Below are 256,148 nucleotides of genomic sequence, written 5' to 3'. Positions count from 1 at the left end.
ACTGGCTCCCAGCAGAACTACTTCTTTTAGATAAGGTGAAAACATGTATAAGGTGAGTAAAAACTCTGAGTTCATTATTAAGCAGTTTTCACTGGAAGGACTTCTAACTAAAGTTCCTACTAGAGAAAGAAGAACAATGATTTCCAAATGATGGCCTTCAATACCAGATGAATGGCTGATGTGACTGAAGAGCCACACTGTGTGAGGACGCACGCTGGGCCCTTCACAAGAGCACAGGGGCCAAAGGGACCCTCAGGCCCTAAAAGCCTCCTCTGTTGGGAAGAGCTGTAACACACTCCTCGAACACGACTGCAGTGACTTAGCAGCAGCAGCAGCAGAGTAGTTTAATGTAATTACTAAATATAAACAATGTATATGTTTCCAATTAAAGAAAAAATGCAACTTAAAATCAATAAAAACTTACTATATCAACTGAAAAATAGAAGAAAGATCTGAAGATAAAACTGATTGATCAGAGCAAGATGGCAGAAACCACCCAAAAAGGTTCATAATCACGGTAAACCTGACAAGACCAACGTCCAGTTGAAACAGGAAGGTTGGTGGGAGGAGCCTGTAACCCAGAACAGCAGCACCTGTGAAGACAATGTAGGCAGAGGCAGGGGTCCACCGAGGGGCCTCTGGAGGCGAGATGCCCACCCATTTGCTCTGTGAAATGCCGGAGGGGCTCTGGGGCTGGAGACAGCAGGTCTGCAGGGTTCTCACTGGAGAACAGGAACCATCTCGGACAAAAGACAAAGTCCTGCCGTCAGCACCAACCTCACGGGCAACCGCACTCAGCTGCTCCAGAGGCCGCAAGGCCCCTGTGCTCAGAACACCTGCCTCGTCTCCACGGGTGGACGACCAGCACCAGTGACCGAGGAGGTTCTCAATGTGCATACAAATTCAAAGCAAAGAGAAGGGACCTTTTGCAAACGCAAAGGAAACAGAGAGTGCAAGACGTGTAGAAAAGGTGAGCAAAGCGGGAGTCAGTACTCCTAAGGAGATAAGCAAGGAACTGTGTCCACTGAAAGAGAACAGCATGGGGCTGCCCTGGAGGTCCAGTGGTGAGGACTCCACTGCAGGGGGCACAGGTTTGATTCCTGGCCAGGGAACTAAGATCTTGCATCTCATGCAGTGCAGTCCCCACCAAAAGAGAACAGAATAGTATTTTTAAAGGAACAGTTTAAAAGAAAACAAATCTTAGAAACTACATATGGTAACCAAAATTAAAAACAAAGAAGATTGAGAGGTTGAGAGATAAAGTTGAGAAAATCTTTTTAAAGGAATAAAAAGACAAGGAGCTGGACAAGATAGAAAGATTATAACTAACAGGAGTCCTGGAGGCCGGGCTTCCCAGGTGGCCAGTGGTAAAGAATCTGCCATACGCAGAAGACGCAGGAAGATCCCATGGAGAAGGAAATGGCAGCCCATTCCAGTGTTCTTGCCTGAAAATTCCAGGGACAGAGGAGCCTGGCAAGCTACAGTCTGCCATGGGTTGCAAACGGTCAGACACGACTGAGTGACTGAGCATGCAGGAATGGGGACGGTAGGAGAAACCAAAACAGTGGGAATGAAGTTATCAGGGAAACAATCTTAACTTCTTCCTCAGAACCGAGAGACACGAAACACCAAGGCTATAGCAGCTCCCAGTGCCCGCCACAAGCAGCAAAGGGAGACACACGGAGGTTCCGCGTGGAGAGAAGACAGCATCGGTGAGCAGACTGCACGGAGCCTCTGCAGTGCCTGGAGGCCAGGGACAGCCGCGCAGCGCTCCGACAGCCGCAACCGGAGGCGCTTCCCCACCTGCAGGCTCACACACATAGTCGGGAGTCCAGGGCGCGGCCACAGTGTCTCCCAACAGGCAGACTCATGCCCTTTTTTTCACTGCTGTTGATGAAGTTATTTGCAGCAGTCTACAAAAACAAGATCCCAGACATGGGGGCGGGGAGGGGAGATGGGAAGCGGGGGGAGGAGGGGTCCGGGGTTAGGGGTCCAGGAGACGGAACTTATTAGGGCTTCCCTGAGAGCTTAGTTGGTAAAGAATCTGCCTGCAATGCAGGAGACCCCAGTTCAATTCCTGGGCCGGGAAGATCACCAGAAAAGGGATAGGCTACCCACTCCAGGATTCTTGGGCTTCCCTGGTGGCTCACCTGGTAAAGAATCCGCCTGCAAAGTGGGAGACCTGGGTTCGATCCCTAGGTTGGGAAGATCCCCTGGAGAAGGGAAAGGCTGTCCGCTCCAGTATTCTAACCTGAAGAATTCCACGGACTGTATAGTCCACAGGGTTGCAAAGTCAGACACGACAGAGCGACTTTCACTTTTCAGGAGACGGGAAGGGGGTGGGGGTAGCTCAGGAAATGGAAACCACTGCAGACAGAGACCAGGGCAGGGAAAGCACCAGGGACAAGGAGGAGCTCCAGACCTGGAACTGAGTTCTCCCTCCAGCCTGCAGCCAGGATCCCTGCTTTCCTCCCAGACAGGATGCCCCCAACAGCACCAGAAGCCCCAGCCACAGGCTCCTCTGAGCTTCAGCGGGCCTGGGTGCAGAGGAGGGGGCCTCTTGAGACAGAGACCTATGAGCTACAAAGAAAAGCACCTGCCCCACCTGGAATTGTAAGACGACCCGCCTGCAGCTCCCGGAGCCTCAGGCAGACAGCGGACCAGCCTTGGCAGGACGCCCCACAGGTCATGCACCCCTGGGCCCCACAGACCCAGATCTCCCCCAACTCTGCTGAGACCAGGCCCTGAGGGCACAGACTCCGTGCCTCCAGCTGTGGGGACCTCGGCTGCTCGCTCAGGGGCACGTGGACCCACCCACCCACCAGGAAGAGACAGGCAGGGCCGGCACTCAGCCACCCTCCCGTCCATTCAGGTGAAGAGGTGCAGGGGATGGGGGGTGTCCCTACCCGGTGCTGGGACAGAGTGTGGGAGTGAGGGGGACAGGCCACACGTGGGACAGCCAGGCCAGGGGCGCCTGCCGGGACAGGGGACGCTTCAGAGCAAAGGGCTGGGCACCTGCCACCTCCTGTGTGACGACGCAGAAAACACTTCATTGTACAAAACTCCCCAATAGGCTTTAATGGTGAAAAAAACCCACAAAGTCAGTCCCAGCGAGGCAGGGGAGGTACTCCTTTAGAACTCAAAGTCTTCACCCACCATGTCAAGTGCCCAGGTGAGCTTCTCCCTCTGGGTCTTGTAGACCTTCTCCACAGGCACCTCAGACTTCTTACGCCTGTCCAGAGGAGAGGGGGTTCTTGGGGGCTGGGTACGGAGGCCAGGGCGCCAGGCTACCTGACCTGCTTCTGGCACGGCCATCGGGGGCTGAGGGACAGGGGCCAGTGTCCCCGGGGCAGCCCAGGTGGCCTCCGAGTACGGCACCTGGGAAACGCCCATGGGGCACACGGGCGACCCCGCCACCACATCCCTGTGGGTGGGGCAGCTCAGGGTCCTTCCACAGCCCAGAGCCCTCAGGCAGACAGGACCAATGACCAGGTTTGCCATCAGACACACCAGCCAGCCAGCCAGGTCCAGTCACAGGAAAGACCTGTGCTGACCCCAGGGCCCTGGGGACTGAACTGGGGCCACTCAGGGGTCCAGTCCCTCCTCCAGGTCACGCACCAGGTGACGCCAATCCGGGGGTCTAGGCAGATGAGCTCGGAGGTGCCCAGGGCCACCTGCTTACTCCCCTCCTTGTCTGTGGCCTGCGTGCTCACTCTCAGCAGCTGCTCCTCCAGCTTCTCCAGCAGCCGCCCCCTCTTCTCCAGGGAGCTAGCAGAAGCAGGAGGGGCCGGCCCCCGCGCTGGCATCGCCCCGCTCTGCTCAGGGCCCGGCAAGCCCAGTGTTGGGGGAGGGCTCGCTGTCCCCCACGGCCCTCCACCGTCTCCAGGGTGAGCTCCACGGGACCGGGACTCAGGGACGCCCACCCTCGGGACGGAGTGGGGACCCTCCATCCAGGCCTGACAGCACAGGAAGTGAAGTACGAAGCACACGGAAAAGGGGGCAGAGGACAGGATCAAGTGTCTGTGAGGCTCAGCGCTTACTCCCAGCACCTTAGAGAAAGGCTGATGCATCGAAGCAGGATGCAGCTCTCCACCCCACAGGCCCGTCCTGAGCCGTCCATGCGGTGCCCCGCAGATGGTGCGGGGCAGACACCCAACACCCACACGCACTTCAGCCCCGGGCCTTGTCCCAGGGACTCAGGCCCAATCCACCCGGACCCGTGTGGAAGGACCGTGTGTGGGGAACACCCCCACCAAGGCCCGGGCAGCCCCATCAGATGCTGCCGTGGGAGCCAAGACGGCGCCTGTCCCAGGCTGTGGACGGGGTGGGCTGCAGGCCCAGACACGCTATGTGGCAGCTGCCAGAGGCCAAGAGGCAGCTGCTGACGCCACCGAGAGGGCTGGCAGGCGGGGGTAGGGGCGCCGGGTACACGAGTGTCATGGAAGACACGCAGTCCGCCAGCGGCTGCCCGAAGAGCCTCGCTTGCCACTGAACAGAACACCCTCGGACCCAACGGCTGGCGTTCTCACTTGCACCCTGTGACTGCAAGCGCCCGTGCGCACCTGAGGACACCTTCGTGCTATAAAGCAGCCACGGTGGCAGGGAAAAGGGGCACCACCAGAAACAGGGGCACAGACGGGAACCACGGGCGGCAGGGCCTGGCAGAGTGGGCCGGCTCTTGGGGGATACCACAAGGCTCCGACCCAACAGGGACACGGGCAAAGCCACCACCCAGTGATTTAAAACTGCCCACAAAGAACGGCCTGAGCCCAGAGGCCTTCACTGGTGAACTCTACCGAGTAGCTAAAGAAGAATTAACTCCAGCAACTCTTCACAAACGGTCACAGACGAACGGACAGCAGAGAAGGGACAACTTCCCAAGCCCCTCCAAGACTGGTGCCTCCCCAACACTGGGCCAGGGGCTGGGGGCTGTCTGAGGTGGCTGCACCTCAGAACCCTGTGAACGAGCCTCTGAAGGACAGGACCACGCAGCCTGGTGCTTCTCCCCTGCACTTCTGGGCTGCTCTACCTCTGGGTACAAGTGTAGTGTGTGCTAGATCACCAAGTATGACCGGAAAAGACAACCAGAGAACTGGGAAGGGAAGAGAAGGTTCAGCCCGACTCAGGTGGGCTGGGCCCTCCAGACACTCGCCTCTGGGACCTGCCGTCCCCTCGGGATGTGTGGTCAGCCCCCGCCTCCTGCAGCTCTGTCTTGGCCTCAGCCACCTGCTGCTCCTTCGCCTCTATACTCTTGCCCCACCTGGTCCACCCCAGAGACCAGCGTCCATAGCCTGTCGGCCCCACGCCCTGAAAGGGTGCCCATCTGCCCAGTCAGGGTGCCAGAGCACTGGCCCTGATCAATTACTCTGTGGCCAGGGGACAGGGTGAGGCCAAGGTGCCCCAGACACACAGCCTTCTCCCCCAGACCCGGCCCCTGCTCCACTGACCTCCTTCCTGGACCAGAGGCCCTTCCACACCACTAGGCCGCACAGGCAGCATCTGGCCCCCTCACCCCGAGCCAGCTCTCCCCTACTGGCAGCCCTGAGTGTCCTGAGCACCTCCGAGGGCCACACAGCCCCAGGGAAGATGGGGGAATGCACGGCCACCCTCAGAGGCCCTCCGCGGTGCCCCCCGCACACCGGGGACTGAAGCATCTGCGCTGACTTCTCAAAGGTCTTAGGCGTTGTGCACTGATGGTTGCAGAGAAAGTCAACAGCCCGGTTTGCTCAGTTGTAAGACAGAAGTTTGGCAGCTACGCTGTCTTCAGCTGGAAAACGGGGGTCAGGAAGTAGCAGCCAGGACCACCCAAGTAAGCATGTGCCCAGGAAGCCCACCCCCCGTGAGGGCCTTGCAGGTGGGACTCAGGAGAAGGACCTGGGCCCAAGGCCTCACGGCAGGGGCCTCGCCAGACCCCACCTCCACGAGAGTTGGGATGAGGGGCCCAGAGAGGCCACAGCACTTGGACGGTGGGGCAGCAGGGGCGGAGGCAGCAGGAAGAGGGTTCCCACACCCCAGGGGGCCGTGCAGAGCCGGGGGTTGCCTCAAGCCTGACTCAGCAGGGGAGCGGATGGGAGACTGGGCAGGGGCCCGTGGGGGGCTCGGTTTGGGGCCCCTGACCCATTCCCTCAGGCTAAGCGAGCTACACTCCACCCCGGTCACTGACCACATGGCTCTCCTACCAGCCCAGCAGCCAGGCACCAGCACACGAGCAGGTGCCCTCTCCCCACACAGACAGCCGCTGTCCTCGGGGCAGCGCTTGCAGCTGCCCCTGCAGCATGACGCTGGTGTTGTAGGTCCGGAACACCCTGGCCGTCAGGCCATCCGTCGGGTCCTGCAGGTGCCTATTCAGGCTGGCAGTCTGAAGGTGGCGGGGAGGGTGGGGCTCAGCACGTGGCTTCCTTGGGGACAGTCTCACAGCGCTCCTCCCAGGCCCTGCCCCCGGCTCCTGGGTGGGACAGAACCGCCAGTGAGATGGAGGGCCCTCGGCCTTTGTGTGCAAGAGAAGGTGCCAGCCAGTGCTCACGCTCGCCCCCCTTGTCAGACCAGCCATTGGGTCACCCTGTCGGCACCGCTTACGGTCAGCCTGTCAAAGAGCTAGTCCCGGGGCCTTTGTTGTCCATGAACAGCTGCAGGTTCCTGTACACTTGCAGCGAAGGAAAGACACTGTTACCGAGGTGCCCTCGTCCCCAGGCAGGAAGGAGCCTCCTGAGGATGAGCAGAGTCAAATGAGGGCCCCAGATGGACGTCTGCACGACGGGTCCCGGCTTCTCCTGGAGCAGGCAGAGCCATGTGGGGTCACATGCCGTGTGTCACGGCTGCCCTAGCCAGGCCGGCGCCACCCCCGTCCCCGCACGTCCACAGGCGGCCCCACATCCACAGTCACACTCGTCTGATGACGCAGGGCACCCAGGGACATCCACAGCCCCTTGGCCCCATCCCCTGCACCCTTGCTTCCCTCCCTGTCCTTCTGAGCGAGCGTGAACACCCTCCTCCTGTGTCTCCAGCCAGCCCCGCACTGCGTGTGTCCCACGGGGCTGGACACCCGGCAGCAAGCTCCCGAGTGACCAGGACGGCCCACGTCCCCCAACCCGGTCAGTGCCTGAGCAGAGGGCCCAGCCCTCGCCCTCTGCCCCGTGTATATGCATGAAGGCACGGCCACCGGGAAGGGCCTCACCGCTCACAGCCTGACTCCAGCCTCCAGACCCATTTACAAGGAGGTTTCACCAGAGCAGCTCCGTGGAGACACGACAGCAGCGACGGCTTCTGTCACTGAGGCCCCAGTCCCCGGACAGCACTCCCTTTCCTCCCACTGATGCACGCCCGAGCTGACTTCAGATGCCCGGCACCCACTCCTGAGGGGGCGTTCCTCTGTCGCCTCAAGAGTCTCCCCAGATTCCCTGCTCTGTGCTCAGGCAGCCCGTCTGCACGTGAGGCGCGTGCAAGGTACAAGTGAGGCACGCGTGAGGCGCGCGGTCAGTGTCAGGTCTGCTCTTGCTGAGACGTGGGCCCACCCAGACAGAGGCTGATGCCGTACGGCTTGCCACTTCAGAAGGGGTGGGAATTCTGACTTCCCTTCAGACACGTGTGTACACCAGCAACTTACCACTCCCAGCTGGACCCATCGCTCCATCAGCAGGGGCATGGCGCTGAGCTCACAGGCTCAACCCCTGAACCCTGTCATTCACAGAGGGGACCCCGGAGACACTGCCAGTGGCCACACCCAGCCACGTGCCCAACAACCACAAGACGTTTCCCAGATGTGCTGGGAAAAGTGTGTGTGCTGGACTGAGCAGTGTCCCCTCAAAATTCACGTGCTTCTCAGAACCCCAGAACGTGAGGTTTTGGGAAACAGGGTCTCTGCAGGTGCACTTAGTTAAAACAAAGTCACAGTGGGGTGGGGTGGGGTGGGCCCTAAACCCCCAGGGCCCCGTCCTCACGTAAGGAGACAGATGTGGTGATGACGGAGCAGACGCTGCAGTGACGCAGCCTTGAGTCCAGGTGGACGGGCACCTCCAGACACCAGGGGAGCCGGGAAGGACCCTGCGCAGAGCTGCAGAGGGCACATGGCCCCGCCAGCAGCCTGCTCTTGACCCGGCCTCTCACACACCGCCCTCGCCCCCAGGACAGCAGCAGTGGCGGGCCCAATCCAGGCTGCGGGCCTTCCTGTGACTCTAGAGGCTCCGCTGGCTCAGCCGGGGCTGGCCTGCAAGGCAGACCCTGCCGCCAAGCCTGACCAGCCAGGCTAGCGGCCACTGGAGGAGAGCACCCAGACGGAGCAGCGAACTCACCCCGGCACACCACCCACCGCCCTCACCAGGCACTCACCAGCTTCTCCACCAGCACTCTGTTGTAGGAGCGGATCGAATCCTTCCCCAGGAAGTCAAACTCCACAACGTCCGGGGAGCCGCTGGCCTCTGGGTACAGCTGTAAGTGCTCCACACGGAGGGAGCAGCAGCCACCAAGTCCGCCGCCCTCCTCCCCGTTCCCGGTCTGCAGCGCCAGCCGGGCGGACCCCCATCAGGGCATGGCGCATGTGCCCTTGGGGACACACGCACAGACGGGCACACGCCCGCCCCTCCCCCGGCCCAGGGCACCGGCTCAGAACACAGAAGGCCCACTGTCCACCCCCGTCCATCTAACCCAGCCTTTGCTACCAACCAGAGCACCGTAAGGAGCCCGGGGGAGGCTCAGGAACCCCCGCACCTTGTTGATGAAGTAAAGGGCCACAGCGCGCTGTCTGGTCCTCATCTCTGGAGACGTCCCGGCGGTCCGGTACTGGGAACAGATCTTGCCCACAGCGCCTTTCAAGCGCCAAGCCGCCTCGTACTTCCCCCAGTCTCTCTCCCCGCAAAAAAGGAGCAAGGAGCCCCCTTCAAACAGGGAACTGCTGACTCTCCTCCTGGGCCCCCTCTTAACCTGCTCCACTCAGGGCAGGCAAGCAGACTCCAAACTCAGTTAAAGACGGCGTAAACTTAAATTCCTTATTTTTTAAGACCAATGGCCACTGGACACACTGTGATTCCAAAACTGGCCAGTGAATGCCTACGATCTCAGGGACTCCCTGCCTAAGTGGCCGGGCTAGGCCAGGGAAAGCAAGGTCACACCCGGCGCACCTTCAGCTTGCAGCCGGGGTTCAGCGTGACGTACTTGATGAAGTTCTGCACGTTCTCCGTCCATGCTGCCAGCCACATGACTGTGCAGTCGCACCCGACCTCCTTCCACTGGGGGCCAGCTGGGGGCTCAGGTACTGTGGAGTCCCTGCAGAAGGAGAGCCACCCAAATCCAACGATCAGGACCCCGACACACCAGCCAGACGCCCTCTTCTCCAACGGCCGTGGGTACCGCCAGTGCTAAGTCCGTCTCAGAGCCATCTTGTTGCCCAAGCCGCTCCCTTGTGCCACCACCCCTGGCCCTCAGCTCCTGCCCATGACAGGCTCCTTCAGAGCTGCCCCGGGGGTGAACCCCATGTGTTGCGAGCCATGGCAGCTGCAAGGGTCACAGGTGGCCCTGCACGCCCGACAGGCCTGGGCTCCTAGGGTGCACCTGCCGGCCCAGCTCGGCTGTGACCCCTGCAGTGGAAGGACAGGAGCTCCTGCACGCCTGTCACCACTTGAACCATGGAAAACCGTTCAAAGTACATAGACGTGTGCTCCCAGTGGGGTAGAATCTCAAGCGTGGGGTAGGGTGACGAGGGCTGGTTCAGCAAACAGCACCCAGGCTGCTGTGGACACGTTCCTCTGCAGGGAAGGCGCCCTCCAGTCCACCCCACAGAGCCTGGAGTGACGGTGGGACACCCTGCGTCAGGCCCCTTCCCAGGTGAGAAAGTGAGAGTTGCTCAGTCCTGTCTGACTCTTTGTGACCCCATGGACTATTCAGTCCCTGGAATTCTCCAGACCAGAATACTGGAGTGGGTAGCCTTTCTGTTCTCCAGGGGATCTTCCCAACCCAGGGACTGAACCCAGGTCTCCTGCTTTGCAGGCGGATTCTTTACTATCTGAGCCACCAGGGAAGCCCAAGAATCCTGGAGTGGGTAGCCTATCCCTTCTCCACCAGATCTTCCCAACGCAGGAATCAAACCGGGGGCTCCTGCATTGCAGGAGGATTCTTTACCAGCTGAGCCACCAGGGAAGCCCCCTCCCAGGTGAGGGGCGGGGCCACGGGCATCTGCTGCAGTTGATGACTACGTCCTCCGGCAGGACCCTCCTCTTCAGCCTCTCCATCTTGGGGTGGTCGCCCCGGCCTCGGACTGACCAGGGGCTCTGTCTTGAAACTGCCAATCTTCTCGCGGTGCCCATCTAAAATAGAGCAGCCAAACTCTTGCTGAAGTTTTTCCTCCTCTTCTTTGAGCTTCTGCATTAATAAAACACCATGTCGGCCTTAGTGGTGAAGAGACAGGACGCTTGCCACGTGAGCAGGACTAGTCAGAGCCCCTTCACCGCTGCAGCAGCCTGCGCAGCCCAGCGAGGAAGCAGGCCCAGCACAGGGCGTGGCCGTGACGGTCCGCTGTCACCGCGAGTGGGAAGTACGGGCCCGCTGGTCCTTACGGCAGGGTCGCTGCTCCACGTGCTCCAGGTGGACACAGCACTTCTTAAATACGTCCAGGTTAGGGGCACATAACTCAAAATCAGCTGAGAATAACAGAGCGGAATCAAAGTCCCCTTCACCACTCTCTCTTGGGGCTCATCTAGAAAAATCCCTCAGGAGCGGTTTTTGTGAGAGATGGGGTCGTTTTCTGCACCACCAGCTGCCTCCCACACGAGACCCCAGAAGCCCAAGCCAGACTGAGCCCTGGGGCAGCCTGACCTGCTTCTCCTCCCTGGACAGGGCCTTCTGGGAAGCAGTCTTGTCCACAGAGTCTGTGGATCTCCGTGAAGTCACACCTGTCCAGGTGCTTGATGACCCTCCCCTCTTCTGCTGTCATTTCCTACACGAAACCATATACTCCCATCATCTAACGCAGGCAAGGGTCACACAGGCAGTGGGGACCCTCTCCCTCTGCGGCGGGGGTCCCACTCCACAGGGAATGGTGATGTCCCAGAAGCAGGAGGAACAGACACCAAGGCCACCCTGACCGGCAGCCTCTGCAACTGTCCCCCAAGAGAGCCCCTTCAGGTAGCTGCCCAGGCGTGTAGGCAGTGAGCTGAGGTGCCAGAGCTTCCTCCCAGTGGCCCTGAGTTGGGCCACGTGGCTGCATCCGAAGAACGGTCCCCACCAGCTACCGTGTGGACTGCACGGCACTAACGGGCCCTTCACTCACTGTGAGTGTAGGCGGCCTGCCACCCCACAAGTGGTGGGAACACGCACGTGCTTGGCAGCCCCTAATTCAGCCACACACACACACACACAGCCCGTGGCCCAGCCATCCCCTAGGCACCTGTGGAGAAGGGGGTGCACGGCCCCAGAGCGCCCTGTGAAGCACCCCGGTGCCCAGCAGCCAGAAAAGGCACACAAGTGGCCCCAGGGCCTGGCCTGGAGCAGCCGGACGGCCCGGGTGCAGAGTCCACAGGCAAAGCCAAGGCGGGTGCAGGTGTGCACAGACCACCCCGCACCTCGTCTTCAAAGAGCTTCCCGGCGGGCAGGAAATGCCCCTCCGGGCCCCCCACAGCCTCCCTCTCCCAAGCCTGGCTCTGCCTGCCCCTGCAGGGGCAGCAGAGAGGGGAAGGCGGGCCAGCGTCTGGTAGCCCGAGACCAGGGCCACGCAGGGCGTACCTTCCGCCAGTCACTGAAGAAGTTGTTTTGGAAGACTTCTTTTGTATACTCACGATCCAACTTTTTCCCATAAAACGTAGCAACCTCCTCTGCTGCTAAGCTCACATTAAGGGCTTCCCTGCAGACGTGGGAAGATACGCGGATGCAGGGGGCTGGCCCTCACCCTGCTGCGCACAGCGTCCTGCCCTTTAAATCACTCTTTGTTACACACATTGTGCTGTATCAGGTTATACACTCGCCAAGACCACGGAGCTCTGATTTTTTAAATTCCGAAGCACACGCTCAATTTAAGAAGACGATCACACCTGAGCATCCTGGAGCACGTGCCAGGCCCCTGCAGAAGGCAGCCACAGGTGCTACATTTGTCCTGCTTTAATGATTTACTGAGAAGCGAAAAGCAGAGGAGAAAAGGAAAGATATAAGCATCTGAATGCAGAGTTCCAAAGAATAGCAAGGAGAGAAAAGAAAGCCTTCCTCAGTGATCAATGCAAAGAAATAGAGGAAAACAACAGAATGGGAAAGACTAGAGATCTCTTCAAGAAAATTAGAGATACCAAGGGAACATTTCATGCAAAGATGGTCTCTATAAAGGACAGAAATGGTATGGACCAAACAGAAGCAGAAGATATTAAGAAGAGGTGGCAAGGATACACAGGAGAACTACAAAAAAGAGCTTCACAACCCAGATAATCACAATGGTGTGATGACTCACCTAGAACCAGACATCCTGGAATGGGAAGGCAAGTGGGCCTTAGAAAGCATCACTACGAACAAAGCTAGTGGAGGTGATGGAATTCCAGTTGAGCTATTTCAAATCCTGAAAGATGATGCTGTGAAAGTGCTGCACTCAATATGCCAGCAAATTTGGAAAACTCAGCAGTGGCCACAGGACTGGAAAAGGTCAGTTTTCATTCCAATCCCAAAGAAAGGCAATGCCAAAGAATGCTCAAACTACCGCACAATTGCACTCATCTCACATGCTAGTAAAGTAATGCTCAAAATTCTCCAAGCCAGGCTTCAGCAATACGTGAACTGTGAATTTCCAGATGTTCAAGCTGGTTTTAGAAAAGGCAGAAGAACAAGAGATCAAATTGCCAACATCTGCTGGATCCTCAAAAAAGCAAGAGAGTTCCAGAAAAATATCTATTTCTGCTTTATTGACTATGCCAAAGCCTTTGACTGTGTGGATCACAATAAACTGTGGAAAATTCTGAAAGAGATGGGAATACCAGACCACCTGACCTGCCTCTTGAGAAACCTATATACAGGTCAGGAAGCAACAGTTAGAACTGGACATGGAACAACAGACTGGTTCCAAATAGGAAAAGGAGTACATCAAGGCTGTATATTGTCACCCTGCTTATTTAATTTATATGCAGAGTACATCATGAGAAATGCTGGGCTGGAAGAAGCACAAGCTGGAATCAAGATTGCTCGGAGAAATATCAATAACCTCAGATATGCAGATGACACCACCCTTATGGCAGAAAGTGAAGAGGAACTAAAAAGCCTCTTGATGAAGGTGAAAGAGGAGAGTGAAAAAGCTGGCTTAAAGCTCAACGTTCAGAAAACGAAGATCATGGCATCCGGTGTCATCTCTTCATGGCAAATAGATGGGGAAACAATGGAAACAGTGACAGACTCTATTTTGGGGGGCTCCAAAATCACTGCAGATGGTGACTGCAGCCATGAAATTAAAAGACGCTTACTCCTTGGAAGGAAAGTTATGACCAACCTAGATAGCATATTGAAAAGCAGGGACATTACTTTGCCAACAAAGGTCCATCTAGTCAAGGCTATGGTTTTTCCAATGGTCACCTATGGACTGTGAAGAAAGCTGAGCACTGAAGACTTGATGCTTTTGAACTGTGGTGTTGGAGAAGACTCTTGAGAGTCCCTTGGACTGCAAGGAGGTCCAACCAGTCCATCCTAAAGGAGATCAGTCCTGGGTGTTCATTGGAAGGACTGATGCTAAAGCTGAAACTCCAGTACTTTGGCCACCTCATGCAAAGAATTGACTCATTGGGAAAGACCCTGATGCTGGGAGGGATGGGGGCAGGAGGAGAAGGGGACGACAGAGGATGAGATGGCTGGATGGCATCACCGACTCAATGGACGTGAGTCTGAGTGAACTCTGGCAGTTGGTGATGGACAGGGAGGCCTGGTGTGCTGTGATTCATGGGGTCACAAAGAGTCGGACACGACTGAGCGACCGAACCGAATTGAATGATTTACTTTGCTGCTACGCTCACGTCGAAGTTTCCAGATCAACAACACCTGCAGTGTGAGGATGCACATCACCACTTAACAGAAGCAAAACTAAAGGCTCCAGAGCAGACGTGTGATTAACTGTAGCAGCTGCAGCCTTTAAACACCTTCCCGTTTGCCCAGTGACTTCCAACATTTTACTCTGAGCGCCGGCACTAGGGACAGCTCAGTGGAGAAGAGGGTCCAGCTCAGGAGCATGACGGCCGGTGCGGGGAGGGCCTTCACCACGGAGTTCTCTCCGCCGTTGTGCGTTTGAGAACTTTTATCACAGAACGTTGGAAAAATAAATACAAATACACATTAGTTTGATGGTAAGAAGGAGGCAGTCATGATAAAAGAACACAGTTCTTCCCCAAACTAGCTTCTGAAGAAAAGGTGAAGACGACAGAACCAGGCCCAAGGGGCTCAGTTACTGCCCTGCTAGCATCCGCCTCCCCACAGCTGGGCCGCCCAGGTGCCCTTAAGGGGCAGAGCTGGTTCTGACAGCCATGGAACCTAGTCTAGCTCTGGAAAACAGATTCTAAACCGAAACCTACATCAACGGCTTTGCAGGGGTCAAGGAAAAGAGGTGGCTGCGTGTGTGTGCTGGCTGAGCGTCCCCCAGGGACAGGTTCCTGCAACCCAGCAGGAACCCGGGGGTCACCACGGGTCACCAGGCCCCCAAGCAGGCAAGTGATGCAAAAGCCCCAGCGAAAGAGCAGAGGGCACCAGAGGTCTCCCTGAGGCGGTGCCTTGCAGGAGCCGGGAAAGCCTGCCAGCGACCAGGTGTGAACCACAGACTTGGAAGTGACCTAGCCTGGCTCGAGGTACACGGGTCAGCCTGGCCCCAGGTGGGAGAGCCACCGACAGAGCAGGCCTAGGTGGCCAGTTACCGGATGCTGAAGGCGGCCCTACCCACGGCCACTTGAGCCGCCGGGGCGGTCCTCACCGTCGTAGAAGGAACTCCCTCAGGAAGGGGCTCTTAGGGGGCCGCGAACCACGGCCCTCTGTGCTCCAGCTGCGTCCACTTCACGCCGCCCGGGCTCTTCTCCTCTTCCCTCCTGGAGGACACGCTAGAACATTCCCACACTCACACTGCGCACAGGCCCTCCTCGCAGCCCCGTAGACCCCACCCCCGGCTGAATCAGGCGAGGGGCCAGGTCTCCCTGCTGGGGGCGGGGCGCCGGGATGGACCCTGCCCGGCCTCAGGCCACGCCCCTCTTTAAACAACCCACCGCATCTCCCAGGCCCAAAGGGAGGAGTCCCAGGGGACTCCTCCTACTTGCGCAACTACTTGTCCAACCTACTTGTCCAACCTGCTTGCGCAAAGTTGACAACCGCAACTCGAAGCTTTTTCTTGGAATGCATCTACTGAGGGTGCTCCAGCGAAAGGACCACTACAACCCTGCCAGGCTTCACACTCGGGCCTCATCCCTCTGTTCCCCGGACGCTCCCTCCCCGCCCCCAGCAGGGCCCGAGCCCCCAGAGGCAGACTCTTTACTGGCTGCGGTGGGAATGTGCTGACAGCACTTGAGTCACAGCAGGGGCCACGTGGATTACACTCAGTGAGACTACCCTGGAAGCACTAGGTTAACAGAGCTCCAATAGGAGCTCCTGAGCGCAGCGCCATGCAGGCGTGAACCCACCCTGCTCTCTGGAAAGGTGGCATTTCATGCAGAGGAGAAGCCCACCGCCCTCGCTGTACTCCACACCCCCTCACAACTCAGCCCCCGTGTGACCACAGGGCCTCTGCCCACATCCCCCAGGAAAGAACCCGGGAGCACCGCGGGCAGAAGGAAGCCTCAGCTCGGAGCACAACGGCCACTAGGGGGGACTGATCGCACGTTCTGTGCCCACGATCAGAATGAATGGACTGAAGCTCCTGGAAACCAAGAAACTGGGAGTCCAGTGCGACGAGAGGCCCGTGTCAGAGCACACCCATCAGGTTCAAAACCACACTACGGTGCTGAGGCCACGCACAGCTACATGAGCAACAGATCTTACCAAAGCTGAACGGAGGAAGAAACCGCCAAATGGGGGCCCCCCGGGGAGCAGGGGTGAGAAGGGGGGGCTGCACCCCCCAGGCACGTCCGGAAACATCACGCGCTGCACCTGAGGCCTAAGGTCACCTTCGGGGGAACCCAGGACCACGCGCGCCCTCCGCTGCGCTCCCGCCCCGCCCAGCAGCAGAGGTCAGGGGTCTGGGAGGAGCCGGGACGCGCCCTCCCTGCGCCTTCGCCCGTGGTCTTCGCTCACCTCACCGGCTCGGCGGCCGACCCTCTCTGCCAGGGCTGAAGGCCTTGGGGGACGTCGGGACGCACCCTGCTCTTCAGGGGCCGTGTGCAAAAGCCCCGGCCCGCCCCCGCGGCGGAGCCGCGCCTGCCGAGCACAGGGCAGCCTGGCCCTGGGAGGCGTTCTTCCTCCGCAGGGCGTCTTCCCGGCCCCACAGCGGGCCCAGGCAGGGAAATGCGGCCCCCACGCGGTCCCTTGTCCCCGCCTTGCTCCTCCGCCCTGAGCTCTCGGGACAGCCTCCCGACGCCGCGGACAGGCCCCGGATTCAAGTCGTCCCGCCGACCCCTCCGTCCCCAGACCGTGGCCGACAGCCGCAGGATGCACATGAGGCCCCGCGACCCGCGCGCAGTTCCTCCCCATGGTGGCCTGGGAACAGCAAGGGGCCGCACTCATTAGGGGCTGCAGGAACACCCAGGGGCAGGGCTTCAGCGCGTGCCCAGCAGCTCCCGAGGGCTCCTGGTAGGTCCTCGGTAATCACACGCTCGCCTGCACACCGGGCCAGACATGGAGGAGGGGCACCTCCATGCTGTCGGAGGGCCCTACAGGTGAGGCTGGGTCAGGGCACCGTGCAAACACCAGCGCCACCTCCCAGGCGGCCCCGCGCGGCCCCACACTGCGGACCAGCCCCTCGCTGTCACCCCGTGCTCCTGAGCCCGTCCTCTTGTGCCGCTGTCCCTGGATTTGACCCCGGCTCCCGCCCTGGGCAGGACGGTCCAGCGACAAGCCCTCTGGGGCCGCCCGGTCCGGAGAGCTGCCAGCACAGGGCAGAGGTCCACCACTTGTCAACCGCGTCAACCTCCTGCATCTGTGAGATGGGGCTTAGGGACTGCGGGAGGTGGACACGCGCAGTTGTCAGCGTGCACCCAGAACACACGCAGCAGGCCCAGGCACGCCTGCCAGTGCCCCCGCCCAAGGGGCAGCCGGGCTTCTACAGACACAGCCTACCCCCACATCCCTAGTAACCCCACCCCTGCCACCAGTCCCTCAGTCCCCACGGACATCCAGTGGCTGAAGCACTGGTGCAGAGCTGCACAGCTGCAAGGGCTGGTTCTCAGCACCCAGGCGGCCATGGTGGGGGTCACCCCAATTTTGGAATGAGCCACGCACCGCTGACTGAACACGCACTAGGACAGCAGCAGCTGGTGCTCCTTAAGGCCACCTTCTGCCAGGTGTGCTTAGAGGCCTTGCATATTTCTCTTACGATCTTTCTAAAATCAAGTACATGTTGCACCTTCAGAATCCTGAAGCCACTGTGTTTTCAAATCCAGACTGCAATTCTGTAAATGGAAATGTGGCAAGACAAGAATTGTAAGAAATCTAAAAGGAAGCAGAAAAAACACCTGACAAAAAGTCCAACACCTTTTCATGATAAAAGTAAAAAAAAAAAAATTTCAAGAAACTAGGTTGGAGGGAATCTCCACCTGAGAGCAGCCAGACACCCCACGGCTATGTGACACTCCAAGGTGCCTCGGCCCCAAGATCAGAACCAGACCTGCTATTCAACACAGTCCTGGAGGCTCTAGCCAGAGCACACACGCAGGAAAGTGACTAAAATATATCAAAGTTTGAGAGGAAGAAATAAACTGTCTTTATTTGCAAGTGGCAGGATCTTGTGTATAGAAAACCAATAAGATTCTACAAAAAAAAAAGTTATTAGAGCTAGTAAGTTAATTCAACAAAGTTATGAGGTACAAGATCAATACACGAAAATCAATTTTCTTTCTTTATACCTGTAGTGAATAACTTAAGAAGAAAAGTACAAAACAACTCTATTTACAGTAGCACAAAAAAAGGAAAATGCCCAGAAGTAAATTTAACCAAATATGTAAACGATTTGTACATTTTAAACTATAAAACATACTGAAAGAAATTAAAGAAGATGTAAGTAAACCAAAAGTCATCATATTTGTGGACCGGAAGATTTCATTTTGCTAAGATGTTAATATTCCCCAAAGTGATCCACAGATAAAACCTAATCCCCCATCAAAAGATTGGCTTCTTTGCAGAAATTGGCAACCAATCGTGCAATTCATGTAGAAATACAAGCTAACCAGAATAGCCAAAACAATCTCGAAAGAGAAGAACAAAGTTAGAGGACTTACATTCCAACTTAAAAACTTACAATAAAGCATCAGTAATTAAGGCAGCATGGTGTTGGCATAAAAATAAACATACAGATCAATGCAGTAGAACTGAGAATCAAAAATAAACCCATACACCTGTGGCCAGTTGATCTTCCACAGAGTGCCACGACTGTCCAACAGGAAAAGAAGTCTTTTCAACAAGTGCTACTGAGCATGCAAAAGACAAAGGGGGACACAATCCTTGCAAGTTAAAATGGATTAAAGACCTAGAGCTAGAACGATAAAACCCTAAGGGGGGAAAAAACAACAGGTTGTGAACCTTCATAACCCTGGATTAGTTAATGGTTTTTAAATGTATCAAAAGTACAAACAAACAGAGATAAGACAGCTAAAGTGAACTCAAAATTTAAAAACTTCTGTGCCTCAAAGGACACCATCAATAATATAAGAAGAGAATCCACAGAAAGGGAGAAAAAGTTTGCAAATCATGTCACTGATGAGTCTAGTGTTCGGAATATGTAAAAAACTCTTACATCTAAACCGGAAAAAGATAAACAGCCCAGCTAAAATCAGAGGCAGAAACAACCAGATACTTCTCCAAAGAGACACCAATGGTCAGTAAGCATGAGAGATGCTCAACATCCTTACCCAGTAGGGAAATGCAAAGCAAACACCCACCCACGTCATAAGCCTTCACTTGTCCCTTCACAGTAGCAATTCCACAAACAGTAACCCTGTTTCCAATACAAGGGAAACAAGACTCAGAGAATCTTAACTTTCCCAGAATCACTCCGTTGGATGCAGCAGATACTCACCCCAAGACCAGCAGCCCCACTTCACAAGGCATGAAACTGCCCAGCAAAAATGTGACACAAGCCACACACGGATTTTAAATCGTTTAAAACCGATTTGATTTTTTGTAATATAGTTAATTTCAACCAAAATATCTTAAATATTGTCATTATAACATATAATGACTTCCCTGGTGGCTCAGACGGTAAAACATCTGCCTACAATGCGGGAGACCTGGGTTCGATCCCTGGGTGGGGAAGATCCTCTGGAGAAGGAAATGGCAACCCACTTCAGTACTCTTGCCTGGAAAATCCCATGGACGGAGGAGCCTGGTAGCTACAGCCCATGGGGTCACAAAGAGTCGGACACGACTGAATGACTTCACACACACATAACGTATAATAAACATAAAAAAATAGTGAGTTCACATTCTTTTTCCTACTACTGAAATCACCACGTCTCCACTGGGGCCAGCTACATCCCGGATGCTCACAGCCATGTGCGGCGGGCGGCCACGGGTGGGACAGCTCAGGTAATGGCTGACAGTCCCACGTCTGCTCCTCTGCTCAGTGGCTGCGTGACCGTGAGCAAGTTACTCTACCTCTCTGTACCTTGGGGTCCTCATCTGAAAAGTGGAAATAGTACCTGCCTCATCAGGACTGGATAAAAGCAATGCAGACCCAGAACAAGCGCTTCATGGGGGCCGGTTCTCACCAGCATCACGTGAGACCTGCACATCAAAGCTCTCCGGTCCCCACTACAGCATTCTGGGGTACCCACCACAGGCGCACAGCTGGCAGAAAAGGCGAGCACTGACAGCGTGACCTCTTCCTCCGGCTCCCAAGAGCCTGAAAGAGGCCTGGAGGCGCTGGGGGAACTGGGGCTCCTGGGTCGTGACAGGTTGGGGGCGGTGACCGACGGCGGGGCGCAGCGGCGAGCGGCGGGGCGCGGGGCGGGGGTACCATCTCCACCTGCCTGCTCCTCCTGCCCCCGCCCTGCGGTGGCTTCCCCGGGCCTGTTCTTGCTGCTGCCTCCACACGTGGTCGCCCGGAACGGTTCCTCCTCGCGGCCTCTGCGCTGCTCCAGACCGCGCCAACGCTTCTGTCGCTTCTGCTGCTGCACTTCCTCCCCCGGGGGGCGGTGTCCACGCTCAGAGGCCCCCCCCAGCTCTGCACTCCCGCGTCTCCCTTCCTCTCCTTCCATGGCCCCTGCCCCACCTGTGTTCTCTTTCCTTCTTCTGTCTTTTCTGGAAACTACACTCTCTGATGCAGCCTCGCTGCCAGCACCCCATCGTTTCATCCTCTTCTTTAACCTCTTCAGCCCCCATCTTTCCCCCGCTTGATCTCACCCGGCAGCCCCTTGCTCCCCACCAACTCTACTCCACTGTCGGTATCGGCCAGTGTGCCTGCAGGGGACAGTCCTCTGGCCCCCGTCCGCGCGTCTGCCTGGCAGCACGTGGCGCCCGTGTCCCTGTCGCCCGCTGAGCCCACGCCCCACTGCTGCAGCCACCCCCACCCCCCACCCCCCCAACCCCCCGGCTCCTCGTTCCTCAAGCCCTTTCCACCTTTTCTCTTCCGATTTTCTTCCTTTATTTTCCTTCCATTTACTTTCTACCTTCGCCCCATCCTTTCCCCGCTTGTGTCCACTCGCTCCGCATCTCCCTCTTCCAGGGTGCGGGGCTGCAGGACCTTCTCATCCTGGCCGCTGGCCGTGCTCTGCAGAGCCCCGTCTTCAGAGGACACCCAGAGAGCACCAAGGGTCAACTTCCTCTCGCGCCCGGGGCTTTGTGGTCGCCTCAGAACCTTGTGCAAGAGAGAGCACACAGAGTGGGCCGCGCTGCCGGCCAGCGCCCTGCCCTTCCCCACAGGGCTGCCAGCAGAGGGCACCCCACCCAGGCCGTGTCCCCGCTGCCCTTGAAGCAAGCTCAGCAGATGGCGTGTGTCTCAGCCCTGGTGGCCCTCGTCAGGAGTGGGCCCAGGGCAGCGCACGGCCCCATCCACCAACCACGAGACCAGAGAGCACCCAGGCTCCACAGACTCATCTCATACACATTCCTATTAGCAAGGTGGACAAGTCAGACAGTGAGGTCATTCACTGTCTTCTACTTTCTGGCCACACTGCAGGAGACCACACACCACAGACGGAAGCTGTACCCCCTGAAGTGGAACCGCAGAGTCCTAACCACTGGACCTTCAGTGAAGTCCCCACTGTCTTCCTACACTTGCAAGACTGAACACCCAAGCACGATTACTTAGAAAGTTGATCATGATGTAACACCTGAAGATGTCACCTGGCCTTTTTTCCTGGACAGCTTTTCACGATATTTGTCTTCACTGGCTTGCTGATCTCTGCAGATCTAGAATACAAAACTAGACATAAATACATAGATCCGCTGCTCACTTAGAAAGCCCACCACTTTGAAAACAGTGGAAAGATTCAAAATAACAGGGAGTACAGAGTCTCCAGTCTTTTCAGTGGACTTTTCTCTGTTTTTCACAATGTGCTTGGAACTACAAGCATATTCACACCTGCAGGCGGGGGGCTGAATGAGCACGACGGCAGTCTGACACGGACAAGCCGCTGGAAGCCGTGACCACCCCTGGCACACCTCTGGCCAACAGGAGACCTGCTGGAGCTGCAGAGGGAGCAGCTGGCGGGCCGCCTTGCCCCTCACCGGGCCCACCTCTGCCCCAGTCAATACTAACTGCCAGGGAACCATCAGCTTAGAAGAGCGATCCTTCAAGAGTAACCTTTAGGCAGCACCTTCAGGAACAAAACCCAAACTAAACGGAGCGACTAGATATAATGGGCAGAGGCAGGGCGCCCCCTCGGCTGCCATGCAAACACCCCCACAGAGCATGCCCTGTGGGGAACAGGGACAAGGCTGGGAGGTACGGCCGTCCCACTACCAGCTGACTGACCACCCAACTCAGCCCACACCCACGAGGATGGCTACTCCAGGAGACGGCGAAGGACAGGGGAGCCTGGCTTGTGGCAGTCCATGGGGCTGCACAGAGTCGGACACGATTTAGTGACTGAAGAACAACAAAAAGAATGGCTACTACAAAAAAGATGGAAAATGACGATCACTGGCAGGGACGCGGAGAACTCAAGCTCCTCGTATGTTGCTGGTGGGATGTTAAACTGTGCGGTCACCTGGGAAACAGCGTGGCAGCTCCTGAGCCAGGCAAGCAACTCCCACGAGACCAGCATCTGTCCTCGAGGTGTTCAAAGCACTGCGTGTGAGGTCGCAGCAGCAGTATTCACAACAGCTCAGAGGTGGAAACAACCCGAAACACCCACCAGCAGATGACTGGATACTCAAGAGGCAGTATGTTCAAACGGAAAAATATTTTCAGCCATAAGAATGGAGTACTGATACACAGGCTACACTGTGGATGAATCTCGAAAATACATTAAATGAAAAAAGCCAGACACAAAAGGACCACTACAGTACGGCCCACTTGTACAAAATACTCGGAACAAGGAAGTCCGTAGAAACAAAGGCCGATTAGAGGTGGTCCGGGGCTGGGCGAAGAGGGCAAAGAGTGGTGTGGGGTTTCCCTTGGAAGTGATGCAGAAATTCTGGAGTTAGTGCTGATGGTTGCCCAAGACTGTGAGTGTGCCAAGTGCCGCTGGGTTGTACACTCTGAAATGGTTAAAATGAATTCTACCTTAAGAGTGTTATCACGATAAAAACAAACACAATAGGGAAGTTTCTGAAATTTTCTGACGTTTTCCAGGAGAGAAAAAGGAAAGCTGGAAGAGAACACCAGGCACGGAAGAAGCCCTGCCTCTGCCCACAGCACGGGGCTGCGCCTTTATGTCTGCCCAGACAAGCAGGTCCCTAAAACTTCAGCAGCAGGTGGCCACTGGTAATGCCATAGCGCAACGTGGACGTGCGTGGGCTGCAGAGCCTGCTCAGAGTGCGCCCAGGGCTCCCAGTGAGCCGGAGAGCCAGGGACACAGGCAGGGCAAGAGGGCAGGGGGCGCGAGGCAGCAACAGCAGCCAGAGAGGGAGCGGCCCACCCCCAGCCCAGCCCAGCACACCTGACAGGACCCAAGCCAGCTACTTCTGTACCTGGAGGCCAGGCGCTTCATTCCAAACTGGAAATACTATTAGAACAACAGAGCTCGAACTGCCTGATTTCAAAGCTTAGACTCCTTTCACCACGAACTGAAACGCAAATCCTGTCATCAGGCCACGCAGTTGTTCCCGGCACCAAAGTTTCCAAAAGCAAACCTACCCTGGTTTTTTCCATCAGGTTTTTTTTCTTGGTTTTACTGGACAAAGGGAGCTATTTACACTGCCCTCTGAGACAAGAAAGCAGCAGAAAATAGGATGTAAAGAAAGGTCAGCGACAACTGTATGCCTCATGCCTTTTAAACTGTTTTTGGTTCTATTCTTTGAAACACAATTTGGTTACATTGATTGTTAGCTTGTTTACAATTATTTCTGACGAGATTCTTTATTTAAAAGGAAAACCCTGAAAAGGAGGACCAAGGGCGACTGAGAGGGCCAGTCTTCAGGTCTGTGGCCTGACGTGTGGGCTCTCACAGAACAAGCAGGAGACTGCTTCCCTGCGGCAGCTCGTTGCCAGTCACCCTGTGGTTCTACTGCATTCTCAACTTCTGCCCACGTGAAAGCGAAGACTGGATTAAAACCAGGGAGGGCAGGTCCCAAGCCCACGGCCAAGGCCAGACTCAGGACAGAGGTGACGTCACTGCCCCTCCCACCATATGCTCACCTGCACAGAGGAAAGGGACACAGAACAAAGCTTACCCAGTATCTTTGGAAACGGAGAAGGTATTTTCTTCTTTCAGGTACTGCTGTGAGTCATAAAAGACAGAGCTTTCCTGAGAACAATTTCATGTTGCAGTAAATGGTTAGAACTGTTAAAACATAAAAGCGACCACCACCAGTGTGTCCTACAGGTGGCCCCTGGAAAGACCAGACATGATCCTCAGGAAGTGAGCAAGTCATATCCAGGCCTTTGAGACACCCCTGGCCAGCGACTTCCTCAGAACTCAGTAAGCAGGTGGCAGCCACGCCAAAGGGTTCTCAGGAGGAATAACCGACAACCCCCCACCAGGCCCGATCCCAAGGACCAGGCACAACGCAGAAGGCAGCCTTCTGAAATTAGAAATCAAGGTATTTCACAAGAACACGAAGTGCATATTTTAAAAACTATCAAGATGACATGGAAATGAAGAAAGGCTTGTGGGTTTAAAAAAAAAAAAGAATATAACTTACTGAAGACTGTAAGTTTAAAAATGGAACATTTAACAGCAAATGAACGATTCAAAACTGGTCTTTCCCACATCTCCTGATTTTTTGACTTGGCTCCTTCACTTTCTGTTTCTTTGGGTTTTCTAGGTTCATCTGGTCAGTATTCTCCCTATTCTTTTAATGAAAAAAAAAATGTAATGTGAATCCCAAGGGAGGAAATGCAAAGCCAACACTGAAATGATGACTCCGGCTGGAAGAAACACAAACTTCACAAGAGAGTGACAGGCTTGCCCTTCTGTCTTCCTCCCCAGCCCGACAGTCTCCTTGCTTGGTACCACCTGGGCCTCGTGTGTGTGCACAGGCTGCTCCCATCCTATTTTCCGTTAGTCCAGGGATCAGGTCAGTTAGACTAGGCTGTTTCAAGAGCTGAGCCAGCTCATTAACAAAAATCACAATTCACTGAGCAAAGGCCACGTCTGCCCAGAAGCATTCAGTTACCTCCTGCTGCTGCTAAGTCGCTTCAGTCGTGTCCGACTCTGTGCGACCCCGTAGATGGCAGCCCACCAGGCTCCCCCGTCCCTGGGATTCTCCAGGCAAGAACACTGGAGTGGGGTGCCATTTCCTTCTCCAGTGCATGAAAGTGAAAATTGAAAGTGAAGTCGCTCAGTCGTGTCTGACTCTTAGCGACCTCCTGAGGGCAAACTTATCCTTCACCAAGAAAGGCTTCAAACCGGATACTGGACCGTCTCCCATCATGGCTTCTTTATCTATAATTGTCTGTCTGCAACTGTAAGAAAACACAGTGGAGATGCCTCACAGAGGAGCCCAGGTGGGCAGCAGGTCAGTCGGTGAGGGGGTGAGCCTGGGCCCACGTGCAGGGGCAGCCTATTGTCCGTCATACCTGTGGCCGGTGGTCCCACTGGCCGCGTCTACCTCTAAAACACAGCAAGAGCTAAATCACGTCCACCCACAGCCAAGAGAAGAGCCAGGCACACTGCTCAGGACGCCTCTCTGAATCTCCCCCGGGACCGACAGGCACACCAGCAGGTGCTCGGTGTCCTGACGCCATTACCAGGGAAACGGTCTCTAGGCAGAGTTTCAGTTAACAAGTCCTGAGCGTTTCCCTGCGTTTTACGTGTCATTATCTTTATATTTTTAAACCTCACAATTGACCATCTTGAAGGCAAGCATAACTCCACTGGAAACAGCCCATTTGCCAATTCTGCGTGAGTACTTACGGCCTTAGAGGCACCAGCCAAAAGGAAGAGGAAAAAAATGCTGTTAACTCGGGGTGTTTGTTACAAGATGAATGCCAGTAGGCAACAAAGAGAAAGAAGGCAGCTAAGAACTCAGGAATGCGGCGGGTGGCTCCACGACCTGGACGACCCGGGGCGAAGGCGGAGACTCGGGTCCAGGGCGCCCCCCTGCCCCAGAGGATGTGCCCCGAGCAGCAGCCCGGGCCCATTTCCAGCGCGGCCGCTCAGGCTCAGGGCCCTGCAGGCTCGTGCACAGAAGGGGGACCAGAAGGAAAGTCCCCCTCCGGGCCCCACTCGCCACGCGCTCACTGTGCCAGGACAGTGGGGACAACAAGGAGGTCTTCGCCCAAGTGTGTGTGAGTGTGAACACGTGTGTGTGAACGTGCATGTGCACGTGCAGGCTGGGTTTGGGGAAGGGCTGGTGGGCGTGGATGTGATGGTGCAGACACCGGGTTGGCAAGGTGCTGTCAGGTTAGGGAAGATAACCACCCCCTCCCACTGCACTTAGAGCGTTGAATGGACCTCAGTGGGCAAGACAGCTTGTGGGGCAGGGAATCCTGCGGGCAACACTGTGCCTGGTCCCTTGGGAGACAGCGGTGAGGTCAGCCAGCTCAGGGTGATGAAGCTGGGGATGAGAGGAGTTGAGGATGGCACTCAGGGCTCCAGGTTTCATGTCTGCATGGGTGGGGTGTCCTGTGACCCTAAAACCCCATCACAGGTAAACCACCTAAAAACATACCTTAGGTGAAAACAGAGGAGGCCGTTACAAACATGCTCCTTATTTTACAATTTGGTTGTTGTTTTATAACTCCTGGTGCCTTTGTTTGACGTTATTAAAGATTCCATTCCTACTCTCTTAACAAATGGGCGTTAGGTAAATAGCTGTTTTCCTGCTTTGGTGAATAATGGCCAGACGGAAGTCTTCCGTCGTCTCTACGACCTCTCGCTGCCAGCCAAGTCTGTGCGGGGCAAGTTTTGCATAAAGATGGCATCTAATCTACAATTGCGCCTGGATTTGCTAGAGCCTCACGGAGGCTGAACTCATTTTATTCTGAACGCCACAGGAGCGATAACCAAAAAAGGATACCATGAAGGCGACATCTATCATATGCTTCTTAAAAAACCCCATTGTCAGCATCAGTGACAATGGCATTACCGCTCAGTCACTGAGATTAAAAATTAGTCATACGTGGAAAATAGAAACAGGTTTTCAGGGAGAAGGAAGCTTTGGTTCCACTGAATTATGCCCCTTTTTTGCTTGGTAAATAAATGATGCATATTTTCTGATGATATATATTTTCGAGGGAAGCTACGTCTAGGTGGTCCAGGATTTGGCATAAGAGCCTTGTTGTCAGTTGACTGAGTGGGAGGCGGCAAACACATTTCATAAATTGTATCCCAGACAGCCTGACAACAGGGTGTTCAGTTGTGACGTCAGAGTTACCTCCACCCAGAAACTGAGTCTTTCTGGATCAGGTCGCTAAGGAATGAGTCTTTGGGATGAAGGGTGTTTTCCTTCTCCTAGGTGCCACAGTCTATCAGAGGCACAGTCCATCTGCAAAGCACACTCGGCTGCCCCCTCACCCATTTAAACCCTGGCTAAACCCAGGCGTCCGGGCAGCCACACGCCAGCGGGGGCCCCCCTGCCAGGAATCCCCACTCCCTGTCCTTAGCTGTCCCCCTCCTCCCCTGCTGTGACCTCCAGCACCCCTCCCCGGCCCACTCTCAGCGAGGACCTTGCTTCCTATGTCACCAACACGCAGCAGCAGCCGGCAGGGAGCGTCTGCATCCCCCACCCACGTGCGCCCTGCCTGTGACCCGGGCTCTGCCTCCTCCTGTACCTGCGGCTGTACCTCCTGTACTTCCTCCTATGCCTGCAGCTCCCTCCGTTAAAGGCCAGCCAGCCCCTCAGCTCTCCCCGGACCCCACAGCCACGTGTCCCACCAGTTCTCTGCGCCCCCAGAGCAGAACTCGCCACATGTGCTCACTTCCTGTCCTCTGGCTCACTTTTGATTCTCTCAGAGCAGCCTTTTGCCCCCACACCCTGCTGACAGGCCCTGGCAAGGTCTCCAACGCCCTCCACCACCTTTCCTGGCCGTGTCCCGTGGGCTGTCGGTGGCGTGGGACAAGGCCACGCTCATGGGCGCTCCTTGGAGCCCGCCCCTCCCGCCCCATCCCTCTGGGTGGCTTGTGGCCCAGCCCTGCTGCCCCAGCCGCTCCTCCTCTCCCTGGCGCTGCCATGAATGGCCGTGCCACCTGTCCATAACTGTCCCAGCACAGGCGGCCCTGCCTGCAGCCTGCCCCAACCTGGCCTCCACTCCTCCAGAGCACAAGGTGGTCCTTCAGCCACAGGATCCACCAAGAGGACTGTGGGGAGGCCTCAGCGGGGAAAGACCTGCAGGCACCTCCAGCCATCTGCCCGGGATCAGACCAGTAACCGCCATGCTCTGGGAGTCCTCACCTTGCAGTGTTGTAAGGTTGAAACCAGTTCCCCAGAGGGGCCAGAAAAATGTCTGTGGAGCCAGGCCACAATTCCAGACTACAAGGACCTTCCTTAGACCTCATCCTCCTAAAGAACCATTTCCCCAGAAGCACCTTCCTTGCTCAAAGAGACCTCTCCTTCCCACCCCACATGCACCACGTGTCCTGGAGGGAGAGAGCGCAGACGTGGCCAAGGACAGTGTGCTGGGCACTCGGGGGCCCGGGCCAGGTGCCCCAAAGAAGAAGACTTTTCAGGAGCTCTCTCTGCTCCCAAGAGACTTTTATAGGTGCCCTCTGCTCACTTTCCCTCCAAAAAAATGACTCTCAATTTGCCTTCAAATAAGAATAAATACGTGTGTCTGTTCCCTGAGCCTTTGACAGCCCTGAGCTGGCCCCAGGGCTTGGGAAGGATTGATGGCCCCGCCTCACTGGGAAGCCGGGTGCATCTTTTACTAAAGGTGGTTTCCCAATGATGAATGGCTTTCTCAGGAACACAAAATTGTTGATTGTATTTACAAACAATTCCTTTTTCACATCCCGTTGATTCTTCTCCAGCGTCAGTCCCTTGGTGACGCCCTCACAGTGATGCATCGGTGGCTATTACCACCATTGATTAAGGCTTCCTGTGGTCCTGCGGTGCCTGGTATGCCATTTGTCACAGACAAGTGGCTCGCACACAGCAGTATATCATGCTCCCTTCGGGCTTTACGGTTATTTATTCTTCAATTTATGTTGCATACCCTCTAAGTAGAGGCACACACCAAAACTCCAAAATCTTAGCATGCCACAACAGTGAGCAAGTATGTGAGTAATGGAATTCTTTGCCAATCCTGGGCCTCCGGAGCCTGACTCCTCTGCCCCTCATTCTGAAAAAAATGCAAATGTAAATAAACAGTGTCAGCACCGTCCTAATTGAGACTTGGGACCAGAGAGAAAGTCAATGAAAGTGCCACAACTTTTCACCAAGTCACCTGACATTTAGCAACAAACTGAAAGCTCCCAGACCCAAATCCTGCAGTGCCTCATCAATCAAAGTAACCCGATCCAGACCAGATGGGAATTTTCTAGAATCAGCTGCTCTCTCTGGGTTTCTCTGTCCCACCTCCTCCTCCTAGTACATTTTTGGCTCCCTTGGGCATTCCCCATGGAGCAGGATGTGTGTGGAGAAGGTGCTGGATGCCGTGAGGGTCCTGGCTCCTCCAGCTGCATGGCCGCTGGGTCTTGGGCCAGCCGGTGACTCTCCAGATGGGCTCTCAGAACAGAGCCCAGCTTTCTTCCAATTCAAAGATGGTTCACATTGAAAGCCCATCTGGTTTGCATGTGCAAAGTACCGATCCGTGTAAAATTGTGAGCCAGAGCCCATCAGGACTTGTACTGCCATGGAGAAAAATTAATTTTCTCACAGTTCTGGAGGCAAAGTCCAAGATCGAGGAGCCAGCCAATTCAGCTCCTGTGAAGACTGACTCTCTTCCTGGTTTGCAGACGGCCACCTTCTCACTGTGTCCTCATGTGGCTGAGAAAGCAAACTCTGGTCTCTCTCTCTTGTTATTTTCTTTGGTCCCACCATACAGCTTGTGGAATCTTAGTTCCCCAACCAGGGACCAAACCTGGGCCCTTGGCAGTGAAAAGTGGAGAGTCCTAACTATGGGCCCGCCAGGGAACCCCCTGGTATCGCTCTTTTTATAAACACACTAATCGCATTGTGGGGTCCACACCCTCAGGTCAGTTCAGTTCAGTTGCTCAGTCACGTCTGACTCTTTGAAACACCGTAGACTGTAGCACACCAGGCTTCCCTGTCCATCACCAACTCCAGGAGCTTGCTCAAACTCATGGTCATCAAGTCAGTGATGTCATCCAAACATCTCATCCACGGTCACCCCCCTTGTCCTCCTGCCTTCAATCTTTCCCAGCATCAGGGTCTTTTCCAATGTCAGTTCATTGCATCAGGTGGCCAAAGTATTGGAGTTTCAGCTTCAACATCAGTCCTTCCAATGAACACCCAGGACTGATCTCCTTTAGGATGGACTGGTTGGACCTCCTTGCAGTCCAAGGGACTCTCAAGAGTCTTCTCCAACACCACAGTTCAAAAGCATCAATTCTTTGGCACTCAGCTTTCTTTATGGTCCAACTCTCACATCCATACATGACTCCTGGAAAAACCATAGCTTTGACTAGACGACCTTTGTTGGCAAAGTAATGTCTCTGCTTTTCAATATGCTGTCTGGGTTGGTCATAGCTTTTCTTCCAAGGACCAAATGTCTTTTAAAAATTTCATGGCTGCAGTCACCATCTGCAGTGATTTTGGAGCCCCCAAAAATAAAGTCTGACACTGTTTCCATTGTTTACCCATCTATTTGCCATGAAGTGATGGGACCAGATGCCATGACCTTAGTTTTCTGAATGTTGAGCCTCAAGCCAACTTTTTCACTCTCCTCTTTCACTTTCATCAAGAAGCTCTTTAGTTCTTCACTTTCTGCCATAAGGGTGGTGTCATCTGCATATCTGAGGTTACTGATATTTCTCCTGGCGATCTTGATTCCAGCTTGTGCTTCATCCAGCCCAGCATTTCTCATGAGGTACTCTGCATATAAGTTAAATAAGCAGGGTGACGACATATAGCTTTGATGTACATCTAACGCTAATCACTCCCACAGGCCCCACCTCCAAATCCTATCACTCTAGGATTACGGCTTCAACACAGGACTTTGGAAAGGGGGTAAAATTCAGCCCATAACATAGTTAGCTTAACATTAGCTACCTTACCAAATTATCTAATTAGTCCTAATAGAGGTTTTTTTGGTTAAATTTCTTGCACGGAGGATTCCGCCTTCTGGGGCTGACTGGCCGCCCCTCCCAGGTGGATTCTGTAACAACAGGGGCGGGGCAGGCAGACAACAGCAGGTTCTGACACTCAGCTGTGTGGGTAGAGCCCTGAAGGGCTTCCTGCCCTCTCCTCGGTAGCCGTGATCCTCTGACCTTTGTAAGCCGTTCCATGTCTCTCCGTTTTCCACAGGCCGGGATCCTCTGAGGAGCGGGAAGGGAGGGGTGGGGGGTGGGCCGGGGTTGGGGGGGGGGTGGGTCTGCTCTCAGATGGATTTGCTGCAGGACTGTTGAGTCTAATGCCCCTTCTAGCAGTTTGTTCTAGACAGAATGTGGTCCACTGGAGAAGGGAATGGCAAACCACTTCAGTATCCTTGCCTTAAGAACCCCTTGAACAGTATGAAAAGGCAAAAAGATAGGACACTGAAAGATAAACTCCCCAGGTCGGTAGGTGCCCATTATGCTACTGGAGATCAGTGGAGAAATAACTCCACAAAGAATGAAGGGATGGAGCCAAAGCAAAAACAACACCCAGTTGTGGATGGGACTGGTGATAGAAGCAAGGTCCGATGCTGTAAAGAGCAATATTACATAGGAACCTGGAATGTCAGGTCCACGAATCAAGGCAAATTGGAAGTGGTCAAACAAGAGATGGCAAGAGTGAATGTCGACATTCTAGGAATCAGCGAACTGAAATGGACTGGAATGGGTGAATTTAATTCAGATGACCATTATATCTACTACTGCGGGCAGGAATCCCTCAGAAGAAATGGAGTGGCCATCATGGTCAACAAAAGAGTCCGAAATGCAGTACTTGGATGCAATCTCAAAAATGACAGAATGATCTCTGTTCGTTTCCAAGGCAAACTATTCAATATCACAGTAATCCAAGCCTATGCCCCAACCAGTAATGCTGAAGAAGCTGAAGTTAAACAGTTCTATGAAGACCTACAAGACCTTCTAGAACTAACACCCAAAAAAGATGTCCTTTTCATTATAGGGGACTGGAATGCAAAAGTAGGAAGTCAAGAAACACCTGGAGTAACAGGCAAATTTGGCCTTGGAGTACAGAAAGAAGCAGGGCAAAGGCTAATAGAGTTTTGCCAAGAAAATGCAGTGGTCATAGCAAACACCCTCTTCCAACAACACAAGAGAAGACCCTACACATGGACATCACCAGATGGTCGACACTGAAATCAGATTGATTATATTCTTTGCAGCCAAAGAAGGAGAAGCTCTACAGAGTCAGCAAAAAGAAGACCAGGAGCTGACTATGGCTCAGATCGTGAACTCCTTATCGCCAAATTCAGACTGAAATTGAAGAAAGTGGAGAAAACCACTAGACCATTCAGGTGTGACCTAAATCAAATCCCTTATGACTATACAGTGGAAGTGAGAAATAGATTTAAGGGACTAGATCTGATATAGAGAGTGCCTGATGAACTATGGATGGAGGTTCGTGACATTGTACAGGAGACAGGGATCAAGACCATCCCCAAGAAAAAGAAAGGCAAAAAAGCAAAACGGCTGTCTGGGGAGGCCTTACAAATAGCTGTGAAAAGAAGAGAAGCAAAAAGCAAAGGAGAAAAGGAAAGATATACCCATTTGAATGCAGAGTTCCAAAGAATAGCAAGGAGAGATAAGAAAGCCTTCCTCAGTGATCAATGCAAAGACATAGAGGAAAACAACAGAATGGGAAAGACTAGAGATCTCTTCAAGAAAATTAGAGATACCAAGGAAACATTTCATGCAAAGATGGGCTCAATAAAGGACAGAAATGGTAGGGACTTAACAGAAGCATTCTGAAAGAGATGGGCATACTAGACCACCTGACCTGCCTCTTGAGAAACCTATATACAGGTCAGGAAGCAACAGTTAGAACTGGACATGGAACAACAGACTAGTTCCAAATAGGAAAAGGAGTACGTCAAGGCTGTATATTGTCACCCTGCTTATTTAACTTCTATGCAGAGTACATCATGAGAAACGCTGGGCTGGGAGAAGCACAAGCTGGAATCAAGATTGCTCGGAGAAATATCAATCACCTCAGATATGCAGATGACACCACCCTTATGGCAGAAAGTGAAAAGGAACTAAAAAGCCTCTTGATGAAAGTGAAAGTGGAGAGTGAAAAACTTCAGTTAAAGCTCAACATTCAGAAAACTAAGATTATGGCATCTGATTCCATCCCTTCATGGCAAATAGATGGGGAAACAGTGGCTGACTTTATTTTGGGGGCTCCAAAATCACTGCAGATAGTGATTGCAGCCATGAAATTAAAAGACGCTTGCTCCTTGGAAGGAAAGTTATGACCAACCTAGATAGCATATTCAAAAGCAGAGACGTTACATTGTCAACAAAGGTCCATCTAGTCAAAGCTATGGTTTTTCCAGTGGTCACGTATGGACATGAGAGTTGGACTACAAAGAAAGCTGAGCACTGAAGAATTGATGCTTTTGAACTGTGGTGTTGGAGAAGACTCTTGAGAGTCCCTTGGACTGCAAGGAGATCCAACCAGTCCATTCTAAAGGAGATCAGTCCTGGGTATTCATTGGAAGGACTGATGCTGAAGCTGAAACTCCAATACTTTGGCCACCTGACGCAAAGAGCTGACTCATTGGAAAAGACCCTGATGCTGGGAAAGATTGAGGGCAGGAGGAGAAGGGGACGACAGAGGATGAGATGGTTGGATGGCATCACCGACTCGATAGACATGGATCTGGGTGGACTCTGGGAGTTGGTGATGGACAGGGAGGCCTGGCGTGCTGCGGTTCATGGGGTCGCAAAGAGTCGGACACGACTGAGCGACTGAACTGAACACTGGTCTATCCTTGTTTTCTCCCTTTTCTGGGGTCAGCTTTGATCACATTTGGGAACAGAATCATCCATCTTCTCCAGACCAGTTTACCGTCATGATGTTTTCTCACGGTCTGTAGTATCTCCCTGTGTGTTGGTAATTGGTCTCTTTTCCTTTCTTGACGTGGTGTATTTGTGCTTTTGTGGGGATCCAAACCCATCCTTGGAGAAGGCAGTGGCACCCCACTCCAGTACTCTTGCCTGGAGAATCCCATGGACGGAGGAGCCTGGTGGGCTGCAGTCCATGGGGTCGTGAAGAGTCAGACACGACTGAACGACTTCACTTTCCCTTTTCACTTTCATGCATTGGAGAAGGAAATGGCAACCCACTCCAATGTTCTTGCCTGGAGGATCCCAGGGACGGGGGAGCCTGGTGGGCTGCCGTCTCTGGGGTCACACAGAGTCGGACACAACTGAAGCGACTTAGCAGCAGCAAACCCATCCTGGTTGTACTGACAGGCAGAACCCCAGTTATTTTGGGACAGCACACAAGGACAGTGCATCGCAGCCTCCCACAGAGACACACAAGGCCATGTGACAACGTTCTGGGGGACCTGGGGGGACATCTTGTTTTCCTCCTGATGCTTCTTCCTCCCTGGAAACCGGAAATAAGCCCAGAGGAAGTAACCTCACCTCCACTGCGAGGCTCATGGTCTGTGGTGGACACCCCTGCAGATGCACCCTCTGCCACCACCCACCTGTGAATGGTGACCTGGGGAAAAATAATAAACATCTCACTCCCCAGGGCTAAGCAATGCACCCAATCTTATGCAGTCAGAGGCAGAGCCTAGCCGATAAAAATCTACCTCCCCACCATCGGGCCCTTTGGGGATTAATCAACTTTTTTCCTTCAAACACTCAGTTTCTTTGCTATGTAACTGATGTCAGCTTTAAATGTTTTGCTATTTCCTCCTCCATTTTTTTAATTTGGTTAACTTATTTCACATATATATGATACCTATATAGTAATAAAGTCACGTAAAGTTACAGAATTTCCTTTTGTTCTATAAATTTTATATAATGTTATTTACTTTCTAGTTATTTTTTAGGTAACATGCAGTTTGTGTTCTTTCTTCTAATTCACGCCTTATTTAGAAGTATCTCTTCATTTCCAATAGTTTCCTTTTATTTTGGATGTTTTTTGTTGTCAATTACTAGACATCCATTCTTCAAAACACAACTTTTGGGGTTACTTTGTTATAGAAGGTTTGGAGTTTTACCAGCCTCAGGTCTCTAAGACCTGCTGAACCAAGAAGGAACCTCCTCCGGCGCCCCACTGCCTCCCCAGGGGTGACCGCTTGTAACTCTGAGCTGCAGATTTGGTGTTGAATCCCACAGTTCCGAAGAACATGCATCTGCAACTAGAGGTTTTTATTTCTTTATTTATCTATTTATTTATTTTTGGCTATGCTGGGTCTCCGTTGCTTTGTCCAGGCTTTCTCTAGTTGTGCTCAGTTCAGTTCAGTCGCTCAGTCGTGTCCGACTCTTTCGACCCCATGAATTGCAGCACGCCAGGCCTCCCTGTCCATCACCAACTCCCGGAGTTCACTCAGACTCACGTCCATCGAGTCAGTGATGCCATCCAGCCATCTCATCCTCTGTCGTCCCCTTCTCCTCCTGCCCCCAATCCCTCCCAGCATCAGAGCCTTTTCCAATGAGTCAACTCTTCGCATGAGGTGGCCAAAGTACTGGAGTTTCAGCTTTAGCATCATTCCTTCCAAAGAAATCCCAGGGCTGATCTCCTTCAGAATGAACTGGTTGGATCTCCTTGCAGTCCAAGGGACTCTCAAGAGTCTTCTCCAACACCACAGTTCAAAAGCATCAATTCTTCAGCGCTCAGCCTTCTTCACAGTCCAACTCTCACATCCATACATGACCACAGGAAAAACCATAGCCTTGACTAGATGGACCTTTGTTGGCAAAGTAATGTCTCTGCTTTTGAATATGCTATCTAGGTTGGTCATAACTTTCCTTCCAAGGAGTAAGCGTCTTTTAATTTCATGGCTGCAGTCACCATCTGCAGTGATTTTGGAGCCAAAAAAATTAAGTCTGACACTATTTCCACTGTTTCCCCATCTATTTCCCATGAAGTGATGGGACCAGATGCCATGATCTTTGTTTTCTGAATGTTGTGCTAGTGGGGGTTATTCTTCCTTGCCGTACACATGTTTCTCCTTGAAGTGACTCTTCTTGTAATGGAACACAGGCTCTGGATCACGTGGGCTTCAGTAGTTGTGGTGCTTAGTTGCTTCATGGTATGTGGAATCTTCCCGGAACAGGGATCAAACCTGTGTCCTCCGCATAGGCAGATGGGTTCCTATCCACTGCACCACCAGGGAAGTCCCGGACCACATGCTTCTGCATCTGGAACTCTGCTTTCTAACTGAGGCCTTATCTACTGACTTCCCCCTCAGCAGGATGAAGCTTCAGCTTCTCTCACCCACTTCTTAACCCTTCCCCTCTCCCCTCCTCCTAACAGAAACTCCTTATGGTGGTCCTATGGTCAAGCTGCCAGGACAACCTGAAATACACAGCTAAGTCAGGTCATATCCTGTGTTACATTTTATTTTCCTCAGAGTTAACAATTACCTTATTTTGTTGTTACTACTGTTTCAGATGGCCAGGGTTGGCCAAGAAGCTTAGCTTACCGGATTTAGCTCTGGGGAAAGACAGGATCTGGCCTGGCCATCTGGGGAGGGGCCCAGGGCTCTGCACCGAGGCATGGCAGGGACCGTGGGGAGATGGTTACAATGGACAAGGCTGGAACTTTATCAGAACTTGATGAAGATGTGCTATGGCTACTGCTTATGCTCTGGTGTTCCTGCCCCTGGTGTGCGGTGAGGTGAGCCCCACATGAAATCTGAGTGCGTTCCAAAGTTGCCATAACTGCTGCTGCTAAGTCGCTTCAGTCGTGTCCGACTCTGTGCAACCCCATAGACGGCAGCCCACCAGGCTCCCCCGTCTCTGGGATTCTCCAGGTAAGAACGCTGGAGTGGGTTGCCATTTCCTTCTCCAATGCATGGAAGTGAAAAGTTAAAGTGAAGTCGCTCAGTCGTGTCTGACTCTTTGCGACCCCACAGACTGCAGCCCACCAGGCTCCTCCATCCACGGGATTTTCCAGGCAAGAGTACTGGAGTAGGGTGCCATCACCTTCTCCCTGCCATAACTAGAGAAATTATGAAGGGCCTGGGGTAACCCTGCAGGGAGAGCAGGTTAGGGAGAGTTTGGTTCTGGAGGCAGGCCGGTCCCGGGAGGTAAGTCAGTTCTAGATGTAAGTGGTGCAAGTAAGATGATTCTGGAAGCAGGTTGCCAAGGGGGGTTCTGGACTGTGGGCTCCAGAGGCGGGTTCCCGAGGAAGGTTCTGGAAGCGGGTTCTGGAAGTGTGACAATGGACGGCACCGCACTGGGGCCACCAGGCCAGAGCCTGGGTCCCCGAGTGGAGACAGAAAAGCGGACCTTAAAGGCTGCACGGGCGCTCGTGCCAGGAAAACCGTTAACAAGCCATTGCGGGTGTTTTCGGATTAGCCCCGAGGGGGCCCCGCCGCCCGGCGGGTGGAATCCCGGCTGCCCCTGGGCCCTGCGCTGCGCCTTGTTTTTCCCTTTTCCGCCGGCCGGCGGTTGCCAGGGGCGACCGCATTCCCCGGGGGCTCCGCGGCCGCGAGTGGGCAGGGCCTGGCTTCGAGAACCACCTCCCTCATGCTCTGGTTGGCCAGCGCTGCTGTCCGTCGGAGTCGCCGCGGCCGCCGATTGGGCAGCAGGAAGTTTCGCACGCTCAGCGGCCTGCGCCCCGCCCCTCCTGCCGGCGGGACCGCCACCCCCAGGAGAGGGCAGTGCCGGGTCCGAGCACCCGGGGTCCCTGCGCCGGCGACGGCCTCCAGGCGGGCGCGGCCCGAGCAGCGGGCGGCGATGGTCCCCGAGGACAGATCGGACGGCCCGGGAGCCGGCGAGGAGAGCGCCCGGCTGCAAGCGGCCGGCACCGTCCGCAAGGTGGGAGTGCCCGACGGCCGGGGGGCGCCGGGAGTTGGGTTCCCAGACCCGGCCGCTCCTGTTGCCCGCTGCAGCCGGCGAGCGCTGGGCTGCGGGATCGGCGCTGGTTTCTCCCGTCCGAGCGCGCCGCTGGACTCCGGGGCGAAACGTCGCGTATCGCACGCCCCTCAGAGGCAAGGTGGGCTTAACGCTGAGGAACTGGGGACCCGTGCGGAGCCAGAGCCCGGCCTCTGGGCTCCTGTCTAGTGCGTTTGGGGGACCCCTCCTGCGTCGACCGGAACAGGTCGGAGCGCAAGTGCAGCTCGTGGTTTTCTCTAACACTCCAGGACCCCCTTCTCTGGCAGGTGCTGGGCTCTGGTCAATGACAGCCCGTGGCCTTCGTGTTTGTCCCTGGCATCCGTCATTCCTCCTGTCCTAGCTGTTCTGTCTCTCCTAGGGCTGTTCAGCTGTGCCCTGGCCACCCAGCTCTGTGTCTGATGGAACTTTTAGCAACAGGTGGCTGATGCACCCGGGTACAGGAAATGGCTGGAGGATTTCCCAGCAGGGTGGTTTGTCCCTCCTCACTTCCCCGCACCTCTGCCCCCTCCTGAAACCCCTGATCCTGCGGGGGCTGTGGACTGTGGACTATTTCCAGGAGGACTGAAAAGCTGTACAAGGGAGGAGGGTGGAGACATTTGAGTCTGTGTCTGAGGAGGAGACGTGCTCTGGCTGCCTCACCTTGCAGCCTAGGAGCCTGGTGGTTCCCTGGGAGTCACTGAAAGGCTTCCCAGTGTTTATGCCAGGACTTGGGCATCCACATACACAAGAGTTTTCAGTCCGGTACCACCAAGCATCTTCCAGTCTGTTACCAGACCTGCGCTGGCCTGGTTGCCTGCACACTTAGCCAGTTCTGGCCACTGCCCCTGCCGTTTCCTCCTGGGCTTCTGGGGGATCCATTAGACCGGTGCTGCCAGGGCTGCAGCAGGGAGGGTGTGGGAGAGGCTCGCTGCTCTTCTCCATCAGGTGGGGGTTCTTCCACACATGCGCGAGCTGGCAGACCCCTTCACCCGGTGTGGAAATGGGGGTGAGCACCACCCATCACTGCACATTGGGCCACAGTTGCGCTTCCCACCAAGTCATGCAGCCAGCCTGTGTCCTAGAGGGCGCGCTGGGGTCACAAGGCCATGAGGGGTGCTGGCTGCAGGCCTCAGAGGGGACTATGGTCTCCTGCCTTCAAGCACATCTCTCCGGGGGCACTTGACATCGGACACCCGATGAGCTGTGTTGACAGACAGTCCCGCGGGGCTGGCAGCCTCTCCCCAGTACATGGAGCGCCCCTCCCCAGGCAGACAGCCTTTCTGCTCACTCAGAACCTTAGGCTGGAGCTGTGCAGTTGGACCTTCAGAGGGAGAGGAGTAGAGCTTTAGCTGTGGCATGCCCCCTGTTCCGGATTCTCAGGTCTCCTGGAAGGGAGACTGCCCGTGTCCTCTTCTCATTCCCTTCTGCACCAAGTGGGTACGGGAGGTACCATGGGGAAGAGGTGAAGGCCAGTGGGAAGACACTCAACCAGCAGAGCGGAGAGAGGAGAGCCGTGTTTTGTCTTCTTCCTGCCTGATGCCACCTTGACACCAGCCCCCTTTCCATCTACAGACGAGGACCTGCCCAGAGTCCCCCAGCAGGCAGTTATCCAAGGTGGTTGCTCTCTCTCTCCCATTGTTTGATGGGGACAAGTTCCCTCTCCCCAGTTACCTCAGGACCACTTGGAAGTCCCAGAAGAATGCTTCCTCCTGCAGGAAGTCTTCCCTGATTGATCTCTCCTGAGAACACTGGAATGTGGAGGAAATGTTGGGCCATAATCCAAGGTGGCCATGTGCCATGAGTCTTGTTTGTGCAAGAGAGTAAGGCCTTCTTTAGGGTGCCTCCTGCATGGGGCTGGGATAAGCTATAGCCCCCAGAAGGCGGGGACTGCTCTTTCTGTGGCAGTACAGACATACTTCCTCAGATTTGTGCAAGACAGCGGCCACTGCAGAGAGGCTGCATTAGCCCTGCACGTCTGTGCCTTCAGGGTGGGGTCCTGGGAGGCACTGTGTCTTCTTCCCTGTTCTGTTCCCGGGCCAGGAGACCACTTGAGCCTGAGGACATGGTCCAGGGAAGAACATTCTGAGAAGTCCTTCCCAACTCTCAGGCTGGTGACCGACCAGGCCGGGAGGTCCCTAAATGGCCACAGGTGCACCAGTCCCACTGGGGCCCTGAAAGCCCCTCCCCTGACAGAGGAAACCTCTCACCCTCTCAACCTGCCGCAGGGGTCTCTGCCTGGGGCCCGTGTGCAGGGCAGAACCGCACTGAGACACCTCAGATGGGGTTGTCAGAAGGCCTGGCCTGCTGCCTGTGAGCGGAGTGACCCTTGGGGCCTGTGGTTTGGGCATTTGCCACAATAAGTGGCCAACTGGGATGGAGCCCGGCCACAGTGAGTATGGCCCAGAGGAGACCCAGCACCCTGCAGGCAGGCTGCTCTCCATCAGTGCCCTGGCAGGAGCTGGCTGGGCATCCCCTCCACCTAAACGTGCGCAGTCTGGCGTTTGTGTGGGCGGGATGGGTCGTGGGGGTTACAGAAGGAATTCAGAAGTGCAGGAGGATGCTGGGAGCAATTGGCCATCTCCCGGCGGGGCTCCAGCCGGGCTGCTGAGCCCCAGAGAGGCACCCTATGGGCCCAGCGTCTTCCCAGGGCAGTCCAGCCCTGTCCCCGCCCGCCATGTCCTTGCTGGCCTGGCCCCAGTGACCTGTGGCCTCTCTGCAGGGCTGTGACCTCTCGACAGATTCCCTGCATGGCCGCCTGCAGAGCCGCAGGGCCCGGATCCACCAGCAGATCGACAGGGAGCTGAGGATGCGGACAGGCGCCGAGAACCTGTACAGGTGGGCGCTGGCTGCCCAGGACACCCGCCCAGGGCTGGACCCCCAGGCAAGCAGGGCCATGTTCCCAGAGTCCCCCGTGAGGCAGGCTCACCCGGGGCAGGGCAGCGACACGGCGGGTGCCCGGTATTTTGGTCCACGTGTGAGTCCATGACCAGGCCTCCTGTTCAGGCTCCCGAGAGGCAGGGCTGGACTTCGCACCAGGGTCTGGGGTAGCCATGGTGCCCAGCTGGGACGCTCACAGGTGACTCGGGCCCCCACCTCGGTGGCCCTCACTGGCAGGGGCAGCTCAGGGCCAGCCGGATTCTGTGGTAGGCTGGAGAGGATATCCCCACCTGGATGGACATAGCAGCTGCACTTTTTAGGCTGAGCTGTGGCAAGTGACAGGTGTCCCAAGGTTGAGGACCTGAGAATGAGTCCTTGAGACAGGAATTCATCTCTACCTTGGAGCCTGTGCGCTCACACCTTCACACCCACCTGTTCTCCGGGTGCTGATCTGAGGCCCGGGGAGGGGGCCCTGCCTGCCCGAGCCACCACCAGTGAGCGCAAAGCCAGCTGCAGGCCGGGGCTCCACCAGGCCCTCCTTTACCTTAGCAGCCCTGCCTCCCTGTCCACCCCATGCCTTCCTGGGCAGCCGCCGGTCCCTCTGGCAGGCACAGAGGGAGTCCAACCCCATCTCTCCAGGGAAGTTGCCTTCCAGTCTCCAGAGGACAGGCATGAACCGTGTCCTGGGGGAGTGAGAGGTGGTGGGGGGACTCATACCCTGGAAGTTCTGGGTCCGAGCACATGTACTCGGGCCAGAGTCATGACACATGTACGGACAGGAAACCGCATGGCCCACAGGGAGCTTCAGAGAGGAGGGGGTCATCTGGTGGGCCCTGGACCCCACCACTGCCCCCCAGGGTGGCTGGGCCCCTTGGCACATCACTGTGGAATGGGCTCCAGAGCTTGGGCTGCGATGAAGGCCTGGGGCATGGGTCCCCTGGCAGCACTGGGGCTTCACCTCAGCCTCCTCCTCTAGAGCCACCAGCAACGCCCGCGTCAGGGAGACTGTGGCCCTGGAACTGAGCGACGTCAACTCCAGCCTGCAGCTGCTGAAGGAGGAGCTGGCGGGGCTCGACAGCAGCGGGGACATGGGCCAGCCTGAGAGGTGTGTGTGTGAGTGTGTGCAAGGACGTGGACTGGCCCCAGAGGCGCGTGTGCATGTGAGTACGTGTGGGGACACGGACTGGCCCCAAAGGCGTGTGTGCATGTGAGTGTGTGTGGGGACACGGACTGGCCCCAGAGGCGCGTGTATGTGTCAGCGTGAGGGAGAACACCACCAGCGCCTGTGTGTGCAGGGCCGGCATCCAGGCAGGGCCTGAGGGATGTGGCATGGCATTCCAGAATCGGGGGGAGTGCGTCCAGTGTAGCAGGCATGGTAGTGGGTGACCCCAGGGCCACCGAGGACAGCGGAGTCCAGCCCTAGGGTCTGGACTCGTTGCTTCTGGTTCTAGCGAAGGCGTCACTGCCCCCATGATTCCCCTGGGGCTGAAGGAGACCAAGCCCCTGGACTGGGCGCCCCCCCTGAAGGTAAGTGGCAGCCTGGGCTTGGCTCTCAGGGGCTTCCTGGTCAGCAGTCTCACTGAGGTGAGGACTCAGAGGGAAGAAGGGTCTGACCCGGAGCCACCTGGCCTCCACAGCCAGAGGGGATTTTGATCGGGTGGGCTTTGCAGAACGCACCCTGGGACAGATGTCGGCAGAACTGGAGGTCCCAGGACAGCTGCCGGGTCCCTGACTCCTGCTCTGAGGGTTCTGCTGGCTGGGGGCTGCCCCCTCTAGTCAGAGCCTGTGCTGAGAAAACCCTCAGGTTCTGGGGGACCTTGTGGGGGCTCCCAAGCCCCTGCAGCCAGGCCAGCGGGAAGGTGCCTCATCCTCTGCCTCAGGAGTCTGCTGGCAGGTGGCAGGTAGTACTTGGCTCATGGGAGTTAATAAGGGTAAGGGGTTCCAGTAGAGACATCCCCGAGTCCCTGGGCCCCGCATCTGTGGTGGGGGTCCCCTCACTATGGGGCTTCAGCCATGTTGGGCTGGGAGGCTCCAGGGAAGTCCCACGCCCACCCTCCCCCCCACCACCTCAGGAGCTGATCTGCAGGCACTTTGGGGAGGATGGAGCTTCCTACGAGGCTGAGATCAGGGAGCTGGAGGACCTGCGGCAGGTGGGTGTCAGCACCCCCAGCCCCCACGTGAGAATGCTGGCCTTTGGGAATGGCTGCTCTGTGCCCGTGCCCACCCCGGGGACCCTGCCCCGCCTCCCGCCCCAGCGCCCTGCAGTCCCCTGGAGTGGCACGTGTGGGCCCCAGCAACTCCCGGGAGGGCACGTGTGACTATGTTCACCCCCAGACCCTGGGGCGCCCCCTGGAGCTGTGACATCCCAGGGGCTGCCGCGTGTGCCCTGGGGCGGGCGGGGGCGGTAGGACCCAGCTGACTTCCATCTGGCAGGCCACGCGGACCCCCAGCCGGAGCAAGGCCGGCCTGGAGCTGCTCACGGCCTATTACAACCAGCTCTGCTTCCTGGAGGCACGCTTTGTCACCCCTGCCCGGAGCCTCGGGCTGCTCTTCCACTGGTAGGGGCTGGGGTGGGCAGGAGCCCCGGGGTTGTTCCTGAGACCCCCAGCTTCTTGTGGGAACTCTTCCCAGCCTGACCCAACCCTGCAGGTACGACTCACTGACAGGGCTTCCAGCCCAGCAGCGGGCCCTGGCCTTCGAGAAGGGAAGCGTGCTGTTCAACATCGGTGCCCTGCACACCCAGATCGGGGCTCGTCAGAACCGCTCTTGCCCCGAGGGCATCGGCCGTGCCGTGGAGGCTTTTCAGAGGGCTGCCGGTGAGGCTGCCAGACCTCACAGCTGTGCCTTTGCAGTCCTTACTTTCAGGCTCGAGGGCCAGAGTCGGGGTAGGGGGGACAGGCGTGGTGGCCCCCTAGCCCGAGGGGCTCGGCACACACAGGCCCTCTGTGAGGGGCTTAGGGCGAGGGCTGGGCAGCCCCCCCTGAGCCCCATCTTCCCCGCAGGGGCCTTCAGCCTCCTGAGGGAGAACTTCTCCCATGCACCCAGCCCGGACATGAGCCCCGCCTCACTCTCCATGCTGGAGCAGCTCATGCGCGCCCAGGCCCAGGAGTGTGTCTTCGAGGGCCTCTTGCTGCAGGCCCCCAGGGCCGCCCACGACTGCCTGGCCCAGCTGCGCCTCGCCCAGGAGGCGGCCCAGGTGAGGGTGGGGGGCGGCTGTCCCGGGGGACTGGCCAGGCTTCGGCTCTTCGGGTGCCCGCTGAGCTGAGGGGCGGGCCGGGGCCGGGAGGGGCGGCTGCGGGGAAGCCAGCTGTCCTCGGGGCACTGTTCAGGGTCCCGGGGCCCTGAGTCCCCACGTCTGGAGTGATGCCAATCAGGGCAGGGACTGGGGGCCCCGACCCCTGACCTCGTCTCGACGTGGGGCAGGGCCACTGGGAGTTTGGTGGAGGAGGGGCCCCAGGGTGAGCAGAGGCCGGGGCCCAGGCCACCGGGCTCGCGGCAGCCCCCTCCGTCCTCCCGTGTGCCAGCAGGTGGCGGCCGAGTACCGGCTGGTGCATCGGACCATGGCCCAGCCTCCCGTCCGGGGCTACGCGCCCTTCCCCTGGATCACCCTGGTGCACGTGAAGGCGGAGCACTTCCACGCCCTGGCCCACTACCACGCGGCCCTGGGCCTGTGTGACGGCGCCTGTGAGTGCCCTGCCCCGCGTGCCCGCGTGCCATGCTGCCAGGGGCCTGTGTGGCGGCTCACCGCCCTCTCTGACCTCCAGCGGTGGCCGAGTCGGAGCTCCCTGTCCTCGAGAAGGTGTTCCTGTCCTCGGCTGAGGCCCGGGGCCCGGCGCTGCCCCAGGAGCGCAAGGAACGCAGCAAGCTGGGTGAGGCCCTAGGCCCCTGCCGCCGTGAGCGCCCCACTCCAGCCGTCACTCCCCATGGGGCGCCAACAGTGCGGGGGGCTTCCTGGGCAGGGCAGGCACCCGTGGGAGGCAGCTCTTCCCTGGCGGACCCAGGATGAACCTGGAAGCCCTGACCCGCCCTCCTCCAGCTGCATGTGGGGTGGGGGCCTGGAGGGGCCCCAGCAGCATGAGACAGCTCGGTCCCACAGGCAAGGCCCACCTGAGGCGGGCCCTCCTGGGGCAGGAGGCGGCGCTGCAGCTGCACGCCGTGTGCCGGGCCCTGCGCCGGGAGGACCTGCTGCAGGCCGTGCTGGCCCGGGCACTGCAGCGCTCTCTGGCCAAGTACTCGGAGCTCGACCTGGAGGACGACTTCCATGAGGCCACCGAGGCCCCTGACATCCAGCGTGAGCACCGGGCCCCGGGGTGGGTGTGTCTTGGCCCCAGCGCGGGTGCCAGGCAGAGGCCCCTGCAATCAAGGTCCATGGGCCACACAGAGAGCCCTCAGAGCGAGCCACTATGACAGCTCCTCGCTGCTCCGTGCCTGCCCCGTCCCCCCAGGGACGTCAGACGCCAAAGCCACCAGGCTCCTCCTGCTGGTGGTGCCCAGAGGGGCCGGAGTGCATGGCTGCACTTCGGGCCACCACCCTGGGACCCTGAGCCTTGGACACAGCCCTGCCTCCCTTCACCTTCATCCTTTCAGCTAAGACGCAGCAGAGGCCAGAGGGCAGGACACCCAGCTTCTCCCGGGTGAAGGTAGCTGATATCTTCCACCGCCTGGTGAGCACCCTCCCAGGCCTCCGCCTCCTCAGCTCTTTCCTGGCACTCAGGCAGGTCCTCGAGGGGGGCCCCACCCTGCCCAGCCCCACTGCTGACCCACCAGTCTCTGTCACCAAATGGAGAGATGAGGGCAAGAGTGCTCCAGGCCGGGGGGCTCCTCCAAGTGCAGCAGCCCAGCCCGGCTTCTGACCTCTGACCCCTGACCCCCCCAGGGGCCCCTGTCCGTCTTCTCAGCCAAGAACCACTGGCGGCTGGTGGGGCCTGTTCACCTGTCTCGAGGAGAGGGAGGCTTCGGCTTCACGCTGCGGGGAGACTCGCCTGTTCTCATTGCTGCCGTCGTTCCGGGGGGCCGGGCTGCGGTGAGGCCCCCTCACCGGAGGGCAGGGAAGGTGGGACCACCCAGAGGTGGAGGGGTGCTGTGGGACTCCCCCCGTCTGCTGCAGGAGGCTGGCCTGAAGGAGGGTGACTACATCGTGTCGGTGAACGGGCAGCCATGCAGGTGGTGGAAGCACGCGGAGGTGGTGGCCCAGCTGAAGGGCGTGGGTGACGAGGGCGTGAGCCTGCAGGTGGTCACGCTGCTGCCTGCTGCCGAGCTGCCCGTCTCGGTGAGCCCCAGGGCCTTGGGAGGGTCTCCCTAACTCCTTGTCCTGCCCCAGCCTTGGCCTTTGGCCAGGCCCCAAACACCCACAGATGCTACGAGGGTGCTGGGACGGTCCTCCACGAGGCCCAGCCCGCCCCTCAGCTGCTCTGGGCAGAAGCTGCCTCTGGAGCGCTGCCCCCCAGCAGGGCAAACCCATGGGGGCCCTGCCCCATGGCCATCCTCACATGGACCCCCCACCCCCTGAATCCCCACCATTTCGTCCCCTGGCACTCACCAGCTGGCCACAAGCAGGCCAGGCCAGGGGAGCTGACCCACATCCATTTCCATGGTGAACACAGGGGGACCGCCGGCCAGCCCTTGGGGGGCTTCTGAGGAGCCAGAAGGAGTGTGGCCAGGAGACACCAGTGCCCTCACGAGGCAGCCCGAGGCCCAGGCCCCTCCTCGGCTGGAACCGCAAGGCCAACAGGGGCAAGACTGGAAGGAGACTGTCCCCAGCCCCACAGCCCTGAGCTGCTTGCTGCCCTTATCCTCTGGGTTGCCCAGGGTGGTGGTGAGGGGCCGGCTCCCCCCACACAAGGGCCCCAGCGCAGGCTCCAGCTGGCTGGGAGCGAGGACCCCCGTGCAGACCTTCCTGATCCAGGACCCAGGAGCTTCAGCCAGTCAGCTGCCCCACCCAGTGCCCAGAGCTGCCCATTAAAGACGATGTCTGATGAGATGTGTCTGAGCCAGTGCCGGGGGCCAGGGGCAGCACCCACACGAGATGTGTCACAGTTACTCTGAGCACTGAGTCCCACGTGCCAGGAGACTGTCTCTGAGCTGCCCTGTCCTCCTGTGTCCCGACTGCCCACTAGAGGGCAGCTGCCTGGGTGGAGGTGTCCATGGACTCCTCTCGGACGGGAAGGAGCTATCACGGGAGAAGGGGGCAGGCTAGGGGGATGTGTGGCAGCGGCCCCTGCAGCTCAGATGCCCGCTGCCCCTGTGCTGGGCTCCTGAGGCCCCTGGCTGAGCTCTCCCATCCCTTTCCTCCCAGCATGCCACCCCCTGTCCACACCCTCCCTCAGGACCACCGCCCCACCCCAGCTTCTCTTTGGCCCGCAGTGACCCCTGGTGAGCACCCCCCCACTGGTCCACCTGGTGCCCCACAGGCTGGAGAAGGACCAGCTTCCCTCCTGCCCTGCCCCTCCCTCTACAAGCAGCCCAGGTGTCCACAGCATGGCCTCTCACCCAAATGGTGTCCCAGCAGAGCCCAACTACTGCATGCCTTCTGCTGTCCCTCCGTGCAAAGAGCGGGACTCCCTCCCTGCTTCCGTACCTCCTGTCCCCTCTTCCGACCCCGTGTGCATCGAGGGCCTCTGACCCCAGCCCAGTTCCTGCAGTCCAGTCCTTTCCGGAGCTGCCTGCCTCACTGCAGGCCAGGCCCTACCCCCATGTCCCCTCCAGCCAAGCTCCGTACCCGCCCCTGCCTTGTCTCCGCCCCCACCCCATCCCTCCAGGCTCTCCTCCCCCTGCCCCCGCCCCACAGTCGAGCCTGGGCGTCCGAGGCCGCTGCTCCGGTTTGAGGTGTGTCTATGGGGCCGTCTCAGCCTCCTTGCTCCCAGGCCTAGCACAGAGGGGTACCCGCAGCCCACCCTTGCTCCCTTGTACTTCTCCCCAGCCCCTTCGGCACCAAACTGGGCTTCTTGGACCGTAACCTTCAGGGACCACCCTCCCTCCCCAGCCACGCATACTGGGAACAGACCAAGAGACCACGACGGCCACACTGCCTCAGGCCCCGCGGTGGTGTGGCTCAGGGCCTGGCCCCAAAGGAAAGGGTGGAAGGTGGGAGAGGTTGCCGTCTGCAGTTCTCGCAGGGATGGTGGGGGGGCGGGGGGGGGGGGCGGCAGTCCTGTGGCCACCAGGGGGCAGCCACAGCCCGCTCACGAGACTACAGGAGGCGGGGTCTCTGGGCCGTGCAGGGTTAGGGAAGGGCAGGCAGCAGACCCCGGAGAGAAGGAAGCTCCCCTGTTGACCAAGGTCCAGCCCCTCTCAGCACATCAGACCTGTCTCCTCCGTGGGGTCCCCAAGCAGGAGCAGCCCTTAGGGACCTGGCCCCTGCTCTCTCCCACCTTCATCAGCATAACTGGGGCTGGGGGGGAGTGGGGGCCGTTGGCGGGGGTGAGTGTGTGAGGGTGGGTGAGTGGGTGTGATGAGGGTGCACAGTGTTCGGAGTGGGAGGGCAGAGCTCCCCCCAGCTGCCCGAGCCAGCAGACAGGACATCCAGGTGCGTCCCTCCTTGACCACCTGCCCCTCCCAGGAGAATGCCCCTCTCAGCAGAACCCGCCAAGGTCACCTCAGCTCGTATTAATTTGATTAATAAAACTGTGCATCAAGGAAGCCATTACACGCTAATCAGGGCCGACAGGACTGGCAGGTCCTGTCCAGAACTCAGCAGCATCCCCGCTCCAGCAGCCGACCTGGACCCAGGAGGGGCTGGAGCCGGGAGAGAGCCGCCACCTGCTTCTCCCCCAGGCTGGTGGGGAGGGCCCGTCCCAAGGCCCACACCCTCCCAGGCTTCCCAGGCAGCCTGGCTCCGGGCCCTCGGGCAAGCCAGGGCCTTTGCTCCCCTGGGTCAGGGGTGGCTGGGCATCGACCTCTCCAGGAAGCAAGGAAGTCTCTTTCCAGACGGGAAAGTAGGCGTTGAGCGAGGGGAACAAACCAGACGATGACCCCAAGGAAGGTGGGGGCTCCGCCCGCGCCCTTCCAACATCCTGTGTCCACCCTCACCCAGCACCCCGGGGTGGCCCGGCCCATCTGGTCTCCCTGGCACCTCCCTGGTGTCCCCAGACGGCTGAACCAGCAGCTGGTGGAGTCCTGGGCTGGCTCCAGGAGGCCTCAGGGATGAGGTCATGGACAAGACTCTGGGCCTGGCAAAGCCCCCAGTAGTCAGCTGTGGGCCGACCCCCACCCAGAGGGCAATACTGCAGCCCCTTGGGGCCAGGACTCAGAACAAAAGGCTAGCCTGGCACCCAAGGGTGAGCATCACCACATGCCTGCCTCTCAGACAGCAGCCTGTGGTCATGTCAATGCATGGCCTGGCCTGGCCCAGGAGAGAAGCCCATGGCTTCTCCAAGTGTGCTGGGGGCTGTCCAGGCTATGCAGGCTGTGCCCCGAGAGCCCCCGGGTCCTCTACCCTGATGGGCTGGCTTGTGGGATCCACACACGAGTGGGTGTGTGTGTGAGGAGGCGTGTGCCTGCCTGACTGTCCACTCTGCTCTGACGTGTCCAGGGTGCGGTCTCTTCCTATCCACCTGCCCCCACCAGCCTCACTCTGCGCTTGGCCTGTTGTCTCTGCCTCCTCGATTCTGGTTTGGGATGTACTCAGCCTTCCTCAGACACGGCCATGTCTCAGGGCCCGGCGTTAGCCCCCACTCTCTGGTCCAGCCACATCACGGTTGTCGCTGTGCCCCAGAAGGGCTGTGGGCCACGGATGGGCACCACGCCCGCTCCTCCACACCAGCAGCAGCAGGACACTCCCCTGTCCCCGTGCCCAGCGCAGAGAGGGCCCATGGAGGACGTGGAGAGCAGGGGCTGGGGGAGGGGCTGGGCAGTGAGCACACGGATGTCTCCCGCGTGTGCTGTGCCCGCGACCGTGCCCCTTCCTCGGCCCGGCCCGGCAGGGACGTCTCACTTTCCAGGGCGGTCCTCCCCTGCGCGGGGAGGTCGAGGTGAGCGTGCGCTGCGATCATTTTGCTTTGCCAACAGAAAACCGCCGAGAGGGGAAAAGGCAAACTCCGTTTCGCTTGGGTCAGCAGTGAGCCATTACAGATTAATGCGCGGAGAGGCAGGCGGACGGACGGGAGCCCCAAGGCGGAGGCAGCAGCGAGGGAGGGGGAGGGTCAGGGATCAGAGGCGGGGCCAGGCGGCGGACCACAGCAGGGCCAACGGCTTGGGGCCCTTCCTGGCTTCCCTCTCCCCGCCAGGTTCACTCTCCCTGGGCTCCTGCCTCAGCTTCCACCTGCCTCTGATCCCCCTAGAGGCAGGGCTGACCCAGGAGCCTCCAAAACAGGGCCCAGATCAGTGCCACACACCAGCCAGAATCCTGCTAACCGTGGCCACCTGGGGGTTTGCGCCCTTCACCCCACTGGACACTGGCCCCTGGGCTGAGCCACAGGAGGCAGCACTCAGGGATCCAGGGCCAGTCTGAGAGGTGCTGTCACCCAAGCTCACAGTCACCGGCGGCGCGGGCAGGACGGGCCAGGGCCCCAGGGATCCGGAAGTGGGATGTGGGAGGCGCAAAGCGGGAGAAGCAGCACTTCCGCCCCTGAGCTCCTGGTGGGGCTCGGCCCCCAAGGCCCTGAGGAGGAGGCTGGGGGTTACAGGGCTGCTGGTCATGGAGGCCGGGAGGTAGTGCTGGAGCGCTGGGGCATCCCGAGCCCAGGACGCGGGGCGTACAGTGTGTTGCCAGCACCCCAAGCCGGAGCCTTTGCTGGAGAGGCTGAACTTGCTGCCTGGCTGCAGGGGACTCAGTGGTGGCCCCAGACATGCAGCCACCCAGAACTGTGACTGAGCCCCGGTTTAGGAAAAGGACCTTTGCTGGTGCGACCACTTAACGGTCTTGGGATAAGACCATCCTGACTACTGGGATGGGCCCTAAATCCACCAACGCGTTTCGCAGTAAGAGACAGAAGGGGCGAGGTCATGTGAGGACGGGCCAGTGACTGGAGTGGTGAGGCCGCTACCCAAGGACACCCGGAGACACCAGAAGGCGAAAGGGAGCACGAATGGTCCTCTCTGGCCTCCGAGCAAGCACGGCCCTGCTGCTCCACCAACCCTTCAGTCTCAGACTTTTGGCCTCCAGACCTGGGAGAGAACAAGTTTCTAGCACTTTAAGCCTCCAAGTTCATGGAAATACAATAAGCCAACCTTCCTCAAGGCCCCGAGTTTCTGGACCTCAGTTTATCCTTCCGTAGCGGACGTGACCCTACAGGGCTCAGGTGCTGGTTTAGAGTGGTGGGCTCAGCTCCGTCGTTCATGAGAAACAACCCCCCACCCTGTTTGGGAAAGCCCTCCTCAACCCCAGATTCTGAAGCGTGTGGCTGGGGCACTCAGCCACAACGGCCTGAACACGTGCATTTCCAGACTTCCAGCCAGAGACTGACCAACTCAATGAGGCAGCCACAGACACCCCCGACCCTGCCCCTCTCCCCGGGCCTCGGCGTCCTGGGGGTGCGGAGCCTTCTGTGCTGGCCCCCAGGGGCTGTGTGCCTTCGGGGTGTCTCACAATCTCTCAGATGGTCTGTGGGCTCAGCCCCAGGTGGAGGGGAGGCTGTTCTAGCTGTGGCCAGCGAGCTGAGGCCCCAGGACCATGGGGTGGCTCAGAGCCTGCGTGGAGCAGTGGCCGAGCCCCTGGCTGTGTGTGTTGGGGGGCTGAGGCCTGGGGGGTTCCCAGGCTTGGCCAGAAGCCCCACCCCACACACACACCCTGGCCAGGCAGCCTAGCAAGCTCTGCCCCGCACCAGGGTCTGTGCATTCAGGAGTCCTGTGGGCGGGTCCACCTCACCGAGCTCCTGTGGGGACGGTGCACCCAGGTGTGGTCACTGCAGGTGAACTTGGGAGTCCTCACTGGGGACGTCCGAGGAGTCGGAGTGCAGACCCGGCCCAGGGTCCGTGTGGCTCTAGCGGGGACACTCCCCCACTCACCCCCACGAACCTCCGTCTCCCAGCCCCAGGGGGTGAGAGCTTCCCCAGGCAGTGCGCCCCCACCTGCAGAGTGTTGCTGGGCCTCCTCCACTTCCCTACCTGTGAGCTCAGAGCCCTGCTGCAGGGGGCCGGGGGCCAGCCTCGGTCCTGGAGGGGACACGCCCACTGGGACCCCTCTGCTCAGGAGGTCGATTGTGTCAGCCGGGCCAGCACGTGCTCACACACACAGCCACCCCCTGCCAGGCCCTGAGGACCCCAGGCTGGGTCCAGGCCCACAGGGAGTGCAGGAAGACGCACCGGGCCTGGAGGGCGCGGTCACCCCGGAAATGCAGGAGGGCCCTCCTCACTCCAGGGACCCCCTCCAGGCTCCTGGGCTCTCACAGGCCTCTGCCACTTGCTGCCGCTCCCCTCCCCTCCTGCCAGGACCCGCCTTCACCACCGCCACCTGCCCGGCTTGCCCCGCGGCTGGGGCCAGCGCTCAGACCAGCAGCAGCTCCGCCTCTGTCTCACCAGCACCAAGGGCTCCGCTGGCCAGCGCAGCGCCGCCTCCCCACCCGTCCCCATGGCCACCAGCACCTCACCCCCACTGTCACCAGCATCCACGTCAGCACCCCCCACGTGGCCTCCGTCAGCACCCCTGACCAGCAGCACCGTCACCTCCATGGCTTCATGCCCCCACTGGGGGAGGGCACGACCTCGGGGTTGCACCCTGCTCCCAGAAGGCCCCTGGAGGCCCGGACCCTGAGGACTAGGATTCCCAATTCCGGGAGGACATCTGTTAGGCCTTTGGAGCTGGGTGTGGTGGGGTGGGACTCCAGGAGGCAAGCAGGTCAGGTAGGTCGGCTCAAGGAGACCCACTGGGCTTGGGCTGTCGGGGAATGAGGGGCGTGTCCCTGGAGGCTGGGCATGGTCTGGGGCTGGAGGGGAGGGCTGTGAGCAGGCCCGGGAGGGCTACCTGAAGCCTGGCAGAGGGTGGTTGGGCGGGAGGGGTTCGGGACAGCTTGGAGACCCCACAAGAAGATGCGAGGGGGAGAATCTCAAGGAGGAGGAGGGAGGGGAGCCCGGAGCACTGTCAGGGAGCAGAGAGAGGAGCGGCTGAGCCAGAGAAGAAGAGAGGGGTCAGCTCTTCCCCGCCCCCAGGCCAGCCCTGCTCAGACTGGGTGGCTGCATCTGCAGGCCTTGCAGACCCTGAGGTCTCTGGAGGATGGAACTGGGATGAGTCCAGGAGGGGCAGGGCACTGCTGGTCAGTGGCACAGACCAGGCTGGGGGCGGCCCTTCCCAGGCCGGGGTAGGAAGAGAATGGACAGAGGCCTGGGCAGGCCGCACCCGACATCAGCCCCTGGGGTCAGAGCTCTAGCCTTGCCTTGACCAGGAGGAAGGCCTCTGCGGGCCTCCCTTCTGGGAGCGGGCCTCCTGCCTTGCTGCCCCCTGTCTCTCACACACCGCCTCTGCTCTCTCCTCCGCAGCCTGGGGCCTGAGGGTGGGGGGGCGGTGCCTGAGGCCGATGCCCACCCAGGTAGGGGCCCCGCAGGGTGCCTCCCTGGGCCCAGGCCTAATGCAGTATTTACCGCCCCCAGGCTCCACGCTCCCCTCCCCCTCGGCCCCTGGACGGGTGAGCCAGACGTGCATTAAGACAAGAGTGACTTATCGAGCTGTCAGTGGGAGCGTTTTAAGACAGAATTATAGGGGAGAGGAAAAAGATTTTTACCAAATTAATGAAAAATCAATCTGGCCTCAAAAATCCATTAGCCTTCATAATGCGCCGGTTACAGGCGGAGCCGCACAATCCGATAGCAGCCGTTAAATACTGCAGCCCCCTCCCCCACTCATCACCCCTCGGTGCTTACTTCTGAGAATGACACCTGCTGCCCCGCCCCCCAGGCGTCCAGCCTCAGCCAGTCCAAGGCTCCCACCCAGAGCCCCTCGGAGGCCCGCACCCTGGACCACTGTTCAACTGAGCAGGCCCAAGGGTCCCCCAACAAGACCCAGGGCTCCCCGGGGACTGAGCGAGGTGGCAGTATGGTGAAGAGGGGGCAGACGGGATGGGGAGGCTGGCTGGGGGTGTGGGTGACGTCAGTGTCCACACAACTGGCCACACGGGCAGAAGGCAGGCTGTGGTGGGCCAGGGCTCAGCGCGTGTGGCCGTGAGGGTCAGTGTCACCCGCGACGCTGTTGCCGGCTGCTGAGACGGGCTGGTGCTGTGCGGGTGAGGAGGCCCCGCCAGCCCAGGCGCTGCGCTGTTGACCCCTGGGGTGGGCATGCTAGGCCCAGGAGGACAGGGTGGGCCCGCTCCTGGGAGCTGCCTCCTACGGAGGCAGGTGGCGTGCCTGGACCTCCTCTCTCAGTGGGCTCTGTCACTGCATGGAGGCCACAGGGCCCAGGGCTTGGGGGCAGCAGGAGGCTTCTGGCTGACCCCAGACCCAGGTGTGACCAAGGGGCCTCCTTCCCCAGCAAGAGAAGGTGGCCAGTGGCGGGAGGTCTGCCATGCCCACCAGGGGCCTGCACTGGGCCAGGAGGCCAGATTGATTGACTTTCCATTAAATTGGCAAATCTCTCTCGATTTCTCCCCTCTCTCCTGGAACCCTGCCTTGAAACGCCGCTGGTCTGACAGCCGCATCCGTCAGCAGCCTGGTTCCCTCTGACCCTCCCAGGAGGCTCAGTCAGCACCCTCCTTTCACCATGTCCCTGGAGGGGTACCCTCAGGCCTGACCTCAGTTGGGCAGGACCCCCGGGAAAGCCCAGGGCCCAGAGGGCAACCCCCTCCCCTGGTCCTTTTCCTCGGGGGCCCCCGCCCAGGTGCTCTAGTGACGGCCACACCCCCCTGCCCCGTGCTCCCCGTCTCTGCCCCCGCCCCACCCAGATCGTGTCTTACAGTCTTTGCTGGAGCCTCAACTCTGAGCTGTCACCCTCCTGCGTCCTCCTAGGGCTCTGCTCACCTCACTTGTTCACCATCCATTCATTTGCATGCTCTTGACCATCCTGGGAGCTCGCCCTGCCAGTCCCCGCTGCCCAGACGGGGCTCAGGCCTGGTCCCTGCCCCCGAGGCATGAGTGGGGAGGCCAGGCAGGTGAGCAGAGGGCCCATGGGGTGGGGCAGGAGGCCAAGCTGGGGGGGACAGAGGGGTCTGGCCACCAGGAGGGTTTGGGGCAGAAGTGGTGCTGGCTGGGGCCTCTCAGTGGGTATGGAGAACGGCACGTGGTCAGCTGGGCAGGAGGAGCCCAGGGTGGGGGCAGCTGGAGAAACCCCTCGGGCCCTGCACCCACCCCTTTGCCCCTGGGGCTCGCTACTGGAATGGGTCACACTCAGGGGTCCTCCCACCATGGGGAGCCCCAGCCCAGGGGGGTGACCGCCCGGGGACCTGAGCAGAGGGGCGGCGGGCAGAACCAGTCCCCCAGCCCTGCGGCGCCCCAGCCCCTCACCCACCAGCTGGAGCCAGACAGTCAGACGGGCAGTGGCGGGCTGTGGTCTCGTGGATCAAATCCCAATTCATTAGCGGTGCAGGTCCGGGCGGGAGGGCTGGTGTGGGCAGGGGGCCGAGACCACGTCTGCGGTTTTCCAGGTGGCCTGGCCGCCTGGCTCCAGAGGCTCCCAGACCCCATCAAGCGAGCCTGCTCCCAATAATCAATCGGGGGTGGCGCTTGCCAACATGAATCCCTCAGACCGCGGGAGGCCCAAGGTGACTCGAGCCTGGCCTGGCCTCTGCGGGGTGCGTGGGGCGGCGAGGGCTGGGTACTCTGTCCTGCGGTTCCCTCTCTGTCTCGGGCGCCCTGGTCGGGGGGGCTCTGCTCCCTTTTTCGCCCCCTCCCCCACCTCCGGTCCCTTGGGTGCCACCTCCTGCTCTGGTTCTTGCGATCACACCCCTCCCTCGCCAGTGGGGCACCATCAGTTCTCAGGCCTGTGCCTTCTCATACCTGAGCAGGTCTGGGGGCCCAGGACCAGCCAATGCAGGAGGGGGCCAGGCCCCCCAGGTCACAGGGCCCTGCGGAACAGGCTGGCAGTGTGCCTGCTAGGGTTCAGAAGTCACAGCCGAGTTTCCACTTGGCCCAGTATCAGGAGTGTCTGGTACCCCCACCAGGGTCAGCCCACTGGCCAGGTCTCAGCTTTGCCCATTGGTATGATGCCAAGGTAGCCTCAAGGATGCCCCAGCCTCAAGGATGCCCCGGCCTCAGGGTGGGCCCAGCAGAGCGTGGTGGGCACGAGGCAGGCGGCGAGTCTGCACCTGCATGCCCCCCATAACCCTGCACCCAGCCACACCTCCCCAGGGCCCGGCCCAGCCAGCATCCTCTGATCAATGGCCAGGCAGGACCTGACATCCCCAAGCAGGGGCTGGATCTGCTGACCCAGGCCGGCCGGCCCCATCCTGTCCAATCAGTCGATAGCGGAACATCCCGTGCTGTGCTGCTCTCAGCACCCCAGGGACCCTTGGCCCTCAGAGACCCTCAGCAGGATGCCAGCTGGGACTACAGCCACAGCGGGCAGGTCCTGGGAGTTAGGTGGTTGGGTGGGCTGTCAGCTGCAGGCTCCTGGGCCTCTCCACCCCACCCGTCTCCCTGGTGGCCTCCAGGGCCCAACAGGGTGGCCCCCTCAAGCCACCTGGGGTTCTCTGCCGGGCCTTGCCCCCAGGCCTCCTGCAGGGCTGACCTCCCACCTCTGAGGCATTGCCTTGTGGGGAGAAGAGCCTGACAAGAACTTAAACTCCCGCCAGGGCACTGGGAGGAATTCCTGGGCCAGACCACTCAGTTTAAAGAGCTTTCTTATTTTTAGCCGGACCACGTGGCATGTGGGACCCAAGATCCAACTCACGCCCCCTGCATTGGAAGAGTGGCGTCTCAACCACTGGGCCACCAGGGAAGTCCTAGAGGAGCTCCTAGGAGACACAACTGTCTCAGGGGTGGGGACCGTAGAAGGACGAGTCCCCATCACCGAGCTGCTCACGACAGGGCCAGTGAGCGGCCCCCAGCACTCAGCTGGGGCCCTGCCTGCTCAGATGGCCGCCTCCTCTGTCCTCGAGATCAGGCCTGAGCTCCCCACACGGCTCGCACACCACGTCCTGCACTTGCGTGAGCAGCTCGCCCGTCAGGCGGAGCTTCCTGCCCTTAGAACAGGGGCTCCAGGAGGAGATTAGCCAGCCTGAGGGCAAGGCTGGATCATCAAGGGGCTGCCAGCCAGTGAGGACTGGGTCACGGCTGGGGCCGTGGGGTGGTCGGTCAGAGGCTGTGTGGGGTGTGCAATCAGAGGCTGTGTGGGGTGGGCAACCTCAGACAGCAGCCCGGGGCCCCTCAACCAGCAGGACTGCCGCCTTCGGCCCTTTGATCCACAGTTCCCTGGGTGCCCTAGTGACCTTTTCACTGCAGCGCTGGCCCTCCAAGCCCTGGACCCCGACACAGGTGTTCAGGTTCGTGGGGCTGAGCCTGAGCTTCTGTTTTAGTGCCCAGAGAGGTTCCGAGACCTGTCCAGTGTCACACAGCATTTGGGCAGTCAGTGGACCTAGACACTCACCTCTGGGCCTGTTCAGGCAGCTGGTTAGGGTCTGACTGGGAGCCCCAAAGGGCAGGCCCACCTTCTGTCTGCCACCACACCCCCTGCCGTGGGCAACCCCCACTTCAGTGCAGAGTGGAGGCGGGAAGAGGCAGGGCAAGGCCCCTTTGCTCTCCGCCCTGGAGGGAGGCCACACCCAACGGCCCCCCGTGGCTGACTTGGCATGGGGACTTGGGTTTACCTGTTCTTGGAGCCGGAGTTTATGGATATTCCTGAAGCGGAAGGTCCATCAATTATCCTCGGAACATGGCCATTTCTCTACTGGGAGAACATGCAGTTTTCTACACCTCGGAAGAGACGCCGGGGTGGATTGATCGCTAAGCGAGTACCATCTAAATCCTCTTTGGGCTGGCGGCCTTGCAGGCAACTGGCCCCCTCCCCATGGGACCCCCGCACTGCCAGGTCAGCAGCCCCCGCCTCCCGCTGCTCACTCGACAGGGCAACAGCCATGACCCCTGACATGGCCAGTCTCAAGTGCCCCCTCTCCCTCAGCCTGAGGACCCCCACCTGTCCCGTGGACACAAGCCTGCGGGTGACACGGGGATCCAGTGAGGAGCACCTTGGGGGTCGGGTCTGCCCAGTCCCCGCCAGGGATCCAGGTGGTCTCATGCCTGGGGGAGCTGCCCGCCTGCCCTGCCCAGAAGAGGGTGGGTTAACTGCAGAGTTGAAAAACTCCAGTTCAGTTCAGTTGCTCAGTCGTGTCCGACTCTTTGCGACCGCATGGACTGCAGCACGCCAAGTCCATCACCAATGACCATCTAAAAGTTGGCCTTTTAGATGGCCTTTTCATCATGACTGCAGTAACCAGTGTCAACAAGAAAATGCCCGTCCCCCAGCAGACCCTCCTCTGCCCCCACCCCCAGCCCCGCTTCCTGCAGCCCCAGCATGGGTCTCAGCCTCCACCACGGGGACAGTGGGTAGTCTCCTGAGCCTGGGCCTGTCCTGGGGGAGCTGCACTCCCAGCCTGGCCTGGAACATCACCCGTCCCCCTCCTCCACCCCACTTGTATCCCCCAGGCTCCCTCGGCCACTGCCACCCCACCCAGGACATCCTCAGAGGAGGGCCTGCTGGGCCCAGGAATAGAAGGAAGAGGTGAGGCACACAGACCTCTTAGTACGGACTCCGTGGCCAGGTGCCGGGCGTGGGTGTTGAGGGCATGGGACATGGTGCACTTAGATTTTTTCAAATCACATTAAAATATATTTCACATAAATTTCTCCATCTGAGCCATTTGTACGAGCACAGTTCAGTGGCATTAAGCACATCTACCTTGTTGTACGATCTGTACAACCATCCGGCTCCAGAACTTTCTCACCTTCCCAAACCGAGACTCTCCCGGCCTAAAAGGCCACACAGGGCCAGAATGCCGCCCAGCGAGGGGCAGGCCTCACCCTGGGAGGGTGGGGAAAGCCACGGGGACCCCTTGGGTGGAGGCTTCAATGGAGGCGGCGTGGGGGAGGGGAGGCGGCAAGGTAACTACAGACCTGCAGCAAACTGGTGTCTCCAGGCGGCCGGAGGCCCAGAGGGTTTTTACCCTCCCTGAAGCCCTCCGTTGGCCGGCTGCAGCACTGAGCTCAGCATCCCCCTGTGAGGCTGGGAGGGGCCTCAGCACTCAGCTCCCACCCCCTCCTTCCCCCCAGGGCCACCGGAAGAGCTGTCAGAGACTGCGAGGCCTGTCCTGTGGGTCTTCAGACACCAGTTCCCAGCCCTGCCTGCCAGGCCGGAACTGCCCGGCCCTTGGGGGCACTGCGGGGGGCAGGGCCAGATCGGAAGCTCCCCCAGCCTCCTCGATAGTATTTGTCAAGGGGCCCATTAGCTGCTGACAGCCGCTTCCCCGGCTGCCCGTCTCAGGGCGGGGCCGCGGCCCCCAGACCCCCATCAATCACTGACCCTGGGGTCTGCAGCCCCCACTGCCTTGGCCTGGGCTGAGGGCCCTCAATAGGACTGTTCGTCCGGGAAGGACAGGGCAGCTTGTGCAGAGGCGGCAGCTCCCAAGCCTCTGCAGCATCTATGGCTGCCCCCGCCCCTCAGCCCTGTGCTGGCTGGTGGACAGAGCACATGCCCCGCCCTTGGGGAGCCAGGGTCAGGCTGGCCGCAACCCCACCCCTCATGGCCCACCCTCCACAGGGGGCCCGAGGCTGACCCTGCTGGGTCTCCAGGCCTGTTTTTGCCCATCACCCAGGCTAGAGGGTGCATGGGAGCTAGTCAGAGCCCAGGAGGGTGCAGCCACGGGTCCTGTTGGGCTGACAGGCCGGCGTGGACGCCGCGGGAGCAAAGAGCCACCGGAAACGTCTGGCCACTGGCTCCTCCTGTGGAGTCTGGGTGCGGGCCTGTGTGCAGGTGATGGCCTGGCCGGCCCAGCAGCTGCCTCCAGTTCGGGCCTGCCCAGCAGGCTGTGGTTTATTTATATGACGAGGTTTATTTATTTATAGGGCTCCCCCTGGGCGGTGCCCAGCCGTGGACTGGGAGCTCCAGGCGGCTGCAAGGCCCTGAGCCCCAAGTTCCTCAAGGCCCGGCTGCAGAGGGCCCACAGCAAAGCTGGCCGATGTCCATCCCCCACCAGGAAGCGGTCTTCGAGTGGGTGGGGAAGCAGGGGCCACAGGGTGAGGGTCACTGAGGGGTGCTGGGCCACGACAATGACAGCAGCTCTCCAGCGCCACGTTTCTGGAGCACCACGCCCTGACCACTGGCAGCTGCTGGGTGCCCTCCCGGTCATGACTGCAGGAGGCTGGTGGAGATGAGTGGGCCTGGGGGTGGGGCGGCCTGGACCCTGCCGGGCCCTGCGGTCACAAGACTTCCCTCCTGCCTGTCCAGAGGCTCCCCTTCCCTCCAGAGTCTTCAGGTAAAGCACAGGACCCCACCAGCACACACACTTTACAGAGGCTATGAATACTCTTTGGTATAAGTATTTCCCAAATCAGGAAGGGATATACTTATACTCAAATGAAGTTGTTGATCTGAAATCTGACTATGGCCAGGCCTCTTGGGATTTTATTTGCTGAATCTGGCTGCCCTCCAAACACTGGACGGCAGCTGCCCAGACACCCTGAGGGGAGAAGCAGCCCCACCCTGCAGAAGGGCCGCAGAAGGGCCCCAGGGCTGCCGGGCCAGACCTGCCCTGCCTGCCTCCTCACATTTCAGCCTCCCATCTGCCCTGTGCCCGCCCCCTGCACCGTGCCTGGATTAATTTGGGAAGGATAATGTTTATATTAACCATTCATTTATCGACGTCTGCTTGCTAGGTCAATAGCCAAATTTATTGTCTCACAAGATGGGCCTTATTGAGCCGTGTACGCCCCTCCCCCAGCCCTGGGTGGACAGACACTGTTGATATGCAGATGGCTGACCTTGGGCCTGCCCATCTCTGCTGGGGGCTTAGGGTCTCCCGGGAGAGGCTGCAGAACCAGAGGAGAGCACCCCTAGACCCCACCGTCGTTGTGGCCCGTTCAGCAGTCAAACCTTCCCTCCTGGGCGGTGGTGGAACTGCCAACAGGCCACGGCTGGGACCCAGGCGGGGGGAGGTCAGAAGCTCAAGGAGATGGGGGACAAGCCCACTGGGCACCTGCTGGGTGATGAGGAGGTGGGCAGGAGACGGCTGAAGGCCTCAGTGCACAGTCATGCGTGGCGGCTCGAGGCGGAGCCTGTGCGGTGGGGTGGGGCAGCCAGGGCAGGGAGGAAGCAGAGACGCCAGGGGTGCCTGAGAACTGGCCCCACCCTGACACCCCTGACACCCGAGTTACAGGGTCATGTAGACGGCTGGGTTGTGTAGACGACTGGTGAGGACCCCTGCATCAGCACGGAGGTCCTGTGCAGACTGGGGCGTGTGCAGGCCATGCCCACTGCTGGCTGAAGGGGAGACCAGGCCCCCAGAGGCCCTAAGCTTCCCCACATTCCAGGCTTGCCCCGGTCCCAGGGGTCAGGGTGGGCGCTTTTCCTCCTGTCTGTAGGGTCCTGTGGGCTAGACGGGAGTCTTCCAGTCGGGGAAGCTGCCAGTGCCAGGGTCCTGAGGAGGAGTGGGCAACAGGCCGGGGCCAGGGGCCAGCAGGGGAGGCTGCCCAGGTCAGGGTCAGCAGGGGTGGGGTGAGTGGCAGGCGGTTCCGGTGTCTTCTTAAGGAAGACGTGAGAGAGGAGGGGTCTGGTGGCTGGTGGGGAGCAGAATTGTTGGGGAGCTGCTTCTGCTGGAGACCCACCCCGCCCTGAGCCCCTCCCAGGTCCCCCCTCCCCCAGCCCTGCGCTGTGATACCAAGGGCTCACTTGTGGGTGGCAGGTGGTCGGTGGGTCCGGGACAGCGTGGTGCTGACCAATACGCCTCCCTGAGTTAGAGCCTCCGGGGGGACAGGGATGATCAGCTCGTCTGGGGAGCAGGGCCTAGAGGTGGGGAGAGACAGGGGCTGGGAGGATGTATGGGTCCCCTTGGGGCAGGTGGGCCCCAGCCCCTCAGAGACCCCAGCCCTCCATGCCTTCACGCCAGGCCCCACATCATTTTGCTTTCTTCTTCGATAGCTAGCTAGTTGCTACTGCTGCTGCTGCTGCTAAGTCGCATCAGTCCTGTCCGACTCTGTGCGACCCCATAGACGGCAGCCCACCAGAGTCCCCCGTCCCTGGGATTCTCCAGGCAAGAACATTGGAGTGGGTTGCCATTTCCTTCTCCAATGCATGAAAGTGAAAAGTGAAAGTGAAGTCACTCAGTCGTGTCCAACTCTTAGTGACCCCATGGACTGCAGCCTACCAGGCTCCTCCGTCCATGGGATTTTCCAGGCAAGAGTACTGGAGTGGATTGCCATTGCCTTCTCCGAGCTAGCTAGCTAGACAGGTGTAAATATAGAAATAAAATTAATACAGTTTGGAGGGAATTCAGTGGTTAGGAGTTAGGTGCTTTCCCTGCTGTGGTCTGTATTCAACCCCTGGATGGGAAACTAAGCTCTCACACACACAGAATTAATAGACCGCTTTTGAGCTTTTTTTTTTTTTTTTTTGGCTGCATCGCACAGCATGTAGGACCCTAGTTCCTCCACCACGGATCAAGCCCGTGCCCTCTGCACGCAAGGCAGATTCTTAACCACTGGACCACCAGGGAAGTCGCTTTGAGCATTTTTTTATATTTATGGAAAAATGAGCAGGAAGTAGAGTTTCCATGTACCCCCTCATCCCTCCCCACCACACCCCTGGCAAACACGGATCCTTTCACTATCTCTGTAGTTTTGCCTTTTCCAAAACAGTCCTAGAGACTGAATCACACTGTATGTAATTAGATCAGCTCTCTCGTTTAGGGACACGCGTTTAGGGTCCCTCCATGTCTTTTCGTGGCTGACAGTTCTTTTCTTTCTTTCTTCCTTTTTTGTAGCCTTGAAGAAATCTCTCTGTCTTTTTTAAATCGAAGTGTAGTTGATTTACTATAGCAGGTTAGTTTTAGGTACGTGTAAGCAAAGTGATTGTTTTATATACATACACTTTTTCAGATTCATTTCCCTTATAGGAAATGAAGTACAGAATACCGAGCACAGTTCGCTGTGCTATACAGTAGGTCCTTGCAGTGTGTGTATGTTAATCTCAACCTCCTAATTTATCCCTACTCATTTCTTTTTCCATTAATACTCCATTGCCTGAACGGACCACAGCTTCCCCACTCACCTACTAGAGGACCGCTTGATTACTTTCAAGTTTGAGCAGTTATGAAGGTGCAGGTTCTGTGCAGATGCAAGTTTCCAGCTCATTTTGGGTAAAGACCAAGCAGCAGGATGCCTGGATGCTGTGGTAAGGGTATATTAATTTTGTGAGACACCACGAAGCTGCTTCTAAAGCGGTTGCACCACTCTGCACCACCCCCAGCAATGGATGGGGGGGCGCCATTGCTCCACACGAGTACCCATGGTCGGGTTTCCTCTTTATTTCCAAACAATCCATGAACGTGGCTCTCTTGATTTTCCAGCGTTAGTCCTCCTGGACAGCCTTCCTCCTCAGAACAGGGGGGTCTGCAGGCCCTTATCCTGCTCTGCCACGTCCTCAACAGTACCAGCTGTGGTTACAGCGCTCTCTGGCAGGTCCTTACTGCGGCAGTGTAGACCTGTCCACAGGTAACACTGTGAGTCCCCCAGCTTCCTGGAGCCAGTTCCCCCAGCCAGGGCTCCGTGCCCCCGGCGACTCTCAGCAGTGTGACGCTCCCACGGCCTCCCGCAGGCCAATCCTGGACCTTCTGTCTGCAGGGCGTCCCTCGTCCCGGGATGACCCTGCTGCTCCTGTGGCTGCCCCCTGGGCCTCTCTCCTGTGCCAGATTCCCTCCTCTGGGGACCCAGTCTTCCTCCTCACTGGTTTTCTCTCACAGCTGCTGTCTGCTCACTTCCCCAGGAAGTACCCTGAAGGCAAACCTCCGGGGACTTGGCACACCTTAAATTGTCCTGATTCTACACCCCACTGGGCAGCACAGCCAGCCCACACTCTGGCTGGAAGCCAGCTCTGGGGGACGCTCTGTCTTCTGGCTCCTCCCCTTCCGATTTCCTTCGTTGCCTGTGACCTGGGCCACCCCTGCCCTGGTCTCTTCGGATGTTCTCTTTGTCCTAGGGTTGGGGAGTTTCAGACTGATGTTTGGCCTCTTTCCACCAGATGTCATGGTCCAGGAGTGAGACGTCTCATCGCCCACGAGCCCTGACGGGCAGCACGGGACCCCTGCAAGGATCCCACCTCTCAGGACAGAAGAGGGTGCCCCCTCCCCATGCAGCCGTGCCCCCCGCCTGCCCCCACCATCTCGGCCGCCCAGGCAGGGCAGGGGCTGGGAACCCAATGTCCTGCTTGGCAAGGGGGAAGCTAGGGCAGGCTGGAGGCTGAGGAGATGCCCCCACCCCCGGGCTGAGGTCACCTTCCAATCTCAGCCAGCTGCATTATTCATGTCGCAGCGGAGTGACCTGAAACCCAAGCCCACAGCTCCAGTTCCCTCTGCAGAGCCCAGGGCCTGGCAGGAGGGCCAGGAGGACTGGCCCACTGAGGGGCACCATCACTGGCCACAGCAAGGATGAGGGCAGGGGTGGCTGTGGGTACTGCCCACAAGAACGTGCCCAGGCCCTGTCCTCCCCATTTCCTGGCCTCTCTGCCCTGGCTACAGGTCACCTCCATGTCACCTCCCCAGGAAGCCCTCTCCGACACTGTCCCTCTACCGTCCACAGCCCCTGTGCTCCAGCCATGTGAACCTGGCCCCTGTGAGTTCGGCCCCAAACCCTGAAGGCAAATTCTGGGCAGGTTCTTGGCCCCTTGGGGTCCCCAAGACTCCTAGTGCTGGAGTTAAGTGGCACTGTGGCCACTTAACCACTCGGGGTCTGGGGCCCCTACAGGACCAAGCTTCTGGGGGACAGGAGCCTGTGGCCCTTCTCAGCCTTTCAGCACCTCCCTCCCACCAACACTTTGTGATAAATATTACATACTTCACTTTGGTCAAATAGATCTAATTAGGAAAACACTGAGCTGAATTTCATTGCTTTGAGAAAATAAAGCAAATGCAGGCCAGAAAGAAATTCTATTTATTTTAATAAAAATGCATCAGGCCTGGTGGTTTTTAAAAGAAGGCCACACCCTACAGCCCCTCCCAGGTCCCCACAGCAGCCATCTGCCTCTAGGGCAGGCATCCCACCCCAACCGTCACTCTCAAACCCTCCAGAACCTTCCACAGTCTGAGCCCAGGGACCTCGCCCACTGTGCACGGCAGTCTCTGGGCTGCAGCACGCCCGTGCCTGTCCTTCAGTCTCCACCCTGCCTGCCCCATTCTCCCCGAGGACCACAGCACGGTCTCCTCCAGTGCCCGGAGCACCTGGCCCTCTGTGGATCTCCTCCCACCGCCCACCCCTGGTGGTGGCCACCCCCATCCCTGAGCCTGGCCCACCACACTCAGTACTGAGCCCACCCAGGGCAGCCAGGAGGCCAGGGAGCCCCCTTCGGAGCAGGGACCCAGTCGGCTGGCCTGGGCAGCCTCTCCCAGTGGCCCCTCACACACCTCCTGCCTCCATCCCAGGGCGGCTTCAATTATCCACAAGCCAGCCAGTTCCGGGGACCGCCACCTCCTTCCAGAAAGCCTTCCCAGTCCACCGCCCACCCCTTATCCCCAGGGGAGAGGGCAGTAGGCGAGGCCGCTCAGAGCAGACCTAGGCTCCAGGACTCCAGCCCTTGCTCTGCCCTGCCTGCTGCCTGCCCCCAGGAGCCATGACCTCCTCTTTGGTCTCCAGCGCCCCCCTCCCAACCCAACTGGGAGCCTCACAGGGGCTCACAGACTACAAGTCCGTGCTCAGACTGTGCTCAAGACAAGTGCTCAGCTGGCCACAAGAGTCAGGGGACCTGCCTCCCCTGGACCCTTAGAGACAGCCCACAGGGGCAAGGCCAGTGCCCTAGGACCCCCGCCCTGTCCTGTGCTTTGAGGCTGTGTGCCCACCCCCGCCGCCCCATACCCCCCATCCGCATCTGGGGGCAGCCAGCCTGGAAGCAGCTAAGATGGCCCACCATCCATGCCCTGAGGGTGGGTGCCCTTTTAGCTGGATCCTTGGTGTAGGGGTCCCCATGGGACAGCCCCCAGGAAAACAGGGGTGTTTTTCACCTTCTGACAAGGAGACAGGGTGCTGGGGGTGACAGTTCAGCTGGGCCTCACAGAACTCTCTGTTGCTGTACCTCTTCTTCTGTCTTTAAACCTCTGTTTTCTCCCTCATCTTCGGATGTCCTGTGTGTGCGTGCTGTCTCTTCGGTCCTGTCTGACTCCTGGAGACCCCATGGACTGTGGCCCACGAGGTTCCTCTGTCCATGGGATTCTCCAGGCAAGAACACTGGAGTGGGTTGCCTTTTCCTTCTCCAGGGGGTCTTTCCGACCCACGGATCGAACCCAGGTCTCCCGCATTGCGGGCAGATTCTTTACCGTCTGAGCCACCAGGGATGTAGTGTTCATCACCTCAAATCATCATCGGGCCCCACGCCCTGCCACCCAGAGCAGGGGTGCGGAGCGAACAGCTCACCTGGGCCGCAGGGGCAGCCCGGGGCAGGTGCCATGACGCAGAGGCAGGCAGAGCCCGTGGGGGGATGCGAGGAGCAGGGAGAGCCTGCTGGAGAAGGCGAGGGACAGGGAGGGCTCGAGGGAGGGGTCCCGCGGGCTGGTCCCCGGCCGCCCTGGGAGCCCCGGCCGCGCGTGCGCACTGGCGGCCCGGCCGGGTGCTGCGCAGCTGCGACTTGACAGCTGCGCCCTCCTGCGCGTTCCCACCTCGCCGCGCCCGGGCTCGTCGGGACAGCCGCGGGCACCGGCGGTGGCAGCTCGGCGTGTCACCTCCCTTGCCACCCGCGCAGCGCAGCGGGCACGCGGGCCCTCCAGATGCGCGGGGCCCGGGGCGTCCTCGACGGAGGCGGGAGTCCGCCCGGAGCAGCGCCATCTGACGCCCCCTCCATCCATCCGCCCCACCCGGCGCGCCGCCATCTGTCTGCGGTGGAGCCGAACTAGGCCAGGGGCCAGGGCCGAGAGGGCGCCCCGGCCGCTGCCCACGGCCAGCCGTCCCCGGCCCCCCGGCTCGTCCCGGGTGACGCCCCTGAGGCTGGGGCGAAGCAGGGCAGGGAGGGTGTAGGAGCTGCGGTGCCCGAACCTCTGCGGAGCCGAAAGAGGAGGCCCTGGTACCCTCTTTCCCAGGACTCCGCTCTGGGGCCTCCTCGGGTTCAAGCACGCCTGCCTGCTGTAGTCCTCAGTGTGCCCCGGGTCCTGCAAGGCCCCCAAGCCCGCGTGCTGCCGGCTCCAGCTCTCCAAGCGCTCCCTCCAGGCTCCTCGGGTTGGACCCTGAGTGCCCTTCACCTCTAGTAAGCGACCTCCGACCTCCGCAGCCCGGGAGCCGCTAGGAGCCTGGGGGGACTTCGCCGCTGGTTCACTCTGCGTGGCCCCTACTCAGGACCGCTAGCGGGGTTCCCCTGGCCCCCGGGGCCATGCCGCCTCTCCTCGCCTTGGAAACGGGCTGAGCAGCAAAAAGCCACGAGGGGGGCCGGCCCCACTATCCCTAGAGGGAGGCTCCCCATCACCCTCCACTGTACTTACAGATGAGGCCGCAGAGGCTTCGAGGGGGTGTGGCCATCCTCTGGCCGTCCCACCCTCTGCACCTGCCCATTGGCTCCTTCAGGGAGAGGGCGGGTATGGTCCTCCTGCCTAGGGGCAGTGTGACGGGGAGCCCCCCAGGCCTGACAGTGCAGGGCAGGCACTGTGGGCTGGAGGAGGGCCGCAGGAGATCTCTCAGAGAGACCCGATCCTTGGGCTCCGCCCCCCACCTCCAGCCTTTCTTCTCCCCTCTCCCTGCCCCCTCCCCGTTTCATTTTTTTTTTCTTTTTTATCTTGTTTGGTTGTGCCAGGCCTTAGTTGCCCGCTGCAGGGTCTTTGATCGTCACCGCAGCGTGTGACCTCTTAGTTGGAGCATGTGGGCTCCAGTTCCCCAATCAGGGATCAAACTTAGGGCACCTGCATTGGGAGCTCAGAGTCTTATCACTAGACCACTGGGAAGTCCCTCTTCTGATTTCATCAATCTTCCTACTCCCCACCCCGGGTCCATTCAACCCGATGACCTTGTGGGGAAGTGGCCACTCAGAGGAGATGGGCTGCAATGGTGTGGGGGTCTAGCCAAAGTCACCTGCCTGTTAGGCCACTGGGTCCCGGTCCCTGTGGGTTTGTGGCTGCTTGGAGTGAGGGGAGAGCTGGAGGGCAGAGGAGCCCAGGGGTCACAGATGGGCCAGGACCCTAGAGAGGGCAAGGGCCTTGCCATGCGGTGTGGGCATGCTGCCCTCACGGCCAAGAGCTATGGTCAGGGCTGTGGACAGGAGCCTGAGGGCACGTGCTCCCTGGGAGAGCTGTCTCCAGAGAGAGGGACTCCCTGCCACTGGGCGAGCTCAAGTCCTTTGGGCAGGGGTGCTGAGGTGGAGAGTGGCAGGGGGGCAGATCTGTCCGTGGTGGTTGGAGAGGGACAAGAGAGGCCCAGGGCCAGGGCCAGACACAGGAGACGCAGGGAGCAGAGTGCTAAGGACAGGACCTGAAGACTAGGGCTGACCTGAGGGTGGGGCCGGCCTGGGAGAGCCAGAGAGCGGCCCAGCGGGGAAGAGCGCCCACTGCCAAGGTTGCCCTTCACCCTCCTCCAGGCTCAATCAAGCTGCTAATTAGCATCCTGACCACTCAATTAATTAGGCTGTTCGTGCTTAATTATGACAGAGTGCCCAGCGGGGGTGGGGCAGCGTTATCAGCCTGGGCCCCCCAGGAGCTGAGGTTTATTGACCAGAAAAGACATATGAGGAGACCCTGGCAGCAGGGGGTTGCCGGGTGAGTGGAGGGGTAGGGGAGGCAGGCAGGAGCCCCTCAGCCCTGTGTGTGGGGGCAGCCCCATGTCCTTAGCCCAGTTCCCACCCAGGTCCCTGGGTGACCCTTTCCACACCTCTAGTCCCTGAGTTTCTACCTGATGTCATCTCAGGCAGGGCGGATGTGTGGCCTGGAGTTCCCAGAGTGGAGGCCACACCTATGCCCAGCCCTCTTCTCTTGGGGCTTGGAGCAGGTGTGTGCCCATGCCAGCCAGGTCACCTGGCATGCTCACACCCAATCCGTCTGCCAAGCTGTTCAGTTTATGATGGACCACCAACCACAGTGGCAAGGCTCATGGCCCTCCCAGACAAGCCCAGCCTAGAGACTACTGTGCTGTGGGCAACAACCGTCAATTTGGCATTAGTTTTCTCAGAAATGACAAGAGGGTGTGTCTTATCTCCCAACTAGATGATCACGAATCTAGCAAGGTCCACAGTAGACACTGATGGTACATGATGCAGGGGTGATGGTGGTGGTGCTGCTGGTGGTGATGATGGTCATGGTCATGGTGGTGATATTGGTGATGGCGGCGATGGTGGTGATGGTCATCGTAGAGGTGATGGTGAGGTGAGGGGCCCTGCCTTGGGATGCTTCTTACAGGCTTGAGTGACACGTGTCTTGAACACAGCCTGGCAAGGCTGAAGGAAGGTGCCCTTGTCTAGGAAAAAGTGCAGGGTGTGGGCCCCAGGGACCTGGGCGGATGTTTGGTGGGCTCTGGGCTGCTTCTGGCTCCTGACCTCACTGTCTGTGTGGGGAAACCCAGAGTAGACCTCCACCTGACCTTTAACCTCTGTCCCAGACGGCCTGTCCCAGGCACACAGTAAGGCCACACTATTGAGGACCCCAGTGCCCTCTACCCAGCTGGGCCTCGGAGGTGACGGGAACCCAGAGGGACAAGCATGAAAGAAAAGAGACTGGGGCGGGGTGGGGCCCAGGGCCTCTGAAGTGGGGCCGAGGGGCTGGAGGCAGCTCCTTAATGTGGGAGGCGAGGCCTGAGTCCACAGGGGTCTTCCCAGTACCCACCGGCAGTGACTGAGACTCCCCCACTGTGTGCCTGTGCCCCCAGGCAGTCCCTGCCGGAAGTGGCGTCTCAGCAGAGACATGGCAGGAGCAAGGAGTCCAGGCCAGACCCAGAGGGAGCCTGAAGCTTCCTGGGGAGGGAGAGAGGCACGCGGCCCTGTCCTGGCTCTGGTGGGGGTGCCCTGGGCCCCTGCGCTGGCCTGGGACGGACTCCCATCAGCTCTGGGAAGCTGAGAGCCTAGCCTTCCCCAGAAGGCGAGGCCAAAGAGGACCCCTGTCCCAGGGGCCACGGACTGGAGGTCGGCCCGGGAGAGGGTGGAGCTGACCCAGCTGAGAGGGCCAAGGACTGGTACCCCCCACCCTCGTGGCCCTGGTGGGCGCTGGGAGTCAGATACAATTACTCACTCCGTGCATCATAATTACCGCAAATAGCCCATTAAAGAGAAATTACCATCAATATGATATTAGCAGACAGCGGGGAAATGAAGAAAGAAAAGTGCTTATTCTCCCATTGTCCCCTTAATGGGGACACGGGCTGGAGAGGCAGTGCCACCCGGCTCACTGACCTGGCCCCCTCCTCACCGCCTTCAGGGGAAGGGCCTGCAGGCCCAGGGGCCACGACCTGGACTGGTGCAGCCCTCCACCCTGCCCCTCGCAAACCCAGCTCCGGGGGCCCCGGCCGACTCAGGCTGGCCTCCACTGGCCACCCAGCCGTCTGGCTGGGGCCTCCCACCCCAGGCTCTTGGGAAGAGCCCGGCAATAGGAGGGTTCTGAGCTCTGCCCGTCCTGGCTCAGCGTGGGAACACCCCTCAAGTCCCGGGAGCCCAGACTTCTGTTAGACATGGCGGCGGGGGTACAGGTGTCACTTCCTGGAGTCTCCAAAATAACGGCCAGCGTGACAGAGAAGCAGAGAGATGGTCGGTGGGACCAAGAGCCGGAGAAAGGATGCCCCGCTGAGGGCGCAGGAGGACCCTGCGGGCAGGCGGAGGGTCTGCTGGCAGAGCCTGTCCCGCGGTGGAGGTCTGTCTCGGAGGAAGCTGGCCGAGCGCGGGATCAGGGAGGGGGGGGCATGTGGCGAAAGCGGCTCTCTGTCCCCAGAGCACTCGGGGACCTGTCTTGGTGACTGATGGCCAGGAGGCTACCTGTACCCAGAAGGTACTTTCAGGACAAAGGACCCCGAAGTAGGACAGAGCAGAGAGCCAGGGGGTTGCCTGACCCTGCCCTGTGCCCCCCACCCCACCTGTGTGCCAGGCCCCCATCTGGACTGTCTCTGATGGTAGCAGGTGGAGCCCAAACTTCAGCCTTGAGGAGAGGGCACCATGGGTGGGGGTCTCAGGGAGCCCTCCCTGCTCAGCTGAGGGTGCAGATGGAGACAAGGGCCTCAGTACTTCTTAAGCAACCCAGGCGAGCTGGAGTGGAGCGGGAGCCAGAGACTGGCTAGGGGGGCAACCATGCACAGGAAAGGTGGGCGCTCTAGGAAGGGGCGAGCCAGCGGAGGGGAGCCCTCACAGGGTCAGTCCATCTCTCCACCACTTTTCCTGTTTCCCCTTCCAACAACTATTTTTTAAGCGCGTAGTCTGTGCCAGGCACTGTTGTAAGCTCTAGGAGACCAGTGGTGAAGTCACGCAGAGGCTGCCCTCCTGGAGCTGACACTGTGGTGAGGGGAGACAAGTGAGTGACCAAGTAAGGTGTATTAGAAGTGATAATAGCCGAGAGAGAAGCAAGGCTGGTTGAGGAGAGGGGAGCAACGGGGGCCCCAGTGGTGACACAGGCTTCTCGAATCTGCAAGTGCAAGATTGAGGAGGTTTCTGAAAAGAGGGGAGAAGGGGATAGAGGTGAGCAGATTCTGATAGGAGAATAATAGTTTTGGAGTTGCCCCACGGCTTTTTGCAGCATCCACTTACCTGCCCACCCACCCACTTACCCCCCCACCCATCATCCACCCACCCATCCAAATACCCCCATCCATCTATCAACCATCCATCCATCCTTCTATCCAGCCACCATCCTCCTGTCTTCCCACCTGTCCTAGCCCTCTATCTTCCTAGTCATCCATCCAGTTTTCTGTCTGTCCATCCATCCATCCAGCTAGCCAGCCAGCTCATATGTATCAAGTGTCTCTTCACGCCACACGGCCAGTCCTGCCCAGGTTGCAGCTGCTACCCCATTAGTGGTCTGGACTGTGGGAGTAGGAGTCTCGGGGTCTGGATCTGGCCCCTGGATTGGGGGCCAGTTGCCTGGGGTTGTAAGTCATGCTTTCCTGGATCATAATCTCAACATGACCCTAAATGCCCTGTCCACGCCTCAGAATTTCTGAATTCAGCTTAATTCAGCTTCCCAAACTCAGTAGTATTTGCTGAGTGATGGGGACGGGACTAGCCCCCAAGAATAACCCCTGGTGCACAAGTCTGGGCAAAGGCAGTGCAGGCACAGCCCCAGACTGGAGGTGGAGGAACTCTGAGGAGTCGGGGGCTGGGCAGCTGTGTGCCCCTCCTGCACTTCTTCCTTCCCTGCCCGCCTCCCACTGGGGCCAGGAGCCTGCCATGAGGCTCCTGCAGATGGTGGCTTCCACAAATGTGGTCATAGTTTGCAACCCCTTTTGCAAACCCTGCCCCAGTGCACCTGGAGAGACATGTCCTGCTCCCCTCTGTACAGAGCCTCCTCTTCCAGGAAGCCTTCCCAGACTGACAGAGGACTTGCCTTTTCTCTTTATCCCTCAAAAGGACCCTGGTGGACACAGGTGTGGACAAGGGGAGCTCAGTGTCCTTTTCACCAACGAGGTGACTGAGCCCACAGAAGTCACTCCTCCTACTTCCAGCTGGTGAGGAGCAGACTGGGAACAGAATCAGGTCTGACGCTGGCCTTGGTGTGGGTGGGGTGGTGATTGGGTTCCGGGAGCCTGGGGAGCCAGGGGAGGTGTCTCCCCAACCAGACCGGGCCCCTAGGCTTGGCCTCTGCCCACCCAGACTCCCATGACCCAGTGCCCAGGCACGGGCAGCCCCACTCTGCTCCAGGGAAGGGGCCTTGCCAGGCTCCAGGTGGAACCCTCCACACCACCCTGTGCTTCCTGGACTCGTGAGGTGTCAGGGTGCTGGTGGTGTGTCTGCCAGCACCCACAAAGTGCCTGAGGGGCTGCCCTTCGGGGGCACCCAGGCCAGACTCCGACCCTGGCTCTCCTGGGGGGGTGGTGGGATGGAGGGACCAGCTCTGACCACTGCTGGGGTGGAGGCTCTGGGGCCAGAGTTACCCTCACTGAAGCCCCTCCTCCACTACAGCCCCATGGGGTGGGCCCCACCTCCGGCTCATGCCTGGCTGGTCACCCCTGCCCCTGGTGGCTCTTCGCCTCTCCCCTCCCAACCCCTCCCCCACCCTCCCACCCAACCCCTCCCCACCCTCCACACCCCACCCCACCCCCACACCCTCCACACCCCTCCGCACACCTTCTCCCTGCCGCTGCCCCGCCCATTTTACTGCCCGCGGTGCTCACCTCACTCTGACTTACTCTATCATTTACTTAACTTGCTGACGGGCTTCTTCCTAATCGAGCAGAGCCCGCCCCCAACCCCCAGCGCAGCCCCTCCAGCGCACCAGCGCGGCCCCCCGCCGTTCCAAGCTGCGCTCACACCCGACCGCCCCGGAGTAACAGGTCCCGGCGCGGTGCTTCCACGCGTGTCCCGCGGCGACCCAGCCAGAACGTCTCACACACTGAGACACACATCTGGAAGTGCCACCTCGACACCCTCTGCCACTCACACCCGCAGTCACGTGTCCCAGCCTGGGAAGGAACGGCGGTCCTCCTCACCTCCGCAGTCAGCGCTGGAGGAAAGCCTCCTCCGGCCCAGGGATGCGGGTCAGGGACCATCCCCCACCACCCACCAGGGCCCCTCTGGCTCCTTCCCCAGCTCCACACTCTGGGGGTGCCCTGGAATGGGGAGGGGTCAGCTGTGTTGCGGCCCCAGCCAAGGGCAGTGGAACTGGGCTGATCTGCTGGCCACATGGCGGGACCTTCACTGCTCATGGTGGGGCGAAAAGCCCTCTGTCTACCGCCTGTGTCTGGGGTGGATGAGCAGGGGACCGTAGGGTTCAGCAAAGGGGATACTAGGAAAGGGTCAGAGTCAGCTGAGGCGACAAGAAGGAAGAGCCGCCTGGGAAAGGAATCAGAGAGCCCTAAGGCCCCAGAGCTGTGGTCAGACCCTCAGGAGCTGGGGGTGAGGGCACTGGGGAGCCACAGGCAGCTCCTGCCCGGAGCTGAAGAGGAGAGACCAGAAGCAGGAGGGAGAAGCTGGGGTCAGGCTCTGGGTGGGCCCTAACCTCGGCCGGTTGTTTCAAACCCCTGCTGTCTCAGGGGAGCAGAGGGCATCCTGCTCCTGCTGTGTCCTCAGCGCTCCCTGGGGCACCTGTGCCCTGCAGAGAGGGAGCCGTGAGGAGTCCCCACTGCTCCCCCAGGTCTGTCACTGAGGAAGAAGGGGCAGCAGGACCATCCTTAGCAGAGCAACTGGGCACCTGGGCATCATCAGCTGGCCTCTGGGGCCCTGCTGAGCCTCCTCCCCCATGCCCAGCCTCCACACCCAGCCCCTCATCTGCAGAACGGGCCATTGCCACCCCAGGACCATTCCCAGGAGGCCATCAGGAGATCTGGAGTCTGGTGCATGCTGGACACTCCACGACATTCCTGGGCCCTCTCTGAGGACAGGGCGGGACAGAGGGCCATCAGAGGAGGGCTGTGGGAAAGAAGGGAGGCCGGTCCCCTGGAGGGCTGGGACCAGACTAGAGCGATGCTAGTGTCCAGGTGGAGGCCCAAGGGGCGGGGTGAGAGGAAAGGAGATGGAGTGGGATGGGATGGGGCTGAGGGCGGTGGTCTGGGAAGGCGGGGAACTTTGAGCCTGGCATGGCTGATTGCAGCTGGCCTCAGCCCCCTCCATGGGGTGTCAGCCAGCAAGGATTCCAGAGTCAGGGAGGCCAGCGTGGAGGGCGTGGTGAGGCTCACGGGAGAGCAGGGCCAAGAGAGACAGGCGGAGGGCTGCTGCCGCGGGCAGCTGGAGCACCCCTCCCCCTTGGCTCCTGCCAGCACTGGGCTGACATCCCACACCCACCGCCTGCTTCTTTCAGCACCACCCCCTGACTTTTGGGGGGTCTCCCTGCAGGCCTCTCTACCCCCCACACTTGCCTCCTCCTGCGACCAACTCGGGGCCCAAAGAAAACCTGGTCTCTGTCGCCTGCTCTGTGACTTCAGTCTGAGCGCCCTAGAAATGCAAGTCAGGCACCAGCATTTTAGCAGGGTTCTAGCCGAGTCGTGAGAATGTTCCGACCCGGTTCTCCTCCCTCGGCGAGGAAGCAGGGTCCACCTGGAAGCTTCCTTAAGGAGGGGGCCAGGGATGAAGAGGAGCCGGGGAGGCCCCGCCCCCGCCCGGTGCCCCTGGCCGGCCCCCGGCTGGCCCCGCGCCGGCGGTCGCCGCCTCATCCTGTCCCCCGCCCCCGCCCCCAGCCTCCTTTCCTGCCGGGTCGCGGGTAATCGGCTGTGACAGCTCGAGCCCTCCGCAGCTGAGCGGTGTCACTGCGCATTAGCAGGCGCTGAGCCCGCCAACCGCAAATTACTCGTCGCTGCGGCGCCGGCGGCGACAGCCTCGTGAACAGCCCGGGGCACGTGTGCCGTGGGCTCGATCCGAGTGAGGGTGTCGGGGGGCGCGCCCCGCGGCCCCCTGTTCCCGGCCGTCCCTGCAGCCCACCCCTCCCAGCACGGCAGCCCCAGCCTTTCTGCCGCCCCCAGCCTTGCCAGCGCCCACCGCAGCCTGGCCCCCACCGCCGGTCCTCGCCCATCTCCACTGATCTGCTCCTTCGGAACTTGGCCCGTAGGCATGGGAGCGCGCCTCCGCCTCCCGGGCCGGCATTCCTCCGCAGGCGACCAGGAGCCAGGGCCGGTGGCCTCCGCGCTTCTCCGCCCCGCATTTGCCCAGTTCAGGCCCTGGCTCCCCGGCCCTCCCTGGCTGGCCTCCAGCGAAGTGTCCTCTGGGCCCTCTGGGGGTGGGGGCTCCGGCTCTAAACTCTGCCCCATGGGGACGCTGCAGCCCGGGCCCGGCCCCCCACCCCCTACCCGAGGGACCATCACCCTCCACTCCCTACGCAGCGCCCCTCCCGGAGGTCCTCTCAGGCAGCCCCACCCTCAAAGAGCTCCTCTCGCCTGCACGCCTCACCCCACCCCTCCCGGCTACATTCTCCTCCCCCAGATCCCTCTGCCAGGAAAGTTCTATCCCAGGTCTTGGGGCCCCAGGTGTCAGCGGTGGGTCTCTGCTGCCTCCCCCCGCCCGGCGCCAGCCCCTACAGCTGGTCTGCACCACCGCCCCGGGCTGGAGGCGGTGGGCTCCCTGCTCCCAGGTCTGACCTCACCTCCAAGAATAGGCCTGGCAGGCAGTAGTGCCTAGTGGATAGTTCCGAGTGGATGAATGAGTCCCCTCCCCTGGAGAAAAGGAGGCCTTCTTTTCCAGGCTGGCCCTTCTCCACTGGGGCTAGTGTCCCCCGGTGGCGAGGTGGGCTGGGCTTGTATCTGGGCGGGCGGGCAGGGCCAAAGCCGAGTTCCCAGCACCCTAACAGGGCCTCCCCAGCAAGTGGGTGGGGGTGACTCTGGCCTAGGGAACTGCTGACCCAGGGAGGGCCCAGGGAGGTGAGTGGGCTGGTCCTGTGCTCAGAGCCGCTGGCAGGGTGAGGTGCTCGGCAAGGGTACAGCTTTAGACTCCCGCAGGACTGACTGGTGGCCCTTCTCTGTCCCTCAACTGTCGCCTCCAAGTGCTGGAGACGACACAGCCTGTCATCACTGTGGCCAGCTCAAACCTCCTGCTTGTCTGCTTCCTGGAGCAGCTAGAGGTGAGGAGACCCAGGCCCATGTGGCTGAATGTGCGCCCATCCTGGGGAGGGGGAGGTCAGGGAGGAGGACACCTTGGCCTTGGCTGACCCCACCCCAAGCAGCTATAAATAGGAGGCCAGGGAGGGGCCTGCAGACAGTCCCCTCCAGAGGGCAGGGCTGCTGTGGAAATGGAGAGGGGTGGGGAGGCTACAAATGGAATTGGGGTGCCCCCAGTATAGAGTCCCCTCTGGGTAGGGCCAGCAGCTGGGGAAGGGGGCCAGAGCCTCTCTCTTGGAATCCCAGCTCAGGGTTTTTGCTGGAGCCCTTAACCAGCTGCAGAGGGCGGGCAGCTGTGGCGTGCGTGAATGTGTGTTTGGGGTATAGGGACCCCTGCACCAGTGGAGGGGGAGGCCCAGCCAGGTGCTCTGCATATGGGGCGGGGCCTGAAATGCTGCCGCCCCCAGAGGCTGGGGTAGGCTGGGGTGGGGTACGGGTGACCAGTTCTCAGCTCAGGCAGCCTCCCTGGGCTGGGAGCTGGGGCTGTCAGGGCAGGTAGCCCTGGGGATCCCAGCGGGCAGGGAGGGACTCCCTGAGGTGGGGCAGCCTAGGGGAGCTGTGTGCGGGCCACAGGTGTGCAGCTGTCTACGTGTGGATCGTATGTGTCACGTGTGTAATGAGTTGACACATGTTGTGTCCAGCGTGTTTGTGTGAGTGTGCCTCCCTGTCCTCTCCAGGGTCGCACTCTTGGCCCCCAGGCCTCAGGAGGGCGACTCTGGCCCCTGGGAACACTGCCTGCATGCCGCCCTCCAGGCTGTCCCAGATCTGCTCTAACGTCCCAGGCCCCCCAGAATCGTCGCCCCTCCTTTCCTCCAGGCGCTCAGCTGTCTCTCCCCGCTCCGGGCAGGGCTGTCATCTTGGTCTGGCCTCCGGTCTCCAGTGGACAAGGCAGAGTTGGGATTCACACTGAATGAAGTCACAAAGGAGTGAAAAACGAATCCCCCCAGAGGCAGGGGCAGGGTGGGGGGTCGGGGGTGGGCCCAAGGCTTCGAGGTGCAGCTTCTGTCTGCAGGATGGTTCAGGGAGCCTCTTCCCAGAGTGTAGAGCGTGGCGGTGTGAGCTGGCATCGCTGCCCACCGGAGGCGCTGGGTTAGGCTGAGCTGGGAGGCGAGGGGCCACCACGGCCCCTGAACATCCAGTGGGCATGACAGCCCAGAGACCTGGGCGTGCAGTGCAGCCTGGACGGGCAGCGCCCTCCACCCCAGTCTGGGGCCCTCCCTGCCCCGCCAGGTCCCTCTCAGCCTGGTCCAGGTGGCTCCAGGGTCTCGGTGCAGTCACTGCCCCTCACACCTACAGGACACGAGTTGCATCACAGGCACACACGTGGGCACAGACACCCCGAGCACTGAGTGCGCCCAAGGTCCCCAGGTGTGGTGAGGCGGTGGCCCTCCACCAGGTACCTCCCTCCTGGGCCCCCACGGGCTGCAGCAATCCTTCCTGTGAGGGCAGAGTTTCAGCCCCCAGCACCTATGGGGGCGGCGCCCTGCTAGAAGGGGGCGCCCTGAGGGGGCACGTGGGGGCCTCTGGTCTACTCTCCACAGGCTGCCTGCTTTCCTGCAGGAGGTCTGCTGCTGCTAAGTTGCTTCAGTCGCGTCCAACTCTGTGTGACCCCATAGACGGCAGCCCACCAGGCTCCCCATCCCTGGGATTCTCCAGGCAAGAACACTGGAGTGGGTTGCCATTGTCTGCATCCTCTCAAAAGCTTTCGGGAAAAGATTTGTCTCTAAACTCACACATGAGTGCTCCTCCTGTCTCTCCGAATAATTTCCAGGTCTTGTAGGTTCATTTGCCTTCTCCATTTTATCTTAGAGGGATAACTGGAGGAAAGAAGGGGGTGGGGAGGAAGGAAAGGGAAGGAGGGAGAAAAAGGAAACAGAAGAGGAAAGTGAAACCAGCCCGGCTCAGCGGCCGGCAGATGAGCCCGAGCAGGAGCCCAAGCTGCGCTTTGCGGTGGGGGTCACCCCTTTCCCAGGCCTCCCCAAGCCCCCACGCTGGATCCAGGCCCGGAGAACTGGGCTCTGGGAGGCCTGGGGTGCTGGAGGGAGCCTGGCTCCCTCCCCCTAAAGAATACTGTCAGGCCCGCAGCCCTCAACCTGCTTTCTCTGCCAGGAGGACTCCCCAGTGGTTCCTTAGGTGACAGCGGTGAAAACTAAGGTGCCCTCACCCACACCAGCCAGCGGCCGGCCCTCCCAAGCACGCAGACTCTGGGCTCCTCCTTGGCCAGGCCAGCAGGAACCCTCCTGGTGCCCCCTGGCCATGCTGCAGCCTCCCCAGCTACCCTTAATTCATCCCCATCCCTGCATTTCTGCTTCTCTCTGCAGCAGCAGTTTTGCTCACCGAGAGAAGCCTGCTCCCTCCCGGGCGGTTGGGGTGCTCAACCTGTGTTTGGGGATTTTGCTCCATTCCTCCCAGAGACCCAGCCTCCTGGTTCTAAGTTTCATTCTAAAGCAAAGAGGGAGGGGGCGGCCCTCGGTTTTGCTCTGCCTCTTGGTTTGAGACTCTGAGACCAACTCAGGTGATGTCCTCTCGGGAACCGCAGCTCTCCCAGCCCAGAGGAGGAGCTGGTGCCCCCAGACAGAATAGTGGGGTGCTCTGCCGAGGCCGGCGGGCTCCAAACATGCAAACCACAGGGTTCACCAGACCCTGCCCCAATCCCAGTGTGAACCGAGGTACTGGCCAAGCATCCTGCGCTGACTCCAGCCCCCCAGGGCGAAGTTTCCAGGGTGCTGCCCTGCCTGTTGCTCCCACAGTCCAGGCCTTGGTCCTGCAGGTGGGAGACCGCAGGCTCAGAAGAGCTGAGGACAGCGCTTGCCCTGCCCAGGACACATCGTGCTACCAAGGGTGGCCTTTAGCCCGGGGTTTCGTTGGGCTGTCGTGGGGGTCGGGGCCTCACCCTGCGGCCTCCTCCCCACGGGGCAGCTCGGGGGCAGGTTCCTACCGGTCGGGCCCTGGCAGCAGCCTTTTTAAACAACTCCGGCCACTCCCCGCTTCAACAGGGGTGGGTCACCTGGAGCTAAGGCAGGGCTTAGTTTGGGAAACTCCTTTTCTTTCTATTCAGGAAGAAATATGGCAGAAACGAAAACCACAGAAAAACCAGCCAGGCTCCAATAACTTTTGGATCTAAATGAATTTATTTTGTGTGTGTGTGTTTTTCTTTCCTCAGTTTCGTAGCAAATGAAAAAAGAACCCAACGAAATCCCACAGCACAACAAAACTTGCAAGGAGTTGGTATCTCCCGGGCCCCCCACGAGCAGGCGTGGAAGGAGCCCAGGCCGGGGTGCAGGGTGCAGTCAGGGGCTGGGGGCTTAAAGGGGCCAGAACTCGGCCTTCCCTCCCTCTTCTGGCCACTCCAAAAGTGATCAGGTTGTTTAAAAAAGAATCCACAAACAAAACGAAATACATTTTAAATTAAAATAAAATTATACACTTTCTCCACCGGACTCCATGCCAGGAGATTCAGGCGAAACCTCCTCTTAAAAAAAATTTTTTTTTCTGCTAGAAATACTGTGCATTACTTTTTTTTTTTTTCACTTCTCTTGAGGGTTAAAATAAGATATACTTCCCCAGGAGCCATAAATACGATCTGGTGCATAGAGAAATAGCAGCACGGAAGTCCCGGCCAGCTCCCACCCCCCTCCCCCCACCCCGGAGTACAGTAGGGCAGCAGGACTGAACACAGCATAGATAATGCTCCTCCACGTCAATCTCTAGGGGACGCCAGTGGCAGGGTGGGGGGCAGGCGGGCAAGCGGGCAGGCAGGGGCCAGGACCCTCCGAGCGAGCGACACATGCTGGGACACACGGACATCCGAGGGCAACCCCGGCGGGAAGAAGGGAGCTTCTCCGGGGTTTCCTTTTCTGATCACCGAGCAAAATAAATATAAATACTTCGAAAATAAGTACCGCTTCGAAAAGGAGTACAAAAGGCCTGGGTAGGGAGGCCAAAAGAAAGGAGACCAAGGGTGCAGGTCGGCGCCGGCTGCCCGTGGCGGTCCGGGTGAGGTCGGGCGCACAACCGCGCTCCACGTATGTACAAGCGGACGCCAGGAAGGACTTCGACCCGGTCCAGCTTCCTGGGAGTCGCCGTGCTCCGAGCAGAGGAACTGGAACAGCGTCGGGATGGCGACCCGGGAAGGTGCGCAAGCCGGGAGAGAGGAGACCGCGCTGAGGGACGGGCCTCTGTCCGGCGCCTGCAGACAAGCCGCGCGGGGCCGGCCCGGCCGGAGGCGGTGGCACTCACGCGGGGGCCGGCGCGCTGGGGAGGCTCGGCGCGGCCGTGCGTCCTCGCCCTGAGCTGCGGAGTCCAAGTCCAGGCCCCCGGCCGCCCGCGCGAGCCTCTACTCGGCGGTGGCGCGGGCTCTGGGCCCCGCGCTCACAGGAAGAAGTCGGGCGCGCCCTTGGCCCCGCCGGGCCCGGCCTGCGGCGGCGAGGACTCCCGCGGGAAGCCGGCCCCGCCCGCGCCCCCGGGGCCGCCCCGGCCGGCCAGCTTCTCGTATTTCTCCTTGTACAGGTCCCGCTCCTTGGCCAGGCGCCCCACCTCCAGCTTCAGCTGCTCCACCTGGCTCTGGAGCTGGCACTTCTCGCTCTCCAGAATGTGCCGCTGCTGCACCCGCTTGAAGCGGCACGACTGCGCGTAGCCGCGGTTCTTAAGCGTGCGCCGCTTCTGCTTCAGCCGGATGACCTCCTCCTTGCTGAAGCCGCGGAGCTGCCTGTTCAGCTCGCGCACGGACATGGACACCAGCTGGTCGTCGGAGAAGCGCTCCTCCAAGCGCACGTGGTGGGTTGTGCCGCCGCCGCCGTGGCCCGCGCCGCCGTGGTGGTGGTGGTGATGGTGGTGGGGCGCGTGGTGGTGGTGGTGGGCGGCGTGGTGGGTGCCGTGGTGGTGGCCAGCGCCCATGTCGTCCGCGCCGCCGCCGCCCGCGAAGCCCTGGCCCCGGAAGGCCTCGTAGGCCGCAGCGGCCGCTGGGTGGTGCGCGCCGTGGTGCCCAGCGTGGTGGCCGCTTCCGATGAGCGCCTCCACCGCGTCCTCGGGCGTCAGGTTGAGGGCCTCGGGGTTAAGGTGGTGCTGATAGCCACTCATCCAGTACAGATCCTCCAGCGCCGGCTTCCCCGAGGCGCCCCCGACGGCGCCGGGGCCCCCACTCGCCTGCCCCGGGGTGGCCCCGGCCTGGGCCGCGCCGCCGCCGCCCCCCGCGCCGCCGCTGGTGCCGGGGCTGGGCGCGCAGAAGCTGGGCGAAGAGGGCACGGAGGAACACGGCGTGCTGAGCGGCGTCGAGGACAGCGAGCCGGGTGGCAGTCGGTGGCAAAAGCGCTCGGCCTCGGGCGGCTCCTTCTTCACCTCGAACTTCATCAGGTCGAAATCGTTCACGTACTCGATGGCCAGCGGGCTGCTGGGCAGCTCGGCGCCCATCGCCAGCTCCGTGGCCATCGCCTGGGGGGCCCCGCCGCCTCGCCCGGCTGAGCCCCGACGGGAGGCGGGGCCGGGGGGGGCGAGCCGCGGGCCTGTCCCCCCCCTTCGCTTCCCACGGGCGGTGGGTCCGGGCAGCGAGAGGCGCGGGCTCCGAGCCGAAGCGCGAAGGGAAAAGTTTCACTCGGCCAACTCTGGGGTGGCCAATGGGGACGCCGCCAGTAGGGCCTCTCGCGCAACCCTGGGTCGCTCCCCAGCGGATGCAGGCCGTCCGCGGTCCCCTGTACACCCCCCCCCCCCCCCACCCCGCTCCGCCAGCGGCCCCGGCGATGGCCGGGCGGGCGGCGGTGCAGCCACCGCCTCGGGCTACTCGGGTTCCCCGCGCTCCGCCCGCGAACGGCCGGCCCCGCCTCTACCGCCAAGCTCCGCGCCGCGCGCTCCCTTTTATAGGGCCGGGCGCCTGGGCCCGCCTCTCTGGGAGGAGTACGCGCCTCCGGGCCAATAAGAGCCCCAGACCCGTCGCCTAATTTGAATATCCCCATGGCAACCAGGAGCCCAGCTGTCAGTCTCCTGCAGGGAACAGCTGTGGGAAGGGGTGGTGACCCGCTGCCCGGGAGAGGAGGGGCAGGGCCCTCTGGTGGCCACCTCGGGGGGCTGCACGGGAAGGGCCTGGGGAGCTGGGGGCGCGCGGGCGGCGCGGGGCCTTGCCTGCGGCCTCCGATGCCTCGCGTCCTCCACGGAGTGGCCAGAGCTTCGGGGATCGGGGCGAGGGGTGCTCCTTGGTGACCTCGTCCCCCCGCCGCCGGCTGACCGTGACCCCGCAGCCCCTTCCCAAGATTTTTTCCGTCGGTCCATCGGGGAGCCCGCGTTCAGCCTGCTAGCGTAGTGGCGCCGGGACATTCCGGCCTCTCGACACGGGTGACGCTGCGCGGCCTGGCCGGGCGCTGCGCGGGAGCGCTGGTTATTTTTAGCTTCGCGGTTCAGGCGGGTTCAGGAATTTAGTCAACAAAGTTGTTGGCACCTCGGTGCGGCGGGATTCACCGCCGGGCGCCCGGTGCCCCCGCTATACGGTGCAGGTGCAGAGGGAGTCGCGCGCGGAGCAGCGAAGGTGGGGTCAGGGACCGGAGCGTGGGGGCCGGAGCCTGCGCGGCTGGTGGGACTTGAGGCTCAGGGGCTGGACCGACCCGGCACGGGCGGGGCGCGGGAGCTGTCCCAAGGCCGGAGGGCTGCCAGGCCTACACCACGTTAGGAATCGGCCCCCAGCTGCCCATCCGCCGAGATCTGGCCTCCTGGCGGAGAATGGGGCTCAGAGCTAGGTGCGGGCGGGGATGGGGGTCGGGCGCAGGTGGGAGGCCTCCAACGCGAGAAGCCTTAAGAGCCGGACTAGGGGACCAGAGGTGGCCGGTTACCCAGGGCTTGGTGACTGGGTAGTAATCTGTAGAGCCGCGGGTGTGCCCAGAGCAGGGGCCTTCTAGGGTCAACTGAGATGGGGCCATGACCCAGAGAGCCCTCCCCCCATTCTCTATACTATCATATGACTTCTACAGTTTAACTCATTCTTAAATGCAACCAACCATCTGTGCACAGAAGGAAAAGTCTGGAGGGACTACGGGCAGGACGTCACCAGGGGCAGCCTAGCCATGTGCTGGGGGCATTTATCTATCAGGGCTTCTACCTGGTTCCTCACAAGTGTCTAGTATTTTGTAAGAAGAAAACTGTCGCAATGGCAAGTGAAACCTCACTTTTTAATGTACATGGGGGTGACCCCGCTCCTCTCTCCTCTCCTCTCCCCTCCCACAGGGATGAACCCAGCCTGGGTGCTCAGGGACATGTGTTGCCAGGTTAGGGGGCTCCCTTTAAAGCCCTCTTGAAAGAGATGGGAATACCAGACCACCTGACCTGCCTCCAGAAAACCTGTATGCAGGTCAGGAAGCAACAGTTAGAACTGGACAGGGAACAACAGACTGGTTCCAAATAGGAAAAGGAGTACGTCAAGGCTGTATATTGTCACCCTGCTGATTTAACTTATATGCAGAGTACATCATGAGAAACGCTGGGCTGGATGAAGCACAAGCTGGAATCAAGATTGCCGGGAGAGATATCAATAACCTCAGATACGCAGATGATACCACCCTTATGGCAGAGAGTGAAGAGGAACTAAAGAGCCTCCTGATGAAAGTGAAAGTGGAGAGTGAAAAGGTTGACTTAGAGCTCAACATTCAGAAAATGAAGATCATGGCATCCAGTCCCATCACATCATGGCAAATAGATGGGGAAACATTGGAAACAGTGGCTGACTTTATTTTTCTGGGCTCCAAAATCACTGTGGATGGTGACTGCAGCCATGAAATTAAAAGACGCTTGCTCCTTGGAAGGAAAGTTACAAACAACCTAGACAGCATATTAAAAAGCAGAGACATTACTTTGTCAAAAAAGGTCCGTCTAGTCAAAGCTATGGTTTTTCCAATGTTGTGTATGGATGTGAGAGTTGGATTATAAAGAAAGCTGAGCGCCGAAGAATTCATGCTTTTGAACTGTGGTGTTGGAGAAGACTCTTGAGAGTCCCTTGGACTGCAAGGAGATCCAGTCCATCCTAAAGATCAGTCCTAGGTGTTCATTGGAAGGACTGATGTTGAAGCTGAAACTCCAATACTTTGGCCACCTGATGTGAAGAGCTGACTCATTTGAAAAGACTCAGATGCTGGGAAAGATTGAGAGTAGGAGAAGGGACGACAGAGGATGAGATGGTTGGATGGCATCACTGACTCAATGGACATGGATTTGGGTGGACTCCGGGAGTTGGTGATGGACAGGGAGGCCTGGCGTGCTGCAGTTCATGGGGTCACAGAGTCGGACATGACTGAGCAACTGAACTGAAATGAACTGAAAGCACTTGGCGTTCAGAGGGAAGCCACAGCTCAGAGGGGAGACGCTGCGTGGCAAGCTGGTGGTCCATATGCCCGTCTGAGATGGAGCGAGCCCTTGCACTGGCCACCTGGCCTCTGCTCCTCATGGCATGGCTTCAGCCAGGCCACTGGACCAGGCAAGAGTGTGGTTCCAAGCTCGGGAAGGTGCTGGGTGGAGCCAGGCTGGTGCAGGTGGGGGTCCTCCTCACAGCTCCTGGCCCCAGGCCAAGGGCCACCGACTGCAGCCATTGCCGAGCTCTGCGGCATCCCCAGTCCCACCCAGTCACCACGCCTTGTCCTGAGAGGTGCAGTAAGGCTGCTAAAGCCAGGGAGGCCTTGCAGAACAGCCCCTCCCTATCCCAAACCTCCTCGAGGCCTGCGCTCAGCCACACCAAGTCAGGGACACCTGCCCACATCTGGCCCCAAAATGTGGTGCTCAAGGGTGCTGGGCCAGAGCCAGCCAGCCCCTTGCCCAGTCACACTCACAGGCCTTTCATTGTCTGTCCCCAGGGGAGAGGGACCCAGTGCAGGGCCGGCTGCAAAGACTGCACTCAGAACTGGGAACAGACACAAGGGCCTTCGGGCAACCTGGAACCAAGCAAGGCACCCATGTCCCCAACTGCCTTGGGCCCTCGGTAAGTTCTCCAGTCCTGGGCTTGATCTCAGGTCAGACTGGCTTCCCAGAAGGTGTCTGGGCCTGCAGGCCTGGGCTAAGCTCTCGGGAGCAGGAGCCCTGGAAGGTGGAGGGGCCCTGAGTCTGCTCCCTGGCTTCTCGTGGTGGCAGCTGAGCCCTCCTCTGTCCTGAGTCACTGCCAGGGGGCTGGGAAAGGGGCTGAGCGCCCCTGTACACAGGCCCCAACCCCCCGGCGCCCCACTCTACAGGCGAGACGGGCTCTTCCCAGCCCAGGGAAAGTCTGCCCCTTCTTGACTTTGGTTGTGGGCTTCAGGCTCGCTCCTTTCTCTTCAGAAACCTCCTCTTCGCCACTTGCTGGCCTGGGACCTGGCAAGTTCAAGGAGGGGCTGTCAGCTGGGTCTCAGAGGCAGAGGCTACGAGAGCCCAGAGCTACCTCCTCTCTGCCATGAAAGGCTCGCAGGCCCCAGAGACGGCACTCAGGAGTGCTGCAGGCCCAGCCGTGGCTCCCTCGACCAGCAGTGGAGCCGGCAGAGGATGCGCCAATTCGATGTGGCCCAGAAAAGGCTCCCTTTCTTCCTCGCCCTCTGGGGACCTCCCTGCCCGCCCAGCAAACAACCAGCGCTTGGAGCCAGGGAGCCACAGGGACTGTGTGGAGGCTCCTCAGTAAATACACGCACGTGTCTTTACTGAGCAGTTCTGTGTGCCAGGCAGCCTGTCCAGGGGCAGCTTCCAGCACCTTCCGCCAGGGAGGTGGCCCAGGGGTCCCTGGTAGGAAACAGGCACTCGTGGGCTCTGCAGTGGACAGGTTGTCCTGGGTGCAGTTGGACCATGGCGGCTGGGAGGACTTGAAGGCTGAGGGACTGGTGGCCGGCAGACGATGGGGCCGTAGCCGGACCAGTATCCGCACACGGTGGCTGACTGATTGGGCTTCCTCACAGCGTGGCGGCTGGTTCTCAGCGTGAGCGTCCAAGGGAGTCAGGCAGATATGCTTGGCATTTTCGTGAGGGGTGGCAGTGCTCATATCCAAGGGGCACAGACACCATCCCCCATGGAGTATGTAGGAAAAACTACACAGTCACAGCATCTCTGGAAAATACAATCTACCCGAGAACGGGTGAGAGAGCAGAAAATAAACCATAAAATAGAAAGTGAACTACACAGCACGTCTGTGCAGGAGATCAGCATAAGTCCAGCGCCTGCAGGCAGTGTTGTCGTCCAGAGTCCTGTGGGGCTACCGTCTCAAGGTCGTGGCAAGGGCGGGTCAGGTGGGGGGCGGCACTGTTGTCTGAAGGCTTCTCTGGGGAAGATGCTCCCAAGCTCTCTCAGACTGTCGGGACCATTTCTTGGCATCTGAGGAGCCAAGACCCCAGGCTCAGGGGGTTGGAGGCCGCCCTGGCTTCCCACGCCTGATGACTGCCCTAGCGAATCCAGGCAGATGGAGGGGGCCCTACAGAACGGGAGACGGGAAAGGCCGAGGGGCCTGGCCTGATGTGGGGTGGGGATTAGAGTCTGGGGGGGCGGCCCCTCTGGGGACCCTGGAACCACCCTCGGGCAGCACAGTGCCAAGGTCCCAGCTCAGTGCCCTAGACTCTCGACAAGTCCAGCTGCAGGGTGCGCACGCCATCACAGCACTGCGCTGCAGGGTCTGCCCAGGCCCAGCGGTCACCCAGCCGCCCAGCCTCATGGGAGTCACAAGACGAGGCCACAGTAGTCCCTGTTGGGAATGGAGGCCCCGCTCTCCAGGCGGGGCTTAGAGGCGCTACACAAGCTCAGGCCCAGCTCTAGACCCGGCAGCCCCGCTGTCCCGCCAGGGGCTCCTTCCTGGGCTCAGACAGTGAGGGGTGGGTGCCTTCCCCACCCACCACGGTCAGTCAGGCTGCAGAGGAGCCGGGAGAGGCAGGCCCCTCCCTGAGACCCACACGGGGGCACTTTCGGGCCCCCACGTCAGATGCCTCCCCCGAGCCCCGCAGCCCAGATCCCGAGGCCCTGCTGGCCACACGACCTCGGGGCTCACCTGAGGGCCCACCCTGCCCACGGGAGGGGTGCTTCACGATCACGGTGCGAGCCCCGCAGCCCTCACAGGAGGCTCCCTGTCCTTGGGGCCATCACCTGAGAGGCTGCACCAGGGCGAAGGGCAGTCCACGGGGCCACAGGCCTGGGGTGGCAGCAGGTACCTGTGAAGGGGACAAAGGGGCAGGGCCTGCCTGGACTCCACGGCCCTCATGCAGTCGGGGCTGGTGGGGACGACGGGCCCTTCCTCCCGGGGGCCCAGCTGATCTGCCCTTAGCACAGGGAGCCCACAGTGACGGTGACCCCCTCCCCTGCTGGGAGCAGGGAGTCTGACCAGGCTGAGCCGGAGGCTGACCGGTCCTCAGCGGGTCACGGGGTGTGGGCCCGCAGGGCAGGGGCCCAGGAGCACAGGCAGCTGTGGGCAGGGCTACCCCCATGCTCTGGGGCGCCCAGCCCTTCCTAAGCCTTCCCTGCGGGCCCGCAGCTGTCAGGCCGGCTGCCTCAGGGTCGTGGGCTGTGCCGTGAGCAGTGGGCCCGGGTACAGGAAGTACACCTGAGGAGGTGGAGCGGCCGGGGAGGCCCTGGAGAACAGCGCTGGTCCCAGCCAGGTGCTGGGTGCCCAACAGGAGGGGCCCAGCACCCACTGGTCTGTCGGGAGCGCCTCGCGTAATGGAAACACCTGCCCACCTCCTGTCCAGCTGGTGTCTGTCTCACAGTCTGGGGTCCCCTCCTTTACTATGGAGGGAAGAGCAGGGAGGTCAATCGGATGGGAGAAACAAACACCCGAGTCTCCCTCGGTCTCCCGTCTCTCCAGGCGGGGGAGGGAGACTCGAACCTCGGTCCTCCCGTCGTCAGAGGTCCTTCTGTCCCTCTGTGGTGGAGCTGACCGTGGGCATCAAGGACAGCCTAGGCAGGAAGTGGGGGAGGCCTCGGTGGCCCCCAGGCTGCACCCCGGTGCCTGCTCCTCCTGCCAGCCTAGGCCAGGAGGAGGAGCTGGGCAAGGGGCTCAGCCCTGGCCCAGGGCACTCGGCCAGGCAGGCTGCTGCCCCTGCTCTGCAGGTTCCTCACTGTCAGCACTCAGCTCCCTGCTGGGCTGTGGGCCCGTTCTTCGCAGTCAGGTCTGAGTCCAGTGTCCAGCAGCCTGCTGAACTAGCACAGATCAGGCCCCAGAGACAGGGCTCGGGGCCCCGGGCGGAGGTGCCAGCGATCGGCACAGGACAGCGGGAACCCTGCTCTGCTGGACAGCGGGCCCCCGCACGCTGAGGCCGGGAGCCCTGCCCTGCTGGACAGCGGGTCCCTGCACGCTGAGGCCGGGACCCCTGCCCTGCTGGACAGCGGGCCCCCGCACGCTGAGGCCGGGAGCCCTGCCCTGCTGGACAGTGGGTCCCTGCACGCTGAGGCCGGGACCCCTGCCCTGCTGGACAGCGGGCCCCCGCACGCTGAGGCCGGGACCCCTGCCCTGCTGGACAGCGGGTCCCTGCACACTGAGGCCAGGCGGGCCCCTCTCCACGGCCCCGCCTGGCTCTCGTCATCTGTGGGACCTCGCCTCATCTGGAGCCAGGGAGGGCCAAGGGGCCTTCTTCGGTCAGAGGGACCCTCAAGGAGGCAGTGTGTTCAGAGGCCTGGGCTGCCCCTGTCAGCCAGAGTTGGACAGCGCTCTTCCCACTGGGGCCGGAAGAAGCAGCGGGACGACGAGCAGCCACACAGCCGACTCCCCTGTGGTCAACTGCAGGAGTCGTGTGGGGCTGTGGGCAGGGGAGCCCGAGGGCGCCCCGCCTACAGGGTGGTTTGTGGCACAGGTCCCTGCTGCAGCCGACTGACTGGCGGGGATGGAGGCAGGCGGGGGCAGGGGCACCCTAGGAGTGTGGCTGCAGGCAGGTGCTCGAAGGGAGCACACCTCACTTGCCTGGGGGTGAGGGGCAGATACCCTGAGCGGCCCGGCTCCACTCCAGGCCTTGGCAGTGGGGAGCTACCAGCCAGGGCTGCATCCTGTCAGGGCCCCGGGCTGAGGTCATCACTCTCAGCCAGCTTGCCCAGGTGCCCTGGGACTGGAGACAGCTCAGGGGGCGATGAGCTGTCCACTCTGTCCGGCAGCCCTGGCCTGTCCCTGGCCCTACTCTGGCCCAGCTGCTCTCCTGAGAGGCCCGGGGAAGGGGCTCTGGAGGAGAGATCTGCTTGGGGGAGGCCCTCTGGCCCCAGCCTGTTGCCTCCAGTCCCCAGGGCCTGCCCAGGCCTCTCCCAACCATAAAGCACACTGGCCTGGCCATGGGGGACAGGCGGCCTCAGCCCTGAGCCACCCTGGGGTGGCAGGGAAGGGGCCCACATCCCTACCCAGAGGCCGGGCCAGGTGGGCAGGTTGGGGGGGCCCTGGAGGAGGCTCTGGGGCGTACCCCTCACCTTCCCCTCAACCTCAGGCCTCCAGGTCCCCCCGGAGTCGCATCCTGGGGGAGGCTCTGGGACCCCTGGGCCCTGTGCATCCACCTGCGCTGTGCTCAGCAGGCTAGGCAGCAGCAGCAACGGTCGGGACAGCCAAGCAGACACAGGACAGAACCTTTATTGCTGAACACAAAGTACCCGCCAGGGAGGCCCGCCCGGCAGTCTCAGGAGGCCTGTGGGAGGACAGGGCAGACATCGCACGGGGGAGCCCTGCCAGGCACCTCTCAGGGCAAGGCTGAAGGCCCAGGGGTGGGGAAGTGGTGGAGCCCAGCCTGAGGGGGGCCAGGCGTGGGCACTGGTCACACAGGGCTGAAAGCCAGGCGGGCAGGGGGACAGCCCTGCCACCCCTGGGGGCGCTCCGTGGCAGGCGGCCCCTCATCCGGGGCGGTGGCGGGCGGAGCCTCCTTCCTCTTGGGATGGGGCTGAGGTAGGCGCAGGCTGGCCCCCTGGACCCTCACAGACGCGGCTTGATGTGCAGCGACTTCCCTGTTCCAAGAAGGCCAAAGGTCAGGCACAGGAGGGCTCCCTCAAGGCCTCTGGGTCAGGGGTTGCTCGAAACTGGGAGGGGCTGGGACACCACCCAGTGGCCCGGGGTCCCGCGTGGAGCAGGTCCAGGCCTGGCCCTGGGCAGTGGGCTGCCCCACAGGAGCCCCGCAGCCTGCAGCTGAGCCCTGAGCACCGGGTGCCGGTGGCTCGCACACACCGCTCAGGCTCACGCGGGGACAGGTGTCTGGCGCTGCCAGACGGCGCCTTCCACACGGAAACCCAGGGTGTGTGTGAGCAGCTGCTGGGGGCCCCGAGGCCCCAGGGACCAGCCAGGGCTGCTGGGCTGGGGTGGGAGAGGCTGCCGCCCTGGGCCCCACCCCCACTGGGCACCCCGGTGCCTCTCCTCACCAAGGACACTCCTGGTGGCCTCATAGGCCGGCAAACCAGCCCACAGGCCAGCACTGTCCACGTGCCCCCTGCAAGCTCGCAACTCCTCCTGGGATCCCACTGCAGGGCCGAGGACCCCAGTCACCTGCTCAGCCAGCCATAGCCCCGGGCCCCTCAGGCCCCCAGGAAGCCGGCAAGGCCTGAGCAGGGAAGGACGGTTGCTGGGCTCCGTCTGTGGAGGTCGACAGTCACCACTTCCCCGCCCCTGCTTCCTCTGATTCTAGGCCTGGTTGCAGGGTTTCTCATCGTAATTAAAAACAAAAATTAAAACACTGGTGGCTTGGGGCTATCTGCTCCTTCCTCCCGCCCTCAGGGTGTCCTGCCCACGGAGGGCCTGGCCGCAGCTTGGCGCCCCTGGCTCGGGGGCTGAGCAGGCAGCGTGTGAGCTCGCTCAGCAGAGCTGGGAGAAGAGGCTGCGGCAAGCATCTCCCATTAACGTTACGACCGTGAAATATGACAATAAAATGATAGCCGTATGGTCGCAAATTTGCAGCCCGCCGAGCTGCGTGGGGTTTATCGTCACTCAAACGCGCAGAGAGCTGTAAAATGTTTACAGAAAGGGTCGTTTGCAGCCATAAAATCCTCTTTTCTCTCCTAAACAAGGCTGAGTGGAGCCATTTACCAAGCCCCAAATGTTCATCGGGGGAGAGGAAACATCTGTTCTCTCCAGGAGTGTGCGGTGATCTTCCAGAACAAATTAACAGAAATGGGTGCTTTCTAATTAAATCAGCCCTCGGCTGGGCGGTCTGTGAGCGGTGCTCTGCGCCCGCACCTCGCGCCCGCCCTGTGGGCCTGCAGGCGCGCACCTGCCATGCCAGAGACCGTGCCGCCGGCTCCCTGGGACCAGCAGGCCCCCCAGGCTGACCCACAGGCCTGAGGTGCGCGCCGCCAGAGCTGGGCTGCCTACCTGAGTCCTTGGAGGAGGCGCTCCTGGGGGCCTGGGCCCTGGGCTGGCCTCCAGGGCTGGGCGAGGACTGCAGGGCGATGAAGGAGGGCAGCTTGGAGAGGCCGCCGGAGCCAGCTCCCGCTGAGGCCTCAGCCGCCTGCAGACACAGCTCCTCTGGCTCCAAGGACAGGGAGGCGGAGGGGGGGCAGGGAGAGGAGGGGGAGGGGGAAGAGGAGGAGGAGGAGGGGGAGGGGGAGGAGGGGGAGGGGGAGGCCGCAGCTAACACCCGTGGGGAGGAGGGGGGTGAGGTCGAGCCAGCAGCCATGGAGCTGGGGGGGCTGGACATCCGTCTGGCGGGGCGCAGGGCGGCCGAGGGCTTCCTGTAGGAACGGGAGGGGAGCGGGGTGTGAGGCGGGCGGCGTGGGGCAGGCGAGGTCCAGAGGGTGCTGGCCCACCATCTGTACACCATCCGTCCACCCCCCACCCATCCCTGCCCAGCAGCTATCAGGCACTGCCACGCAGGTTCAAGGCGGGCCTGTGGGCCGAGGACAGACTGGTGACACTTAAGGGCCTCCAGCAGCTGCACGCTGATGCTGTCCTCACCTCCTGGAGCCTTCCCCGTCCACACGGGTTCCCACACGCGCAGGCAGGGGAGCACACCGTGGGGCCCAGCCACGAGTGTCGCTTAGGACCTCCCCTGCCCCTGGAGATTGGGGTGGGTCAGGGATGCTCTCCGCTCGTCCAGCCTGAGGACCGGGGGTGGGGCACCTCTGGAGGTCACTTCACCAACTTTGGACAGAGGTTTTTTGGGGGGTGTGAAGCCCCCAGAGCTGGGCGGGGATGCAGGGCTCCCTCCTGCCCCCACCCCAAGCTTACACATGCCGCACCCACAGTCCCCGTCACCTGGGCCCGTGGCTGGTAGAAGCCCTGCTCCTGGGGGGCGTGTTGCCAGGCTCCGGGGCTGTGGGGGTGGCTGCTCGCCGGCCCAGGCGCTTTGGGTTGCGGTGGAGCAGCTGGCACTGGGCACCGCGGGGGCACACGCCCCGGCGGGAGAAGTCGGGGCACAGCAGCGTGTGCTTCTTCTTGCACTGCGGGAGGAGGGCACAGCTGGGTGAGCCGGTGGAGACCGCAGCACCACGCAGGGGGCCCGCCTGCTTCGCCCAGTGGGGCTCACGCGGAAGGGTTCCTGTTGGGGGTCTGAGGTCCTCAGGCCAGAGAGGCCCCAGGGCGCTCACCCCTACCCATCTCAAAGATAGGAAGGGTCAGTCTGAGGGTCAAGGGCACTTCCCTGGTTGTACCAGCACCACCCAGCCTGGCCCTGGGCCTGGACTGAGGCTGGGGTGCGGATTCCCAGGGAGCTACCTCCTCCTCCTGACTGCAGCCCACCTGTCCTGGCAGAGGACCAGGGTGGGGGGCACCCCACGGAGGGTGCACTGTCAGGCAGGCCGGGGCAACAGATGGCCTCAGCTCTGCCCACCAGGCCCACAGGGAGCACAGAGCCTGGACCCAAGGCCCGCCTCTCCATGGCCCCCCTGCCCCAAGGCAGGAACTGTAGCCCTACCGTGTGCCTGCTTCTTGCCTGGTCCTCCTAGAGGAAGGGGCCTATTCTCCCACCCCCAAGAGCTGGCTCAGTGGGCCCCACCCAGGAGGAGGAAGCCACCCTCATGCTGACCAGGTGACAGGTGACATGCTAGAAAGAGACCCAGATGGAAACCCCTGCAAGCAGAGCCCCAAAACCACCCCGTGTGCACTCAGTCAGCTCCATTGTGTCTGACTCTGTGCGAGCCCATGGACTGTAGCCCGCCAGGCTCCTCTGTCCATGGGATCTCCAGGCAAGAACACCCAGAGTCAAGTTTAAAACCAGCCCTGGTGCCTGAGCAGCTCGAGGGGGCCCCCTGGCACAGCCACTGGAAGTGTCATGGCAACAGCCTTGAGACCACTTCCTTCTGGACCCGTCACCCCCACTGGGCACGTGTCCTCAGAGCCCCAGATGTCGGCCTGGCTCCCAGCACGCGGGACAAGGCTGGCCGAGGACCCCACGGAGCCTGTGCCCATTCTGTGAGCAGGATCTGGGCACTGACCCCATTCTTGTTCCCACACCTGGCCCTCACTTGCCACCCAGGAACTAGAGGCCCTTCACACTGGTGCCCGGGGCTGGTGTGAAGACAGGCAGGTAGCACCCCTGCACCTGGACGGCTACCCCTCCCTGTGCTGGGGAGACCCAGCCCTGCTCCCCAACGCCTGCTCCCCCAGCCCCCGAGTCAAGGGCCCTCTGCCCTGAATCCCAGTGGTCCCCTCGGTGGTATATGCTGCAGCGGGCTCTCCTGGGCAGGCAGAGGGATGGGCAGGCCCTCTGTGTGGAGAGCCCACCCTGGGCTGGGTGCAGAGAGGTGGCCGGCGGGTGCTGTCTCTGTGCCGTCCCATGGTGGCCATGAGCCCCGCCGCTGCTCTGAGCCCAGGCGGCTCAACAGGAGCAACACACGGGAGGCGGGACCTGGCACAGAGGGACCCGGTAAAAGGCAGCACCTCGGTTTCCTCTGGGACTGCACGCTGACATCTGTGAGCCACTGGGTCACGTACACTCGTTCCAGCTGTTTCTGTCTCACTTTCTTACAGCGGCACTAGAAACTGTGAAATCCCACATGCAGCTCACATCCGGTTGACTGTGGGACTAGAGATGGCTGGTCTGAACTGACCGCCCTCCCAGAGCAACCCAAATCTAGGCTCAAATGTAAAGAACCTTCTGAAATCATCCAAGAACTCCTGAGCAGGTGAAATGATGGAGGAACGTCTACTGGGTGCAGGGCTGGTCTCAGACCTCAGCCCCCGCCATCCTTAGTGCAAGGCTGCCGAGGAAAAAGCAAACCCCACACCCCTGCCCCTGCCCCATGTGCCCCGCAGAGCTGGAAGTAAGGAAAATTCCTGGGATTATAGACTGCCAGGCTCCTCTGTTCATGGAATTCCCCGGCAAGAAAACTGGAGTGGATTGCCATTTCCTTCTCCAGTGTATCTTCCAGACACAAGGATCGAACCCGGGTCTCTTGCATTACAGGCAGATGCTTTACCATCTGAGCTACTAGGGAAGCCTGGAAATAAAGAAAGTTAGTGCTAAATAATGCGTCAGTCAGTCAAGAAGCAACAGAAACTAGGTGATATTTAAAACCAAATGACAACACTAAAACAACTCATCAAAGTTGATGGACTGGAACTAAAGGAGCGCTTGGAGCAAAGCCCTCAGCCTCGGAGTCTTACATTAGCAAAGACGAAACACCTCAAAGTCAGAGGAAAACAGAAAAACAAAGAAAGCAGAGAGAAGGACATAGAGAGAAAAGGAACATATAAACAATATTAGGAATGACAGAAGTGCCGTTAACTGCTGGTGCTGCAGAAGGGGACACAATGAACAAATTTTATGCCAATAAATTTGAAAACACAGACAAAATCTACAAATTCTAGAAAAACTGCCAAAATCTGACATTAAATCTGAATGAATATAGACCATAAAGGAATTTGAATCAGTAGTTAAACAAGGCAAGCGCCAGCCCAGGGTTTCACGGTGGTTCTACCAGCTATTCAAGAATGCACTACCCAACCTCCCATGAACCAGCCCACAGAAGAGGACAGCAGAGAACACTCAGCTCAGTCTACGCAGCCAGAGGGGTCTTAAACCTGGAACCTGACCGCAGCGAGATGATCAAACAACCTTTAGGCCAATTGCATGAACAATGACTCACATTCTACACAAATCATAAATAAACTGAAATGTGTAAAAAATGAGTCCTGAAATGTGTAAAAAGACCATGTTAGGACCAAGCTGAGTTTATCTCAGGAATGCAAGGTTAGTTTAACGTTAGAAAACCAGGGAATAGAAATCAGCACATTAGCAACCTAAGAGAAAGGAACCATGTGATCACCTTGAGAGGCAAGAAAGAAGAGCATCATGGAAGTCAGAATCAACAAAAGTTTAGCAGATTAGCAATAGAAGGGAGCTTCCTTAGCTTAATACAGAACCTTCACGAAACCATCATCATCATTCACCAAGGGGTGCAGCTGGAAGCCCACAGCTATGAGTTACTATCTTACTGGGCTTATAGGCAGGGCAGAAAAAGAAACTCAAAGGAAGAAAATACAGTCATTATTTGCAAAAGATATGATTGTTTATGTAGAAAAACCCAAAAGACTAAGTCCCATGGATGAATTATTACAATTACTAATATAATTTAGCAAGACTGCTGGAAACAAAATCAGTATTAAAAATCGTATGTCCGTTACCAATGAACAGTAAGAAAATAACATTTAAAAACAAGCTTTTTATAATAATAATAAATGTGAGAGAAATAAACTTAACAGAGATAAGACCAGCAAGAATTTTATCAAATGACATCAAAGGCGAGTCTGTGTCACTAGAGACAGCGCATTGATCATACATAGGAGATTCACTGTAGAGACCGGTGAGACCAGTTCTCACCAAACCTAAGGCACAGATTCAAGTCAACCCGAATCCAAATTCCAACTCTAAAAACCTTACCTGGCATTTAAAATACATTTCTGGAAGGATAAAGGGGAAAGAACAGCTAAAATAACCACAAGGAAGAAAAAAGTGAAGAAATCTGCTTCCTTGTTATGACTTATCCCAAAGCTCAAATAACCGACAAAGGTCCCTGTAGTCAAAGCTGTGGTTTTTCCAGGAGTCATGTATGGATGTGAGAGTTGGACCACGAGGCTGAGTACTGAAGAACTGATGCTTTTGAACTGTGGTGCTGGAAAAGACTCTTGAGAGTCCCTTGGGCTGCAGGGCGATCAAACCAATCAATAATAAAGAAAATCAAGCCTGAATATTCACTGGAAGGACTCATGTTGAAACTGAAGCCCCAGTACTTAGGCCACCTGATGCCAAGAGCCAACTCAATGGAAAAGGCCCTGATGCTGGGAAAGACTGAAGGCAGGAGGAGAAGGAGGTGACAGAGGATGAGTTGGCTGGATGGCATCACTGACTCAACGCACATCAGTTTGAACAAGCTCCAGGAGATAGTGATGGACAGGGAAGCCTGGCATGCTGTAGTCCATGGGGTCGCGAAGAGTCAGACACGCCTGAGCTACTGAACAACAACAACCTGGGACTGTTAAATGAGACCCGGACTAGTGTAACAGCCAGGAGCCCAGGTAAGACCCGGACGAGTGTAACAGCCAGGAGCCCAGGTAAGACCCGGACGAGTGTAACAGCCAGGAGCCCAGGTAAGACCCGGACGAGTGTAACAGCCAGGAGCCCAGGTAAGACCCGGACGAGTGTAACAGCCAAGAGCCCAGGTAAGACCCGGACGAGTGTAACAGCCAGGAGCCCAGGTAAGACCCGGACTAGTGTAACAGCCAGGAGCCCAGGTAAGACCCGGACGAGTGTAACAGCCAGGAGCCCAGGTAAGACCCGGACGAGTGTAACAGCCAGGAGCCCAGGTAAGACCCGGACGAGTGTAACAGCCAGGAGCCCAGGTAAGACCCGGACGAGTGTAACAGCCAGGAGCCCAGGTAAGACCCGGACGAGTGTAACAGCCAGGAGCCCAGGTAAGACCCGGACGAGTGTAACAGCCAGGAGCCCAGGTAAGACCCGGACTAGTGTAACAGCCAAGAGCCCAGGCTGCAGTCGGCACTGACTGCACACCAGGAGCTGCTGGCATGCGAACAGGGCATGTGGTGGGCTGACTGTAAAGTTACACGCAGATTTCTTACTGTGTTGGGGGGTTGGTATTCAAGGGTCAGCTGTATAGTACAGAGATTGAATCAGTAATCATAAAACCTCCCAATCAAGAAAAGCCCGAGACTAGATGGTTTCAACAGGTGAATCCTACTAAACATGTAAAGAATTAACACCTATTCTTTTCAAATTCCTCCAAAAACACAGAAGATGAGAGAATACTTCCTAACACACAACAGCCAAAACAATCTACCAGGCTAGCCTTACCTTGGTTCCAAAAGCATACAGAGATACTACAAGAAAAGGAAATTACAGATCAATATTATTATGGATACAGATGTCAAAATCCTCAACAAAATACTACAAAACTGGACTAGTGGCATATTAAAAAGATTATAGACTATGATCCAGTGGGATTTATTCTCAGAATGCAAAGATGGTTCAACATCCAAAAATCAATCAGTATATTTGTGATTGATCGATGTGGTCAGTATGTCTGATTGACTAGCTTAATAGAATGAAGGGGAAAAAACCCACATGATTATCTCAACTGATACAAAAAAGATTTGGGCAAATAGCTATAAGATTCCACCTATGTTAAATACCTAGAATAGGCACATTCATGGAGACAAAATGTTGATTTGTGGCTGTCAGGAGGTGGTGAGGAGGGGACAGGGAGTCATTGCCAACTGTTTAGAGATTCTGTTGGGGGATGAAAAAGTTTTGGAAACAGATAGTGGTGGTTGTATAATATTGTCAATGTAATTAATACCACTGAACTATACACTTAAAAACGGCAAATTCTGCTAAAATTAAAAATGTAATGCACCAAAACCCACAGTATTGTGCACTTAAATGGGTGATTTGTATGGGATATGAGTTCTATCTCAGTAAAGCTGTGAAGATTAGAAAAGACTCTGATGCTGGGAAAAACTAAAGGCAGGGGGAGAAGGGGATGACGACAGAGGATGAGATGGTTGGAAGGCATCACCGACTCGATGGACGTGAGTTTGAGTAAGCTCCGGGAGCTGGTGATGGACAGGGAAGCCTGGCATGCTGCATTCCACGGGGTCGCAAAAAGTCAGACACGATTCAGCGACTGAACTGAACGGATACAGAGACACTGTCTGTGACTTCCAAGAAAGACGTCCAGAGGACAAGGCGCTTCTGTGCGTCAGGAGGCGGCGGGGGTGGGCCGCTGACACGGTGGAGGACAGAGGGAGAAGGAAGTCGTGGAGAGCGGGCCAGGCACCATAAGGGCAGGGGAGTCGCTGTCGCTACAGAGGTGGCTGCAGATGATACCCACGCTCGGGTCTGCTCTGCGCCAGGAGGGGCTGGAGGCGCGGTGCTCCAGGCCCAGGCAGGGCTGGACCTCCGGCCAGAAAGCACCCTGGGGATGTGTGAGCAGCGCGAGTCTGGTGGGCGTGCCGGGCGACAGCGCCATAGACACCCGAGCAGGCTGGCCGGGGCGGAGGGCAGTGCTGGAACACCCGCCCTCGGTGTCTCCCCGACACGCGTGTGGATTCAACAGCAAGCCATCAGGGGAGCCCACCACCAGCACCAGGAGTGGCGGAGCAAGCATGAGGCGGTCGCTGTGACATCCGGCGGCTCACGGAGGCTGGCCGTGTCCCCGAGTATCCTGAGAGTCCGGAGGGACAAACTGAGGAGATGAGAGAGGCTGACCAGTGAGCCCCAGACCCAGGAGCAGCACGTGGCCCTGAAAAGGTGAAGGACACGGATCTACTCCAGCTTAAATCATTCACAAGAAAAGGGGACATGTGTCTTTAACAAGCCAGCGCTTTATGAAGCAAGGTTAACAATTCCACTTGATTCAGTGGAATATTATAAACTCTCTGGGGCCCATCTGAGGACTTCCACTTCAGGAGCAAGGTGACGACTCAGCACTTTTTATATTATTTAGAGAATAAAATTAACCCTTGCCGGCCCAGGCTGCTGCCTCCGCCCCTGCCGGATCCGGCCTGCTCAGCGCTTTTCCCATCTATAATTACAAGCCGCTATCCATCATGTGGCAGCCACGCAGCGCCCACACGCTGAAACACACGCAGTAAGCACTTCCACTAATAGAAGCAGAACTTAAATATCGCCTTGATATTTTCATTTACATTGGAATCTTTTACAATAATCACCCACAGCCTCCATGGGGGTCCTGCGCCCCCACCTCACCCCACCTGGGCTGCTCTGGAGTCACCAGCCGGGCCCCACCTCTGCAGGAGGGGCCTCCGCGGGGGGCCCCAGAGTGCTGTGCACAGGCCAGCAGGGGAGCAGCTGTGCTCCCATCGTGCTCCCCACAGGGTGAAGCCCAGCCCGGAATAGGGAGCTGGCCTGCAGAGACACGCGCTCCCCGGGCTCAGGGCCAGCCCTGCTCCCCCAGGGCAGCCCACAAGCCCTGAGGCAGGGTGGTCACTCACGAGCATCTGCGGACGAGGCAGCGGGCTTTGCTGAGGTCCCTGGGCTGGTGAGGAGGCTCCCTCTAGGGCACCAGGACCCGCTGCCCAGGGGGCCCACCCCGGCCCACAGGGGTGTCAGCTGTCAGCTGTCGATGGGCAGGTGGGGAGGACAGGCCCGCAAAGCAGGGTGGGCCTGGCCCCCGGGCCAGCTCCTCACCCCCAGTGCCCCTCCACCCCATGCCCCTTACCTTGGCACCCAGAGGGCAGTAGCCTTTCAGGAAGTCGGTGCAGACCTCCGCCTTGCGGGACACATACACATGGCTGTAGGGGCAGCTGCTGTTGCTGCAGATGCCCTTCAGGAAGTAGGAGCAGACAGGCATCTGCAGGGCGGGAGGCAGTGAGGCCCAGGGCAGCGCCCCCAGCCTCCCTCCTTGCCCCACCTCACAGGCAGGGGCACCAGGACCCGAGGGGCCCACCCAGGGCTCCATCACCAGGCGTGAGCCACAGAGAGACTGGCCCACCCCAAAGTGAGACCCCCAGCCTCCCCAGGGGCGACGCCGCTCAGGCCTGCGATCACGTGAGGACAGAGATGGGGACTCAGCCAGCAGGACAGCTCAGGCCCAGATGTGCTGTCCCCAAGTCCGCCACCTGCCCCGAGCCTGCCTGGTCTGGGCTGCGGGACTTTCGGGGCGGGGGGAGGCGGGGGGGCGCGGCCTGGAGGCGCCGGCACCTAGAAAAGCAGGGCAGGGGAGAAGGGGGGCAGCGTGCGGGTGCCCCAGCAGGGTGACGGCCTACAGGACCTGACACCCAGCAGGCTTTCCAGCTGCCCGGCACGTGGGCACCGGCAGCGTCTGTGAGCTGGAGACCTGACTCGGAGCAGCCCTTGCAGGGGCTCTGCTGGCACTGACTGTGGGTGGGCACCGTAGGGGCCTGGCAGAGGGCAGGCCGGCCCAGGGAGACCTGGTGGGGGACACAGGTGGGCAGCAGGGAAGCGAGGCCTGAGGGCCAGTGGAGGTGGAGAGGGGAGGTTGTGTCTCTTGCCCACACCAACCTCTGCACTTGGGGCCCGTGGGGTGAGCCCTGCCCCCTGCAGGCCAGCCTCCTAGGGGGGAACCCTGCCAGGAGCTCACACAGCTGTGGCCCTGCAGGTCTCACGCCGCCTGCCTATCCCAGGCTCTCCCTGCGCTGTCAGCCCTGCCTGCCCTGTCCATGTGGTGCCCACTGCACCCACCGAGCGCTCTCCTGCCTCCAGAGGACACACGGGGGGCTTCACTTTTCTGGCAGGAGGTGGGGGTGTGTGTGGGGGGGTTGGAGAGTGGGGGGTATGACTAGCCGAGGAGGGAAGGAGGGAGGAAGCAGAGAAACAAAGGGTGATTTAGCGAGGAGAGTTTATTTTTAATTGTCTTTTAACTGCAGCGCAGAGGGGAGCGGCCGGCCTGGGGCTGGTGGAGCTGCGGCTGCAGACAATTCCCTTAATGTGCGTTTTGATACAGGGCCCAAATTAGCGCTAATAAAAAGGGATAATAAAGCCAACTCTTGCACCAAACGGAACTCCTCCTAGCTGTCAGCGCCGCTATCAAGAGGAAACTGCATTCTCATTTCAATTAACCTTGTTTGCACCCACCACGTCCACACAAATAACAATAACATTAATTCAGGGCGCTGGTGCGGGGCGTCCGCCTCAGACAGCTCAGAGCCTGCGCCGGCTCCAAAGCCGGAGCTAATGAACCCGAAACTCGACGTGAATTTCCAAATTGCTCACAACAGAGTTTCGAAGCTCTATTAGGGAGAAAATGCTGATTCTTCCCAAGTTCCTCAAGGGGAAAAGCTGTAGCAGCAGCAGCGCCTCCCCGGGCCCGCAGCGACCCCCCCTTGGGGCCGGCAGGACACCCGCAGCCAGCAGGGACCCCTGACCTCAGCTGCCCAGCCACCCGCGCTGGGGGAAGCCCAGCTGTGCGCCTCCCTCTCCCACGGCCGGCCCCCCCTGGCGCACTTGGGAGGGGCGCTGGGCGTGTAGGGGATGGCAGAGGGGCCCAGGCGGGCCGAGCAGGGTGGAGGGGGGCAGCCTTGGGGCTGCTCCGGCCCGCAGGCACGGGGGAAGCTCACCTTCTCCTTGGAGACGTGGTGGGAGAAGGGGCAGGTCCCGTCCGTCTTCTTGCAGGTGCCCCGGACAAACCTGCGCACACAGGGCGGGTCTGAGGGGCGGGAGCCCAGGGCAGCCGTGGCCCCCCGCCACCCCCCGCCGCCCCGCACCCGCCTGGGGGTGGGGGACGCACCTGGTGCACACAGCCACCTTCTCGGGGTCGTGGACGTAGGGGCAGCGCTCGCCGCGGTTGCACCGGCCGAAGCGGTTGTAGTACATGCAGTACTCCTCCTTCCGCCGCCGCCGCCGCTGCCGCGCCTGCCGCACGATGGCCAGGCTGCGCTGCACGGCCCGGCTGGGGGCAGGGAGAGAGCCGTGAGCCCCTGCAGGCAGGGAGGCCGGGGAGCCCCCCAACCCCGAGGCACATACCTGGCCAGGGAGCGGCTGCAGCTGCTGGCAGGGTCCAAGCGGCCTGTGGGAGGAGGGGCTGGGTCACGCCAGGCCCACCGCCCGCCCGGAGCTCTGCCCTCCCCCTGCTCACCAGCCAGGCCACCCGGGCCAGGGCACGGTGGAAGCCAAGGGGATCCGGCAGAGGCCACCCTGGTGTCTGGCCAGTGGTCCTGCCTCAGAGCGGGTGGTCACAGGAACGGGGTGGCGGGGCCTCCCTGCTACCTCCCTCTGCTTGGAGCAGAGCCCAGGGACGTGGGACCTGAGTAGGGTCTGGGAATGCCACTCGGTTTTGCAGCAGCTAAGAACGGCTTGTTTAAAGCACTGTGAAACAGAAGCTGAGAAGTATATGGCCGCAAATGCTGAAACCCTCCACAAATGCTGAAACCCACCAGAAGATGGGTGTCCCCTGCCTGGAAACCAGACTCCCAGATGGCCTGAGGAGCAGGCTGCGGGCTGGCCTGCCTCACGCGGCTCCAAGGCCCTGGCAGGCACCCAGCTCCTAAAACTGTGTTGGTATCCTGTAAGACACTCCTCAAAACCCCAAGTGTGCAGACCAAGCAGGGCCTCTCTGAGGTCACTGACTGTGGCCCGAAGGGGAGTCTGTGGTGACAGGAAGGCAGGTGGACACATGGCCAGGCTCGCCTGCAGAGGGGGCGTCCAGCCTGACACGCAGCTCCCGCCTGCCATTTACATACCCGGGCAGTCCCCAGGACCGAGGCGGGCAGGCAGGGTGAGAGCCGCTCGGGACAGCCACAGTTCCTCAACACACACGTGACCCTCCCCAGACCAGATCCAGTTTCCCACAGGCAGCTGCTGAAATGGAGTCGCGGCAGGAGGCACAACTGACATCACTCAGAAATTCTAGGGACCTGAGGCGATGACAAAGCATTCCTGGTTTAAAAAGGGACGTCCCCAAGATGCCTGGCCTGGAGGCGGCCGTGGGGCAGGTGGCCCCCTCGCCACCTGGAGGGCCCTGCCCCTGGCTTGCTGCAGGGCGCCCAGCGCCACCCCAGGCATGTGCCGGCCTCTCCCTCTGGGCAGCGCCTGCATTGCCGCGCTGGGGCGCTCCTCCGAGCCCCAGTCTCCTCCAGGGGAACTCCTGGGAGGGAGGCTGCTCCTGCGGGGGTCCAGGCCCGGGGGACCGAGTTACAGGGTTGAATGGGGGGGGGCACGACACGGAAAGGAGAGGGGGGCCCAGAGCTGGGAGGCTGGGGGCGAGGGGTCTTGGGGCGGCTCCAGGCTGTACTGGTTTCCAGGCAGGGGACACCCATCGTCCAGTGGCAGGGGAGGTCAGTCCAGACGGCACGTGGTGGCCCCCGCCTGCTAGCCTGAGGGTGACAGTGCAATCTGATAGCGGTCAGTGAGCGCGGCTTCCCGGCCTCAGCCAGGCTGCCAGTGACCCTGGGGCAGCATCTACCCCCCAGGGATGTTGTCGTCAGTCTGCCGTCAGAACAGCCCCAGGTCTGGCCTCTGGGGGGTGCTTAGGTTTAGTTCTCTTTCCACTGTGGCTCTTAAAAAATGCCAGTGTAGGCCTTGGTAGGAATTTTTACAGGAACAGGAGGAGGCACCTTTTCAAATGCTTTGCAGTGTTAAAAAATGCACATAAAATAGCTGGCTTGAGAGGCGCTAAAAAGTTCAGCTGAAAACCCTGGCAACTTCGAAGCAGGAGGGCTGAGCCTTCTGGAGAACTTGCACTTCCTAGGGGTCTTCCCAAAATAGCGCAGCAAGGCCGCCCCACCCCCTCCCGCCCAGGCAGGGGCTCACCCCCCAGTTGAGGACCCTGGGGTCTGAGGGCACAGAGGGGCAAGCACTGCCAGCTCCCACAGCCCCCGCCTGGCCACGCTGCCCTGGAACGTGCCACCCTGGGGAAGAGGCGTCCAGGAGCGGCAGAGGCCGTGGGGCAGGGCCTTGGATGCACAAGGGTAGACTGACCACCCAGGGGGACCCTCTCTCATATGCAGCTCTGCGTGACCCTGCAGCACCCAGGGAGGAGGCGACAGGTCACAGGTTACAGGTGAGGTGCAGAGACCCCCCTGCTTGCCCAGGGCCCGCAGCGGCAGGCTGGCGGCAGAGAAACTGCTCCCCACAGCCTACGCCTGGGGCCTGGGGCTCAGAACAAGCCTGGGAGCCAGTCCTGCAGCACAGGCTGAGTAAAGGGGCTGGGGCAGGGAGACTCGGGGTCTGCTCTACTGCAGGGCATTGAAGGCACTTAGGCTGACCCATCCGGGCCGAAGCCTATAGGGAGGGGGCCCAGGGCTGGGTCCTGCAGGCAGGCAGACTGAGACCAGGAGGAAGTGCTTGGTTTCGGTCCTGGGGAAGTGAGGTGTGCCTACTAGAAGGCCCTGCCCCTGGAGCTGAGAGACGGGCAGGGCACGGCTCTTCCCCACAAAGCCTGGGATGGTGGGCACCCCGACGGGCTGAGGCTGTGCTGAGAGGCCTGCAGCCAGGAGGTAGGGTGGAGCCCCCGCGCCCCGCAAGGAGGGCTGCACTTTCTTGCTGAAGTCACAGTTCTGTTGACACCAGAGGAGAAAATTTATTTCTTTAATTATTACTCATCTAAGTGAGCTGCTAGCCTATGGGCATTCCCACAGCTGGGAGCAATCTACTCTCCTTACAGCCAGGAGCTGGCCACCGGGCGGGGGTCCAGGCGGCTGGTGCTGTCTGGCCGGCCTTGTGTCCCCGGGACAGGCTGCCCTGTGGTCTGTGCACCAAACCCCACCTCCCTGCCCCCGCGTGGAGGTGGGGGGCTGCCCCAGCCAACTGGTCAGCAGGGCATGGTCAGCGGAGGCCCGCAGGGGCAGGTGGGGAGGGAGGCGGCCTCTGTTCTCACCATAGGCCCAGTGGCTGGGGGGCCAGGGAAGAAGGGTGGGAAGGCCAGGATCCCCCCGCAGCTCTGCAGGGGAGGCAGGTTGTGCGGAGCTCAGCACTCAGCGTGGAGACCCCCAGAAAGAAGTGTGGCTACTCCTCCAGCTGCTGCCAGCCTAGGCGGAGGGGCCCCCAGGGGAGGGGGGATGTACCCCCACCCCCTGAAGGCAGGCCCCCGCCTGCCCTGACCACACCCCAAGGTAGCAGCAGCCTCAGACTCAGGCCCTGCACCCGGCGAATGGCCCTGACAGGACCGCTGGACTATGAGGGGGCAAACCCGCGTCTTCCTCTCGCCGGCGGGCGCCCTGGGGCACAGAGCAGCCCAGGTCACGGGGCCCCCACAGCCCACCAGTCCATTCAGGATCAGCCTCACGTGCAGCCTGGGATTCTGTCAAGAGTCAGGACAGCCCCCAGCGCCCAGACCGAGGGGGCAGAGAGCAAGGCCCACAGAGAGGCCTGGTCGCTCCACGGCCCTCGTGGGGTCGTGTGGAAGGGCCCCGGGCACACCGCCTGGCTGAGCCCTGTGCGGACCCCAGGTTTGGGGAGGACAGAGGGGAGCTCTGAGACATCCAGAGCTGTATGTGGGGCCCACAGATCACATGCGCCAGCAAGGGCGTCAGAGGCGGGCCTGCACCTGTGGCTCCACCGGGCAGAGGGCGGGGGCAGGGTGCGTGGGGGAGCAGAGCCCTGGGCCCCAGCCCCCTGCGCCTGTCCTGGCAGAGAGGAAGTTCTGGGGAGTCCTCCACTGTCTCTTGCGCCAGCTGGCCCTGCGCCCCACCTACTTCCTGAGCTGGGCTCTTCTCCCTTCTGCCCTTCTGGGGTGGTCAGGCTAAGGACTGGGGGTAGCTGGGCCTGTGCAATCCCCACAGCCCCTGCAAACCCCACCTTTTTTTTGACAGAAAAGGAAAGGAGTAAAATTGGACTGAAACCAAAATACTTTTCTAGTTAATTTGTACAATAAGCGAATCTGAAGCATTTCCTTCTCCGCGGCCTGTCTCCCCGGGCCGCGGGGGTGCCTGTGGGGGTGGCGGCGCCTCGGGACACAGTTGGGAGGCGTCGCCAATGCCATCAGGCACGGTGGCCCCAGGTGTTCAACTTGCTGGGTCGTGTTTACCATACCTGGCTCATCTCCTTTGTCCAGGAGCAAAATATGGAAAATCGGAGGAGGCTTAGCCAAGCGCGAGGCGGGTGCAGCCAGGGTGCCCTGGGGGCCTTCCTGCCGCTGCTGCCTTGGCGGGGGCAGTTCCAGGACGCCAGGGCGCCCTCGCAAGAGCAGGGGCAGGGGCCTCACCTGTGCGCAGCAGGGGCCTGCCGCCTCCATCCCCGCCGAGCCGGCTGCAGGTCTTGGAGAGCTTGTTGGCTGACACCTTGTAGAGGACGCCCCCGATGCAGCGGTAGCCTTTGCTCCGCCATCGAGGGGAGCCGGTCTGGGCTCTCCCACCCGTGGCCGGACGCAGGGTGTTCAGCGCCAGGGACCTGCAGAGACAGGAAGGACCGTCAGCTCAGCCCTGGGGTGGTCAGAAGATCTCTGTCCCCCACCATCCGCAGGCCCAGGAGGTGGCACCGTTAACCCCACCTCTGAGCTGGGGTGCCTTTGTTGGGGGAAAGCCCTCAGTGCCAGCACTAAGGCGGCCCTGAGGGTCACCGGTATCCGGGATGCCTCCTGGACACCACCCCTGGTGCGCCCTGGCTCTGGGACGGCCGTGCTGTGCGGTCAGCAAGGGCCTCTGCCTGCCCTCCGCTCCTCCGCATGGAGCGCCTGGCATCGCAACCAGGAAGGAACAGCCTCACGGACCCCCAACCCAGGGAAGCTATCTGGGGGCAAAACTGGAGTCCCTCAAAGTCAAGGGCTGGTAAAGGCCTGGGCTGCCTGTGGGGTCACCTGAGTGCAGGCCCAGGCCAATCCAAGGGCAGACGGGTCAGAAGTCCCCTACAGACCCCCTGGCCACAGCAGACAGGGGCCACACCCCCCAACTCAGGTCCCACAGAGGTGGGCCTGCAGCTGCCCTGGTGGCTGCTCCTTGAGCTGCCATGGGAGGGGCTCAGGACCCCAGAGCAACTTGGCCTTGACCTTCCGCGTGTCTTAGCAGACACCTACTTATGCAAATTGAGCGCAGTTCTCTCTTAGCTCAGGGCACATCTGGGCTGCTGGCAGAGCTGGGCAGGGGAGTGCCCGTCTGACAGCGTCACCTCTGCCGCAGCGGGGTGGGGTGTGAGGAGGGCAGCTGCCGGCAGGCAAGGCCACCAGCCGCAGCTCCGGGCCGTCCGGGAGTCCTGGGCTCCCCAGCACCTCCTGCTGAGGCTCCCATGCCCTGAAGCCCCTTCCCCAGGAGCCTACAAACCCCAGCTCCACTGGGGTGGCAGAACACTCTCCTTTGGCAAACCAGGGACCACACGGTGGGGAGGCCCCGACCTGGGTCTGGAGTGCAGAGCAGGCCCCACAGGTGGCCCACCACTGGCCTGGCTCCCCACCTGCGGGCTGCGGGCTGCGCTGAGCAGCCGGGCGCGCCGGGACCTGAAGCTGCAGCCTCAGGCGGGAAGTGCCGAGCAGGCCTCCCGAAAGCGCTTGACCCAGTGTCCCTTAATTAGAATTCAGGTTCACAAACACCAGTCTTGGAGGGAGTGACCCCAACAAGGGTCCTTGGCAGCCCTGCCCACCCTGGCTGTGCCAGAGGGACTCCGCTGCCCACTCCCTGGCCCAGCCGAGCGCTGGGGAGATAGCCAGACCCCAGGCCCTCCCCAGACCCCGGGACCCAGGTCTCCCACCTTGGGCTCGGGGCATCTGCATGCCCAGTGGGCGCCTGACGTGTCTCCTGGGCTCCTCCAAGGCGGGGAGGGGCTGAGGAGGGGTGGGGCTGGGGGTCCCACCCTCACTGAAGAAGCCCGTCAGCCTTGGGAGCTCTGGAGCCCCTGTAGGCATCCTGGACACTGCTCAAAGGCTCAGCCTGGCCTGAGTCCCGACCCTCACGGTGAGTGGAGCCCAGCCAGCGGTCACCACAGCCCCCAGCTCAAGGCTGAGAGGTGCCCGCAGCCCCAGCCCTGCACTGCCCGGAGCCCTCAGGGGCCTCCTGCCCACAAGGCAGCTGCCCTTCCATTAACGTGCCCTGGGCCGGGGGCAGCATGGGGGGGTCACCATCAGGGCACCACCCCCAGCGCCCCCGCAACAGGCTGTGCTCCCAGACGCCAGGACGCACTCGCCGGAACACGGCCCTCAGCCGTCCTTGCCTCGCTGGGGCACCCCTCCCCCACCTTCCCTCCGTCCACAGTGCTGGCCCCCATGAAATGAGAGACACAGGCTGCACGATGCCCCTGAGACAGTGGGGGGAGGAAGCAGAGCCACGGAGACCTGAGACCAGCCCACCAGGGGGTGAGGAAGTGCCCCCTACTTGGCCACACACTCCGGGCTAAGGCTGGACAGGATACCACCCCCAGAGGCAGCCACGCAGGCGAAGCTATGGATCCCAGCAGCACACGGCGGCCCAGCCCTGGCAGGCCCAGCGGGTGGAGGCTGGAGGGCCTGGGAATGACTATTCTTATGGATGAGCGTGACCAACCAACCTGGCCCCTTTTTCCAGAGAGAAGACCTGCTCCTGGGCTCTGCCGCGCGCCTCGGGGCAGGGCCGGGGCGCAGCAGGCTTCCTCTCCGTGTTCACAGCCCATGTGCACACCTGGGCCCGAGGACCCACGTGCCCGGGTGCAGGGCTGCGGCAGGGCTGGAGCCTGGGAGCCAGGCTGGAAGGAGCCGCGTCCCCAGATGGCACCCTGGGGCCACCGGGGGGAGGTGGGCGCCCCCAAGAACTCGGGGAGGGCCCTGCACCCATGAGCCTCGGCCCAGCTGGCAGCCGCGCGGCCCTCTCTGCCTGCCCTCACCCACTGGGCCCGCTGACTCTGGGCCTGCGGCCAGCAGACACCGGGGCAGGCGGGGGCTGGAACACTGGGCTGGGGGTGCTCACCCCAAACGCCTCGTAGCCTTTCACTGCTGTGGGTGTCACGGCACTCCAGTAAATTGTTACCCTAATGGAGAGGACAGCCTTTGGAAACGAGCTGTATTGAGAAGAGGGGATAAAATTAATGAGATAATAGCAGGGCCAAGGACCCGGGGAGCGCTCCTGCCCTCGCGGCAAGGGCCTGTAATTCCTTTTCTACAACAGGAGCCTCAGACCTAAAGCCTTCTCCCATCCGTCCGGCAGGCCCATGCCGCCAGGAAATTTCATTAACGCTGGAAAATAGGAAAGGTATTAAGCGTGGATAATGAAGGCCAGGGAGGGAACCGTGCCTTAAGATAGTCCTCTTTCTCGCCTTTGTAATGGGAGGCATGAACTTTCCCTTCAAATCCATTTCTAATCCATTTGAAATACTACAGCAAATTATCTTTCCTTCAGCCCGAAAGCGGCCAGCCAATTTACTCCGAATAGAAGTGACAATGCCCCAGGATTTATCACCATAACCTTGACTACACTGGGGTGAGGGCTGGGCTTCTCCTGGGCGCCCCCCCGGGGGGCCACAAAGGACAGGGTGGGGGGAGATAACATTTTAAATGAAGAGAGCTGGTAATGGGGAGAAAGACACACACACCACAAAAGTAGGTTTAAAAAGAAAAGCGATCCACGTGTCCACTGCCCAGGGAGCAGCTGAAATGTTCCAGGCCCGAGGCTGTCCAGGAGCTCCCAGGGGCTCTGCCCTCCAAGGCCCCCTCAGCTGCTGTGCCCAGGAAGCAAGAGGACAGTCCCAGGGAAGCAGGACCCTGAGAGCCAGGACATCAGTCTGGGCAGGACAGGAAGGCTCTCCCAAGAGCCAGGATGACTGTGGTATGTCCTCTGCTGGGTCTGCAGGCCCCCCACCAAGCAGTGCCGAGCCCACCCTGCAGGGCAACCCCCCCCCAGCAGCGCCGAGCCCACTCTGCCAGAGTCCCCCTGGGCTCCCTGCACGCTCCCTGGCCACTGCCCAGGCAGGTTGGTGCAGGCCCAGTAATGCGTGCAGGGCGCCTGTCGCAGTCTCCTTCTCGAGCTGCACGGCTGAGATGCCCACCCAGGCATCCTTGCTAGTGGCCTGGCAGCCTGGGGCACAGGTGTGCACCCAAAGAACCGCAGGCAGACGGGCTCCCAAAAACGCGTGCACACGTAGCTCGCCCGCCCACTGACAGGACCTGATGCACAGTGAGTGCACCCCAGGCCCCGGGCTGGCGACAGGCAGCCTGTGGGGCTGTGTCGCCTGAAGGCGCAGAGTGGCTCCCTCTGAGCGTGCAGGGAGGTGAGGGGCAGAAAGCCGGCCTGGCCCTGGAGACTCTGGAAGCGGCCCCAGCCTCCAGGATGCCCAGGGCAGGACAAGCTCTGTCCTGGAGCTGTGCCTACCTCCGGCCTTGACACATATACTGCCTTGGCTGCCACTGCCCGGCCAGGACCGCAGGAGCACACGGGAGCTGAAGGAGCCCGGCTCCAGCAAACCCAGTGCTGAGGATGCCATGGCCTCTCAGCACCCAGTCCTAAGGCAGCCTGGCAAGGGTGGGTCCTGTGCACCCAGAGAGGGTGGGGAGCCCCTGGGGACAGGGCCAGGGCCAGGCCAAGGGGCCCACACCTGGACAGGGAGCTGCTGGTGGAACTAAGGGCTGCTTTCGCACAGGAAGGCCTCTCAGCACAGAGGGGTCTTGCTGGCACGTTCTTCCCAGTACCCACAGTCTGCGTCCCCTGCCTCCTCCTGGAGACCCCAGTCACCGAGGACCCTGCCTCCCTGAGCCGGCCTCCTCTCTCACCCCAAAGGCAGTCTGGGGCCCTGCCTTCACTGCCGCTCCCTGGCGGGGTCCCCGCCGCACCATCCCGTCAGCTCCTCTCCCGTCACCCCGGCCCCGCTGGCAGCACTCCCTGCTCTGCTGTAGGACCCACCACTGCCCCACCACCTGCTGATCACCCCTGCGCAGGGCCTGTGCACGTGCTGGGCCTCTGCCGTCACCTGAGTCCTGCCCTGAGCCCAAGCTCGGATGTCGGGGCCTTGGGAAGCCTCCCCTGACCCTATACAGGGCCCAGTCACACCTGGGAGCAAGCACCTGGGACAGGGCTGTGCTGGCGAGTGGGGCTCCAGGGACTCGTGCAGGGTGAGCGCACACCAGGAGGGAGGCTTGGGGACCACCAGAGTCTCCCACCCTGGGGTCTGCCAGGGGGCCAGTAAGAGAAACGTGGGGCGGCCTCAGTGGGCGGGAGCTGGGACGTGTGGGCACCCACACCAGGAGAGGCCTTTGGTTCAGCGTGGCGGGCCAGGAGGTGGGCAGCCTGCAGGGAGCAGAGAAAACAAGCGGGGAAGCAGTTTTCAGGACGTGGAGCGGGTTCCACACAGCTTGAGCAAGCGAGGAGTGCGCCGTCAGCAGAAGGGCGCCGCGCGGCCGCGCAGCGAATCCCAAGTAGGTCAGGTTTGGCGCCGCCACCGTGACGGCTGCAAACTGCTTAAGCGGGCTTTCCGCGGAAACGCTGACGCCCGGCGCCCCACAGGCTGGGCCGGCCGGCACACAGGCAGCCAGTCCCACAGGTGCTGACGGAACATGCTGGGGACAAGGGCCCAGGTGGGGTGGCGGGGCAGGAGGGCCAGGAACTCAGTGGACAGACGGATGGACGGTGCGGGTCTCAGGGCGACTGGGGCCATCTGGCCTTCTAAGACCCTCCTCCCGAGTGTGCCCACCTGCCCGCCGAGCTCTGGCCACCTTGCGGCAGGGCCGAGGTGATGGCTGGGCTTCCCAGGACGCACCTGGTCACAGTGGCTGGGGGCTGCGGCCTGGGTGGGAGCTGAGGCCTGAGGACCCTGGTGGGTCACAGCAAGGACGGCCCGAGAGGGCTGGTGGGCCAGGGCGCAGACTGAGCGCTGGGGGGGGAACTGGGTGTGGGGGTGCGGGACACACCTGAGGGCCCTGCTCCCTCCCCAGGGACCGCAGCCCCGTCTCTCCCCAGCCCCGAGCAGAAGTGACTCGGGGGTGCCCTGGCCAGCGACACTGGAGGTGGGGGGCACTAACTGCCCCCAGCGTGAGCGCGGCGGCTGCCTAAGAAGCGGGGCTGTTTTATGAGCTCTCATCTATTCAATCGGTGCTGCGATCAATGGATGCATTACAAGCTTTCCCTTTAAGAGCCTAATAAACAACAAGATAGAAAGTAAAATTCTCCATAAAATGACACTTTAAAAAATCCATTTTAGCTGAAGACATTGGTGTTTTGCGTGTTAGCTACAAAAAGCAGGTATCACTGGGCCTTAGTGGCCCCCTCCGAGTGCAGAGCTCAGCGTGCTGGGCACAGGCCCGGGGTCCAGGGTCGGCCAGCTCAGCTGCCCCGATCCTTGCTCCCCAGTGTCATCCTACAGGCTGGGCTGTCGCTCAGGCCCTGGGCCTGACACTGGCGAGGGTGGGGAGGGCCTGGCCCCGCCGCAGCCGCCCCTCCACTGCCACCCCTCCACCGCCCCTCGCTCCGGGCATCCTTCTCTCTCTCTGGCCCACCAACACCCCAGCCCCAGCCCGCTGTGCATGTGAAGTCCAGTCCACCCATCCCTGTCCTCTCCCAACACGGGCAAGAGGGGAGGGAAGGAAGCTGGGGTAGCAGAACCTGCGCCCCGAGTCCTCTGGGAGGAACTCAGGAAGTCGAGGCCCCACCTGGCTCACTGGCTCCTAGAGAACACCCCGGGGGGCACCTCCTGGGGCTCCCTCCTCCACTGTGGGCCTGCCCGTCAGCCCCGCTGCCCACACAGCCCCCTCACCACAACCCCTCCTCTGTGCCCTGGTGTCTGTGGCTCAAACCCCATCACCAGGGGCGTGGGGGCCAGCCCAGAGTGCACCCCACTACCACACCCCCAAGAGCCCGGCAGCTGCCGCCAGTTGCTGTCCTCTCGGCAGGACAGGTCTCGCCGAGGCCCCGATCAAAAGCCTGGCTGCCTGGCCTCTGGCAGCAGAGGGCTGCACGCCTTCGCAAGGCCTCGCATCACATCCTGCCTGGTGATCTCGCTTGGGGTCTCTGCCCTCACCCTCCTTGGAAGCGCTGCTGGCCGGCACTCGGCTCTCCGCACACTAGAGCCGGCCCTTCCCAGGACTCCACTCATAGCCTGTCCCTCGCTGAGCCCCGCGCAGGGTGGGAGGGCACTGGCCCTGGACCCCACGCTGTCTCTCCAGCTCCCCCTGCCACCACGCAGGCCCGTCACCGGCCCTAGGACCTAGGGCCACTGTCCGCCTCGCTCGAGCCTCCCTGTCCCTGCAGCTGCAGCCCCTCTTCACCTCTGGATCTCACACCAGTTGCCCGTGCCCCTCTGGGGAGCCCTAGGACACTCAAGCTTGCATGCATGTCATGAAGGGGCCCCAGTACCTGGACATGGCCGAGCTGAGAGACACTGGAGGGCAGCCCAAGCCAGGGACACGTGACATAGTGGAAACATCACAACACCCCCAGATGCCACAAGCCCCGGCCATCAGGGACCCTCATGTCATGGCTACCTAAATATACTCGGGAAGAGGGGAGATGCGGGGGGCAGGCGACCCGCCCCATAGGCCCCAGCAGGAGGGCTCCTCTCAGAATCGTGTGAGCACAGCACAGCTCCCGGGAGAAGCCGTGGTGGGCGTGCAGACCCCAGGGACAAGCCCCTGAGCTCAGCATAAAAGCTCCTGCGGGTCAGAGGGTGAGCAGGGAGCCAACTACAAGTGAAGCACGCCCATCGAAGCCGCCAGGCCACCAGTGGGACCAGCTAGACCACCAGGAAAAGCTGAACAAGCACTGCAGGCAATGCTGTGGCAGGTGTCCACTGGGAAAGGCCAAAACTGAGCCAGTGTTCCTATGGCTGACCTGAGGAATACACAGGCCAAACAGGCAGGGGTGGTAAGGACACACAGCCCAGCAAGAGCACAGACTCTGGCTCTGCACTTCTAGGGGTGGGGTGGGGGTAGGCTCAGTAAACGTTTTGCTGTAAGGAGACCAAGGAATCTTGACCCCCCACCTCAGACCACAAGTAAAAGTTAACTTATAAGGGATCACAGACTTAATATAATATTAACACTGAAATAGCCAAGCTTCTAGAAGAAAATGTGACCTTGGCAAATATTTCTCAAACAGGACACTCATAAAAGAAGACTGATGAACCAGACAGCGCTGATGGCAAGCGCCGCACTGTGAGAAGACCGCTGACACAGGAATGTAGCCGTAATATGTAAAGAGTGCTAGCAAATCAATAAAAGACCCACTAAGACAAATGTGGGTGAAAGACTGCACAGGGCACTGCACACTGCCTCGTGTGTGCAGCCTCCTCCCCAGCTACCCGCCGCCTGGCATCTGCCTGCCCACCAAGGCTCCAGCTCCACGGTGGGGAGAGGGGGCACCCCTCGTCACTCGGCAGCATGCCCCACAGGACAGAGCAGCGGAGACAAGTAGCCCCCAGACGACCACTAAGGGCACAGCAAGAGCAGCGTGGGCACACCTGGGGAGGAGCAGGACAAGCTGGCTGAGGCTGCTGTAGATCACCCCGTCTCCCCACAGTCCTGGAGGCCGGCAGCCCGGATCAAGGTGCCTGCAGAGGAGCAGGACAAGCTGGCTCAGGCTGCTGTAGATCACCCTGTCTCCCCACAGTCCCGGAGGCCGGCAGCCCAGATCAAGGCGCCTGTAGAGGAGCAGGACACGCTGGCTCGGGCTGCTGTAGATCATCCCTTCTCCCCACAGTCCTGGAGGCCGGCAGCCCGGATCAAGGCGCCTGCAGAGGGCCTCCAGGCGCTCACAAGGCCTCTCCCCAGGGTGACTGGAGAGCAGGCCCTGTCATCTCTTCCTCCTCAAATAAAGACACCAATTCTATCAGATGAGGGCCCCACCCTAATGACCTCATTCAGCCTTAATCACCTCTCACCTCCAAAAAGCCACACTGGGATTCAGACTTCAGTCTATGAGTCTGTTTGGATAACAAATGGTAAGCAAAAGGAATTACACAAAACAGCACCTATTATACGAACCTACTTATATGAAGTTCAAGAGTTTTGAGACAGAGTTTTTCCAGACATAGGAGAGGGACCACAGGGTAGGTGGGGACGCGTGGGGGGAGCACCCTGAAGGGGGTAGGTAACGTCAGGGGGTAGGTAATGGGCACACCCTGTGGTAGGTACACAAGATAAAAATCCACAGAACTGACCACTGAAAACACAAACAAACCACACGTTTTGGCTACGGAAATTGAAGGTCTGTTCAGAAGACCAAGTTCAGGAACAAGATTTTATATAATAAAGGTGACATTTTTAAAGAATGGGAAAAAGCCTGAATGTTTAATAAATGTTCCAAAGACAACCAGATAAGCGTTAAACAAAATTAAATTTGACCTTTAATCTCACACCAAGTCTCCAAATAAATTCCAGGTAGATTACAGTTTTAACTGTAAAACTAGAAAGTGCAGCACCAGAAGAGAATAACCGAGCTCATGAATCACGGGACAAGGAGAGCGGTTCTAAGCAAATCAGTGTGTTATACCAAGTCTTAAGAGACCGACAGATCTAAGAACACAGAAAACGTAAAAGTTCCATTAAAAATCCTCACAAACAAAACAAAAGGCAAAACAGAAATTGAGGAAAAATGTGTAGTCTGCCAAAAGGGTGCCCCACCCCCAAATATTTAGATTCCTGAAAACCCATAAGAAACAGGCTAGAGGCAAATGAACAGTGCACAAAAAAAACGCTGAACTTAACAAAGAGCATGAACACAATTGACGTTAAAGGAGTTCCCTGGTGGGTCTAGCGGTCTGGCTCTTTCACCACCGTGGCGGGTGTTCCTGCTGGGGGAACTGTGATCCCATAGGCCACGTGGTGTGGCAGCAAGGAAAACCCACCAAAGTCTGAATGAACACTGGATCGCAATCTCTTCTAGAGCACAGGCAAAGTTTCTGGCAGGGGCAGCTAACACCTGGAAGGACAGAAGACGCACACCAGCGCGGCAGAAGGTGCGCCCCCGACTCTCCCTACAGCCCAGGGGCCGAGGCCCGACCTGGACGGGCCAACCTCAGCGAGGCGGACAGAAGGCCGCCGCCGAGCAGGACAGCCCTCTGCTGCGGCACAAGTGCAGACTAGGGCAGCCGTCGGGGAGACCGGCCTCGCGGCTACAGTCCAGTATCCATCACCCGAGGAGGCTGCGGTTCAGGCCGCATCCACCTCCACCGCCAGCCCCAGCCCCGGGAGGCCTCCGGAAGGCTTCCCGGGGAGGCAGAACCCTGGGCGAAGCCTTCTGCGGGAGCGGGAGGTGGCGGCAGTGCAGTCCGCGCAGGGTCTCACACGGCAGAGTCCTTGCCAGCACCTGGGGCACCTAACGGCGGATGACCGTCCAGGTGCAAAGCACTCGGCCCCCACAACCCCCACTAGGGCGAGGGGCGGGCTGTGGGGAGCCCTGGAGGGTAGGGGGCGAAGCCCACCCTTCCAGGACCCGAGCCCAGCAAGGTGGGGCGCTGCAGCCGGCAGGCCGCGCCCCAAAGCAAACCCCGCCCCAGACACGCCCACCGGGCCCCTACCAGGCAGGCGGGCGGGGCCGGGAGCAGCCACACCCCCCGCCCCGCCCCACCCCCAGAGGAGCTCTGCCGAGGGACAGAGCCCCGGCCATAATTTATGCTCCCCCGCCTATGCTTTATGGCTTTCTTAATTCGGCTCCTGCTACTATTAATGTAGTTAATGCTGAGATTATATCTATTTTCTGGCGTCAGGCGGTGATTTATTCAAGCCATTTTTCCGGTGGAGGCTCCCACGCTGTTAAATCAAGCGCCTTGCCAATTAAGTGCTGACTTGGGAAGTGGACGCAATCTTAACAGACATCTAACCGCAAATTAAACCGGGGCTCCTTACTCTGGGGAGTGGGCGGGGCAGCCACAGAAACCTTGCTGACTTCGAGGAAAGTCAGAGAAAAAGAAACCGGCTCGCTCGCCGGCTGCCCTGACTCCAGGAGGCAGGCTGCCCATCAGGCTCGCAGCAGCTGGGGTCAGGGACCCTCCTGCAGGGACCGCGGGTGGGTGGGGGAGGGCAGCAGTCGCTGGACCTGTCCCAACACACAGAGACTCTGCACCCTCAGCCCCTCCCACCTGGAGCAAGCGCTGATGGGTGTCTGGCTCAGCAGATGTGGAGCCCTAAATGGCAAGGGGTGGCTGAGGGGTTACCAAAGACCCCCCTCTGAGGACCCGCAGGGCACATGGTGGTGGGGGCGGGCAAGCACAGGAGGGGAGAGGGAGGTTAACTGGAGCTCTGGCAGGGGGAGCACGTGCGCAGCCCACCCGAGGGTGCCTGTGCCCACTGGGAGGTGCCTGCCCAGAGCGCCTGAGAGCCACACGTGGGACCTTGGGGACAGGTAGGAGCCAGGTGGCCTGAGGCCCAGCAGGGCCTTTAGGGCATGGTCCGCAGCACGGTGAGCCCCCACACCCCACAGCCAACGCAGGGAGCCCATTTTCTTGTTCAGGGGAACCCCTAGAACAGCGCCTTCCCTCACCCATCTCCAGAGGCCCTGGCCCGGCCCTGAGAGGGGAACTGTGTTTTGGGGTACGACCAAGCTGGAGGTTGATATATGCAAAGAGTTAAATGTGGTATTGATTATCTGAACACTACTTTACTACCACCTCTAAAACCAAGATAAAAGTGGTGTTTAAAACGATGTTTGATTGTGTAAGGCACCCAGGAACCGCTGGGTGACAAGGACATTTTATTTCTTGCTGTCAGGAGCAGTATTTTCAGCTTCCCTGCTCCTCATCCCCAGGGACCCCTGGGGGCACCGACACAGACACACAAGGGCCTGGTGCAAGGTGTGGCTGGGGCCTGGGCACAGCTAGGGAAGCCCCGTGGGGCTCCACGGGGAGGGTCTCGAGGGACCCTGCCAGCGTCCTGACAGTCCCGCTGCCTGCAGAGCAAAGCTTCCCTCGGGCGGACGCAGGGGCTCCCTCTAGGTTTACTCTGAAGCACTCTGGCCTGTGCACCAGTGTCTCCGTGAGGTGTGTCGCCAAGCACGTGGGGCGGCCACACAGTGGCCAGTCACACGGGGCCCTGCAGGGCTGGCCTGGGTGACGCGTCACCTGCCTGATTCTTTTCTAATGCTGGTCTGAAGGCTGCCGGGCAGGCCCTGGACGCTTGAGCCAGCTCCCGAAAAGCAGAGACACCAGCTGCACGTCCGTGATTGAGACGCAGTGCGCTGTGAATGGCCTGGGTCCACGCGGTGGGGGGTGGGTGGGCACAATCGAGACGCAGTGTGCTGTGGATGGCCTGGGTCCACGCGGTGGGGGGTGGGTGGGCACAATCGAGATGCAGTGCGCTGTGGACGGCCTGGGTCCACGCGGTGGGGGGTGGGTGGGCACAATCGAGACGCAGTGCGCTGTGGATGGCCTGGATCCACGCGGGGTGGGGGCCAGGCGGGGGGTTCGTGTGCGGCAAGAACGAGAGTGGCCTGGGGCAGCGCTGCCCCACCAGGCTGTGCAAGGGAGGCTCGAGAGTCACTGCAGAGGGGCCAGGAACGTGGGCAGCCTCCTCGCCTCCCTGCTCCGGGCACCCGCACGCAGCCAAGGTGCCAGGGGGCAGGACAGAGGGAGGGGTGCACATGACCGTGCATGGAGAAAAGGGACAGAAAGCGAGAAAGCCACCGACGTGAGGAGGCAGCGACAGAAAAGCAGGACAGAGAGACTGAAGAAAGAAGGCCAAAGACTAGAGGGCCCGTGAGTCACACACAGACGAGAGACCAGCAGGGCAGGCGGGCAACCGGGGGGCTGCAGATGGCAGAGACCGTCCCACAGGGGCCTGTGGCAGAGCCTGGGTGGGGGGCAGAACACGGGCCACCCCAGGGACTGCCATGCCCGACCAGCCCTCCACGGCAGCTCCTGCCAACTGGCATGGCCTCAGGGACACTGGCCCAGGGAGACGCCCTGGCCCACGGGCTCCTGGCCAGCTCGCGGTAGGCCTGGAGAGGGAAGGGCCCAGCGCCGTGTGCCAGCAGCTCCAGTCTGAGATGCAGAAAAGGGGAGTCCGGTGTGTGCCACTTCCCACACTGTCCACAGATGGAACCCAGGTGCCATCTGTCATGAAGTCTAGCCACAAACACTGTGGCGACAATGCCCGTGACCCGGGCCCACACCAGGAGCCCCACAGCCAAGGAGGAAGGGGGCACGGAGCTGCCTCAGGGATGACTGTCACAGCGCTGTGTGGACGCCGAGGAGGGTGGACCAGAGGCTTGGACGGAGCCCCACACAGGCGCCTGCACGCCCGTCAGTGTCTGCCCAGAGCTGGCCAAGGAGGACGGCCCAGCTTCGCCCCTGCCCAGGGGCTGCGTGGCACCGGTGGCCCCGCCGAGCACATCCTCTCCTCGGTGCTGGGCCCCGGCAGTGCTGGCCGTTGCCCCCGACCTCACACAGCCCACCCTGGAGCTGCCTATGCTGGGGAGGATGGAGACAGACCGGGCCCAGATGACCAGCTGGTCTGAAGCCAGGGCAGCCCTGGGCGGGGGCTCCACGTGCCAGCCCACCCAGGGTGGCACGCTGACAGAGCGCGGACAGAAGAGGGAAGACGGCGGCCGTCCTGGGCCCCTGAGGGTCCTGTGTCCCAGGCCTGGCCTGCCAGCCAGAGACTGGGCTCTAACAAGGCCAAGCAAGGCCCCTCTGGAGCAGGTTCTGGAGGGAGAGCGGGCACCCCAAGGTGCCCCAGCCCCGGTGCACACAGGGGCAGCTGTGGCCTGGCAAGGCTGGCCTCCCTCACCTCCCCGAAACTACCAAGGGGGCGAGGAGCCAAGGCCCCAGGCCCTCCCAAATCCGACCAAGGAGGCAGGCAGGCTTCAGGCCTCAGGGCTGCTGACAGCCGAAAGGCCTGCTAGACTCAAAGCAATGAATAAACCACCTAGGCTCGCTCTGAAGCGACTTCCAAATTAAGAGTTGCATCCTTGCTGTCAGGCCCCCGCCAGCAGTTTCCGTGGCACCTCCCGTGCAGAAACGCACCTCAGACCATCTATTAGAATGATGGAGGCAAAGGGACCCACAACTGCACTCCTTCCTTAATGAGCAGCCAAAGGGATCGGTAAGCATAATTTCAGAGGCCAGTAATATTTTATATAATCGCCAAGCGGTTTAAATTGAAAACCCCCAACTGAATCAATATTTACTGCATTGAAACGAAATGAATAGTAATAAGTCACTAAGCTCTCTGTCCTGTTTCATAAAATAAAAAATTATAAAAATGAGCACAGGCACGGGGAGGCCATCACATTAACTTTTACAGCACTCAGGGAGCCGTAACCGCCTGTTCTCATAAAATAAAATCCTAAAAAACCTGCCAGAGGAGACCTGCTTCAGCATCATGCAGGGAGGCAGGCGGGTGGGAGGCAGGAGAGGAGGGGATGGGGTCACCCCAGGGCCCGCCCTGACCCCTGCCAGTCCCACCAAGTCCCCAAGAAGGCCCAGAGAAGGCACCCCAACCCCTCCAAAGCTCAGCACCAAGAGCTCTGGTCTCGCAACCCCTCCGCGCCCCTGCCGTCACCTGCAGGCTGAACTTCCTGCTCTGATTTCTTTCCTCTCTCTTCAAATCCCACCTCGCGTGCTCTCAGCGGCTCCCGCGGGCGCAGGGGAGTCTGTTCTCAGAGCACACAGCCGTCTGTGGCGAGGGCGGAGGCCAGGCTCCAGTACAAAGGCGCTGAGAGAAGCAGGCAATGCCGCAGAGCGCCGCCAGGCCAGGCAAGAGCCCCTGGGGAGGGGTATGCGACCTCACGCTGAACGGGGGCCAAGGCTGGTGGAACAAGCCCCCAGCGGGCCGAGAGCCCTGGTGGACCCACCCCAGGCTCCAAGGTGGGAAAAGCTGGACACAGAGCCCTACACAAGTGGATGGGTCCCGTGGCTCAGGAGCAGAAGACAAACCAGCCATTAAAAACGGACACGGGCCATGAGCACGAAAGACACAGGGGACAGGAAGAGCCTCCAGCATCTGTGCCTAAGTGTCCAACGCCCCTGGTGACCAGGAGACTGCAGGTTAAAGCACCAGAGAGCCACACACGTTGAGAGCACGCCGTGATGAGAACCCAGGAAGGCCTGCGAGAAGGAAGCACACCCCTGCCCAGACCCCTCGACACGCTCCCATCACCCGTCAGCACTGTTGAGAGACCCCCCACGGCTGAGAACCGCCAGGAGCTACTGGGCTCCCAGGAGTCAGGCCTGCAGAGAGAAAGTCCCAGGTGAGCCTGGAAGCTTCTGCTGTGTGGGTGAAGTAGGCTCAGTGAGGGGCGGTGCCATGTGGAGGGAGCCGGGGCAGCCCAGAGGGGCCTCCACAGACCAGAGCGGCAGCAAATGGACGGTTAGAACGGAGCAAACGGTAACAGCTCACAGTCTGTCAAGTGAGGACCTCGAGTGCACGCGAGGAGGACATACAGGGTGGTGGGGAGGAGGGGCGGCAGCTCCCTGCAGGACCCCCGGGGCAGGAGGCCCAGCAGGGACAGGCCGCTCACACGGCCGGGCACAACCAACACCCCGAGGGACCTATAGGGCTCCTGCCGAAGGGCGAGCTGCGTCTCCTCGTGCATGGTGTTGTCTCTGGAGCCCTGGTCAAGGGCGCCCAGGCTCACGTCCCCACAGAGGAGCAGAGGGGACGGCGCAGCAGATGGAGCGGGGTGCACAGAATCGGGGTGCCCAGGCAAAGAACACACTGTGGTTCCACGCACCATTATTGCAACTCTTCTGTGCCTCTGTGTAGGTGAGAATAAAGTTATCCAAAACACCACGTGCTAGAAACCGACTAGGAAAGGGACCAAGTGAGACCAGGAGCCCACGGCAACTGCCGCCGCCCTGCCCTGCCCACTGGCCCAGCCCCTCCCTGCCTCCTGACACACCCCTCTCCCCGGCAGCCCCTGGCTCACAGCTCCCCTGGGGTGGACGGGGAGTCAGCCACAACAGGGTACTGTCCCCAACATGCTGACATAAAGCGGCCACTCAGAGCACAAGCCACAGAGCAGGGCTGCAGCCCGACAGTGAGTCTCAGAGCTGTGCCTGGCCCCCTCCACTCAGCAGAGGCAGGCCTGGCAGAGACCTCGGTGGCAGTCACGCCCGGGGGGGCCCGGGGGGGCCCAACACAGTCTGTCCGCCACTGGGCCACAGCTTCCAGACAAGCAGGGGCCTGACACAGGGCAGGCCTCCACGAGCACCTGGGGACTGAGTGGACGAGAGAAAGACACGGATTGGCTCTTCTTCCAGAGACCCAGGGGAGGCAAGGTATCACCAGAGCCACCTGCCTGGGGACTGGACCCTGTGCCTGCTCTGCTTGGCCAGGCCTGAGCTGCGGCACTGACGATCCAGGAGAGAAAACGCTCAGCCAAGGGTCACGTGCAAACACCCGCGATCTCCGGCCCAAGTGGAAGGCCTGTCTCCAGAGGGAGCAGCCTGAGGGGGCCGCGGCAGGCCCTGAAGAGTGTGGGGGCCCCTCCTGTCCCACTCAAACGCCCTGAGGAAGTGCTCTTACCTGGCGTCTCACACACCAGGTGAGGGGGCAGAGCATGCCTCTGACATGGAACCAGGACCGCCTCGACGGCCCGCTGCCCACGGAGCCAGCAGCCCCGCCCCCGCCCCATCATTCTCCTGCGTGAAACGGACATGTGCCTTTGTAGCAGGACCAGTTCACACTGCATTCCACCCCCACGGCCCCTTCAGAGCCCCTTCGGGAGCTGCCTGAGTGGCGCCCTGCCCAGGGCCCTCCTCCGCTGTCCGAAAGGCCGCTCACTGGCAGCAGGGCAGCCAGAGGCACAGCTGGGTGGAGCCAGGCTCTGCCCCAGGGCAGGCGGGCACCCCCAGGACCACAGCACAAGGCACCCCGTGTGTGACCCAGGGCTGCACACAGTAGTCTCCTGGGGAGGGGGCCACCTGGAGGAGAGCTGCAGCCCCCGCAGGTGCAGCAGCAGGCCGATCCCACCCCCAGCACCTCCCGCGGCCACTGCCCTCTGAGCAGACACCCGGGGCTACATCCCTGCCCTGGGAAGAGTCCCCGCCATGTGGCCCTCACCGACCCCACGGCCCCTGCCCAGAGAAGCCTTCTCTGGGCCCACGACCTCCGTCAGCCTGGATGAGTCTCAGTGCTTCCTGGCACTCGCCCCACGGTAGCGTCCGCTTCACTCTCTGTTGACTTCTGACCAGAGAACTTGCCCGGCACAGGACAGCTGCCTGTGGGTACCCTCGGTGGGAGGGTCCCTGCTGCCCAGCCCAGGGCACCCTGTGAACCCCACCGGGGCTGAGCTGGGAGGGCCTCTGCGCACCCCCAGGATGGCCCCCTGGAGTCGGGGTAGGGCTCGGGGCGGGGGGGGGGCACTGCTCCCCCAGGGGTGCCCCCTGACCTCCTCCAAGTGCCACATACCCTTCAGGGCAGGGTCGGGGGCTGGGGGGGCCCTAGTCTCACTGCCCTCAGAGGACACCCCTGCTCTGACTCAAGGCTGCGTCCCCCCCAAACTCCCATGTTGAAGCCCTAGCCCCAGTGTGACACTGTTTGGAGACGGGGCGTTTGGGGGGTGATGAGGGTGAGATGGGGCTTCCCTGGCGGCTCAGACAGTAAAGCCTGAAATGCGGGAGACCTGGGTCGATCCCTGGGTTGGGAAGATCCCCTGGAGGAGGGTGCAGCGACCCACTCCAGTGTTCTTGCCTGGAGCATCTCGAGGACAGAGGAGCCTGGTGGGCTACAGCCATGGGGTCGGAGTCAGCCATGACTGAGGCGACCTAGCACACACGCACGCACGAGAGTGAGGCGAGGTCATCAGGGCAGGCCCGTGACAGGATTAGTGTCCTTGTGAGGCCTGAGCTCCTGTCTCCCTCACAGGCGAGGACACAGCAGGCAGGCGGCCGTGTGCCACAGGAGGAGGGGTGGCCCTGGCCGGCTCCCTGACCTCAGACGTCCAGCTCCAGACCGAGCAGTAAACATCTGTGTGAGCCGCCCTGCATGCAGCGTTTGCTTGCAGCAGCCCGGGCCACCCAGCACCCTGGTAAAGCAGGTCGGGGGAGGCTGGGTGGGGCGAGGGGGCCACCTGAAGGGCGGGTGAGGGGACTGTGGCTCCCCATCCTCACGACGACGAGTGTCACTTTGGAGAAGCGCGTTAGAGCCTTCAAAGTCACAGCCCAAACCTCGTCAACCATCTGAGATTACTTAAGATTTACGGCACAGACACAAAAATAAAATAAAAGAGCGCAGCACGGCGGGCGGCAGGCCCGGTGACAGCACCATTTGTAGTCGGGCCAGCGCGGCCTGCAGACGCGGCTGCTTAAGCACAGCGGCTTCTGTTTATTCCGCACTTTCCCATCAGATGAATTCGGAGAGAAAACAAGTGACAGGCCGTTTGGGGACATAAGTCACACCCGAGCTTCAGTTCAGACTCATGAACTTGCTGGAAGCCAGCGAGGGCATGGCAAATCCACACATCTTAGAATACAAAAATTAAGCCCTCTCTCAGCGTGAACCTCAGCTCCAGGGCGCACTCCGTGAGCCCCTCTGGAGCGAGCACCAGCCTGGGCCCGCAGGGCCTGTCGCCATGGCCCCCACGTGGGGCGTCTGCCGGCCTAGACAGCAGCACAGAATAGCGCCGAGGGTAACTCGGGCCGGCGTTGTTCCCAGGAGGGGCAGACGCCACTGTGTCCCGCCTGCTCAGGCCTCCGCACACTCTCCTGACCAGGGCAGCCAGGGGCTTTCTATGGGATGACGGACACATGTCTACGGAGCCTGGTGGGCGGTGTCTGGGTCGGGGGAGAGTGTGTCCAGGGGCTTCCCACCTTCCATCTGCCCCAATGGGATGAGGGCTGACCGGCAGACGGACCTGATGGGCTAACGGCCCTACTTCCAGCGGACTTTCCTCTCGGGTGTTTCTGGAGTCAGAGCCTCACCACAGCAGCACCAGAACCTCCTCCACCTCCAGAGCAGACAACGGGGCTGGGCAGGGACCCCAGCCTCCTGCTGCGAATGTGGGCTACCAAGTGGGCCTCAGCCCCCAACACGTGAGGCCAAAACTGACCGGGGGCTCAGAGTAGGCAGGTTTCCATCTAAATCAGGGGGCAAAATACAAAGCCACCTCGTGAGGCAGACGTGCGCCCTGGCGCACGGGACAGCGCTAACAGTGTGGCCACGCTGGCACGTGGGTCAGGCCACAGTGAGGCTCACGGGCCTCTGGGGGGCAGAAGCCAAGGATCCTGCCATCTCTGTCACTTCCCGGACACCAGAAGCCAGGCCTGGGAACACCCATCCTGCTGGCTCCCGCAGGGCAGGGGTCGGGCAGAGGGGCTGCTGCCCCCCAAGGATGAGCGGGTGGGGTGAGAGCAGGCTGCAGCGTTTGGAGGCCATGTGCCCTCCTGAGACCTCAGGATGGCAGGGCCTGCCAGCCAGCCCACCACTGGTGTCCTCTCTCCCTGGGGCACCAATCAGGAGCCCAAGAAAAGCCCTTGGTCCCTGGGCTCAGCCTGGCACCTGGTGGACAGCCGTGCTTTGTGGTCACTCAGCAGCCAGGAGCCCATCCTGGCCTCAGCCCAGTCGCCAGCACAACTCTTCCTTCTGCCAGGGAGAGCTGGGGAAGCTGCCGCTGCAGGACAGAGGTCAGGGTCAAGGCCAGCGGGACAGAGGTCAGGGTCAAGGCCAGCGGGCCCTGGGGCCTCTACACCGCCTGCCAGCCACACAGAGGCAGCCCCAACGCTGAGGGACAGAAGGAGCAGCGTGGGCAGGCATCAAGGTAGCCGCCGGCTCCGCGGACAGGCTCATCCTGCTGCCTTGACAAGCTGAGCCGGGCGTGAGCAGCTGACGTCGGGCCGGGCAGTGGCAGGCCGCAACTCTGCCGAGGAGGAGGCCCCGCCAGGGCACAGGTGACCTTGGGCACAAGAACCCACCCACTGGCAGCCACACTTCCCGGGCCTCCCGGCCACTCAGCTCCCCCACCCCCAGACCACATTCGGGGGCCTCCCAGGCACCTGGCGAGGGTCAGACAGGCCTTCAGGGAGGCAGCCCCCGAGCAGGCTCCACACCGGCCCTCAGCTAACACGTGCCTTGGCCGCACCTCCGCACTGGGCTGCTGAGAGCTAGAGCAGCTGCAGCCACCGAGCATGGCCAGGGCTGCGGGGCTGGCAACGCAGGCACCTGGCAGGGCTCCTGGGCGGCGACCCAGCCTCCACACCAGGCCCCCAGCCTCCCCACCGGGCCTGGACCACTGTCACAGGGACACGGAGCTTGAGGCAGGCAGCGGCCGAGAGGGGCTGGCGGCCAGGCTGGGTGGGCCTGTCCCAGCAGCCTTGCTGTGCACCCAACCCAAGTGTGGACGCCACCACCTGCCCATGCAGCAGCCCCGCCGGTCCCGAGCTGAAGGGGAGGCACAGCCCAGGCCCTGCTGCTGACCGGGCCATCCTCCGCTTGAGGGGCTGGACACTTAGCTGAAACCAAGGCGGCAGCTGCCTCGGGGGCGCACCTAGCCACCTCCCCACTCAGGACCTCTGCCCCTTAAGCCTGGCGCTCATTTCTGATCAGTGACCTCATCACAGCCTGGCACACTCAGCACTCAATACTGGCCCAGCTGGATCCACACCTGGGCTCCGGTGGCCCCAGGAGCCAGGAGGAGAGGCCCGTTGGCGCCTCCTGACAAAGGTCACGCAGCCCCAGCAGAGGCGGGGCCAGGCCTGGGCTGCCGAGGCAGCCGGACGCCGACTGCAGGAGGGGGAGGCAGGAGCAGGAATCAATAAATCTGAACCTCATTCATGATGATCTGGGGCTCTTATTAAGTAAATTAATTTAAGTTAATTTAGCTCGATCATGACTCCCGATCACAGTGATTTAGTGAGGGGGAAATTGCATTAGGAAAGGCCATGCTCACCAGATAGGAGAACGGAAGAAAATTAGACCCACTTAGCACTGTGAATTAATATGGAAATAGCAGGTGTAAATTTAACCTTATCGAGAGAGTGAAAATTATCTTCATAAATTTGTAGAAATAGCCCCCAAGATGCTTATAAATCTATTTAAAACAAAAATATTACAAAAAGTGCAGTAAAATTAATTTAAAATATACTTCCAGCTATCGCCTCCAGAAAAGTCAGCAGCAGGGCCAAGTTTCGTGTGGCCTAGCGGGAGGGAGGAGGGTGGTGGGCACTGCTGACCGCCTGGGCAGGCTGACCTCCTGGCACACCTACCACGGGCCAGCAGGTCCCCAGCTCCTCTCCCACGGCCGCTCAGCTTGCACACGCCCTCAGCCAGAGGCCGCCCGGAGCCAGGCCATAGCCCTCGAGAGCAGGAGGCCCCTGGGGCTGGCAGGTGGAGCGGGCTGCAGCCTCGCCTCCCGCCCCTGACGATCGCCATAGGACAGAGAGCTGGCCCAGCCTCTCTCACTAGAAGCTTCTCCCTGAGGGACACCCAGTGTGGTGTGGCCTCAACGGTCCGGGCCGTAGCTGCTCCCAGAGCAGCTCCAGCGGCTTGCTGATAACAGGACAGGGAGCGTGAGTCTGCACAAGTGTGTGGCACACATGGGTTGGCTACATGACTTGTGCAGAAATTGCTGGGTAAAAAAATTAGCGCATTCCCCTGTCAACAACTACAGACCAAGCACTTGCGGTGGTGCGCTCGGGCCCTGAGGCCCTCCGGCCTGCCCCGCCCTCTGGAGCCCACCAGGCGCAGGCCTCTTACCTGGACAGGGAGAGCCGCCGCGCCCGCCAGGAGGGCGGGGCTGGGGGGCCGGGGGTGGTGCTAAGAGGCGAGGTCGGAGTCTTCTTGACGATGCGGTAGCGCGTCCTGATCACTTTGCTGGTGGGAGGGGGCCGCTGGCCATGCAGGCTGGAGGCTGCAGGGAGACCCAGACACAGGGGTCAGGGGAGGCGGGGGAGCTGCCCGCTGCTCCATCAGCCCTGCCCACATCCGCCCCGCTCTGGGGAGCCCAGCAGCTCCTGCAGCCAGAGCCGGCGGCAGGGCAGGCCCAACTCCCGTGGACACTGAGGAGGGGCCGCAGGTGGGCCGCGGAGGCTGGGGTACAAGGCGCTCACCTCCCTCTCTGGCCACCCTCACCCGCCCCCTGCATCCACGCAGATTTATGTCCTTAATCACTTCCGTTTCTATAACGTTTTGCAGAGTGATATACACCATAGCTTTCCTCCTTGCTGAAGGTTTCATGCAATTAACAGGGATCTGTTTTGTCCCAGTTCCCTCAACTTGATAGCCAGCAATTTCTCCATGGCTTCAAGGAACGCATCTAATTGCCCGCCTTTCGTAACGCATAGCTCTAACTGCCCAGATAATTAAAGCTAACACAGCGCTCCCACCCCTCGTGGCCCAGCTAGCACCCAGGCCCTCAGGCCAGGCTGCTCAGGCCCAGGCTCCCAAGGGCGCCTCTCCTGGGGCCCACTTCCACATGCCTGCCCGCAGCCCAGGGCTCTGCCTAGAAGGGGGCCACAACCACCACCCCTGCAGCGGGCAGCTTCTGGGCAGCACAGCCAGGGGGGATGGACACATGGGGGGTGGCCAGGAAAATGCACTGGTCTCATCACCAGAAATCCGGCACAAGGAAGGGCAAGGATCAGCTACCCCTCAGCTGAAGGCTGCCTGGGCCCGGCATGGCCCAGGAGAGGGGGCGGCCCCACAGGGCCCCACGTGCCTTGCTGCTTTACGCCAGTCCCGGCGGTGCCCAGCCACCCCACTGTCCAGCGGCACAAACCAGTGCGTCCTGACCCGAACCTGCTCCCCTGGGCCAAGGACACATCTTCCCAGCACCTGCAAACCCCACAGGAAGCAGTTACTGCTCTGAAAATGGTGACGGTAACACTACCTAAAAACCATCTCTCAGAACTGGGAACACAACAGCCCACCAAGCCACAGCCAGGCCCTCCCCTGTCAGCAATCAGCACCTCGGCCTGGACCTCCTCTCCAGGCCCACCCGGCCCGGCAGGTGGTGGGGTGAGGGCTTGCCCGGGGGCAGTCAGGACCAGCCCACCCAGCGAAGTGACCGCACCTGCATGGCCACTGGAACGGGCACTGTGCCTCCCTGTCCAGATGCTGGAAGGGCCCCGCCTTCCCACGTGAGACGGCCAGGACGCGGCTCGGACGGATTCCAGGCCCTCCTAGCAGCCTCCACAACAGAGGAAAGTGCAGGTTCCAAGCACCCAGCCGGGTCAGGTTAGGTGTGGGCCCCAAGGCCCAGGGAATACTGAGAGCGGGGGACGCCTCTGCTCCCCGGACTGATGGCAGGGACCCACAACCACTGCCCACCAAGGGGGTCCACAGAAGTCGGGGCAAGGCTGGGCCAGCACCCCACCCGACCTGTCTCCATCTGTCTGTCTCCTCGCAAGGGCGGAAGCTCAGGAGGGGTCACAAGAGAACGAGGGGAGCTCAGCAAAAGTACAGGCTCACCTGGGGGCCCGGTCCTGGAAAGTGACCGAGCGGGCGGGTCTGCAGCCTCGGGCAGCCCCACACCACACACAGCCCAGCATAACCTGGGCATCAATAAATAAATGTTTGTTGAATTGAATTTTCAAGGTCTTACAAGCAAGGAGAGACCAACGAAAATCAATAATAGCTTGTTCCAACTATGAGCTCAGGAACGTGAGAATTCCTCTAAGTTATCACCAAGCCCCACGCTGACCTCATGGCCTCCAAACCCACCCCAGCTCCCTGCTTACAGAGACTCTGCACCTGGACAGACCCCTGCCTGTCCCCTCCAGCGGGGCCGCCCACTCTCTGCCCCATTCTGACCCCTACAGCAGCCACCACCCACCAGCCGGGGCTGTGACACACACCGCAGAACCCAGGGGTGCCCTGCTCTGTGGCCCGGGGCATGGCTGTGTGGGGTGGGAAGGGGCACTGGGCAGTGAGCAGGCCCCCGCCCCAGCCTGGCTGCTTCCATCCCATGCTCCGCCCCCTCACCCAGATGCACGCCCCCTTCTCCCATCCCCTCCCTGCTCCACCAGGCGCCACCTCCTTCAGGAAGCCCCCAGTCCCCAAAGCCCAAGGGACTGGACTCCACATTCTGCAAAGTGCCTCTTGAGACACAGCCTCTGGGCCTGGCCCTAACTCCCCCCTACAAAGAGCACTGATATTCACATCTCTTCACAATGCAGCCCTACTGTGAGAGCAACTTCATCATCAATTTACTGCATTTTCCTTATTGGTGCCCCGTTACCACTTCCAAAAATACACAAACTAATAAAGTAGACCCTCCCTCTTAGACTCATTGTCACTCTCCAGACATCTTCCCTGTCACACCTCCGCCCTCCAGATCTAAGAGGCAGGGGGAGAGTGAGCACAGAGCACAGCCTGGCCCTGCAGACCCTTCCGCTCTCCCATGGGCAGCACAGGACCCCCACAGTGTGCTGCGGCCCCCTGCCTGGCCTTGAAGATCCCCCTGCTCTTCCACAGGCAGCATGCCCCGCCCCCACAGTGTGCTGTGGCCCCTGGCCTGGCCCTGCAGATCCTCCTGCTCTTCCATGGCAGCACAGGACCCCCACAGTGTGCTGCGGCCCCCTGCCTGGCCTTGAAGATCCCCCTGCTCTTCCACAGGCAGCATGCCCCGCCTCCACAGTGTGCTGCGGCCCCTGCCTGGCACTGCAGATCCTCCCGCTCTCCCATGGGCAGCATGGGACCCCCACAGTGTGCTGCGGCCCCCTGCCTGGCCTTGAAGATCCCCCTGCTCTTCCACAGGCAGCATGCCCCGCCTCCACAGTGTGCTGCGGCCCCTGCCTGGCCCTGCAGATCCTCCCACTCTCTCACGGGCAGCATGGGCCTAGGGGTGGACGCGCCCCAGAGAGGACCGTCCAGGGCGCCCCTGTCCAGGGCACGAGCTCAGCAAGGTGGACACACAGGTGGCGTGCCACCCTCGTCCTAGGGGTGGTAGGACTGGGGGCTCCTAAGACCGCACACGGCACACGGGGGCCAGAAGCTGGGGTGGGAGGCCCGGTAGCCCTGAAGCCTGTGTGCAGGCGGAGCGGCGGGTGTGGTCTCCAGGAGGCAGCACGCTCCTCACGCAGGCAGGGCCGCCTGAGCCCAGCCCAGCACAGCCCTGCCAAGCAGCAGGCTCTCCCCTTCCTCCTGGCTGGCTGAGGTCTGTGTAGATAATCATGTTATTTAGATACGATGTTGGTTTAATTCCCTTCATTACAGACTCCCAGGGCTGTAATTTTTTTCTCCGCATGATGTATTCCCCGTGGCACATTTCACTCAAATCAAACCCTTCGCGCCTTTATTGCCAACGACGCCCGGGCGCCGCGTTATCAGGCCCACACACACAGCCCTCTCCGCCCCGCTGTGCAGAGGTCACTTCTAATGACTAATCGATCTCATTAGCTTCCCTAATTAAAAACTTTACTACCGCAGTGGAAGACAAACTACAAAAAAACTGCTGGCATCATATCTGAATGGGTATGAGCCCATCCATCAGCTGGGCTCTGGCCCTGCGCGCCCAGCTCGCGGCTGGGGTGGCGGGGGATTGCTGCCAGGGAGGCCAGCCGCGGGGCCCGGCCGTCTGGGAGCGGGGGAGCACCAGCCCTCACGGTGGCCGTCCGGCAGCACCGTCTGCAGCAGCCCGGCCTCTGGCTGACCCCGGCCCCCACCCCACCTCAACGAGCACCACAGACAGCAGAGCCACTGGACGGAGGGCAGGCCCTCGCTCTGTCGCTGCGGACTAGGGTTGAGAGGGAGTTCAGGTTTTTATGGAACTTCAAAGGGCGAGAACTAGGAGGAAACGAGCTGATTTCACGACTGTTTAACGACTGAAGAGGAGCTGGAACCGGAGCTCCTCTGAGTAGAGGCTGCCTGGGGCTGCTGACGGGAGCAGGAGGCGACGGGAGGAGCCCCCGACAGCCCACTGGCCAGTCAGCTCCGGACATCCCGACGAGGCAGGGTGGGCGCCGTCAGGAAAGGCGGGGCGGGGGCGGCAAGGCTGATCTGGGACCTTGAGGAGCGTGGCCTAGAGGCCTGTCCCCAGACTCGCCCTGACTGGGCCGCGGACCCCGTGGCCCATCGTGCACAAGCTTCCAGGTCCACACGGGCACTGGGGCCTCTGGAGTGGGCAGACTGAGCAACAGGCCGAGGAGGAGACCCGAGACAGCAGACAATCACGCTGGGCTTCCCATGCGCTCCAAGGGTGCCACCCCGCCCCTGAGGCCAGCAGAGCGAGGGGACAGCTCAGCGCCACCGGGGAAGGCCGAGCCCGGGAGCACGGCTGCCTCCAGCCCTCCCGCCCGGCGGGGTGCAGAACAGGACAGCTGGGCCACAGCCACCGCCTGGCGGCCAGCCGGGGGATTCGCCAGAACCAGACGCACGAGGCGCCTGGGCAGGGCACAGCCTGAGGACCGAGAACTCCATCCGCCTGTCAGGCACCCCAGAAACCAAGCTCTGCTCCTGAAGGGGGCCCCAGGCCCCACCAGCGAACAGAGTGGGTGGGGTCAGTCGAGCGCCTGGCCTCCCAGGGTCTTGCAGCGTGGCCGCTGGGAAGCGAGCGGGCGGGCTGTGGGGTGAGCCTCCTGCCAGCCTGGGTGTCCCGTGCCAAGTCCTGTGACTCAAAGCCCCCCCGTCACCGAACCTGCTCTTCCTCAGCAGCTGCCCCGACACTTCCTCACACCCCCAACTCCGCGTTAAGACAGACGAGAGGCCACGTCACAGCTCAGGCTTTCAGGAGCCCCGGGAGCTGTCCTCCGCTACCAGTAATGTGGGTCCCACTGGCTGGTCGCCTAACCAGCAGCCTGCACTGCACCCCGCTCCCCAAGGCTGCTTAAGGCCCCCACATCGGGGGATGTCTCCACCTGACTGGGGCCGCGGGCAGCAACAGCCGAAGCAGCTTCTGAGCACCCAAACCCACTCCTCCTGGGTTCTGAGATCTGAAAGAAAGAGTTTTCAAGCCCACAGTTCCCAAGAGGGATCCCCTATGATGCCTCTTCCTAGGGTGCCCCCCAGACCACCCCCAGCCTCCACGAGAATAGGCCCCTCCAGCTAACTGCCTGCTTAGGAATCACAAGGCAGGGAGCTCAGGGAGTGCGCCCACAATGACACCGCTGGCCAGGGGGCTCTAGACAGAGGGGATGGCATGGCCATGGCCCCTGGGACAGTGGGAAGCAGGGAGGGCTGCAGGCAGGCAGAGAGTTGGGCCCGCCCTGTGCTGCCTCAAGGCTGGTGGAAGGCTCACACCTAGTCAGCAGAAAAGAGGCCGCCAGACTGCCAACGACGGGCCTGTCGTCTCTGTACACCACCTTGTCTGAACATCAGCCTGTCTGAGCTGTTCTGTTGGTGACGCCTATGGTCCTGGAGACGGTGAAACCACAACAGCATCAGGAGGACTGAGGAGGGGCGCACAGTCCCCAAGGGCCACCAGGAGAAGCTCCACCGCCTGCAGGAAGCAGGGGGACGGCTGCGTGCCCAGAAGTGCTCCCAGAGGGGTGCTCCCAGCAGATGCCAGGGGCAGGGCAGCTCCCACACTGGCCCCACGCACCCTGCGGAAGGGCTGGGACCTAAAGCAGAGCTGGCGAGATGCTGCCTGCAGAGGCGGACGGAAGCAGGCGTCATGGCAGGAGGCTGGGCCCCTCACCCCGCCCAGACAGCAGTTCTCAGGGGAAGACCCAGGGAAGGCTGGCCCTGGCCAGCTCAGGGGGTGCCTTGTCAAGAGAAGTGCGGACCCTCTTCCCTCCACCCCCTCCACAGAGGATCCACAGTGCCCACCGTGCAGCAGAGCCGCCAGGTACGTCAGCCCTAAGGACGAGGGAAGGAAAGGGAAGGAAAATGACCGGCCCATTGCCCCGCAGGAAGGGACCCAGGCTGGGCCCGTCTGGCACCAGGCCCAGGGGCCTCTGCGTAGGAGTCTCTCAGGATGGACAAAAGAGGAGCTCAACTCTCTGACATCAGCCTAGAAGACACACAGCTCCAACCCATAAAGACAGCCAGAAACACACTGCAACCTGCCCCTGCACCACACCTCCCCGGCACCCCAGATCTCCACCTCGCCCTGCAGGCTCCCTGCGCCCCCAGACCTGTGTCTCACTCCTCCCCGGGAAAGCGCTCACGTGGCGCCACCCTGGGCCCACTGCACTCAGTGCCCTGCAGGCAGCGGCCGCAGCCGGTCCCAGCCCAGAACCTGCAGGTGCAGGGTGTGTGTGGTGACCGGGCCTGGCCCTCCTGCGCCCACCACAGGACAGGCAAGGCCTCAAGACAAACCGCGACGGCGAGGGCCTTCTCCTGGAGGAGGCAGACGCCCCGCCCCCGCGCTCGCTCAGTGGGAGCTGCCAGGGACCGCAGCCCCCCGCGCTCTAACAAGCTTCAAACGAGGGATGACGGGGATCGCAAAGTATGAATTTTTATGAGTCTAATAAATCACTCCACTTTTCCTGTGCCTGATGGCTGCCGGCACTTCAAACGGACAAGCCCTGCCACAGTCAGCGGCTTGGCCGCGTCCCCACAGGCGGCCACACTGGGGCGGGGCGGGAGGTGGGGACGGGGCCGCCGAGGCCCCTCCTGGCTCCCATGGCACCCAGCTCTGCCCCCAGGGCCAGCCCTCCTGCAGGCCCCAGGAACGGCTCGGGCAGCCTGCGGAGAGGCTTTGCCAGACTCTGACATGCAGAGGACCCACCCCTGCCTTCCAGACCAGAGTCTGCACAGGGGACCCTGGGGAGAGGGGTGGATGCGTGGACACGTGGTCGCTCACACACGCGCTTGCTCACACGCAGGCACAGGGGGCCCTGGGGAGAGGGGTGGACGCGTGGACATGTGCTCGCTCACACACGTGCTCACTCACACGCAGGCCGCGGGCACACGTCAGCAAGGGGGAGGGACGCCTGCCTGTGAGAGGGGAGAGGCGGGCCTGGGTCTTGCCCTGAGAGGCTTCCTGTCTTCTGCTCCAGGGACCAGCCTTGGTGAACAACTACCATCACCAAGTCACAGCGACAGCATGACTGGGCCGCACGTCACCTGGCGGCTGTCGGCACCAGAGGAGCGTGGGCAGCGGGGAGGTGACAGACAGCCCTGTCGCCGCCCGGCCCTGCGCGCCGCCGTCTCACGTTACCTGGTGTTTAATGACGACACCGTCAGCCAGAGACGCACAGCGCCAGGACTGTCAGGGCCCTATTAGAGGGAAGATTGAGACCCTACTCTTCTCAAACTCACTCAAGCAACACAAGCCGCCAGTTCCTGTAATTATCGTGCACGAGCCATCGATCGCACGATGACACCGCCCCATCTGTGTGAAATGGGGGTAGTCTGCTCCCTGACAGTCGCTGTACATTACAGGTGGTGGGTCTCCCACCCCTTTAGGTGTCACTCTAAAGGATGGAGGAGGGGAAGGGAGCACCTCCTAGCCCCCGCCCCACCTGCAGGCCCTGGGCACAGGGGACAGGGAGCCCGAGTACATCCCAGGGAGGCGTGCCCCAGAAGGCGGAAGAGACAGCATGGCGTGTGGCTGGGGATCCGGGGCAGGGGCAAACTCAGGGAGCAGGGCCCACAGGTGCAAGAGACGGCCACACCCCAAAGCCGGGAGCCCCAAGCAAAGGCAGGGAAGGCAGGATCCAGGCCAGGCAGACAGCCCACCCTCCCTCCACTCCCCCAGAGACAGGGCCAGGCCCGAGCGGGCGGAGGGCAGGGTTCAGACATGGCTGGGCTCCCCCCAGTGGAGACCAGGCGGCCCCCGCCCGGGCTGAACCAGGCTGTGCTGGGCTGACACGCCTGCGTGCGGAGGTCCAAGGCCTGACTGCCCAGGGGACCAGGGGCTGGCCAACACCTGGCCCCACACTGGGTCTGTGAGCACATGGTCTCCATCCTCACAGGACGGTGGTCCTTTCTCACGCCTGTGTCCGTCCATTTGGGAGCTTGGCCCAGGCAAGCCAGGAGGACAGGGAGATGGCCTGGGGGGGAATCCGCCCCCTACCAGGCTGAGACCCCAGAAGGCCAGAGCCCTAGGGAGCAACAGGGGCTCCCAGGTCCACCAAAGGAGTGGAGGGGCCTTGTCCACACCCCACTGACAGCACCAGGGCCCCCAACAAGCCAGGTCAGCTGAGGGGACAAAGCCGATCCTGGGAGGTGACGGCCCACCCTACCTTGGCAGTTTCTGCTGAGGTTTCTGGTGGCAGGAAAGTGCCCACCAGTCCCAGGTGGACAGAGGCCCACATTCCAAGCATGAGCGATGGGGGAAGCAGTGCAGAACACGCCTGCCCTCCCCACGGGGCTGGCCCAGACACTAACCGCAGCGCCACGGGACAGGCGCCAATCAATGTGTCCGCCTCCACCCTCCTCACCCTCAAGACCCCATCCTCACCCACGGCGGGGGGGGGGGGGGTGCCCAGCAGACATGGGGTGTGCCCCTAGATATGTGACACACACTGGGCTTCAGTCGTCCCCAGGAACCCCAGTCCCACTACATGACCCAGAGCCGGTGGCCCGCGCAAGGACAGTGCTCCTCCTGGCCACAGCCTGGCCCCTCGGGCGCCCAGCCCAGCTTCCTCAGAGTTGGGGCCAGAGACAGACACTTCTGAGAGAGCCTGGAAATAACCTCGCTATAAAAAGCAGTGACCACGGAGAGAAAACCACATGTGCCCTCACAAGTGCCAGGCTACCCGGATTCTCCTGGCCACTCACCTGTCCTATGCGGTGGCCAGAGGGGCAGAGCTGCAGCCCAGGGGCAGCGAGCAGGCCTGAGGGCACCTGGGTGCAGAGCAGATCTGGCCTCACTCAGCCCTGGAGCCAGCCTGCCCGGCCGAGAGGCTGGAGACGGGTCGCCGTGGCGGAGGCAGGAAGGCAGCAGAGCCGCTGGGGCTCACGGGCCAGAGGAGGCCCGCCGCCATGTGCCGCCCTGCCAACCGTGGAGGCAGTGGGAGGGTAGCACAGGCTGGCCAAGAAGGGGACCAGAGGCCCCCCACCCTCAGCTCTCAGCCCTCAGGGAGGAGCCTGGGCCTGGGCCCCTGCAGGGTCCTCCGGCCCAGCAGCCCTGCTCAGGGACAGCTCCCAGGCTCCACCCGCAGAAAGCAGGCTGCTGGGGCCAGGGTAAGGCTGGGGGCGGCTGTAGCTCCACACACCTCTGAAGACAGGGCCTTGGGCCTCTGTGGCTGGCAAGGGGGGAGGAGGGGTGAGAGGGGGCCAGCCAGGCAGAGGCCTTCCAATCTCAGAGTGGTGGGCGCCCCAGGCCAGTCTGCCTGAGGCTGATGGACTCTCCAGAATAGGGCGCCACCTGACGTGAGGCTCAGCCCTGCTGTCTGGAGCCCAGAGAAACTCGGCAGATGAAGAGAGGAGGCAAAGGTGCCGGGAGGGAGGGAAGGCTGCCCCTCACTGCTGACGCCCAGGTCACAGCGCCCGCCAGCACCACACTCTGCAGGGGCACTCGGGGTGCCCGAGTTCAGGAGGGCAGGTCCTGAGGGCGAGCCTGCCCCCATTCCAACATTCCAGACTCCACACGGGTGCAGATGAGCAGAGACGGGAACACGTGGTGCTGGTGACTCGCTGCACAGCGTGGCTTCAGCAAGGCTCACCCCAGACATGCTGGGAGCCGTGGGCCCGGCCTGCTCCTCCCCACCCTCCCGCCGTCCTCCCCAGACTCCATGGCAGTGCCGGGGCCGGGAGTTTGGGTCTGCATGCAGGGCCAGGGTCTGCCTTCCGTCTCCTGCACACGGTGAGGTACGCTGTCTCTCCCTCGACACCACAGGCCCTACTGCCCACCCCACAGACCTCCGCCGCCAGCAACGATCAGGACCAGGCAGCTGAGCCGCTGCTGGTGTGCAGGGAGCAAGCGGCTCTGAAGGCACCCGCACCGCGGGATGGCCGGACAGACGGGCTCAGCCGCACCGCCCCGAGCACGCACTGCCTCACAGGACACCCCCTGCTGGGTGGCGAGGCCATTTGCTGCCAGCCACCAAGGCCTACCCTTGCCCAGCACTTGGAAAAGTGGCCACTGTCACACCCAGCGCCATGGAGAGCATGCTCCGTACAGGCCGCCGCCGATGCGCAAAGGCAGTCAGGAGGACAGCGGCCAGAGCCTGGGGGTCTGCACAGCCTGGGGCACACCGTGAGGAGAAAACAGCTCCGAACTGGCTCAGAAAGTGCCGCGCTCCGGAGGAGGACAGCAAGCAACCCGCAAGTGCGGGGGGCTGCGCCCTGCCCCAGGCCCATGGCACCCAGAGGCCCTGTCTGGACCTCCAGAGGCCCTGCTGGACGTGCGGCTCTCCAGGGAAGAGCGGTTGGGGCCAGGCTGATGGCCCAGGCCCTGGGCCCCCAGACTCTCAGACTCTCCTCAGCCAGGCGGGCAGGAGCACCAGGAGGAGCACTATGCCCCCAGGCCCCCGTCACCCAAAACCAACGCAGGGGAAGGGAGTGAGCATACCACAAACCAGAGCCGGCCCAGCCCCACCCCGTGGACGCCCAGGAGCACGCTGGCTCCCTCAGCGCACCTGGGGGGGCCCCTGTACAGCTGCAGCAGGTGAGGAGAGGCCCCCAGAGACTCTGGCCCAGAACCCCCGGGGCCTGTCCGAGCACAGTACCTGAGGGTCAGCTGCCGGGGGGGCACAGGAGGTGGGAGGACAGCGGCTCACTCCCACGCATGCAACCCCACAGGAGGGACCTGCCACCGCCCAGAGCTGGACCCTGTCCTGACACCGCCAGGACCGCCAGTGGCGGGACTGCAGACTCCTGAGGACTGCTGGGCGCGAGATGCCAGGGGCCAGGCCGGGGAGAAGACACGGAGGCAGAGCAACAAGCACCTGCGCGTCTCACGGTCAGAACTGATGGGTTTGCAGTCGTTGTGCGCAATTACAGACTTTCTTTGCAAATCCCACCAATTCTATGCGTTAGGACCAAACCTATGAACCGGAAGGATTCCCGGGAACACTGAGGGGCCCGGGCCACACAGGTGATGCTCAAGTGGCACCGGAGGGCCCCGAGGACACTGGCGCCCACCCAGGGTCACGTGGTCTGCGCAGATGCTCTGAAAGCGGAAAAGGCACAGTCCCCCTGCAGAGGAATACCGGGCCCCGCCTTCCCAGGACAGCTGAGGCCTCAGCCCGTGTCCCTCCAGCGGGAGAGTAACCTGTGGGATGCCAGAGCGTGGGAAGCAGAGGGTCTCAGCTCAGACCCAGGGGAGGCCTGCGCTTGGGGCCTGTCCTGAGCGGGCTCCATTTGTGCTGATATGGCCCCACGAGGGCACAGGGCTGGGGTGGGTAGCAGCAGCACAGTCCTGGGGGCTCCAAGCAAGCACACCAGCGCCCACCGCCCGCCAGCTCTGGGGCGGCAGTGCCTCCTGCCCAGGACCCCTTCCGCCACCCCACGGGAAGAGACAGGGCCTCGGGCACACAGAGCTGGGGTCCACGTGGCACCAGGTCCTGCTCCTCCCCACATGAGCTACAGGAGCAAGCTGCCCAGAAGCCTGAGCCCCACTGGCCCAGCCCCCAGGCCCTGTGGAGCAGAGACCCCCACCCTCCCCTGGTAAGTGCCAGCAGAGGCCTCGCCACACTTGGGCGGCCCAGAGGAGTGTGTGCTGAGGCGCTCAGCTCTCAGCCAGACCAAAACTGATGAAAACCATCAAGCGGCGATTCACCTAAGCATGATAAATAAAACGCAAGGGAAGCACACTGTCATACACCTGCTGAAAACCAGAGATGGAGAAAGCTCTGCAGCCAGAGGGCGACAGCAGACCCCGCAGGAGAGCAGGGCCAGCCGGCAACAGCCAGGTCTCCCCCTGGAGCCCCACAGGCTCCCACGCAAAATCGCTCTCCAGAGAGGAAGACTTCAGATAACCATCCACGGAGAGCAACAGCCCCCAGCACATCTGCAACATCACAGGAAATCTTAAGAGGTGTTTCTCCGCAGAAGGCAAGGAAGGAGTGAAAAGAAATGGGAGAATAAATACGTAGCTGAGTCTGGGTCAAGGATGACCATATACGACGTTTTTTACGGTCTAAAACACATGGAGAATTAAAATCACGGTAGTTCCAGCATGTCTGATGGAAGAGAAGAAAAAAGGGGGAGGGTGCTCTAAGCTTCTTATGCTGTCCAGGGAAGGGTCAGACTGCAATTTCCAAGACCTGGTAACAGACTCAAAAACGTACAATGTTACTGAAAGAAAAATAAAAGGAGATACAATAAGCTAACGGAGAAAAGAATGGAATTTAAACATACATCCAAAAGAAGAAAAAAACGAAAAGAAATACATAACAGGTACAACAAAGAAAAAGCACCTAGTAAGACTGGATTTAAACCCAAATACACCCAAACTGCGGTTTATTGTGACAGATGAAATCTTTTCTTACAAAACAATTTCAGGCTGCACTTTTTTAAAAGGAACTATTTGCTGGATACAAAAAAAAAAAAAACCTAACCATAATACAAAACAGCTTTTTTTGGATTATTTACTTATAAAAGTAAACATGTTTGCATACATCATGCACCAACATTTGCAGGGTATGTATGTGTGTGTGTTAGTTGCTTAGTCGTGTCTGACTCTGCAACCCCATAGACTGTAGCCCACCAGGCCCCTCCATCCATGGGATTCTCCAGGGAAGAACACTGGAGTGGGTTGCCATCTCCCTCTCCAAAAGGAACTATAGAAAGAAAGAAAGTGAAGTCGCTCAGTCGTGTCCAACTCTTTGAGACCCCATGGACTGTAGTCTACCACGCTCCTCCATCCATGGAGTTTTCCAGGCAAGAGTTCTGGAGTGGGGTGCCATTTCTTTCTCCATGTATGTATGTACACTAGTGTATACGTACACATTTTGCAACATTAACTAAAAGAAAACCGGCCTACATATTCCTATTTTAGAGAAAGCAGACTTTAAGGCAAAAAGCTGGAGATTAAAAAAAAAACAAACATATTTCATAACAGTAAAGATTCATTCCAGCAGGGAGATGTAACAATTCTAAGTGCTTTGCACACAGTAAAATAACCTTAAAATAAATACTAATGCAAAAGCGACAACTGGGAACACGAGCACACTCACAGGCACAGTGCAAACTCCACACTCCCTCGGACAGTGGAAAAACACAAGTCTTCCCTGCCCCTCAAAATTGGGAAGTTTACCACAGGTTTGAACAACACCATGAATACAACTCTCCTTACAGCCCCGAACTCACCAAGTGGAGTCATTCTTTCTAAGCACACACAAGAGCTTTACCAAAGTGGACCCTAAACCCTCCCAGTGAAGGTGGGGAGTGGTCATTTTACAAAGAACCTCAAAAGCCTCAGAGATTTAGAAATGAGGCAATCCCTTCTGAATAACCCTGGATCAAAGAAAAATTACAACAAAAATTAGAAAAAGTTTTAGAGGAACACAAAAATAGTTAACTTGCAGACCCTAAGGCTATGCTCAGGGGGAAGTTTATAACCTTACATCTGCATATTTCAGAAAAGAGAGGCTGAAGGCAAATGTCCAGCCATCTGACCCTGGTGTGCTGCGTCCAAGCTCAGCGCACTGGCCCGTCCGGGTAGCTCTGACAGCAGTCCCTGCCCAGGCTTCTGCCTCCACTGCTGGCACTGTCAGAGCCGGCCAGGGACACCTCCAGCCAGGCCCACCGTCAAGGCAGCAAGAGAGGCAGCGTGGCCTCGTGGCCCGGCACCTGCTCCCTGCCTTCGCAGCACAGCGTGGAGGCAGCAGCCTGGGTCAGATTCAACCAGGCCCCACCCCTCCTGGCACCCTTCCCCGTGAAAACACACGGGGTCACGAGAGTCAGGAACAGCGCTCCCCAGGTAAGGCGTCTGCCACGGTCTACCTGAGACACCATCTGGGCCCAAGCTCAGCTCCCCAGCCCACTGCCCCCAGGTCCACACTGAGAGGGGCAGGAGAGCAGCTCCAGCCCAGAGCCTGGCTCTGAGTCTCAGAGGGAGGGTCCATTGCATCACTGCCGGTGCTGCACAGGGCCCGGCCAGGGTGTGCAGGGGGGTCTGGGGGTGTTGTGTGGAGGAGTCCGGGGCAGGCTCCTGGACTGGGAGCCGTGGTGGTCTCTCCTGCTCCTCCCACTAAAGCTGGACTCAGGGCAGGACTACTCCAAGCTCAGCGACTATCCCTTTCCTGAGGCTGGCTCCACAAGGTCCACCCTGGGGACACCCCCACCACGGCCTGGGGGGGTCTCCCTCCCCCTCACGGCTGGCCCTGGCAGGAAAGAAATCTGCCCAGAGGGCTCAGACTGACGCGGCCCTACTTCCCAGGTAGCTCCCAGCACCAATCCCTGACTGGGTCCCTGAGCCACAGCCAGGTGGGGCCGCCCCAGCACACCATCCGCATTCGTCAAGACGCCTGGGGACCCTGCCCACAAGCCGCCAGGGCCGAAGCCGCAAGGGAACACCGCCCCTCCTTCCCAGGCAGGAGCGGATCCCCGGGCTTCAGCTGGAGTCATGGCTGCGCCCCGGCTCCTGGAGCTCACAGCACCCAGGGAGGCCAGCGCCTGCCGAGCAGCACACGGCACTGCGTGCACGTGCACGCGCTCCGCGCCAGCTCTGCCCAAATAATTAACTAGCGCCGCCAGGGCAGATATAAACCGGAAGCCTCCGACTCGCCTGATAGTTTACGCAAGGCTCAGGATTGCTGCGACTGCCTTCCACAGGGCCCGCTTCAGCGTTTTCCTTTTCCCTTAGGGAAGCAGAGCTCTGGATGGAACTGCTCTCGCGCCCTTTGCAGTGTCTGCGGCAGTAAAACTGACAACCCGTCTGCACCCCAGTGGGAAAGGCTGGATCGCAGATTACTCTAAGGTGGGAAAATCCAGCAGCCAGCCAGTCTAGCATCCACCAAACCTGCCCTCAGCACCTGACCGCCCCGTCCCCTCAACCGGCACAGAAATGCCCAGGATGCGGGGACAGAGCAAGGCCCGGTCAGCACCAGCCTGGAGGCTCAGGGCCGGGGCTTTCCGCGCCTCGAGGAGGCCCCAGGACCAGGGCGCAGGCCAGCACGGGGACGCCTCAGGAGGCCCTCAGGCCTGTGTGCCCTCTGTGCCACGGCAAGCCTGCCTCCTGGCCTTCCCAAAGCGCCGCCAGAGGGTACTAGTGATGAAAACGCTACTGACGAGCGTGAAGGCCCAGGGCAGGCTTCACTCTGCCCCTCTGACCACTGACCGCGGCCCGGAGGCCAGTGAGGCCAGGCACGGGGCTGTCTGGCGCCAAGCAGCGGGTTCCGGGCTGCCTCCGAGAGCCATGCTGCGGGGCCACTACCTGGCTCACTGCCTGCCCCTGCCCGCTGGGCACACCTGGTCAGAGGCAGGGGGTGGGGGTGGGGCGGGGCCCTGTCGGGAGGGGCGCGGGCCTGGTGAGACGGGAGGGGCAGGGAGGGGGCAGGGAGGGTGTGGAGAGGGGCAGCGCAGGCAGAGTGGTCAGAGCAGGGCTGCTGCACACCTAGAACTTTGGGGCCACGGAGGAGGTTAAGTGAGGATGGCTTTGAGCACACAGCGGGCGGGCGGAGGGCTCCCTGTAGGTGTCCACCCCAAGTCCCTGAGCTGGTGCTGCTCAAGGAGAGCCCTGCAGAGGGCCCTCAACAAACTGAGCCCCAAGGGCTGGTTTTGGCACCCAGGCAGCTGAGGGCCTGCTTTGACCTCCACTGGCACAGGAGGGCACCCCAGGGACCTGGGAACAGCCCCAAGGTGGGCCCTTCAAGCCCAAATGATGGAACAGCAGGGGAGGCAGCCCCAGGATGTCCCCTCAGTCTGCCCGCAGAGGGTCCATCAGGGGGCTGTGCGCCTCAGGGACCCCTGGTCCGCACAGGCCCCTGTTCTGGGCTGGGGGAGGGCAGAAACAGTCACCGGGGCCTTGGTGAGGAGCCCAGGAACGGCAGGGAAGGGCAGCCGGGGCAGGGGCCCATGGGGGGCTTACACGGGAGAGACTCCCTGACAGCTTCCTGGACAAACTCGGACACAGGGATTGGGGCTGCAAGGTGAAGACTGGGCAAGGCCCCCCCACCCTGCCTTCTCTGCTGGTGACCGAGGATGCGTGCCCGCCCCACTGCACTCACAAACAGGTGACGGCAGACCTTCCAGACCATGTGGCTGGCACAGCAGACTGAGGGATGTGTGGGGAGCACCCGCCACGAGCCTGGCAAGCTCTCGGCCAGAGGCAGGCGCTGCGTGAGGCCAGCAGGCCTGAGGGAAGGCCCCGCGGCCCTCAGACCCACACCTGGCTCCCCCCAGGAAACCTGGGCCCTTCCTGTCAAACATGGCCTGCGTGCACAGCCCCACCACATCCGGGGCTCCGGCAGCAGGGCTCTGGACAGGCGGGCGAGCGGTGGGGGCTATGGCCATGTGCCCCCTGTCCTGGGCAGGTGAGGCAGAGGAGGCCCCGCCCCAGCAAGCCTCAGGAGATGAGGACGCCACTGCCCATGCAGTCGCCTGAGGCTTTTCCTTGGCCCAAGAAGCAAACACTTGCTGCTCCCAGGAAGCCCCCTTGCAGGACAGGGCAGGAAGCCAGCCTGGAGCCAAGTGGCAAGCGCAGTGCGGGCTCCCATGGCGCCCACTGCACCCTTTCTGCACACAAGGAGTCAGGGTCCGCGGTACACATGGAGCCTGTCACCTCAGGGCACCTGAGTCACAGTGCTGGGCCCAGTGTGGTGGGGAGGGGAACCCCAGAGCGGGCCCTGAAGCCCCAGGTGCTGGAGAGCGCCCGGCCTCAACACACTCCCTAGAAGCTCTCTACTAAAGGTTCTCTTCTCTGTAGCCTTCTCTGGGGTCTATCTGCCCTGAGGCAATCAACTGAGGTCTCTGGCAACCAAGGTGCAGGTACTCCCCAGGGAGCATGGGGGGGGTGTCACATGGTGACCCCCAGGGACCACCTGCCCCTCCCCCAGCCAGAGTTGGACTTTAGGCCCAGGGACTAGGGGGAGGGTCAGGGGGAGGGTCGGAGGGCTTGGCCAGGAGCCAGGAAAGCAGGGGAGAGGCAGGGAAGGGAAAGAAAGTAAGAGGCGGAGTCAGGCTGAACCTCCAGCTCAGTCCCCAGGCGCAGTGTCCACGCGCCTGCTGAACAATGCAGTTTTGAATTCAATTAAAGCGATTATCTGTTGTGCCAAATAAATTGTGTACAGCATACATCCTGCGGCACTTTACACCTCCGGGCTCATTATTCCCTAACTGTTTCCTCCTGTTTATGCGCTCTCAAATTAAATTGCTGATAATATGCGCCAAAATAAAAAATGAGCGCACCTTGTCCCAAGAAAATTGATTCTCCCTTTTCCTGAGCCGGCGATTGCCAGGTTTTATATACTCTGTTCCTGGTGATCATTAGTAATTCAATTTTCTTTTTATTAGCCCTCTTATCTGCTGAACAATATAGTGGCAGAGCTGACCTCTTTCGCACGGGTAAATGTTTAAAATCTTTTCCCTGATTAATTTTGCCAGTTAAGAAAAAGAGGAGAAATGGCCCGGCTCTTAGCCATCACAATGAATAAAGCTTAATGTTGATTGTGATGGAATTTCTAATGCCAGGGAAATTGATTGAACGCGGCAATTACACTGCAATAGTAACTCAAGGGAGATGGGATCGCTTTCTTCTGGCCGCAGCCTTTTGGTTATTTAAAACAATCCAATTTGCAAGGATAATTATGTATTAGTGTTTTATCTGCCACTTGAAATGAACAGGGGAGTTTCGATACTGGCCCAGCATTAGCAGGTTATTGCTGCAAATTACTTGATATCTGCTTTCTTTCACATAAAGAGAAAATTAGGCAATCAATTACCAGAAAAAAGTGGACGAGGAATAAGAAGGGTGAGAGCGCCCTCTTCTGGCCGCCGGGCTGCACAGCAGGCCTGGAGGGGACCCCATGGCTCTCCCTCCCCCTCTTCAGCCCACAGCCGGGCAGGCACAGGCTGAGAGAGGAGGGCTGCACCTGGCACTAAGGTCTGTGTGGGGAAACAGAGCAGAGAAGCTGCAGACAAGCAGATGAAGGGGCCGCCCCTGTGGCGATATAGACACATGGACACACACAGCTGCTCAGGCCCGCCAATGGGGCCAGGAGGGGCTCACCTGTGCACCCCAAGTACCCACAACGTTAGATAAAAGCCCAAGTCCCGCACAGAGCTGAAAGGGAGGGAGCCGGGAGGGGTGGGGAGCCGGGGAAATGCTGCCCCTCAGCCCTGACCCCACCCCTGCCCTCACCCCAGGCCTCAGCCCTGCCCCCACCCCTACCTTCACCCCTGCCCAGTCTCTACACAAGCCTCTCCCACGAGCTCCCTGCCATCAAGTCTCGGGGTAAGGACCCCTGCCCTGGGCCTGGAGGTCAATCCTCTCCCACAGGCCCACCCTAGCTCCTGCCCCTCCCGCCCCAGTCACTCCTCAGGCCCGGACACGGCCGCCTTGTGTCCCCAAGCATGCTCCCATAGGACCCTTGAGCCTCCACCGTCCCTCAGCGGCTTCCGAACCGGACCCCCTTTCCTTACTGTGGCACGGCGCCCCTTCCCACCTTCCAGGCCCACCTGCCTCTGGCCTGAGCCTCTCCCGCCCTCTGGGATGCTGCGCAGGACAGGTCTCCACTCCAGGACTTGCTGAGCTCAGCCCTACAGCTCCTACGCAACCTCGCCTGCACAGGTGTGTCCCCTCCCTCTCGCCTCTCCTCACACAGGTAGGTTCAGGGCTTAGAGGGAGCTCCTCAGAGACGCCCCAGACTGCCTGCCTGGCTAAAGCTGCCCCCCACCCCCTGTAGCTCTTGAGACACCACCGCGGATTTCCTTTTCTGCAGAGTGCTTCTGCTGCCTGAAGGCAAATTTTTCAACCTATTTACAAGCACCCAAGGAGCTTTCTGCATTCACCATCCACCGACATGCCCCGGCCTTGGCACATTCGGACCACGGGAACCAGCGCACAGCCCAGCACAGAGGTGTGGTACATGGAAGGCTGAGGGGTGGAGGACACGTGGGGGGAGGAAGAGTGGCCGAGCCAGCAGAAGCCTTCTCCAAGCCCCCCAAGAGGAGCCTCTTCCCAGCTCCCCCTCCATGTCCCCTGCAGAGCATGGTCACCGCATGTCTACAAGCTGATCTGTCCGCCTCTGAGTGGGGACAGCGCAAGGCGCAGGGGTCCGCACCCCACACCCTGTGGTGCCCACGGCCTTGCTCCCCCCTCCCTCGGAGCAGCAGAGCACCCTGCCAGCAGGAACAGCCTCCACTGTCCCCAGCCTGCACCCCAGTCTGCCTGAGGCCTAAAACGGGACCACGCGGTTCCCAAGTGCAGGTACAACTCCAGGGAAGACACATGCCACCTCCCCCTTGTGGCCTGGCACCAGATCCGTGGCCCTGTCAACCCCTCACCCTGTTCACCCTGCAACAGGGTGAGCATCCTAGAGCGTCTCCAGCCCACGGCCCTGGGACACTACCCACAGGCCCCTGTCCTGCTCTCTAGCTCCCCGGCAGCCCCTTGGCCCATGGCGGCTACAGCACGGCCGCAGCCAGGCTGTTCCCAGGCCTGGGGCAGTCCTCACCCCGACCCCCAAGCCACCAGAGCCCTCCAGCTGGGAGCAGGGAGAGTGGGCCCCCAGGACTCTACATGGACAGTCCACAGTGCTAACCTCCCCGCCATCTGGAGAGCGCTCCCAGTCCACGACACAGAATGATCTCTTTGACCGCATGGTGCTCCTTCCACAGGGTCCCAGGACACAGGATGGCAACTGTCTGCCTTGGGCCCGTCGGCCCGCAGCCCAGGCTCCATGGGGCAGGGGCAGCACAGGGCTGGCAGGGACACAGTCGAGGCCAGCGGTGGTTCTTGCATCAGGACCCAGCATTCTGGGCAGCAGAAAGACCGCCAAGAGGCCCAGGGCCCTGTCTGCCGCGACCGTGCCACCCTCAACGCCTGCCCAGCAGCCGCTCCACACACACACTGGCTTCCACGGGAGCCCAGCACCCGGCAGACACCCACCAGCTCCCTCAAGGGCTCTGCTGGCAGGAGCACAGCGCCCCTGCTTGGACACCCCCCCCAACCCCCTCCTGCCATGTCCATCATTCAAGACCCTCTGAAACACCACCTCCATGCGTGACCCCTCCTGGACACCGCACTCCCTGCTGGTAGCCGGTTACTATGGAAACGCCCCAGCACCTGGGCAGCTCACATGCAGGCCCTGGAAGGGCAGGAGGGAACACCCCTGCCTCAGGGTTCCGGGACCCCCAGCTCCAAGGCAGCCCGCCTCCCACTCCCGGCCCTGAGCACCACCCCCTTGCAGCGCCTCACCTGTGGGAGCAGCTCCGCCTGCAGCTTCTCTGCCGACAGAGACAACATTGTGACCAAGAGCACCGGATAGGGACCATGCAGCCCCGCAGATGCCCAGCCTCCAGAAAGCACCCCGGTCCCTCTCCCGGCTGCCCCAAGAGCCCCCAGCTGGCCTCAGGCTCCCGGTGGGCTCCCCAGCCCCTGCCAGCCTCTTAAAACATGAGGCTTCTCCACTTGTTCTCTCCAGTCAGTCCCGCAGCCAAGGCCCAACCCCCAACCCATTCCCCTGGCAGCCCCCAGGGGCTGCTGACAGGCTCCCTCTGCTGCCACCAGGGTGAAATCCATGCTTGCCGGAACCCAGGGACATGCAGCCAAAGGAGACTGGGTGGGAGGGAGGCTGGAGCCCTCTCCGCCCAGCATGGGCCTCCGCCCGGGCCCCCAGGGCCCACGCTCTCTGGCCGGCTCTGTGCAGGTGCTGCATGCCGTCCCAGACCCCAGCTGGGCCCTGAGCACTAAGGCAGCACAGTCCCTGGAACACAAGCCCCGGCAGCAGCGCCCAGGACCAGATCCCTGGTGTGTCCGTGGGGAAGCCACGGCTGCTCCAAGGAGACACCCAGGACCAGCCCCCCCGGAGCACTGCCATCGCCACAGTGGGGGGTGCCAGGGACTCACTGAGAGAGCAGAGAGACCCCTCCCAGGCCCGCTCAGGCCTTGAGAGGAGGCAGCAGCCCGCAGGGAGGGCAGCGAGGACAGGAGGGAGGGGCCCTGGACGGCACCAGCCAGGCCACCACCCCCTTCAGGGCTGTCTGCCTGCCGCCCTCTCATCCCCTTCCCACCTCTGCCAAGAAGACGCGGCCGTGCAGGCATGGAGGGATGTCCTGAAGAGGCCGCACGTGCCTGTCTGGCAGCCTCTCCATGGCCCCGAGCGCAGCGCACAGCACCGCAGCCCAGGCTGCCCACTGCCCGCCAGGCCGAACAGCTCTTGGGCCAGGGCCTGACAGTACAAGGTGGATGGAGACCGTGGGTCCCAGCGGGGAACAGAGCCAGCGCAGGCCCAGGGAACCCTTCCCAGCATACCTTCCTTGGAGGGGACGTAGGCGCGGCCAGGAGGCAGGCAGCACGGCCGGGGCTTGGTGACCGGCATCAGCCCCTTGTTGGGTGTCTTCTTCGTAACGGGGCTGCTCTTTCCCCGGAGGGCCTGCTTTCGCCGCAGGCTGAACTGACTCTTAGCCATGGCAGCAGGTGGGGGGCTGCTCTTCTTGTCCGCAGGAAGGCTGCAGAGATAGAGCAGGTAGCTCTAGCAGGTACCCTCCCCGCCTCGACCACCCAGATCCCAGAACCAAGAGACCAGCCCTGGCAGGCAGCCAAGCCCCAGTGGGGTCTGGCCCCCCCACTTCGCTTTCCCACCTGATCCACCTCAGCGGCTCCCTGCCCATCCATCCCCCTACCCTACCCCACCCGGCTCCCAGCCGCAGCCCTGGAGGACCCCAGAGCCAGGGCAGGTGGAGGGCGGAGGAGCACAGCCCTTGACCCCCACCAGGTATTTCCACGACCATCTTCTGCACCTCCCCGGCCAGATGAGATGAGCCCCCACGTGGAACTGGGGGAGAGCAGAGGAGGCAGGCGTCGTCCCAAGGACGGGCCGCCACCAGCCCCATGGCTCCCCTCCCCAAACTCGCTGACACAGAGGCCGCTAGAGAGAAAAGACCAAGGAGGAGAGCACGGAGCTCAGCGGCCCAGACCTCAGCGGCCCAGACGGCGCCTGTCCGGGGAGCAGGGCCCCAGGGCAAGGTCAGCGGTGGGAAGGGCCTGAGTGGGACTCCCTGACAGATGGCATGTGTCGCCACGCCTGATGACAGAGGCATCTGGCAGCTTCCACAATTAAGTCCCTGACCCTGAAGCCCTGGGCCACAGTGCCATCTTCCAGTCTCCTCTGGACCCAAGTGGGTAGAGGGCAGGGAAGCTGACATGCCTTCAGCGAGGGAGGAAGTCACTGTCACCTGGCTACCTTTCTCCTGCAAAGACCCTGCCCCTGGCCTGGGCACAAAGCTGTCCATCCACCATCCCGCAGGCCCAGAATGGAAGCCACCCAGCAGCCTCTGGTCTCTCGCCAACAAGGGAAAGGGAGGGCTTGCTGGCGCCACCTCCGCCCGTCCCCTCCCCATTAACTGAAAGGACAGCGGTAACTGCGGCCTCATTCCTGCCAGACATGCTGATGCACCACAGGCAAAGCTCTGTCCTCAGGCCCCATCAGGGGCGATGCTCCCTCCCTGCCTCCCACACCCCTGCCCAGACAAGACCCAGGGAGGGGCAGGGGCCCACACCTGGCACTGCCCCGCCTCCGGATGATCTTGGTGCGGCTCTTCACTTTGTAAGCGGAGAGCGGAGTCTCACTGAAGACAGGCTGCAAGCTGCTGGGTTCCACTGCCCGTCTGTCCGCTGGGGGGGACCTAGACGGGATGGGGGAGAGCTGGGAGGCACGGTCCTTGCTGCCAACCTCTGACTGCCAACGGAAGGAGGAGGCCGAGGAGGCCGAGGGGCTGGAGGCCTTCCACTTGTACTTGCTGGGGGAGGCCCCAGGCACGGAAGACACGGCAGGCCTCCTGGGCTTGGCATCTGGGTCGGCTTTGAGCTGAGGCTTCTCTGTTCGTTCCGCTGCAGCAAAGGGGGCCTTGCACACGTTCTCCGCCGCCGCCCTGGGACTGAGGGCCCGCCGAGAGGCCCGAGGACTCTTTGCCGAGGCAGCCACCCACTTGTAGTTGTTTTTCTGAAACTTGTTGGTTCGACAGGACACCAGCACCGAGGGCTCCCTGGTCTGCCTGGGTCCAACAGCAGGTCTAGCTGGGCCTACCACCAGGCTAGAGGCAGCGGATGGGCCTGAGAGGCCGGTGTTCGCGCTCCCGTCCCCACGGAGCTGTGTAACAGAGCTGGCCACAGAGTGCGAGCCCGCCTTCCGGCCTAGGGCCATGCCGCCTCGCTGGGGCAGGCTGGAGGGCAGGACGCGGGCCCTGACCGCAACTGCACTCTCACTGACCGTCCGCCGGGGCTCCAAGGGGTTCTCACTCACGCTGCTCACTGACTTCACCACCCGGGGCTTGCCAGCCTCCTTCTGGCAAACCAGAAGGGGGTCCTCCGCACTGCAGCCCCCCTTGGCTCTTCCTTGCCTCGAGGGCTGCCGCTGTGCACCAGAGGACTCACCCTCACCTTCCTGAGGCCTGTGGTCATTCCAGGGGGGGTCCTCGTATTCTTCCAAGGAGGTCCGCAGGACCCCCGCAGTGCTGGCCGAGCCTGGCTTGGATGGTGGTTTGATCTTGATGACCATGTTCTGGTCTGGATTGAGCTGCACCTGCCTCTCCAGGATGTACTCCTGCGGTTCAGGACCCTGGCTGCTCCCAGCCCTGAGCTGCGGCTGCGCGGCACCATCACCGGGCGGGTCCGAGGAGCCCAAGGGCCGATTCACGAGGGAGTATTTCTTGCGCCACGCAGGCCCATGGTTCAGGGAGAAGCCCCTCCGGCTCGGACGAGGGTAGCGAGCACTGAAGGTCCTGCTGCTGTTGTAAGTGGGCGGCTGCCACTGGGAAGTGGTGGAGGTGCCCAGGGCAGCGGAGGTACCTGGGGCAGAGGCACTGCCATGGAGGCTTTTGTAGTCATCAATCAGACCTGAGGAGGCAGGAGCATAGACTCTGTCAACCGAAGGGTGAGGAAAATCAGGGAGAAACCCCTGGAGGAGCATCAGCTGACCAGACACCCTGTAGACCCCACTGGATCCTGCCAAGTCCCAGTACAGGAGGGGCAGCCCCAGGGCCTGAGAACCACTGACAGTCAGCCTAAATCCCCTAGGCCGATCTTTCCCATGAGCCTCTTCCCATCGATCCTACTTCAATCCTATTTCTGGCTGCTTATCCTTAAAATGCACTCCTGTGACATAATATCCCCTGTTCAGCAGGGATATTATGCTGGGTTCCCAATCCTCTGAGGCGAAGTGTCACCCAGCACGAAGAGACCAGCAGGGCCCATGCTGCAGCACCTCAAGAGACACACGGAAGGCCTCCGGCTAGCCCACAGACACAAAGGGGCAGGGCTGCACCTTCAGGACCTCCCTGCCTGGCACACACAACAGCGAGTGTAAGACAACTGACGCCCCGGGTACTCCACACGTGACAAGAATGTCACATCATCCTCCCACAAGAAGAGAAGAGGCCTAACATTTGGAGTTTCAGTGCAGGAGACCACCAGGTGAAGCCCCTGGACAGCGTGGCTGTGCAGGCAGACACAGGCCTCAGCTGGAACCACCCAAGCTGTCACAACTCAGCCAACAAGCCCTCCAGTTACAGCACTCCCCCACCATATGTCCCACCTCCAGGCCCAAAGAGAGTCACGTCCAGACCTGGTGACACCTCAGGGCAGGTATGATGGAGGGCCAGAAGTGGCTGGTAGATGGGCTCAGCCCAACTGAACTCTTCCCAATAATACACACTTCCCAAGTTCTTAAATCTTCTCTTTGTGGGAATAACCTTTAAAATGATTAAAAAAAAAAAAAATACAGCACGCCATCTCTCATGACTCAGTAGTAAAGAATCCATCTGCCAATGCAGGAGACACAAGAGATGCAGGTTCAATCCTTGGGTCCAGAAGACCCCCTGGAGAAGGAAACGGCAGCCCATTTCCTTCAAAGCGCTGGCAGACTGCAGTCCACATGTGCTCAGTCGCCTCAGTGACCATAGCCCGCCAAGCTCCTCTGTCCATGGGGCTCTCCAGGCAAGAATACTGGAGTGGGTTGCCATGCCCTCCTCCAAGGGATCTTCCCTATTCAGGGATCGAACCTGCGTCTCCTGTGCCTCCTGCACCGCAGGCGGGTTCTTCACCGCCAGAGGGATGGGTCAGCCCCGGGCTATAGTCACTGAGGTCGCAAAAGAGTCAGACACGACTTAACGACTGAACAACAACATGCCGTCTGAGGTCTAAAAATGGAAAAGTTTGGAAAAACCTGAAGACCGGGGATTCTGGGCCAGGAATATCAAGGAGAATGTGACTGTAAGGAGGGACAAAGGCATCAGAACCGGGCGTCCGGGGAAGAAATACACACCCCTGGCCCCCGAGCAAGGGAGCGCGCCGGGGGGGCCGAGGCCGCGCACGCCCGCGGCGGCGGGGAGGGTCGCTTCCCGCCGGTTACTAAGCGACCCGCCCCGCCGCCAGCTGCCGCAGCACCGGTAACGCCCGCACCCGCCGCGGAAACCCGAGCTGGGATGAGCTGGGCCGGCTGGGAACGCCCCTTCAGGGTCCCCAGGACCCGGCCCGACCCCACCCACCTCCCCACCGACCGGACCCCCGCCTCCGACCCGTGGGCGGGAGCGGCCCCCTTCGGGGAGGCGGGCAGGGGACCGCTGTGAAGCGAGAGGGAGGAAGGGGACGCGCGACCCGGGCCCGGAGCGACCCACCCTGCAGGAGGCGGATCTGCCGCCGTAATTGCTCCTTTTCCTCCATCTCCGGAGTCCGCGATGCCCGGCCAGGCCCCCGCGACGTCATCGCCGGGCGACCGTTTTACTGCGGGCGGGGCGGAGCGCTGGGAGGCACCGCGACTGCGCACTGCGGCTGGGCCCAGGCATCCGCCGGCCGGAAATGGGGCCTCGAGAGTCGTGCGCCCCCGCCCTGGCTGCGCCTGGAGGGGCGGGGTCACGCACGCGCAATGCTGGGGGCGGAGGCCACGTCACTATGGAGCGCCGGGAAGTCCTCTCTCGGCCCTGCGGAGGGGACCCTGCGGCGTAAAGTCCGCGCCTTGAGGCGTTTTGGCCGGGTTCTTCGCCGAGAGCGTTCGTTCCCTGTGGGCCCGGGACGAGGGGCAGAGCCGGGGACTCCATGCTATCCACGGCGCGGGTCCTTCCGCGTCGAGCTAGAGGGGGGTTCTGCGGGAGTGAGCCGGCGCGGCGAGGGCCCGTGCGGCTCTGTTGTTGGCGGCCCGGTACAGGGGAAGGGACGTCCGGGATAGGAGAGGCACTGCAGGGACGCGTTAAACCTCTGAAAGGGTGAAAGACTGTGCCGTTTCGGTAGAAACAAGTATAAAAACAGGTGTGTACGTCCCTGTATACAGCTAGGGGGTGTAAAATGATATGGCCGCTGTGGTAAACTACTGTTTCCTCAGAAAGTTAAAAATAGATGCTTTGAGCCAGCAGTCAGATAGTTCGGGGTATATACCCTGAAGAAGTGAGAACAGGGACTCGAACATACTCTTGCGCCAACGTTGAGCGAAGCATTATTTGCCATAACAAAATGTAGAAATATCCCAAGTGCCCATGAGGGTGAATTGGTAAGCGGTGTGTATCTGTACGATGGAATAGGATTTAGTCCTGAAAAGGAATGTAGGACTGGTGCGTGATACAGCGTAAACGAATCTCAAAAACATTAAATAAGCCAGCCACAAAAGGACAAATATGGTAAGATCTCACTTGCATGACATGTTGAATAGGCACATTTGTAGAAACAAAGTGCATCATAAGTTAGGGAGGGTTGAGGGGAGGAGAGACAGGGAATTAATGCTTTTTGGCTAGAGAGTATATGTTTGCAGTGATGAGAAAGTGTTGGAAACATACAGTGGTGATGGTTGCACAACCTTATGAATCTACTTAATCCACCGAATTGGACACTTCAAAATGATTGTATGAGGACTCCCCTGATGGGCCAGTGCCTGAGACTCCGAGCTTCCGATGCAGGGTGCCCCGCTGCGGTCTCCGGTCAGGGCACTAGATCCTGTATGCCACAACTAAGACCTGGTGCAGCCAAATAAAATTTAAAATAATTGTATGACAACTTATATACCATATATATTTTGTTGTTCAATCGCTAAGTTGTCTCCAACACTAGGACCCCATGGGCTGCAGCACGCCAGGCTTCCCATCCTTCAGTATCTCCCAGAGTTTGCTCAGGTTCATGTCTGTTGAATTGATGATGCCATCCAACCATCCCATCCTCTGTAGCCCCCTTCTCCTCCTGCCTTCAGTCTTTCCCAGCATCAGGGTCTTTTCCAATGAGTCAGCTCTTCGCATCAGGTGGCTAAAGTATTAGCTTCAGCATCCGTCCTTCCAGTGAATATTCAAGGTTGATTTCCTTTAGGGTTGACTGATTTGATATCCTTGCACTGCAAGGAACTCTGAAGAGTCTTTATCACCACAATTCAAAAGCGTCAATGGCTGCTGCTGTTAGTATATATTTTACCACAATAATAAAAAGCGGACACAGTGTCTGCAGCAGACCTGAACAATAGGAAATGTTAAAGGAGATTCTTCTAAGTGAGGGGGAATGATACAATATGGAAACAGATCTTTATGTAGAAAGAGAACAGGAAACAGTATTAATAACTTTTTAAAAATTTTTTATTTTCTCCAAAAGACAGTCACAGCAAAAATAATAAAAACGTGTTGTGGGTTTGTAACGTAGTTAGAGGTAAACCATGCCAACAGTGATGCAAGGGGCCACACGCACTGTGTCCCCTGCAGGTGAGGACGCAACCCCTGGCCTGCCTCCTAGGCCAGCGCCTGAGCCCGCCCCAGGTGTTAGTGTTACTCTGCTTAACTCGCAGCAGTGAGCACCCTGGAGTTTCTTAGCGGTGGCGGCTCCAGGCTGGGAATACCAGGCAATAGAATGGCCCCTGCACTCAGGCTGTGGGACAGGGTGAGCTACGGGTCATGCTGAGCACTGTGTGAGACCCTTAGGCCTTGGCAAAACTGAGAGCAGGGTATGGGAGTTCCCAGAGAATGAAATGGAATTTCCCACCAGGGATCGTGAAAAACACTTCTTTGGGCTGGTGCTGTCTGGGCTCTTGAGAATCCTGCAGCCATCACCTCCTGAATGTGCCAGGACTGGCCTGTGGGAGGACGGGCAGCACATGCCCACTTAACACCATGGACCCTCATGACAGCCTGCTGTCTGCCATCAGTTGCTAGCTAGCCACAAATTTGATAAACCAAGGTGATGCCACGTGGAGCAGAGATAAGCCTAAATGTCAGGATTTAGGGCATCTCATAATTTTGGGCTTTGCTGGTAGCTCAGCTGGTAAAAGGAATCTGCCTGCAATGCAGGAGACCTGGGTTCTATCCCTGGGTTGGGAAGATCCCCTGAAGAAGGAAAAGGCTACCCACTCCAGTATTCTGGCCAGGAGAGTTCCATAGACTGTATATAGTCCATGGGTGGCAAAAACTCAGACATGACAGCAACTTTCACATAATTTTGACCAAACCAGTGGATGTTTACCTCACTAAGTTCTGGGGTGATTTATTAGTACAAAGTGATGGATTCATTGAACCTATTGTCTTCTGTGCCCAACAAGCTCTCTGCTCCTGGACTTCAGTCCAAGAGTAGCAGAGGGGAGAACCCAGCCCCTTGCCAAGAGGAGGCGAGGTTTGTGGATTTGTCTCCTGGAGTTGTGAAACTAAATAGGATGTAAGTGCTGTCACAATTATCTGGCTAAACTTAAAACACTTTGATGCCCATCAAGCTGGCAAAGATTAGTCTTGAAAAAAAAACCATTCTGCCCTCAGTGTTTGGGGGTGAAAGGGAAGAGACTTCACCATTCAGTTTTTTTAGGATGTTCGCATAGCCTTTCTGAAGAGCAGTTTGCAATATGTGCCAAGACTGAATACCTTTTAAGGAATTTCACTTTTCGGAGTCCTCCCAAAGGAAATAAGGAAACACATGCAAGGCCTTCTGAACAAAAATATCAGGTGCTGGGGGAGGGATAAATTAGGAGTTTGAGATTAGCAGATACAAACTAATATAGATTAGTTTGTGTATTCAATTTCTTACATTCAGTAAGAAACTATATTCAATTTCTTACAATAAACCATAATGGAAAAGAGTATGAAAATGTATATGTATATGAATCACTTTGCTATACACCAGAAACTAACATAACATTGTAAATCAACCGTACTTAAAAAGTTCAAAAATTAAGTGCTGAGCTCCTTACATGGAACAAAAATAAAAAAATAAGGCTTCTCTGGCGACTCAGGTGGTAAAGAATCCACCTGCAATGCAGGAGACCTGGGTTCAGTCTCTGGGTCCGGAAGATCCCCTGGAGAAGGAAATGGCAACCCACTGCAGTATCCTTGCCTGGAGAAGCACACACAGAGGAGCCTGGCAGGTTACAGTCCACGGAATCACTGTTGGACATGACTGAGTGACTAACCACAGGCCCTCATAGGAACAGGTGTTGACTGGCTGGGAGCACTACCCCCCATGGATGCCCCCTTGCCTTCCGTCCAAGTAGGGAGGAGCAGGAAGTGACTGTACAAGAGACCAACCATTGAGGACTCTGTGGGTTCCCCCATCCCAGCCGCTAACCCCCACTCCACCCTCCACCCTCACTGCAAAGCATGATCCTCAGAGCCAGATCCTTTGGGAAGAAAAGTTGACTAGTTGCTGTTTCCTAGATGGCAGCATTTCCATGAGGCTCTCAGGGGCCACGGAGGATGGATGGTTGGACATCACCACAGTGTCCCACATGCCCTAGTCCTGGACAAGCCCGGACAGGGAACTTGCCAGGTGCAAAAGACACCCCGCCCCAGCCAAGCGATGCCTGGAGGCCAGCAGTCAGAGGCTCCTCCTGCTAGGGCAGAGTGAAGTGAGGCTCAGAGCAGTAGAGCCCCGTACACTGCAGGATCTCTCGGGGCTGGGCGGGGCTCTGTGCCGCTTCCTTAGCCCCTCCCGGCAGAAAATCCAGGGAGCTAGGCAGGCATCAGGGCCGTGCGGGAGCCGGGCAGGGCGACGGGAACCGCTCGTCACCCACCTCGGCCCGGAGACCGGCTGTGAGCCCCTGCTCACATCCTGCCGCACCCTTTCCCGATTCTGCCCGGCCTTCCTGCGGCCTCCGCCCCTCCTGACTCCGGAGCTCCCCAGGGCCCGAGGCCGCCCCGTCGCCCAGCGATCCGCTTAGCGTGGACCGCGGGCCTGCTGGACAGGCGCTGCTGCCCGGCGGTCCGAGCCACCGCTGAGGGCCCGGGCCAGCAAGGGGGGCGGGGGCGGCGAGCGGGAGGCGGCCCCGCGGGGACTCGACCCCGGAGGAAAGGACCCCTAGACTTTGGTGCGCTCCGCACCCCTCGGCCCCGCAGCGCCGCGCTCGTTCCCTCCGGACCGCCGCTTGCCCGCGCGGGTTCCAGAGCCGGAGGCGTGGGGCAGCAGCCGACATCGCGGCGCCCCGGGAACCACCGTGTCACTGGGTGGAGGGCCCAGGGTGGAGCCGCTGCCTGCCGCCCCCACGCCCCTACCCCGTCCCGCGCTGAGGCCCCGCAACCCTGACCCGGCGTGCCCTGAATCCGGATGGTCCAGGGCTGGGTGGGCCCGCTGGGGCGGGAGCGCGGGTGGGTTCCTGGGGACCACTGCTCTTCCCCTCGCCCCACGCCGTCGCCTGCCCGTCTCTCGGTTCGGTCCCTGCTGTCGCAGCCTGGACACCACCCTCCCTCAGCCCGCTCCCCCATCTCTGAGGGGGTCCCAGCCGCTGCATCCTACGCCGGTCCTGGTTATATCCTGGTCTTAGGACCTGCTCTGTTCCTCCCGGGGGCTGGCCATTTCCAGGACAGGGACCGGCCCCCACTGCCCAGCTCCTTGCAGGGTCTGGCCGGGTGCCCGCCCCACTCTGGGTGGTAGAGGCCTGCGACTGCAGTGAGGTTCTTCCTTCCAGCTCTTTCGGAGGTACCACAGCCTCCCTACATGCAGCCCAGAGCCCCTCCCGGTCCTGGTCACAGTACTCCATCAGGCACGGTGTCCTCCCTGGCTCTGGACCCCAGGGCCTGCCCGGAGCTTGCCCAGGGAGGCCTCCACACCCCAATGTCGCCTGATGTTACCCCAGACTTCCTGGGGCTCCCTAGGCCCGCGATGGGGGAGAGGGGTGCAGGGCCAGCCCCTCCCACCTTCCTTCTGCGGCTTCTCCAGTGGATTCACCTCCTGCCCTTTCAGGCTGACCTCTGCCTTCGGGAGCCTAGTGACACCACCACTCACCAGCGCAGTGCCTCTTGTGTAGGCTGTTGCTAAAGAACTGAACCCCGGACTTCCCTGGCCCTCCAGCAGTTAAGATTCCTCTCTTCCACTGCAGGGGCACTGGTTCCATGATCCCTAATCAGGTCAGGGAACTAAGATTCCCTGTGAACATGCAGCAACAACACCCTTCCATGGTTCATTCAGCTCCAGGTCACTGCCTGAGGCAGGGGGGCACAGTGTAGCACGACACCCCCCGTTACCATGGCCACTGCGGCCACCGCACTGCTCCTCCGTGTGGACAGCACCTGCCTCCACCGGTCCACCCACGTGGCAGCAAGGCCTTCTAGAAAAATAAACCTGGGGGCCAGTCATGCCTCAGCCAGAAGCCCACAGTGGCTTCACCCCCATACTGAAGAGGCTGCTACCCCCACCCTTGGCCTGGAACCTGACCAACTGGAGAGGTGGAAGTTAGGGGCCACTAGGAGGCTACACAGCTTTCCAGAAGCTTTGCTGTGGGAACAGGGAGAAGCAGGAGAATGCCCGGTGGGCCCAGCACACACCATACAGAATGCAGGACTGCACATAGGAGCACACACACACAGACCCAGGTACAAGCACGTAACACGCAAAACACAGCCGTACGAATACACACGCGTTCGTGCGCAGACCTACATCACGCACGGATGCCCGTACTTATGGACATGTGCATACATGTGCATATGCTTACATTACATACACACGGGAACACGGACATGCACTCAGCCTCCTGGAGCATCCTGCCACCACCAGCCGGATGCCCTGATTGTATTGGCAAACGGGCTCCAGCGACTGGGTCAGGTGTGGGAGCCCCACACTGTGCTGGGTGGGGACCCACGGCCCCAGAGCCCTCAGCCAGCAGAGTTCACTGGCCTGCACTCTAGTCCCCTGATGTGGAGAGAGAAACGGCCTCAGAGACCCCAGTGAGGCACTGAAGCCACCCTGTTCCCCACCCCACCCCCTCCGATGGACAGTGCCTGCCTGTGTCTACCCAGAGTTCACAGCGGCTCCAAACTTCTGCTTTCACAAGATTGCTTCCCTTCTGTTTGAATCAGCATTTCCACTTATTTGCAGCTGCAGCGTTCCAAAACAGACAACCCCTGCACTGGCATCGGGGCTGATGCCAGCAGCTCTACCTGGCGGGGCCCTCGTCCAGTCCACTTCAGATCCCTCATCTGCAGGAGCACGCAGTGCCGGATGCTGACACGCAGCCACCCCTCGAGTGAGTGTGCACAGCAGAGCCCGTGGGCTGAGTCTCGGGCCAGCCAGCCAGCAGGGGCCCTGGCGTGAGCTCCAGAGGGTCAGGAGACCTAGAGGCAGGATGTGGTGGTGGAGCAGTGGAGAAGTGGGGTGTGGGGCTCCTGGGCGCCTTGCCCCGGACACAATCCACACACGGCCCTGGAAGGAAGGACATTGAGAGCCTGCACCAGGCCTGGATGTCGTCACTTGGCTTCAGGTTTTCACAGTAACAGCTTTGAATGTTACTGTGGTATGTGAGATACAATTCACAAACCATACAATTCACCCATTAAAAGTGTAAAACTCTGGGGGTTTACCATATCCAGACTCGGGCAACCACCAGCACAACCAATCTGAGATCATTCCCGTCACCCCAAAGACACTGTGTCACATCCCCCACCCCTGGGAGCTCTAACTCTGCTTTCTGTCCCTGCAGACTTGCCTGTTCTCCTTTCATATGCCTAGATCCTGAGTGCTGTCTCCTGCGGGCCTGACTCCTTGTCTTGGCGTAACGCTCTGAGGTCCATCCACGCTGTGCTGTGTGTCAGAACTTCCTCTGCGTGGCTGAACGCCGACGGCTCCATTGGGTGTGTTGACCGCGTTTTGTTTGTTCGTGCTTCTGTAGGTGGACGTTTTCCACAGATGGACATTTGCAGTGCGTTTTGGCTGTTAAGAATAACGTTCTGAGAGCATTCACGTGCAGGTTTCTGCATGAACACGTTTTCATTTCTCTTGAATGCACTCCTAGCCGTGGAATGGACAAGCCTGTGGTAGTTCTCTGTTTAAGTTTTTGAGGAACTGCCAGACTGTTTTCCATGGGCGCCTGCACCCTTTTACAAGCCCAGCGCTGTGTGCTGCCAGATTCCCCCAGGTCTTCTCCCACACTTGTTACTCCTCCTTTTATGTTACAGTTAACTATGCGTGTGAGGCAGCCTCTAACCTTGCTTTGATTTGCATTTCCCTGACGCTAACGACCTGAGCCTCTTCTTCCGAGCTCACTGGCCATTTGTACACTTTCGCTGAAGAAATGTTTTTTCAGACCCTTTGCCCTGGCCTGTGGTTTTAGGAGAGAAGGATCAGAGAAGCTCTGCGCGGTTGGAGGCTACGGGGGTGGGGTGAGAGTCCCCGCCCCTGCACCCCTACTCCCAGCCGGCTGCGGGGCGGGTTCACCAGGGGCGTTTCCGGCTCCTCTCAGCGCCTCCGGCTACCCCGCCGAGGTTTCACTTTTGGGTCTGGGAACCTTCAGGCTGTGTGCGTGCTGGGCAACTCCGGGGCAGAGGCTTCCAATCCTGGCCCACGGGGCAGCCCGGCTTCGGCTTCGTGGGCACAGGCACACGACAGTCACAGTCACTGGTGAGCTGCTCCCACCCACGCCCTGCGCCCCTGCGCCTCGCAGGGGGCTGCCTGCCCTGGCTCCCACGTGGGGCCCTTGCTTCTTCTGGTGGGGGGTGGGGGGTCGGGGGGGAGGCCAGCACCTCTGGGTGGAGACCAGGTCCTGTCATCTTCCTTGGGCTTCCCCAAGCCCCCCAGGACTCCCCGCATCCCAGACCAGCTGGGGAAGCCCCAGGCCTCTGGGAAGGGGGCTCCCTCCGAAGTCTGACTGGTTTGGGCTTAGCTCTAGGCAGGCACCTCCAGGTGCCCCTGGGCCCACTCTGGGATCTCAGGCCAGTGCCAAGGCTTATGGGCTTCCCACAGCCAGAGGTCCTGGGTCCTGAGTCAGGCCCACAATGGCTCCTGACCCCTGAAGACAGACGAGTGACTCACAGAGCTCTGGGCACTGAGGAAGCCCTGGAGGACAGGCCTCGGGGCTGGGGATGCTTGGGCCGGGCCTTGCCTGGGCCTTCGCACCAACTGCCCAGGAGGCAATGGCTTCTGCCTGCTCCCTGCTCTCTGAACACCTCGGCCAGGAAGGCAGCTGCTAAGGCAAACAGAGCCCCAGCCTCACCCTGCCCTTTCTCGGTGGCTACTTTTCATGAGCAGCCCGAAGCCTTGTTGAAGTAGCAAAGTGATGGAGGGCTTGATGGGTGGCCAGGGATGCCCCCTCCCCGACAAGCGCTGAGTCCCAGGGCTTTCTTGGGCTTCCTGTGGACACTCTGGTCACAGGACAGATGGTGTGCATGGCTGGCCCGAGTCCCACGGAAGGCTACGAGTGACATCCAGCCTGGAGGCGCTTGGGGACCCTTGCAGAGATGGACAGTGGGTGACAGGGTGCACTTGGAGGCCGGCATCCCAGGCCTGGCCAGGCAGGACTGCCTCGGAGACACCCGAGCGGGTGCCTCTCCACTCTTCCCCTCCCCTGCCCTCTTCCAGCCCTGAGGGTGGAAGGCCTGACCAGCTGCCCTCCTCAGGAGCATGGCCTCGGCCTTTGAGAAGGTGGTCAGGAGCGTCGTCCGGGAGCTGGACCACAAGGACCTCACCCCTGTGGACAGCCTTTGGAGCTCCACCAGCTTCCAGCCCTACACCCTTTTGAGCAGGAAGCCCTTGAGTTCACGATTCTGGAGACCGCGCTACAAGTGTGTCAACTTGTCCATCAGGGACATCCTGGAGCCCGATGCGCCGGAGCCAGGTACCCGACTGGTACTGAGTCCAAGTCATGGGTGGGCGGGGGGTGGGCCAGCCGGCTCCCGCTCAGGCCCCTGGGCTGTCTCCAGCGGGCAGGCGCTTTCCAGAGGCCCCCTCCACCAGGCAGGACAGGCAGCAGCTGGCAGGCAGGGCCTCAGCTGTGCTCTCGCTCCAGCGCTGGAGTGTGGCCGCACCTTCCAGTTCCATGATGCGATGGACGGGCAGCTGCAGGGCAGCGTGAAGCTGGCAGCCCCAGGACAGGGCAGGCTCTCAGGTGGGGCTGCGGTGTCCGGCAGCTCCAGCGCCTCGATGGACCTGTGCACTCTGAGAGTGACCCCCAACACCTGGGAAGCCATGCACCACGAGAGGTGAGCCCCAGGGCTGCGGGCCCACTGACCCTGGGCAGCTGACCCTGGTCAGGCCCTCGAGGCCACAGCAGTCACAGGGTGTCTGTGCAGGCTGAGGGATGTCCCAGAGTCAGGGGCCGTGCAGAGACCAGCGGCTGGGAAGGAGGCTGCCGAGGTCCTGGGGGCCTGCATCCTGCAGGTCGGGGGGCCACGGGTCAGACTGAGCTCTGCGGCAAAGAGGCTGGGGTGGAACACATACAGGGACCCTGGTGAGAAGGACAGTTAGCTCAGCACACAGACGTGAGATCTGAACCCAGGGAGTGGAAAGAGACAGCAGACAGGTGAGCAGCCAGCCTCAGGGTGGGCCCCTCCAGAGGCCCGCAGGCTTCCCCATCCCTTCTTCCTGCCCCCCGTCTGCCCACAGGCACTGGAGCACCCAGGGGATGGGGCGATAGGGGTCCCGTGCCGGGGCATCCACATCACCCCATCCATGGCCACAGACACTGAGGTCCAGGGAAGGGAAAGCCATCCCAGGGCAGGGGGAGGGGAGGGCAAGGCGCACCCTGCAAGCTTCCCACTGGCCCACTCACTGCAGGCGCCTGCGGCAGCCTGAGCCCAAAACCCTGCAGCAGCTGCGGAGTCGGGGGGATGACGTGTTTGTAGTGACCGAGGTGCTGCAGACACAGAAGGAGGTGGAGGTCACCCGAACGCACAAGCAGGAGGGCTCAGGCCAGTTTGCACTTCCGGGAGCCTTCTGCTTACAGGTGGGCGGCGAGGGCCCTGCAGTGGGCACAGCGGGGGAGGCAGGAGGGCAGTGTCCCCACGCAGACCCCCACCACCAGCACCTGGCTGCCCCTGGCCCCACAGTCCTGAGCCCACATCCGTCCCTCAGGGCAAAGGCGAGGGCCACCTGAGCCAGAAGAAGACGGTCACCATCCCCTCGGGCAGCACCCTTGCATTTCGGGCGGCCCAGCTGGTTATTGGCTCTGACTGGGGTGAGCCAGGGTCCAGGTGACTTCTGGGGCCCAGGCTCCATTGCAGAGGCGGGGAGGCCTGGAAGAGTCACCGGCTGCCTGGAGGTGCTGGGGACATCTGGTGACATGACTGTGGGCTGGGGTGGCCGAGAGCCCCTTGTTCAGGCAGGTGGGAGGTCGGGGCACAAAGTGGGGCTGCACAGGGAGCCCAGTGGGCCAGGGAGATTCCAGGTGTTCCGCCAACCTGCCTCCCTCATCTCTGCCCCTCCTGGCTTCCAGACATCCTCCTCTTCCCAGACAAGAAGCAAAGGACCTTCCTGTCGCTGCAGGCAGGTGAGGCCCATGCACCTGGGAAGTGGGACAGGCTGATAAGGAGAGCCCAGAACAGCACATCTGGGAGACACACACACACACACGTGCATGCACACATGCACACACTAATGCAATGCACACATACACCCATGTAAACACATGCACACTTACGCATATACACACATGCAACACACACACTTGTGTGTACAAATGCACACACTCACACATATACACACATGTAATACACGTGCACACACACACTCTCGTGCACATACACATGAGCAACACACACACACTCGTGAAAACGCGCACACACACACACGGGTAGCATGGCGACAGGCTGGCACCAGGCGGGTTTGACCTTGCTCCTTGCCCCAGGCTGCCAGGACTGGGATGACAAGCTGTGAGGGCCCAGGGGAGGCCTCAGCCCTCTCTGGCTCGGGCCCCCACTCCCAGCACTGACTAGCCCTGCCTTGCCCAGGCCGCAGGCCCTCCAGCAGTGCAGACAGCCATCCACATCCGTGCTTCAGCTTAGCCTCCATAAGGGCCCTCTCTGACTACTTCCACTTCCAGCCGGGTCAGTACCTTCTGGGCCACCCTGGGGCCCCTGCTCCCCCTTTGCCCCCAGCATCTGCGCTCCCTTACCAGGGCTCCATGGGGCCACGTGGGCACCTGGGCAATTGCAGACCTGTCCCCATAGATGGGTCCACGGAGCACTGGCTGGCGACCACTGATGACTACCAGGGCCTGCGGGCAGAGGTGAAGGCCTGGGCCATGGGCCTGGAGGGCTTGTCCAAGGGGCTATGTGGGCAGCTGCTGGGTGGCCTGGGGCAGGTGCTGCGGGACGAGCCGGCTCTACAAGCCCTGGAGGACTCGGTGAGTGAGCTGGGCTGTGCGTGTGGGGTGTTAGAGGGTGGGGTAGCACGAGAGCTGAGTGGGGCGGTGGAGCAGGTGCCTGCCCGCCCTGTTCACCCCCACTCCCCCGGGCGCCCCCACCTGTAACAGGTGCCTGTCCCACCCTGCTCACCCCCACTCCCCCAGACGCCCCCACCTGGAGCAGGGCCTGCCCGCCCTGCTCACCCCTGCTCCCCCAGGCACCCCCACCTGGAGCAGGTGCCTGTCCCGCCCTGCTCACCCCCACTCCCCTGGGGGCCCCCACCTGGAGCAGGTGCCTGTCCGCCCTGCTCACTCCCAGTCCCCCGGGCACCCCCACCTGGAGCAGGGCCTGTCCCACCCTGCTCACCCCCACTCCCCTGGGGTGCCTCCAGCTGGAGCAAGGCCTGTGCAGCGGGCCGGTGGAGCCTCGGGACGGCCCGGTGGGCGCCATCCTTGAGTCCCTGGTGCTGCCCTCTGGACAGCTGGAAACAGAGCTCGCAGGCCCCGTCTTCTATCTGCTGCAAGCGCTAGCAGGTAAGGGGCTCGGGGCGGGGCAGGGAAAAGGCAAGGACGCGAGCTCTTCTGGCTAGCCCCTGGAAGCCCTTTCACCCGAGATCTCTCCGCAGTGCTGAGTGAAGCCCAGCACGTGCTGCTGGCTGAGGTGCTGGAGATGGGAGCCCTGTCAGGGACATTTTGGCTGGTGAGAAGGCCTGGGTGTAGGGGAGGGGTGGGCCGGTGTGGGGCCCGGTGCCTCGCAATGGGGTGGCGTGGGAGGGTGCCCAATGCCGGGCCCTCTGACCCCTCCCACCCTGTCTGCCAGGTGGAGAGCCTTGTGGAGCAAAGCAGCCCGTGGCAGGAGCACCGGGCTGTGTCCCTGCCGCCCGAGCGCCTGGGCGACAGCTGGGGCTCAGAGGCACCCGGCTGGGCTCTGCTGGAGGCATGCGGCTTGGAGCCCCAGGTGGGCACCCCCCAAGTGTGCTGGGAGCCTGGGGCCCGCGGCTGTGCATGTGCACTTTATGCCTGCCTGGCGCTGCTGCTCAGGCTGAGCCAGCTCTGCTAGTCTGTGGCCCGCCCGCTGCAGGCACAGCTCGCACCCACCGGCTGCCAGGAGCCACACCCAGCTGTGTGGGCGGCTCTCCACAAGACCTCGGGGGGGTGGGGACAGCCAATAAATGTGACAGATGACAAACAGGGAAAATGATGCATGAGCTTTTGAGGAGCCCTCTATCAGGGGTCGGGGGCCCAGGGGGGGATGCCCACACAGGACGGGGAGGGACCTGGGGGCTAGGAGCAGGCAGGCCCAGGGGCCTTCCCTGTGCTGGACCCAGCCACTCCGGAGCGACCGGCCACGTGGCCAGGCTCCTCCCTGCCCCTGCCCCCGCAACAGCAGGCTGGCCTGGAAGAACAGGGCATGGCGATGCCAACCCCCAGGACTGTTCTCTGTCCACCTCAGGGAGCCTGAGAGCATTCTGACGTTCTGATGCAGGCAGCGGGCCATCCTCCCTCTGCAGAGCTGCAAGGGGGCAAGAACAGGGCGCTAACAGACAGAGAGCTCTGCACTCCTGGGGCTGCATGGGGGCCTGGGGGAAATGACCCGAACCAGAGAAACTGGGCTTTGGGGTGTGTCTCATCCAAATTCATTCACTCAAAGGTAGGAGTCTGTCGAGAGGAGAGGAGACCTCCCTGTCCTGAGCCGTGGTCCCTGGGCCTCGCCAGGCACAGAGAGGGGGTGACTGACTCAGCCAGGCAGTTACTCTCACCGTGGAGTTGTCACAGCCAGGAGAAACTTGCCTCTCCCTATGGGAGCCGGTCTGCTCTCCTCCACTTGGTGGAAGGCAAGGAAAGCCACGTTCCCTTCCTGTCCGGCTCGCCGCTGCCCTGCAGCCCCAGGACTGGCTAAACATACGGAATGGAGAAGCCCTGGTGGTCTGGTGGTTAAGTACTCGGCACTTCCACCGCTGGGGCCCGGGATTGATTCCTGCTTGGAGAACAAAGATCCCACAAGCAACGTGGCCCAAAAAAATAAAAATAAAGAGAAGAGGTGGTCGGCCCAGCTGTGGTTGGGACATTAACCCCTGAGAAAACTGAGGATCGAGGTTGACAGTAAAATTAATATTAAAAGAGTGCTCCCTAAACATCCCAGATCCCAGTACAGAAATGCCTAGCAATTGTTCCCTCACCCAGGGCAAGGGAGAAGTTGGACACCTCCCAGGCCTGTTTGTGTCCCCTGGAGCCCAAGCTCCTCCTTTGCGAACCTTGCTAGGGCACTGAAAGGCACCACCAAGGCAGACAGGACTGGAGCAGCGCAGGTCTTAGAAAGCAGCAAGTGAGCAGGCCACCGGCGCTGCTTCTGGGGCCCCGAGACGCTCCCTGCAAGATCAGGTGGTGAACTGGGTCTGCTGAGCCCCACCCAGGCGCCCTTTGGAGGGTCTCACTGTTGGCCCTCAGGCTCCAGGGTCGCCAGTGCCCGGAGCTCTCCAGTGACAGCTCATTTGAGAGCATCTAAGCATCAAGATCAAGGCGTGGGGTGGGGGGGCTGCTCTGTGTAAAGCAGCGCACCCTGACCCTAGACCCTGGGGGGAGGTGAGCACTCTGTGAGCGGCTCTGCTGGGCCTGGTCACCTAGATGCCTACCAACCGTTACAGCACTCACCCAGGAGCGGGGCTCACCGGGAAGCAGGGCTACGGTTTCGCCGCCCCGACTGGAGCCTCCCTGGGGACTGCAGCAGAGAAATCCCTGAGAAGCATCCCACTCCCAGGACAAAGCGGCAAGCAGGGTGTCTGGCGGGGCCCCAGCTACAGGGCAAGGGATGCCCTCACGGGGTCGGGGCGGGGGGCAGGTTCACTCCAGATGGCCTGCGGAGTGGAGGGGAGTGGGTCCCAGGCCAGAGAGGCCCAGGCCCTGCGGGGAGGCATGGAAGAGGCGGGGAGCTGCCTGCCGAGCCCCCCATGAGGCTGGGCCCCGCTTCCCAGCAAGCCTTGCTGGGGGCTTTGCCCCTCACCTGTGCAGCCACACTCTGTGGTTGGACAGGCTCGTGCCTGGTGGGGACAGTGGGCCTCAGACGTTCCCCCAGCTTCTGGCTCCAGGCTGCAAGACCCTGAGGCACCTGACCATCAGGCAGTTGGGGGGGGGGGTCCTCCTGCCACCCTGCCGGCAGCAGTGGAGGGGCCATAGGACTGGGACCTGGCGCCTCTCTTATGGGGTTGGGCTGGAGACCCCTGAGGACATTCTCACCAGCCTCCCTTCCTTCTGCCTCCTGGGCTCTGACGGCTTCCTGGCCTCCCCAGTGCGTCCCCAGATGTTTCTCGTAGTTTAATCCAATTTTGGCATTCCCCTTGGAGAATCGTGAACTAATACCCCAAACTATGTCCCTGGCTTCTCACGGACGAGTGCCCTTGGCCGGGGCCTCCCCTGCCCTCAGAGTGACCAATGAGGAGACCCCGGCCCCTCCCTGCTGACCTCTGACTCTGCTCAGGGACTCTGTGGGCAGCACAGCTTCTCAGTCAGGGCAAAGCGTGCCTGACTCCACCCAGGGCTGGCCCAAACCCCAGCCACACGCTCAGTTCAGTTCAGTTCAGTTGCTCAGTTGTGTCTGACACTTTGCAACTCCATGGACTGCAGCACGCCAGGCCTCCCTGTCCATCACCAACTTCCAGAGCTTACTCAAACTCATGTCCATTGAGTTGGTGATGCCATCTAACCATCTCATCCTGTCATCCCCCTCTCCTCCCGCCTTCAATCTTTCCCAGCATCAGAGTCTTTTTGCATCAGGTGGCCAAAGTATTGGGGTTTCAGCTTCAACATCAGTCCTTCCAATGAATTCAGGACTGATTTCCTTTAGGATGGACTGGTTGGACTTCCTTGCAACCCAAGGGACTCTCAAGAGTCTTCTTCAACACCACAGTTCAAAAGCATCAATTCTTTGGCACTCAGTTTTCTTTATAGTCCAACTCTCACATCCATACATGACCACTGGAAAAACCATAGCCTTGACTAGACGGACCTTTGTTGGCAGCCACACGCTGCCTTCTCTGTAATCTTAGTCCAAGCCCGATCTTGGACCAGGCGCAGCTCATCAAAGCCCAGCCTTGGCCCAGAGAGACACCGAACCCCTAGGATCTGTGTTTTTATTTTGGCTGCGCAGCGCGGCATGTGGGATCTTAGTTCCCTAACCAGGGATCGAACCTGTGCTCCCTGCATTGGGAGTGTAGAGGCTTAACTGCTGGACCACCAGGGCCGTCCGGCTATCTTTATTTCAAATGCTTTCCATTGTGGTGGGCAGGAGCCCAGCCTCCAAGAGGCTGTGTGAGTGGAGGCCTCCTTCTCTGAGAAGGCAGCTTTGGGGGCCCAGAAAGGGCAAGAGGACACCTCAAGGTGGGCATTCCAGGTGGCAGAAGCCACTCATCCCGGATCTGGAGAGCCTGGGTCACTGCTTCGGAGCATTCCTGAGGGACCTCTTCCCTTACCCGGCCCTGAGCAGGTGCTTGTGATGTGGGTGCGACAGCTCAGCCTGGTGAGGGGCAGATGCTGGCACCCCACACCTGAGCCCGCAGGTATCATCTCAGACCTGTGGTGTCCAGTGGGAAGTCGGGGGCCGCCTCCAGAGAAGACCCCAGGGGTCTGAGATGGTGAGCTAGAGGGGAGGGGCAGGAACGGGGCCAGGCTGCTGGGCAGTGAGTGTGGATAGGCGGACAGATGGATGCTTCTTGAGCAGTGAGGGTGTGGCTGGAAACCTCAGAACCTGCCAGCCAGCAAGTGGCCAGCAGAGGCAGCCTTTCACAGGGATGGCTCCCAGGGCGGCACCCACTTCCGTGTCCCCACCCGGCCTGGGCCCAGAAGGCCAGGCGCCATCCAGGCAGGGCACATGCCAGGGGGCTGGGAGAGGCACAGGCCTGCTGGGGGACAGACGGATCGACAGGTGGACGAGGCATGAAGCTGAGGGAGAAGGTGCTGCGTCAGAAACTCGTGGTCCATCTAGTCACAGGGCTCTCGGGGTGGGGGGTCTTTGTGTGCAGCAGACCTTGCAGAGCCCCGCTGGGGTGGGGGACAGGCACTGGTGCCCAGCACTACGCCTAGGGTGCCCCTCAAGGCAGACCTCTTCTGCAGATCTGCCTCCCAGCCAAGACAGGCCACAGAGCGGGGAGCCTGAGTCAGCACCGTGGCCCCCATTGGAGGGCCGGCCGGTCAGCTCAGCCTGGACCTGAGCAGCCCCAGCGGCCTGGGTGGCTGCGGTGCTGGAACGGGCTGTCGGCGTAGACGGGTGGGGGCCGGGCCGGCCGGGGGCGGGGCCGGCCGGGGCAGGGGAGGTGCCGGAGGCCCCAGAGGCTCCAGCCGCAGGGCTGGGGCTGGGCGCGGGCTAGCAGCGCCACCTGCTGGCCAGACACGCGTGCTGCCGCCGCCACAGCTGGTTCAGGGTCGCTCCGCAGCCGCCCCAAGTCTGCGGGGACAGGGCGGTTCATGTGGCGGATGGTGGGGCGGGGGGGGGGGGGGGGGGGCGGCGGGACTCGCGGGCTGTCCCCCATCCATCCCAGTCCCCCACCCATCCACTCTGCCCTGGCAGCCACCACCTCTCTGGAACCCTGCGGAACCCCACGAGGGTGAGTTGGGCTCTCACCCTGGAACAGAGAGTCCAGCAGGTCCTGGTTGACGTGGCTGGGGCTGGAGTGATGAACCAGGAAGCCTGGACCAAAGCGAAGCCCTGAGTGCTGGCCCCGTGCCCACAGCAGTGAGGGGCTGGCCCAGCACCCAGAGCCCTGGGTGCAGGGAGCAGCGTGACACCAGGCCTGCCTCACCTGTGAGCAGGGCGGCCGCCCGGCGCAGGGGGCCCTGAGGGCTCCGCAGGTAACCCTGGGTCTGGCTCAGAAAGCTGGGCACGTGACTCGGGTACCACTGGACCTGGGGACAGAAGGGCTCGTGGGGCAGGAGGGCCAGCTCTGCATGGAGTGGAGGCCTCAGACGTGAGGCCAGGCTTCACTGTGCTACCACCTTGACTGGAAGGGTGAGGAGTCTCAGTCTGGGGGGGAGTGGCCCTGGTGTATACTGGACCAAGTGGGCAGCCGACCGCACCCCGTCATTCTCACCGTCCCCCCAACTGACCATGCGGTGGCAGATGCGGCTTAGGGCCTCAGGGCTGTCGTAGTGGGCCACCGTGACCATCTCCTCCAGCAGGCCCCAGTGCAGGGCCTGGTCACAGCGGGCCAGGGTCCATTCTGAGCTCTGGAACGGGGAGGGAGCGAGGTTAGAGGTGCAAAAGGAAAGCGGCAAGAAAGGACCTGGGAGGCAGGAGGTGGCCAGGGTGAGGGGCGGAGGAGTCCTGCTTGCCCAAGCCTCCTGCAGTCTTCAGGGACGTCCCTGACATGCGCTCTCTGGAGAGGCGGCTGTGGTGGGGAAGGGTGGAGTGGTCAGGACAGTGTCGGGGGCTGACCTCAGCGGTGTCTGGGCTGGGGTCGTGCAGGCGCAACAGCAGCGGAACAAGACTCTGCAGCACCAGCTTCCGCAAGGGGCGACGGAGCCCCACCCGGAGCCCGCCCCGGCCGCGCCGCACCAGCGTCCCGAGCAGCCCGACTGCGGAGGCGCGGACCGAGTCCCGGGTCTGCAACAGGAGGGCGCGATCAGGACCCGGCAGGGAGAGGGCGTCCGGAGGGCTGCAGTCTGCGGGAGTGCCCTGGGGGCCCCAGCGGGGCCTGGTCGGGTAACGGGGGTTGGGGGGGGCGGGGGCCGGCAGGGCCATGGGAAAGACAGCCGAAGGGAGCGGGCGGGGCTCACGTCGTCCAGGAGTGGCGGGAGGCGTGGCCGCAGCTCCGCGCTCAGGAGCCGCACCGGTGCCCGCGGCTGCAACAGGACCCTCCGCAGCGACCCCAGCGCGGCGTCCACGAGCCTCGGGTCACCCTCGCCCAGCGCGCCCAGGAGCGCGGGCAGCAGCGTGGTCGCGTGGCGCACCTGCGAGGGGGGGACAGGGACTCGTGGGAGGCCCCTCGCCCAGCCCACCCCGCCCCGCCCCGCCCCTCCCTCACCTTCCCATGGTTCAGCGCCAGGTGGCCGAGGCCCAGCAGGCCCAGCCAGCGCACGGTGGGCTCAGGGTCGCCCTGCCAGGCGCGGAGCCGCTCCAGGATCACCTCCTCCCGCAGGAGCCGCGCGGTGGGCCGGCTCTGCAACAGCTGGGCAGGGGACACAGGGTCAGCGCGCTGGCTTTCCGCGCAGGCCAGGGCCGCTTAGGGGCCAAGCTCACTGTCACCCCTCCCCACCCGTCCTGGAAGCGGGCTCACCCCGGTGAAGAAGGCCATGGCCGTCAGGCGCTGTGCGTCGTCTGTGCTGCGCAGCCGCGGTAGCAAGTCAGCGAACAGGCCTCGTAGGTGGTGGTCGGCGTGGGCCACCAGGGCACTGCGACGGGGCCAAACGGAAGCTCTCCCTCAAGAAGCCGCCCGCCCCCCCTACCCCACCGACCACCCCCATGCCCCTGCTTCTCTCACACCCCCGCCGCACACCTGGCCAGCAGCAGGACCCCCTCCAGGTGGGTGCCAGCTCCCACCAGTCTCCTCCAGCCTCCAGCCTGCTCCATGCAGGTAACCACCATGCGGCCTCCGTCCCCAGTGAGCAGGGCCTTCAAGGCCTCCACGGTGCAGCTGGAGACGGGTGCAGCGGCGAGTGGGCGGTGAGGGCCAGGAGGGCACTGGGCCAGCCCTCACAGCCGGGTGTGCACCCCCTCACCTGGCATGACTGTGCGGTGGCCCTCGGTGAGATGGGACCCACACCTTGGGTGTGTCGGGGGAGTGTGCGTCCCGTGCCAGTTCGTGGAGCTGAGTGACCAGCACCAGGAGAAGGTTCGGGTAGAAGCCTCGGGTGGCACCCACGCAGCCGGACACAGACAGCATCTCCCCAAGGGCGCGAGTGGCCTGTGGAACCAGGGGTTCTTTCAGGCTCAGACACAGCAGACAGGGAGAGGACAAGACCTCCACGCTCGAAGGACGTTATGGATGGGTGTGACTACGGTGAGTGCCTGCTGCCCCCGAGCCCCTGTAACCAGACTCTCCTGGCCTCTTGGGCCAGGGCTGGGGTGTCCCCTGGCAAGCTGGACAGAGCCACCTACCGCCAGAGCCTCCAGCTGGGATCCGGCTGAGCCCTTTAGCGCCCAGAGCAGCTGCACCAGCACCTGTCCATTCACACGCTGGTTCCGGCTCAGGCTGCGCCAGAGCTCAGCGGCCACCCTGGGGGCACGGGGCATGTGAGACAGGGTTCGGGACTGGGGTGAGGAGAGCCCCCAAGTTGGGGAGGCAGCCACTAGGACTCCAGCAGGAGGAGGGAGGGTTAACTGCCCCCCACCCCACCCTGGCAATCCCTGAGGAACAAGATGAGTGGCATCTGTGCAGATCACATGGGACCCCAACGGGCCAGCAACAAACTGGCATCATGAACAGTCACCATGGGGAATAAAACCAGAGATAACGTTCCCTGGGGGCAGACTAACCACAGCCAGGGGCATTGGGGGTGCAGAAGCCACCTGGCTTGCTCAGGCGGGCACCCCCAGACGGGGGGAGAGAGAAAGCCAGGCTGCAGCCAGGAACCAGCAGAGGACCTGAGGTGGGAGGGGCAGCGGGAGGAAGAGAGGGAGGAGGGGAGGGGGAAGGCTCCCTCCTCGGCCCGCCCTGGGCCAGACTCCAAGGCCAAGCCGGAAGGGGGAAGGAAGCCGTGGGGCCCCTGACGCGATGCGGGCCTGGAGGGGCGAGGCAGGTTACCGGTCCGGGGCCGGTGAGCAGCGCAGCAGTGCGAACACCACGTCCCGGGAGTGCTCCAGAGCCAGGGAGCTCAGCACCCGCAGCGCCGCCCGCCGGGGCCGCCCCTCCGCCAGATGGGGCACCTGCGCCAGCAGCCCCCGCACGAGCCCATGCACCTGGGGGCGGCAGTCAGGTCTCTGTGAGCCCTGCCCGCGCCAAGCAGGCGCAGCTCACCACCCGCAGCCTTGGAGGGGCCCGTGGGGAGGGGCATGGGCTCACCTGGTCCTCCAGCCTGTGCCCCTGCGCCTCCAGGGCTGAGGACAGGGTGAGTGCTGTTGCCTGGGTTCCCACAAAGCCAGCCTCTTCCAGGCAGGCGGCGGTGTACACGGCCAGGTCTGCTAGGGCCCCCTCCTCCCAGGAGCTCCGGGGAGTCTGGGAGTGGGACGGGGAGCATGTGGAGCCCCCTTACCTCTCTCACGGTCTTCCTCCCTCCACAGAGCCTTTCTGTCATCTCCCAGCCCCCTCCCTCGTTACCTCCCCTGACCCCCAGGCAGCCCTCCTGCTTACCTGCTGGGGCCCCTCGGGAGCTGGCTCCTGGGGAGGGGGCGGGGAGGGGGGCTCACCGCCAGCCGTGGGGGTGGTGGCTGCCCTCCCAGGCTCCTCCACTGCAGGTTCAAGCTCAGGCTGGGGCTGAGGGCCTGGGGCAGGGGGTCCCGTGGGCTGCCCCCGGCTGGCCCGGATCCCTTCGGCCAGGGCTGTCAGGGTCAGGGCCCCCACAGGGGCCCCGCGGGCCGGGCCCCACACGCCCCCAGCCATGGCCGCGGCACACGCCGAGCTTGTAGCACCTGTCGCTGGTCCTCCCAGGAAGTCGTGCCCAGGCCTGACCTAGAAGCAGGCCCCAGGCAGGCGGGACCAGGGACAGGCGTGGTGGCGTGCGCGCGCGTGTGTGTGGGGGGGGGTGTGGGGGTGGAGGTGGGGAGCCATACAGAGGTGTTTCCAGGTGTGGTACCCGCCAGGGGCTTTGGGAAGGCCCTCCTGCCCAGGCTGCCTGCAGCCTGAGTGTCTGGGGTCTGGTTCTGCCCACCGGGCCCTAGGAAAGGGCCAAGCAAGGTCCCTGGGGGACAGAGGATCTGCCGGGGCAGGGAGTATAAGGGGATGGTGGCAGGGAGGCGAGCCCTTGACCTGACCTCCAACCCCACTGGGCAGGGAATCCTGGCAAGTGTGCACAGCTCTGAGGGTCTGGCCCAGCCCTGAGCTAAGGCCTCGCCTGACTCAGCCCTGAAAGGCAGTCGAGTCCCATGCTGGGCCTGGGGCTGGGGCTGGGCTGTCCTCTCTGTGTTCCCACCCGACCAGACCTCCGGGAAGGGGACAGTCGGAGAGCTGCCGCCCGCTCTGAACTCAGAGCAGCCCTGGGGGTGAGCCAGCAGAAGAGGAGTTGCCCAGTGCCTCTGGTGCCCTCAGTCCTGGCACCAGAGTGCAAAGCTCAGAAGTGGTGACATGAGGGGGCCTTGGGCCTGGGTGTGTTCTGTTGTGTGTGTGCTGGCAGGGGTGTGTGTATCTCTCTCCAAGCCCCCCTCTCCCCAGGAGGCCTGACCAGGCCTTTGTCCCAAATCCCCACTGTCACCCTCACCCAGCAACACCGTGGCCACTGCCCAGCCCGGGCTGGGGGAGCCAGAAGAGCTGGTCCTGCCAAATACCTGGGCAGGCGGGAGAGCCCCGGGGCCGTCCCCTGGACAGTCAGCGTTCCCCCGCGCCCTTGCTGGTTCCTCGAGCTGCCCACCACCTGGACAAGAGGCCGAGGCCTTGGCCCCTGTGTCCCGGAGAGCCTCGATCCTCTCTCCTGGAGCGGACGTGGGTGGAGACCTGACAAGCCTGCTGCACAGAGGTGGGGCAGCCAGGACTTGCCGGGTGCCCAGGGCGGGCCCCTGCTCCCTAACTTCCTCCTTGGCTCTGGTCAGGCAGGCCCCACGGCTCCAAGCCTTTCCTGGCACTTTGGGGGCAGCAGCTGGGTCCCCACGACCGAGGCCTGGTCCACACTGTGACACACCAGAGCCAAGAGGGAGCCAGATGGGCGGGGCCCAGGGGCACAGGGGCCCGTGGAGCCTGGCAGCAGCAGAGTTAGGGGACACCCAGGCCTCCCCTTGGGGAGGTGGAGGTATCCCAGAGAGCCTTCCCAGGGGGAATCCCAGAGCCCCTCCAGTTGGCGCTTCAACCTCACCCTGTGGCTCCCGCCTCCAGCCTCATGGAGAGGTCTCCCAGCCACTCCCCCAGCTCTTAGTTGAGCACAAGGACCGCCCCCTTTCCCTATAGCCCTGCCGTGCCCCGATCTGCCCTTAGAGTCCAGCTCCTCAAGCCTCGGACACCCTCCCACAAGCCTTAGCTGACCTCAGACCTCAGCATGGGGCTGCCTCCTGAACCCTGGCCAGCCTGGGGTCTCCCCTGGGAGAATAAACCCTCTCACTAATTCCTGACTCCAGTCCACCCCAGGAAGCCCTGAGGGTCCAGCGAGTGGCAGACTAGATGAAGAAATGACACATGACAAGTGGGGACAGTGAATGACTCATGTTAATTTCAGGCAGCTCCCAGCACAGGTTGTCAGAGGGCTCCTCCAGCACTCAGTCTGTCCACCAGGGCCTGGAGCTTCTCAGACAGTGCGACCTGCAGCAGGGAGACACGGGAGTGATGGGGCCATGGGGGCAGACAGCACAGGCCAGGTTGAGGGCGGGGCCCCGCGCACACCTGGTACAGTGCCGGCTGCTCCAGCCGCCTGTGGGCGGGGCTCAGACAGTGCAGGGACTGCTGGGCAAAGGCTCTGGATTCAGCCAGAGATGGCAGCGGCTCACACAGCTGTTGGGAGGTGGGAAGAGGCTCAAGGACAGATATCAGAGCTTGGTCTGGGTTGAAGGTGCAGATTTGGGGGATAGGTAGGGGTGGTCACCTGTCCCTGTTGGACCCAGAGTCGCAGCAGCGGCTCCACGTGGGCCGGCCTCACAGTACGGGACTCCCGGGCCCCTCGAGGCCACACTCGCAGCTCCTGGCCAGCCTGGGGAGGTGGCTCCTCTGCCAACTGCAGCACATCTAACAGCAGAGATCCTGTGTGTGTGTGCACGTGAGGGGCGCCAAGAATAACGTGAGGGGCCTGGGGCTCGGAACTGAACTGAGGAGGGTGGAGGGGGCCTCACCATCAGAGCCCAGGAGCCGGAAGGCAGCCTTGCTCCCAGGCAATGTCTGCTTCTCGGGGTCCTCGGTCAGCTTCATCCGCGGCTGGCCTCCCACAGACACCAGCTGCGGGGACAGGGTGCTGGGCTAGCTGGACCTTTTTCCCGGACCCCTGGTCCACCCCCAGCCCACTTGCACTGTGCCCCACCTTGTAGACACAGCCCAGGGAAGGCTGGCGAGGGCAGGTGACCACGCTAGTGCCGATGCCAATGACGTTCACCTCACTGCCCTGGAAGGTGAGTGGGTGGGCACTGAGCTCGGCCAGCACATGCAGGCCCAGGGCCCCCACGCCACCCTCTGGCCTGCCCCTGCCCCGCCCACCTTCTGGGCTAGTCGGGCCAGCTCCTCCTCGTCAATGTTGTTGCTGACAGCGATGGGTACCGACTGCAGCCAGGGCACCCCGAACCTGTAGTGGGGGCAGCCCCTCAGATGTTGCTGACTCCCGTGGCTCCCCCTCACCTGTCCAGCCGCCCTCTAACATCTGCTGGTCTGGCTCAAGGCTTCGTGCCTACAGGCCCCTGAGTGAGCCCAGCCCAGCCTCCTCGCCCACTGCAGCATTGCGACTTGGGTAGCATCAGAGAGCCTCCCTCCCGCTTCCCCTCTCAATACCCCTGAGCTGGAGGGGGTCTCTCAGCAGACAAAGCCCCTCCCAGGGACTCACTGGGCTGCCGCTGTCCGGAAGACCCCGCGGATCTCCCGAGCCTGCTGAAGCAGATCGCCACTGTCCAGCCTCACGCCCACTGCCTGGTAGCCCAGCTCCTGCAGGGCCAGGGCTACAGCCAGGAAGTTGGGGAGCCCGCTCCTGGGGACAGGGACAGGAGGGTCAGCATGGGGGCTCTGCAGCTTCTCTGCTGAGACTATCCTGGGGGATGGCCGGGCCTCACCTCCGCACACTGTAGGTGTCCAGCAGGCCCTGGAAGGCCCGGGGAAAGGCCAGGGCATAGGCCACAAAGGCTGCCCGCTCTCCCCGATGCGGCTCTTGCACACCCAGCCCCAGGTGGCCACACACACGCTCCAGCCACATCTCCACACTGGCAGCCAGATCCACCTGGGAGCCCTGACCAGCCGCTGGAGCCAACATCTATGGAGAGGGGTAAAGGACGGAAGACCCAGAGTGTGGTGGTGGTGGGGCGGCTGGCTTGCACCAGTAGACAGTCTGAGCACCCGTCTGCCAGCGCCACACTGAGACACCAGCCCAGGGTGGCTTGGGTGGGCCAGGCGTGGTACCTGCCTGAGGGCTGAGCAGGGGCTGGCGTCTCCTTCTGGGGAAGGGATCGCCCTGGGGGTCTGCCCTCTGTAATGCAGCTAGGGGGACAGGGGTACTGACCGGGTCAGGGGGCACCTCACTGCCTGAAAAGGAAGTGACAAAGGAGTGCGCCAGGGTCCCAGCCACCGGCACGCCCCGTAGCTGTCCTGCGAGCACGTTGCTGCTGGCATCGAAGCCTGGATCAGGGTAAAGTTGGGGTACTTCAGACATTGAAGGAGGGAGGTCTCGGGGCTAGACTCCTCCTTCCTTCCGTCTCCTGGCCCTCACCGCCCAGGTAGCTGTAGGTAGAAGCAGTAAGACCCCCGTCGGGGCCCTGAGCACGCCGAAGACCCATTTCCAGCAGCCGCTTGTCGGGCCCTGCGATCAGGCGAAGGCGCGCGGCATTTGTGGCGATGAGGCTGTGGGAGCAGGGGAGTAGGGTACTGGAGTGACGGCCAGGAAGCTACTCTGCCAGGTCTCTCTGGAGACCCTGCGAAGAGGGAGCGGGTGCGGGCCAGCGCTCCACCCCCACCCCGCCCCCACGGGGCCACGCCCCACAGGCCCGCCGGGAAGGCCCCTCCCACTCGCAGGATCCGGCCTTCGGCCTCGGGCCCCACCCCGGGCCCCACCTGGCGTAGCTGACCAGGCAGAGGAGCGGCGTCTCCAGCAGCTGCACCACCAGGAGCGGCCCGGACACCTGCAGTAGCGGAACCTGCGGGGCGGGCTGTCACTCGGTGCCGCCCTGCCCCGTTCGCCGCCCCCCCGCCACCACATCGCACCCCCCGCACTCACGCCGGGGAAGGCGAGGGAGCCCTCGGGCAGGGCCCGCACCGTCACACCAGAGCAGTCGAGTGCACGAAGGTGCTCAAAGAACGCGGGGTCTGTGTCTGGGGGCAGCGCCGAAGCCAGGAACTGCACATCTAGGGGCGACAGAGGCCGTGGCGGGCAGGGGCTCGGGGGCGCGCGGGCGGGGGCTCGCCGGGCCGGGGCCTACCTGCGTCCCGCAGGCGGAAGGCACGCAGGAAACGCACGCAGTCGCGCAGTCCCGCGGCCAAGGCGAAGGCTCCGCCGAACGGGCACTGGCGGAAGAAGAGCTCGAACTCGGCCTGGTCCTGCGCGCGGCCGGCGCGCCAATAGCCCAGCGCCATGGTGGCTTGGTACAGGTCGGTGAGCAGCGGCCGCGCCGCCGCGCGCCCCTCGGGGTCCTGCTCCGCCGCCATCGCCCCGGACTCTGGCCGCCCCGCCTGCCCGTTTGACGTCCGCGCTCGCCAGGGCCCGCCCCGTCAGCGGGTTGGAGCTGGAAAGTTGGGACACCGGGGCGCGACCGCCTCTCCTGGCAACCAGAACCCACGGGGCGGGCCGCCGGCCTCCAGACGCTGGGGAGCTGTTCCTTCAGCTGGACAAGGCTCGAGGTGAGGCGTCTGCTCGCCCTGGTCGGCCCCGTGGGGCACGGTCTGTCTTGTCCCCTGCCGCCCGCGGTTCCATGCAGCGTACCGACGGTAAAAGAGGGCAATGCAAACTCCACATCCCCTCCCGCCCAGAGCCACTGCGGGCGTGGGCAGGGCAGCTCAGGGCCACCACCACACCGCGGCAAGCCCACACTGTCCTGGGAGGAACGTGGTGCCAACCCAAGTAAGGGGCTGCTTGTCTACCAGCTGGCACAGAAGGCTCTCCAGTCCTGCATTCTAAGCCCCACAGGAATCCTAAGGGGCCTTGGAGGCCTCAACAACTCACTCTTCCTCACCAGTCACACCGGATCCGGGGAAGAACCACTAGTGACACAATCCTGCCCAGACCGGAGAGTAAGGCGGCCAGGGGTGGGCCAGGGGCGCAGCTCCATGGGGGAGTGTGTCCTGGGGCCTGTCAGGGCCCAGGTCTCTCTCCAGTGTGTGTGTGTGGGGTGGATGCCCTTCCAGAGCTGGAGGGAGAGGGACAGGGTTAAGGGAAGAAACCCCACCTCCTTCCTAGACATGGACAGATGCGCGCGTTTCCCACAGGTGACTGCACAGGGTTTCCCACAGGTGAAACGAGCACAAGGTCACAAGAGCAGGGCCAGAACGGCCACTGGGACCGCTTCCCTGGATGGTTCCAGGCTGGCACTTTCATACCCATGGGGATAACTCAAAAAGAGGAGGCAGAGTGGAGATGATGGGGGACCAGGTATCCCCCCCCAGTGGAGGAGACAATGCATGTGTTAGGGCTCGACCTGGGCATGGCACTTGCAACTGAGAGCTAAGTGAGAAGGGGATGGGAGGGGCAGGTAGAGGGGTGGGCCCACATGGCCACACCAGGGACACAGGCCCAGCACGCTCCCTGAATGCACCCACCCACAGGGCCCAGACCAGGACAGACAAGAGCCAGAGAGCTGGAATCTCAGTCTTTATTGGCTGCAAGGCCACACAGGCTCAGGCCAGGGCTCAGATCTTGTTGAAAGCAGCAATGTCGACGCTCTGCACCTGCAGGGAGGGAGGCTGGTGGTCACACAGGGCCTTGTTTCCCAAAGTCCCACACGCCTGGCCAGGGGTTCACACGGGACACCCCTGCACCCCCGAGTGCGCCCCCTCACTCACGTGCTCCTCGAACTTGGTGATCTCCTCTTCCAGCTGGTCTGTCCCCACCTTGTCATCCTCCACCACACACTGGATCTGCAGTTTGCGGATGCCGTAGCCCACAGGCACCAGCTTGGAGCTCCCCCAGACCAACCCGTCCAGCTGGACGGAGCGCACACAGGCCTCCAGTTGGGCCATGTCCGTCTCGTCATCCCACTGAGGCGAGAGGGAAGGAGCATAGGCCGAGTTTACACTTGCCCTGCCTGTCGCTGACCCCTCAAGGGCCCTAGGCATGGGGAGGGTAGGGGAAGGTCAGATGTGAGCCACTCACAGGCTTCACATCCAGGAGGATGGAGGACTTGGCCACCAGGGCAGGCTTCTTGGCCTTCTTCTCTGCGTACTGCCGCAGCCTCTCCTCCCGCAGCCGGGTAGCCTCCTTGTCCTCCTCCTCGTCGCTACCAAACAGGTCAATGTCGTCATCCTCATCATCCTCCGTGGCAGTGGCTGCCTTCCTGCTGGGTGGCTCCACTTGGCGCATGGGAGACACGTGCTGCCGTGGTGGGGGGAGCGTGTGTGGAGGCTGAGACCCCCGAAGGCAGGACCCCAGGCCCCTGCCCCTCACTCTGCTGCCTGGGCCGGCCTGCAGAGGGCCCCCCTGCTCCTCAGCGCCAGGCCGGGGGTCCCTGGTGCGGGTGGGCCCTCACCTGGGTCTGTGGAGTGGTGGCCCGGTGGGCAGGCGAGCTCTTCTCCAGGGCGCTCAGCCGTGCCTCCAGCTTGGAGACAGCCTGCTGCAGATCCTGCACCACTGTGGGGGTACAGGGATGCTGGTTGGACGGTGAGGCCCAGGGAGGGACCCCCACCCCATCAGCCCAGGGCCTCACCCCCTCGCAGGCTCTGGTTCTCCACTTCCAGGCTGGCAATCCGGGTGACCAGCTCACTGTGGTCTCCACTGGGCCCGCTGGAGGCCCCGGGGCCTGAGCTCTGCAAGGCAGAAGGAGGCGGGGCTCAAAGCTTTGCCTGCCCCTTGGGGTCTCCCGTTCACAGCTGTGCTGAAGCAGAGCCCCGAGCTCAACCTAGGGGGAAGCCATGCGAGCTCCAGGCCAAGGTGGCACCACAGCCAAGTGGGAACTCAGCCCAGGAAGCCAGGGGCTCGGGCAGCCCCAACACAGAGGCAGCGAAGAGCTGCTGCTGCCTGTGGGGGTGGAGGGAGGAGGCCAAAGACTCACAGCTCCAGGGGCGGCCAGACCCAGGGCAGGGGAACCAGGCAGCACAGCCTTGAGCAGGGGACAGCGGGGGAGGGCCCGCTGTGGGTGGGAGGACAAGCAGGCGGTGCAGAAGCAGCAGTCCGGCCCTGCCTCCCCAGGCCACACGGCTGCCCGCCTTGCAAAGCTCCAGTGATACAGCGACCCAGCCCAGCTGCCGGCCTGCTGCGCTCCTCCCTGAAGGGGAGCCCCTGTCATCTATCCCAGGTGGCACTGCCCAGGGAGCTCACCCACAGGGCGCCTTGGCTCAAGCCAGAGCTAAACACCAGGAGCCAGCATGCGGTCACGTGCACCCTGCACCCCAATGGAACGGCTCCCAGGACAGGTGCCTGGCCGTTTTCAGATGGCTGCTGCCTGCCTCCAGCATCCAGTCACGAGAAACCTGGGGCATTGGGCCTGCCTGCCAAGCACCATTTGGAAGCCACGTGGCTCCTCCATGCCCTGCACACCCCCAGAGGCTGACAGACGCTGGCTCCCTGTTCCAGGGCCAGCGGGCAGTGTTGGGTTGACGCCATGTCCCATGGGCCATCACTCCCACCACACAGAGAACCACCAGCAGAGCTGGCCAGTGGAGCCTGGTGACGGGAAGGGGCCGCGACCAGCCCCCGGACGCCCCCTCCCCTCGTGTCAGCCCAAGAATCCACCCCAACCACCCCCACCTTCCTACTCTAGTCAGTGGCTGGCTGCCCCAGCCCCCATGGCTGACCACCCTCAGCACATCTCCACCTCCGGCTCGCATCTCAGCTCGCTCAGCCATTCCCACGAGGAGGGTCCACAGGCCCCCTGGCTTGGGGACATGATCCAGAACCACTTGCTCCTCAGAAGCCCACCTCCCTCCAGGGCTCCACAATGACCAGGACAGGTCCTCCCACCTGGAGGATCCGCGCCCACAAAGCGGATCACACAGGTCCTGGAGCCTCGAGGCAGCTGCAGCCTCAAACCTTTGCCCTGCTGTGCCTGCTGCCCGGCCCTGAGAACCTCCCAACACAGCCCTGGCGACAACACCGACGGGTCCCCAGGGTGCGGGTTCCGGGCCATAAGGACACCACCGCTCAGCGCAGACCAAGCAATCGGCCACCCTATGGCCTCCAGGCCCCAGGCCTAGCCTCCCACCCTGACCAAGGAGGAAGCCATGGGCTCAGTGAGGCGGCCATTCCACGACGGTGGGGCGTGGGCAGTGCCACCCGAGATTCTGCACCTGGAAGTCTGTGTCCCTGCCTGCAGCCTGGCTGGCACCAGCAGCCCCCAGGAACCTCTGGAGCCCTGGTGTGTGCTGGGCCTGTCTGCTCCAACCCAAGCCCAGTGCTGGGCCGGCACCCTTTCCGGGCGGCTGGAGGCCCCACCACAGGGTTTCAGGGTGGGGGACACTGTCAACAGTGGGGTCCTCACAGGGGTGATCAGTTGCAACGGGGTCATGAGAGGGGTCCCAACCCAGTGACTGGTGTCCTTGCCAACAGAGATTTGTTCACAGAAAGAAGATGGAAAGACACAAGAAGAAGACAGCCACCAACACTCTGAGGCCTCTCCTGAGAGCCTCAGAAGGAACCCACCCCATCCACACCTTCCGCTCCGACTGACCTTCCAGGTCGTCAAAACAAGTTTGTGTTGTTTCGGTCACCTGGTGCGTGATGCTTTGTCATTACAGAGCTAGCTCGAAGTCCCCTGACCCTGTGAAAAGTGACCCCAGGGCAGAGGGTCTGAGGAGCTGGACGGGCAGGGTACCCTGGATTTTCCCAGTTGGCCCGATGTCGTCACAAAGGGCCCCATCAGGGAAAGGCAGGAGAGATGGAAAGAAACGAGATGGAAACGGGTGTCAGAGTCCCGACACCGCTGGCTGGAAACCACAGGCCAAGGCATGTGGGCAGCTTCTTAAAGCTAGAAAAGGCAGGAAGGTGGGTTCTCTCCTGGAGTCTCCAGGAGCAGCACAGCTCTGTGGACAGTGAGGCGGAGGCCGGACACTACCCTGCGGCCCTGAGCGGGCGAGCAGCAGGATTGCCATCCCCGAGGGCCGTGCCCCAGCCAGGCTAGGGACAGAGCTGGATGGGGCTGTGCCCCGCTCCTGACCTCAGGTGGGCCGGGAGGCCACGCTGGGCTGCAGGCCCCTCTCTGGGCCTCTAATCAAGATGCTTCACACCCTGTGAAAGCTTCACGCTGGGAAAGACTGAAGGCGGGAGAAGGGGACGACAGAAGATGAGATGGTTGGATGGCATCACTGACTCAATGGACATGAGCTCGAGCAAGCTCCGGGAGATGGTGAAGGACAGGGAGGCCTGGCGTGCTGCAGTCCACAGGGTCGCAAAGAGACGGACACCACTGAGTGCCTGAACGACCATGACGACACCGTGACCCACCCCTCCGGGGACAGCCACAGCTGACAGGAAGGAGGAAGCAGGGCAGGAGCCAGGACGCAGGCAGCCGCAGGCCTGGGGCGGCAGGAGCAGCCACCGCAAGGCAGGCAGCGCCGGGTGACCGCCAGCTCCGTGAGGCCGTGGGCGGTGCGGTGGGCAGCCCTGCACGCCTCACCCCAAGGTGCCCTGAAGGCCATGCTGGGGGAAATGCCAGACAGGCTGCCTGGTGTGAGGGCAGTACTCACTCCAGCCAGAGACTTCTGGATGTTTTCTCTGGCTCGCGCGATGTCACGGAGGATCACACTGGCGCCATTCTCCTGCAGACAGTGCAGAGAGAACCTGTCTGTCGTTTTTCAATTAAAATTTTTTCTACAAATAAGCAAACCTCAGCTACCCCAAAGCCCAAGTGCAGCAGCCCCTACCTGGCGTGAGGAGCCAGCTACGGGCCCATTCATCTGCTCATAGAACTTCCTTTCTGCATCATCGTATTTGAACTTGTCAAACCAGATCTTCTCATGCATGAGGAAGTTTGTGGCCATTTTTCTGTTGAAGAGAAGAGAGACTAAGACCCACCGGGAGGAGAGGCTGCCCGTGCCAAGGCCCTAGGACCTGCCCGCACGCGTGCCCTTCCAACGGCCTGGACCCCAAGGGAGCAGGGCAAGCTGTCCAGTCCTGGGTGGCAAGGGCTCCAGGTCCCAGAACAGGACACCAGAGGTTCTCAGTGTGGGCCACAACGAGCCTGGGACCCCTCTAACCCTAAGCCTGCTGTATGGACTCCTTTCAGGGCTAAGGCCAGTGGTCTCCAGGCCAGTCCCTAAGACCAGCGACTCTCAAAGCATGGCCAGGGACCTCTGGGGGTCACCAAGGTCCTCCCCTTGCCCACCATGTATCTGTTCAAGGCTGGATTGGTCAGACAATACACACCCACACACTGAATGCACAGCAGGTTTAGGAATCCAGCTGTCTCTTATTAAGCCACACACAAGATTTGCAAAAATACAAAATAAGGCCAACCTACTTCACTGAATATTTGTTACAAAAAAACTGTTTCTCACATGAGTGTCAGCGATGTGTAACGAGATTCTTATCTGTCCACTAGTAAGTAACACATTTAACTACTACAGTGGGACAACCAAGAGAGAGAACAAACTCTAACACCCCGAGACCAGTAAGCGTGAGTCCGGCTGCTCCAGGTGGGCCTGTGAGCCGGATCCAGCGCATTCAAGGCTGCAGCCGGCAGCTTCTCCACCACTCGGCAAGGCAGGGGAACCGCAAGACCTGGGCCACGGCCCAGACTCCATAAGCAAAGTCCGCTGCTCAGGGCTGCCCGTCCCTCAGCCAGTGCAACAGAACAGGACCCGATCCTGCCAACACTCTTTGCTGCAGATCCCTGGCCACCACCAGACCTCGGTGACGAGAGGGGTGGGACCCTGAGACCCCCCCAACCCTCCCCGAGAGGCACCGTGAAGACTGTTTTAGACCCACACCTTGCCTCCAGCCTTCTGGGGAACATCTGACCACAACAGACCCCACACCAAGGCCAAGACCCTATCAAACCAGCATGTCCACGCCCTCTAAGGGGCAGAAGGGCTCCTGCCAGAGTCTGGGGTCCAAGGAGCTCTCTCCACATACCCGTTGGCCCTCTGCACCCCAGGCCCTCTCCCTACTGTTGCGCCTCCAGGCTGCCTGGGGTCCACCTGTCTCTGCCCACGTGCCTAAGCCCCACAGGCTAGCAGACCCCTTCCTCGGCCGGGCCCTGGCCCCCAGAGATCAGCTGGCACTGCACAAAATCATTCTGGGGCCAGACTCCTGGATCCACAGGCAGGAGGCAAGTCGGCCTTGTCCAGTGGGTGTCTTTCAGACTCAGGCGGAGCACCAGAGACGCCCACCTCATCTCAGGTGGCTTCAGATGAGGGAGGCGGGGAGACGGCAGAAGGGGTGGGGGGCTGAGCCCAGTGGGGCTCAGAGACGAGGACCCACCATTGCACGCCCCCGCCCCCACCTGTGACTGTCAGGGAGGACTCTGCAAGCTGCCCGGCCAGAGGGGAAACACCACACAGGCCACATTTGGGCCCACCCCAACGCCGTGGGGGTGACCAGGATGTAGTGGCCCCGAGGCGGAGCCCAGAGGCGGCAATGCCCAGGGCAGAGCCCTATCCCTGGAGAGCCGCTTGGGTAGCCCGCTTGGCTGGGCCGGCAGTCTTGGGATGAGCCCTGCCAGGGTGGGAGCAGGGAGGGGTTGCATGCTGGCCTGGGAAGCCCAGGCGCCCAGCCGGCACGCTTCTCCTACTTGGGTCTCAGGCTGGACATGGATGGGCCCGGCCGGGCACCGGGTCGGTGAGCCAGGGACGCAGCTTCGAGACGCCAGGCCATGCGCAGGGCCTCGGCCGCGTGGTGGCGGCACTCCGCGCTGTCGTAGGTGGGCTTGCTGAGCCAGGGGGCCTCGGCGTCCTTGTGTAGGAAGTACCAGTAGGGCAGGGCACAGGGGGCCTCCCCGTCGGCCCGCCGCGGCCCGAGCCGCTTGCTTCCCGCAGCGTTACGGCCCCTCCGGTCTCTGCGGCCCCGCCGAGCACCCTCCGCCTGGCTGGCTCGCTCCTGCAGGCGCACCTTCCCGGGGGGATGGCCATCAAACAGGGCCTCGTAGAAGCCCCTCTCAGCTGCATCGTAGCGGGGTTTCTCCAGCCACACCTCCCGCACCAGCGCCTGCAGGCTGCCCAGTGGCGGCTGGCCATTGGCTGGTGGAACAGGCTGGCGGACAAGGTGCAGATCGAGGGCGGCCGCCCGCTGGCCCGTGTCAGGAGCCCCCGGTGCACCACTCCCCTCTGTGGCTAGCAGCAGGGCCTGAGACCACTCCACAAATGCCCGCTCAGCCTGGTCGAAGGACGACTTGTTGACCCAGATGCCCCAGGTCACGTGGTGGCAGGCCACCTGGCTCCCGTGGGTGCAGGGGGCCCCAGGTGCCAGGGCGGGATGCTGAGCTGCCTGGGCGGCCGCGTCAGCTAGCCTCTGGCGGTACAAGTTCTCCGCCTGGTCGAAAAGCGGCTTGTCCAGCCAGACATGGTCGGCCGAGAGGCCCACGAGGGCCAGGTCCGCCTGGCCGAGCCAGCCCTTTGGGGAGCGCTTCCTCTTTTTCTGCAGCGGCTTCTTCCCGTCGAGGTTGTTCCCGGGCTCGTTCCTGCCGCCGCTGTCTGCCTCGTCCTCCTGACCTGGCCCGTTCACGGCCAGCGTCTCGGCCAGGAGCTGCTGGGCGGCGGCTCTCGTGGCCTCGTGCTCATAGAACCTCCGCTCGGCTTCCCCATACTTCTGCTTGTCCTCCCAAACGGTCTCCAGGGCGCAGGAGGACTTCAAGCTCCTCATCTTGCGTGCAGCATTAAAAAGCAAGCACAAGAGGGCAGTTGCAACACGGCCCCTCCCGATCAGCCCTCCCTGCTCAGCCTCCCAAATGGGGTACCCTGGGGCAGCATGCACAAGGAGCTCGGAAGGCATTCAACACGCATGTGCAGGGCCATGGCCTGGTGGGGGGGTGGGGTGGGCACGCGTGCGTGTGTATTGTCCTAAATGCAAAACTTGTCTCATCCAACAAGTACCCAGGCTCTCTCCAAGAGGTCCAGAGAACACTTTCCAAACCTCTTTGGTAATGAAAACCTTTCCTGTGAACCCCAAAAATGGCCACCAGGTAAAACACAGGACACGCTCAGCTAATCTGAGTTTGACGTCGACAGCAAATAATCTTGAGAATAAGTCTGTCCCGTGTAACTGTTGAGACTCCCACTGAAAAGTGAGTTGCTGTTCATCTGAAATTTTAACTGGACGTCCTGTGCTTTCACTAGGCCTGGCCAAACCCCCTAAGGTCCCAGGGCTTCTGTTCTACGGAAATGACTTGGTGGTCTCAGAAGTTGGCCCCGCATGGAAACCCCGCCTGAGCTGAGTCCCCCACCCGCATGGCCACACTGCCATCCTGAGCAGGCCCTGTTCCAAAGGGGAACTGGAAGATCGGGGACAAAGGGCAGCCAGGAGCAGAGGGTGAGAGCTCACCCCCGTGGAGGCCAAATCCGGGGACACAGCAGGGAATCACTATCTAAAAGGGAAGGTACCCAGTGGCCAGGCAGAACCTGGTCACCCCGTCTCCAGAGCAATGGGCAATCAGCCCCACCATGGGTGCACTTCGAGGGGCCACCCGGGAACCTGAGTCCTGTCCCTGCGCTTCAGCACCTTTTGGTTAAGGGGCTCTGTCACCAGAGCACTGGGAGGCGGACTTGGGGCTCCGTACCTCCCACCATGGCCTCTGCACAAGCTGCTGCTGCAGCCCGATCCTGCTGCTGGCGTGGGGTCCCCTGTTCTGCTCTGGGGCATCAGGTTCCACAAAGACTGGACCCCGCCCAGGCAGCCCAGAATGCTAAAGCACCCCCCACCACCAGAAGCAGCCCCGCCCAGGAAGCCGGCCTGCTCTTGGGATGCACCAGGGGCCCCAAGCCCACACCAGACTGGCCAGTTCTCGAGTGGGGCTGGACTGGCCAAGGTCTCCATGCCCCTCAGATCCTACTCTGAACCCTGTGCTGGAAGCAGAGGCACCGGGCCAACTGGGCCAGGGGCTGGGCAGCTGTCCCCCAGAATGTCCCATGTCCCCTGCCGCCACCGTGTGGTCTGTGGAGCCCTCACCCAGGATGAGGCCCCAGGGGGAGGGAGACTGTCACATCGCCCTGATGGCACACCCTCCCTGCCACTCCCTGCAGCGTCTATAGCCCTTTCCTAACACCACCCCCCGCAACCAAAACCCGATTCCAATTACCCTGCAATGCACAGGTTAAGTCCCGACCTGCCCAGAACTTCAGGGAGACCCCTGTACTCTGAGGGGTGGGGGCCCCAGGCTTAGAGGGGTCCCTGGCTGCCCCCTCGAGCCTCCCCCAGGGCGGCAGCGGCACTTACCGAGGCCAGGATGACGGCAGAGGCAGTGCTGGGGGGCAGAGCCGGGTGCCCAGGGGGCAGGGGCATTGTGACATCACCCACTGTCCCCAGGAGCTGCAGGCCTACCAGGCTGGGCCTGTCTGCCCTCCCCTACAGACCCTCACACAGAAGCCTTGCCCACCAGGCTGAAGCCCTGCCTGAACCTAGTGGCCTAGACACATAGCTCCTCACATCAGGCCAGGCTCCACCTGGAGCCCTCTGAGCCACTGCTCCGGGCAAGGGAGCCATTTTTGAACATGTCCGAGAGCCAGGCTGGCCAGGTTGGTGGTGGCGCCCTGCCCTCTCACAGGTGGAGGAACGCAGGCTGATCCCTCCTCAGGTACCCCCTACTGCCCGGGCTGGGGCTGGCTCGGCCTGGGACAGAGCAGAGGCTACCCCCAGGCCCAGCCTCCACTCCAGATGAGGTCAGGGGCCCCGGAGGTGTCAGGATGCAGCAGGCATGGGGGCTGGGCTGCGGTGCCCAGGCGCCTGGGGCAGGAGGGTACTTACTTTCCCTTTGGTCTCCTAGGACAGCATGAAGAGAAAGCAGCAAGGTTAGAGGTGGTCTGACAGGGTGGCCCGAGCAGGCTGGGGGCCTTTGCTGAAGCTGCTTGGTGAGGCGGCGTGGAGGCAAGTTTGGAGGAGAAAGACAGCCAGAGCTCACCCCCAAATCCCTGTTCAGTTCAGTTCAGTCGCTCAGTCGTGTCCTACTCTTTGCGACCTCATGGACCGCAGCGCGCCAGGCCTTCCTGTCCATCACCAACTCCCGGAGTTTACCCAAACTCATGTCTGTTGAGTCGGTGATGCCATCCAGCCATCTCATCCTCTGTCGTCCCCTTCTCTTCCCGCCTCCAACCCGCCCAAATCCCAGGGGGTGGCCAAGTCCGTGCTTGGGGGCAGCGCTGCTCCATTGTCACTCAAAATGGGCCGGTCCTGGGGTTCCTGGGCCTGGAGCCCCCACAGCACCAAGGCCCCAGCTGGGCTCTGCCCTGAGCCCACCTGGGTGTGAGCCAGCACCTCCAGTACCCCACTGTCCATGGGGAGCGGGGTGGGGATCCCCCACTCCACAGGGTCCAGGCCTCTGGACCAAGTGCAAGGTGACAAGGACCCCACCGAAGGGCCCTACATGGGCACTCAGGCCCAGTGCCCATGCCGGACAGGGCCTCTCCCTCGGGGCCACTGTTGGGGCAGGGGCAAAAGCCCAGGTGGGCAGGGTGCCACTGTCCCCGCAGGCCTCTCGGGGACAAAAGGATGGATGGGGCGCCCGGCCCTGAGCCGGCAAGGGGCAGCAGCCCAGGAGCCAAGGACCCGGCCAGCCCTGCCCCCAGGCCCCTGCCACCCCCCCCAGGTCATGCCATGCTGTGGCCAGCACTAGAGTGCCAACATGAGGTCAGCAGCACATGGGGTACACCAGGAACCTCAGGGGGCGTGCCACAAGGCTCTGGGAGGAGGAGGACCACACGGGCCAGCCACCCTGGCAAGGCCGACCACACGGTGCGGGCCAGCTGGTCAAGCCAGTGTCTGGACAGGGACGCTGGAGGGCGGGGCGCCAGGGTATCTCATGACAGTTGGACCGCTGACTCGCCTGCAGGGCCAAGGGCAGGCTGCTGGCCACTGAGGCCGGTCGAGACCTCTTGCACAAGAGGGGCTGCGAGGGCTGCCAGGCCCCGGGGTCAAGGCAGTGAAGCAGCTCACCCCTGCCCCGCAGCCCAGGCCCGGGGAGTGAGTGAGTACCCCGGCTCTGCCTAGCGGACCATCTCCAAAGCAGGGCCAGGCTGGGGCTCCGCCCAGTGGGAGGGCGTTCCTGCAGTGCCAGAGGGACCCCGTAGCGGCCCCGCCCAGAACACTCTGGCCGCAGGGTCCTGAAGGTGAGGACACCACGGTGGGGGGCCCACAAGCCCCTGGATGAAAGGAGGTTTCCAGGTAACCCAGGGCTCACACGGCCCCATCGCAGCCACACACAGAGGAGCTCCCAGGTCATCCACCTGGGGGTCAAAGCGCTCCGCCCACCTTCCACAGGAAGTGGGAATCGGGGTGAGGTGTGTGCAAACAGGGCCCTTGGCTGGTATGTCCTGACGGAGAGCTGCCGGACAGAGCACGCCGTGTGTACAGGGTCCAGGAGGGAGGGTGAGGGCAGCTATGCCCCGGGGCAACTGCACGGCCATGATGCCCCCTGCCCTTCCCTAGGGGTGACTGCCACAGCCCCAAGTCCCTCCTCAGATGCTTTCCCACCTGACTCCTGGACAGTCCAGGGGGGGATGCCTGCACCCCAAGACTCAGGCCCCACACTATGGCTGTCCACGGCACCCCTCCCTGGCCAGCGCCCTGTCTACACTGCAATGCCACAGCCATGGTGCTATTTCTGCCCTGTCTCTGGTGCCCCGTCAATCCACCCTGGCCGCCGGGTCCTGCGCCCCTCCCCCGGGGCGGCTCCAGCAGCATGCACCAGGCACCCGTGACCCCTCACACAGCTGGGGAGCTGGAGGTGGAAGACACATCCCGGGTTAGTGGGTGAGGGCCTGGGACTCCACGTCTCACTTTGACACCAGTCCTTCACACAAATGTCACACTGCTGTCCACCTTGAAATCACACGTCATCTTAAAACATGGGCACAGGGCCAGAGCTCACTTCTTGCCTGCAGCCCTGGAAACCTGACACCAGGGCACACTGGAGATAAGCTGTGCTGAGCCCTGCGGCCTCACCCAGCTCCCCAGGACAGAGACCAGGGTCAAGCCCTGCAAGGGGCTCTGCCAGGGGATAGCACGAACCCACCCAGGCTCCAGTGAAGCCCACAGCGGCCGCGCTCCAAGGTGAGGAGCTGGAGGGGACCCCCAGCGCTGGCCCAGGACTGACCTTCCTGAGGCGCTGGCCCAGGGCACCTGCTCCTTGGAGTCTGTGTGTCACCCCTTCTCAGCAGACACCTGCGTCTGGAGCTGGGGAGAGTGGTCTCAGGAAGGACGCAGTCACCGCAAGCTCAGCCCACTTACTGGCTGAGGCCTCTCAGAGGAGCTGGGAGTGTCAGAACTGCTGCTGAAACAAGACCCGGGGCCTCCCGGGCCCCAGGCCCGGCCCACTCCTTCACTCTCCAGGGTCAACTTGCTCTCCTGACGGACTAGGACCACCCACACAAACGGCTTTCTTGCTCTTGGAGGCACTTTGCTCTGCAAACCTGAGGACGCCTCCAACGGGTCCCCATCCTACTTGGCTCCAATACAAACCTCTCCCTTCTTCGTTCCAGCGACACTGCCCACTGCCTGGACCACCTTATCCAAACCTAGCCCCTTCACCACGCTCAGGGAACGCGCTGTTTCAGTCACCCAGCAATCACGTCCTTACGCTTCCCCGCGTCCGTGTACTGTCCAGGCTCTGAGACAGCTTGACGGAGCTTGGGCCCGCGCCTGGCCCCCAGGCCCAGAGCCAGCGTGCACCAGTCAGCTGCTCAACAAACGCGGACAAACGGGAAGCTACAGGCCCGGGCCACAGCTGGGCAAACATCCATGTCACCCACCGAAGCGGGGGGCAGAGCGGCCCCGGCATCCCCGCCGCCGCCCTCCCGCCGGGGCAGCCGCAGAGGTCCGGCGGGCACGTGGCCCGCGCGCCCCGCCCCTCCGCGCGGCCTCCAGCCCGCAGCAGGCCCCGCGCCGCGCACTCCGCGGCACTGCGGCCTGGTCCCCGCCAGCGCAGCGCGGGCCGCCCCTCCCCTGGGCCCGGGGGCCATGCGGCACGAGCCGCGGTACTCACACGCCAGCCAAGGACGCGGCGACCAACGAGGAAGGATCAGCGGCGTGGGACGGCAGAGGAAAGGGAGGGCCACGCGGTCCGCGCACGGGAAGTGAAGCGGCGGGCTCTACCACGCGCCAGGGCGCAGGGGACGCAGCCCGCGGGCACACCCTGCCGCGCGGCCCAGGCCCTCCGCGCGACGCTCCCCGTGGGAGCGAGGGCAGAAGCGAGTGGGAGATCCCCGCGGAGCTCTCCCTTTCCGGGAGGAGCTGGAGCAAACCACTGGGCACGGCGCCGGCCCCGGCCCCCTCCCCCCGCCCCCCTCCGCCGCAGCTCGGGTGGACTCGGCGGGCGGGGGCCAGTGACGCGCGGCGCGGGGCGGGGACGGGGGCCCAGCGCGCTTGCGCGCGCCCCGCGGGCGAGACAAAGGGGAGGGCCCGGCCGGCCCCGCCCCCGGCGCCCGCCCAGCGCGGCCGGGCCGGCGGGCGTATGGCTCCGGCTCCCGCGCCCCCGCTGTCGTCGCGGTCGCCGCAGCAGCCATGTACTCTGCGGGACCCCCGGCCGTCCCGGCCCCGCGCCGCTGTCGCCGACCCCCGCCCGGACGCCCCATGCAACCGCCGCGGCCTCCCGCTCCCGCCCCGGTCCCCGCCGCGCGGCCGCCGCCCCCCGCGCCCGGGCCGCGGCCCCGCGTCGCCGTGAAGATGGCCTTCCGCAAGGCCTACTCCATCAAGGATAAGCTGCAGGCCATCGAGCGCGTCAAGGGCGGCGAGAGGCAGGCCAGCGTCTGCCGCGACTTCGGCGTGCCGGGCGGCACGCTGCGCGGCTGGCTCAAGGACGAGCCCAAGCTGCGCTGGTTCCTGGAGCAGCTGGGCGGCGAGGTGGGCACGCAGCGCAAGAAGATGCGGCTGGCCAACGAGGAGGAGATCGACCGCGCCGTCTACTCGTGGTTCCTGGCGCTGCGCCAGCACGGCGTGCCGCTGTCTGGGCCACTCATCCAGGCGCAGGCCGAGGCCTTCGCGCGCCAGATCTACGGGCCCGAATGCACCTTCAAGGCCAGCCACGGCTGGTTCTGGCGCTGGCAGAAGCGCCACGGCATCTCTAGCCAGCGCATCTACGGCGAGGCCGAGCCCGTGGCCGCCGGCCCCGCGCCTGGCCCGCCCGTCAAGCAGGAGCCCGCGCAGCCCACCCGCGCCGGGCCCCTGCCCGACCGCGCCGCGAGTACCCCGGCCCCCGCCGAGGGCGGCTACGGCGACGAGCAGATCTACAACGCCAACGTCACGGGCCTCTACTGGAAGCTGCTCCCAGAGCAGGCTGCACCTGTGGGTGCGGGGGGCTGCGGCCGCCGCTGGCGGGGCGACAGGGTGACGGTCCTGCTGGCCGCTAACCTCACCGGCAGCCACAAGCTGAAGCCGCTGGTCATCGGGCAGCTGCCAGACCCACCAAGCCTGCGCCACCACAACCAGGACAAGTTCCCTGCCTCCTACCGCTACAGCCCCGACGCCTGGCTCAGCCGGCCGCTGCTGCGCGGCTGGTTCTTCGAGGAGTTCGTCCCCGGTGTCAGGCGCTACCTGCGCCGCAGCTGCCTGCAGCAGAAGGCCGTGCTGCTGGTGGCCCACCCGCCCTGCCCCAGCTCTGAGGCCAGGATGCCTGCCCTGGAGGAGAGCGAGGAGACCCGCAGGAGGTGCCGGCCCGAGCCCACCGGTCCCCCGGAGGAGCTGCAGACCCCCGACGGGGCTGTGCGGGTGCTGTTCCTGTGCAGGGGCAGCGGCCGGGCGCACATACCCGCCCCCCTGGAGCAGGGGGTGGTGGCCGCATTTAAGCAGCTGTACAAGCGGGAGCTGCTGCGGCTAGCCGTGTCCTGCGCCGGGGGGTCCCCGCTGGACTTCATGCGCAGCTTCATGCTCAAGGACATGCTGTACCTGGCGGGCCTCTCCTGGGACCTGGTGCAGGCGGGCAGCATTGAGCGCTGCTGGCTGCTGGGCTTGCGGGCTGCCTTCGAGCCCCGGCCGGTGGAGGAGCGCGCCGGGCAGCCTGCTGGCCAGGCCGAGGAGGCCGCGGAGCACAGCAGGGTGCTCAGCGACCTCACGCACCTGGCAGCCTTGGCCTACAAGCGCCTGGCTCCTGAGGAGGTGGCCGAGTGGCTGCACCTGGACGATGATGGGGGCCTGCCGGACGGTGGCAGAGAGGACTGGGGCCCCAGCCGGCCTCCCGTGCTGGTCCCTGGGGGCCCCCTGCTCCCTGCCAGCCTACCCTCAGCGGTGGCAGGAGGAGCAGAGGAGGAGGAGGAAGAGGCCATCCCCACTGCTGGGGAGGCCGTTCGGGGTCTGGAGACAGCGCTGCGGTGGCTGGAGACCCAGGACCCCCGGGAGGTGGGGCCGCTGAAGCTGGTGCAGCTGCGCTCGCTCATCAGCACAGCCCGGAGGCTGGGGGGCATCGGGCCCTCACCCATGGTTCCCGATGACGGGCTGTGAGCAAGCCCGCCCCTGCAGCCCCCAGTGGCCTTCCTCCTGAGGCACTTGGAGTAGGGGACAGACAGAGACCCCATCTTGCCTTGCCTCCCCTAGGGTGGCCCACCTCCAAGGCTCAGAGGTTGACAGGGATCCCGGCCTGGCCCAAGGGAGCCCTGTTGGTGAAGGGCCGGCCCCTCATGGCACCCTGTTTGGTGCGGGGGTAGCTGGAGGAGAGGCCGCAGCCACCCCTCCTCCTCAGCCAGGCTCCCTCCCACGCAGACCTGGCACACGCCACAGCGCTTAGCAGAGCGTGTTCTCTCTCTGGCCCCCATGGGGCTTCCCCCAGCCACGTTCCTGTCCCCCCAGACCCGTAGCCCAGCACTTGCCCTGGACAAGGGCCCGGCGTCCGGTCCCCATGGACCACAGCCGTGTGGTCGTCCCAGCGGGAAGCACACCACTCATCTTTGGTTTGGCGCATTAACTCTGTTTTTTCCAGGTACTCTTCAGGCACCCAGGGCAGATGCTCGGGGGGGCTGGGAAAGAAGGATGGGGCTTTGAGGTTCTGGGTGCAGCCAGGGTTGTAGGTTTCTGTCCACGTGTTTTTTATCTTCCTTAAGGAAATGCTATTCTAAACAGCTCTCTTATTCCGTGGGGTTGACAAGCACTAGACCTGGGCCCCTGCCCCACACCCCACCAGCCTCAGGACGCGGAGCCATGCCGTCTTCTCGGAGCAGCCCTGCATTACCGCCAGCCACTCCAAGACAACCCTCAGTGCCTTAGCTCCCCTCCGAGGCTGCCCCGCTTCTGGCACTGCCAGGGGTGTAGCCGAGGAGCCGCTTCCCACAGGCCGTGAATTAGGCTTCTGGGTGGCACAGCTTGAAAGGAGGTGGCGAGGGCTCCGTGTGACCCTCCAGCTCCCACACTGTTCTGCTGCTCCACTCAGCTCTAGATTCAGGACCCTGTTGGGGACCTGAGACTGAAACACCCAGGTCTCCCAGGGGCTGCCCGGCAGAGATGCCCAGAGCCCCAGGGAGGGCTGGATTTGAGGCGCTGCTGCCTGCCTCGGTGCTCTGCACTTCTCTTCACCTGCCCCCGCCTCCTGGTGGTCCTGGGCTGTGGAAGCTATACCCAGGTGATGTGTTTGTGGGAGGGAAGGGCCGTGCATGGTGGCAGGGCCACGGGGGTGCCCCCAGAGCAAGGACGTCAGCTCTTCCTTGGAACCACCTCTAGTCAAAACACCCACACATGTACGTGTATGTGTCAGACGTGAAAGCTGATGGATGGTGTGGAGGATTCCAGGCGAGAAGGGAGGCGTGGACACCAGCCCTGGCCAAAGCCTCCACCTCACCTGCTGCCTTGCTCCACTAGCAGCTGCGGCAGGCCTGCACCTGGCCCGTGCCTCTGGCCTCAGGATGTCTTGCGTGTCACACCACCAGGGGCCCAGGCGAGCGTGCCATTTCACCATGGCCCGGCTGCGGGACCTCTGTCCTGCAGGGCCCTGCAAGGGGCGGACCTGGAGCCCGGGTGGGTGCTGGGCCAGGTGGTCTCTGGTGGTGTCCTCGGTGCCACCCCTCTCGCCAGGTTCCCAGTCTCACCTCTGATCCTCTGTCCCCAGGGTCTGGGCAGGGGGGCTGCGGTTGATGTTGAGAACTGGGTGTCGGGACAGAGCCTCCTGCCTCATCCCCTCTGGGGCACTGAGGCTGCACCCCAGAAGGCAGTTCTGGCCAGTGCCCGGCCCCAGATGGCAGCGCAAGAACGAGGCACAGCGCAGGCTGGTCTGGGCCTTGAAGAGCCAGGGCCCTGTTGAGGGTGGGGCTGGGGACACCTCACGCGAGGGTCTCTGAAGTCCTCCTCCCTAGAGTGCAGGCCCAGCTCCCAGGGCTCAGCTCTGTGAACTGTGGGGAGAACGGCCAAAGTGCCTTGCTGTGGTTACTGCTGGGCCCATGGCATCTCAGCTGCCAGGCTATCCGCTCCTGTTCACCATTATCTGCTGAAACCTTAAGGCTGCGAGGGTCACAACTTTCAAGCCAGCAGCCTCAGGGCTGGCCTGGCAGGCTCAGCGGTGGGCAGGAAGTGCTGCCCGTGGCTTCTGCTGATACCAGCCCACCAGGGGGGTCAGGAGAGCGAACTCACCCATGTGAGGCCAGACTTGCCTGAGGGGCCACACACCGGGTAACAAGCCCCCAGGTGACAGCCGTACCACGGATGGAGCCCTGGAGCCTGCAGTGAGGAAGGGGCCTTGCCAGTGCGGGGTTGGCCCCGAGCCTGTGGGCCCGAGAGCAGGTCAGGATCTTGGGGGCAGGAGGGCTGGAGTGGGCTATGGGGTGCTTGCTCTGTCAAGGGGTCTTTTCACAGCCAGCCTCACTTTATAATAAAGGCCGAATATGCCCGCTTCACACAAGCTCTGTCCCAGTCTTACTTTTGTAACTGCATCCAGCACGTGGCTCCAGAAGCCCATCTGAGAAGCGGGGAGGAACAGCAGTGGCCCCACAGGTGCCTCATGCAGACTGGCCACCTCAGGGCAGGGCTCCATCCAGCCTGGGCCCAGGGACTTTGTTGGCAGACACATTGCTGAGGGGGGTGATGGGAAACGGAGGGGAGCCCCGTCTGCACCACCTGCTCAAGTCTGAGCCCAGGGCCTTGCTGATGGCCCTCCAGGCACGGGGATTTCATTTTATCTACCTCCAGTGAAACATTGATCACTCCATGTTATAGGACAGCATCTTTATTTCCATTTTAAAGGTTAAAAAAAAAAGGTGAAGAAATGGACTCTGGCTGACCCTTCTAACTAGTACAAGGGCTGGGGTCAGACAAGCAGTGCCTGGCTGAGGGCCAGTGGGACACTGAGGCTGGAACTTAGGGAGGGGCTTGAGGCCAGGCGGCAGAGTGCAGGCGGCCGGTGGTCCATCAGCCCTGTTCACAGACGCCCCGCAGCTGGCAGGTGGCAGGAAGGGACTCCAGCACTTGGGCCTGTGTGGGATGGGGCGGTCCCCCAACAAAGGCTCCACGTTTCTGGTTTTCCTGGCTTGTTGGTCCCTTCACAGACATGTTCAGAACCAAATCCTGCAGAGGCCAGGCCACAGGAGCTTAGGGTCTAGGAACGGGCCACACTGCTGTGTTCCCTGTGGGCCAGGGCCCCTTCTCCCTGCAGGGCTTGCAGGACAGAGGGGACCTGAGCCACCACGGGGGAGGGGTTCCTGCTGAGCTCCCTGGCCCGGCAGGTGGCAGCCTCCACAGCGCTCATGGCTGTGGCCCGCAGCCCGCCTTGCTCCAGCACATGGAGCCCGTAGATGGTAGTGCCGCCCGGCGTGCACACGTCAGTCCGCAGCTGAGCTGGGTGCTGCCCCTTCTGCAGAAGCACCTTGGCCGTCCCCTGGGTAGAGGCATTGGGGTTAAGGGGGAAGGGGCGGTGCTGGCAGCCCGTCTGCAGCTCACCCCCCCAGCACCCCGTCTCAGCTCAGGCCGGCTGGCCGCCTCCCCATGCTGACCCTCCCCTTCCACACACTCCCCAGGCCGTGCAGCAGGGTCTCACCAGCAGGGTCTGGGCAGCAATGCGGTGGGCCAGGCCACTGGGCATGCCCATTTTGATGGCACCTTCGGCCAAGGCCTCGGAGAAGGCACACACCTGTAGCAGTGGGGGTGGGACGGGAGTCAAAGCTAGCCCTCCCTGGGACTCGGCACCCAGCCTGGAGAAGGCTGGGCACCTTTAGAACAAGGCCCAGGGCACCAGCCACCAGAGCCAAGGCCAGAGCCCAGTGGTCTGCCAAGAGGCTGGCCTCAAAGGCCCAGGAGGGCACTGACGGGGGGTGGGCACACAGGGGCAGCTGAGGACCACAGGCGGATCCCTGGGGGCAGGGGCTATTGCGGGGGCTTGGAAAGGCCCCACTTTGTGGAGGGAGGGCTGTCCACCACACTCACAAAGGCTACGCCGCTGCCGCTGAGGCCGGTATGGACGTCCACCTGGGCCTCAGGCACCTCCTCGCACTGCCCACAGGCCTCCAGCAGGGACCGCAGGAGCTGGGCCTCATAGCTCCCAGCGCAGCAGCCCCGCGCCATCACCATGGCACCCTCCTGGACGATGCAGGGCAGGTTGGGTGAGACCCTGAGCACCCGAGCCATCGGGGGCAGCAGCTGCCAGAGAGAGGCTGCGGTCAGTGAGGCCTCTGCCAGCCAGCGGAGAGACTCTGCTCCCCAACCCACACATGCTGGCTTCCGGAAGGGCCAGGCCTTGGCTGCAGCCAGTCTGGGATGGCCGGGGTGGGAAGTCGAGTCTGGTCAGCAGAGCCCAGCTTGGGATCAGCATCTCAGCCCCACCGCACCCTCAAGGGCCGCTCACCTTCTCCAGGGTGCTTAGGGACACCCCGGCGGCCACAGACACCAAGATGTGCTCAGCAGTGACGGCAGGAGCCACCTCCACCAGCACAGCCGGCAGGATGTGGGGTTTGGTGGCGAAGAAGACGAGGGAGCAGCTATGCAGCACCTCCAGGTTGGAGTGGGTGGTCTGGCAGCCCATGGCCTGCAGCAGGGATGCCAGAGCCAGGCCTGTCAGTGGGCATCCTCCAGACTGCAGCCCTGCTGCCGGCCCCCGCTGTGGACGGCTCTACTCCCAGTGGCCAGACCACCCGTCCCTGCTCAGGACCCGACCTCAGGTGGGCCCTGACGACAGCACGGCCTCAAGCCCTCTGAGCCCGTGAGTGCCCATGACGTTCCTGCCCACCCAGCACGCACACCCCTTTACCCAACCCTGGCGCTCCACAACCTTGACATTCCTTCTGGCTTTTGACCTCCCCTTCCCCAGTCCAGGCCATCTCAAAACTTTAACCAAGTAATCAGCACTTCCCTGGCCCCAAGGAGCGTCTGACGGCCAAGAGCCAAGAGCCACCTGGGAGCTGCCCGGCTCACCCGGAAACGGCAGAGGTTCCTGTCGGAGGGCGCGCTGGCCAGCACGTGCTCAGCTTCCACTTTTCCTGGAGGGAAAGGCAAAGAAGAGCCGGGGTGTCAGTGAGGAAGGCGGGGCGGTAGAGTGACCCAGCCAGGTCTGCAAGTCTCTGAGGCTCAGCCACACCTGGGCCATCCGGAGCCTCTCGAGGAAGCCAGGAGCTCAGCGGGGCAGCTCCACTCGGCCGAGACCAGACCAGACCACCAGCCTCACTTGATTCTACCCGGCAGTCATCGCCACCTACCTGCTGCCGCCGCCGAGTCCAGACACGTTGCTGGACACAGGGACCAGGAATTTGCGTTGTCTTGTGAGGACACGGATCCCAGGGACTGCTGCCTCTGGGAATGGGAAGGCTGGGGAGGGGGCATGGTGGGTACAGAGGCCCAGGAAGGGAGGGTGCGGGGTGAGGGTGAACCCTGGGAAGAGGGTGTGTTCATGGGTGTGTTTGTGCTGGGACATCCAAGCAGAGAATGCCTGGTTGGCAGAATACTCTACAGGTCAGATTTCTACAAGGTCTAACAAGAAGGCAGAAATGCACCCCACAACCTGGACAGATGGTGGCAGCCACCATGCGTTGCCTGCACTGTGTCAACACGAACTCTATGGAGCTGGGGGTAGCAGGTAACACTCCAAGTTTTACAAGTAAACAACTGAGGCCTGCAATAAACTGCTTTCTGATGATTTTCATCTCTCTAGACCTTGACATACCACTAAAGGCAAAAAGCTAGTCCATAATCACCACATAAAGATCCTAAATACTGTGGAGCACAATCAGGACAGCACCACCATTCCTGCTGTAGTTCATTTCAGTAGCTCAGTCACGTCCGACTCTGCAACCCCATGGACTGCAGCAGGCCAGGCCTCCCTGTCCATCACCAACTCCCGGACCTTGCTCAAACTCATGTCCATCGAGTCGGTGATGCCATCCAACCATCTCATCTTCTGTCGTCCCCTTCTCCTCCTGCCTTCAATCTTTCCCAGCATCAGGGTCTTTTCCAAGGAGGTTCTTCACATCAGGTGGCCAAAGTATTGCAGTTTCAGCTTCAGCATCAGTCCTTCTAATGAATATTCAGGACTAATTTCCTTTAGGATGGACAGGTTAGATCTCCTTGCAGTCCAAGGGACTCCGAAGAGTCTTCTCCAAAACCACAGTTCAAAAGCATCCATTCTTTGGTGCTCAACTTTCTTTATAGTCCAACTCTCACATCCATATATGACTACTGGAAAAACCATAGCTTTGACTAGATCGACCTTTGTTGGGAAAGTAATGTCTCTGTGTTTTAATATGCTGTCTAGGTTGGTCATAACTTTTCTTCCAAGGAGTAAGCGTCTTTTAATTTCATGGCTGCAGTCACCATCTGCTGTGATTTTAGAGCCCAAAAAAATAAAGTCTGTCATTGTTTCCATTGTTTCCCCATCCTTTTGCCATGAAGTGATGGGACCAGATGCCATGATCTTCTCAACCAATGATTTTGCCTGCCCCCAACACTGGCAGGGTCTGGAGACATTTTGGCTCTCACATCTGGGGATGTTACTGACCTCTCATGGGGAGAAGCCATGGAAGGGAGCTAAACACCCTACAATGTGAAGGATAGAGGATGATCCGGCTTCGAATGTGCAGTGCCGGATACCAGCAGTGCCGCTGGCAAACAAATCAAAAGAGTCGTAGGCTCAGAGCGGTCAGGCAACTCGACAGAGGCACAAGATCTCACTCTAAGCTAGGACTGTCCAAGAGAAACATCGCTCAACCCATACATGTCACTTTACAACTTCTAGTAGTCATATTAAACAATCAGGAAATAACAAATTTAATTATAATACATTTTATTTAAACTAAGGTAGCCAAAATGTATCCTTCCAACAGGTAATCAATATTAAAAATTACTAAGATTATTTTCTGTTTGTGTGCTGAATCTTCCAAACTTGGCGCATATGTTATTTTATGCACTCATAGTGGAATACCAGAGCACCTGACCTGCCTCCTGAGAAATGTGTATGCAGGTGAAGAAGCAACAGTTAAAACTGGACATGGAAAAAAAAGGGAAAAAAAAAAAAAAACTGGACATGGAACAACAGACTGGTTCCAAATAGGAAAAGGAGCACGTCAAGGCTGTATATTGTTACCCTGCTTATTTAACTTATATGCAGAGTACATCATGAGAAACACTGGGCTGGAAGAAGCACAAGCTGGAATCTAGATTGCCGGGAGAAATAACAATAACCTCAGATATGCAGATGACACCACTTTTAGAGCAAAAAGCAAAGAACTAAAAAGCCTCTTGATGAAAGTGAAAGAGGAGAGTGAAAAAGTTGGCTTAAAACTCAACATTCAGAAAACTAAGATCATGGCATCTGGTCCCATCACATCATGGCAAATAGATGGAGAAACAATGGAAACAGTGACAAACTTTGTTTTCTTGGGTTCCAAAATCACTGCATATGGTGACTGCAGCCATAAAATTAAAAGACATTTGTTGTTTGAAAGAAAAGCTATGACCAACCTAGACAACATATTAAAAAGCAGAGACATTACTTTCCCAACAAAGGTCCATCTACTCAAAACTATGGTTTTTCCAGTAGTCATGTATGGATGTGAGGGTCGGACTAAAAAGTAAGCTGAGAGCCCAAAAAGTGATGTTTTCAAACTGTGGTGTTGGAGAAGACTCTTGAGAGTCCTCTGGACTGCAAGGAGATCAAACCAGTCCATCCTAAAGGAAATCAGTCCTGAATATTCATTGGAAGGACTGATGCTGAGGCTGAAACTCCAATATTTTGGCCACCTGATACGAAGAACTGACTCAATGGAAAAGACCCTGATGCTGGGAAAGATTGAAGGTGGGAGAAGGGGACGACAGAGGGTGAGATGGTGGGATGGCATCACCGACTCGATGGACATGAGTTTGAGCAAGGTCCAGGAGTTGGTGACGGACAGGGAAGCCTGGTGTGCTGCAGTCCATGGGGTTGCAAAGAGTCAGACACAACTGAACTGATGCACTCACAGTTCAGTTCAGTTCAGTAGCTCAGTCGTGTCCGACTCTTTGTGACCCCATGAATCGCAGCACACCAGGCCTCCCTGTCCATCACCAACTCCCTGAGTTCACCCAAACTCACGTGCATCGATTCAGTGATGCCATCCAGCCATCTCATCCTCTGTCGTCCCCTTCTCCTCCTGCCCTCAATCCCTCCCAGCATAAGGGTCTTTTCCAATGAGTCAACTCTTTGCATGAGGTGGCCAAAGTATTGGAGTTTCAGCCTCAGCATCAGTCCTTCCAATGAACACCCAAGACTGGTCTCCTTTAGGATGGACTGGTTGGATCTCCTTGCAGTCCAAGGGACTCTCAAGAGTTTTCTCCAGCACCACAGTTCAAAAGCATCAATTCTTCGGTGCTCAGCTTTCTTCACAGTTCAATTCTCACATCCATAAATGACCACTGGAAAAACCATAGCCTTGACTAGATGGACCTTTGTTGGCAAAGTAATGTCTTTGCTTTTGCATATGCTATCTAGGTTACGTTCCTTCCAAGGAGTGTCTTTTAATTTCCTGGCTGCAATCACTATCTGCAGTGATTCTGGAGCCCAAAAAAAGTCTGTCACTGTTTCCATTGTTTCTCCATCTATTTCCCATGAAATGATGGGACCAGATGCCATGATCTTAGTTTTCTGAATGCTGAGCTTTAAGCCAACTTTTTCACTCTCCTCTTTCACTTTCATCAAGAAGCTTTTTAGTTCCTCTTCACTTTCTGCCATAAGGGTGGTGTCATCTCCATATCTGAGGTTATTGATATTTCTCCCGGCAATCTTGATTCCAGCTTGTGCTTCTTCCAGCCCAGCGTTTCTCATGATGTACTTTGCGTATAAATTAAATAAGCAGGGTGACAACATACAACCTTGACGTACTCCTTTTCCTATTTGGAACCAGTCTGTTGTTCCATGTCCAGTTCTAACTCTTTCATATAGATTTCTCAAGAGGCAGGTAAGGTGGTCTGGTATTCCCATCTCTAAGAATTTTCCACAGTTTATTGTGATCCACACAGTCAAAGGCTTTGGCATAGTCAACAAAGCAGAAATAGATGTTTTTCTGGAACTCTCTTGCTTTTTCCATGATTCAGCGGATGTTGGCAATTTGATCTCTGGTTCCTCTGCCTTTTGTAAAACCAGCTTGAACATCTGGAAGTTTACGGTTCACATACTGCTGAAGCCTGGCTTGGAGAATTTTGAGCATTACTTTACTAGCGTGTGAGATGAGTGCAATTGTGTGGTAGTTTGAGCATTCTTTGGCATTGCCTTTTTTGGAAACTGGAATGAAAACTGACCTTTTCCAGTCCTGTGGCCACTGCCGAGTTTTCCAAATTTGCTGGCATATTGAGTGCAGCACTTTCACAGAGTCATCTTTCAGGATTTGAAATAACTCAACTGGAATTCCATCACCTCCACTAGCTTTGTTCCTAGTGATGCTTTCTAACAGCGCATCCCAATTCCGACCTCCTCGCGGTTACCGTGCGGACGGCTGGCTCTGAGCCTCTCCACTATATCCCCTCCAGCCGCGCTCCCAGAGGAAAGAGAGTCCGGAAAGGCAGAGTCCGCGAGCCGTTCCGGCCCACGCCCGCTGGCGAGCTCCACCCTGGGGCCCCTGCGTCTAGGGCGCCGCGCTGCACTGGGATCCGCGGCGCAGGTGGGCACGGGACAGGTAAGCCCGCCCCTCCCACCTCAGGCCGGTCTCGGACGCCCGCTGGCCCCGAGCCCGGGGTCCCCAAGCGCCCTACGCCCGTGGCGTCCCACCTGCTTGGATGAGGCCCTGGGCGATGGCCTCCGCCATGCGGCCCGCGCCCACGAAGCCCACTCGCCTCCAGCCAGACTCCTCCGCCGCCGCCGCCATCACGCCGCTGCGCCGCGCCCCGCCCCACCCCCGCATTCAGCGGCGCCAATGGGCTGCGAGGGCCTCACCTGCGCTCGTCCACTGGCTGCGGAGACCTCACGCTCCGCCCTCGCCCGGGGTTTCCGTGAGGGAGGCGGGGCGTCGCGAGGGGCGGGGCGGGACGCCGCGCAAAGCCTCTGATACACAGGCCGGCTGCTGTACCTGAGTGCTCCACTGGTGTGTGAATTTCGCAAGTAGCAACTTGAGAGGGTCCATTTACAAGCGAAGGGTCGGAAAGGGTGGAGGCTGCTGTGGGATGGGGTCCCTCGCGGGGCCAATGGGAAAGCACTGATGGACACACCGGCCAGCAGAGCTTCCAGAAAGGGGCGGCTGAGCAGATTCTGATGAAACTCCTGGCAGCCAGAATCTGGACTTCCGCTTAGTACTGGCACAGATCAGGAGCTATCGAGAGGGATTCTGCCGGCCTCTGGCCGGTTTCTGGGTGGGAACAGCGCGTGCTGGTTCTGTTTGGAGCCTGTGAGCAGTCGGGTGTGGAGGACAGGGCTGCCTATTCCGGGCTTGTGGTCAGCTTTTCCCCAAGTTGTAGTGGGTCCGAGTGACAGCATAAAATTGACGCAGCCAGTGAAACGTGGGAGCAGCGGTCTGTGGCTTTGCTGTTAAAGAAGCTCCTCAGGCCAGCCTGGGTTTTGGTTTCTGAGAGCCTCTCAGGGAGCTATGTGTAGGTCCCCAGGAGAGAACTGACCTCTCTAGTTGGTTCTAAGGAAGAGTGTGTGTGGCTAGAGACAGGAAGCACATTTGAGACTGAGAGGGGGAGGGTGGGTGTGGGGTGTGCTTGTAATTTGATTGACCTAGGAAAAATAAGCTAAGACTGCAGTTTTTAAGATTGCATTTTAAAAACGTTTTGTTATTTTCTTTAAACTCTCCTTTAGCACGTTCTAAATTCTTCAGTGGGCTTACCAGATGGCTCAGTGGAAAGAATCTTCCTACAACACAGGAGATGCAGGTTCAATCCCAGGGTTGGCAAGATACCCTGGAGGAGGAAATGGCAACCCACTCCAGTATTCTTGCCTGGGAAATCCCATGGATAGAGGAGCCTCGCGGGCTCCATGGGGTCACAAAAAGAGTGAGACATGACTTAGCAACTAAAAAGTTCTTCAACAGTGAGAGTCCCTCACTTACTCAACACTGTCCCTTCAGTGAGAAGCCCCTGCTCTGGTGCTGGGAATGAAGCCCTCACAGCAGCAGAATGGACAGCCAAAGCCCTACCTGCAGACCTGCCCCTCTATGATACACACACCCCGCAAGGGACAGCTCAGGACATGCAACCACTGTTAGTGTCCTCCCAGGCACGTCCGGGCCTTTCTGCTCCTGCCCCCTTTCTCACTGGGCTGATCCAAGATCCATCTCAGGTGCCCATCTCCCTTAACCAGCAGACCCTTCATTAACAAATGGTTGGCACCCGGGAGATACACCATGAAGGCGAACCTGGTCCTGGAGCCCTGAGTCCTGTGGGTGAGGGAGGGGAGGAACTTCTGGAGAAGCAGGCCGGTGGGGTGGGCCTCAGAGAGGAATAACCATCTGGACAGAGACCTAGAAGGTAGGGAGGCACTGACACTATTGGGGAGAGTAATGGGGTGGTGACAAACGCAAGGTGTGCTCAGCCGGATGGGGCACAGAGGTCGGGACTGTGCCTAGCACGGGGGGGCAGCCAATGCTGCCCAGATACACAGAAGATGTCATGACTGTGTGGGCACACCAGTCACTGGTCCGCACTCATGAAGAGGGGATCTGAGAAGAGGGGGATCCCAGAGCCAGGGAAGGTGCCTGGGTCCTGAGGGAGGCAGTCCCGCTCCAGCCTGGAGGCTGGGCACCCACAGCACTGCCTGAACGGCCAGGGTGCCAGTGGGTCAACCCATCTAGATCTTCCTGTTGAGGAAGGTGCCACTCACCTCCCTGCCTGCCAGGCCCACTCCTGCATGACACCTGTCACTGTCCTCGGGAGAAGGACAGGCTGGGCCCCAGCACCGAAGCTGCCACATGAGGGCTAGGGAGCTGATGGGCCAGGTCAGGCTCCTCTCTGCTGGGGCCCCAGGGGAGCCTGAACCAGCAGACTGACACTCCTCTCAGATCCCTCTGTGCCCGCCTGGCCTATCCAAACCCAGACCTGGCCTCTTTCCCCAAAATCCTAGGAGGAAGCGGGGGAGACATGGGGAGTCTGGTTACCCAGGCCCACATGTGGCCGTGTGGAGAGGCTGGCTCTGGCCACCACACTGGGACCACTGCAGGTGCCCGGCACTTTGTCCCCACCAGCTGACAGCCCACCCTCTCCTGCCACCCGCCCACTCACCACTTCTCTGTGACTCCACCCACTGCCACCCTTCTGCCCCAGGGACAGTTGGTCACCATGGCCCAGCAGCTCTTGGGGGCTGGCCGGGCTCAGGAGGCAGTGCTGGGGTGGGGACGGGGGTGGCTGGCGCACAGGCCTGTGAAAATGCTCTTTATTGGCTCCCAGGGATTGGAAGCGGACACTCAGGGATGGAGTTGGGGAGCAGAGTGCTGGGCTTGGCTTCCCTGACGTGGACAGAGGCCCCACCAGACAGTCACTGAGGCCTGCCTCGGCAGACGGAGTGGAGCAGAGGCCAGCATCAGGAGGGCAGGCGGTGCCCCCGGCTCCTGGCAGGTTCTGAGAGTGGCTGCTGCTGGGCGCTGCCGGCCAGGCGCTGGGGAGGAGGTGGACCAGCTCCGGCCACAGGCTTCACTTCCGGGCCTGCTCGTAGTTGTCGGTAAACCAGGCACAGGTCTCCTTCACAGCTACAAAAGCGGGCAGATGAGGGCCAGGGCGGTCCTGACCTCCCCAGAAGGAGGATGGGGACCCAGGGAGTCCTGCCTCTGCGGTGAGGGCACGGAGGCCAAACCCGCGGAGCGTTCCCCCCAACTGGCACTGGGGAAGCTGAGGCCCGGGCAGGGGCAGTGGTGGCCCCCAGGAGAGGCCAGAAGGCCCTGAGGAACAGGGTGGGAGGCTCACCCTGCTTGAAGGGCGTGAACCGGAAGTCGGGCAGGTAGGCCCGCAGCTTGGCATTACTGGCCGTCTTCTTAAACTGCCCATCTGACTTGGTTGTATCAAACTGGGCACCTGGTCAAGGCCTCAGCACAAGGGGAAGCCCTGCTGCCCCCCACCTGCCCTTGAGCCTGGCCCAGCTTTCCCAGGAAGAGCCTCCAGAGCAGAGCAGCAATGCCCCCATCCCCCGGCCGCCAGGGTGAGTGCCATGGGGGCACCAGGGCACAGTCTTCTGCAGGGAGGCCCGAGGCACCCCAGCCTCCAACCAAAGGATACGGTGACCTCCCCGTGGAAGTCCATGGCCTCCACCACGGCCTCAGCTGCCTCCTGGACGGACACCTCGTCCTCCTCGCCCACTGTGGGGAGCCAGGGGCCAAAGGCCAGGTCAGGCCCCCGCTGCCCGGCCCCCAGAAGCCTCCTCCCTGCTCGGCGGCTCCGGGGACAGACAGGGTCCCGCCCAGCTGGTGGGGGTGGGGGTGGGGGTGGAGCTGCTGGGCGCCCACCTGACAGGATGATGGGCTCCACCTCATCGTACTCCCGCAGGGCCCAGATAAAGAGCCGGGCCAGGTCCTGCCGGTCAGACGTCCGGGGTCAGAGGCCACCAGTGACAGCCCACAGGCGCATGTCCCCTCTCCAGCCCAGGTCCCTCCCTTTGGGCAGTGGCCGGCCAGCTGTGCCCCAACTCCCTCCAGATGAGCTCAGAGCTACCCCAGTGACTCTCTCAGGGACAGGAACCTACAGGGCCCCAGCGAGGATGGGGGCAGCCTGGACTCCCACCCTTTCCCAGGCTCCCTCCCGCCTGCCCACGGCCAGCTCAGCGGCCCCGGGAGATGTTCTAGGGGACAGCCGTGCCCCTCTGCGGCACCGACCAGTGAGTAGATGAACTGCCTCCGGGGCCTCCCCGTGCCCCACACCGTCAAGGCTGAGCCACTGCCTGTGGGTCAGGAGGGCAAGTGTCAGAGGGGCTGTGGCAGCATCAGCTGTCCCCTCTCCCCGGGCTGCGCCCCAGGGGCCCCCGTGGGCGGCGGGCACTCACTCTTGGCCAGGTGCACCTTGTGGATGAGGCCAGGCAGTACGTGGCCGTCCTCGATACTGAAGTTGTCGTGGGGCCCGAAGACGTTGGTGGGGATGACAGCGGTGAAGGTGCAGCCGTGCTGCTGGAAGTAGGCCCTGCGGCGGCACAGCGTCCCCTCTGGCCCTCACCCTGGGGCCACTGGTCCGCCCCACCCCGAGTCCCACACCCCAGCCAAGGTCTGGGAGCCCTGCTGGGCCGCCCCCTGGGCCCACCCACCGCGGGGCACCAGGGCCCCCTTCCCCAGCCTTGACTGGCCTCCGCCCAGGGGGCGCAGGAGGAGGACCTGTTCTGCACGTCGATCATCCTCTTGGCATAAGAGTAGCCAAAATTGCTGCTGTGCGGCGGCCCGTTGTGAATCTGGGGGAGCAGAGGACCCGCTGCTTCTCAGCCCCGCCCCCAGGCCAGGCCCCACCCTGCCCAGGCTCCTCCCCTCACCATGGTCTCATCGATAGGGTAGGTGGTCTTATCTGGGAAGATGCAGGTGGACAGGCAGGAGACCACCTTGCGCACGCCCACCTCGAAGGCCGAGTGTAGCACATTATCATTGATGTGTATGTTTTTCCTCTGTGGGGTGGAGGGGGTGGGGGCGGTGGGAAGCAGGGATCAGGCCCCTCCAGGCACAGTCCAAAGCCTCACCTGCTCCTCCAGGGACTGAAGTAGGACGCACCCTGGAGGCCGCATCTGAGCCTGAGTTCCAACTGCTCCCAGGGCCCACCCCCAGGACTGAAGGAGGATCTAGGCCTGCCTCCCCTGAGGCTGCGGGAGGACCTCGGAGGAGAGGGCTACACCCCAAGCTCAGGGCTGAGCCCCACCCTCTGGGGCTGCTGAGGTGGTGCAGGAGCCCAGGGGGCCCAATCTGGCCCTGAGGCAGGAAGGGAAGATGGGGCCCTTCCACACCCCCAACCCAGGAGCTCACCCCTGGCTCTACTGCTCAGTAGCAGTGAAGCCTTGGCCAGCCACATCCCTCCTAGGGCCTCACTTCCCTCTCTGAGAACATGAGCTGGCCGGGGCATTTGGGTGGTCTGGGGAGAGGGGAGAGGTGGTGGTCAGGCAGCCTCCTGGGAAGGCTGTCACTGAGACGAGGAGGACAGACGCCCGTGCAGAATCTGGTCTAAGCTTCCACCATCCCAGGCCCAAAGCAGGGCTGAACCACACCAAGGCCAGTGGCAGAGACATGGACAGCCCTCATGGGCAAAGCCTGGCAGGGGCAGGGCCCTGGGAGAGCCCAGCTTACACCTCAGCAGCCCAGGGTGCACCCCAGGCTCAGTGCAGCTGGACCTCCTGGGAGCAGGGGCATCTGGAGGCCCAGGAGGCAGGAAGCAGGTAGGGCAGGGTCACACGGCAAATGCTGGCTTCTCTCAGCTCACCCAAACCCCATTTACCTCTTGGGCTTTCCCTACTGGGCCAAATGTCCCCCAGCCTACCTGTGTGCCCCTCTGCCTACAGCCCAAGTGTAGGGCACTGGGGGCCCTCAGGGCTGCCCCCCCGGCTGGGCCAAGCCCTGACCCTCAGGAGCTTCGTGAAGCCAGAACAAGAACTTGGGAAGCTGGCCAAAAAGTCCCCAAAATCCAGGATCCTGGCTCCCAGTGCTCACTGGGGCTCTCCCTTACCCAGAAGTCCAAATTGTATTTGATATTCCGGAACAGGCCCCCCACCATTGCAGCAAGATGGATGACGTGTGTGGGCTGGACCTGTTGAAACAGCGCTCGGGTCTGTGCAGCATCCCTGTGGGGAAGCCAGGCCATCAGGGGCTGCTTGGAAGCCCAAGGGAACGAGCGTCTTGGCTCAAGGCACTGGGGGCAGGAGCCAGGCAGGGCCAAAGGTGGGAGGGGCTGCCAAAAGGGAAAGTGGCCAGGCCAGGCCCTGGCAGGTAGGAGAGTGTGGGCTTCCAGGAAGAGAAAGGAGGAAGTTTGCCCAGGAGCAAAGCTGTGCACACCCCGGCCAGGCCAGCCACCTGGCAGGGAGGGCCCGGATGCGAGGCCCCGCCAGGGACAGGGCTGGCCCGGAGCACTCAGTCTGGAGAGGGCACAGTAGGGGGTGCTCCAGGGATGGGCGGACTCACGTGAGATCGGCATCCTTGGAGGAGACAAACACCCAGTCCTCTCCGGGCAGCCTGGCCCCATCTTCTACCACCTTCTGGATGGCTCTGCCCACCAGCCCTGAGCCCCCAGTCACTAGGATCCGCCTGGTCCCCCGAGGATCACCCATGGTGGCTACACCTGTAGGGCCAAATGGTGTGAGGCTGAGGCCATTGCTCCCATCCCACAGAACCCCACTCCCCTGAGCTGCCCCAGCCCAGGGTCACTGCCCCTAGCACTGGGGCACAGTATGAGGTCACTAGGCCAGGGAGACTGCCTGCTGGGGACCAGGCAGACCCAGCTAGCCTGAGCCATCCGCTCCTCTCAGCTCTGTTCCCCAGGGAGCCCTGTGCCTACCACTCAGCCCAGAGAACCAGGCTCTGCCCTGTGGGCCCAACCCTGACCCCCACTGGGCCAAGAAAGAGAATATTTGGCTCCTCTCTGGCTCACAAGAAGGGAGGCAGCCAACTTTGGGTCTGGGGCTTTCTGGCCAAAGTCCATATGCTACTGACTGCGGGAAGGGGCGGCGGCTGTGTTTGCAGCCCAGTGCCCACTCCAGCTAGCTTTGGAAAGCTTGGTTCCTTCTGGGCAGGCAGAGCTTCTGGCTACCTGGAGAAATGGACAGGCTTCAGGGCGCCACCACCTCGTAGGAACCTATCCTGGGGGCTGGAAATCTGCTCGGGCAGCTACCGGAGGACTTTGAACTCCCCGATGCAGAGCCCGACGGGCAGCCCGGACCAGAGGGGGCCCTTCCCGGACATTCTGCTGCTCCTGATGGCACGGGCAGTGTAGCAGCAGGCCCTGGGGTAGACGCTACCGCGGCCGGGCCCCTCCCACGTTTCCCCAGGCGCTTCCCAAGCCCTCCACCCCTGGACCCACCTCTGAGCCCATTCGCACAGTGCAGTTGGGCCCCCTTCCGTGCTTCCTGGTCCCTCCCACGCCCCCAGTTCCCGGCACCCTTCAGACATTTCTGATTGTCACGGGGCACCCAAGGTCCAAGACCCAGATCGCCATGCCACAGCGCCCCTCGCCTTCTTACCCACCTGCCCGCAGGGCCGCTTCCGGCGCCGGCTGAGTGCCCAGCCACGCGCCGGGGCCAGGTGGAGTGGGCAGGACCAGGTCGGCCCTCCCGCGGCACTCTGGGAAGTGGAGTCCTCGAGGGCCGCCCCGGGAGCTGCTGGGACATGAAGTCCAGGGCCGCGCAGTAGCCTGGGAAATGTAGTTCCCGTCGGCTCCGCCTCCCCTAGGCCGATCACTGCTAGCCCCTAACCCAGACGGTGCCGGCGTTGGGGCGGTGGGAGAGGACGCGAGGCTGCGCATCTCCGAAAGCCCGCAGGCTCTGGACGGAGGAGTAGCAGCAAGGCCAAAGAATATTCTGAAAACGGAGGAGCTGCAGCTGCTCGGTGCTTTCCTAGGGTAAAAACTGCATTTGTGAGAAGCAACTGCAACAGTTACTGTATTCAGGACACTATATAAAAATATACTTTAATAAATACATTAAAAAGACAAACACATTTCACGAGATTATTAATAGCAGGAGATAGCTTGGGGGCCACTGTTGTAGTTCAGGTAATAAGGACTCAGAAGTTTACTGACTGAAGCAACATCAAGTTGGAAGAATTAAGAGGATTCCTGCTTCATTGGCTAGGCAAGCTAAGGGAGGAAGTTAGGTACAAGGCCTGGTGTGATGGTTGGTGTCAACTGGTTATGTGTCAGCTTGGCGAGGCTGTAGCATGCAGTGATTCACACACAAATCTAGATGCTGCCAGTGAAGATACTTCATAGACAGTAGCATCTTAGATCAGGTGACTTGAAGAAAACTAGACTTTCCTTGATAATGTGGGTCTCATTCATTCAGGAGGCTTCCCAGGTGGCATAGTGGTAAAGAATCCACCTGCCAATTTAGGAGGCACAGCTTTGATTCCTGAGTCGGGAAGATCCCCTAGAGTAGGAAATGGCAACCCACTCCAGTATTCTTGCATAGGAAATCTCACGGACAGAGGAGCCTGGTAGGCTACAGTCCAGGGGGTCGCAAAGAGCCGGACACAACTGAGTGAGCACATCCATTCAGTTGAGAAGCCTTAAGAGCAAAATTGAAGTTTCACTGAAGGAGAAGACATTCTACTTCAAGACTGGAGAGTTCCTGCCTAAGAGTTCTAGCCTGCCAGCCTGTCCTACAGACTTCAGACTTGCCAGCCCCACAATCATGTAAGTCAGTCCTTCAAAATACATCTATATCTACCTATCTATATATACATATATGTATTTGTTATATACAGTTTGCGTTTCTGTCTAGGGCACTGTAAGTATGGTGAATAGAGTTTTCATCAATGGAAGTATAGAGCTGGAATAAAAGCAACTGTAAACTAAATCCAGCAGCATAGTAAAAGGATTATACACATGATTAAGTGGGATTTATTTCTGCAATGCAAGGGATGGTTAAATTAAAAAAAAATAATCAAATACACCACGTTCATAGAACAAAGAAAAAAATGATCTCAGCTGAGGCAGATAAAGCATTTGATAAAGTCTAACACCCTTTCATGATAAGAACACTCAACAAACCAGGAACAGAAGAGAACTTCCTCAACTTAATCAAGGGCATTTATGAAAAATCCACAGCTAACATCACACTCCTTTAACATCCCCAAAGAAATCATTCCTGAATATTCATTGGAAGGACTGATGCTGAAACTCCAATACTTTGGCCACCTGATGCAAAGAACCAACTCATTGGAAAAGACCCTGATGCTGGGAAAGACTGAAGTCAGGAGGAGAAGGGGACGACAGAGGATGAGATGGTTGGATGGCATGACCAACTCGATGGACATAAGTTTGAGCAAGCTCTGGGAGATGGTGAAGTACAGGGAAGCCTGATGTGCTGCAGTCCATGGGGTCGCAAAGAATTGGACACAACTGAACGACTGAAGAACCACGTCATACTCAATGAATGAAAACTAAAAGCTTTCCCCTTAAAAGGTAAGAAATTAAACAAGAATGTTCACTTTTGCCACTTCTGCTCAAAATTATACTGGAAGTTCTGGCCTGAGTGACTGGGCAAGAAAAAGAAAAACAAGGCACCCAGACTGGCAGCCCCACTGTGACTTCCTACAACGGATCCTGGGAAGTGCTGCAAACAGAAGCGGAGGCACTTTTACAGAAAGAAAGGGATGGACTCAGGATGGGCTGAAACAAGATATGTTCATTACAATCCACCCCTTGACGACTCAATATCCACATCAGTACATTTTCTCAAAAAGCAGTTTCAAAGCTTCCATCCATCCATTCCAACATGTAATTATTACATAGCTCTGAAGCTGGTCCCTCCTCCCCACCAAAGGAACATCATCAGAGTCTCTTCATTAATGTATCCTGTTTCATCCAGCGTTTCTGAGCCATGTCTTCTTGATCTCTGACAAGACTCCATCATATTTTTTGCATCTAATGAACCTAATTTGAATTTAACTATTGCTATCACACCCTAGGAAAAAAGAGGTAAAGGGAAAAGAAAGAAAATAAGCTTTAGAATTTGACTCTAGGACTTCCCTGGCAGCCCAGTGGTTAAGACTCTGGACTTCCACTACAGGGGGCTCAGGGAACTAAGATCCTACACTCCCCGAGGCACAAATAAAGAAAATATGGTGACACATAAAGGAAATAAATATGGAAAGAGCTGCAGTCTTTGTTAATTAAAGTCTGGGGCAAGCTTATTTTTTTCCTGTTGGTGATCTTCTTTTTCCTGTTTGTGGTCCAGTCATTTCATGAAACTTCATGTTCTGTTTTTTCTTTTGCTCACGATCAGGTCTTTCAGTGTCAAGACCAGGCACTCCTTTAGTTCAGGAAGGTTTTCTTCTGCTACAGCTTTAAATCTAGATGGTCTGGGTGAAACGCTGTGGGTTAACACCCAAATCCCCCTTTTTCATTGTCCGTTTACCAGGTTCCTTTGAGTCAAAATAAAACTTCTGGTTATATTTTTCTCTATTTTATTTTGGCTGCACTGCACATAATGTGGGATCTTAGTTCCCTGACCAGGGATCAAACCCATACCCCCTACAATGGAAGCCTGCAGTCTTAACCACTAGACTGTCATGGAAGTCCCATGTTTTACTTTATGTTTATATAGCTGTACATTTCCTCAAATGATCATGTATTGCTTCTGTAATTAAGTTATTTAATCTGCCTACAGGAAAATGGCTGAGCACGTTTAGTTTCACTAGACATGTGACACTCAGCCTCTAAACAGTGAAAGGAATGCCAAGAGTTCAGTGGATGGTCACAAAGGCACGGCCTTCCCCTGCCCGCCCCCTGATGCGTGGGCAGTGCTTGCCAACTAACCTCCCTATAGATATCCTGTGTTTCGTGACCACTGGCCTCTTTTATATCTGTTTTCTCTATTTCCACCATGTGTTTTAAGTTTTTAATGTTATTATTGTATAGAAAACATTCATACTATGCAAACATATTCTCTATGGAAGAACTGGCTGGAAAAAAGAACAGTACAAGCGACATGCACGCTCTTAATGTTTCATATGGCCTGACTCAAGCAGAGCTGGCATGCAGGAAGGTGAAGCTGAGCCAGCAAACCCACAGGGCCAACAGCAAGGGCTGAGCTGCCCCAAATGGAACACTCACATCCTGCTCAACAAATCAGCATCTGAAAACAACCAGCCAGGACCAAACGATGACCAGAGTTACATGATCTTCTCCTGGTGTTCAGGGCTGCTGTGTGATGGAAGATTGATTATCCAAAAGTTCGGTAGCCCATCTGGATTTCAAAGGCATTTAGAACCCACCTATGATGCAAATAAACCAAAGACCTACATTTTAAATTTCAGAAATAAAATCTGGATGCACCTGAAAATAGTAACTTTCAAAGCATCAATTTGTCCACAGACGTCTCACAGCTACACTGAATCCAGCAGGCTGCCAGGTCGTGGTGGCTGGGGCAGGCAGGCCTGGGCTACCCCTTGTTGTGGGAAGGACCTGAAATGCACACGTCGATCTCCGGTGGAGAAACAATCCAGTCCCTCGTGCTGGTCTCGCTCTGCGCGGTGCCACGTGCTGAGGACATCCTTCTGGGGCCCTCCTTGCAGCAGCAGCCAGCCCTAAGCTCCCCCTGCCAGCGGCTACTTAGCTTACAGAGATCCACGCCGCCTGGCTGCACAGGTGCGATTTCTGATGAGTCCGAAAGCTGGACTTCCAGATGAAGCTCTTCCCGCACTTTGAGCACCGGAACGGCCTCTCTCGGGTGTGGATCCGCTGGTGCTGGGCGAGGAGAGTGCTGTAACTGAAGGGCTTCCCGCACCACTGGCACCCGAAAGGCTTCTCGCCGCTGTGGACGCGCTGGTGGCGGTGCAGCGTGGAGAGACGTGTGAAGGCACGGCCGCACTGCCCGCAGGTGTGCGGCTTCTGGCCAGCGTGTGCGCTGCGGTGCTGTGCCAGGTGCGAGCGCTGGCTGAACGCGCGGCCGCACTCCCCGCACGCGTGCGGCTTCTCGCCGCTGTGCGTGGCCCGGTGTCTCACCAGACGCGAGAGGTATCGGAAGGTCTTGGCGCACGTTTCGCACCTGTGGGCTGCCTGCCCTTTAGCGTTTGTCTCGCGGCTACAGAAAAGCTCGGGTCCCCATTTACCGCCTTTCCGGGCCCCTTCTCCTTTGGAGATGGTCCAAAAGGTTCCATGTGATGGTCTCTCCTGGATAAGGAAGTTCTCCAGGCTCCCTAGCCTGCCCTCCTGCAGAGCGGCTTCTTTGCAGACTGCTTTTGGAGGCTCACCCCTGAAGAAGCTTCCAGATGCTCCTCCTGGAGGCTCTGCAGCTGGAGTCATTTTCACCCTTGCAGTCACATGTTTACACAAAGACCCCTGGGTGGAATCTGAAAGAGAAAGGGCCCACGTGTTACCCTGTTTGAGAAGGTCCACCTGGGCCCCTACTCTGTGCCTGCAAGTATCAACCACCTGCTGGCCCTCTCCACGAGGTGTCTCACGGGTGAGTCCAGGCTCACTGGCTGTGCGCCCACCTCCTTCATGGACCTTCCCCTCACATGTCCCAACTTTTTCTTGCCACCTTTTTCTAGTTGAAGTCTGTAGCTGACGCTACAAGCACCGTACACCAAGCCCCCGCCTCCCTGGCATTCCTGCCCTGCTGCAGCAGACAGCTCTGAGAGCTCTGCCTGCCAGCATCCTCTGGGACAGGCATGCCTCTGTCTTAGCCGAGGTCTGCACTTCCAGCCCAGGCTGCAGACAGGTACCGCCCCAGGGGCAGGGACCAAGGATAAGTGTCCCCCTCCCTCGCTCTGATGGACAATCCCAGATGCCTCCTGCAGCCTCTCAGTGGTCATGGTCCTGGAGCTGTGGTGCTCCACACGCTGGCAGTGGCAGCTCTGTACTGACTTCTCTCCTCTCTCTCTTCCTGCTCTCTCTTGCCTGCTTCCAGAAATTACTGCCTGCCAAATACATATCTATACCTGAAACTCTAAGGCTCTACACTCAGGAAACCCAAAGGACTAGAACTGACCCTCAGGAAGGGTTTCTGGGATGATGCCCTAACTGCTCAGACGTCCACAGGCGTCCAGTGCGGGGATGAGGTGTCAGAGTTGGACTGCAGGACACCCAGTGAGTGTGCAGAGAGGTGAAGAACTGGGTGGTATGAGGAGCTCCCTATATTTGGTGTCAGAAGTGATGCTGTGAGAACAGACGTTCCTGTTTAAGGGTAGGTGGGCAGACACTTCCAGATCGTGCCAAGGTCACCAGGGGCCACTGCTACCCGTGGCCAGCAGCAGTTCTGGGAGGCGGGATGTCTGGCTTGACAGATGTTAAGTGTTCTGGATCTCAAACTTATGCCAAGGGCATTATTTGGAACCTGAGACCCACGATGCTGAGAACCAGCCCCAATTTTCACAACTTGAGCCAAGAGCCTCCCCCCAGCTCTGGCTGGTTTGGTTGGGTTTTCAGTTCCTTGTAACTGAGGGTTCTGATAACTCATCCCATGGGGCTGTTGGGGGAGAAAGTGAGGCACAATTTGTTAAGCATCTGGCATGGTGCTGGACTCCCAGAAAATTGTCCTCAATCTTCAATGAAGGGGAAGGGCAACAATCACAGTCTTTACCCCTTCACCGCTAACTGGCTGCCTGTTTTCAATTGATGGGCGTCCATGTGCCTGGGTAAGGACACCAAGGGACAAGCCAACGAAAGTGCACTTTGTGACTGTGTGACTGTCCTTCTATCCGGCTGTTCACAACACTGGCTGTGTATGGTGAGTGCAAATACTGAACAACCGGAGGCCTGTGGCTCCCCTCACTCACCCATGCCGGCATTTCCCGAAGTCTCTGCTTCCTGGGCCCCCAGCAGGTCTGAGCCCCAGGGCTCCCTTCCTTGCTCCAGTTGGGAGATGAGATCTGGCTTGGATTCTGGAACTCCTGCCCGAGAGGAGAGAGGAAATGGGTGAAGTGCTAGGGCATGCTTGGCTTCCCACTCCAGAGGCAGTCTGGGACTTGGGGGTTAGCTGGCCCTACCATGCAGGCTCTGAAACATGGAGTCTCCCCAGGAGGTTGAGGTGGGTGGGGAGCAGGGCAGGGATAAGGACTCAACAGAGGCCCGCCTCTGTGAGAGACGAGGACACCTCTAGTCTCCAGGCAGCCCCGGGGACGGGTCCAGAGACCCCACCTGTCACCTGGGAGCAGAATGTCCCACCTCTGGTCCCAGAGTCACAACCAGCCTGGCCCCTCCGAGATCCCACCTTAGCTCTGAGGGGGGCTGGGGGTGGGGAGGAGGGAAGGGCTGCGGCTGAATCACCTCACCCAGAGAGACCAGGTTCCTGTAAGTCTCCAGCATCACGTCTCTATACAGGGTCCTCTGCCCAGCATCCAGACGCGCCCCTTCTTCCTGGGTGAAGTGCACAGCCACGTCCCCAAAAGTCAGGAGGCCCTGAAACAACACTGGTTCTGCCCATGGAGTCAGCACATCAGGATTCAAGGCAGAGGAGGCAGATGGCTCACCAGCAGGCATGTGGGACCCCTGGACTCCATCTCAAGGTACCCTGCTTGCCAGGGAACCCGTAATGACAACCGTCAACCCAACCTATCCATACCCCAACCTGCTCAGTACCGCCTTTCCTGATGAGTGTCCCGCAGCCTCCGGAACGCCCTGGGGAACAACGCGGAGGGGCAAGGGAAGCCCCTGTGAGGCCCCGTCCTGGAGAGGACCTGGGACTCAGGGTCCCAAGTGAAGCGGGCTCCGAGGAAAGATCTTCTGGGAGGCAAGGAGCCCAGGTCCCGGGGGCAGGAGCGCTCACCTGGGGCCAGGCGGCCGGGGGGCTGCCCGCCATGCCGGCTCCCCGTTCCCCCGCGGCGAGGGCAGCGGCGGCGGCAGGGCGGCCTGCAGACAGGAGAGAAGGCTGGGGACGGCGGCGGGCCCGGAGCTCCGGACCCAGCCCCAGCCCTGCAGCGGCTCCAGCTCGCAGGCCGGCCGGGACAGGGGCCTCGCGAGGACGCAGAGGCTCTGCGTTAAGGTGACCACCCGGGCGCGCTGGTCAACCATAATAGAGCAGGGTAGCTGGGTGGGCGTCGCACAGGCAGACGGGAGAAGCCGGCTCAAGCCCTGTCCCGCCCGCCTGCGGCGAGGCTACAGCTCCAGGTCCGCTCCGCACTCCGAAGCTCCCCGAAGCTCCCCGCTCGGCCCCGCCCCGCTTTGTCTCCACAGGCTCCGCCCCCTGCGTCCCTCTGCCCCGCCCCACGCCCCGCCTCCTCGGGCTCCGGCCCTGGGACACCTGCGACGCTTGCTGAACGCAGAGATCACGGGCTGTTGCCACTGAAGTTCTAGTTCCGTGGGTCTGAATGTACTTCGGAGTCAACTTGAGTAAGCTTTCCTGGAGACTCTATGGAGAGCAGACTTTAGCACCCTCCCGTTCCTAGGACGGTCCGCACCTTCTCCACTGCCTGGCCGATGCCGGAGGGCCTGCTAGTCACACGCGCACGTCTGCCTCCCAGGATCTGGGCTTGGCGCTGGCACAACTCTGTCAAGAAAGAAGGGAGGGAGGGAGGAAAAGAAAAGAAAGAAAAAGTAAAAGAAAGAGGCACCTGGTCCGGATACCAGGAAGGTTTGTGGTTGTGACCAGCCGGTGTTGGAAAAGTCCTGCTTCCAGGTACAAGGAGGTTTGGAGCAGCGGACGTGCTGCTCAGGTGAGAGGAGACAGTTGACTGACTATATCCTTCGCAGGCAGTTGGTCCAGCATAAGGAAGCGCAGCTAGTAGTAGCGAGGACGATCGTTACTCTTGATTCTTCTATGGCAATCACGCTGCAGGACGGGATAGATCCCACCCCAGATTTGATTGCAATGTGGACTTACGGTGCCACACACACACCAAGAAGGTAGCAAAACATTTACTACTTACATTAGGAGGCTTTTCTGGGGGCAGCAAGGCAGCCCGCTGAAAATGGCTTGAAAAAGCAGGCAAAGGAGACTGGATTGGGGTTTGATGGTGGTCAAAGGGTAAGCCAGGGTATTCCCACCTGTAGGCAGGGACTTGGAGGGAGCACCCGGGCCTTCTCATCCGCTTGTCCAGATGTGGGGCAAAGGGAAGAGTGAGAGGTTAGGCTTAAAAGCCTCAACACTGAAAGGAATGCAGACTGTCACATCTTCCTGCTGCAGGCTGTGGCTTCAGAGCTCCTCACACACCCCATAGCATTCACAGCGTTTGCACACTTTGCACTATCAAGTGATTCACATTCCTTTCAACCGTGTATATTTATCAATCTAGACATTGGTTGCCTGTACTGGTTTTTTATCATGGCAATTAGATGGACATTGAACCTCGAACTGCAAATATTTTATTTTTATAAGCATATGTAATGACAATTGTATTTTCAAAAAGTTAAATTTCAGCATTTCAGCTTTAAAATTCAAGAGCACCATAGATTGGTTAGAAAACCAGTCTATGGTGAAAATACTGAGAGAAGTGTTGTGTCTCTAAGAGTCCGGGGGCAGGGGGGAGGCATTGGCTATGCAGAGCCTTGAAATTTTTCTGGGGTGATGGTGACACTCCTTATCTATATACAGGGTTGAGTAACACAAGTGTCTGCATATGTCAAAGTCAAAATTCATACAAGGGTACATGTAAGACATGTATTTCACTGTCTAAGTTTTACCTAAAATATGTCTCCTGTAAACATTTTAAAGTCTAGTTGGTGATTTGCATGCTGAATTAGGAATGGACTGTACTAATATCTGTAACTTACTTTGAAATGCACCAAAAAATAAGATGAATGAGTAGACAGAATAGATACGCAGCTGAATAAATACATGATAAAGAAAGATAGCAAAACAGTAATTTGTTGTTGTTGTTCAGTCACTAAATCACGTCTAACTCTTGACCCCATAGACTGCAGCACGCCAGGCTTTTCTGTCCTTCACTGTCTCCTGGAGTTTGCTCGAACTCATGTCCACTGAGTCGTTGATGCCATCCAACCACCTCATCCTCTGTCTCCCCCTTCTCCTCCTGCCTTCAATCTTTCCCAGCATCAGGGTGTTTTCCAATGACTCAACTCTTATCATCAGGTGGCCAACATATTGGAGCTTCAGCTTCAACATCAGTTCTTCCAATGAATATTCAGGGAATAAACACATGATAAAGAAATATAGCAAAACAGTAATAGTAGAAACTAAATACTGTGTATATGAAGGCTCGATGTACAATTTTTTTTCAAATGTATTTTTAAAAATAGTCATGATATTGGCATTTTTCATTTATCAAGTTTTATTTTACAACTTTATACTCATTAACTATAACTAATGTTTTGGTTTTTTAACTTCAGCTTTTTATTTTGAAATAATTTAAATTCACAGGAAGTTGCAAAATACTACAGAGAGGTCCCATGTTCTCTTCACTCAGTGTTTCCCAAAAAAACATCTTATGTTATCAAAACCAGGAAATGGATGATGGTATTAATTCATGTACAGACCTTACCTGATTTCATCAGTCTTGCATGCACTCTTTATTTTGGGAGTTAGTTCAGTCACTCAGTCATGTCCCACTCTTTGCAACCCCATGGACTGCAGCACAGCAGGCCTCCCTGTCCATCACCAACTCCCGGAGTTCACTCAAACTCATGTCCATTGAGTTGGTGATACCATCCAACCATCTCATCCTTTGTCATCCCCTTCTCCTCCCGCCTTCAATCTTTCCCAGCATCAGGGTCTTTTCAAATGAATCAGTTCTTCTCACCAGGTGGCCAAAGAATTGCAGTTTCAGCTTCAGCATCAGTCCTTCCAATGAATATTCAGGACTGATTTCCTTTAGGATGGACTGGTTGGATCTCCTTACTGTCCAAGGGACTCTCAAGAATCTTCTCCAACACCACAGTTCAAAAGCATCAATTCTTTGGCGCTCAGCTTTCTTTATAGTCCAATTCTCATATCCATACATGACCACTTGAAAAACCATAGCCTTGACTAGACAAACAATTTTTGGCAAAGTAATGTCTCTGCTTTTTAATATGCTGTTTAGGTTGGTCATAACTTTTCTTCCAAGGAGTAAGCATCTTTTAATTTCATGGCTGCAGTCACCATCTGCAGTGATTTTGGAGCCTCCCAAAATAAACTCTATCACTGTTTCCACTATTTCCCCATCTATTTGCCATGAATTGATGGGACCAGATGCCATGATCTTAGTTTTCTGAATGTTGAACTTTAAGCCAACTTTTTCACTCTCCTCTTTCACTTTGATCAAGAGACTCTAGTTCTTTTTCGGTTTCTGCCATAAGGATGGTGTCATTCGTGTATCTGAGGTTATTGATATTTCTCCCCGTAATCTTGGGAGTAGGGGTATATTTTTTGAAATTCTGTAACACCTGCGGAGTCTTGTAACCACCACCACAATCAGGACACAGCATTGCTCCATGGTGACAAAGAAATGCCTGTGTGCTACTTCTGTATAGTCACATCACCCTAGGACTGTAACTCCTGGAGATCACCCTGGGTCTCTATCACTATGGTGTCATCACATTTTAAGATCGGCTTTACCATTCAGGATAATGCCCTGTAATTTCCCCATGTGGCACTAGAATTGAGTTCATTTTGGTTGCAGACTTTTCTCCCCCCATGAGGCTGGACCTGGGTTTGTTTGTTCATTCAACTGTTGAAGGACATTTGGCAGTTGTGAATAAAGCTGCTATAAATATTTATATGCAGACCTTACTGTGAACATACTTTTTTTTTTTTTTGGTAGGATAGATACTCAGTAATGCAACTGCCGGGTCATGTGACAAGTTTATGTTTAACTTTGCAAGAAACTACCTAATTCTTTTCCAGAGTTCTTTTTTATATTCCCACCAGCACGGCAGGAGTGATGCACTCCTTTACCCGAATTTAGTGCTGTCACTATTTTTATTTAATTTTAGCCATTCTGAGAGATGCATTCTGATAGATATCCCATTATGAATTTAATTTGCATTTTCCCTTATCACTAAAGATGTTGAATATCTTTTCATGTGCTTTTTTTTGTTATCTGTATATTGTTTTTTGTTGATGTTTGTTTAAATCTTTTATCCATGTTCTAATTAAAATTTTCATTTTCTTACGGTTTAGTGAATTCCTCATATATTCCAGATACAAATTCTTTGTCAGATATGTGATTTGCAGATATTTCCTCCCAGTCTGCAGCTTGTCATTTCATCCCTTTAACAGAATTTTTTGAAGACCACAAGATCTGTGGGTTGCAGGGCAAATTGAGCAGTGGAGGCACTCAGGTATGAAAACAGGTAAAGTAACTAATGGGTCAAATCTTTCTTGCTTTTCTTCCTGTTCCAATCTATAACTCCAGGAATACTCAGGAACCAGTGCAGTACTTGCAATAGTAGCTGAGGAACATTTTGTAGTATTGATTCATACTTCTCTTGAATTTGTATGTATGTAAGTCTAGATGAAACATTCATTTGACTTAAGGAAATGACTGGGAAAAAAAAACAACCTTACCATTTTAGGCATTGATTTTAAAAATTACCAAGGGCAAGTAGATACTACTGGCACTGACATGATTAGAGAAGTTAAAGTTGTGTAGGAGCCAGAATTTTGGCCAAAAATTTAGAAGCATTTTTTGTGTTTTGTATCACATTACTCGGAGACCTGACCTCAATTGTGATCACAAAGACATTCTCTGGAACAATTAAAAGATCATATGCAAGACTTTCTGGATCTACCCAAAGATGAAACATCTTGGGAAAACTTATCACATTTGACCTTGTAGCTGCCCTTGGACTTGTGATGGGGATGCTAAGCACTTTAAAGAAAGTAGATTAGGTTAGATTCTAGAAGAATCAGAAAGTGAAAGTGAAGTCGCTCAGTCATGTCCAACTCTTTGTAACCCCATGTAATGTAGCCTACCAGGATCCTCAGTCCATGGGATTTTCCAGGCAAGAATACTGGAGTGGGTTGCCATTTGCTTCCCCAGGGGATCTTCCTGACACAGGGATCGAACCCAGGTCTCCCACATTGTAGGCAGACGCTTTACCGTCTGAGCTTCCAGGAAGAATCAGAAGAGTTAAGCAAAACAGAGCATGATTCTCAAATAGAGAGCAAATCTTGGTCCTAAGGAGAAAATGAAATCTGTCTGAACTTTGCACCACTAACAGGTGTTTGAGAGGGACTGTTGTTCATTAATATTGACAAAAGTTTAACAAAAACAATTCCAAGGTTAACTGTTTTACATTTTTTTAACAATTGATGAGCCAACACGGATATATTATTAAGAACTGAAATCTCCATCGAGTTGCTTTTGCACTTTGGCTAAAAGTCCACTGGATATATTGGTGTGGATCTGTGCCTGGTTCTTTATTCTGCTCCAGAGACCTAGGTATCTGTTCCCTCACCAATGCCACACTGTCATGATTACAGAAGCAGTATTATAGATCTTAATATTAGGTGGTAGTCCTCCCATTTTATTCTTCAAGAATGCTTGAAGCTATTCTAGGGCATAGCCTGTACATATACACTTTAGAATAAGCTTATCTATGTCTACTAAAAATCTTTCTGGAATTTTGATAGGAATTGCATTAGACCTTTAGATTAACTTATGGAAAATTAACATTTCTACTATGTTGAGTCTTCCAATCCATGAACATATTTATTTAACTCTTCTTTGATCTCTTTCACCAGCATCTTTTAATTTGCAGCATACACATCTTGTCCATGTTTTGTTAAGAGACAATCCTCTCAGGCCTCCATAAAAGAACCCCCTCCCTCCTCCAAGAAGCTTTCCTTGTTGTGCAGAGGGGTGTGTGTAGAGGGAGCGGTGTGTTGGGGTGGGGGCGGGGGGACTGGTCAGCAGCAGTTCCTCAGGGCCCAGTGCCCCTCTTTGGCATGGCTTATTGTTGTAATGACTCCCTTGCTTGCTCCTGGCATCTTACTCCGCTTGTGAACGCTGCTGTTCCCAAACTCCAGTTGATGGTTAATTGGATGCCTGCTGTTCCACCCGGGAGGGGGGGGGGGGTAGGTGGGATAGATGGCATTTCCCACGACTGCCCCCAGAGGCCACCCTTGCGCCCACAGGACCAACAGCATAGCCGGGGCAGGAACGTGGCCCTAGAGGCGATCGGCCTGGCCACTCACTAGCTGTGTGACCTCAAGTGACCTGGCTTCTCCAGCTTTAGTCCCTGGGCTGTAAAAGGACTAAGTCAGAGGACACTTCTCGTGGCTGAAGAGGGAAGGGAAGACGCGGGAAGTCTCGGGAATCGCTGCCCGCTGCGGGAAGCAGAAAGCCCTCGGAGGCCGCGCCACGCCAGACCTCGACTCTCGGAGGAGCGGCGCTCTGACCAAGCCCGAGGGTGGAGGGCGGGCGCACGCTCTGGGGCCCCGCGGCGATGGGCGCAGGGAGCTCCGCCTGCCGACATTTTTAACGTCGGGATTTACAGCTAACTGGAAGCCAATTAACTCTTGGGGGATAGGCGGCGCTCAGGGCTGCGGGGACGCGGGAGGTGAACTCTCGCCAGGCCCTCGACCTGGGTCCCTGCCAGCGGCACCCGGCCGGAAGTGCGCACCACAGAGAGGCAGGCCGACCCCGGAGCGCCTAGAGCGGCACCGGAAGCTCTCCGGGCGGGCCCTCGGGCCGATTTCCGGCCGCGGCGTGCGGGCTCCTGTGCAGGCTTTGTCGGCCGGTCTGCGGGGCGGACGCCTGGCAGTCCGCGTGCGGGGTGCCGGCGTCCTCTCGCCGTTGGGCGCCGGGTGAGTGGCGCGTTCCAGGACCCGAGCGGGGCGGCAGGGTCCTCTGGTCGGGTGGACGGGAGGGCTCAGCGCGGCCGGCCCCGCACGGGGGTCCCGGAGCCTCGGGTTCGGTGAGCCCGGCTCCCAGCAGCCGTCACGGCCGCCCCCGCCGGACTGCAGTCCAGCCCGGGGACGCAGCTTCTCTCCCCAGGGAACGTCGTGCGGGTAAATTCCACTCTCTTGGTTCCTTTCCCTGGCTCCAGGGGCCACACACCCCAGGCGTAGAGCCCCCAGCTTAGGCGTCTGTGTCGTGGCTCTGGGGTGGCCTGGGGGTAGGTGAGGGGCACGGTGCGGGTAGTGCCGCTCTTTTGTTGCAAGCCAGCCGGCCTCTGCCTGGAGCCCGAGGGAGCTCTACAGATGATGCTGGGAGAGTGACCGGCGCCTCGAGCCTGCCTGTGCTGGAGGAGGTGCAGAGCCGGCACCGCTGCCCTGGCCGGGTAGAGGTGAAGAAGAGAATCCCCTCCAGATGATGGGCGGTGCCGTTCTTTTCTCGAGTCGTATCAGTCCTGAAGGCCGTGTCTGCTGGTGCCTTGGACGTCTTACCCCTCATGCAGTGGCTGCATCGTAGTCATGTGAGCCTCCGGGCCTGAGTAGCATGCCTCTCTGTGTTCCCAGGAGTGTTAGCTGGAGGCCCGTTTGAATTCGGGCAGTTTGTCTGTAGAGCTCATGCTCTTAATCAGGCCGCAGTGCCCTCTCTGGAGCACGTCTTTCCCCTGAGCTCCAGTCCCAGGGAATGACAGGACTTGGTCCTGTCCACGGAGGTGGGACTTTCGTTAGATGTAACAATAACGGTATCTTAATAATGGCAATAGCTACAGCATCACTCATGTGGAAGATACCAGAGAAATGGGGCGGGGCGGGGCGAGGTTGCTATGTCTTTTCACGAGCCTGACTTCCTAGCTCCAGTGTCTCCTGGAGAGATGGGGATGGATTTTTCCTGCAAAGGCCTTAGGGATGGTAAGGCTTGCAAGGCGGAGCTGAAAAAGCCCAGACCGCATTCACAAGCTGGTAATGGAAGAGGTGCTCAGAGAAGCAGCTGACCCAGAACAGGGCAGGGCCTTAAAGCAGTTCAGGGAGCTGTCAGGCACGTCCAGTGCTGCCTTGGGTTGTGGAATATGACCGGTGAAAGGACACTGAACTGCTCAGGAAAGGAGAAGACCATTGTTATTTGGGCAGAGCCCTGGGAGCAAAACTCAGATGGATGTGGGGTGGTGGGGGAATGAGACCGCAGCTAGCAGCTGGCTCAGCTGTAAACCAGTCACCTCCCCGAACCTCATGGATGATAGTGTGGCGAACACAGGAAATAAGAAAAGCACGTGCCGGGCACTCGGTCCCTGCCGTGGCTGTGGTCGCACGAGTGCAGGTTGGTGACATTGGTGGCCTCGGGGCCGCGCAGGGGTGCAGATTCTCCTGCAGCTCCAGTCCGTGTCTTCCTTGGGTGCCCTTTTACTATCCTTTTCCTGCTGCTCCCAAGGGTGGAGCTCTGCACACCTGCCTGCTTCCTTTGTTTAGACTGTAAGCGGCAGACAGCCACGCTGGTAACTTGCAAGCCCAAGGCTTATAACACCCCTTTACTAGTGCGCATGTGCAAACAGCTTCCCGCCCCTGCAGTGGGCACTGCCCACTCTGGCGGCTCATAGGCTTCACTCCCAGCTCTGAGGCTCGCCCCATCTCAACATCAACAATGTTGTGTTATATTTTGTCCAGCAAGTTCTAACAGAAGGGAGGGCTATGTTAGCCCCAGACATTATGGAACCAGCAGTCTGATATATTTTTACTTCGTTTGCTTATTTCATTCAGGTTTCTTTAAATGAAAAAGTATCAATTTAACTTTATTTGAATTCATAGGGGAAAAAAGGCGTTAAGGAGAAACTGAAAGATTGCTGATATTCAGATAAATGTTTCTTCAAAGCAAGGTATATTTAATTTTAAAAACTTCCTGAAAAGTTAAAGTTATGAAAATCACGAAAAGGCACACATTTTAAAGCTATATTCTTATAAATAGACGCAAGCCTGTTTTCAGGTGGTATAACAGTCCTTTTAAACAACAACAAAAAATCAGGAAATATCACCTCCAAAACAAAAAACTGAATATACTCCCTTTTTTTGGATTAAAAAAAATAAGATTTAAAATATAAGCTTACTTTTAGAATACCAATCCCACCCAGCTGCTCTAAGCAAAATACCCTGTAACAGCAACATCACACCTGGGGAGGGAAAAACATCTTTGAGAATGGACTCTGGAGGCAGACAGGCCTGACTCTAAACCTAAGCTCTGCCACTGACTGGCTTAGCAATCTTGGGTAATTGACTTTCTCAGCCTCTGTAAAATAGAGTAAATAATCAAGGTCATGGCTGCCTCACAAGGTTTGGAGCTGTGCCTGGGACTTTGCAGGCCAGTTCAGCAGTGCCTGGTTGGGGTTGAGGGTCACTCATCCATAGCACCCCTCCTGTCCTCCCACATCTGCACCAGTGAGGCCCATGAAGAGCGGAAGTCCAGCTCGCTACTTGTGCAAGCCTTGGTTGGAGTGATGCTGGACCTCTAGGCCAAGTGCCGGTGAGGCTGTGTCCTGCCTGCCCACAGGAGGCGCTGGATCGCCTCAGCCTCTCCACAGCACTGCACTTCTGGCCCAGAGCAGCAGGACCTGTGCCCCAGTGGAAGAGGCTGCATGCTATGTGCCTAGTTATTCTCCCAGACCTTTCATTCGGCTAACTCCTTCCCCCAGTCTGGGGAAGGGAGGTGGGCTGAGTACTTCAGGGAATGTCGTTCTTCATGACACCAGGGGCACCTCCGGCATCTGAAGCGTAGTGGGGCCTCGGAGCGCCAGGTCCCCGTGTGAATGAACTTGAAGGATACGGGGATGTGTTAGAAGTCAGGGGAGGGTGTACAGATGGACAGGTATATGTGACCCCGTGTTTGTACCTACAGATGGCGTGCGTGGAAATAAATGTGTCGTTTTTGTTTAAGCAGAAGCCTGGATGAATGTATAAACTGAACAGCTTGCAGTGGTCTCTGGAATTGTTGGGGATTATCCTTGTTTTTGTTTACCACTTGAAGGTTCTTACAGTGTGGGTCTTATGTCTGTAATTGCTCAGAATGGACAGTATAAAAGTGAAGTAAAATAGGATATAAGACTGAGGAGTGTGGTCCTCATTTCATAATACATTGGTGCAGGAAAAAACACTAAAGGAAAACATCAATGTGTAATCTGAGTACTGGGATTAAGAATAATTTTATTTTTAGTCAAAGTTTTTCTCAACTAGCATAGTTTACCCTTATGCCTTGAAAAAATAACTAAAATAATTTCTGTAAGCAGGAGAAAGATTTAAATCAAGTTAGTGGGCCTTTAACTCAGAAGAACAGTGTCAGTGAATGTCACCGGGCAGTGGTCAGAAATGCTGTGTCAGAGGGCGCCCAAGAGGGCCACTGCTCCAGGAAGCTGGGTTGCAAACCTCACATGGAGAGAAACGCTTCGAGTAGACGTGCAGCTTCTCACTCTTACTGTCAGCTGTTGGTTCAGTGTCTTCATCATCACAGGGAGTGTTGCATCTGAATAGTCAGGTTGTCTAACAGCATTATTTAAGCGTGGGTTCCTCTTGCTGTAACGGAGATTCAAAACTAGTGTTCCCAACAGGAAACTTGGTTTCTGGTATCCCATCTCAGAGGCATGGGGAGGGTCCTGCCCCCCAGGAGCCTGCAGTGTGGCCTCATACATGTCCTGCGGGCTGGGTGAGAGGGTGGCGTGCTGGAATCAGTCACAGGTCACCCCCGACATCAGGGGACTTCAGGAAATGTGGTGGTTCACTGCTGGCTCTGTGTCCACTGAAATTTCTGGAGGGATTTCTGTCACTCAAAGCAGGGACACTGGGCAGCCTCATGTCTGCCGTAGCTGACCAGCTGGCCCTCTGACCCCCAAGCTAGGCTGTGCTCAGTTGCTGCCTCCAGATGGAGCCAGGATCCCTGGCCTGTGGCCTTCTGTCGGCACCAGTGCGTGTCCACACGGCCACAGTCTAATCTTGACAGGTTCCGGCCTCCCCAGATGCTGCCTCCTCCCCCAGCAAGAGCAGATGACCACGTGAATGTGTCCATTCAGGAAGGGGAGGAGCCTTGAACGCGGGCAGTCACTGGTCCACAGCATCAGCAGTTCCCGGGAGTCTCCAAGGGTGGCCTGAGCTGTAGCCACTGAAACGAAGGAGTCCCAGGGCTCAGCGGGAATGAGGACCTCTGTCGGCCAGAAGACAAGCACAGGACCGTGCCCAGCCCTGAGCTGCCAGCCCCTTGAGGTGGAGGGCAGAATCGTGGAAAGGACACGGCGTTCTGTTCACGCGGTGAAGGCTGCCTGAGCTGAGGTCCATGCAACACAGGCGGCCTCCCTGGCGTGGTGCTCAGCGTCAGCAGACATCTGGGGAAGGGGGGGTCTTGACGATGCTCAAATTAGTGTGGAAGGTTCTACAACCTTAGAAATATGCTAAGAAGCACTGAATTGTGTGCTTTAAAATGGTGGATTTTATGATGTGTGAATTCTAGCTCTATAAAAAGTGGGTGCCTATTGAATAAACAGCAGACACAAAACAACCATATGATTCCATTGAAGTGATATTGAAAACGGCAGAATTATAATGAGACCGTTCCCCTTAGAGGGGGGCCTCCGGGTGATGGGAATGGTATGGTTAGAAAAGCGAGCAGAGGAGTCCAGGGAGACTGTGCACTAGATGCGAGCTGTTGGCTCGAGAAGGAAAGCAGCCTGTTGGGAGGAACCTGGGGAGCCCTCCTGCCCCCAGCAGCTCCCCACCACCTAGCTCTGTCCTCAGGGGCACATCCTTGCCCTTGGGGATTTGGGGGCATCTCTGTGGGGCTGCATAGCAGTTGGACTGCTTCCAGTGGTGCAGATTTGGGGAGAGAAGTGGTCCTGTGGGGTCATCTTGGGCAGAGCTCCCAGGAACTGGGGTCAGCTGAGGAGGGAGCACTTGGGGAAGCACCTGTGAGCAAGGTGGGATGGGGTAGCAGGGAGCTGGACGACCCTTCAGAGTTGCCCCCCATGGAGACCAGGGCACTCTGGGCTCTGTCATGGACCAGGCCCCTGCTGGGGTGTGGCAGGCAGGGTTCTGCGCTCCTCCTGACACGAGGGAGGACTCTTTCGGTCATTTGACAAAAGGTGGGGCTCATCAGGAACCCTTGGAAAGCAGGGTTTGTGCAGCTGGTTGCAGAAGAGAAGGAGAGGGCATCTGAGCTGCTCCTGCCTGGAAGGTGCCCATGCTCCCAAGGGGCCGTTCCATGACCACAGGGAACCACGTTCTGCCAACAACCTGAGTGAGGTGGAGACAAAGTTTTCCCAAGCTTCTAGAGCTTTCCTGAGCCTGGCTGACACTGTGTGCAACCCTTTGCAGGGGCTCACTTGGGCCAGGATGGTCTCCAACCTGCTGCCCTGTGAGATGGCAGATGGGTTGTAGCAGTGGAAAGCTGGCAGTAAAGAGGGCATCCCCTCGGCAAATTCGTGCTGAAGGAGAAATTTTCTGCTGGGGCAAGAATTCCAGAGCTGAAGGCACGTCCCAGAAATGGTGCGAGGTTCCCTAAGCACAGGCTTTTTTCCATGGCAGACACACCTGAGCAGCATGGCCCCCCTGTACTCGCAATCACCATCTTCTTCCTAAAGACCATCCGTGACTCGAATTTCCCACCATGGCCAGCTTTGTCCGGGTCTGAACTCTGCGGAAGTAGGATCAGGAAGTAGGAAGTAGCTCGGTATCACCCCGGGAGGTCCACCTGTGCTCTGGTGCAGGGTTGCCCTCCTTGCTGGAGGACACCTCAGTTGGCCCTCTCTTCTGCTGATGGATGTTCTGGTAACTGCATGGTGCTGTGGTGACCATTCCCACCCCAGACTCTGCTGCTGGGTGGGCGCAGGGTGCACAGGTGGATGCGTTTACCTCGGATTCCATGGAGGACATTTAACCCAGTACAGAGGGTGGGTGAGGTGTGGGCGCCAACACTGGTAGTGTGGTAAATGTGGGAGAAAGTGGGTGTCCTCATCTCATTGCTTCTGTTTTCTCATTGGAAGAAGCCACAAGGCCATCATCCCTGGGGTGGGGAGTGCTGTTGGACTCTTGAGAGGAGAAGCCAGGAGATGGTCTCACGGGGGAGTTAGCCAGGTGTGGGAGCTGCTGGCAGCCCCCAGGGCCCGTCGGGCAGGTGGTTACAAACGTGAGAGCTCTGGCAGCAGGAACAGAGACACCCATCAGGAAGCAGGCTGAGCTTTGCCCCGAGGGCACACGTGGTGGAGGAAGGAGAGGGCAGGGGAGCGGGGTTAACAGGCCAGAGCTCGTGTGAGTCTCACCCATCCAGCGTCTCAGCTGGGCAGAACGCGGCTGAGTGGGGGTTGGAGCAGTCTTTCTGTGTTTCTTAGGAAACATGTCTTGACTTTGAGTGGAGTCCAGACCCATCCCTGCCCATCAGCTCATCTGTCCCCTGAAACTGGTGTTGGGTGGTGGAGCCCCCTACACCAGTGGAGAGGCCAGCGGGCTGAGCCAAGCGCTGTGCTGAGTGGGGCTGTGGGCAGGGGGCACGTCTCTCTGCTGCTCCAGGTGCACAATTTTCACCCCATCTGCTCCAGCAGATTCCCATCTCGTAATGAAGGGGAAAGATGATCTTACTCTTATTTATTTCAGATGCTGACTGGTGACCAGAAGGGGACTCGGAGCCTGGGTTTCTGGGCGTGGGAATCTGCAGAAGGCAGTGTCTGAAGCCCTCCCAGTGATGGAGCTCACTGCCCCCACGTCTGGGAGGGGCCCTGACCCCAGACTCGGGAGGCTTTTAGGAAACCTGGATGCACAGAGCCTGCGGAGCTGCACCTCACAGGAAGGGGGTTTCCAGCAGGTGACGGTCACCCACTGGAAGATCCAAACGGCAGAGGCAGCACAGGCGGGGAGTAAGTCTGAGGGGAGCCCTCTCCTGAGCCCAGACCTCCTCCTGCTTCAGAGAGAGTTGATCGAGAGGGAGGCCCCCCAGCACGAGGCCTGTGGCAGCTTCCCGTTCAACCCGGGCCTGGCCAGACATCAAGCTTCTCATGCTGGGGAGAAAGCTCACAGGTGTGACGAGTGCGGGAAAGGCTTCAGCCAGAGCTCCCATCTGGTGGAGCATCAGCATGCTCATGGTGGGGAGAGGCTGTACGTGTGTAACGCGTGTGGCAAGGACTTCGTTCTCTACACGGATCTCCTGGAGCATCAGAAAGTACACACGGGAGAAAGGCCCTTCAAGTGCGCTCAGTGTGGGAAGGCATTCTGTCACAGCTCAGACCTGATCCGCCACCAGCGGGTCCACACCCGAGAGAGGCCCTTTGAGTGCAAGGAGTGTGGGAAGGGCTTCAGCCAGAGCTCATTGCTCATCCGGCACCAGAGGATCCACACAGGGGAGCGGCCGTACGAGTGCAACGAGTGCGGCAAGGCCTTCATCCGGAGCTCCAGCCTCATCCGGCACTTCCAGGTCCACACGGAGGTGAGGCAGTACGAGTGCCAGGACTGTGGCAAGGCCTTCCGCCACCGCTCAGACCTCATCGAGCACCAGAGGATCCACACTGGGGAGCGGCCCTTCGAGTGCAACGAGTGCGGCAAGGCCTTCATCCGGAGCTCGAAGCTCATCCAGCACCAGCGCATTCACACCGGGGAGCGGCCATACGTCTGCAACGAGTGTGGGAAGCGCTTCAGCCAGACGTCCAACTTCACGCAGCACCAGAGGATCCACACCGGGGAGAAGCTCTATGAGTGCAACGAGTGTGGGAAGGCCTTCTTCCTGAGTTCCTACCTTATTCGACACCAGAAGATCCACACCGGGGAGAGGGTGTACGAGTGCAAGGAGTGTGGGAAAGCCTTTCTCCAGAAAGCACACCTCACCGAGCACCAGAAGATCCACTCTGGGGACAGGCCCTTCGAGTGCAAGGACTGCGGGAAAGCCTTTATTCAGAGCTCCAAGCTCCTCTTGCACCAGATTATTCACACTGGAGAGAAACCCTACGTGTGCAGTTATTGTGGGAAAGGCTTCATTCAGAGGTCAAACTTCCTTCAGCACCAGAAGATCCACACTGAAGAGAAACTCTACGAGTGTAGTCAGTATGGGAAAGAGTTCACCCCACCCCCAGACTTTAAAAGCAGTCAAGAGGCTCCCCAGGAGGGCCTTCCCTTGAGTCAGACAGCCGTTCACTTGGGGGAGACGTGTGGAGGCCTGGGGGGGCACACAGACTTCTAATTATCCTCTGGCTCACTTAGTGATGTTGGAAACAGTGGCAGGGGCCCTGACTCATGAGGCTTTGGAGGAGTCAGCATTTTCCAGGGTCATGGATGGGCAGGGCTGCCACCTCTCACTTGGTCGCAGTGGGGCCTGCTGTCCTCCGTTGGGAGAACATGCTTGCAGAAGAGCCACACAATTGGACAGCTGACATGGAGCCGGACCAGTTATGGGAGAGCTGTGGGTGTGGGAGGGAGGAGCTTGGCCTCAGGAGGTGAAGATTCTATTCCACTGCACAATAACAATTCACCCTTGAGTTAAATCCCTTTTAAAGCAGAGTTATGTATCTAATTGTATAACTTTAAAAGAGTGTTCCTCAGCCATTTTTGATCTGTCAGAAAGGCAAGCTAGAGAAAGATACTTTCTTACCTAAAACCACAACTTGGTTCTCTGTGGTCCTTAGGAAAAATTCCGAACTCCCCGCCCTGCATCCAAAGGCTTTCTGGAGGTTCATCTGCCCCCAGTTCACTCCAGGTCACAGAGGTAGCACCAACTGCTAGACATGCCCCCTCATCCGGGCGCTCCTGCCTCCCAGCCAAGGACCAAGTGCTCCCTCTCATCTGGCTCATGACCCGTCATGAGTCAAGACCCATCCCAAGCTGCGTGTTGGGCTCAGCCCGCTACCCCTCTGCTGCTTCTGATCCTCGGTAGCCATTTGCCTCTTATTACTGTGCTTGCTCTGATTGTTGTCTGTGCTGTCTCATTGTTAAGGACTGTGAGTGTATCTCACTGATTTGTGTGTCCCTAGAATCTGAAGCAGGGCAATAAAAAGCACAGCCAAGTGTGCACTTGGCACTTCTCTTGCTTTGTCCTCTCTACACTGTTATTTAAAACATTAAAAAAAATTTTTTTTTTTTGGTCATTGCTTTTTTGTTTTGTGACAGTGTAGTCTGCTGGTCTACTGGAAATAACCTCCTCTTGGCCCTGCTGACGTCTCGGTTCATAATGCCTTCGACACTTGCAGGCAGTAGCCAGAGTGAGACTGGCCTCTTGTATGTTTTGCCTCCAGAGTTTGTCTGTGAATGACTGTCCGCTCACTTGGGGGGCTGCAGGGGGGCGGGGGGCGCTCATCTTCACCTAGTATTCTGTGTATCTCTAATTCACTCAGAGGGCACACAGTCCTGATACACTTCATGACTTTCTTCTGTCCTAATAATTCCATGATTGAGCCCAACTTCTTCCCCCTCTCCCTGTTCTCCAGCTCACTTCGTCACTGATTTGAAAATGTATTGATCAAAGGACCAGTGCTAAATACTTGGAAACCAGGGTGAATAAGACACCATCTGTCCTGAAGTGATCCATAGTCTGATGGGGCAGGCAAAAAGGTCATGGCAGGCTGAGTTCAGTGTTGAAGTATGTTTCCAATTGTGCAGGGGTGTAGGTCAGGAGGCAGCTAGTTTGGTGTGGAGATGTAAGGCGGCTTCAAGGAGGAGGTGACAGTGAACTGGACAAGTAGACACTTGTCACCTAGAGAAGAGGGTGGTCTGGGAGGGACTCTGGAGAAACAGGAGGCCTGGAGGATCCCTCTCTGATCTACAGCAGGTGAGTTATATCACACAGTGGATAACTGTCTAGCAGAACTGTTAGTTGTTGCATCTGAATTTCTTTTATCTGAACATGAACCAGTTTTGAAATGCTGTCAGAATGTACTGCCCATGAGGGCCTATCTTGAGTTCCTAAATTCCAGCAACTCTAGAAGTCTTGAGTGAGTATCATATAGTACTCCATTGTTGGAAAACTCACCCGTAACAGATGTTTCAAATGGTATAGAAACATATTACCAGACCATTTAAACCAACTTTGGTTGAGGTCTAGTTGCCATATAGTAACACACCCATTTTAAGTGTACAGAATTTTGGCAAATCCATATACATGTGTAACCATCATCACAAGAAAAACAACACTTCTGTCACCCAAAAAATGTTCCATTTTGCCCTTTCCCAGGTCCCACTCCAGGCCCAAGTAAACACTTTGTTAGTATGTATTCATTCTGCCTGTTGCAGGACTTCACATAAATGGATTCATATGGCATGTAATCCTGTGTGTCTGACTTCTTCCACTTTGCCATGTTTTAAAGACTAAACCAAGTAGCTCTGTATTTCCAGAGCTGTTTGTCAGTAGTGTTCCATTGTATGGGTGAAGGTGAACATCATTTATTATTCATCTGTTGGTAGAAATTTGGGTTTCCAGTTTTGGCTGTTATGAATAAAACAGTTATCAGCATTTGTGTAAAAGTATTTGGACTTGCCTCTTTATTTCACTTGAGTAAATGTCTAGGAACTTAATTGCTGGATTATAAGATACATGAGTTTTAATTTTATAAGAAATTGCCAAAAAGTTCTTCATCATGGTTATGGCCTTTCTTGCCACTGTCAGGGTTCAACTGGTCCACATCCTTATCAACATGTAGTATGGTGACACTTCTAAAATCTAATCCACTCCAGTGACATATATGGGTCTCTCTATGCTTCTAATTTGTATTTGCCTACTGAATGATGGGACTCCCCAGGTGGCTCAGCAGTAGTGAATCTGCTTGCCAGTGCAGGAGCCACTGGATACATCCCTGGGATCAATCCCTGGGATCCCTGGAGGAGGAAATGGCAACCCACTCCATTACTCTTGCTGGGAGAATCCCATGGACAGAAGAGTCAAGCAAGCTACAGTCCATGGGGTTGCAAAGAGTCTAACACGACTGAGCATGCACGTGCACGCTGAATGATGATATGGAGAATCCGTGTCATCTTTTGCCCATTTTAAAATTGGGTGGTTTGTCTTATCTACTTAAAAGGATTTGGGCAAAAAATAAAAGAAAAAAAGGCAAAATGGTTGAGGAGGCCTTACAAATAATAAAGGAAGAGAAGTGAAAGGCAAAGGAGAGAAGGAAAGATATATCCATCTGAATGCAGAGTTCCAAAGAACAGCAAAAGGATATAAGTCTTCCTTTGTGATCAATGCAAACAAATAGAGGAAAACAACAGACTGGGAGAAACTAGAGGTCTCTTCGGGAAAATTAGATTCCAAGGGAACGTTTCATGCAAAGATGGACACAATACAGGACAACTGGTATGGACCTAACAGAAGCAGAACATACTAAGAAGAGGTGGCAAGAATACACAGAACTATACAAAAAAAGACCTTAAAGACCAAAAAAGACCAGATAACCATGATGGTGTGATCACTCACCTAGAGCCAGACATCCTGGAATGCAAAGTCAAGTGGGCCTTAGAAAGCATCACTATGAAAAAAGCTAGTGGAGGTGATGGAATTCCAGCTGAACTATTTCATATCCTAAAAGATGATGCTGTGAAAGTGCTGTGCTCAATATGCCAGCAAATTTGGAAAACGCAGTAGTGGCCACAGGACTGCAAAAGGTCAGTTTTCATTCCAATTCCAAAGAAAGGCAGTGTCAAAGAATGTTCAAACTACTGCACAACTGCACTCATCTCACACACTAGCAAAGTAATGCTCAAAATTCTCCAACCCAGGCTTCAACAGTACGTGAAAAGAGACCTTCCACATGTTCAAGCTGGATTTAGAAAAGGAAGAGGAAACATCAAATTGCCATCATCGTTGGATCATTGAAAAGGCAAGAGAGTTCCAGAAAAACATCTACTTGTGCTTTATTTACTACACTAAAGCCTTTGACTGTGTGGATCACAACAAACTGTGGGAAATTCTTCAGGAGATGGGAATATCTGCATACAGATTTCTCAGAAGGCAGGTAAGGTGGTCTGGTGACCATCTTACCTGCGTTCCGAGAAATCTGTATGCAGGTTAAGAAGCAGCAGTTAGAACCAGACATGGAACAATGGACTGGTTCCAAACTGGGGAAGGAGTACATCCAGGCTGTATCTTGTCACCCTGCTTACTTAACTTCTATGCAGACTACATCACCCAAAATGCCGGGCTGGATGAAGCACAAGCTGGGATGAAGATTGCCAGGAGGAATATTAATAACCTCAGATATGCAAATGACACCACTCTTGTGGTAGAAAGCGAAGAGGAACTGAAAAGCCGCTTGGTGAAAGTTAAAAGAAGAGAGTGAAAAAGTTGGCTTAAAACTCAAGATTCAGGAAACTAAGATCATGCCATCTGGTCCCATCACTTCATGGCAAATAGATGGGAAACAATGGAAACAATGACAGACATTGTTTTGGGGGGGCTCCAAAATAACTGCAGATGGTGACTGCAGCCACAAAATTAAAAGACGCTTGCTCCTTGGAAGAAAAGTTATGGCCAACCTGGAAAGCAGAACCATTACTTTTGCTTACAAAGGTGCACCTAGTCAAAGCTGTGAGTTTTCCAGTAGTCATGTATGGATGTGAGAGTTGGACCATAAAAAAAGCCGAGCACAAAAAATTGATGCTTCTGAACTGTGGTGTTGGAGAAGACTCTTGAGAGTCCCTTGGTCAGCAAGGAGATCCAACCAGTCAATGGTAAAGGAAATCAGTCCTGAATATTAATTGGAAGGACTGATGCTGAAGCTCCAATACTTTGACCACCAAATGCGAGGAATTAACCATTAGAAACGACCCTGATGCTGGGAAAGATTGAAGGCAGGAGAAGGGGACGACAGAGGAAGAGATGGTTGGATGGCATCTCTGACTTGATGGACATGAGTTTGAGCAAGCTCTGGGAGTTGGTGACGGACAGGGAAGCCTGGCATCCATGGGTTCGCAGAGTCGGACACGACCGAGCAACTGAAGTGAAGGATTTTGGCGGCTCCTCTGGTGGCCCAGTGGTTGAGAATTCATCTGCCAATGCAAGGGACATGGAGTCAATCCTTGGTCTAAGAAGATCCCACGTGCTATGAGGCAGCTGAGCCTGGCTCTGGAGCCCGTAACTACAGAAGTCAGCTGTACCCTAGAGCCTGTGCTTTGCAACTGGAGAAGCCATGACAATGAGAAGCCTGCTCACAGCTAGAGGGTAGCCCCCAACTCTCCTCAAATACAGAAAGCCTCCCAGCAAGGAAGACTCACTACAGCCAAAAATAAACACACACACACACACACACACACACACACACACACACACACACACACACACACAAAGGTGGAATTTCAGGTAATTAGTTTTAGACCTTTCTTCTTTTCTGATGTACATATTTAAACCCAGTAACATCCCTCTAAACATCGCTCTAGCTGCATTCCGCAGATTTTGACGTGCCGTGTTTCTATTATTCTCGCAGCCCTGGACGGTGGAGAGGATCCGGCCGGCTCCGGACAACACCGCCACCAAGACAAACTCCTAGAGGGGCGGAAGCGCCGCTTCCGGCGGCGGGACAAGCACTTCCGCTGGGACGTGTGCGTCATGGCCGCTCCCGTCTGGCCTACCTTGTGGAGGTCCCAGGTGGGTTTTCCTGCGGGTACTCGCCGGTCGGTTAAGGTGCGGCCGCTGGGCTGACGCTCCCCAGGGCGCTGGCCCCGACCCTCATCAGGCCCGAGCCTGTTTCCGCTTCCTGCTGCGCGCTCCTTGGGCGGCCGCGTCCGTGTTTTGGGCAGCCTCCACTTCTGTAAATTCAACCTGGACCGCCCCGGTGGGAGCTGCTGTGCCCCGCTGCCTGCTTAGTACCAAAAAATACCCTCGCTCAGGACAGCTTCGCAGGTGGGAGCCGCGTGCTCCTGCCTAGTCCATCGGCCGAGATGACTGGCGCTCTAACTCAGGAATCGCCTTGAGTTTTGCCCTCTCCGTTTCCACCCTCCATGTCTCCGCCCGGGCCCCCATTCATCCCTCCACTCGACCATCTCAGTGGCCAGTGGTCGTCTCCTTGTCTTCCCTTATCCCGTCCTGCCCTGCTGCCGTACGATTTGCTCACCGCAGGGAGAATCTTTCTGAAGTGTAGCCATCACAAAAGGCCCTGTCTTTCCTGTAAAACCATGGGATCTTTCTGAAGGTTAGGAAAAGATTCTTCAGTTTTTTTTCTTCTGTAAGCATTATAGTTTCATCTTTCACATTTTGGTCCAACATCGATCTTAAATTATTTTGGGGTATGGTATGAATTACATTGATGCCCTTGTCATAAAACACACTTTACTGGGGGATTCCCTGGCAGTCAGGTGGTTAAGCTTCCACTGTTTCACTGCCGAAGATCCGGGTTCATTCCTTAATTCAGAGAACTAAGATCCCGCAAGCTGCCTGGCACTACCAAAAACAAGCGAACCAACCCACCTAATTGTATGGGTGAGTCTATTTCTGCACTCTCTGCTGTTGCATTGATCTATATATGTCTGTGCCAGTACTACACTGTCTTAATTACTGTAGTTAGTCTTAGAATCAAGGGGAGTGTAAGTCTTCCAACTTTGTTCTTCAAGATGGGTTATTCGATGTCGTTTGCTTTTCCATGTAAATGTTATTACCATCCTGTTGATTGCTGCAAAACAAAACCAAACAAAAAAAAACCCCTGCTATGGTTTTACTTGGAGTGGTGTTGAATTTCTAGATCAGTTTAGGGAGAATTGATAATACCCATAAGCAGGGGACATTGCTCCATTTGTTTCCATCTTAAAGTTTGTAGTTTTGGGAGTAGATGATTTGTTAAATATATTCCTACGTCGAATGTGTGTTTTTTTTTTCCCCAAACCAACTAACTGAATTGTGACACACTCTTATCTGGAGATGATGTCAGATACCACAGGTTACGGGTTCAGTCCCAGAAGGCTGCCTCTCTCCCCACACTTGAGATGCCAAACTTAAGTCCAGGTTGCCACTTGTGCTTCTGACTGGCTCTGGATCTGGAGGTTACCACAGCAAAGGCTGTGGGTTTGATTAGTTTGCTAGAATGGTTCACAGAACTCAGAGAAACATTTAACTCACTGGATCATGGCTTATGATCAAAGGATAAGGATCAGAATAGCCCTATGGAAGACACATAGGGAAAGTATGGGGAAACAGCCCAGAGCTTCCATGGTCTCTCCAAACACTCTACTCTCCTGAATCACCATGTGTTCATCAGCCTGGAATTTCTTGAACCCTTCCAGCGCTGGAGTCCCTCACTCCAGGGACTGGAGAAAAAACCAACCTTGTGTTCTTGGGATAAACTCCACTTGGACACGATACAGAGTTCTTTTAGTAAATGGCTGTACTGGGCTTCCTAATGTTTTGTTAAGGACTTCTGTGTCTGCTTATGAAAAAGTATTTTTGTATGTTTCTTGTGATGTCTTTATCAGGTCAAGGCTTTGCTGGCTTCATAACACAAGCTGGAAAGGGTTTGCTTTCCCTTGATCTACAGGCTTCTAAGACTGGTGTATTCTTCCTTGAGGGTTTGGTAGAGTTCATTAGTGAATCAGCTCAGTCTGGTATTTTTTCTGTGACAAGGTTTCTTCTTTTGTCGGTTCATAAAATTATGTTTATAAGGGAATTTGTCCATTTCATCTGAGTTGCTGAACTTTTTGGCACAGAGTTGGTCAGAGCAGAAGTAACACTACTCTTCACATCTGTAGAATCTGTAGTGTGACCTCATTCTTTCATCCCATGTGTGGGGAACTAGGCATCTTCCTCCTGCTGGCCTTTTTCTCAAGGTGTCTTGGAACTGTGCTTTCCTGCATCATCAGGAATAGCTCGATGAATATCTGAAGCAGGTCTCCCTGCTTCACCTGGGAAAGACACAAGGACTCACTGTGGCCAGAGACTTTGGGGTCCTGAGGAGGGTGATTCTGAACAGATCTGGGAGCAAAAGTTGGATCTGAGCAGACCAGGTCTGCATGGTTTTGGGGGAGCTTGTGGCTTATTCTCAAGACTTGGTGAAGGATAATGAAGCCCTGATGGAAGAATCTGATTTTGGGGGAAATACCCAAGAATATCCATGTGTGCAGTGCTGCGGGGGTGTGGGTTGTCTGTCCTGGTCCCATCTCCTGGGGAGGCATCAGGGTGGGGTCTGATCCCCAATCATCCAGTCAGGTATCTGGCTAAGCTGTTGGCTTTCAGCCATAAATGGATGGTCTTGGCCACCATTTGGTGGTAGCCTGTGGCTTGCTCTCTGGAATGTCTGAGTCTTTTGTATGGCAGAGGGGACATAGGACACCCAGTGGTTTCCTTAATGATGCTGGCACCCACCCCACTCCTAAATTCCCTTCCATTGTGGAGCAGGCATGAGTCACTGGGGAGGGAGAACTAAAATCCTGTTATCAGCAGGTTCTAAGTCACGAGGGTGTGATGGATATCTAAAGCATTCCAAGGGCTGGGAGGACAGTCAAGATATCTCCATGAATTATGAGTTTAAATGTGCATTAACACTTCTCAGGTGACCACTAAATGAGAAGAGTGTGACTGTGACACAAGCAGAGAAACAAATGAAATCAGAGTGAGGAGGGTTCAGCTGAAACACAAAGGGAGAAATACAGAAAGTATACAATTAACTGATAAAAAAGAATACTTCTGTTAACACTGCAAGTAAACCAATGTAAAACCAATATTTTTACATTGGTTTACTGAACTTAAAAGACTGAGACCGTCAGACTGTATTTTAAAATACAAGAGTGAGAGGGATGCGGGTCCAGTCCCTGGTTGGGAAGTTGAGGTCCCACATGCTGAGGGGCAGCTGAGCCCGTGCACACAACTAAGGCCGGATGCAGTCAGAAACAGATAAGTAAGTAAATATCAAAAATAATAAGATACAAGAACCACACATACTGATTCTAGGGACACATCTAAAATATAAAACTGACGCTGGTAGAGAGGGGGTGCAAGACAACTCCCCCCAAAAGCTGGAGCCCACATATTACTGTCAGGCTGTGGGCAGCAGTGAGCACTGCAGACTGATGACAGAGCCAACGCACAGAGAACAGCCTGTAGTTCTACACGCGTATGCAACTCATAATTGCCTCAACACATAAAATAACAAAGCAGAGCTACAAAGAAGTAGACAAGTGCCTACTCAGAGCCGTCTCTCAGGGAGCTGCTTCACGGAAACCAGCGGGCTAGAGGTCCTGAGGACCCGGGGTGTCCAGGCGGGAGAGTAGTGAAGTGTCAGTGCTGGGAAGAGAACTGTGGACTACGCTGCTGTCCGTTAGCTTCCTGGTTACCAAAACACTCTATTGATTTAACACCACAAATTAAAGCAAAGGCTTGAGCAAGGTCCACAAGTCCCATTTAATGCAAATGTGTCTTAAGTCTCTGTTGTTGTTTAGTCACAAAGTTGTGCCTGACTCTTTGCTACCCTATGGACTGTAACCCGCCAGGCTCCTCTGTCCATCGGATTTCCCAGGCAAGAATACTGGAGTGGGTTGCATTTCCTTCTTCAGGGGATCTTCCAACCCAGGAATTGAACCTGTGTCTCCTTCATCTCTTGCATTGGCAAGCAGGTTCTTTACCACTGAGCCACCAGAGAAGCCCTGAGTCTCTGTTACTTGTTAACAATTTCCCCTCTATACTTTAAAAAAATTCTTTGCTATTCATTTTTGGCAAAAAAGGAGAGTCATTTTTGGCAAAAAAAAAAAAAAGTTGTCCTATAGAGGATTTGAATGACTGCATCCCTACTTTGCCTTTTAACACATTCCTCTGGCCCCTGTATTTTGTATCCTGGTAGTTACAACTAGAATCTGGATTATATGAATGTTGTTTCTAACGCTGTATAGGTTGCTTGGTGTGGATGCTACTGTTTCATACCAGAATGCACTTCATATCTCACTCTTAGTAAAGTCAGGGTCACTCATGGATTCAGGGATCAGCTAGACTCACTTATCCTCATCAAATTCCACCCATAGACTTTAGCAACCATCCTGATTGAGTATTTTTTCTACACCTATATTAAGTGGAGTGCTGTATGTAATTTTCCTTCACCAACAATTTGTTTATCCTGACAGTCAGGTCATATGGGAAAGGCAGACTGGATGTGTGATTCTTTGTTTACCAAATTTTATTATTTATTCACTTGGCCCCTCCACACAGCTTGTGGGATCCTAGTCCCCAGTCCAGGGATTGAACCCAGGTTTCCTGCAGTGATAGCAGAGTCCTAACCACTGGACCATCAGGGAATTCGCAATTTAGCAATTTTTAGAATGCTAGATTATTGCATTTTAAGTTCATGTATTTTATGTATTTGATGTGTTTCGATTCAGTACCTCCTTTTTGATGCTGAAATTGTTGCGTTTTTGGCCAATCAGAACCCTTCACTTTGCTACTCCGACCTTCTGACAGGTCTCTCTCTGGGAGCAACTTTGTTGCCGTGGACTCAATTTGTTTTACTTCCTTTCCCAAATCTATAAAGAGCCCCTTTAAAATTGAAATCAGTTCTGAGAACTTGACTGTCCCGGATTTCAAACAAACTTTTCCCAGAGAATTTGTGTTTGCTGCTGCCAGGCACCTCTGAGGATTTTCAACCTGGAACCAGAATATTTAACTAAATTTCCAACGGCGACGTCGGGGTGCGGGGGTGGAGCCCAGATTGAAAGCTGCGGTCTGAACTCCTTTCTCCAAAGGGCCCAGGTCCGCTGGTAACGGTGACACGTCCACCTGTGGAGACCCGGGAGACCCTCGGGGTCTCCACGCCCAGGAGCCCTCTGGCTGCTCTCGCTGTGGCCACCTCGCCAGTCCGTTCTTCCAACCCCGTGAAACCTCGCTCTGCGCTTGGCATGAAAGGGGTGCGTGGGGCCTGGTCTCCCCCACACTTACCTCCCTGATACAGCCTTGAGGAACGCAAACCACACGTGATGGACACTGTACTAACTGGCCTCCACGCACTGGGTCTGACAGCGAAATAAAAATTAAAAATTATCCCCGGAATTCCCCAGTGATTAGGACTGGGCGCTGCCGGGGCCCAGGTTCAATATTCAATCCCTGGTCAGAAAACAGATTCCAAAAGCCACCCAGCAGGACAAGAAACAAAAAACTCAGTAGGTTAAACATAAAAACTCCTGTGACTCCCTTTGGCGCCGGAACAAAGCCCAGCCCTTTCGATGGCTCCTGAGGGCCTGGGACCCTCCACCAGCGCCTCCCCGTCCTGCCAGACTCCCTCCATGCTCTCATACTACCTGTCCACGCCCCCGATGTCCATGTCTGCCACCAGACTATCAGCCCTGTGGGCAAGACGGTGGCGTGGTCGTCTCCCTCTGCCCCTGCCAATGCAATCAGCTGTGGAGTCCCGGCAGACACACAAGGCAGAGAAGGACCAGCCTTGCAGGTTGGAAACTGGAAGCCATAATGAGTGGCCGCTGCACTGGCCGGAAACGCTGGACAGCGAAGCAGGCGGTGCCAGAGCAGAGAGTGGTGGAGGGAGTCACGCCTTTATTCATAATCCATTCACCAAACCCGCCTCCTGGACAGCCCCTTTCCCCGCCACCTTCTGGCCTCACTAGCCTTCCTTGAGGTAGGTTCAGGCTCTGCCGGAGGCGGCTTCATCTGCAGCATCACGGTCGCCATCTCCTTCGACTGGGAGAGGATAAGAGCTCGACCTGGGGACGAGCTTCCCAGAGAGGATGGTGTTCTGTGAGGCGGCACGCAGTGAGGACCGCGAAGAGAATTGAGAGTCCGTTGTCAAGGACGCGACCCCGGAGCCCGGGCCGGATGGGGTCAGGGATGGGACTCGGGATCCTGGGCGCGACACGGACAAGGACTGGACCCTGGAGCCCACGTGGGATGGGACTCGTAAACTGGCCTTCGAAGGGGCCAGAGACAGGACCCTGGTGCCAACACGCGACGGGACCAGTGACGGGACCCTGGGAACTGAGACCTTTGAGGGCAGGGACGGGGTCCAAGAATCCGCGCGGCATAAGACCTGAGACGGGTTGTGGGAGGCTGGGACTGATGGGACCCGGAAGGTCGCGTTCGACGGGGTCTTGGAGGGAAAAGACTCGGGATCAGAAGCGGCCGGCGATGGTTCCCAAAGCGGCGGGCCCTCGGGGCCTCGGCGCAGCCAGCCGTGCACGCGCGCCAGGTCCCGCGTGTCCTCATGCTCGCGCCGCAGCTGCTCGCGCTGCTCCAGCAACTGGCGCCGCGTGTCCTGCAGCACCTGGGCCCGGCGGAGCAGCCGCAGCAGCTCCTGCCGCAGGCGACCATTGTCCACTCTGATGGCCTGGGTGTGCGCCAAGAGCGCGCGCGCCGCCTCCCGCTCTGCGCGCCGCGCCAGCGACTGCACGCGCTGGCGCGCCTCGCGCTCAAACGCTGCCTTGTCCTCCAGGAAGCGCCGCTTCACGCGGTGGAGCAGCTGCGTGTGCTCCACACGCATATGCAGCAGCTCGCGCTCCAGCGCCCGGATCCGGGCCAGCTGCTCCAGTTGCAGCTCCTGCGGCCGGTGCGCGGGTCAGCGCCTGTCCGTGGCGCGCACCCACCTCGCCCGGCACCCGCCCAGCCCGCCCGCAGGCGCGCGCGCACTGGCCTTGTAGGGCTGCAGCTCCTGCACCTGCTGCGCCATCTGCGCCGCGCGCGCCTCCATCTCCAGCAGCTGCGCGCGCACCCCGTCCTCACGCCCGCGGTAGATGGACGCCAGCTCTGCGCGCTGCCAGTGGATCTGCGACAGGCTCACGCGGTTCTGCTCTTCCAGCCTAACGATGGCGTTGGCGCACCGCTGCGCGCGCGTGCTCGCGTAGCTCGCGTAGAGCCGGTTCTCCTCGCGCAGGCGTGGCGCCTCGCTGTCCAGGAAGTCGTTCTCCTGCAGCACTTGGTCGACACGCTGCTTACAAGCCTCCAGTTCCTCAGAGAGCAACTTGTGCTCGCGCTGCAGGTACTGAGCGCGCTCCGACAGCGGTGGCTCGGTGCCCTCTCCCGCCGCACCCCCCCGGCGCCCGGCGCCCGGCCCACGCTTCTTCTTGGGCGCCATGGGTCGGGGCCCCCAGCCCGCTCCTCTAAATCAGCCCTGCCCCACCCCAAGCCCGAATGTTCTGGCGAGGTTGGACGCGTATCAGCGTCACGAAGCTGCGGGAGGCAGAATCAGGAGTTTGGGGTCAATCAGGGGTCAGGGTATTGTTGCCAACCTTTACTAGTGGGCTCCTTCCGGACCTTGGCTGACAGTCGGGGTTCGTCCACCTTTAGTAGTGTTGTGCCTCAGCCGGAACGGTCTCCATGGAAACAGAACTTAGTCGCCCTCCCCAACTCCAGTCCTGTTGCTTGCGCAGCGCCCCCTCCCCCGCCACCTCCCCGCTTTCTCCATTCCCCCCAACTCCCTCACTCGAAGTCGGTGCGTGATGGCCCGTGTGCCTGCCCTGCAGAGATCGGAGTCCAGACAGGCAGGACTTCGGCTTTCCCCGGAGGACCACACTGGGCTTGCTTCTGAATCTAGCAGACCCAGCAGCAGCCGGAGTAGACTCCACTCTCCACGTCCAGACGACCCTTTTGCAGCCCCTGTGCCAGTGGCCGCCATATGAGGAGAGGTTTCGCCAATTTCTTGGCCTCCCCCACCACACCCTGCCGCACACGAAATCTCCGTATATCTTGTCAGTACAGAACGCTTCTTCACAACTTTTCATCACTCCGAGACCCAGTTTTCCTCGAAGCACTTCGTGATTCCTTCCTCCTCTCTGGAGCTCTCTAGGAGTTAGGACTGCTGGGAAGGCCAACCCCATACGGATGCCATCCCCTGGTCAGGAGAGCTTTTCTCTGGGATTTCCTCTCCTCAGCAGGCCCATGAGGCATCTGTTCAGCTCAACCCACTGACCTGCGCTTGGTCTTCTCAGCCGGCCAGAGTGGCTGGACAGGCCTCCCATCCTGTCTGATGCTTTTCACAAGTAACTTAAATCTCTACCCATTCTGCCCTGCCTTCACATCGTTGGGTTTCTGTCCTGGTATGTCCACATAGGCTGCCATAGGGACAGGTTCAAGAACTGATGACTCGTAATATTGTGAGGAGCACAGTTTAGGAAACCACATGTGTAGGAAGGCTTGCCTCCAACAAGCCTTAGGAGATTGACTTCAGAGCCCAGCACTTTGCTCCAATGGCTGGACTTGCTCTAGTTAGTTACACGTGCACCAAAGGTGGGGCAGAGCTTCTTAAAATTAGGAACACACTTGAAGCATTGTCCTCCTTATAAAAATGTATTTTACAAGTTAAAGTGACAAACTTTTAACAATGCAAAATTTCCATTATCTTCATGTTAAAAAAATTTAAAGAAATACTGACTCATAAACTCCTAAAACAGCATCTGAGTGTTGGCCTTAAATGATCTGGGCTTCTTACAGAAAACTGAGGAAAGCCTAAGTAGAACAGGGCAAGAATCAGCCATGACCCTGCAGTGGGGGCTTCACCAGGCCCATTTGGTACCCCTTCTCCTCCAAGCCTGGCATTCCTAACCAGGGTCTCTCTGCCTCCAGAGGCAGCCAACAACGCTCTACACCGCATCACCCTGGGGCCTGCCTGGGGCCACTGTCACCATTTGACTGATGGCAAAACAGATTCCTGATCATACGGACCAAACCTTGTCTAACTCAATGAAACTGTGAGCCATGCTGTGTACGGCCACGCAAGACAAACAGGTCATGGTGGAGAGTTCTGACAAAACATGGTCCACTGGAGAAGGGAATGGCAAACGACTTCAGTATTCTTGCCTTGAGAACCTCATGAACAGTAATGAAAAGGCAAAATGATAAAACACTGAAAGATGAACTCCCTAGGTTGGTAGGTATGCTACTGGAGAAGAGTGGAGAAATAACTCCAGAAAGAAGAGATGGAGCCAAAAAGAAAACAATGCCCAGTTGTGGATGGAAGTAAAGTCCAATGCTGTAAAGAGCAATATTACATAGGAACCTGGAATGTTAGGTCCATGAATCAAGGTAAATTGGAAGTGGTCAAACAGGAGATGGCAAGAGTGAAGATTGACATTTTAGGAATCAGTGAACTAAAATGGACTGGAATGGGTGAATTTAACTCAGATGACCATTATATCTACTACTGTGGACAGGAATCCCTTAGAAGAAATGAAGTAGCCCTCATAGTCAACAAAGGAGTCCAAAATGCAGTACTTGGGTGCAATCTCAAAAATGACAGAATGGTCTTTGTTCGTGTGCAAACCATTCAGTATCACAGCAATCCAAGTCTATGCCCCAACCAGTAATGCTGAAGAAGCTGAAGTTGAACAGTTCTATGAAGACCTACAAGCCCTTCTAGAACTAACACCCAAAAAAGATGTCCTTTTCATCATAGGGGACTGGAATGCAAAAGTAGGAACTAAAGAGATACCTGGAGTAACAGGCAAGTTTTGCCTTGGAGTACAGAATGAAGCAGGACAAAGGCTAACAGTTTTGCCAAAAGAACACACTGGTCATAGCAAACACCCTCTTCCAACAACAGAAGAGACAACTCTACAGATGGATATAACCAGATGGTCAATACTGAAATCAGATTGCTTGTATTCTTTGCAGCCAAAGAAGGAGAAGCTCTATACAGTCAGCAAAAACAAGAACGGGAGCTGACTGTGGCTCAGATCATGAACTCCTTATTGCTAAATTCAGACTTAAATTGAACAAAGTTGGGAAAACCACTAGACCATTCAGGTATGACCTAAATCAAATCCCTTACAATTATACAGTGGAAGTGACAAATAGATTCAAGGGATTAGATCTGATAGTGTCTGAAGAACTATGGATGGAGGTTCGTGACATTGTACAGGAGGCAGTGATCAAGACCATCCCCAAGAAAAAGAAATGCATAAAAGCAAAATGGTTGTCTGAGGAAGACTTATAAATAGCTGAGAAAAGAGAAGTGAAAGGCAAAGGAGAAAAGGAAAGATATATCCATCTGAATGCAGACTTCCAAAGAATAGCATGGAGAGATAAGAAAGCCTTCCTCAGTGATCAATGCAAAGAAATAGAGGAAAACAATAGAATGGGAAAGACTAGAGATTTCTTCAAGAAAATTAGAGATATCAAGGGAACATTTCATGCAAAGATGGGAACAACAAAGGACAGAAATGGTATGGACCTAACAGAAGCAGAAGATATTAAGAAGAGGTGGCAAGAATACACAGAAGAACTGTACAAAAAAAGAGCTTCATGACCCAGATAATCACGATGATGTGATCACTGACCTAGAGCCAGACATCCTGGAATTCAAAGTCAAGTGGGCCTTAGGAAGCATTGCCCTGAACAAAGCTAGTGGAGGTGATGGAATGCCAGTTGAGCTATTTCAAATACGCAGAGATGATGCTGTGAAAGTGCTGCACTCAATATGCCAGCAAATTTGGAAAACTCAGCAGTGGCCACAGGACTGGAAAAGGTCAGTTTTCATTCCAATCCCAAAGAAAGGCAATGCCAAAGAATTTTCAAACTACCACACACTTGCAGTCATCTCACATGCTAGCAAAGTAATGCTCAGAATTCTCCAAGCCAGGCTTCAGCAGTACATGAAAAGAGACCTTCCACATGTTCAAGCTGGAATTTGAAAAGGCAGAGGAAACAGAGATCAAATTGCCAACGTCTGTTGGATCATTGAAAAAGCAAAAGGGTTCCAGAAAAACACCTACTTCTGCTTTATTGACTAAGCCAAAGCCCTTGACTGTGTGGATCACAACAAACTGTGGAAAATTCTTCAAGAGATGGGAATACCAGACCACCTTACCTGCCTCCTGAGAAATCTGTATGCAGGTCAAGAAGCAGCAGTTAGAACTGGACATGGGACAACAGACTGGTTCCAAATAGGGGAAGGAGTATGTCAGGGCTGTATATTGTCACCCGGCTTATTTAACTTCTATGCAGAGTGCATCATGCAAAATTCCGGGCTGCATGAAGCACAAGCTGGAATCAAGATTGCTGGGAGAAATATCAATAACCTCAGATATGCAGATAACACCACCCTTATGGCAGAAAGCGAGGAAGAACTAAAGAACCTCTTGGTGAAGGTGAAAGAGGAGAGTGAAAAAGCTGGCTTAAAACTCAACATTCAGAAAACTAAGATCATGGCATCCAGCCCCATCACTTCATGGCAAATAAATGGGGAAACAGTTAAAACAGTGACAGGCTTTATCTTTGGGGCTCCAAAATCACTGCAGATGATGACTGCAGCCATGAAATTAAAAGACGCTTACTACTTGGAAGAAAAAGCTGTGACCAATCTAGACAGCATATTAAAAAGCAGAGACACCACTTGGCCGACAAAGGCCTGTATAGTCAAGGGTATGGTTTTTCCAGTCATGTATGGATGTGAGTGTTGAATAAATAAAGAAAAAAAAAGTTGAATAAATAAAGAAAGCTGAATGCAAAGAATTGATGCATTTAAACTGTGGTGTTGGAGAAGACTCTCGAGAGTCCCTTGGACTGCAAGGAGATCCAATCAGTCCATCCTAAAGGAGATCAGTCCTGAATATTCATTGGAAGGACTGATGCTGAAGCTGAAACTCCAGTACCCTGGCCATCTGATGCGAAGAATTGACTCATTGGAAAAGACCCTGATGCTGGGAAAGATTGAAGGCAGGAGGAGAAGGGGATAACAGAGGATGGATGGTTGGATGGCGTCACCAACTCGATGGACATGAGTTTGAGTAAGCTCCGGGAGTTGGTAATGGACAAGGAAGCCTGGCGTGCTGCAGTCCATGGGGTCACCAAAAGTCGGACACGACTGAGCAAGTTAACTGAACTGAACTGAACCGAACCAGACTGCGAGGTGAGGACCTGCTCTGAAGACCGGGCTGGGCGGGTCCTCCGCGGTCTCAGATCCCTTGCCCTCCCAGGCCACGCCGCACCGTCCCCCCTCCCGGGCTCCTGCCCCGCACACATCTGCGCGGGAGTGTCTAGGCAGACCTTGGCCTTTTAATTTCTGTTTCGAAGTGAGGCACCCGATGAGCAGAGGTTTTTAAAGTCGTCTGGGCCTCGCAGGTTTCTCGGCGATTTGTCCTCGCGTTACAGCTCATAAACGCCTCTTTACCGAAGAGGCGTGGCGAGCGTTTCCTCTTGCTGGTTCTCTGGGTTCCTGGAGACGTCTTCTCCCAGGCGCTGCAATTCCCGATGACGCAATCCCGAGGGCCTCGAAGGCGGAGCCCCAGGGAAGTCCCCCCACCCGCCCCCATGGCCCTACTACGGCCCCTGACCGGGTCCTGCGGCGATCACGGGCAAAGCCCGCCCAATTCGGGATCGGCTCCCTCCCTGCTCCGCCCCACCCGCCCGGTCCGCCCCCTCCCAGCCGGAAGCGTCCACCTCGGCGCTCGCAGCTGAGCCGGCCGCCCGGCCGACTCTGACCCGCGGCAATTAGGGTCAGAATTGTCTCCTTGGCTTCCTCGGGCTCGCTCCGCGCCGAAGGCCACGGGGCCTGTGGGTGTTCCCGGGAGCGGCCCCTCTCCCGGGGAAGAGGGGCATGCCGGGCCTGGAGGCGGGCTGAGACGCCCCTACTGCAGACCTCAGGGGCTTTCTCTAATTGTGCTGAGAAAGGGGTGACTAGTGTCCAGGTTCCCCCGCCGCCCACTGGAAACGGAACTCACCTCCAAGGGCCCAGATTCAAAGCCAAGTGTTACTCCTGATCCATCTCCCCACCCTTGGGGTCTTCCACCCTCCCTTCGTGATGGCATGCGGTCTCTGTCCTTCCAGGGGCCAAGACCCAGGCTGGGGAGTGTCTGGAGGGGTCACTCACCTCTTAACCGGGACCCTGAGCTGGAAAGACACTGGAAGGAAGGGGCACTGGCAGTCTGCTCAACTTCTCCCAAGGCCACCCCCCTACCTCCTTCCCGGTGGGCTCGAGCGTGCCCTGGACCCTGAGCCGCAGCACAGTGTCCCATCAGGCTCTTTTGGCTGAGCCCCTGCCCCTACCTGGCCAGGCCACCAGAGGGCACACCTTCCCGCCCTGGCTTGCTGTTCCTTCTGCCTTGGAGCCCTCCCTCCTGGCTCTGGAGACTTGGGGTGAGCGCCCCTTCTCTGGAGTACCAACGGGCTTGGGCTGTGTGTCTGACCCGCGGGTAAGCACTTCCTGCTCCCATGTCACAGATGGAAAAACAGGCACAGAGTGAGGACTCCTGAAAGCACTGGGTCTGTGACTTGGGCCTTAGTGGGCTCTTCCCACTGTGTGCACTGCCTCTCTGGCAGAGGTCAGACAAAGGGGGCCTGGCAGGAGGGATGCCCCAGCCCCACCCTGGTACCTTGTCCCTTGATCAGAAGCACAGCACTGATGGCGATCACCACGGTGAAGGGGAGGATGGGCAGGACCATGAGAGAGGTCCAGGAGAGCCTGTCTATCCAGTGCGTCCTCTGGCTGAGGTCAAGCCCTGGAGACCCCAGACCTGGCTGTTCTCTCATCCTGGGCAGGCCCCCAAGTCTGTCATCTTCCCTAGATCCCCGTTTGGGGCTGCCTGCCGCCCTGCCCTGCCCCACCCTCAACCTGAGCTGGCCCTGGGCTGGCCACCTTCCTCAAGCGGCCTTCCCCGACAGCCAAGTACCTTGGAACCGGTGCCAGACCCACACCAGGCTCATGGTCAGCCTCAGCTGGAAAGACAAGATCCAGGCCACGATGTGAGTCAGCTCCCACAGCCGCGGCCGCCCATGAAGGAAGTGCCCTCCCCAGACATACAGGCCGTGAGGGACACACAGCTGTGAGGGACAATGCTGCACGTCACCCAATTCCCAGGAGCCACACGGGCGGGAGCCGGCAGGAGCCCTGGCTGCGCACATGTGCATACGGAGCATGCGAGGGTGGGTCAGGGCCCTGTGGCAATGCTGCTGTGGTGACCCAGGGCCCTGGCCTGCTCAGGGTCAGTGGGTCACAGCTTTGGGAAGAGGCCTCGTTGGAGCCCAGGGCCTGTGGCTTGGTCCTTGGTCCCCCCTGAGTGGCCAGGCCAGGGAGCTCGGGGTATGATCCAGGTTGGTCTGTGCGCCCCGCCAGGGGTGCTCACCTACCTCTGTTTGTGAGGAAGGGAATGACAAACAGAAGGATGCCCAGAGTCCAGAGCCCCGCGCAGGCTCCGATGGCAATGCCAGCACCCACCTCCACAGGCTGGTTCAGAGACACCCCTGAGAGACAGTCAGGAGAGGCGTCCCCTGTTTGAGTCTGGACACATGATCTAGAGACAAGGGCATCTACAACCCAAAGGCGCCCTCCTAGGAGAGGCGCAGGCAGCTGCCTGGGGTGACCTGGGGTACCTGGGTCCATAGCCCTCGCTGGGAGCGGGAGAGGAGAGCCCAGTTTGGAGCCCCAGGTGCTGGGGAGCACAGCAGGTCCTCTTGCTGCAGGCTCAGGGCTGCTCTGGGGACAGGATGGGCAGTGGGCTCCACCGTAATGTAGATGGGGACGCAGCTGATATCTACTCAGACTTGGACACTGAGGGGCAGGAAGGGTGGGGCCCCGAACCTGGACTGTGACTCACAGGGAAGGGTGGGGCCCACGTGGACTGTGACACTGTGCCGCCGGGAAGGGCTCCCGTGAGTCTGGTCTCCAGGGTGTTAGGGAGGCTGGTGACCATGAAGCAGGAACTTCAGGCCAAATCATCTCAACCTGGGGGTTTGACCTGCCATGTGCTCACTCCCCCCAAGTGTGGGTTTCCTGGATGAGGCCCTCCAAACTGCACGTGATTTCCCCATGGGTCAGTTAAAAGTTCAATGCACGGTCCACTTTTTCTTGAATGCATAATAAATACCCTAAATCAATAATGCACTCAGAACAAACCTGAAGCTACAATTGCATGCAATAAAACTGTCAACTGACACTTGATGAGAAAATAAAAACTTGTTGACAAAATTTATATCTGCAAGGATATTTAAACAAGGGGAAAATGGAGTGGGTGGAAATAACTGCCCCAAGAGAAAACACGTAATAGCAGATTTAAAAAGAGCAAGTGGATGAGTCAAATGACCACTGAAAAACT

At 59.4% G+C, this 256,148-nt stretch overlaps 14 protein-coding genes across 30 annotated transcripts; 4 read left to right on the top strand and 10 right to left on the bottom strand.

The window, feature by feature from the left end:
* Nucleotides 1-3,147: 3,147 nt before the first annotated feature.
* Nucleotides 3,148-15,215, bottom strand: LOC113903919 (DNA topoisomerase I, mitochondrial-like). 2 transcript variants are annotated; one of them, XM_027560609.1, is made up of 5 exons: nucleotides 14,906-15,214; nucleotides 10,111-10,295; nucleotides 9,114-9,258; nucleotides 8,326-8,775; nucleotides 3,148-3,232 (listed from the first exon to the last, which is right to left on the bottom strand). In XM_027560609.1, the coding sequence occupies exons 2-4, from the start codon at nucleotides 10,293-10,295 to the stop codon at nucleotides 8,599-8,601; spliced, it is 507 nt and encodes a 168-aa protein (XP_027416410.1). In that variant the 5' UTR covers nucleotides 14,906-15,214; the 3' UTR covers nucleotides 3,148-3,232; nucleotides 8,326-8,598. The 2 variants fall into 2 exon arrangements, 1 of the variants encoding a protein (XP_027416410.1); XR_003514343.1 differs by having other exon boundaries at nucleotides 8,326-9,258; nucleotides 10,111-10,350; nucleotides 14,906-15,215.
* A 22,342-nt stretch (nucleotides 15,216-37,557) lies between these two features.
* RHPN1 (rhophilin Rho GTPase binding protein 1) lies at nucleotides 37,558-46,666 on the top strand. 2 transcript variants are annotated; one of them, XM_027560459.1, is made up of 15 exons: nucleotides 37,558-37,754; nucleotides 40,531-40,646; nucleotides 41,665-41,793; nucleotides 42,140-42,215; nucleotides 42,761-42,838; nucleotides 43,122-43,246; nucleotides 43,338-43,504; nucleotides 43,691-43,884; nucleotides 44,213-44,372; nucleotides 44,453-44,557; nucleotides 44,785-44,979; nucleotides 45,276-45,352; nucleotides 45,565-45,711; nucleotides 45,796-45,957; nucleotides 46,292-46,666. In XM_027560459.1, the coding sequence occupies exons 1-15, from the start codon at nucleotides 37,674-37,676 to the stop codon at nucleotides 46,460-46,462; spliced, it is 1,983 nt and encodes a 660-aa protein (XP_027416260.1). In that variant the 5' UTR covers nucleotides 37,558-37,673; the 3' UTR covers nucleotides 46,463-46,666. The 2 variants fall into 2 exon arrangements, with proteins under 2 accessions (XP_027416260.1, XP_027416261.1); XM_027560460.1 differs by having other exon boundaries at nucleotides 37,559-37,754; nucleotides 44,216-44,372.
* A 32,867-nt stretch (nucleotides 46,667-79,533) lies between these two features.
* MAFA (MAF bZIP transcription factor A) lies at nucleotides 79,534-83,767 on the bottom strand. The gene has a single exon (XM_027560577.1). The coding sequence runs from the start codon at nucleotides 81,846-81,848 to the stop codon at nucleotides 80,793-80,795; it is 1,056 nt and encodes a 351-aa protein (XP_027416378.1). The 5' UTR covers nucleotides 81,849-83,767; the 3' UTR covers nucleotides 79,534-80,792.
* Nucleotides 83,768-89,913: 6,146 nt separating this feature from the next.
* Nucleotides 89,914-153,676, bottom strand: ZC3H3 (zinc finger CCCH-type containing 3). The gene is made up of 12 exons (XM_027560424.1): nucleotides 153,576-153,676; nucleotides 150,462-151,797; nucleotides 149,215-149,411; nucleotides 127,722-127,875; nucleotides 106,419-106,603; nucleotides 102,242-102,284; nucleotides 102,006-102,167; nucleotides 101,836-101,905; nucleotides 99,978-100,109; nucleotides 92,536-92,720; nucleotides 91,654-92,012; nucleotides 89,914-90,299 (listed from the first exon to the last, which is right to left on the bottom strand). The coding sequence occupies exons 1-12, from the start codon at nucleotides 153,661-153,663 to the stop codon at nucleotides 90,268-90,270; spliced, it is 2,943 nt and encodes a 980-aa protein (XP_027416225.1). The 5' UTR covers nucleotides 153,664-153,676; the 3' UTR covers nucleotides 89,914-90,267.
* A 4,793-nt stretch (nucleotides 153,677-158,469) lies between these two features.
* GSDMD (gasdermin D) lies at nucleotides 158,470-167,556 on the top strand. Of its 9 annotated transcripts, none has more exons than XM_027560538.1 (13): nucleotides 158,482-160,360; nucleotides 160,843-160,964; nucleotides 162,726-162,943; nucleotides 163,115-163,307; nucleotides 163,882-164,050; nucleotides 164,179-164,281; nucleotides 164,540-164,593; nucleotides 165,054-165,149; nucleotides 165,273-165,448; nucleotides 165,841-165,982; nucleotides 166,075-166,148; nucleotides 166,269-166,406; nucleotides 167,100-167,556. In XM_027560538.1, the coding sequence occupies exons 3-13, from the start codon at nucleotides 162,730-162,732 to the stop codon at nucleotides 167,346-167,348; spliced, it is 1,608 nt and encodes a 535-aa protein (XP_027416339.1). In that variant the 5' UTR covers nucleotides 158,482-160,360; nucleotides 160,843-160,964; nucleotides 162,726-162,729; the 3' UTR covers nucleotides 167,349-167,556. The 9 variants fall into 9 exon arrangements, with proteins under 9 accessions (XP_027416345.1, XP_027416341.1, XP_027416340.1 ...); XM_027560535.1 differs by having other exon boundaries at nucleotides 158,485-160,360; nucleotides 160,843-161,730; XM_027560536.1 differs by having other exon boundaries at nucleotides 158,485-160,360; nucleotides 160,814-161,730.
* Nucleotides 167,557-169,683: 2,127 nt separating this feature from the next.
* Nucleotides 169,684-176,613, bottom strand: MROH6 (maestro heat like repeat family member 6). The gene is made up of 14 exons (XM_027560449.1): nucleotides 174,727-176,613; nucleotides 174,439-174,591; nucleotides 174,181-174,335; nucleotides 173,535-173,652; nucleotides 173,156-173,340; nucleotides 172,933-173,070; nucleotides 172,714-172,828; nucleotides 172,462-172,605; nucleotides 172,214-172,387; nucleotides 171,873-172,040; nucleotides 171,545-171,664; nucleotides 171,241-171,343; nucleotides 171,063-171,128; nucleotides 169,684-170,885 (listed from the first exon to the last, which is right to left on the bottom strand). The coding sequence occupies exons 1-14, from the start codon at nucleotides 174,973-174,975 to the stop codon at nucleotides 170,638-170,640; spliced, it is 2,136 nt and encodes a 711-aa protein (XP_027416250.1). The 5' UTR covers nucleotides 174,976-176,613; the 3' UTR covers nucleotides 169,684-170,637.
* A 93-nt stretch (nucleotides 176,614-176,706) lies between these two features.
* NAPRT (nicotinate phosphoribosyltransferase) lies at nucleotides 176,707-179,875 on the bottom strand. 3 transcript variants are annotated; one of them, XM_027560533.1, is made up of 13 exons: nucleotides 179,619-179,874; nucleotides 179,417-179,544; nucleotides 179,254-179,336; nucleotides 178,913-179,043; nucleotides 178,706-178,821; nucleotides 178,263-178,459; nucleotides 178,040-178,180; nucleotides 177,700-177,784; nucleotides 177,527-177,607; nucleotides 177,342-177,444; nucleotides 177,098-177,237; nucleotides 176,899-177,006; nucleotides 176,707-176,817 (listed from the first exon to the last, which is right to left on the bottom strand). In XM_027560533.1, exons 1-13 carry the CDS (start codon nucleotides 179,842-179,844, stop codon nucleotides 176,755-176,757), a joined length of 1,602 nt encoding a protein of 533 aa, XP_027416334.1. In that variant the 5' UTR covers nucleotides 179,845-179,874; the 3' UTR covers nucleotides 176,707-176,754. The 3 variants fall into 3 exon arrangements, with proteins under 3 accessions (XP_027416334.1, XP_027416333.1, XP_027416335.1); XM_027560532.1 differs by having other exon boundaries at nucleotides 177,098-177,252; nucleotides 179,619-179,873; XM_027560534.1 differs by lacking the exons at nucleotides 176,899-177,006; nucleotides 177,098-177,237 and having other exon boundaries at nucleotides 179,619-179,875.
* A 1,115-nt stretch (nucleotides 179,876-180,990) lies between these two features.
* EEF1D (eukaryotic translation elongation factor 1 delta) lies at nucleotides 180,991-193,803 on the bottom strand. Of its 3 annotated transcripts, XM_027560457.1 has the most exons (10): nucleotides 193,470-193,763; nucleotides 190,238-190,252; nucleotides 187,074-188,140; nucleotides 185,206-185,326; nucleotides 185,029-185,100; nucleotides 182,055-182,154; nucleotides 181,878-181,978; nucleotides 181,505-181,723; nucleotides 181,195-181,389; nucleotides 180,991-181,080 (listed from the first exon to the last, which is right to left on the bottom strand). In XM_027560457.1, the coding sequence occupies exons 3-10, from the start codon at nucleotides 188,138-188,140 to the stop codon at nucleotides 181,042-181,044; spliced, it is 1,914 nt and encodes a 637-aa protein (XP_027416258.1). In that variant the 5' UTR covers nucleotides 190,238-190,252; nucleotides 193,470-193,763; the 3' UTR covers nucleotides 180,991-181,041. The 3 variants fall into 3 exon arrangements, with proteins under 3 accessions (XP_027416258.1, XP_027416259.1, XP_027416257.1); XM_027560458.1 differs by lacking the exons at nucleotides 187,074-188,140; nucleotides 190,238-190,252 and having other exon boundaries at nucleotides 193,470-193,803; XM_027560456.1 differs by lacking the exons at nucleotides 190,238-190,252; nucleotides 193,470-193,763 and having other exon boundaries at nucleotides 187,074-189,477.
* Nucleotides 193,804-193,896: 93 nt separating this feature from the next.
* Nucleotides 193,897-198,299, top strand: TIGD5 (tigger transposable element derived 5). Its single transcript, XM_027560462.1, has one exon. It carries the CDS (start codon nucleotides 193,988-193,990, stop codon nucleotides 195,917-195,919), a length of 1,932 nt encoding a protein of 643 aa, XP_027416263.1. The 5' UTR covers nucleotides 193,897-193,987; the 3' UTR covers nucleotides 195,920-198,299.
* A 308-nt stretch (nucleotides 198,300-198,607) lies between these two features.
* PYCR3 (pyrroline-5-carboxylate reductase 3) lies at nucleotides 198,608-205,781 on the bottom strand. Its single transcript, XM_027560580.1, has 6 exons — nucleotides 205,617-205,781; nucleotides 200,801-200,865; nucleotides 200,235-200,414; nucleotides 199,817-200,029; nucleotides 199,431-199,523; nucleotides 198,608-199,271 (listed from the first exon to the last, which is right to left on the bottom strand). The coding sequence occupies exons 1-6, from the start codon at nucleotides 205,747-205,749 to the stop codon at nucleotides 198,993-198,995; spliced, it is 963 nt and encodes a 320-aa protein (XP_027416381.1). The 5' UTR covers nucleotides 205,750-205,781; the 3' UTR covers nucleotides 198,608-198,992.
* A 2,412-nt stretch (nucleotides 205,782-208,193) lies between these two features.
* On the bottom strand, nucleotides 208,194-213,073 carry TSTA3 (tissue specific transplantation antigen P35B). Of its 2 annotated transcripts, none has more exons than XM_027560560.1 (11): nucleotides 212,968-213,073; nucleotides 211,909-212,065; nucleotides 211,457-211,571; nucleotides 210,282-210,410; nucleotides 210,130-210,203; nucleotides 209,808-209,941; nucleotides 209,641-209,705; nucleotides 209,275-209,341; nucleotides 209,048-209,127; nucleotides 208,739-208,838; nucleotides 208,194-208,524 (listed from the first exon to the last, which is right to left on the bottom strand). In XM_027560560.1, exons 2-11 carry the CDS (start codon nucleotides 212,052-212,054, stop codon nucleotides 208,469-208,471), a joined length of 966 nt encoding a protein of 321 aa, XP_027416361.1. In that variant the 5' UTR covers nucleotides 212,055-212,065; nucleotides 212,968-213,073; the 3' UTR covers nucleotides 208,194-208,468. The 2 variants fall into 2 exon arrangements, with proteins under 2 accessions (XP_027416361.1, XP_027416362.1); XM_027560561.1 differs by lacking the exon at nucleotides 212,968-213,073 and adding an exon at nucleotides 212,804-212,961.
* A 2,033-nt stretch (nucleotides 213,074-215,106) lies between these two features.
* On the bottom strand, nucleotides 215,107-220,593 carry LOC113903904 (zinc finger protein 485-like). 2 transcript variants are annotated; one of them, XM_027560574.1, is made up of 4 exons: nucleotides 220,212-220,593; nucleotides 219,718-219,844; nucleotides 219,223-219,336; nucleotides 215,107-217,794 (listed from the first exon to the last, which is right to left on the bottom strand). In XM_027560574.1, exons 1-4 carry the CDS (start codon nucleotides 220,242-220,244, stop codon nucleotides 217,055-217,057), a joined length of 1,014 nt encoding a protein of 337 aa, XP_027416375.1. In that variant the 5' UTR covers nucleotides 220,245-220,593; the 3' UTR covers nucleotides 215,107-217,054. The 2 variants fall into 2 exon arrangements, with proteins under 2 accessions (XP_027416375.1, XP_027416374.1); XM_027560573.1 differs by lacking the exon at nucleotides 220,212-220,593 and having other exon boundaries at nucleotides 219,718-220,205.
* Nucleotides 220,594-226,471: 5,878 nt separating this feature from the next.
* Nucleotides 226,472-237,683, top strand: ZNF623 (zinc finger protein 623). Its single transcript, XM_027560555.1, has 2 exons — nucleotides 226,472-227,132; nucleotides 233,835-237,683. Exon 2 carries the CDS (start codon nucleotides 233,923-233,925, stop codon nucleotides 235,405-235,407), a length of 1,485 nt encoding a protein of 494 aa, XP_027416356.1. The 5' UTR covers nucleotides 226,472-227,132; nucleotides 233,835-233,922; the 3' UTR covers nucleotides 235,408-237,683.
* An 8,731-nt stretch (nucleotides 237,684-246,414) lies between these two features.
* Nucleotides 246,415-248,417, bottom strand: CCDC166 (coiled-coil domain containing 166). The gene is made up of 2 exons (XM_027560610.1): nucleotides 247,757-248,417; nucleotides 246,415-247,663 (listed from the first exon to the last, which is right to left on the bottom strand). Exons 1-2 carry the CDS (start codon nucleotides 248,195-248,197, stop codon nucleotides 246,755-246,757), a joined length of 1,350 nt encoding a protein of 449 aa, XP_027416411.1. The 5' UTR covers nucleotides 248,198-248,417; the 3' UTR covers nucleotides 246,415-246,754.
* Nucleotides 248,418-256,148: the final 7,731 nt, after the last annotated feature.

Source organism: Bos indicus x Bos taurus, chromosome 14 (genome assembly GCF_003369695.1).
Source record: "Bos indicus x Bos taurus breed Angus x Brahman F1 hybrid chromosome 14, Bos_hybrid_MaternalHap_v2.0, whole genome shotgun sequence".
Taxonomy (NCBI): domain Eukaryota; kingdom Metazoa; phylum Chordata; class Mammalia; order Artiodactyla; family Bovidae; genus Bos; species Bos indicus x Bos taurus.
The sequence above is the reverse complement of the archived record's forward strand: the minus strand, read 5'-3'. Positions and strand labels throughout refer to the sequence as shown.

What these genes read in the sequence shown, in the direction of transcription:
- LOC113903919 (XM_027560609.1), bottom strand. Translation starts at nt 10,295, where the DNA reads ATGGGCACCGCGAGAAGATTGGCAGTTTCAAGACAGAGCCCCTGGTCA. An exon ending in CTTCCCTGGTGGCTCAGCTG is followed by an intron (nt 9,259 to 10,110) that starts GTAAAGAATCCT and finishes CTCCTTCTGCAG; the next exon opens with GGACTCCACAGTACCTGAGC. An exon ending in ACCCCGGCTGCAAGCTGAAG is followed by an intron (nt 8,776 to 9,113) that starts GTGCGCCGGGTG and finishes ATCTGTTCCCAG; the next exon opens with TACCGGACCGCCGGGACGTC.
- CCDC166 (XM_027560610.1), bottom strand. Translation starts at nt 248,197, where the DNA reads ATGGCGCCCAAGAAGAAGCGTGGGCCGGGCGCCGGGCGCCGGGGGGGT. An exon ending in AGGAGCTGCAGCCCTACAAG is followed by an intron (nt 247,664 to 247,756) that starts GCCAGTGCGCGC and finishes CACCGGCCGCAG; the next exon opens with GAGCTGCAACTGGAGCAGCT.
- TIGD5 (XM_027560462.1), top strand. Translation starts at nt 193,988, where the DNA reads ATGTACTCTGCGGGACCCCCGGCCGTCCCGGCCCCGCGCCGCTGTCGC.
- MROH6 (XM_027560449.1), bottom strand. Translation starts at nt 174,975, where the DNA reads ATGGCTGGGGGCGTGTGGGGCCCGGCCCGCGGGGCCCCTGTGGGGGCC. An exon ending in CTCCCGAGGGGCCCCAGCAG is followed by an intron (nt 174,592 to 174,726) that starts GTAAGCAGGAGG and finishes TCCCACTCCCAG; the next exon opens with ACTCCCCGGAGCTCCTGGGA. An exon ending in TGCTCACCGGCCCCGGACCG is followed by an intron (nt 173,653 to 174,180) that starts GTAACCTGCCTC and finishes CCGTGCCCCCAG; the next exon opens with GGTGGCCGCTGAGCTCTGGC.
- LOC113903904 (XM_027560573.1), bottom strand. Translation starts at nt 219,925, where the DNA reads ATGCCTGCTGGTGAGCCATCTGCCTCCTCTGCCTTGAATCCTGATGTG. An exon ending in CAGGAACCTGGTCTCTCTGG is followed by an intron (nt 219,337 to 219,717) that starts GTGAGGTGATTC and finishes CCTCTCGGGCAG; the next exon opens with GAGTTCCAGAATCCAAGCCA. An exon ending in TTCGGGAAATGCCGGCATGG is followed by an intron (nt 217,795 to 219,222) that starts GTGAGTGAGGGG and finishes TTTCTCTTTCAG; the next exon opens with ATTCCACCCAGGGGTCTTTG.
- ZNF623 (XM_027560555.1), top strand. Translation starts at nt 233,923, where the DNA reads ATGGAGCTCACTGCCCCCACGTCTGGGAGGGGCCCTGACCCCAGACTC.
- RHPN1 (XM_027560459.1), top strand. Translation starts at nt 37,674, where the DNA reads ATGGTCCCCGAGGACAGATCGGACGGCCCGGGAGCCGGCGAGGAGAGC. An exon ending in GGCTTTTCAGAGGGCTGCCG is followed by an intron (nt 43,505 to 43,690) that starts GTGAGGCTGCCA and finishes TCTTCCCCGCAG; the next exon opens with GGGCCTTCAGCCTCCTGAGG. An exon ending in CGAGGCCCCTGACATCCAGC is followed by an intron (nt 44,980 to 45,275) that starts GTGAGCACCGGG and finishes TCATCCTTTCAG; the next exon opens with CTAAGACGCAGCAGAGGCCA.
- GSDMD (XM_027560538.1), top strand. Translation starts at nt 162,730, where the DNA reads ATGGCCTCGGCCTTTGAGAAGGTGGTCAGGAGCGTCGTCCGGGAGCTG. An exon ending in TGTCAGGGACATTTTGGCTG is followed by an intron (nt 166,149 to 166,268) that starts GTGAGAAGGCCT and finishes CCTGTCTGCCAG; the next exon opens with GTGGAGAGCCTTGTGGAGCA. An exon ending in CATGCGGCTTGGAGCCCCAG is followed by an intron (nt 166,407 to 167,099) that starts GTGGGCACCCCC and finishes ATTCACTCAAAG; the next exon opens with GTAGGAGTCTGTCGAGAGGA.
- PYCR3 (XM_027560580.1), bottom strand. Translation starts at nt 205,749, where the DNA reads ATGCGGGGGTGGGGCGGGGCGCGGCGCAGCGGCGTGATGGCGGCGGCG. An exon ending in CCAGGGCCTCATCCAAGCAG is followed by an intron (nt 200,866 to 205,616) that starts GTGGGACGCCAC and finishes CTTTCCCTCCAG; the next exon opens with GAAAAGTGGAAGCTGAGCAC. An exon ending in GCGGCAGCGGCGTAGCCTTT is followed by an intron (nt 199,524 to 199,816) that starts GTGAGTGTGGTG and finishes CCACTGCTACAG; the next exon opens with GTGTGTGCCTTCTCCGAGGC.
- TSTA3 (XM_027560560.1), bottom strand. Translation starts at nt 212,054, where the DNA reads ATGGGTGATCCTCGGGGGACCAGGCGGATCCTAGTGACTGGGGGCTCA. An exon ending in TCCAAGGATGCCGATCTCAC is followed by an intron (nt 211,572 to 211,908) that starts GTGAGTCCGCCC and finishes GCTTCCCCACAG; the next exon opens with GGATGCTGCACAGACCCGAG. An exon ending in ACCCTATCGATGAGACCATG is followed by an intron (nt 210,204 to 210,281) that starts GTGAGGGGAGGA and finishes CTGCTCCCCCAG; the next exon opens with ATTCACAACGGGCCGCCGCA.
- ZC3H3 (XM_027560424.1), bottom strand. Translation starts at nt 153,663, where the DNA reads ATGACGTCGCGGGGGCCTGGCCGGGCATCGCGGACTCCGGAGATGGAG. An exon ending in CGGAGGCGGGGCAGTGCCAG is followed by an intron (nt 149,412 to 150,461) that starts GTGTGGGCCCCT and finishes CTATCTCTGCAG; the next exon opens with CCTTCCTGCGGACAAGAAGA. An exon ending in CGGCGGCTCTCCCTGTCCAG is followed by an intron (nt 106,604 to 127,721) that starts GTAAGAGGCCTG and finishes CTGTCTCTGCAG; the next exon opens with GTCCCTGGCGCTGAACACCC.
- NAPRT (XM_027560532.1), bottom strand. Translation starts at nt 179,844, where the DNA reads ATGGCGGCGGAGCAGGACCCCGAGGGGCGCGCGGCGGCGCGGCCGCTG. An exon ending in GTGAGGTGCCCCCTGACCCG is followed by an intron (nt 178,460 to 178,705) that starts GTCAGTACCCCT and finishes CCCTCTCCATAG; the next exon opens with ATGTTGGCTCCAGCGGCTGG. An exon ending in TTCCGGACAGCGGCAGCCCA is followed by an intron (nt 177,785 to 178,039) that starts GTGAGTCCCTGG and finishes CCCCCACTACAG; the next exon opens with GTTCGGGGTGCCCTGGCTGC.
- EEF1D (XM_027560456.1), bottom strand. Translation starts at nt 188,269, where the DNA reads ATGCCTTCCGAGCTCCTTGTGCATGCTGCCCCAGGGTACCCCATTTGG. An exon ending in ATGTCCAGCCTGAGACCCAA is followed by an intron (nt 185,327 to 187,073) that starts GTAGGAGAAGCG and finishes TCTCTTCAACAG; the next exon opens with AAAAATGGCCACAAACTTCC. An exon ending in TCCAGAAGTCTCTGGCTGGA is followed by an intron (nt 182,155 to 185,028) that starts GTGAGTACTGCC and finishes TCTGCCTTGCAG; the next exon opens with AGCTCAGGCCCCGGGGCCTC.
- MAFA (XM_027560577.1), bottom strand. Translation starts at nt 81,848, where the DNA reads ATGGCCACGGAGCTGGCGATGGGCGCCGAGCTGCCCAGCAGCCCGCTG.